The 261,867-nt window shown below is 37.6% G+C and overlaps 11 protein-coding genes and 3 non-coding genes across 65 annotated transcripts; 7 read left to right on the plus strand and 7 right to left on the minus strand.

Annotated features, from left to right (window-relative positions):
* Positions 1 to 7,683: 7,683 nt before the first annotated feature.
* Positions 7,684 to 9,096, minus strand: LOC125230552 (B-cell receptor-associated protein 31). Its single transcript, XM_048135736.1, has one exon. The coding sequence runs from the start codon at positions 8,953 to 8,955 to the stop codon at positions 8,290 to 8,292; it is 666 nt and encodes a 221-aa protein (XP_047991693.1). The 5' UTR covers positions 8,956 to 9,096; the 3' UTR covers positions 7,684 to 8,289.
* Positions 9,097 to 9,305: 209 nt separating this feature from the next.
* On the plus strand, positions 9,306 to 25,027 carry LOC125230259 (dynactin subunit 2). The gene is made up of 10 exons (XM_048135367.1): positions 9,306 to 9,453; positions 9,543 to 9,745; positions 9,922 to 10,057; positions 11,701 to 11,807; positions 12,347 to 12,463; positions 13,208 to 13,283; positions 14,709 to 14,864; positions 15,607 to 15,703; positions 23,944 to 24,044; positions 24,745 to 25,027. Exons 1-10 carry the CDS (start codon positions 9,418 to 9,420, stop codon positions 24,820 to 24,822), a joined length of 1,107 nt encoding a protein of 368 aa, XP_047991324.1. The 5' UTR covers positions 9,306 to 9,417; the 3' UTR covers positions 24,823 to 25,027.
* Positions 25,028 to 27,410: 2,383 nt separating this feature from the next.
* Positions 27,411 to 29,537, minus strand: LOC125230553 (60S ribosomal protein L27). The gene is made up of 3 exons (XM_048135737.1): positions 29,483 to 29,537; positions 28,900 to 29,129; positions 27,411 to 27,627 (listed from the first exon to the last, which is right to left on the minus strand). Exons 2-3 carry the CDS (start codon positions 29,116 to 29,118, stop codon positions 27,442 to 27,444), a joined length of 405 nt encoding a protein of 134 aa, XP_047991694.1. The 5' UTR covers positions 29,119 to 29,129; positions 29,483 to 29,537; the 3' UTR covers positions 27,411 to 27,441.
* A 560-nt stretch (positions 29,538 to 30,097) lies between these two features.
* On the plus strand, positions 30,098 to 51,181 carry LOC125230447 (nuclear-pore anchor-like). Of its 2 annotated transcripts, XM_048135583.1 has the most exons (11): positions 30,098 to 30,302; positions 30,395 to 30,506; positions 30,822 to 30,953; positions 32,530 to 32,588; positions 36,256 to 36,412; positions 43,821 to 43,989; positions 44,428 to 44,610; positions 45,165 to 45,312; positions 45,813 to 46,835; positions 47,898 to 47,994; positions 49,077 to 51,181. In XM_048135583.1, exons 1-11 carry the CDS (start codon positions 30,269 to 30,271, stop codon positions 49,261 to 49,263), a joined length of 2,301 nt encoding a protein of 766 aa, XP_047991540.1. In that variant the 5' UTR covers positions 30,098 to 30,268; the 3' UTR covers positions 49,264 to 51,181. The 2 variants fall into 2 exon arrangements, with proteins under 2 accessions (XP_047991540.1, XP_047991541.1); XM_048135584.1 differs by lacking the exon at positions 45,813 to 46,835.
* Positions 51,182 to 67,640: 16,459 nt separating this feature from the next.
* On the plus strand, positions 67,641 to 73,816 carry LOC125230522 (protein deadpan-like). Its single transcript, XM_048135697.1, has 3 exons — positions 67,641 to 67,804; positions 71,871 to 71,963; positions 72,493 to 73,816. The coding sequence occupies exons 1-3, from the start codon at positions 67,730 to 67,732 to the stop codon at positions 73,489 to 73,491; spliced, it is 1,167 nt and encodes a 388-aa protein (XP_047991654.1). The 5' UTR covers positions 67,641 to 67,729; the 3' UTR covers positions 73,492 to 73,816.
* A 1,074-nt stretch (positions 73,817 to 74,890) lies between these two features.
* On the minus strand, positions 74,891 to 119,425 carry LOC125230032 (centrosomal protein of 131 kDa-like). Its single transcript, XM_048134964.1, has 16 exons — positions 119,291 to 119,425; positions 118,104 to 118,215; positions 114,929 to 116,969; positions 114,757 to 114,846; positions 113,854 to 113,983; positions 110,843 to 110,950; positions 109,817 to 109,975; positions 109,167 to 109,211; positions 108,889 to 109,094; positions 105,058 to 105,194; positions 100,886 to 100,974; positions 94,596 to 94,807; positions 93,947 to 94,059; positions 79,305 to 79,363; positions 77,951 to 78,093; positions 74,891 to 75,296 (listed from the first exon to the last, which is right to left on the minus strand). Exons 1-16 carry the CDS (start codon positions 119,423 to 119,425, stop codon positions 75,161 to 75,163), a joined length of 3,915 nt encoding a protein of 1,304 aa, XP_047990921.1. The 3' UTR covers positions 74,891 to 75,160.
* A 495-nt stretch (positions 119,426 to 119,920) lies between these two features.
* Positions 119,921 to 167,101, plus strand: LOC125230033 (perilipin-4-like). 49 transcript variants are annotated; one of them, XM_048134965.1, is made up of 27 exons: positions 119,922 to 120,132; positions 133,956 to 134,135; positions 135,992 to 136,126; positions 136,398 to 136,463; positions 137,382 to 137,468; positions 137,673 to 137,771; positions 137,845 to 137,943; positions 138,222 to 138,308; positions 138,384 to 138,482; positions 138,590 to 138,676; positions 138,791 to 138,889; positions 138,980 to 139,066; positions 139,169 to 139,267; positions 160,455 to 160,553; positions 160,637 to 160,723; positions 160,796 to 160,894; positions 160,991 to 161,077; positions 161,231 to 161,329; positions 161,411 to 161,509; positions 161,621 to 161,707; positions 161,918 to 162,016; positions 163,123 to 163,203; positions 163,721 to 163,783; positions 163,852 to 163,929; positions 164,750 to 164,890; positions 165,298 to 165,491; positions 165,980 to 167,101. In XM_048134965.1, exons 1-27 carry the CDS (start codon positions 120,114 to 120,116, stop codon positions 166,067 to 166,069), a joined length of 2,646 nt encoding a protein of 881 aa, XP_047990922.1. In that variant the 5' UTR covers positions 119,922 to 120,113; the 3' UTR covers positions 166,070 to 167,101. The 49 variants fall into 49 exon arrangements, with proteins under 49 accessions (XP_047990931.1, XP_047990925.1, XP_047990950.1 ...); XM_048134966.1 differs by lacking the exon at positions 137,845 to 137,943 and adding an exon at positions 138,021 to 138,119; XM_048134974.1 differs by lacking the exons at positions 137,382 to 137,468; positions 137,845 to 137,943 and adding an exon at positions 138,021 to 138,119 and having other exon boundaries at positions 119,921 to 120,132.
* Positions 167,102 to 167,569: 468 nt separating this feature from the next.
* Positions 167,570 to 168,893, plus strand: LOC125230551 (28S ribosomal protein S18a, mitochondrial). The gene is made up of 3 exons (XM_048135735.1): positions 167,570 to 167,715; positions 167,796 to 168,092; positions 168,700 to 168,893. The coding sequence occupies exons 1-3, from the start codon at positions 167,613 to 167,615 to the stop codon at positions 168,840 to 168,842; spliced, it is 543 nt and encodes a 180-aa protein (XP_047991692.1). The 5' UTR covers positions 167,570 to 167,612; the 3' UTR covers positions 168,843 to 168,893.
* Positions 168,894 to 169,861: 968 nt separating this feature from the next.
* On the minus strand, positions 169,862 to 210,181 carry LOC125230293 (ubiquitin carboxyl-terminal hydrolase 5). Of its 2 annotated transcripts, XM_048135413.1 has the most exons (17): positions 209,991 to 210,181; positions 207,383 to 207,508; positions 206,000 to 206,185; positions 205,056 to 205,162; positions 203,622 to 203,787; positions 199,612 to 199,779; positions 199,066 to 199,227; positions 188,460 to 188,563; positions 184,888 to 185,071; positions 182,697 to 182,908; positions 182,079 to 182,201; positions 180,975 to 181,089; positions 180,787 to 180,897; positions 173,976 to 174,126; positions 172,801 to 173,019; positions 171,666 to 171,775; positions 169,862 to 170,282 (listed from the first exon to the last, which is right to left on the minus strand). In XM_048135413.1, exons 1-17 carry the CDS (start codon positions 210,093 to 210,095, stop codon positions 170,220 to 170,222), a joined length of 2,412 nt encoding a protein of 803 aa, XP_047991370.1. In that variant the 5' UTR covers positions 210,096 to 210,181; the 3' UTR covers positions 169,862 to 170,219. The 2 variants fall into 2 exon arrangements, with proteins under 2 accessions (XP_047991370.1, XP_047991371.1); XM_048135414.1 differs by lacking the exons at positions 206,000 to 206,185; positions 207,383 to 207,508; positions 209,991 to 210,181 and adding an exon at positions 205,892 to 205,922.
* Positions 170,479 to 170,551, minus strand: Trnaa-agc. Its single transcript has one exon. It is a non-coding gene; the product is annotated as a tRNA-Ala (tRNA).
* Positions 210,182 to 210,696: 515 nt separating the features above from the next.
* LOC125230576 (glutathione S-transferase theta-1-like) lies at positions 210,697 to 218,286 on the plus strand. Its single transcript, XM_048135773.1, has 5 exons — positions 210,697 to 210,921; positions 211,467 to 211,554; positions 211,709 to 211,859; positions 212,089 to 212,272; positions 217,599 to 218,286. The coding sequence occupies exons 1-5, from the start codon at positions 210,810 to 210,812 to the stop codon at positions 217,748 to 217,750; spliced, it is 687 nt and encodes a 228-aa protein (XP_047991730.1). The 5' UTR covers positions 210,697 to 210,809; the 3' UTR covers positions 217,751 to 218,286.
* A 3,180-nt stretch (positions 218,287 to 221,466) lies between these two features.
* On the plus strand, positions 221,467 to 228,712 carry LOC125230612. 2 transcript variants are annotated; one of them, XM_048135826.1, is made up of 6 exons: positions 221,468 to 221,773; positions 222,915 to 223,214; positions 223,563 to 223,822; positions 224,036 to 224,209; positions 226,120 to 226,267; positions 228,478 to 228,712. In XM_048135826.1, the coding sequence occupies exons 1-6, from the start codon at positions 221,581 to 221,583 to the stop codon at positions 228,648 to 228,650; spliced, it is 1,248 nt and encodes a 415-aa protein (XP_047991783.1). In that variant the 5' UTR covers positions 221,468 to 221,580; the 3' UTR covers positions 228,651 to 228,712. The 2 variants fall into 2 exon arrangements, with proteins under 2 accessions (XP_047991782.1, XP_047991783.1); XM_048135825.1 differs by having other exon boundaries at positions 221,467 to 221,773; positions 222,915 to 223,822.
* Trnas-gga lies at positions 222,226 to 222,299 on the minus strand. The gene has a single exon. It is a non-coding gene; the product is annotated as a tRNA-Ser (tRNA).
* Trnas-gga lies at positions 222,537 to 222,610 on the minus strand. Its single transcript has one exon. It is a non-coding gene; the product is annotated as a tRNA-Ser (tRNA).
* Positions 228,713 to 261,867: the final 33,155 nt, after the last annotated feature.

Genomic DNA, 261,867 nt, shown 5'->3' on the forward strand with positions numbered 1-261,867 from the left:
GAGCGGATTGCGCATTAGTAGAACAAAGACGGAGTATATGGTGTTTAACTTTGCCACTGACAAATCTAGCACAATACACACTGAACTTAAGCTCGATGGAGAAATTTTACTAAGAGTAAATAGGTTCAAATACCTAGGTTCTGTTATAAGTGAAGATGGCACGATCACAGCTGACGTGAACCATAGGATTTCGTCTGGGTGGAGTAAATGGCGAGAACTTACAGGAGTCCTATGCGACCCTAAAATGCCGATAAAAACTAAAGGTAAGGTGTATAAAACCGCCGTGAGACCAGCTTTACTCTACGGTAGTGAAACCTGGGCAACGTTGAAAATACATGAGCAGAAACTACACACTACCGAAATGCGTATGCTGCGTTGGGCAGGAGGCGTAACCCTTAAAGATAAAGTACGAAATCAGCACATACGAGGCAGTTTCAAGGTGGCACCTATTACAGAGAAAATTAAAGAATCCAGACTGAGGTGGTTTGGACACGTTACGCGAAGACCCGAAAATCACGTCGTAAAGAAGTGCCTTTCCATGGCTAATCCAAAAAAACCGGCCAAGAGCGTGTCGGGCCACGCTCAGTGTAGGGTTCCGTAGTTTTTCGATTTTTTCTCAAAAACTACTGAACCTATCAAGTTCAAAACAATTTTCCTAGAAAGTCTTTATAAAGTTCTACTTTTGTGATTTTTTTTATATTTTTTAAACATAGTGTTCAAAAGTTAGAGGGGGGGGACGCACTTTTTTTTCCTTTAGGAGCGATTATTTCCGAAGATATTAATATTATCAAAAAACGATCTTAGTAAACCCTTATTCATTTTTAAATACCTATCCAACAATATATCACACGTTGGGGTTGAAATGAAAAAAAAAATCAGCCCCCACTTTACATGTAGGGGGGGGTACCCTAATAAAACATTTTTTTCCATTTTTTATTTTTGTACTTTGTTGGCGTGATTGATATACATATTGGTACCAAATTTCAGCTTTCTAGTGCTTACGGTTACTGAGATTATCCGCGGACGGACGGACGGACGGACAGACAGACATGGCGAAACTATAAGGGTTCCTAGTTGGCTACGGAACCCTAAAAAGGGAGGGGCAGGCCTTCAACTGCCTGGATGACAAACGTCCAAAGAGATATGAAGGAGTTGGGCCTGACTAGTGCATCGCATCAGCGAAATTCATGGCGCCTCAAGATTGGGAAAGCCGACCCCGCGTAACGGGAAAAGGCGAGGACAAAGAAAGAAGAAGAGGTTTACTCCAATCGTTTTTTGATAATATTATTATTTTCGGAAATAATCGCTCCTAAAGAAAAAAAAAGTGGTTTCCCCCCCCCCCCCCCCCCCTCTAACTTTTGAACCATGTTTAAAAAATATGAAAAAAATATGAAAATTATTTGTGTCAATCAGCGCCACTCTGTCACTCACGGTGCCAATAGGCAACTCAACAAAATGTGCGACTAATATAGTGACCTTGCGAAAAATTGCTAGATAATAATTACGAATCTATTGATAGGTAATTCTACTTATGATATCCACTTCAGCGTAATTAGACGTAGGTGGGTAGGTAGTGGTAATGCTGCGTCATCCTCTGCTGTTACTTATGTCTATGGGCGGTATTAACTTGTAAGGGTGGGGGGGGGGGTATTTTTTTTACATTTTCCTTCAAAAAACATTTTTTTTCCACAAAAAAAAATAGATTTGATATGTACAGTTTGAGCTCCTTCTCGATACCCCTCTTGACCTACTTAGTCACTTTAGTTTTGCGGTTTGCCCCTTTTCATTTTGGCCACTTTGTACAATAAATTTAAAAAAAAACTTTCAATTTGTAGAGGTTAACAATGTTCATAACTATTCCAAATTTCATATCGATACCATAAGTAGTTCTCGAGATATTAAGGAATGTGACAGACGGACAGACAGACAGACAGACGGACAGAGCGGCGCCATAAGGGTTCCTTTTGTACCTTTTTGGTACGGAACCTTAAAAATCAAAGGGAATAGATATATATTCTGCATCTATTCTGTGAGTAAAATATGAACCTCTGACATTTTTACCCAAAAAAATTATGTCGTCGGTGGCAAAGGTAGGTATAGGTATTTATTTATTTATTTTAACTTTATTGCACAATTTAAAAAAGTACAAATAGCGGACTTAATGCCTTAAGGCATTCTCTACCAGTCGACCATAGGGCAAAACAGAAATTCGTGAATTTCGTGAATGTGGGTGCAGTAAGAAAAATAAATTTAGAGAGCATAGCAATTTACGACAACATTAACACTATTATATTTACAATCAATATAATACATAATATCATATCAATACATATATACTTATACACAAATATTATCCCCCTTATTCATAAACGTACACTAAAGTTATCAAGCCGATAAAGTTCGTTTGTCCCTTTCCGACGTATTGGTGTGATAGAAAGGGACAAACGAACTTTATTGGCGTGAAAATGAAAATGAAATATTTATTTTTCAAGTAGGCATATTACAATGCGCATATGAACGTCAAATAAAGCGTGATACCTTTAGTGTACGTTTATGAATAAGGGGGTATAGGTTTAGGTATTGTATAAATATAGGTATCTATAGGTAGGTGTATGAGCCATATGGTCTGCTCGGCCTGCCTATGGACGACTACAACTCCCGAGGTTGCCGACCCTACACTCCGCAGTTACATTGAATTTTATCAACCTTACCTACCCTTTTTCCTACTTTTTACACTTGTATCGTAATGTAATGGAGCTCATGCGCAGATCCAGGGGGGGGGTCATGACCCCCCCCTGGAGCCTAGGTTAGCCATACAAATAGACCACGTGACCTCCCCTCTGGGGCCTGGGCCTTTACTACGTGACACCCCCCCCCCCGGGCACGAAGCTGGATCCGCGCTTGATGGAGCTGACTGTACCAAAGACCTTTACAGGGGACAGCTCAATCACATTTTTTGCCATACGAAATTGAACCTTATTACTGAAACAGAAAGTCGATCGTATCAGACTAGCGAAAACGGTCCACATGAGAGGGCATTGTTTGGGCTGGTGTCCCTCTCGCACGTGTTGCCAGTGTTAATGAGGTTCCCATAGTAGTAGTATTTTTATCTGTATATTACCCGATTTTATAACTTCTTATATTATTTTAGTGTTATATTCTAACTAGGGTTTCGATATATTTCAAAAAATTGGAAAATAATTATAATGTAATTATTTTGATGCCAATAAATCAAAGATTTGTATAATTAAAAAATATGTTCAAATGGGTATTAGTAGATTTGGTAGTAACTTTGAAAATTGACTGGTATCCCCAATGTATGACAGTGATGACGTCACTGAATAATGATGACATTGTCAGTAAGTGCGAGAGGGACACCAGCCCAAACAATGACCTCTCATGTGGACACACTTTTTGACCTAACTAAACAATCTAGTTTTAATAATTATAAATCTATGGACTGTACTAAATTTCGCATAAGGATGACGTAAGGCGAGCTCCCGTCTTGTAATATTGCAGCCATTCTTTATAACGCAATAAAGCTCATACCATGAACGAAATAAAAAATTTATTGTGCAATAAATTCATTGAATCATTTTATAAGCAGGATATTACTTATTACATATATTGCTTGAAGCTTTTAATATTAATACGTTATTGAAGGCGGAGGCATGTTTATCATCTAGCACTACCATAGTAGGTATACAGTATAGTATCCCGCTGTATAACTTTATTAGGGTGGGTGGGTACAGTCAACAACACAGCTGTAAATCAACTGTAAATACAGACAGTGCTGAAATATGTATACACACCTTAATGTACGGCAACAAAGTTCTGTCAAAGACATATGTAACTCCGTATAGACAGATAAAGTCTAAGGAAAAAACGTACCTCAGTAGCATACAGAAAAAGGTACGGTGGTCTAGATGCTGGCATTACACCTTTGGGGTACGCTCAGCTAGATGGCGCTAATATTAATATTTGACATTTTTCCCCTCACTAGCTCGGAAACACGTGTTTTGTCCTTTAATACCAGCGGGTAAAAACGCATTTTATCCACTAGTGGATAAAGTAATATGACCTTGAATAGAGGCAAATTTTCTGCTTTAAAATTCAAATTTTAAAATTGACAAAAGTGGGTTAATCTAGTGATCAAGATGTTTTACCACCTGTGGAACTACTGGAAGCAGTGATAAACGCGTATTTTGCGTTGTACTTTCCTCGCTATAGTGAGGGGAAAAGTTTTGTGTTACACACGAGTGCAAATGTATTTTACTTCTCGTGTGTTGAAAAACTCGCAAGCTCAGGATTCTATTCTCGACTATAGAATCCTTTCGCATGCTCATTTTTCAATTCCACACTCGGCGTTAAAATACAACTTTGCACTCTTGTATAACAAATAACGAAATTGTCAAAACTGAGGTTCAAAAGTTTCAAGCCTGTGTCAAGAGATGGCAGTCTATGCAATGTGATTACACATTTTACTTCGACAGTAGCTCTCCCAGTTTTGACAATTTGGCCCATATTGTTAGTTTGATATGTTTTAAAATGTCAAATATTAATATTAGCGCCATCTAGCTGAGCGTACCCCAAAGGTGTAATGCCATCTAGGCCACCGTACCTTTTTCTGTGTAGTAGTGAGGTACGTTTTTTCTTAGATTTTATCTGTCTATACAGAGTTATATATGTCTTTGGTAGTAGGTACCAAGTACCAAGAAATATATATGTTATCTACTTACTACGCAGCGAAGAGTTATTAATAGACAGTATTATCAAATTAACTATTACGAATGAACGCTAGACGGATGAGTGAATAATTTATGTATTTACTTTAGCTATAAGAAAAATGTACCGTTTGTGCCCAAATAAACATTAAAACATTTATCAATATCACAGTGGTATCACATCAGTGCCACGTCATCAGACTCAAACGGCATAATTTGCATAAAATGGCGTCAGCTGGAGATACTAGTCATCACCGTGCTAAAATAACACGTCACTACCTAAGAGAAATTTGAACTAGAGATTGACCACACGGTTATTGGCTGGTTAGCATCATGAGCATACATCGGGGTTTTGGGAGCGGGAATGATTTAGACTAGCCCAAAAATGGTGAAAACGATAGAAGATAAACATTACTTTAACATTTCTAGGTACATTTGGAGCCAGTTACATAGTTAAATATATATTTCAGTAATTCAAATGACTATAAACACGTTAGAGTTACAAATACACGAATTCATTTCCGCTCCCAAAACCCCGATGTATGATCATGAGTAATACAAAAATATTGTGATATTACAGCAAAAGAATTATTTTTAGTAAGCGTTTATAAAAAAAAAATTGTTCCCATATACGGTCATAATTTCACAAATCACATTTTTTTTTTGGATTTTCACTTCATAGTATAGTGCTATCTAGCGGACAATTAGTAAACTAATCAAAATTTGTCGTTTGGGGTCTGTTCAAAAGTCTGGACAGCACGATTCAGGATTTTTACTACATGGAACAACGCCATCTAACGTGAAATTCAGCAAATACATAATCTATAGATATTTCATTTCTAATCCAGGAGTTCCAGGAGTCTTAACTTAATATTATTAATATTTGTTGCAAGTGATAGGTACATTGTCATAAACTTTTAAAACTCCATTTCCTAGGTTTAAACCAAGGACAATATAATATACCGGGACTGACCAAAACATACAAAAAAGTGTACTATTAGGCTTAAAACTAGATGGCGCTGTTTCGCAGCCTGAAAATTTAATAATATATTTACTCATATTATAAATAATAAAATCAAATTATCCTAAAAGGCTTCATAAACTGATAATAAATATGCCCCAAAGCTGTTGGCGGCATACAAGTACAATAACATTTAAAAAATGTATTCCTAATGTTTGTGCCTGAACGAGTAATTGGTAGGACCGTGGTCCGCAATGACTAAGAGCCGAATTTCGCCTTGGGCCTTAGGAGGTTATGATGGTATTTAATAGGTGGCACTAAAAAATTGAGGTACGATTCTTAGTAGGTATGAATGAAGATTGTCAATCCTATATAAATCATCCTTGGATTAAACACACTAAAATGGTCACGAAAGTGATTAAACAGGGTCACTTATTGAGCGTGCAACATTAATAACTTTAATAAGTTTATAAATAAAAAAAAGTGTATAGTAAAAAATATTTTATTATAATAACCAAAAACAACACACCAAAGAAAAGCTGTTAGAGAAACTTAGTAAAAACAATCCCTTACAAAATGCTACTCCTATCCCTTGGACCAAACCTACTAAGCTATCTACATCAACAGGGTACCTATATCCTGTATCTTTAGGCATTTTGAAAAATGTAAACAAAATCTAACCCCAAAACGCTCCTTAAGCCACTTGCGGATAAGTGAAAACATTATAAGACCAAATAAACGGCGGGTCGCGTGATTTTGTATTTGGCTGGTTAAAGCTAGGAACATACTTTACATACTACGCGGACGTCCGCCGTCGCGCGACCGCGGACGCGGATCTAGACAACGAATATACACAACCGTGCAAACTATCGCTCTTCGGTCGTGGACGTGGCCTTGACCGCACGGGCGTCCGATCGAAATCTAGCTCGCTGGATGTTTTGGTCAGCCGAAGCCACGTCCCGAAGACCGTGCACACTGATCGGTCGCGGTCTCGCGACCGCGGACGTCCGCGTAGTATGTTCCTAGCTTAACGTATAAGAGTTGTAACTACCCGAAAATGTAAATAGTTATTTGTTTACATTCTCTTAAATGCCTAAATGTACAGAGTATAGCCAACGTCACAATCGACTTCGCTTCGTAAGTCGCTAGCGCTGCCTATCGCTCATATTAGTGAAGCGACAGAGCGACTGCGTTACGATCACCACGTAGCGTCAACGATCGTCACCTCGGCTAGGCTGGCAGGTCAGTTTAGTTGCTTTGACCATGTTATTATTTTGAGCAGTAGTAATATGTAAATATTACAACAAAAGAGCAAAAAAAATAGTCATGATTGTAGACATTTTAATAAGTATACAATAAGTGACCTATTTTCTTGGCTCTTAAAAGTTATTGGTTGCTGCATAGTAGGTATGAAGATTTGAATAAATAACCCTTAAAACGAAGTATTGACTCAATTAGAGAAATCCCCAAAATATGTTTAATGGAATAATCTGGCACATTTGGTACAGTCAGCAGCAGAAGTTACGTAACAGGCAAGGTGTTCACAATGATCCTAACACGTTCTTATTGTCTTAAAAATAAGATCGTGTCAAGTTCATTTTGAACACCTTGCCTGCTACGGAACTTCTGCTGCTGACTGTATATAACTATAGTTTTTAGTTTTCTTTTGACAACTTATTTGTTACTTGACTACTTGCAAACAATTTGCACCCTTACAATTCTCATATATGATAATGTCCAAGGGTTAAGCTGTGTTTCCACCAAAGAAGAGCAAGGATGCAAAAAGGGTTGTGTTAGATGTGTTGTGTTGTGTTAGATGTGTCTTACATTCTTCGCTACACTTCCTTGCACATCTCTGATGGAAATATTAAGCCTTTTGGCCACTAAAAATATAAATGTGTCATTGAAATCTGAATTTATACATGACTTGGGATGTTACTATAAAAAATTAAAGATTTCAGTATATTTTCTAAGCTGTTTTACACATAAAACAATAGAAACAGTAGAAATATATATTGCAAACATAAAACATAACTACAAGTAACTAAAATACGTAAATTAAAACAAGCATACTAAACATGTCTTCAGAAACTCAGAACAGAGTGATACATAGGCACTTTTGATAGAAAATTATTTTACAGTAAAAATAAGTGATTTTTTAAATATTTATAGTAATGCTTATTAAATTTGTTCTCGCAAAAATGCAATATGTGCATCATACCATGAAGAAATTTGTTAATATTATAGTAATGCATTTGGAATAAGTTTAGAGAATATTTTATTCCAAAAGGCTCTACTAGCCCTTCTCAGGAAAATCACAGAGAATTTGTTACTACCATGACCAATGAAATGCTATAAGTTAAGATATTAGAATGCTGGAAGAATGTTTACCAACTTTAACTGTGTGCTAACTTTCAAAACATAACCTTGAAGTATGTTTTTTCCAATAACTAGTAAACCTCAAGGACTCGAGGTTCACAAATCAATGATATATTTGTTGTTTCATATCTCATTGGAAAGTTGAAGCAAGCCACAATCAATTATCTTTCACACTACCTAGATTAGCAAATGAGAATGGACTTTGAAAAGTCTACAATCTTAGAATTACTCATCTTTCTTGTCACCACCAATTGTGAGCTTCTTTTGCAGTTTGCTGTGTTCCTCTGTGAGCCTGTCATACTCTTTTGACAGACTTTCAGCCTGCGATTTCACAGCCTCCTTGTCTTTCTTTTCCTTGGATAGTTCCTTCTCTAGAGCTGAGATTTGGTCCTTGTAGTCCTCGAGCTGCTTCTTGGTGGCCTCGTCGCCGGCTCCCGCCTGGGCCAACAGCGACCTCGCGGCCACGGACGCGCTCTGCGCCTGCCGGAAATTTGCCTCAGACTGCGCCAGAAGAGTCGCCAGCTCCGAAATCAACTGCACCAACCGGCGAATCACGACCAGCAGAAACAGCGCGAAACCGGAGATGTAGAAGTTTCTCTGAGCGCGGAACAGACGCATGTTACCCTGCATCTCAGCGTCCAGGTGCTGGTGATCCGTCGCCTCGATGTTCGAATACTTCTGCATCTCCCGAATGGCGTCCAGCAAGCATAGTACCAGAACTCCGATAAGGATCAGGAAGTACACAGACGCTTGTCCGCTTATGTAAGCCAGGAATTTTGACCTGAACAACTTTTGCCATTTGGAGGGACTTGCGATCGGCAAAGCAAGCAAGCAGACGATGCCTATTTCGGCGTACAAAAACGTCGCGATGATGGTCCACTGTAGACTCATGGTGAATGCGTATTATTTAGCACTGGATTTTAGTGGTCCAACTACGGATAGAAAACACAGAATGATGGAATATTTACGAAATCGCAAAAGGTAAGAAATAGCGGTGAATCACCAACTCCAAAGTCAAAGACGATAATGACGTGCAAAGAGAATATAATCACTACGTTTTTGCTACGTTTTGATGACGTGACGTGTACTATTTGCTGTATTGGCAATACTGTTTTTGAAATAAAAATGGTTTCAGAACGTAACTTCACACTCCGTTACACGTAATTTTTGTAATGATTTCTAGAAAAGTATGATTGTCGTTTATCTTTTTTAATCGCAACCTGCAAGGAACGAAACGACATTGTCAAATTTGACAAAGGACGAAAACCACTGACGTCACTTTTGCCCGAATTTGTGTATTTAAAATTTATCATAATTTAAGAGAGCTACGAATATATTTACTGATCACTAAAAATGGCAGACCCAAAATACGAAAATTTACCAGGCATAGTAAGTTTTGCTTCATATTGTCCGCCAAAGATATCGATTAAACATGGTCATATTTGAGTAAACTTACAGGAAAATGTTAAATTTTTCAGGCTTACGACCAGCCTGATGTGTATGAAACCGGTGATTTACCTGAAGCAGATCAGCCGGAACCCTTTGAGGAAGAAGAGAACGAATCTATCGAAACACTGCACTTGTCTGTGAAGGATTCCTTCAATAACTTCAAAGGGAAGTTTTTGACTGGTGCAGTAGATTTCTCTGACCGCTTGAGCAGAAAAAGCAGGATTGGGTACAGGTAAATAGTGTTTTCTTGGTAAATTAACAAAACGATAGACCATTTCACTATATATTTGTCATTTGTTTAAAGCTTTTTTAAATGCTTTGCTTTTTTAATCTAAAGAACCTTCCCTTAAAGTTAATTTCTTCATTTAATAAAAGCAGGTTGTATAATCTCTGTGTACGCATTCCTAGGGCTGGTGAATATGAGCTGGCAGCCGAGGGTGAGCCGGAAACAGTCTTGGAGCGCTACAACAGACTGCGGTGCGAGTTCTCAGACCTGCTGGAGCAAGTGGCTGAACAGCAGAATAAGGCTACGGAGAGCGAGAAGGTGAGGCTAAAATTACTTGGCACATACTACTGTGGTATTAGGCTAGATTAGTGGTGGGCAAAAAGCTACGCAAAAAGCTTGAAATTCAGATGGGCTGGTCATGTGGCACGACTCACGGATGGCAGATGGACAGCGGAAGTCACAAGATGGTGCGGCCCTCTAGGCAAACGTCGCAGCGGCAGACCATACACAAGATGGGACGAAGATATTAAAAAATCAGTTGGCCCAAACTGGATCCAAACTGCCAAAGATAGGGACATGTGGAAATCGATGGAGGAGGCCTTCACCCAAAAAGGGTCTAATGCACCAGCATAATTAAATAAAAAAATAATGTAGAAAAAAATGTAAACTGCAATTAGAATAAAAGGCTTTTTTATTTTTATTTTATAGTGGTGGGCAAAGTACAGCCCGCTTTACCCCTCATATGCTTAGACCAGGGGTGGCTCACTCCGCGATTCTAATGCTGCGCTACAAGTACATGTACGCGGCCGCGAGTTCGTGGCCCGTTGAGTGGTGACGACCTTCGCGCGGCGCAATAGAATTCAATGTCGGCTGCTCGCGTGCGGCCCGTTTGTTAATGTAGATAAGAATTATTTAGAAAGGCGGCATTTTGTAAACATCAAAGGAGTGAGCCTTCTGTACTTGTACTATTATATATTCTGTGCTTAGACACGGATCCATGCGTGGGAATTTTAATCTAACGCTTTAAATGTCAAGGTCACTATTTCAATGACCAAAATTGACAGGTCACATACAAGGGGTTTATAAGAGCTGTATCTGGCCCGCCACCAGTCCAGTCCAAAATAGTGTTGTGGTCAGCATTGTAGTAAAAGTTATTTGGCCCACCTTTAAACTTCTTTATATTTTTTCCCTGAAAAAAGTTGGCCACTAGCTTACATTATAATTCTTGTATAAACACAGTTTCTAACTTAAAATAATAGTCATAATATTATGAGAAATAAATTCATTTATATGAGATGACTAATAGTGTGTTAATGTTAAAATGTGTCTTATTTTCTATTTCTTTCACATTATGCCAATAATTTAATATTTAAATATCAAAAGGGTGAATCAACTTTTTCTTGCCTGTTATTGCCATGGCAACGGTCCCCTGAGTCACGCTGGTTTTATGCAAAATTATGCTACTGAAATTATGCAAGCATGCATGTAGTCCATGTTTGAAGGTGGCAAATTAAGGAAAGGGCTTGTTAACACCAGAAAAATGCATGTTTTGTATAAAACCATGTAGCATAATTTTGTTTAAAACTGACGTGACTCAGGGGACCGTAACTATGGCAATAGCAGGCAAGAAAAAGTTGATTCACTCAAAAACGCCAATTTCATCATCATCCTCCTTGCGTTATCCCGGCATTTGCCACGGCTCATGGGAGCCTGGGGTCCGCTTTGAAAACTAATCCCAAGTTTTGGCGTAGGCACTAGTTTTTACGAAAGCGACTGCCATCTGACCTTCCAACCCGAAGGGGTAAACTAGACCTTATTGGAATTCGTCCGGTTTCCTCACGATGTTTTTCCTTCACCGAAAAGTGTGAGTCAGGGGACCGTAACCATGGCAATAGCAGGCAAGAAAAAGTTGATTCACCCAAAAACACAAATTTAACGTCATATTATTAATATTTGTGCAGGACGAGTACTCGCGCCTGGCGACTCAAATAAACGCCACAAAGAAGATTCTGGAAGAGCTGAAGCTTGAGGAGGGAGAACATGTTGATCCCACAGCGGAAAAACTCAAGTAAGACCTTTGCCCATTTAGGACTATCTACACACAGGCGACGCATGTCTTAAGACGCGAAACGGAAGTCAACGCCACGCCGCCCGAGTGTAATTTAAAAAACGTCTCATCAGTACATTTTGTATAGGAAGGACGTTACGACGACGTTAGGGACCGTCCACACTCAAGAGACACGTGTCCGTCGACGCGGATCGGACGTCAGCGCCACGCCGCCTAAATGTAATTTAAAAAACGTCTCCTCAGTACATTTTGTATAGGAAGGACGCGCAAGGGACGTCGCTTGGCGCGCGCTGCGCCGCCTTGGGGCGCGTCTTATTACGTCTTTCCTATACAAAATGTACTGATGAGACGTTTTTTAAATTACATTCATGCGGCGTGGCGCTGACGTCCGTTCCGCGTCAGCGGACATGCGTCTCTTGAGTGTGGACGGTCCCTAAGACGCGCCTCAGATGACGCGTCGCTTGGGGCGCGTCGCTTGAGGCGCGAGAAGAGGTAAATTATGCCACATTTCCATATTGCTAATTATACTGTTGTTTCAGGGAGTATTTAGCTCAAGGTGGTAAAAAGAAGCAGCCGGGTGTAGCTACCGCTAGTCTCAAGTTGAAACCAGAAGTGAACCTCGCGCAAACCACCCGCATCGCTCAGCTGGAGCACAGGTATATTCCTATATTACACAAGATTATTGATTTATTAGGAACTTGTTAAAAAACGATATTATATCTTTACTTTAAATAAATCAACTTTAGACACCTATAAGTGTCCATACTAATATTGTAAATGGGAAAGTGTGTGTGTCTATTAATCATAGTAGCTTTGTACTTTGTATAATTTATTGAAATTAATTTCCATAGAGTAGGTACCTAGTCTGTTAATATTTTTTTTTATGAATACTTTTGCTTTTTAAATTGTACCTATATTGTTTTTATGCATGTTAATTATAAGATGTAATGTTTTGAAAAGAAGTGGCCCGCCGAGTTTCTTCTGGTCCCATAGTTGATACCCCCCTCCGACTGAGGGGGGACTGAAATCTTCTCGAGGCTGAGGCGTAGGGTTAGTGCCGGCGTAGCTTTATTTGATGTTCATATGCGCATTGTGATATGCCTACTTGGAAAATAAATATTTCATTTCATTTTATTTCATTTCTTTTTGTTTGTCCGTCTCTCACGATAAAACGGAGCGACGAATTGACGTGATTTTTTAAGCGGAGATAGTTGAAGGGATGGTGAGTGACATAGGCTACTTTTTGTCTCTTTCTTTCGCGAGCGAAGCCGTGGGCAAAAGCTAGTATATTATATATATTATATGGCGCGTTATAATGTCCTATAGGAATTAAAGTATCAAAAACCTGCACATTTTGAATTAATGTATGTACTGTAATATGCTTATATTTAATTTTAAAGGTTACACAAGTTGGAGCAAGCAGCGGGCGTCAGAGACGAAGAGGCTTTCCGAAGACTGCAAGCTGCAACTGGAGAGGTATGTAAGCAGAGAATATACTTATCCTTGTAATCTTTTTAATTTTCTGTAAGAACACAGTCCACACGTGACTATTGGTGGATTGTTTTGCCTAGATTATCAAATGAGAATGGACTTTGAACAGTCAACGATCTTAGAAATACTCATCTTTCTTGTCACCACCAATTGTGAGCTTCTTTTGCAGTTTGCTGTGTTCCTCTGTGAGCCTGTCATACTCTTTGACAGACTTTCAGCCTGCGATTTCACAGCCTCCTTGTCTTTCTTATAGTTCCTTCTCTAGGGCTGAGATTTGGTCCTTGTAGTCCTCGAGCTGCTTCTTGGTGGCTTCGTCGTGACTATTGGTGGTTTTTTTGGTGACTATTGGTGGATTTTTTGCAGATGGGTAAGCCTAAGAGCGACCCCAGTCTGAATGCTCTAGAAACTTGAGCTCGCGAAAGAACATAACAACAACGGCTCGGCCACTGTAGGACATGGTCACTTTTTCTTTAGTTTTTAGTAAATGCGGGTTATTTGTAGTGTCATCTAGCGACAATCACGCGTCAAATAGCGTAAATTATCAGTACTACTAGTCAATAGATGTCGCGACGAACGAAGAGTCTAATGCTCACCATTTTTTAGCTAATATTACAATAGTTAATCAGTATTCTGTTTTCAATTCCTTATGCTTGTGATATAAGTTGTAAACTGTTCTAATATGACATTTTTGGCAGACGAGACACTGTTGACACCTAGTATCGAGTAGTGGTACTGATAACTTACGCTATTTGACGCGTGATTGTCGCTAGATGTCACTACGAATAACCCGCTTTACTTTACTGATGTATAGAGTTACAACTCTTCCCTTATTTATTCCTCTATGGTTTTAAGAAGATACGGTAGGGGTCAATTCTCCATACAAACGCTCTCGACTATTTCCTCCCTGGTTTTTGAAGATAGAGCAATGATTTTTTCAACACAGATTGTTATTATTTGTATCTGTGTCGGACCATTTTGATTTTTTTGATATTCTTCTTTTTAAAGACTCTAGAGCCAATCAAAAATTTCCAAAAACGGCCTTTTTCATTGTGGCGCAAAAAAAGGTGTGATACTCAAGATTGGTAACAATTAACCAAAAAAGCTAAACGGTCCGACATAGATTATTTCATTGTTAATTCAGATTCTCAAATTTTGTTCCGATTGATTAAGTTTTGAAGGAGGAAAGAGTCGAGAGGGGAACCTCGATTTTAAAGATTTTTTTGAAATATCTTTTGACTGAGTTGTTCTTAATGGACAATTTTTTTCGATAAATCTAGCTAATAACACTTGTATATTTAACTAAAATTCCCAAGTTGAAAGGGGGGCTCCTTTCCATTTTAGCATTTTCGCTACCGTATCCTCTTAATAAAATCTATTTCAGTAGGTATATAAGTTGGTTGTGTTTGACAGGCGACGCTGTGCGGTGCGGCCGCCACGTTAGCGGCGCAGACCTCCCTGCTGCGGCCCGCGGAGCTGGCGGCGGCGGACGCGCGCGCCGCGTCACTGCTCGCCAACGTCGACGCCATACGCGCCGCCCGCGTCGCTGACCCCGAGCTCGACGCCAAGGTGAAGTATACTATAGTCACATCTCGGACGCTGGCGATCAAATATATGAAAGAGGCGCATTCCTAGCACACATTCTAAGCTCGTGTAGGTGAACGCGTACCATGCTTGTATGAGTGAGATATGACAGGTTGACTGTCCGTGTTTTTGACAGGCGGTAACTGTGAGGTAACCGAGAGGGGGTGGGCGGCGCTTTTAGCGGGGAGCGGAAGTGGCCATACTGTACGATAGTACTCTTTATTATACTGTGGTATAGTGTAGGGCCACAAGCCGCGAAGCTAGCGCCAGCGGAAAAAGACTAAGAAACTTTTTGAGACGGAGTGAAAGGGATTAAATTTGAACGAAATATTTAATGTTGTCCAGAAAATATTGCCAATTATAAAAATTCCACCCTGTATTAAGCCTCCTTAAATCCTTATGATTCGAAACCAAAATTAAAACACGACAAAATTAAGTTTCTAGTTTAGTTTTTTTTTTTTTTTTCAAACAATATCAAAAATTGTAAAAAAATCCCTAGGCCACCTCGCCACGAGCTCGCTAGCGAGGTGGCCTAGGGGTTCATGGCGTTAGCCCGGATTGCTAAAGACGCCGGTTCGAATCCGGCCTTCGCCACTGGTGGTGCTCGTCATTTTTTCTTTAATATTATATGACATCTTATTTCGATTTTTAATTTATATATAGTAGTGTGACTACTTAAAAAAATTTGTTCCCATAGTTGCATCAAAAATTGTGTTTTCATTTTCAGATCAACGAGTTATACAAATTAGTGCAGCAGATCGACGGAATATCACATTCAGAGATCCTGGAGAGAATGGAAGCGCTCGAATCTCTTCACAATCAAGGTGGGCTTGCTGGAACTAGATCTGTTGAATACTTAGGTCAAATATTCACTGTTGGTATAAATCTTATACTTTTAAACGAGCAATTCTTGTATATTTATTTATTTATTTATATATTTATTTATTTACACTGACGATCTCGGAAACCGCTCTAACGATTTCGCAGAAATTTGTTATGTGGGGGTTTTTGGGGGTGAAAAATCGGTCTAACTTATCCTTAGGTCCCGGAAAACGCGAATTTTCGAGTTTTCATGCGTTTTTCTTCGCGCGCCATCTCGTGTGCAGTAGTTGTACTGTTAAGACAGAATTCTTTCGGTCGATGTAAGTACTATTTATTGCAAACACTAGATGGCGACACAGGTCAAGGCTAAAACGAATAGAAAATACACTATTTGAGTTTTTGTGGCGAAATGCGCGCCATCTCGTGTGGAGTAGTTGTGTTGTTAAGGCTGAGAATTCTTTCGCTCGATGTAGGTACTATTTTGAACTAGATGGCGACACATGTCAAGGATACGAAACAGAACCGAGCGAAGCTCGGTTGCCCAGATATTGATATGTTAAGCCTAATATAAACTCATTAATCTATTTTGAATAAGTGTTTGTGCACGAAAGTATGTTTAGGCCTTTGTTTTCACATGTATACGAACCCTCGAATTTCACTTGCCATATGGCAGAATATAGTATACAAGTGCATGCGCTGTATGTGTCTTATATGTATACCGTTCTTGTAAATAAATCATTCATTAATTCAATGGGAAACTGTTTTACAAGACAATCCTACGGCCAAAACCGTAAACCATATTTCCGCCTTGTTTCTCAATCTCACTTTAGATTTCATTTAAAATCAATAATTCTTTCATTCACTTTACTTTGGTCGTAGACCAGGAAAAATAGCTTGACCTGGACATAATTCGATAACCGTAATTTTCTTTTTCTGTCGTATAAAGTATCATTAGTGATAGTTAAAATACAAATTATTAATCAAATTAGGGTTCTGATTCAATTTAAAAAAAAATAAAAACGAACTTTGAATATTTTTTGATTTTATAACTAAAGTATTAAATGTAATCCGGAAAAAGTGCTTGTATTATGTTGTGACACCTGCATTTCATATAAAAACATCTAATTTTTATAAATAATTCATACAGAACTATCATTTATAAAGAAGGTTTAGTAAGTTACACATTTTCAGGCGTATTTCACTAGAAAATATTGTTAACCGTAATCCTGCAATTTATTATGAATATAATATTACGTGTGTTGATAAATTATTAAAACTTATACCAATACTTTTGGCGCTTGTTCAAAATCTTAAATATTGATAATTTTAGGAAAGGAAAAATACCTAACTAAATTGAAAGATGGTAAATTTTGCCGTTAATATATTCTTAGTACTATACGAAATCAATTAAACAACAAATATGTAAGATTCATTACTTAATTGATATTTTTCTTACTTGCGCTTTAATATGAACGTTATTACCTGCAGAATAAGGTCGTGCACAGAGTAGGTATAGCTAGTATAGTAGTAGCGGGAACGGGCGGCGAGTCGTCAACACGTGTTTCATATCAAGGGCGCCGCGTTTTCAAAACGCTTCGATAACAAATATTTCACCGTCCAGTATAAGAGAGCTCCCTTATTACAAGTGACAAAAGTCATACAAATCAATTAGTCCGATAGGTCACGTTAAACTGGTCAAGTCGTTAGCTCAATAATAGTACCTATCGAGCTTGACGAGATGCTTGGATCACAACAACGTAATATGTATGAAAGCTTGCGGCGCTTAAGACTGTATTCTTTCGAGTCGTGTGTAACGTATTTTGGCGAGGCAAATTTGAAGCACAGTGCGTGTCTGTCTCACTCACTCTTACGGTAAACCTAATGAACTGTTTCACTTTCAGAGGATTTTTGAAGTAATTTGGGTAATATGACATTGTCGCGGTGAGGTCTTTCCGGTACAAATTTATCGGTGGATCTTTTCGGATTTGTGGATGATGAGCCGATGCGATGTCGCTTCATTTTGAAGTGTCGACTCTCGCGAGGGAGTTCTTAGAGGACCGCGAGGAGCGCGTGTGACTGTTGAGTTTTTGAATGATTTGAAGTTTGTGAATGATTTTATTTTGTGTGTATTTGTGTGGGCATGAGGTGTTTGTGTTGCGAGAGTCAAATCAATAATATGAGTGGTACAAATTTTATTAGGGGGCCTCATGTGTGAGAAACTCAACACTCGAATGCTGCGTAACAATGCGAGCCGAAATCGCCTAATCGGAAGTGTCCGACTTGGTATCGACTAATCTATACACGTTGTAACATGAGAAACCAGAAATCAAAACCTGGTTTCTGGTATCTAGTACCCGGTAACCGGTAACCGGTAACCGGTAACCGGTATCCGGTATCCAGTATCCTGTATCCGGTAACCGGTATCCGGTATCCGGTAACCGGTATCCGGTATCCGGTAACCGGTATCCGGTAACCGGTATCCGGTATCCGGTAACCGGTATCCGGTATCCGGTAACCGGTATCCGGTAACCGGTATCCGGTGTCCGGTAACCGGTATCCGGTATCCGGTAACCGGTATCCGGTAACCGGTAACTGGTGACGTGTCTCCGGTATTCGGTGACCGGTAACCAGTAACCAATGACCGTTAACCGGTATCCGGTAAACGGTGACCGGTAACCGGTAGACGGTAACCGGTATCCGGTAAACGGTAGACAGTAACCGGTAACCAGCATCCGATATACGGTATCCGATATCCGGTTTCCCGTGTTCGGTTTCCCGTTTCTGGTTTGGTTTTGGTTTTAGTTTTAGTTCTGTTAGTTTAAACAAAAACAAAACTGAAAACGAAAACGGAAACCGAAACGGGAATGGAAACGAAAACCGAAATCGAAACCGAAACCGACACCGAAACCTACACCAAAACCGACACCGAAACCAAGACCAAAACCGAAACCGAAAAAAATATTTAAGTTCCTAGAAGTAAAGAGTGACAGAGATAGCACTATAATCATTTAAGTTCCTGGTAGTAAAGAGTGACAGAGATAGCACTCATGTTAGTCAAACTCGTGGTATGTGCACTTCCCGTACACAGTAAAGAGTGACAGAGATAGCACTATAATCATTTAAGTTCCTGGTAGTAAAGAGTGACAGAGATAGCACTGTAATAATAAAATTTATGTTCCTGGTAGTAAAGAGTGACAGAGATAGCACTATCATAATTAAAGTTCCTGGTAGTAAAGAGTGATAGAGATAGCACTCATGTTAGTCAAACTCGTGGTATGTGCACTTCCCGCACACAGTAAAGAGTGACAGAGATAGCACTATAATAATTTAAGGTCCTGGTAGTAAAGAGTGACAGAGATAGCACTATAACAATTTAAGTTCCTGATAGTAAAGAGTGACAGAGAATAGAGATAGTACTATAATAATTTAAGTTCCTGGTAGTAAAGAGTGACAGAGATAGCATTTTTGTTATTTAAATTTCTGTTAGTAAAGAGTGACAGAGATAGCACTATTGTTATTTAAATTTCTGTTAGTAAAGACGTAAAGAGTGACAGAGATATCACTCACGTTGGTCAAAGACGTGGTTTATGGACTACTATTTGGACCCCCCAATGTCACGCTTTTTTAATCCTTTAACATGGATTGTCACATTTAGTATGACGTAATATATGAATGACGCCTAAAGATTGAGAGAGACAGCAATATTGTTCTTCAAATTCGTGGTAGTGAGAACAGGGTGCGTAGCCGAATGGCACAAACGCTCACGAAACGAAACGCTAGTAGATATCTATCTCTATCGCTCTTGCGTATTGGCGCGACAGAGCCAGACTGCGTTTCGTTTTCGTTTCGCGTCGGAGAAATGGCATTCGGCTACGGGGCCTGAACAGAGACAGCACTATGTATCGCGCGGCCGCCGACTACGCAAGTCGCCGCGTAATTATAATAACCGTTCGGCTCCTTTTCAGATCGTGTACAGTCAACAACACAGCTGGCAAGACAAAGTGCCAAAAATGATTAATTTATTTTATTTATTTACAAGGCCTTTTTTTATTTTTCAGCAACAAAAAAAACATATTTCAATGACATTACAGATAAATCCAATGCGTCATGAAACTTAAATAATAAAAAAAAATAGTAAGTAAATAAGAACATAAAGAAAAACAAACAATAAAAGTTTACAACTAAACAATTGATTTGGGCGATGACGTAACAGCGTGGCTCCGTTGCGTCGTTTGCCCCGGTGTAGGATTCGGCAGGTTGCCCCGGAACCGCCGAAAAACCACACCTTTCGGCCAGAAGTCTGCGCTCGCGATGGTGTCCTGCAGCGGCCGCGGCACGCGCACAACGAACGAGCTGAAGTGCACGTAGTGACGCGACTGCAGCTGTTGCACCCTCAGCGTGTAGCCAGTCTTCCGGCGAACGTAGTCCACCACCTCGTCTGCCACGGCGGAGTAGTGCAGGCGGGACACATACAGCGCCCTACTGGGTGTTGCGACCCGTAGACCAGAATTAACCGGCTCTGCAGTGCCACACACAGTCTTTCGAGGCGCCCTACGTGTCTTGTTTTTTCTTTCCACCAGTGTGAATCCCTCCTTATCCACACTGACGCTGGAGGACTTCTTGAGTGGGGCCCGTTCATCACGCACCTTAGTAGGTGCCTTGACCCGGTCAGCTGTTCGAGGCTGACCCACAACATCAGCATAAGCACGCTGACGTAGTGTAGAGTTTACCGGGGGCGGTCGCGCGCGCAGGGGGGGCGCGCGCGGAGCGGCGACACGTGCTGCACTTTTTACCGTGTCAGCATTGCGCAAACTGACCGACCGAACACTTGTGTCAGGCCGATTTATGTCCATATTAATATTTGAATCAGCCGTCCGAATTGGGGCATTCCGCAAAGTAGCGATTTCGTTCCGTAATTCGGCTATTGTTGTTAGGCTCGCTTCAAACTTAATTTTAACTTCCGCTAAACTTGATTTAAGGGCCACGATTTCCTTTTCCAAGCAGCGAACGTCGACTTGATCCGGCTCACGCGACGTCAGGATGGTATCCGTCGCTAAAAACTCCGGAATCCGGTCTTCATTCTCCTTCAGGATCTTCTTAATATCTTGAAGGGTCTTCTCCCCGGTTTCATCACCTCTCCGGTGAGGTACATATGTGCCGACGATCCCCAGGGACTGGCACAGCACTTGCTTCGCTTGGCAGATGTCCTCGATGGTAAAACTCGACGCACGAGAACTTATCTGCATAGCAGCAGCCGCATCCATCTTTCCTTCCCGCAACAGCTTGTGTTTTAGCTGCAGAAAGGCGAGGAACTCGTTCACAATGGGTTGACTCGGTTTGGAGAAATCCATCGTGTCAATCGCCAACGCGGCCGAGCCGCGCTAAATTCGCAATTTATTTAATTACTCATAACGCGTCTACATCGCTGCGCGCGTTGAACTCGACCGCACCTGGGCTGCGCTTACCTTTGAAATCGCCGACACACAGGTGTCGCCGTTCGCCCTCTCTTTTCATTTATGTTTCTGTTTCAATCGGTTAGCCGTTTGCCGGCCGGCAATAAAGGTTGTTTTTTTAACCGACTTCAAAAAAAGTAGGAGGTTCTCAATTCGACTGAATGTTTTTTAGGGTTCCGTAGTCAACTAGGAATCCTTATAGTTTCCCCCTGTCTGTCTGTCTGTCCGTCCGTCCGCGGATAATCTCAGTAACCGTAAGCACTAGAAAGCTGAAATTTGGTACCAATGTATCAATCACGCCAACAAAGTGCAAAAATAAAAAATGGAAAAAAATGTTTTATTAGGGTACCCCCTACATGTAAAGTGGGGGCTGATTTTTTTTTTCATTCCAACCCCAACGTATGATATATTGTTGGATAGGTATTTAAAAAAAACCGGCCAAGAGCGTGACGGGCCACGCTCAGTGTAGGGTTCCGTAGTTGTCCGTATTTTTCTCAAAAATTACGGAACCTATCAAGTTCAAAACAATTTTCCTAGAAAGTCTTTATAAAGTTCTACTTTTGTGATTTTTTTCATATTTTTTAAACATATGGTTCAAAAGTTAGAGGGGGGGACGCACTTTTTTTTCCTTTAGGAGCGATTATTTCCGAAAATATTAATATTATCAAAAAATGATCTTAGTAAACCCTTATTCATTTTTAAATACCTATCCAACAATATATCACACGTTGGGGTTGGAATGAAAAAAAATATCAGCCCCCACTTTACATGTAGGGGGTACCCTAATAAAACATTTTTTTCCATTTTTTATTTTTGCACTTTGTCGGCGTGATTGATATACATATTGGTACCAAATTTCAGCTTTCTAGTGCTAACGGTTACTGAGATTATCCGCGGACGGACGGACGGACGGACGGACGGACGGACGGACAGACAGACATGGCGAAACTATAAGGGTTCCTAGTTGACTACGGAACCCTAAAAATGAATAAGGGTTTACTTTTACTAAGATCGTTTTTAGGGTTCCGTAGTCAACTAGGAACCCTTATAGTTTCGCCATGTCTGTCTGTCCGTCCGTCCGTCCGTCCGTCCGTCCGTCCGTCCGCGGATAATCTCAGTAACCGTTAGCACTAGAAAGCTGAAATTTAGTACCAATATGTATATCAATCACGCCCACAAAGTGCAAAAATAAAAAATGGAAAAAAATGTTTTATTAGGGTACCCCCTACATGCAAAGTGGGGGCTGATATTTTTTTTCATTCTAACCCCAACATGTGATATATTGTTGGATAGGTATTTAAAAATGAATAAGGGTTTACTAAGATAAGATCGTTTTTTGATAATATTAATATTTTCGGAAATAATCGCTCCTAAAGAAAAAAAAGTGCGTCCCCCCTCTAACTTTTGAACCATATGTTTAAAAAATATGAAAAAAATCACAAAAGTAGAACTTTATAAAGACTTTCTAGGAAAATTGTTTTGAACTTGATAGGTTCAGTAGTTTTTGAGAAAAATACTGAAAACTACGGAACCCTACACTGAGCGTGGCCCGACACGCTCTTGGCCGGTTTTTGATCATATTAATATTTTCGGAAATAATCGCTCCTAAAGGAAAAAAAGTGCGTCCCCCCCCTCTATATTTTGAACCTTATGTTTAAAAAAATATGAAAAAAGATCAAAAAAGTAGAACTTTATAAAGACTTTCTAGGAAAATTGTTTTGAGAAAAATACGATAAACTACGGAACCCTACACTGAGCGTGGACCGACACGCTCTTGGCCGGTTTTTTTGTTACTCGATATCTCCGAGAATCGTGGACCGATTTTCAAATTATTTTTTTAATCGAACGGGTATAACCCCGAGATGGTCCTATTGGCACCAAGTCCCAGGCGGCGCGGCGCGCGCCACGCCGCCTGGGGCGCGTCTTACGTCCTTCCTATACAAAATGTACTGAGGAGACGATTTTTGAATTACACTCAGGTGGCGTGGCGCGGACGTCCGTCCGCGCCCCGAGACACGCGACGCTCTGGTGTGGCCGGTACCTTACGTCCCTAACCTATTAACCGATCCGCCGCGGTGACGCGGCCGGTGCGCGGCGCGCTCTCCCAGGCCCGCGCCCCGCGCGCTCCCCCGCCCCGCGACAGCCGCTCTACGACAACTTTGCACCCTTTTAAATTACTGACATTTACAGTTTCTTAAGCGCGACCTTCACAGTATTAATTTTGATAAAATCATGATTATAGTACACAAAAACCTGGTCTTAAGCAAAAAAATCTCAGTTACAATTTATACCTACTGAGAAATTCATGTTTATTTAAGCGTTAAAAATATATGTTTAAGATCGGTGTTAAATGTCTATATATACTTAATACAATGCAAATTGATATATATATCATGGTCACCATTTTTACCTACCTAGATATTCACATTAAATGAAAACGGTAAAAAAAAGTACACAATCAGATTTATTTTCTGTGTAATATCGCTAATAACTGATCGCATCTGAGTGCACCACAAAGTTAATCTAACAAAGTTTTCGGTTAACTATTTTGCTGTTAGCGAAAAGTGGGATAATGTACTTTATCTCATGATTTTTATAAGATATGAATACGATCGTCTTTTTTTTTATCTATGTACATAATTACTATTTGATGCTTAATAATAATACCCAATAAAATATCAAAAAGGACGAGTTATTGAATTATGTCCAGGGTACCTTACTTTTACTCCACTATCGTAGGAGTACCTATGTCGAATTGTGTATTAAATTTACCAAATTTTTTTTTTCAGCGAGCAATTTCGGCAAATCCCTAACGGAGCTAGAAACGCTACAGAGCACCATCGCGTCGGGCGTCAAAAACAACAAGGAGCTATTACAAGGCGTGCAAGAGGTAAGGTTACTTTGAAAATGCATACAATAGCTTTATGGAGTTGAGCTAGAAGTATGGTAGACTTATAATGAGGAGGCACACTGACATTTTATCCCGCCAGGCGGCGCCTGTGCAAGTGTCTAGGCATGTCACTGTCATTCATATGTAAGAAAGTGAGAAAAACATATTATCTTCTCGATCTCACGTATGAAATTCTTTATTTTTGAAATTCAAGTGCAAGGGACTAAAAGGGTGGCGCCATCTGTCATAACCTTTGAGTGTGCCTCCTCATTACAGCCTGACAAAAAAGAGTAGCAAACAAGAGATGCGCAACCGTCATTGAGTCACTTTCGTTTGAGAAAAGTGAGTGTTGCTATGATAAAAAAAAACACAAATTCTATTCTATTTTGTCAAGCTGTATAAGATACTAATAGAGTCAAGGGTTTTTCTAAAAACTAGTTCTGGCAATTAAGACTTCTTAGACGCGACCGCCAACATATTCACAGAGAACTACCCATTTCATGAACTATAGTTAACACACTCAGTAGCCAGTGTTCGATGTATAATGAAGCTTTGTGAGCGTCAGCTGCCGCTCCACTGATAGTTTAGAAATACGTTTTGAGTTTAATTTCCATCCATTTGATGGTTTGTAAATTGTGTTGTTTGTGAACACAACTAACTGTTGAATCTTTAGTGTACTGAAACATAATTATATTTATAGGTGTTTGCACACAACATCGACAGCCTTCAGAAGGAGATCAAGAAACTGGACGACCGCATCGGCAAACTCGCCGCGTGATGAGGCGGCCGCGAGGTTACAATGGCAACTATTATTTAAATTTATGTAGTCAATGAATATAGTCTTACCACGACAATGGTACTTACATATTGGCTAACGTACAGTCAAGTGTAAAAATATGAGTGTACACATCTTACTCAAAAATATGTCCTATATCATCTTAGTCCGGTCACCGGTGTAATAAGAGCGTAGTACCATATTTATGAGACGATTTTTAGGGTTCCGTAGTCAACTAGGAACCCTTATAGTTTCGCCATGTCTGTCTGTCCGTCCGTCCGTCCGTCCGCGGATAATCTCAGCAACCGTTAACACTAGAAAGCTGAAATTTGGTACCAATATGTATATCAATTACGCTGACAAAGTGCAAAAATAAAAAATGGAAAAAAATGTTTTATTAGGCAACCCCCCATACATGTAAAGTGGGGGCTGATATTTTTTTTATTCGAACCCCAACGTGTGATATATTGTTGGATAGGTATTTAAAAATGAATAAGGGTTTACTAAGATTGTTTTTTGATAATATTAATGTATTCGGAAATAATCGCTCCTAAAGGAAAAAAAGTGCGTCCCCCCCCCCCTCTAACTTTTGAACCACATATTTAAAAAATATGAAAAAAATCACAAAAGTAGAACTTTATAAAGACTTTCTAGGAAAATTGTTTGAACTTGATAGGTTCAGTAGTTTTTGAGAAAAATACGGAAAACTACGGAACCCTACACTGAGCGTGGCCCGACACGCTCTTGGCCGGTTTTTTCGATACATATGTTTGCACTTGATTGTACATCTTTCTTGCACTAATACGCCAGTATTCGTACTGACGAGGTTCTATACATACCTATTCGAGATACATACAGGAAGCTACAGCTAACCACAGGCTTGGGCAAATGTCAGTGTCAAGTAATATGTAACTGTGTGTGGTTCACAATCAAAAGTTTCTATCATTATATTAGTGCCAGCTTTAATGAAACGAGATATGGCGGTATACTAAAAGGTTTAACTCAAAATGTAACCTGTTTAGATGATACTATTATAGGACATCTGAATTAAATTTACTATTAAAGATTTAAATTTATAAACAATGTTGCTCATTGTAAATTTGCATAAGTCGGGTGTTACCATATTTCTGCACTGTATTTTATTAGTTTCATTACATCCTAAATAAGTATATTTGTCTGCCGACGCATTTATTTACAATGGTGCCATGGGCCAGACCAGAATTCTGATTTATTTACTTTAGATAATAGGAATGATTGAAAGAAAAGTATATCACTTACCATAAATATAACAAAATCCTTTTCAAAACTGTCATTTGTATTGTGATTGCATTTTCTGTAATACACCTAAATGCACTGGAATAAAGTTGAATTTAGCTTCAGTATTTCATTTGGCAAAATTTAGTATGACTTTACTTTAATTATAATAAGGATATCAGTATGAAAGTGTGTTTGGAAGTAGTTAACTATAAAATTTATATGCTTCCCATACCCAAAGGGTCTTTATGTTAACAATAGACATCTGGAAAATTGCGGGTCAAGTGGCGTACTTGAAGAGAGGCCTATGCTCAGCAGTGGACAATAAAGGGCTGATATGATAATGATAGTCTTTTCTAACCGAAATATGATAGAAAGGTCCTTATTGTACATCTAACATAAGGGCCCTTTAGGCATGGAACACTAAATATCTCTTTTTTTTGGCGGTGATTTCTTTGTTAAATTGACATGTTAATGAACTGTTTCTTTATGGAATTAACTGCGCATTATATTTTATCAATGCTGTTGTAATGTGTATTATCAGATTTAGAATGCTTAAGAAAATAATTTATTATAAAGCTGATATTTTGTTTCATTTTATTTTTCCTGGTAGCCCTTGCAGTATATACATACTTCATAACTTAATTGTGCAATATGCGCACTATATGTAGATAGGACCCGCATAAGGTGTCTACTTTTTAGTTGTCACCACTTGCAACTCATGGTTCTATTATTATGGAATCTTGAGCGTTACGGGAGTAAATCAATTAATGCTAGATGACATGTATCTAATCATAGTGAATCTATTGTATCCAATATGAATCTATTATGAAATGAAAATGAAATATTTATTATTCAAGTATAGGCATATTACAATGCGCATATGAACGTCAAATAAAGCTACATTAGCAAATTAAAATGATTATAAGAATGACTTTGATTCTTTCAAAAACTATAAAGGACTAATATCAGTAATAACAAGCTGTACTGTCAAATGAGGCGGCGACTCAGGACAGTAGTGTGCGTAGCCGAATGCACAAACGCTCACGGTAATATATTTCGTAGGTATCTATCTCTACCGCTCTTGCGTACTGTCGCGACAGAGACAGACTGCATTTCTGTCGGTGTCTAGCGTCCACGATTGCCATTCGGCTGCGCCGGCTATTCTAATTGAAAAATTTACCAGCAGGCAAATCATGATTCAAAGATATCAATAATGTGATCCTATCAACCATATTTGTAATAATTAAGGAAAATTTCCTTTCTCTAATGTTATACCAACCATCCTGTTTCCCCATTTGACTAATAGTCATCTCCTTTCCAAATAAAACAACAAGTTACATCACTCTCGCAATGTATATTTTGTACTTAAAACCTAAGCTTCTGGAAGAACCACTTGTTCTTCCCGCTCTTGTATCTCTCCTCGAAGCGCACCCTGGTGTTGAAGCGGAGCTTCTTGCGCTTGGCCGGGTCCTTCAGGTCCTTAGCGGAGAACTTCTCGAAGCTGAACTCTACTGTGTAGCGGGTGGGCATAAGGTGGTTGTAGTTTACTACCTGGAAAAAAGGAGAATAGTATATGAAAACACACCAAGAACCTGGTGGGCACTCGTGAACTTAGCTCAAATGCCGGAGATGATTTTCACCATTGCCGGTTTTCACCATTTTCACAACAATTTAGACACAGTCTATAACCTTGTCAGTCCCAACATACTTGTACAAGTGAAAAGTGATATTTGAACTCATATAGAAATAAAAGTTCCAAATTCAAAGTCATAAAAATTGGCGTGGGCACTTTGCACTTCCACTAGCATAGTGACACACCAGGTTCCTCAACACTTGGTGCAACACAGTAATATTTGTAAGGGGCACACTCACTATACAGGCACCTAATAGCTACTAGAATTTTGATAATATTTTCTAAACATCAACATAGGGTAATTTTTTGATTTGTTTTTTTAGTAGTTACACTATTATATATAAATTATAAACTGAAATAGATACCATACACTAATGGCGGTTGGGATGGTGAACTGATTTAGCACATCAGCCGCAATAGCTCAAGACCCGGGTTTGATTCCAGGCTTCGCCACCAGTGGGCTTGATCGCTTTTTCTTTAGTGTATGGTATCTATTTCAGATCTTCTTAACATGTTCACAAAAATCTATGCAACTTAGTTTTGCTCTTGGCTATCTATAGTATCTATTCAGGGTTAACCCTCCCAAAGATTATGATTCTTTTTCAACACCAATATGTTGTCTAATCGCTAGTATGGTATTCATCCAGTGTGTAGTCAACTAGTCAGAATATGCGATAATAAAGTATAAGAGGAGTTAACATCAGACCCAACAGAAAGAAAGAGTCTCTAGCCACCATCTTCGCACATACTGATAAAGTCAAATTAAAGTATCTCAAGAGAACAATATAATATTGATTGGTATTTCATACAGAAGGTAAAAGATATTCATCAGTTTGGAATGAAATGCTTATATAGATAACACAGTAAAACAAAACATTGTCTTGTTAATGGATAATGCAGATTTATCAATGCAATTGTAAAACAAATCACTTTTTACTCACTTTTCACTCAGTCACTAGTATTTAGTCAGCCAACTGATAGTTTTACAAAACTACTCAGTATCAAAGTAAGCTTATCACGTTAATTTTACTAATGTAATCATCTACATGTAAAATTACTTCCAAGACCTCTTAAAATGCAATGAACATTTGAAGTTCTGAATTCTGAACTTGACATTTCAAAGATAACATGCAGCTATATCACTATCAAAACAAACTTTTAGGTTATGTTACAAATACAAAGATTCTTACCTTAACGAAGGGCTTGACTTTGGAGCGCTTGTGGATTTTGTTTTTGCCCATCCTCTTGTGGACTTTCCTTGGGTACCTGTCGATGCCGGCGACAAAAGCGTGGCCATAGGGTTTGTCCGACGTGCCCTCGTCGTAGTTTTTAACGACGATGGCCTTGCGGCCCGCATACCGGCCGCTGAGGACCAGCACCACCTTACCGGGTTTCATGATCTTACCCATCTTGGATGGATCTGCGAAACAAAACTAACCTCTAAAATCGTATTTTGATTCACTAAAACTGACTCACAACTATTAAAGTATGCAATTCATTCGAGCGTATCGTTTTAAAATTATCTAACTGTGTTAAGGAGTATTTTGATTATAATTATGTTGAGAAACACCACAATAACCACTATCAACAGTGCCGTACAACTTCGACTTGAACTGATAAATTTAAGTGAAAAATCTCAACTAATATTAAAAATCTTAACGGTAACGCACAGTATGAAGCACACACTTAATATTCGTGAAGAAATTTGCTTCAAATCTTTCCTTTTAACACAGATTTAAATAGATATTTCTCTTGTAAATTTACGAAACTCACATTCCTATAACTCGTCGACAAGAAAAGACTGTGTTGCCATAAAATAAATTAAATCCTCCTGTGACAGTGACATGTGTCAATATTACCACTAATGTCAATCAAGCCACCGTTTTTAAGTGTAGCTTAAACAGCTCTAAAGGGCATACTTCACGAGATTTGGGCAACCAGGTACACATCAGATTTTAATCATTTTTATAAAACTTGATTAATTGTATAGAAAATGCATGTATTTATAATTTAAAGAGCCTATTGCCAAATAGTGGAAAGTATGTTAGCATTGCATGATTGCAGTAAAGAGGAGCGAAATTCTAATTTAATTTGATTTTTAAGAGTTATGGCTTGTTGATGATATGATTCTACTAACGACAAAGATTAGAAAGGCACGCGCTTTATGAAGACAATTGGCCGGTGAAGTGAACCCTAATTTTTTTAATTAGCCGCCTTTTTTGTGCTAAAATTTTGGTTGACCGTCTATAGTTTGGTTGCCGGCCGTGTAGCAGGATCCTTATCTACAAATAGAGTAGTAGACCATAGATTACGTATCATAGACAGTAGATAAAGCGAGCTTTTGATATTTGACGTTTGTTTGATTGAAACTGACAAACTATTTTTGCATTGCTATTTTTGTACTCCGGAGTAGCGTAACGAATTTATTTAAGCGTACTGACTCCGTTACGAATAATAAACAACTAGAGCCGTTAACGTACATATATCGTACATGATTTAGGCTGGATCTGAAATAACTTTAACGACTCCGTACAGTTACACTGTGACTTCGTGAACAAAATGGATTTAGACAGAGATACATCTAACACCGACGGTATATAAGTTTGGTTTTTGTTTGTTATTATTACAGCACCGCGTTGGTGTGGTGTTTATTTTGCACGTGCTTAGATGAATTTTGTATTACAGAATGTCTCGAGACTGCACTACAAATATTTGACTTCTGCGGTGCCAAGAGTACCGGTACTTTACATGTGGGTGCACTCATGGATAAATTTGCTCCTTCCGTGAAGACTAACAAGTGAGTTAGAATAATTCATTCATTTGTATTGATTTCTTATGCTTATTTTAAGTACAGTCTTAACTCGTGTTATTTTTTTCTATTATTAACTCAGGTTCTTTGTAGTTTATAGTTGCATTGTATTATAAATAAGGCAATCTACGAAAAAGTAACGCGAGTCACAATTTGTTAACTAAAATATACTTTAAATTACTTAGTGTAAGATTTTTTTATGCTAAATCTAGTGATCTTAATTATAAATCTAAATATAAATTGAACACATTTTAAAATAATGACTATTGTTACTCTTGTCTAATATCATTTAAATGTTGACAGTGCTGAATTTAGCTACCTGAAAACACTACTGGACCCTAACCAAAGCAATCCGGAGATAAGTGTGCCTCAACTGGCCAGTGCCCTGAATGCCTTCACTGACAGTCAGAAGACTAAGCTAGATCTTGATGAAAGGTATTTATTTATTTTAAAATTTATACCATTTGCATGCTGTCACTCTTTGTACCTATGTAGAATGCACTACTATTATTAAATTTATACCTAATAATATGTCAATACTAATATGACGACAACAACGTACAAGGTGAAGTTTGCAATATCTTTTTGTAGCAGATAGCACCTTGTACGTTGTGGGTAAGGTGCAATTTTCTGGAAAAAATAATTGCAGATTGTACCCTATACATTGTTGTCGTCGAATAGTGAAAACTCTTCATATGCTATGGGTCTCAACAAATACCATCATAAAACACCATCTTTTGCATTCTTTCCTTGTACAGAATTTTAGGATAGTAGGATGGCAATGATGAACAAGGCTTGATTCTGTGACTTTTTTGGCCTAAATACAAACATTTAAACAAGGGCTCTTTTATAAGTCAATTGGCACAATACATGAAATATACAAACATTTACATGCTCTGCCTAAAGTACAAAAAATAGAGGAGATGATAGTGATTTTACCGCCATAAAGCTAATTTTTCTAATTATTCTAGTTGTTAAATGTAAAAAGAGGGTCAAATAATGCTATCCTATTTTCGCATTTGCCAATAGTATTATATTTCTGATGAGCATAAGTCATGACATGCCACCATTTTATGAGTAAACAAAGTGGTTTTAATGCCACATTGTCCTCAAACATAGTTGTTATGAATTCCTTTTTCCTGTTTCACATTGTTACTGCTAATTGTTAAGTCCCACTATTAGATTACTTAAGGTAGATAAAGAATAGGAGCGGGCATAGCAGGAAACCGCACTAATACTTTTATTTTATAATGCATAAATCTTTATTATTGCTAATTGTATGTATAATATTTATATCATCACTGAATCAAATATTTATACAATTAAGAGTCTTAATTTACTTTCAATAAATTATATTATACAAAAGGTAATACATACATCTAACATATATTATATTTTAGCAATTTAAAAGTCAATAAAATGTTATGATCCTACACTTTTTAATTTTTATTATAGATAATATTGTAGAAATGTAGCACACCTTCACCTTCAAGAAAAGAGCGTACACCCATCTTAAAGGCCAGCAACGCACCTCCAGCACCTCTGGTGTTTCTGGTGTCCATGGGCGGCAGTGATCGCTTACCATCAGGCGAACTGTGCTTGTTTGCCTCCTAGCCCATAAAAAAAAAAGCATTTATTACATTTACATGATGCATTTCTTCTGTGTTTTCCACAATAAAGAAGAGTTCAAATGACAGCTCTTGGCAATGACTTTTTGATTCAAGCTTATTTACCTGAAGCTATGAAAGTATTTTGATAAAGGTATTTTGTATTTATGTAAATGAAAGTAATGTTAGGTAGCACAAATATTATACATTTTATTTGTATATCACTATCCATTTGATCAGAAAGTGTTTTTAGCGTAATAATTGCTTGCCTGTCTTTCATTGATGGCTTCCATGTTATCATCAATTTGTGTTGTGCTCATCAAGCAATGACCTCACTGCGGTCATTGTCTCTAGTTAACTCATTGCTTGTTTCATTCATTGTATAATTTGCCACATTATTTCAGTTTCAACTTGAAAAGCGGGATGGGGCCACAGGACTCAGATTCCGGTATTTCTAATGATGGTAATTGGTAACTACTTTAACTTTTTATATTTTATAACACGAAATGTATTTTTTACATTTTTATAAAGTGATGTTCCAAATTCCAATTCATCATATCACAAGGAAATAAAGGTGCAACATTGAATTACAACTTTCGAGTTAGTGATTTGACTAATTATGGATTAATTATGAATTATTAATCCAAAAATAAGTGAAAGCTGTACAATATTCACCACATTGTATGTCAGTTGCTTTATGCAGAACGAAAATATCGTTAGAAAACATTACCTACAAATTCCAATAACGTCAAATTGTTTACCCTCTGTGTTCAAAGACCTGATAACCGTAGCGTCCGTATTAGCTGTCATAAAAAGAAACCCGTTTCTCTTAACCCTTGAGATAACTAGTCAATTTTAACCCAGGTCCCCATAAGCCGTGGCAAAAAGCCAGCGGGTCTATGATACTTACAATTTTATGTGTGTGTGTGGATTGAGTGAGCACCTTCCGAAAATAAAAAAAAATATGCTGATCATTTAGTAAAAGTTCTAAAACAATTGTAAAACGAATCTCTGAATTTGTAAAAAGATAAATCAAAAGATACAGCCATTAACATGTGCTCACTCAGTTCTCACAAACTACCATCGAAAACAGTGAATATATTCATTTAACATATAATATTTATATACTAACATTTAGTAAAAAATAGGCCAACCTACCTCTATAAATATTAGATCACCTAGTGACGTATTTAATTTTTTACAAATAGTTTCTTATGCTCACTCAATCCTCACACTTTTGAAAAGCCGAATTTTGATGAAAAACATAAGATTTAGACCGCTATTATATGTGTATAGTTTAGTAAAAGTGAAATGGGAATTTGTAAAATACAAAACGAACCACTAACGTGTCAGGTTTTTTTATAATAAATTTTTGTAAGTGCTCACTCAGTCCACACGTTTTGAGAAAGTTAAAAATGTAAATATCTTACGATTTGTAGCACCTAAGACACTCGAAAGTACTTCAACATTTAGTAAAAATTTTTACTAAATATCCACCATCTAATATTTTATATTCGTTGTCTGGTTTTAAAGATATTCAGACATAACTTTTCTCATACAAATGTATCAAGTAGGGTGACCACACTATGTCGGCTCCTGATTTTCCCCACCTTTCCATTGTCATATTGAGATTGGGGAGTTTCGTTCAATTTTGATAATATTAAACTAATACCATATTAATTCTCCATCTGCAAACTATTTTTAGGTTATGTTCTTGGCCTAGTGATGATGTGTATTGTGTAATTTTTATCGACGTCAGGATAATAACCATATCGACATTCATGCATTAAAAAGGACATGAATGATAATTGGTAAGAAACAAAGAATATAATACTTCACTAGTAAGAAACCAGAACCTGGTAATCTAATCGTGCTAACAGATGAGCGTACCGGATTTAGAATAGAATAGAATAGAATAGAATATAATTTATTTCAGTATAAAAACACAGTTATACAATGCATACACAATGAGATGAAAAAAAAGAAGACTTATAACTAACATGTACACTGTAGGTAATTACACTGAAAAAGGTGAACACTCAGCATAATGCCCGGTCCTACTGGAGTAGTACCCGACGCTGGTCTTCCGTGAACACCTGTAGGGAGCGTAGTTGCACGTAGCTATTTATAATTACTACATATAGGGTTATATACCTATATTTTATACATATATGTACTTCACAAAATTTTTGACGCTAACAATTAATTATGACGATTAGTCTATTAAGAGAAAGGACAAGTTAAGTGGCTATTCTTGTTTTATATTTATTTTAAGAATTTTGTACTACAATCAAGTTAAATAACAATTTGGAAACTATGCAGATGAAAGCTATAAAAATTACAAAACGTTTTGTAACGATTTGTAAGTGGCAGCGAGAAAATAATAACTATTTCTCGCTCCCATTTACAAGCTAGCAAGCATCCATATGGATGACCTTGGTGCGGTACGGTGCTCGTACGGTCATGTGTTAGCAGCTTTACAGCGTGCGTAGCCGAATGGCATTACTCCGACGCCAAACGGAAACGAAACGCCGTGCCAGTTAGTCTGGCTCTGTCGCGCCAATACGCACGAGCGATATAGATAGATATCTACTAGCGTTTCGTTTCGTGAGCGTTTCGTAATTAGTGCCATTCAGCTACGCACCCTGACCTGTCGGGTCAAACTCAACTTTTTTTATAGTTTTTAGTTTTCTAGAAATTCTCAAAAATGATTGAAAAGAAACTATTGAAATAGTAAATTGATAACATCCTCTTGTTTTTTTTCCATTTGGCAGAGAAGATATTATTGAGGTAAGTAGACTTCATCATTACTTAGGTTTTTGCGAAAGGAGAAGAAGATAATCTATTGATTTCTGTCTGTGCCCGTGTGGTGACGGGTTAAGAACTTCACCACCCCCTTTCTTCCCGTGGGTGTCGTAGAAGGCGACTGTGGGATATGGGTTAAATTGTGGCGTAGGCGACAGGCTGGCAACCTGTCACTGCAATGTCACAGTTTCGTTTTCTTTCAACCCCTTATTTGCCAAGAGTGGCACTGAAACCTGAGTAGTTTGATGTACTCTGCCTACCCCTTCATGGGACACAGGCGTGATTGTATGTATGTATGTTTGTTCTGTTATACTCTTATTTCTTGCAATGGGAAGGTGGGGAAAATCAGGAGCCGACATAGTGTGGTCACCCTACTTGATACATTTGTATGAGAAAAGTTATGTCTGAATATCTTTAAAACCAGACAACGAATATAAAATATTAGATGGTGGATATTTAGTAAAAATTTTTACTAAATGTTAAAGTACTTTCGAGTGTCTTAGGTGCTACAAATCGTAAGATATTTACATTTTTAACTTTCTCAAAACGTGTGGACTGAGTGAGCACTTACAAAAATGTATTATAAAAAAACCTGACACGTTAGTGGTTCGTTTTGTATTTTACAAATTCCCATTTCACTTTTACTAAACTATACACATATAATAGCGGTCTAAATCTTATGTTTTTCATCAAAATTCGGCTTTTCAAAAGTGTGAGGATTGAGTGAGCATAAGAAACTATTTGTAAAAAATTAAATACGTCACTAGGTGATCTAATATTTATAGAGGTAGGTTAGCCTATTTTTTACTATATGTTAGTATATAAATATTATATGTTAAATGAATATATTCACTGTTTTCGATGGTAGTTTGTGAGAACTGAGTGAGCACATGTTAATGGCTGTATCTTTTGATTTATCTTTTTACAAATTCAGAGATTCGTTTTACAATTGTTTTAGAACTTTTACTAAATGATCAGCATATTTTTTTTTATTTTCGGAAGGTGCTCACTCAATCCACACACACACAATTTTATCACTTATATATAGCGTTTTGGTGCACATTACAGTGTGCACCAAAGCGCAATTTAAACAGGCTTAGTAAGAATAATTACAGTAATTATGATTAATTGGAAACAAAAAAAAAGGAAATAATAACAAACGGTAGAAATATGTCAAAAAAATCTAATGTGGATCTGGCATGTTTTGGCAAATGTCAGTGTGAGAGTGACAGATGTCTTATCCACGTTGATAAGTGATAAAATTGGGAGCACAATAGCCTTGCAGTTCTTGTACCACATATAAGACAAGACCTCAATATTCACAGGCTACGTAATCCTCGAAGAGTTACAAGCTGAGTTGCGCGAGAAAACCCACCTGGCGACCAAACTCCGCGGCCAACTCGACTTCGCCGACCGCCAACACGAGGAAGCGTTGGCCGCGCTCAGCGCCGAGCGGGACTCGCTGCGCTCACATCTTAACATGTAACTATACTCCTGTTTATATAGGTATACTAAGATCTCACTCTATAGCCTGCAATATAGGTACAACTTCCAGGCAAGTATGGTCGCGCGATAAATGATAAAACATCAGGCCGTCCCTATCGCACTATTTATAAGTGCGATAGTGACGGACAGATGTTTTATCATTTATCGCGCGACCATGCTTGCCTGCCTGGACTTCGCCGACCGCCAACACGAAGAGGCATTGGCCGCGCTCAGCGCTGAGCGGGACTCGCTGCGCTCACATCTTAACATGTAATGATAACATTAACTTCACTGGACTTCGCTTGCCGACCTTCGCATATTGAACTTTGCACTAAGAGGCGCTGCGCTGACTTGTTCAAACTTAGACTTCGAGGAGCCGAACTAAAAATGCATGAGAGGAATATTGAACTTGAACAGTGTATTCTTTAAAAGTGTTGAATGATTATTATATATCATTAGACTTATATAGACCGTAACTGCGTCGAAATATCGGGAGCTCATCAAAAATCAAAAACGTAATCACGGTCTCAATTTTTTTCATATTGGGGGACACATTACACAGATCAACATAGCCCCAAACTAAGCAAAGCTATAGGTGCTAGGCGACGATATACATACTTATATAGGATAAATACATCTAAATATATAAAAGAAGAAGCTGACTGACTGACTGACTGACTGACTGACATATCAACGCACAGCCGAAACCGCTGGTCCTAGAGATTTCAAATTTGGCACGTAGGTTCCTTATATAGTGTAGAGGAGCACTAAGAAAGGATTTTCCAAAATTCACCTCCTAAGGGGGTCGAATGGGGGTTCAAAGTTTGTATGGGGAAACAAGATTAGTTTGACTATTTTATTCGAAACTTCACAGGAAGATTCCTTAAGACATATGATTGAATACGTGTTTCAGGTTTTTTGAAAATTTAACCCCTAAAAGGGTGAAAAGGGGGTGATAAAGTAAAAAAATCAATATGGGTATCGTTTTTATGGTTTATCGGGTCGCTGATCACGATAAATACAACGTTTTAAAAATCTAATGAGGCGGAAGTGAAATATCATCTCCTCTGTTGTGGTGCAAAAGGGTTTAAATATCAAAAAAATATATTGACTGACGGACATATCAAAGCACAGCCGAAACCACTGGTCCTAGAAATTTTAAATTTGGCACGTAGGTTCCTTATGTAGTGTAGAGGAGCGCTAAGAAAGGATTTTCCAAAATTCACCTCCTAAGGGGGTCACATGGGGGTTCAAAGTTTGTATGGGGAAACAAGATTAGTTTGACTATTTTATTCGAAACTTCACAGGAAGATTCCTTAAGACATATGACTTAATACGTGTTTCAGATTTTTTGAAAATTTTACCCCTAAAAGGGTCAAAAGGGGTTAATAAAGTCAAAAAACCAATATGGGTATCGTTTTTATGGTTTATCGGGTCACTGATCACGATAAATACAACGTTTTTTAAATCTAACGAGGCGGAAGTGAAATACCTTCTCCCCTGTTGTGGTGCAATGGGGTTTAAATATAAAAAAATATATAGACTGACGGACATATCAACGCACAGCTGAAACCGCTGGTCCTAGAGATGTCAAATTTGGCACGTCGGTTCCTTATAAAGTGTAAAGGAGCACTAAGAAAGGATTTTTCAAAATTCGCCTCCTAAGGGGGTCAAATGGGGGTTCAATGTTTGTATGGGGAAACAATGTTAGTTTCACTGTTTTATGCGAAACTTCACAGGAGGATTGCTAAAGACATATGACTAAATACGTGTTACAAGTTTTTTAAAAATGTACCATTTAAAAGGGTGAAAAGGGGTGATAATGTCAAAAAACCAATATGGGTATCGTTTTTATGGTTTATCGGGTCGCTGATCACGATAAATACAACGTTTTTAAAATCTGACGTGGCGGAAGCGAAATACCTTTTCCCCTGTTGTGGTGCAATGGGGTTTAAATATCGAAAATAGCCATATGGATTTCTTTTTTATGTTTACTTCTGGTTCAAGAGATTTCAAATTACACGTAAGTTCCTTAGAAGAGCACTAAGAAAGGGTTTTTCAAAATTCACCGCCTAACATGATAATTTGACAGGGACAGGAACAGGGACGGGGCGGGACGGGACGAGACGGGAGGGGACGAGCCGGAACAGGGATAAGGGTAGGGATAGGGATAGGTATAGTAATAGGGATAGGGATAGGGATAGGTATAGTAATAGGGATAGGGATAGGTATAGTAATAGGGATAGGGATAGGGATAGGGGAGGGACGGGGACGGGGAATATATATGGTAAGCGTGTTCAGTGGATACATGTAGAAGTATAATGCCCCGCTGCACCTTAATCGAAATAATTGCAGACAAATGTACCTACATAGAAACCTACGGATCCAAATGAAAATCTTATTTTTTGTAAACGTTTGAATAAGAATACTTTTATTACGCGGGCGAAGCCGCGGGTAAAAGCTAGTACTATATACATAGAAAACATCTATGACTCAGGAACAAATATCTGTGTTCATCACACAAATAATTAAATACGGTAAGGGTACCGGGATTCGAACCCGGGAACGCGGCTTAGCAGGCAGGGTCACTACCAACTACGCCAGACCGGTCGCCAAATATACTTAAGTAGTGTATTCCTTATCATTTAAACACCAAAATATACTAATATAATCAGGTCTGCAATTCTCCTAGTTTCAGTGGTAATTAATATTATATTATGTAAACATTTTATGACCTCACACACACTGTATTACAAAACTGGCCTTCACCGACCGCAAGAACGAAGAACGAGATGGATAGGTAATACAATATCGTGAATCTCGTCCGTCATCCATACTAATATTATAAATGGGAAAGTGTGTGTGTCTGTTTGTTTGTCCGTCTTTCACGGCAAAACGGAGCGACGAATTGACGTGATTTTTTTAGGTGGAGATAGCTGAAAGGATGGAGAGTGACATAGGCTACTTTTTGTCTCTTTCTAAGGCGAGCGAAGCCGCGGGAAAATGCTAGTTAGTTTATTATTATTATTATTTATTTATTTCGTGTAACAGAGACACATATTTTGTTAGTACATACATGAATGAAAGTGACAATTAATTAAGGGTTAGTAGGAGCCTAAATCTAAAATATTTACATACAGAGTTAACCTACAGAGCTACCACTGTATGGTGGTCAAAGGGGAATGTAATCCCGCACAGTGTAGCAATAGCGGACAATCAGGCTTGTCCGCTATCATTCTCAGGATGACATTGGGACTGTCCCGCACCCGGCGCACCAGGGATGCGGCGCGCTTGCGCAAGGTCGTCTGAAAGCAATCAACGCGCGCCTCAGAAAACATACCTGATGCGCTACAGAAGCGAGGCAGTCCCACTATCACCCGGAACGCGTTATTATACTGGACCCGAAGGGCCCTATAGGCCCGTTGCGTGTACTGAACCCAAAGGCTGCAGGTATACAGGGACGTACAAAATGCTCTAAAGAGTGTAATCTTAACTCCCCTTGAGCAACCAGCAAACCTTCGTGCTATCATATTCGCCCGCACCGACAGGGCCCTTCGTTCTCGCTCCATGTCTGGGTCGTCCCCGAGGTTGGCCGTCACAATATGCCCGAGATATTTAAATTGGGTTACTCGGTCTATCGTACTACCATTAAGGAACATTGCAGGAATATCTGAACAACTGTTCCGGCCAGGCTCAAAGACTAAACACTGGCTTTTAGTCACGTTATATTTAAGACCGTGACTCACTGCATAGTCCTCACAAATCTTGAGCAACCTCCGCATACCACACACCGAGGCGCTCAGCAGCACCATGTCGTCTGCATAACTAATGTTGTTAACACAAACTCCGTCTACATGGCACCCGACATGAGTGCTACTGAGCTCCTCGATGAGACCATTCACGTACAGGTTGAAAAGCGTTGGTGAGCTCAACCCTCCCTGCCTCACCCCACATTCCAACCTGTACTCGTCTGACAGCGCATTAGCCCATCTGACGCAGTTGACCTGGTTTCCGTACCAGTACCTTAATATACGTACAGTTTCCGGGGGTATACTGGTTTGTGATAATTTCCCCCACAGTTTATCATAAGAAACCAGGTCAAAAGCCCTGGAAAGGTCGAGGAAACATGCAATCACCGGGGTCTTTCTCCTGGTGTAATACCTGACAGTATGCTTCATACACAATATAGCAGACTCTGTTGACAAACGGGGTCGAAAGCCAAATTGGTTGTCGTGCAGTTTAACATGCTCAGATAGCTGTGTATTAAGCATACTGTCAAATATTTTCGCAATCACAGTCGCCAGAGATATCGGTCTGTAGTTGTTTTTGTCTGCTAAATCTCCGGTTTTGTTTTTAACTACAGGAACGACGATCGTACGCATCATGTCATTAGGCAAATATGAATGCCTAATACATAGCGTAAAAAACATAGCTAACACCCTAGACATGTGAGGACCAGCATTTTGGAGGTGCTCGATGCTGAGTCCGTCATGTCCCGGGGACTTGCCTCTACACATTGATTTAATGACTTTGTCAATATCCTTGGCCGTAAACCCCGGGCCTGGACTTTCATTAGTGGCCTCAGACACAAGTCCCCCCACACACGACGCACCCAAGGGAGAAGCCTCAAAGAAAAGGTCCTTAAACAGGTTGGCAATACTCGTAGGCTCTGTTACGCCATCAACACTAACAGGGTGGCCAGCCACAGGCTTCATTTTACTTGCAGACTTCCAGAAACCACGAAAATCCTTTTTAGAGTACTGAGAGGTGATAATATCAAGTTTAATTTGGTTTTGATGATTTTGACACCATTTTAATCGTGCTTTAAATATCTTCCGACTCTCTACCATCTCTTTAAAAAGATTTCCACTTTTAGGTCTCCCACATACTGTCCACTCATGAAACCTCTGCCTGGCAACCCTATGAGCGTCACTGACAAATTTATTCCAGCCGACTACCTGTTTTTTAGACCTAGTTCTTCCAGCCATCCGCCCTGTAATAGCTGAATTCCTTAAAGCGCTAACTATGTCACTATAAAGATTGTCCAACACTTTTTTGTGACTGTCAATTTGACAATATTTGTCCGCACATTGTCTTAGTTCGGTTGGAAAATCAATACCCTTCAGCAACTGGTGACATTGCTTATAAAATAATTCAACTTGCTCTGGTGTTCTGTTTCCCCACATGACACTTTTGTTATTATTAATAGGAACGTCACCAGCAGCCTTGGGGGTTATAACACTTAGGTCACATTCCAAAAACATAGGAAAATGATCAGACCAGGTAACACAGTTATCTACAAACACATTGCGTACGGAAGACAAAGCAGATTCAGTTACCACACAGTGGTCCAGCCAGCGCTCACACAAGTGAGCATCACTAAAGAAAGTATAGGTATTTGATGTAATCCCTAGCTTTAAAACGTCTACACAAGACCACTTTTCCTCGTCACAATAACGAATTAGCTCGGTATAAAAACGTTCGTTTGGATGAGCATTAAAATCCCCCATTAAATAGACAGATTCTACGCCACAATCGTCAATCAATGCACTGACCTCAGCTAAACAATCCGTGAAATCCGCAACATTGTCACTGCAATCCGTGGGCATGTAAACACTCACCACTATGAAGTCTTTATTATCAGCCGACTTTATCTTAATGGCACACAGCCGCGCGTTATCGCATTGCACTACACTCACACTTTGAAACGCCGATTTCCGCCACAACAAACCAACTCCGCCGTACGGGCGCCCGCGCAACACTCCCGCCGCCATATCCACTGCAGAGGTCCCCGTCGAACAGAAATTTTCGTCAATTGTATTTAGGTATGGTATTTCATCCCAACAAAGCCACGTCTCTTGAAGGGCTACAATGTCTGATCTTCGACATATGTCCTTAATACAGTCGATGGAACGCTTTACGCTCTTGCAATTAAATGTACAAAAACGATATGCCATTATTAATTATGTTTATAATATAACAACTACAGGTATCTATGTAAATATACGTCATTATTACCTCGCACAGGCTAGACCATTGGAGGTTTTGTATTTTTATTGCCGTACTCAGCGTTTACTCCGCTCGTAGATTTGTATTTAAAATGTACAAATTTGCGAAAAATGACACCTCTAGGCCATAAACTTTTTTCTAAAAATAAAGGCAGTTTACTGGGAGAAATAAAGAACTTGTACGCTTTATGGTTTGTTTCTTTCTTTATGTCGATTTTCTGCAAGGATACACACACTTGTGTTTTAGCCATAATATGTTCAATGATATCCTCCTCTCGCGTGTCCTTATGGATATTCGAGATAAACATTGGAATATTACGCTCCGCCGCTTTAAACTTATTTGATTCATTTGCTACGCCAAATTGGCCCCTATAGCGGTATTTAGGCTTGTTTTTCTTGTATGTCACCTTTTCCCATTTCTCTTCACCAGTAGGTGAAATTTCAGATTGTTTATCCTCGTTATTGAATTTGTCCATACGAGTACAATCGATACCGGTCGGCTCAGGCTCACCCGGCCGCTCGGTGCGCTCGGTCAGCTGTTCGATGCGATGACTCATGTTCGCGCCGGTTAGCATGTTTTCGTCACTACGCGCGGTGTAGTTTTTATTTTCACCCACATTTACGACTGAATTGCATTGTATTTCTTCACTCGTTTGAATAGGAGAAATATTGGCGTACTTAACGGAGTCGTCACTGTCCCTTCTCGTTGAGTCATGTATGTTAGATAGACCGTGCGGGCCACTGTTCATACACCATGCCCCTCGCCTATTGTTTACATTACGACCAGACATCATAGACAATCGCGCAGGCGGCCCTTCACTACTTATTTTTTGCAAGTCATTTCTTAATTCTTCTATATCTTTAGACGTAGCATAGGTCGCTTTTACGGTCTCTAAATCGGTTTGTAGTCGCACTAAATCTTTTAGCAATTTCGTACAGTCCAGATGGTCAAAGGTTAGAGGGGGGAGTTTCTCTAATTTCCGTGCCACGAATATTGGTATCAGATTTGGATCCGTTGATTTAAGAAGCTGAATAATATCATTTATTTCCCTCTGGCCCTTCCCATCACCTTTTCGTTGAACGTTTCGTCTAGTGCTGGAAACAGATTCGAACAGTAACGTCTTTGACATTTGAATTTCTTCACTCGTGAACGACGTAGCACATAAACGCACTAAACTTTCTTCATCCATTACGGAAAGCTTGTTTTGTATATATGCTAGCATTTCATCGATAACGATGTTACACTTAGTACATTTAACCGTACTCGACATTTTTACGACACTCGCGCGCGAGGATCGACGCCATACGTTTATAAATAGATAGAGTATATTATATAGAAACCCTGAAGATGTTTATTATTTTGTTTTCAATTTCTTTTTTCTTTTTTTTTTTACTAGGCTCCGTGAAGAAAACATGACATTAACCCACGAGCGACGCGATTACGAGGAAGCGTGCGAGCGACTATGCAGTAGCGAGCAGGCGCTAGCCTTAGCGAAGCGTGAGCGAGACACGGCTCAGCGGCGAGCGACTACTGCCTTAGAGCAAGCTGCTACTTTGGAGGCCGAGGTAGGACCCTATACCCAAAAACTGCACATACTGTCCCATGAACGTATTATGAGGTAGTGCGAGCGACTATGCGGTAGCGAGCAGGCGCTAGCCTTAGCGAAGCGTGAGCGAGACACGGCTCAGCGGCGAGCGACTACTGCCTTAGAGCAAGCTGCTACTTTGGAGGCCGAGGTAGGACCCTATACCCAAAAACTATAATACTACACATGTAGATTTATTATTACGCGGAAATGTGCGAGCAAGGCTGGTCTTAACGCGACTAATACGAGACAAAATCTGCGTCATAAGAAACCTTTGAAAACTTTTGAATTATAGAAAAACACGGCTGTTACATTAATATAATAACTATACAGATATAACTACTTCTTCAAAACATCGTCTATTGCAAAATATTACACCAAGGTTCCTTTCTTACGTATACACATTGTTTTATTACAGAAACTAACCCTACAAGAGTTGCTAAGCAAGTCCAAGGAAGAATGCCACCGCATCAACGAGATGTACGCATCACGACAAGCTTCTCTTCTAGAACAGAACGAGCTACTAAAGAGGGAGAGAGCAGAGCTGGCAACCAGACTTCAAGACCAGGAGGATCTAGTGCAACAAATGCTGAAAGAGAAGGTATGTCAGTCTGTCTCATACTAAGGCAGGATAGCTTCTCTTTTGTACGAGCCAGGGTTTGCAAGGATGCTATCGTAGCGAGATGTACGCGTCACGCCAAGCTTCCCTTCTAGAACAGAACAAGTTGCTAAAGAGGGAGAGAGCAGAGCTGGCTCTCTTTCATTATTTATTGCACTAAACTTCAAGGTCTGGAAAATCTAGTGCAACAAATGCTGAAAGAGAAGGTATATCTGTCTGTCTGTCATAGAAGGATAACTTCCCATTTGTACGAGCAAGGGTTCGAAAGAGTGTTACTCAACTTTCTCATCTAGAACAAAACAAATTGCTAAATCGTGAAATCATCATTAATTTAAAAACCAGGTTCTTATCGCTGGAGTAACAGCAGTTACAAAGATTTATTTCTTTGTCAGATTGCTTTTAAGTCAGCATTTTAGAAAGAATAATTCAAAATTTTGTACAAAATCATCCCAAGGAAAAGGCAAAATACATCTCAAATCGAAGTATCGAAGTAGAATTTCGGCACATTATCAAAATATAAATATATAACTTTTCAGGTGATCCTAGAGATGGAACTGAAGGATGTCCTGAACCGCTCTAACCAGACACAGCTCCGTCTCGATCGCTCCATCGATGTCAGCTACACCGAGGACCAGATGCTGACCGCTCTCGACAGCCTCAACGTGGACAGCCGGTTCTCCCCAGGTACCTGTACTCAATATTTATGTACTAATGTTTAAATATTGATTTAAAGTAAAGGTAAAGTCAACTACAAAGAGATGTATCCATTTTTTCACTACAAGACTAAGGTGAAAAAGTGGATACATCTATTCGAAAACAAATGGAACATTTAAAAAAAATATGTTACATTTATCAAGCGGGCAAGCATGGTAGCGCGATAAAGCGTAACACGTCTGGCCGTCCTCTTCGCACTATTTGTAAATGCCATAGGGGCTATAAGGTTTATCACTCTAGTGTGTTACGCCCGCAGGGATCTGCTTTGGAGGTCATTCATGCTACTTCTTTCTATCTTGTCTTATCAATTTCATAGTAGACGTTAAAAGTCAAAGAAACATTCAAAATTAGAACTGACTGACTGAAATTTAACCCTTTTGATTAAATTCTTCTTTGACTTTTCACATCCCCTCTGTCTGTTCTTGCTAATTGTAACCATGCTTGCTTATTCATTCTGTTTACCTCAATAGATAATCATGTGTTAGAAGAAGAAGCTTTCATTAAAGCGCTTAAAGACCAAGAGCTCGGTCGCGCCTCCAACCTATCGCTCTTCGACGAGATTCGACTCAGCTTTTGCAATATAACCAGAACCCCTGACGCCTCTGGCAACGTGTCCAAATCACAACTATTCGAATTCAATGATAGCAACAACTTAGACACGTCGAATACAGGCACTCAAACTGACGAACTTAAGGAAATAACTAATAATAACGAATGTGACTGCACTAAAACATGTTTCCAATGTGAAAAGCTACAAAATGATTTAGTTAATGTGCAAAATGATTTAAAAACGGCTAATAACAATGTGTCACTCATGCAAACAGAACTCATTGAGTGCGAAAAAGATTTCAAGGAATTACAAAAGCGACTTGATATTAAAATCGATAAAATGACCTCTGAAACACAAACAGATGACCCAATATGTAGTAATTGTAAGGAGAAAACGATAGAATGTAATAATTTGAAGGACTCGCGTGCTAAATTAAGAATAGACCTTAAGAAGACTCAACATAAGGGTTCAAACACAGAAAAGGAGTTGATTAAAGCTCAGTTAAGCTTGAAAACGTTACAGAATTACATAGACAATTTGAAAGTCGATCTCTGTGACGTTGGTACACAGATAAATTATAGTGATGTTCCATTGCAAATTGTAACTCTTGATAACAATAACATTGAAGCTTGCGATGACTGCACAAAGCAATGCTTAAACTGTGACAAACTACAAGAATACACAGCTAAATTAGAATACGACATAGCGCAAGCAAATACCAATGTAGCTAACATGCAACTGGACTTAGATACATACGAAAACACATTGAATGGCTTACAAAATTATTTAGACGAAGGCGTGAACAGGAATGACTTTTTAGAGACAATGTCGCAGAATTTACAAGCCAAGCTGGAAGTGTTGGAAACAGCTTGTATCGCTCAGAAGGAGAAAATTGAGAGTATGACATGTGAGATGTCGTGTATCGAAAGCCAGACTGACTATGGTAATTTCAGACTTATCGGTATAAGTAGAGGTGTATTTTATGTAGTTGTGTTGTCCTTAATTCATATGTCATTCATTTAGTTTGTAGTACTGTGACGTCATTAATGTTGGTTATGGTTTATTTAATAGTGGTCTCACATCGGGCGGTTATGAATGTTATATAACAGTCAGTGTGGGAGCACCATAATAAGATGTTTCCCCATTTGTCTCGCTTCATTATCATCCAATAGGAATGATTTAGTCCAATTCGTATCACATGGGAACAAATGGGTATACACCCTCACGATAATATCTCTTTCGTAGCTATCTATCTCTATCGCTCTTGCGTATTGGCGCGACAGAGCCAGACTACATTTCTGCGGCGTTTCGTGTCGCAGAAATACCATTCGGCTACGGGGCTTGATCAGTCTGAATAGTTGGCAGCAGAAATAACTATGGTGAAAAATATTATAGACAACATGTTTAAAGTTTAGAAGTAATTTTGGGCAGATTGTTAGTTATTTCTGTTGCAGGCTCTTACAAATTAGATCATCATTTCATTATTTAGTAGTTATAAATGTTATAATCCATATTATTTAAATAGATAAAGTTATGTAATAGTATGTAGTTATATATTATTTATGATAAGTAACTTTAGTTATAGATAAATGTACCTCATAGTCTGTATCTTAAGTTTAGTAATTTAACTAAAAATCTCAAGTGTTTCCAACCAAATTTTAGAAAACACAATTTCAGGCTCTCCCACATCTAGCGTCTCGCGAGAACTGTATGGCAAAGCCGTCGACGCGACGTCTTTTTCCATACAGGTGGCCCGACGCTACGCTCGCGGGACGCTAGATGTGGGGGAGGCCTTTTCGTTATTTCGACTGTTCGTTATTTATCAAATTTAAAGCGAAGGGTAGTTCATCCCGCAGGCGACAAACTGGCAATTGTTTAGATTTATGTATTTGTATAAGTCGATTTACACAGTTCTACTGTAGTTTATTAAAGTAGTATAATCTTGGTACAAATGTCTATTAGTATAGAATGAACAACATATTCATGTAAAATGATTATATTTCAGACGTGGCGTCAGTTGGCACGCAGGCGGAGGTGCCGTGCGCGGCGTGCGAGACAAGGACGGCTGTCGCGCCGCAGCGCAGTATAAGGAGACTTTTGTGGTGAGAAAATGTATTTATTATAGCAGCTATTTTCATAACCAAAAATATCTAAGGGACCGGCCACATTAGAGCGTCGCGTGTCTCGGGGCGCGCAACGGACGTCCGCGCCACGCCACCTGAGTGTAATTAAAAAAACGTCTCCTCAGTGCCGCCGCCACGCCACCTGGGGCGCGTCTTACGTCCTTCCTATACAAAATGTACTGAGGAGACGTTTTTTTAATTACACTCAGGTGGCGTGGCGCGGACGTCCGTTGCGCGCCCCGAGACACGCGACGCTTAAGTGGGAACGCTGGCTAAGAAGTATAAATAAATAAAAAGTTCTTTTTCGGAATAATTTTAGGGAGTCCCCTAGCTGGTGCATTTTGACACTTTCAACATATAGCAACTACCTTCAACTTATCACAAGCGCCTTAGGTTATGTTATACTCAATTATCTCTGAAAGTGCTAACATACGCCCGCACCGCACCAAAGTCATCCACATACTATCCTGTAAGTAAGAGCGAGAATAAGTTATTGTGTTTCTCGCTCTAATTTCTTAAAAGAAATTTCAGTCGCGGTATGGTGCGGCAGGTTGTTAGCTACTTTTCTGTAAAAATACTGCAAATCAGCCACACACAAATGAGGTTGGATGGCTTCACCACTCTGTGAATGCGGAGAGGGAGAATAGACTAGTGTCAAAACAGTAATTAAATAATATGTTACGCGTGAGGGCACAAGCTCTAGTCTCCACACTAGCCTAATACGGGTTAAGGACTTCGCATACACCTTATAAAATAGGAATATAAATGGGCATTTCACAGAGCGTTTAATTTTTTTTTTATTTCGGTGGCAACAGTTTTACATGAATCCTGTAAGAGTCACATGAAATTCTGTCAATTTAAATAGAAGTCGCGGATTTCTACCAGAAACAAAAAAACTCATGCTACGCTTACGGGGTTCGGGTACTAATGCTGCCACCGAAATCAAAAAAGTTGAAACGCTCTGAGAAATGTCCAAATACAAAAATAAAATCTAATTTTTATACTGCTTTAAACACAGCTCCAAAGCAAAGCCTTCTCTACTCCACAGTCTCTAATTCCAGGGAGTCCCTCAAATGCCTGTTCCAAGCCTTCGCCGTGCTCTGCTTCATATTCGCGCTCTCCTCACTGTATGGAGTCACGCGTCGGCGCGGCTGCGGCGAGCGAGAGCTGCCGTGGAGGTGGCTCGATGCGCAGGAGTTCATGGATCTGTTGCTGAGGATAGAGTATGTTGCTGATGTGCCCATGTGAGCTGTAATGTGTAAAACAGGCTAGGTAATAAATTGGCAAAAACTGTCGATTTTGATCATTGAAATAGTGACCTTGACATAAAAAAAATATATATATTCAAATTCCCACGCACGGATCCGTGTCTAAGCACACGAGACTAAAAATTAATAAAGAAAATAAAATTTCCTCAAATGCCTGTTCCAGTTTTTCGCCGTTTTATGCTTCATTTTCATTCTCTTCTTTCTATGGAGTCATATAGGCAAAGACAGCAAGCATTTGTAGGTATATAATTTAGGGAGCAAGTACAGTCCATTTTTCATAATGTAACCCTAATATAGCGTTCCATATTATTTTAGCTCGACCTCTTTTGCGACCTATATTTTTCTAGTGACCACGAATCTTCCTAATAGTTTTATAAAAGAGAAACTGTAAGCTGAGTCATTTGTCAATAGAACTTATTCTCCCTGATAGTTCTGATTATCTTACTATTATCTTTCTGCTTGATAATAATTCATTATAATTTGGCGTGGCATCTTTGTCAGGCGACAATTGTAGGCGGATTTATCCGTCATACAAGTCAAGCATTTTAAATTGACAAAGTTGGTTTGCCAGAGTATAAAGTAGGGTCGAAACTATGTACTATATTGCTAAAGGTATATAATGATGATCTGACATCAAAACAGCTTAATGTTCAAAACATCTGAATATTATAAGATTCATAAAAATAGTCTTAGATTTAGTATTAATTAAAATAATGAAACATTAATTGCAATACGACTGTTCCTAATAACATTTTATACAATGATAATAATTAATATACCCCAGGAGGGATCATACCGATTTTGATTTAATTTAAATATTTCGAATAATTAGTTTTATCCAAGTCCAATGACATAGTGAAATAAAATATGTATGTGGACATCAAACCATAAGGTCTGTTAAGAAAGAGATTCACGGAATAAAATGGAAACGCTGATACTTCTCTTTCCGTACAGAGTTTACCTTTAGTTATATTTGTGACATTATCTGGGTAAAGAGACCTTATTGTCGATGGCGCTCACGGCGTTATGAGCGATGTTCGTGTACAAATACGACGCCGCGGGACGTAAGCGCCATCGAAAATAAGGTCCCTTTACCCAGATAACGTCGTATCTTAATTATTTTAAAATTTGACTTTTAATAATTTATCTCGAATGTATCTTGATTTTATGTTTGTGACAACACAAACATAAAATCAAGATACATTCGAGAATACATGCATACAAATGCATGATTTATTTTAATTTTGCATGCCTCTTGTAAAATAAGATTATTTATCGAGGCAATTATCTACTAATATTTTCTTATATTGTTTTATATGTTTGTTTTTAATTACTTCATCTATATAGGTATCTATTCTGTTTATTCAAAATCTCAAAAGTATGTCTCAAATCCCGTAATTGACTTAGATAAAGATGTAGCTGTGATAAATCTGTGCCAGTAAATATAGAATGCAACAAAATTGACCACTTTTTGAACAATACATTTATTAAAAATGCAATTTTAGCATTATGGTCTGAGATTGGTAAATACATAGTTTTATTTAGCATTAATCTTAGTTTAGGAAAAACTGCCAAATATGTAACGCGAAGAATTTAAGCTTAATATTGAATTTATAATATTAATTTGAAATTAAGAATTAGCATATGTAACCTCTAAAATTATCTGAAATCCAAAAATATCCGTTTATAACTTTACACTCGAATAGATTTCCACAAAAACTTGATTGACAGTATTTTAATGCCTACCTTTATTTCTCATATAACTATGTTGTATAACTTATTTACATAATTATATAAGAAACTAAGACTAAACTTAAAAGCTAGCTAATGTCTAAAATAGGCCCTTGAGGCATTGTACCAAGGATACTGGCGACATTTCCTCGCTGTATCGCAATGCTGATACGTTGTGCGAGGAAGTCGCCAGCTCTTCGGTCACCAGTTACCTCAACCAGACGCTTCGCGATTTCTGTGAACAACTTGTTCGCGCTGGGGCCCCATGGACCTAGAGTTTCTACACCAAAGGGTACAAAAAGGTATTCTTTGCCAAGACTTTTGTATTTATTACGTTTTAAAATTTCGGCACTTTCTGCATTTGCATGAATCAATCATAAATTATTATTTTCAATAACAGAAAAATCCATAAAAGTTTTTCAATCATACCTATATTGTTCCATAATAATTCTGAAATTATAAGGGCATTTATAACTGCATTTATTTTGACTAGACTAGGTTTTATATTTTAAGACAATGTAACCAGAGTTGTGCAATTGTATACCTTTCCAATTTTATATTATATTCATTCACACATTGCAATTTTAAAATAGCTATTTTAAAGTTACAATGTATACAACGAAGTATCTATGTAACATTATAATTAGTCATTTTCATATTTTAATAAACGATTTAATAAATAATACACATTTTGTTTTATTTTTTAGATAGTTACGAACTCATTATTTTACTCGTTAAAACGTCTTAGTTAAAAGATGGCGCTATTCTGTTCACATTATCCGATCCGATACCGGATGTAGGACCGATATCCCATACATTTAAGCCGCTATCTTTGATTTTTGCCTTTGAAATCCGTCCTACATCCGATATCGGATCGGATAATGCGAAAACGCACTAAGGTCTGATTTAGACGGCGCGCGAACTCTCGTGCGATTTTAGTCCACACACGCAAGGTTAAGTTCGTTTAAAAAAACTATACCTAATCAAAACTCTTCTGAATCTTAGTAAGAAACGAAGAGTATTTTAAGTAGGACAAGATAATTTTTTTCCCACCTCATCTCATCACAACATCCTGGCGCTTTTTTCACACAATCAAAATTCGCACAAAAGACGCAAAAATCAATAATGCAAAAACTTATTAATCCCGTATCCCTTGCCCCATTGTGTTACACAAAGAGTCTCAAGGTGGTTTAATAAAAGGGGCAACTGAGAAGGGCCTTCGCGGGTCTTTCCCACAGAGTACCTAATGGTCATTTTGGTTGCATGAATTGAGAAAGGGCGTAGGTTTATTTTGGTCTTGATTGCGCTTTTTCTAGCAGCTACTTATATCTATAGTTTAGTAAAAGGAGTCAATCTTGCAAATTATTGTGCAATACAAATATATTTACCTACTTGTAAGTAGGTACCTAATACCTACGTCTCACCTTTTATAACCATCCGAATTTTATTTATGCGGAAATAGAAGAGTCGTAGGATATGGTCCCCATGGGTATGTATATTTCACAACTGGACTGTTTTCTTCAGGCAATCGCCATGTATATATACAGAGTATTATAGAGTTAGGTACCTATATTTATTACTTTACCTTCTTATTCTTAACTCATATCATATCCAAAAGTTTTCGTGGTAGGTATCGCAATTTAGCGGTAAAATTAGATAACTGCTTATTGTATCGTTGTTTCTTTCTATTTTGTAAGTGAGTAACTTCATAGGGTACCTAAGTACGTTTCAAATGTTTTCATTAGAACCCTGTCCTGTGCCTATCAAATAGGTACATCGTTTTTTAATAGACTCCATTATTATAGGCAATAGTCTATCGGCATTTCATGTTCAAATACTGGCCAACTCATAAAACCTTAAAAATAAACCCTATCCACCGTTATTAAGTTCCTAATTCGAATGTGTCGGGGCACAAAAAGAACACCTGTCGCTTATCGTGGGAAAGAGTCGATATAGGTGAACAAGGAATTTTATATCGCAGGGTAATTTGGACTTAAAGGTGTAAAGAATAAAATTTATTTTGTATTGCGTTGCGGTTATAACTGTTCAGTGGTGGTGTATGGACGGTGATAGTAAATCAACCCTTAGATGGTATAATACTGCATTTACGATGTTATACTTTTGCTCTAAAATTGTAACAAAGATGAAGCTTATTGGTCTACTATTTAATTGAATGTACACCTACCTACATAGGGGCCGTCCATAAATTACGTCATTCTAAATTAGGGGGGGGGGGGTTTGGTCTGCGGATGACGGTAAATGATAGATGGGGGGGGGTGTTTCGAAATTGACGTCATTCTTATTTATTTATTTATAGTTTATTTTTCACGTACAAAAAGATTATTTCTAAAAAGAAATTTCTTCCAGCACACCTAGTAAGTGAGACTGCAAATGTGAGAGGCGGCTAAGGCGCATACAATACTAAAATAACTCATAATAAACATACATAAGTAATGCAACATAGATGTACACAAATACAGTAATAACTACAGATAAAATACTCTAACAATAATATTACATATAATACTAGCTGCCCGCCCCGGCTTCGCCCGTGGTACTTAAATGTATTATACATATAAACCTTCTTTAAGAATCAGTCTATCTATTTAAAAAAACCGCATCGAAATCCGTTGCGTAGTTTTAAAGATCTAAGCATACATAGGGACAGACAGCGAAAGCGACTTTGTTTTATACTATGTATTTATATTATATTATAAGTAGTTATATTATATCAATGATTATTGCCAAAGTAAAAATAATAAAAGATGATTCTATAACCAAGTGTTTTAATCATATAATACCCTATTTTTCTCAAATCTGCAATGTTTTATTTTGTCAAACTGGTAATGACGTCAATTTTGGGAGAAGGGGGGGGTCATTAAGATATGACGATAGGATGATTATAGGGGGGGCCGTCCATAAATTACGTCATTCTAAATTAGGGGGGTTGGTCTGCGGATGACGGTAAATGATAGATGGGGGGGGGGGTGTTTCGAAATTGACGTCATTCTTATTTATTTATTTATAGTTTATTTTTCACGTACAAAAAGATTATTTCTAAAAAGAAATTTCTTCCAGCACGCCTAGTAAGTGAGACTGCAAATGTGAGAGGCGGCTAAGGCGCATACAATACTAAAATAACTCATAATAAACATACATAAGTAATGCAACATAGATGTACACAAATACAGTAATAACTACAGATAAAATACTCTAACAATAATATTACATATAATACTAGCTGCCCGCCCCGGCTTCGCCCGTGGTACTTAAATGTATTATACATATAAACCTTCTTTAAGAATCAGTCTATCTATTTAAAAAAACCGCATCAAAATCCGTTGCGTAGTTTTAAAGATCTAAGCATACATAGGGACAGACAGCGAAAGCGACTTTGTTTTATACTATGTATTGATAATAAACACAATAGTTATATTATATCAATGATTATTGCCAAAGTAAAAATAATAAAAGATGATTCTATAACCAAGTGTTTTAATCATATAATACCCTATTTTTCTCAAATCTGCAATGTTTTATTTTGTCAAACTGGTAATGACGTCAATTTTGGGAGAAGGGGGGGGGGTCATTAAGATATGACGATAGGATGATTATAGGGGGGGGTCTAAAATCTGAAAAAAATCGATGACGTAATTTATGGACGGCCCCGGGGGGGGGGTCTAAAATCTGAAAAAATCGATGACGTAATTTATGGACAGCCCCATAGCTCTCCCAGAGTCTATATTTTACTTGTAAGTATTTGTGAATATTTCTAACCGCCCCTAGCCTGTATAAATAGGGAAGAATATGTCTAATTGTTTAATAAACGCCCCGCCCAGCGACAGTAAATTTAAATTGTAGATATCTACCTTCCCTACTCCCGATTCTTTTATAATAAATATTGGTATGTATAAAAAATAATTTTAATGTTTAAATGTATATGATAATATGGATTTTTTTTATCTGAAATAAATGAATTTTATTTTTCTCCTCACTAGCTCGGAAACACGTGTTTTGTCCTTTAAAACGCATTTTATCCACTAGTGGGTAAAGTAATTTGACCTTGAATAAAGTCAAATTAACTGCTTTAAAATTGATAAAAGTAGGTGAATCTAGTAATAAAGATGATTTACCACCTGTGGAACTACTGGAAACAGTGATAAACGCATTTTTTGCGTTGTAGTTTCCTCGCGATAGTGAGAGGAAAAGTTTTGTGTTACACTCGGGTGCAAATGTATTTTACTTCTCGTGTGTTAAAAAACTCGCAAGTTCAGGATTCTATTCTTGAACCACGAGCGAAGCGAAACTATAGAATCCTTTCACTTGCTCGTTTTTCAATTCCACACTCGGCGTTAAAATACAACTTTGCCCCCAAGGGGGGCAATATACAAGTATAACAAATAACTATTATGTATTTATTTTTTATTGGTGGTCCATAAACATTAAATTACCACCTCAAAATATATTTTATTTTATTTATTATTTATTTTATTTATTATTCAAATAAGTTACACAGCATAACAGTAAAACCAAAGCACTGTGAAACTAAAAAATAAAAACAATAGGTATAGCACATAAAACAGTAAAAATCAGACAAAAAAAAAACAATATTCTATTTAGGCGACGACGTAACAGCGTGGCTCCGTTGCGTCGTCTGACACGGCGTAGGGCATATATGTATTAGATCAAGTCATTACTTAGAAAATACCTTCTTAATTTATAAATCTCTCAAGAGTTAATCACTCATCATCAATAAATCTGATTCCCAAATATTAGGGGCACCGACAATGGCGTTTTTGTAGCATCCGGAGCACCCGGAAACTCACTTTTTTTTTCTCGATTCGAATAAAAACGGGCAAGTTTTTTAAGCACCTGTCCACATGGGAACCAGGGATTTGAGGAAGTAGAAAAAGTCGGTTAATATTGAGTGTTAGTGTGGGAGAAACTGATTCTTATTGGATTACTGAAACAATGAAAGTTGACAAAAAATTGGGGGTAAAAAAGGTTATAACTTTCAAGTCTTTTGCGTTTGTTTTTTGCAGTTTCCGGTACGATTGATCAGACATTCTAATTTTCGCCTTTCCGGCGTAAAAGGGTTTTAATAAGCACTTACCAACTTTGAAATACTTAATCTTAATCGAATTAATACTGTATACCTTAGTATAGTTTGTAGGTACGAAATATTTTTTTATTAGGTACGTCGGTTACAAACAAACATACAGCCCGCCTGATGGTAAACTGTCACTGTATACTCCCGCAGCCTGTGGGCGCCTGCAACTCCAGACTTCCAGAGATGTTACATGCGTGTTACCGAACCTCACAAACCACAGTTGAACTCTGGCAACCTTACTCACTGCCCTAAGATAGCAGCTAGTATTAGTCAGTAAGTACCTACGAGTATTTTTTTATGAAATAGGCAGCAAACGAGCAGACCTATCCTGCCGTCCTAAGGTAAAAGGCAGCTATTCGACATTTTGCCGAAATTGACTTATTGTAATATTCGTAATGTACAGGTTAAGCTGCATCGACCACTTTTTTCCGTTTTTCGATATGTTGCCTAGTTTCCGAGAAAATTTCTCTAAAAAGGCAGTATTTGCACTAATTTTCCAAGATTTCCTAGCCAAAACAGCAGCTATTTAACAAAACTAAGCTAAATCAACGTATATGCAGATATACGTTTTTTTACGCTCTGGTTAGGTTGACATGTTATCCAGTATTACTAGCCTAAAAGTACGTAAAAGTGAAAAACTAGGCTAAAAATACGTACAAGACGTTATACGTAGTTTTAGCGTAGGATTTTGATAAATTTTTTAAACTGATACTAGTCTAAAAAAGCGTATATACATTTTTTCTGTAAAAAATGTCAAATACGTCATTTAAGCCTAGTATCGCTCGATTGTTTTACAACACAATATTAGTCTATAAAAACGAATAAGTGTTATACGTTCTTCTTATTTTGTATGGGTGTCATATTAAACGTAAAAAAACTTTTAAAATGGGTGAAAGTGCTGCAAACTAGCCTATAAAACAGTATATGCTCCAACCTTTGTCAATCCACCCGCCAGCCGAAAGATACTTTATGCTATGGAAAAGCCATCAGTGACGAGCTGCGAGCACCGGTGCAGCTTGTGGCTGACAGTACGAGAGCGCAGCTGGCTTTTTTCGCGCGAAATATTGATCGAAACCAAACGAAGTTAGGAAAAATACTGAATGATTGCATTTTTGATACGTTTTAACAATAATAACTATTGTTTACATTTCCTACATCATTTCTATTGTCATTTTTATTCGAGATACAAACATTTAACTCAATTTTCAGATATTATTGCTCGAAAGCAAATACGTCCTTTTAGCGTAGTTTGCGGTGGGAAAGTTGTTCGTATGTAGTTTTTTTTGCAGCAAACACTATATGAGGTATATTAATATTCCACGGTTTAAGTATTTAACGTTATCCTTTTTGGTTTAATTTACAGTAAAACAAGTAAATAATTTGCAATTAATGAATGAGAACGTTAGAGATGAATGTTGATATAGAGAGGGAGGGGTAAATCCAAACAACGATGAATGGATTATGTGAAATAGGATATTAGAGAGAAAGATATGAGTGTTGAGATGACGAAAGAGGAGAATGAAAGAGGAAGACCTGTTCTACCTACCCTACATAAAATGAGATAAGGGTATGAGGAATAAGAAGGAGAAGTATTGGCAGTAGTCTACATTTTCAACTATGTTTTATTTTACAAACATGGAATATTAATATGAATATAATAGGAAATTACCATATTTTTGATAACCAGTATCAAAAAGCATAGGCATGTTCGTGTGAAAGTTAGGCCTATATAATAAACTTACGGGGTCATCTGCCACTGTTTCCAGAAAATCCATTAAATGACTATTTTGTTGTAGTCGAATTCAATTTATAACTAATTATTTTGATTGACTTTGATTTTGATACTCTCTATAAACTTTTGGATCGCAATTTTTGTATTGTAATATTGTTGAAGATTTTTATGGTTACTAATCCAGTCATTTCTGAATTGCTCGATGTTATCTGTTTCTTAGCTTAATTCATTTCAGGGTAGTTCGACGGATTTAATGTTTTCCCAACAAACTCGACATCATTCTTTTGATACCAGACCGGTACTTGGCGAGCGTAGTGAAAAGCAGCTTAATCGGACCAGAAGAATATTTGATCCCTGTACTTTCATATACTTAAGCAGAACCTGCTTATGAAGGCATTCCTTCTTGTAAATCTAGGAATGTAAGTTTCCTTAAACAAAAAACGAATGGACAAATTGCTTGCCAAACCACTTTTTGCCCAAATTTTTCGCAAAAAATCATTTTATCGTAGGTTTTTGAAACCTATCAGAGGTTGAGGTACCTCTTGGTCGTTTAACTTCCGAGCTCGAGTTTTGACGGGAGATTCCTGAGTTTGGATGCGTTTTGGATGTATTTGTTTCATGTATATAACCAGCCGCAGTGAATGACGCTCTTTAGCTTACTGAACTTTTGCTACATATTCGCACAATCTCTAATAGAAATTGGTAAAATTGTTTTTTGTTTGCAAACTGTTCGTCACATAATAATTATATTATCTTTTTCTCTAAATTTTTTTATAGAAAAGAGCCAGGTTTTTTTGGAGCGACTATGAAATTCTTCTAAACTGTATGTATAATTCATGTCACCATGTCATGAAACCATTTGGTAGTAGGTAGTGTAAACTGCTTTCTAACTCACATCTTGTGCGGCCAATTTCATAGTCATCCAAATCCTTTGCAGATAGATTGGTCACAATTAAAACCCGTTGTTGTTCTACCTCTCATCATGGCATTAAAATTACATAATTATAATTTATTTTGCCTCCAATTCTCAGAAGTGACGCGATAGATTGTCACATGACATCATATGATATAAAAATTGACCTTTTTTTCAAAGCAAAATAACAAATTGACCTTTTTTATCATTACTTACTAACTTGTTTCCATTAGCAACGTAAGAAAGTTTCCACAAAACTCCGAATTAGTACACGTATGTTTAGTATACAGACGGCACTCTTATCATCTAGGCTTTGAGGAAAAATGACGATTAGATACTAATAATTGACTACTTACTGACTAATTTAAAAGAGCAGGTATTATTGTGTACTGTAAAAGTTTATTATATTATATTTATCACTATCCAAAAAGAATCGATAGATCTATTTTTTTTTTAAGTAAATAGGGACAGAATGGCGTTTTCTTGTTTCTTTAATACATACGTTTTTAAACGACGTATTTGCATTTTGTTCCAATTTCTTCCAAATATACTAATCTATAAAGCCGTATATACGATTTTTTTGATAGTATGCGTTCTTTTAGACTAGCAGTACAGTCAAAAATCTGGAAAACTCACTAGGATACTAATTAAAAAGGCCGAATAACTACGATACTGCCTTTAACTTAGAATCTCGAGTGCTAGATGGGCATTGTTGCTAAGCAATAAGATAGTATGTGATTATATACTGCGTTATAGCCTAGTTTAAGAGAAAATCCTAGATTAGAACACCGTATAAAGCATGTTTTACCGCTTTCTTGACTAGTAATATCTACCATTTTTGGAGCTTAATACTATGCAAAAAGGCTTTTATCGAATTAAAAAAAAACCAGTCGCTGTACAAACACACAAATAATGTCTAAAATAAGTAAACACTTATACCTACTATATACAAAAAGAAATAATGAAAAAAGTTAATCCGTTTTGTAGAAATTCAAAAAAGAAGGTTTTTTGCGATTATCTCAAAACTAGCTTTTGTCGAATAGCTGCCTTTTACCTTAGGACGGCAGTATCGAGTATTTTCACAGGTAGGCATATCTAATGCTTTAGGTAACAAATGTATGAAATTCCGATACAATTCCTTCAGCTCATACAATATGTGGTCATAGAAATGTATGAAGAACTCCATAGATTTCTATGATCACATACAAACTTAGGTAATGTGCTAGCAATCAATACTGTACAGTGTACACTGTTACTGCACTAATAAACTTTTTTTTTATACTACGTGGGTGGCAAACAAGCATACGGTCCGCCTGATGGAAAGTGGTCACCGTAACCTGTGGACGCCTGCAACTTAAGGGGTGTCACATGCGCGCTGCCAACCCATGAGAATCTTGTACACTCCCTTTTGCTAAGTACACAGCAAAAAGGAGTGTACAAGTTCCAAGGAGGGTTCGGGTTGCCGACGACTCAAAGGACATAAACGGAACAAATTAGTTCCGTAGATCCTTCCGTCACCAGCACACCGCACCCTCGTTGAGCTCTGGCAGCCTTACTCACCGGCAGGAACACAATAATACGAGTAGGGTGTAGTGTAGTGCTATTTGGCTGCGGTCTTCTGTAACGCCGTGGCTTGCGTGGGCGACGGTCGCGCGACGGCGATGCGACGCATACGAAATCAAACCTTATCGATATGGAAGTATGAGACGCGACGGCGACGGTCGCGCGACCGTCGCCCACGCAAGACACGGCGTAAGGCGGAATCGAGGTACTTCCCCATCAGTTGGGCTCTGCTCTAAATTTAATTTGTATTTCTATTTTTTTTTTATTTTATTGGAAGGTATGAATACAAAACTTACCAAAAACACGTTATTCCCATGACAGATTCGTTGACCGCGTTCACCTTCACTTTTTTCTTCCTAATAAATTACATCCCTTCATCCCAAAGGATGTAGCCCGTTACTACCATTACAAATTATTTGCATCTCCATTCACCCTTATTGTGTACGTGTAAAGTGTAAATTGGCTTGACCAGGCTGTATTATGATGAGGAAGTGGGTTCACGCCCGTTCACATGATCCTGATGGTGAGGATTATGGGTAAAATAATGGCAGTTACAGGTTTAGTTGGGTAAATAAAGGTTATTATCTTATTAAAGAAGCTTATAAAGAATAAGAATAGTTATGATTGCAATAAGTAAACAGATATTTAAATCCGCAGGAATTATGATACTTAATCTCATTAGGTTAAAATATAGTTTAGAAGAGAAGTTACTTCAGTTAAGTTTTCAAATTGTTTAAATTTCAATGATTCAAATAAATCATTCTTGTTTAGATTACTTACCTACTAGTTTTAAGGAAGAGCGGTACCCCTTACCACAGGTATTTGTTTACTTAAAAAGGGGTATCCACAACTAAAGTTATGTAAGTAACTCTTAAAATGAATAAAGAATTTTTAATTTTTTTAAATTTAATTTAATTTAATGATGTCACTTCTACTTTTCTACATTACCTCAGCAATTCCCGTTCAGTTTGTACATTTTGATCACGTCTCCGATTTGGATAAAAATTGGTAGGCTGATAGAGTCCATGATGCTGAGCAATATCCACTAGGTTTCCCAAAATGTCCTATGTTGATTGTATGAAACTTTCCTTTTTTGTTACCAAAAATGTATAGAAATCTGGTAACAAAAAAGGAAGGTTTCATACAAACTACATAGGACATTTTGGGAAACCTAGTGGATCTTGCTCAGTAGGTATCATGCATAGACTATCAGCCTACCAATTTTTATCAAAATCGGAGACATGATCCAGATGTACAAACTTAACGGGAATTGCTCACCTACGATTTTACCTAGGTACTACAATATTAGTACGTTTTCACATTATCCGATCCGTTATAGGATGTCGGAAAGATTTCACAGGCAAAAATCAAAGATGGCGGCTTGAATGTATATCGGTCCTAAATCCGATATCGGATCGGATACTTATTCCGTCTATTGTCCTTTGAGTCGTCGGCAACCCGAACCGTCCTTGGAACTTGTGTACTCCTTTTTACTGTGTATTTAACACAGCAAAAGGGAATGTACAGGTTTCTAATGGGGCGCTGGTAGCCTAGCGGTAAGTACGTGCGACTTTCGTTCCGGAGGTTGCGGGTTCGAACCCGGGAACCAATGAGTTTTTCGGAATTTATGTGCGAAATGTCATTTGATATTTGCCAGTCGCTTTTCGGTGAAGGAAAACATCGTGAGGAAACCGGTCTAATTCCAATAAGGTCTATAGTTTACCCTTCGGATTGGAAGGTCAGATATTGCCATTTGCCATCGCTTTCGTAAAAACTAGTGCCTACGCCAAATCTTGGGATTAGTTGTCAAAGCGGACCCCAGGCTCCCATGAGCAGTGGCAAATGCTGGAATTAACGCAAAGAGGATCATGTCTCAAAAACCGATGATAACGAATATTAATCAACTTCAACACCCCCGGTGAAAATGCATCCCACGTTCATTAAGATCCTTATCGACTATTGTTCGTTAACATCATATTTCCATACTCTAACTAAAGTACCATCAAATTGTTTCACGCAACGGTCAAACTTGACAAAACTGTCGCAGTTAAAATATAACCCAGTATTTTAACTTTAGATAATGAAATAAAAATTGCAGAGTGGCGACCTGGCGACAGTAGCATAGGTACTAGTAGGATAGGAGCTCCTATTATTTATTATTATCGTGAGGTTTTACTTTGTGCCATGATATATTTGAACTTTTACGAATTTTATAATAGTTATTTGTTATACAAGGGGGCAAAGTTGTATTTTAACGCCGAGTGTGGAATTGAAAAACGAGCAAGTGAAAGGATTCTATAGTTGAACCACGAGCGAAGCGAGTGGTTTGAGAATAGAATCCTGAACTTGCGAGTTTTTTTAACACACGAGAAGTAAAATACATTTGCACCCGAGTGTAACACAAAACTTTTCCCCTCACTATAGCGAGGAAACTACAACGCAAAAAATGCGTTTATCACTGCTACCAGTAGTTTCACAGGTGGTAAATCATCTGTATTACTAGATTTACCTACTTTTATCAATTTTAAAGCAGTTAATTTGACTCTATTCGAGGTCAAATTACTTTACCCACTAGTGGATAAAATGCGTTTTTACCCGCTGGTATTAAAGGACAAAACACGTGTTTCTGAGCTAGTGAGGGGAAAATAAATAAATAGTTTATGACTTTTATAAGTAAAATGCGAGAGCACTGTAGTCGCAAAATTGACACCGCGTGACTTTGTGCATATGAAATGAAATTAATGAAGCGAAAGAAATTACACGATTCAGAATGTTCAAATTTTAGGTATATAGGTACTTATTTGTTTAGATAATACAAATTAAAATGTCGCTATTTACTTTAAATGTAATAAAGAGATTTTCGTTTCAAATTTCAAATTACTACAAGAATTGGTCCTGGGGCCCGTTTCTCGAAAGGTACAAGCCTTGTATTACAAGTGCGCGAACTGTCAAATCGTATGGGTTTCCATGGAAACACACTTGTAATACAAGGCTTGTACCTTTCGAGAAACGGGCCCCAGGTCCATGATAAACGGAATTACATATAAAGCATGTCATGGATCCTTCTTTATGGAAAGTCACGAATAATAAAACTAGAGTGTATGTTACTACAAGTGTTGATTAAAAAGTTATTTGTTTTACAAGGGGGCAAAGTTGTTTTTTAACCGCACGTGTCAATATTGATACCCGAGCAAGCGAAAGATTCCAATATTGATTGAAAAAGTGGAATCTTGAGCATTGCGGGGGTTTCAAGGTAGCACCTAGGTTAAAACAAACTTTGCCACCGACATTTTTCACCAAGTGAAATCAGCCAGCTCAAGATATCAAGTTAAAATTTGTATGAAATTACTTTGCACTCTTGTGGATAAAATGCAATTTTGCTATCTGTTTTCGAATAGCAAAGTAAGCCTTTACTAGTTGGTATGGTGAAAATACATTTAAGTCACTTTACTGAACCTGTGAAGTTATGAAACTGCATCCTCAGTTTCGTGTAGTTCCCACAGTTCGCACACCAGCGACACATGCCATCGTATTAGCCACCTTTCATTAGCTGCATGCACGTCACACATCGCTGACCACCACTTTACCACCCGTTTCCATTACAACCAGCCAATTTCACCCATACCTACCGCACTGATGTTATATGCTATTCCTCTCTATCTCACTGGGTCTCCATTAGCGTGAAAGAGATAGCAGTATGACTTCAGACTCCAGTCATTGCGGCGTAATACAAATATAATATTAGGGCGAGTTTTGCCAACTACAAATAACTTTGTCAGGTATTTTAGTACAACTTTAAAAGTGCATGCGATCGAATATTAGATAACCTTTAGTGTAAATGAATATAGATGATTTTAGTATGGATTTATCCTTAATTAAATGAATATGTAAAGTGGTAAAGTAGGACCGTGGGAGAAAGTAATGATCTAATTAAATATGTATTTATCGTATGACGGTATGTAAAGGTCACCATAGACATACGCACCTGGCGAGTTCATGAGTTTATTGATAAACTCTAATGGGAGGAAAATGTGTCCTATAGTTAGGGTCTGTTTATTTGAGATTGGGTTACGGTGACCATTTATGGATTAAGTTTGTTTGTTTTGAAATGAAGAGGGAAATAGCTTAGTAGTGGATCAATATTTATAAGTATTAACTATGATAGTCTATCATAGTTAATACTTATAAATATTGATCCACTACTAAGCTAGACTATCATAGTTAATACTTATAACACAGATCAATACAACAAGATGGCCCTTACAGGGCGACTCGCGGTCACCAAGCATACGACAAATCAGGTTTATAAAAGTTTGAACGCGTGCGACACCGATCAGTAGCGCCCAAGTATACGACCCGCTAACAGTGTCCGTGTCCGCTCGGGAAAAAATCTTAAATAATCAATTTTGGTTGCAAACAATGGTCTCTTACAGCATAAAGTGGTGTGGCAAGTCTTCTAATACTTCTACATGTAAAAAAGATGGAACAACATTCCACAGTTAAGTCAAATTAATTATTTTGTTGAATATTGTTTATTGTCCGCGGAGTTCATTTATACTGGTCAATATGGTTGTGCTGAGCGGCGCCGAGGCGCGTCCATCCCTCTTTACCGAGTTAACAATGTGATATGCTATCCCTTTCACGTAAACGACTAGGCATGGGGCCATGTTAGTTTATGTCTGTTGCGGGAACTTCGTACTGCCGTTCGTACCATGTGCTACCATTTTATGAAATATAAAAGAAAGCAGATTTGTAATAGTGAATAATTATCTAGAATCTGTAGAGTCTGTAGTGGTATTTAGTTCATTGATTAGTTTAGAATATTTAGTTGGTTATTTAACTTAGTAAACGTAAGTAAAAATGCACAGTTTAGTTATTAGTTACTAGAATGATTTTTATTGAGATGCTATCACAATTATCATCCTCCTTGCGTTATCCCGGCATCGGCATTCGCCACGGCTCATGGGAGCCTGGGGTCCGCTTTGGAAACTACTACGAAGATTTGGCGTAGGCACTAGTTTTATGAAAGCGACTGCCATCTGACCTTCCAACCCGAAGGGTAACTAGGCCTTATTATAATTTAATTATAATATTATAATTTGTTGCAAAACAAATTCACCACAGTACTGGTACCGGTACCATTGTCTATAATAGACATGTCCCATTCCCATCCCTACTGCTAATCATAAAGGCGCGCCATTATTTGAAACGACCAATGGCAGCACCGTGCGCGCCCGCCTCACCCCGCAAGGATTGGTGATTTGCGTCTTGAACAATATCGCTTGCATTTGGCTTCTAGTGGGGTGTTCTGTGACTTATAAATATTGATCCACTACTAAGCTATTTCCCTCTTCTAGCGGTAAGTACGTGCGACTTTCGTTCCGGAGGTCGCGGGTTCGAACCCCGGCTCGCATCAATGAGTTTTTCGGAACTTATGTGCGAAATGTCATTTGATATTTGCCAGTCGCTTTTCGGTGAAGGAAAACCTCGTGAGGAAACCGGACTAATTTCAATACGGTCTAGTTACCCTTCGGGTTGGAACTTGGAAGGTCAGATGGCAGTCGCTTTCGTAAAATTAGTGCCTACGGCAAATCTTGGGATTAGTTGTCAAAGCGGACCATGAGCCGTGGCAAATGCCGGGATAACGCAGGGAGGATGAGAATGATGATAACTATGAAGTTGAAGAATAAAATCAAAACATTTTACTTGCTACTTATCATAAACAAATTAAAACGAGTTTCAAATCGAAATAATACTTAGAATAGAATTTCAAATAGCTTAAAGCCAAGATTTTAAATAAATTTATCGAAATATGGAAATTGGCCTAGGTCTTATCAGAATAAACTAATCTGCGTCCATAGAAGTTGTGTCAAAACCGGTTAAACTCATAACAGATACATAGTTTTGAATCGGTTCCGTAACAACTTTTGTAATTTGAATTTAAACTAAATATAAATGGTATTAATACAAAATAAAAATATTATTTTTACCTACTGCAGATCACCTTAGGGCTTGGGTGCTTATAGTAAATACCTGCATAAAAATAATTACATCGTAACCAAGTTTTTGAATAAATCGGCGGCGCTCTTGATACTCAATTCAAAACATACCTGTCTACTTCCTAATTTTTATTAGGATTAGGCATGTACCTACGCAACGCATGCGACTTTCAGTTATTCAGTCAAGTAAACTATGTACTTACGTAATCTATCAAACAAAATGAGTAAAAAGACCCATTTCTCAAAACTGCAAATTCTAACTCAAACCTACCTAATCGCAGAACGACAAAAACACAACACCTCACCCTTTGCACCTTTACACATTCCCACACTCCGTGAGAACTACCCCCGTCCATAAAGTACCGAGTTTCAACTCATACAACAATACAATAAAAAAACCCTATACTTAGTTAGCGCCCGACCCTTCACGGTAGAGCGCACACATGAAGTTTCAAATTTAACCGACAAGGTGTAAGTCTCAATAAATATGTAGCTTGATGTGTGCGCGTGAGTCGATGAAGTATGGAGTTTTTTTGCGGGCGTTTGGAGAGCGGTTATTGTGGTACTTTATGGGTGCGCGTGCGGTCCTGCATTCCCATGCTATACAGGATAAGGGGCAGCGGATGTAGCTTCACTGTATTTGACATATCAATTTTTGTTATTGTTTTTAAACTTTTATTTGTTGATTATTGAATGGTAAGGTCATTGATTGGAATACATAAAAGGACTTAATTAATTATAATAATTTTGGTGGTAGGCATATATTTTTAGAGAAGGTATATATTTTTTTAATAAATTACAGGATAATTTCAAAACATTTATTTTGAATAATAAATTATAAGCGTATTAAATTTTAAATTATCAAAATCACTATTTAAAATGTTGAAAAAAAAAAACAATCATAAATTATGATTTTTTAAACTGTTTTATGTACCTATATTTATTGAACAGTTGGGTAAAATAAATATTTTACAAACGGTTTCTGTCTACGAAATTGGAAATGTTTCATTTATTGGGAAACTCTCAAAATAGCTAACTACTTAGATAAAAAAAAATACATTTCCCACACAGGAATCGAACCTCAAACTACCGCTACTCGCCACCACTACGCCACACTCAACAGGTTACCCAAAGAGCGAGAGAGCACCAAAACAACACATTCCCATACAGTTCCCACCGTAACCCACCCTTAATTAGAGCGACGCAGCTAGAGTTTGCTCCTTTCATTTTACAACCGGGATCATACAGGAAGACCAATTTAATACGTTACGTTCGTTCATTTATTGTCATTCGGCGTATGAGTGCCGTCCAGAGCGGTCGTGTCTGGACGACTGATAGTGTGTGCCAGTCTAGTATAGACGACTGGTGTTGTGTATAGAAGACTGGTTATAGTGAAAAATGCCTTGCAGTGAAGACGATGATTCTCAAAATGGTTTTGCTGAACAGCAAATGTCCAAGGCGGAATTGCGAAAGGTGATTATTTGTGACTAAGTGTTTTAAAGTGATTATACATACATAAACTCACGCCTATATTCCCAAAAGGGGTAGGCAGAGCATATTAAAGTGATGATGATACATATTTCTATATGTAATAAATTATTGAATTAGTGACTATGAAAGTGTTAAAAATAAGTACTTATTTTATTTATTACGCAATAAATAAGTAGGCAACTTAGGTACTTACACTAAATTTGTGTGTGTTAATTGCGTAGTGAAAAAGCTGTGATATACCTACCTATTAAAGATGAAGTGAAATAGTGAATTGGTATATCTATACTCTAATAAGATCCACCTATGTGTGAAGCAAATATTAAGACAAGTATCAAAACAGTTCGGCGACAGTACACAGTTAATCTATAGTTATATTCTAAAAATATCACACTGTTTTGCCGAGTGTCTTAGGTAATTATTATTTAGGTACCTACTACACTGTGAAATGTGAACATACACACATATCTACACATATTATGACACACATACACATTACATGCACATTATTACCAGTGATCAGAACTAAGGGAGCAAAACTTTAACAAAACTTACACACTGTGTTATTTAAATAAATTTTTCAATGTTTCAACTTGCTAAGTGGATATTTTAGAGTACTTACAGCCATGAAAATATCATTTCATTTCATTTCATTTATTAACCATAATGTAATATGATCATTACATGGTAAGTCAGCATTTTACAATATTTTATAACATTTTACTATGTAAGTAAGTAAGCTTAGTATTAATCATAATAAATAATAATCTATTTACAAATTTCGTCAATTACATTATTATTCAATGATAAGTATTCATTTATCGAATAGAAGGCATGGTTTTGGAAAAATTTTTTTACTGTTTTTAAATAAATTAAAAGGTAAATCTGTGACATTTGTGCGCAATTTATTAAAAAGATTTATTTTTATGAAAATTCCCTGTTTTTGGCATTTTTTCAATTTAAGAAAGGGAAGTATTAGCTTGCTATTGTTTGTGACAATCCGAACACTTATCCTTGTAGTAATGTATTAGAAATCTTGGATTTAGGTATAGAATCAAATTTAACACTGATCTGAAAATAATAATCTTAGTTTTATTTTATGGTTAAATTTATGTCAGCTCTAAGGTTTTGTTTAGGGAATGCAACCGAGTAGTGAAAAAACCGAGTTTCGGTTAAAACCGTCCGGTTTTCACCGATTTGAAACTCGATTTTCAACCGAGTTAAACTCGAGTTTTTTCGTTGAAGGATTTTTTTATAAAAATACTAAATACATTAGTTAAGATGCAAATTCTTACCTAGAAACTGACGTAAAGCCAATGTAGATTACTTTACTTGTTCAAATATTTCAAATTACAGTAATCACTTTACTTTTTCAAATTACTTGTAGGTAATTGTTATTTGAACATCTAACAACCATCATCGTCCTCCTTGCATTATCCCGGTATTTGCCGCGGCATTCATTGAAGCCTGAGGTCCGCTTTGACAACTAATCCCAAGATTTGGCACATGCACTAGCCTCATGAAAGCCTTTGCCGTCTCACCTTCCAACCGGAAGGATCCTATTGGAATTATTCCGGTTTCCTCGTGATGTTTTAATTCATCGAGAAGCGACTGGTAAATATCAAATGACATTTCGCACATATGAACTCATTGGTACGAACCGGGGTTCGCGTTCGCACTCTCTTACCACAAGGCCACCAGCGCTTTTTGAACTTCTAACGAACATTTTGTTTTTGTAGTAGGTACTTAGTTGTTCAAGATTCACCTAATACGTCAAATATCTGATATTTTATAAAAGGCAACTAAACGGTGTTCAAGAGATTTGTAATTGTAACATAATATTATGCTATTTTCACGCAATTGTAGGATGAAAGAAGAAATTTCGGGGCTTTTTTTTCTTTTGCGGAGACACTGTAGGTAAAATTAACTAAAAGTAAAGTTTTGCGGATGCGGTGTCGGGTCTGGGTTCAAGTTCAGGTCGGAGCCAATCGGGTAACTTGCTTAACAATCATATAAAAAAGTTTTGAAGGAGCTTATCTTTTCCACTTCATCAAAAGTGACTGTTTTATTTATTAAAAATACAAAAGACAATACACATATACCGTTAAGGTTTATGGAGTTCCCTGGATTCCTCATGAATCCCATTATTAGAACTCGAGCTTGACAAAATTACGTCTTGAAAATCCAACATGCTTAACAAACATAACGAAGAAATCAAATCAACTATCATATGCCATGGGTCTTTAAGAGTTTCTTTCTGATCATCATCAGCGATTCCACTTCATCAAATGCCATTCTTTTTAATGTTATTCCTTTTCTGATAAAGATACAAAAGTCACTATTGGTGTGCCGTTCAGATTTGAAGAGTTCCCTTGATTCTTAATGGAGCCCGCCACCAAAACACGAGCTTGACCAGAATGTGACTTAAAACCCCAACGTTCTTAGCAAACGAAAATCAGTTTACCTTTAAGATTTGAAGAGTTTCCTTGAATTCTCCAGGATCCCATCATCAGAACTGGACACCACTTGATAAAAATAGGACCAAACTGTATATACATTCGATAAAAAAAAATCGGTTCAGAGTTGAGGGAGATATCGCATAACAAATATTTAAAAAAAATACAGATGAACTGATAACCTCCTCCATTGATCTCAGCTTTGGACACTTGGAGGCCTTGGTATTTTTTTTCTTTTTATAGTATATTTATTTCATTTTACTCCTCCATTGATATTTGGAAATCGGTTAAAAATGAAAGAACTCACCAGGACACAAAAGATGCCATAACCTAACCACAAAATTAAAATTTTGAAAAAATCCCCCGACCGCGACATAGTGGACCGATTTTCATGAAACATGGCTAAGAACACTCCCGACTAACTCAGCTTTCAAACAAAAAAACCTAAATCGAAATCGGTTCACCCGTTCGGGAGCTACGGTGCCACAGACAGACACACACAGACAGACAAACAGACAGACAGACAGACAGACAGACACATCAAACTTATAACACCCCGTCGTTTTTGCGTCGGGGGTTAAAAACGATTACTTTCATCATTTCAATAAAATTATAGATGAGATTCGTTCTCAGAGAGTTGAAAATAGTGTCTTTTCATACCATTTTACATCGGAATATGCTGCGTCTAACATAAAAAAATATGTAACATCACTTACGTTACATTCTTAAATTGTTCATGTCGATTGAACTTCAGATATACTTTTCAAAGCAATAATCTTCACCAATTCCTAACAAAAACTGGTCTCAGCAGTCAACAAATCGTCCTATGAGATTTTTATTTATATACTGTGTTTATAAAGTCCATAAAAACACAATATAAGCGAAAAATCTGTTTTATTTAACAATTTACCTGAAGGTAACAAAAACTCGGTTATAAACCGAAATTCGAATCGGTTTCGAGTTTCACCGAAAAAAAACCGATACTCGGTTTTCGGTTCTAGCTGCATTCCCTAGTTTTGTTAAAGTTTTACTCCCATAGTTCCGATCACTGATTATTATAGGTACATTATTATTATCTACTCGCGAACTTTCCGGAACTTTTCTAAAAACACTGGTTTAAATGTACTACGTTGTATTTTTCTACAAACTTTACCCACATTGGAAACCGACAATTTGTACAAATGCACATACCTGTGTGTTAAATTTGGTGCCTTTTGGCATTAAGTCCGCCATTTCTACATGTATCTTTGGTTGTGCAATAAAGTTATAAATAAAAAGTAGGTGTGACAATGTGGGTACCTAACTTAATGCCACACCTCGGACATCTGGCGATCAAATACATGAAAGAGGCGTGTTCCTACTGTTCCTAGCACACTGTCTAAGCTCGTGTACATAGGTCAACCCGCATAGGTATGCACTATGCTTGTCTGAGTGAAATATGACAGGTCGACTGTTCGCGTTTTTGACAGGCGGTAACTGTGAGGTAACCGAGAGGGGGTGGGCGGCACTTTCAGCGGGGAGCGGGAGTGGCCATCTGTACGATAGTACTCTTTATTATACTGTGCTTATGCTCTGTCTCATCTCCATCGTTGCAGACCAACAAGCCGATCATGGAGAAGAAGCGGCGCGCGCGCATCAACAACTGCCTCAACGAGCTCAAAGACTTACTCATGGATCCTGACAAAGACGTAAGTTACCCCTACTTACTTAATATTATCCGCCTGCCTATAAGTACATTAAGTACCAAAGAATTCAAAGGTTTAAGCTCAGTCAGAACGTCAGTGATAAATACACCTACTTGGTGCAGATTGCCTGGTAAATGATATAACTTCAGGCCGTCCTTTACGCACTATTTGTAAGTGCGATAGGGACGCACCGATGCGATAACGTTTATCCAACTAGTGTGCTACGCCCGCTGGCTTTCGCCGTTATAGACTCGTTAAAAAGAAATATGCCATGATTATAACATATATTTCTATGGAAGCCTGCAGCGATAGCATGGTCGCACGATAAACTATAAAACATCGGGCTGTCCCTATCGCATTTACAAATAGTGCGATAGGGACGGCCAGACATTTTATCATTTATCGCGCGACCATGCCTGCCTGCCTGATCCTACTGAGTAACCATCAATGGTCCTAAAATACTTATAGTAGACCTTTCAGTTAGTTTAATCATTCTATTCCTAAGCTCAAAAATGAACCTTCCTTTTTCCAGCCCGCCCGGCACTCGAAGCTGGAGAAGGCGGACATCCTCGAGCTGACCGTCAAGCACCTGCAGACGCTCCAGCGGCAGCAGCTCGCCGCCGCCATCGCCGCCGACCCCGCCGTGCTGCACCGATTCCGAGCCGGCTTCGGAGACTGCGCCGTCGAAGTCCGGCGGTACCTCTCCAGGCTTGCCAGTGTCCCTACAGGACTTAGACACAGACTGGGAAACCATCTCACCTCGTGCATAAACGGAATAGAACGCCTACACAAACCTAAAGACTACCCAGCTTTAGTCCCCGACCCTTTAAGACTAGACGACGAAAGACCTAGCGCTTTCCACTGCGTCCGAGCTACCCGACCGACAAGCCCACCGTTAAGCCCCCTCTCATGCGACTCAGCCTGCGATTCCTCCACTGAACTCGAAACCCCACCGCGACCAGTACAAAAATTCCCCTTCCCAACACCACCCAGCAGATCAGCTTCCGACCAAGACAGCAGCCCCGAAACTCAAAAAGCAACAGTTTCTTCAACCACAATTTCCCCAGAAACTTTAAAGCAGGAGGCTTTAAGAAACAAGAAGTACATGGAGCCTTTATCGATAGTTATAGATGTCGAAAACTATAAGATAGGAATCGACGCGTCACCGAAGCGAGCTGTGGACTACTCAATAAGACAGAAGTTAAAAAGATCTGTGACGGAAACTAGTGGACCGCCATTAAAAGTCTTAAGAATAGAACCGGTAGAAAAACCTATTGAGAAACTTTATGACTTGACAACGCCTGAGAAGCGAGCGCCACCGATCTACCCTATAAAGTTAACATTGCCTGATAGCATACCTAGTGTGGTAGAAAGGCCGTCTTTTGAGAGACCAGTCAGTTCTGTGATCACGCATACAGCGGAGTCTTTGGCGCAGTCTAGTGTGAATCAGGAGAAGGCCCAGAAGGAAGCGGACACCAGTTCAAAGTCTCCGGGGCAGGGGACGTCTACAGAAATGTGGCGGCCTTGGTGATCAACCGTCTATACTTGTATCAGCATATCCATCGGTATACGCGTCCCATTTGTGAAGAAAAGTCTAAAGTGCAAGGGGGTAAGGACCCTACCCTTAATTGTTCGTATGTCGGAACATAGATTCGTGTACGATGACAGTATTTGAAAATTAAAAGTAAACATGGAATACGAAACGCTATGTCCAGTATTTTTTGTCGATGAAAAAGGGTTAGAGAAAACAGTGAAGAGATAAAAATAGCAATATCATTTAAGATGTTTTTATCGGCCATTTGTATGAACTAGGATAAGTTTTTATTAATGTGTTAAATCAGCTTTAATTTACCTATTTGGTATTCGTTTGTTGTATTATATAAAGCTTTAAGCATTTACCTGTTGGTATTTGTTTTTATACAAATTATTAAATATTACGTTTTATCTTTATTTGACTTTCATTTCATAAAAAATACAAATGCTTCAATTATACAATTTTATTGGTAAAGCACATCACATCGTTTATATACAATGTTAAATTAGAAATAATAAAAACTTACCACTAAGCAATAAGGTAGTACACTTTTGCTAAAAACAATAATCAGCCTTAAACACTCCGAACTCAAATGGGCTATTTTTTTCAAAGTTTTTTTTTGGATTTGGAAATTTTTATGTGGTTTCCGTTCATAATCGCGAGCTCTTTCAATTCTAATAGGAGAAAAAAAGTGTCCCAAGGTTTTTCCCATTCCGTTACCATTTTTTCATACATTTTGTATGGCGGTAACGGAATGGAAGTTTCGAAAAAATGTATGGAAATCTTGGGACATTTTTTTTCTCCTATCAGGATCGAAAGACCTCGCGATTCTGAGTATTAATCGCGTAAAAAAATACCCATGTTACAAAAAAAGTGGGGTGGACAACTTTGAAAAAAATGGCCCAAATAGTAGGTACTTACGGAGGCATGTGCTTGTAACAAATATATATAAATATTCGGAATAGTTCAGATTCAGATACATCTTACACAGGAGCAAAAAATAATATGAACTCAATAGTTCTATCGAGAATTTCTTGTTCTTAAAAAATTAAGAAAACAAATATTCATATCTATGTCAACGTATCTTTTATAGAGACGGTTAAAGTCAACATAATTAAATTACCCAATAGAAATACATAATTAGACGGAAAATAAAAGTAACAATAATACTATATCTAGTGTAAATTGGCATCACACGTGTTGAGATCATAAAAATGTAATTAAGCCTAAGCGAAAATATACACACTAAGTCAAAATAATATATTATCTTAAAAATCATGTTGTTTTTTTAGATTAAGTTTCTACAGAAATAGCAGGCAGGGTCAAGACGCCAACTTTATCTTTTTTTATGTATCTGTGCATTTACGAAATAAATGAATATGAATATGAATATCATTCTATTATTATAATTTATTTTGACAAACTCATGACTCTCATGAGCAAAAATAATTGAGCAAGCAAGAATGTAAACATTACATTACAGACGTAAAACATTCGTCAGACATATTCAACTATTTAAATAAACGGCATGATGTTATCTCTATAAGAGTCATTTTTACGTCCTCTGAGTAATTACGCCACTTTTACAGATTTCGCTTCAGTATGGTTTTATTTATAGAGTACATTTTAGTTGTCTAGAATCAACATTAACTCTGATTGATAAAGCTCACTTTTGTTTGAGGAAATCCTTCCGCTGTTGCTGCAGTTTCTGCTCTAACATGGCTACCTTCTCCTGGTACTTGGCAGTTTCTCGTGTCAACGCCTGGATAGCGGAATCCTTGCGCGCTACTGCCACTTTTACTCTGAAAAAAAAAAAAACTTTTACTTGCCTAAGTGCAAGGCCCTAGTGTACGCTCATATTGGGGGTTGTACGGGGCGAAGCGTGCGGCGTGCATGCCAATCAATTGAAGCTTATACTTGTCCTGCACACTATAGCTTATACGCTGCACACTAAAAAGTATAGGTACTGGGGGCCGATTTTTTAATCTCGGCCATTCGATTTCGTAAAATTCGTTCAATAATATCTCCACTACTAGCGATTTAAATTCTACTAACAGAATCGAAAACGAGTGGTCATTACCACGGAAGTATAACTAAAACAGTCATTACAACTAGTTTTAAAATTACTAAAATTTTCAAGAAAGTCCTTTTTCAAAAATAGCATTACGTCGTTTTCCACTCACTTTCGAACGGCGAATTCGTGGGTTCGAAATTCAAAAATCGATCCCCCGAAACTTTGATCAGTATACAGTCGTTACTGTCAAGAGCCACTATTTTATTGGTTATTGGTTAATCTGTTACACACATAGATATTTTCATTGACTCATCCATTCCATTTGCTCAATTCTTGTGAATTGATTTATACTATACACCGTGTTTCACTTAACACTAAAAACCTGAAAACAGTTTGTTCAGAATCGAGAGTAGAATCGATTGAGCTATATCTTGATGGGGGTAATATTTTTTGTTTAATTTGTATTATTAGCTATTTTTTACGTGCCCATTCTATTGTATTCGTAATGCGACATTGTGTATATCGCATTGCTAGAGGTTGCTTACCTTTTTCAGTATTTAGGGGTATTAATACTGGCTGGTTACTTGGACGATACTTTTTCCGCTACGAGTTTGACGTTGTTTGTCAGTTTAATCTTAATGTTTATCCACAGAACACCCCACTAGAAGCCAAATGCAAGCGATATTGTTCAAGACGCAAATCACCAATCCTTGCGGGGTGAGGCGGGCGCGCACGGTGCTGCCATTGGTCGTTTCAAATAATGGCGCGCCTTTATGATTAGCAGTAGGGATGGGAATGGGACATGTCTATTATAGACAATGGTACCGGTACCAGTACTGTGGTGAATTTGTTTTGCAACAAATTATAATATTATAATTAAATTATAATAAGGCCTAGTTACCCTTCGGGTTGGAAGGTCAGATGGCAGTCGCTTTCATAAAACTAGTGCCTACGCCAAATCTTCGTAGTAGTTTCCAAAGCGGACCCCAGGCTCCCATGAGCCGTGGCGAATGCCGATGCCGGGATAACGCAAGGAGGATGATAATTGTGATAGCATCTCAATAAAAATCATTCTAGTAACTAATAACTAAACTGTGCATTTTTACTTACGTTTACTAAGTTAAATAACCAACTAAATATTCTAAACTAATCAATGAACTAAATACCACTACAGACTCTACAGATTCTAGATAATTATTCACTATTACAAATCTGCTTTCTTTTATATTTCATAAAATGGTAGCACATGGTACGAACGGCAGTACGAAGTTCCCGCAACAGACATAAACTAACATGGCCCCATGCCTAGTCGTTTACGTGAAAGGGATAGCATATCACATTGTTAACTCGGTAAAGAGGGATGGACGCGCCTCGGCGCCGCTCAGCACAACCATATTGACCAGTATAAATGAACTCCGCGGACAATAAACAATATTCAACAAAATAATTAATTTGACTTAACTGTGGAATGTTGTTCCATCTTTTTTACATGTAGAAGTATTAGAAGACTTGCCACACCACTTTATGCTGTAAGAGACCATTGTTTGCAACCAAAATTGATTATTTAAGATTTTTTCCCGAGCGGACACGGACACTGTTAGCGGGTCGTATACTTGGGCGCTACTGATCGGTGTCGCACGCGTTCAAACTTTTATAAACCTGATTTGTCGTATGCTTGGTGACCGCGAGTCGCCCTGTAAGGGCCATCTTGTTGTATTGATCTGTGTGTTTATCATAAGTCATAACAAATTGAACTCGTATCCTAATTACAACCTTGTCATTTTTAATGTTGGGTTGAAATTTGCTTACCGCGATTACCTGTCCAATTTGAAGTTTACTGTGACAAAGCTTTAAAGTGTTTTAGAGTGACATCTTAGCTGTCTATTGGTCAACCTTATGTCGTTGCAGTAACGTACACAAATAAATAGTTTTAAGGTTTATGATTGCTAACTACTGTTACCAATTATTTTATTGAGCGTAGAGTTAAAAGTCGAGTAGAGATGTACAGAAAATTAAAAATTCAATTTAAAAAAAAGTAAACATCAGATTTAAATACGAATACCTACTCTAGATGAGTTTAAAAAAATAAAAATCAGTTGGGGTGTCTGAGGTTTTGAGTGATACTGGAAACACGTTGTATAATTAAAAGTACGCAAGGTGCCATGAGGTACAATTACTGAATCAGAAACAAATGCATTACCAGCGTTTTAGAAATGTGATACACTTAGTAAAACGTCTCACTTTGTCACTAACCATAAAGACGAGATTTGCTTGTACCTTTTTATGCGGCCTTATTAGCAACCGACAAAGTGGGGTGTTTTAATAAATTCGCTCACAAAATTAATTTCATAAATTGTAACTTTTATATTCCAGCATTTCCAGCCGAAGATTAAATATCGCAAAGAGGGGTTATACTATGGGTACTTGTGATATGAAACGTACTTGGCATATAACTGGTGCATCTGTTCCTCGTGCGTTTTCTTCATAACTTCCATCTCTTTCTTTAATGTTTCGACGCGCTGCTCCCACACTTGCTCGCAGCACGTGCGAATGTGTTCGGCCGAAGCTTCCAGTTGACTATTTTTCTACAATAAAGATGGGATATTCTAAATAACAGAAGCGCTGACAGCCTAGCGGTAAGTACGTGCGACTTTCGTTCCGGAGGTCGCGGGTTCGAACCCCGGCTCGCACCAATGAGTTTTTCGGAATTTATGTGCGAAATATCATTTGATATTGGCCAGTCGCTTTTCGGTGAAGGAAAACATCGTGAGGAAACCGGACTAATTTCAATAAGGTCTAATTTACCCTTCGGGTTGGAAGGTCAGATGGCAGTCGCTTCCGTAAAAACTAGTGAATACGCCAAATCTTGGGATTAGTTGTCAAAGCGGACCCCAGGCTCCCATGAGCCGTGGCAAATGCCGGGATAACGCAAGGAGGATGATGATTCTAAATAACAGGCACTTGAACTCAGGCTCAGCTAACGCTGCTGTGTAATTTTGATAGAACAGTGACGGATTAAACTATCAAAATCTCTGCATAATGAGGAAGCACACTCAAAGGTACTGGTAGTATTGCACTTGCATTGCACAGATAAAAAATTACATACGTGAGAGCGAGAAGATGATATGTTTTTCTCTCTCTCACATATGAATGACAGTGATATGCCTAGACACTTGCACAGGCGCCGCCTGGTGGGATAAAATGTCAGTGTGCCTCCTCATTTAGCTTCGAATACTTCAGAATGTACCTAGGTTAAAAAGCGCTATTGGCCTAGCGGTAAGAGCGTGCGACTTTCGATCTGAAGGTCACGGGTTCGAACCCCGGCTTCGGCTTTTTCGGAACTTATGTGCGAAATGATATTTGCCAGTCGCTTTTCGGTGAAGGAAAACATCGTGAGGAAACCGGACTAATTCCAATACAGGTCGTATTGGAATTTTTTTTCCTTTCGGCCGAAGCTTCCAGTTGACTATTTTTCTACAATAAAGATGGGATATTCTAAACAGTAGCGCTGACAGCCTAGCGCGTGCGACTTTCGTTCCGGATGTCGCGGGTTCGAACCCCGGCTCGCACCAATGAGTTTTTCGGAATTTATGTGCGAAATATCATTTGATATTGGCCAGTCGCTTTTCGGTGAAGGAAATTAAACATCGTGAGGAAATCGGACTAATTCCAATAAGGTCTAGTTTACCCTTCGGGTTGTAAGGTCAGATGGCAGTCGCTTTCGTAAAACTAGTGCCTACGCCAAATCTTGGGATTAGTTGTCAAAGCGGACTCTAAAGGAATTCGGGAATTTTACCTCGGTAATAACTTTATTCCTAGTTTCGAGCTGCGTGATTGCGATTTCTAATTCAGCACCTGAAATAAAAAATAAAAAAGTTAACGTCAATGATTGTCATTGGTCACCCTTCGTGACGGGGCCATCAAATGGCTGAATTGGACTTAATTTGTACTTATACTCTGTCAAACAAGTCTGCCAGTAAATAAGAACAAAGAAATCATCATCATCATCATCATCTCGCTCGAATCTAAAGCAGAGCCCAACTGGGGAAGTATTACCTCCGCCTTACAGAAGACCGCAGCCAAATAGCACTAGACCCTACTCATAGCGCAATGACAACAGATGGGCCGGCGCTGTTATCAGTAGCCGTTACGTAATACCGGTTCAGCTGATCGGCGGTGGCGGCGGCGCGCGCGGCGGGGCAGTCTCCAGGTGCCCGGCTCACGAGTACATCGAGCGCGGTGCTCCCCGTGTTGCTGTTGCGACATGTTTCCGACGTCACAACACGCCACACACCACGACACATGTCGTCCGTATTCGCAATAACATTGTTTATATACTGACTTCTCGTTTTTTTTATAGCACATGCAAAGCGCGCCTCGAGGTGTAGCAAGTTCGAGAATGACTCAGGGCCTACCGAACCTCTAGATATCTTTATTTTAGAAGAACGTATTTGTTGGCGCAATTGGCGAACGTTATCATTGACCCACACATTTACAGGTTTTCTGACAGGGCATTTTTTAAGTTTAAGAGGCCGTCAATATCAAAAAGTAGAAAATCGTAAAATTGGTAGTTTTCTACGTCCGGTTTTAGTTTCAGTATATACTTATTGATAAGAAAAGCACTTGTTTTAAACAGCGCGTATTCTTATCTACAAAATCAGTAGTTAACATCAAGGAAAAGTTACTCCCTGAATTAATTATGATTTTTTTCCTGACGCTAGTTTAAGAAAACCCGCAAATAGGTAAGCACTATTAGTCTGAGTGAGCTGAGCTCAATTTTGTATACTTTAGGCTGCTAAAATTGATGCTGTCGCATTACTTATATCCTAAACTAAAAATTCAGTAGTTTACATGTGTGTTATCATGCTACTAAAATACAGTAAATGGAAGTTAAACGACATCAATATTTGTCTAAAAATACTTCGAATAAAATGGCAATTACTTCGAAAACCTTTTAGGCAAACAAAAGGCTTTCTTGATAATTATAAACTTTAAGTATGTGTATGCAAAATAGTGTGTAATACAAATCAGGAAACACTTCCAATTTTAGATACATACTTACTTAAAGTTGTAACTAAAATGCGGTCGGCCCCTGTCGGCATCTTCATTAATTTGAATATGTACGACCGTGTTTTAGTTTTAAAATAATGTTATTTTATAAGCTAGATAACTGGACTACAGAATTATTACCTTTTCATATTTTTCCTTACAAAGAGAACGAATAAAATCAATGTTGAATATAAACTTTCGTAAATTTTCCATACAAACGTCAAAACTGCGAACAGATTCTATTGAGTCAGACGCCCGATCGGGCTCGTTCGGAGCGGACGTGTCGCCAAATTTGCTCCAATGACATTTGTTTTTGACACTGGAAATCATATACGGATACAAAAAGATTGCCAGTGCTATGAATGTATTCAAAAGTAATAAGGTAAATAAATATCGTCACGTCTAAAAAGAGTCTCAGTTTAAAATCGTTTTTTTTTTGTGTTGTTTACTACTTATTATTGTTGAGAAATAAAAAAATATATGTAACTTTAATACAATGATAAGAAATATAGGTATTTTTTGTCTTCTAAACTTTATTAAAATGAAAGAGTTTTAAAATTAATTTTAACTCGTTGGACTTTATTTTTATTATACTGGTCACATTATTTAGTGTGTCAGTGTGTGTAACATTCTCTTTCGCGAAGAGACATTCAGTGTGGCGTATGAAAAAACTAACAGAACTAATCATTATAATTATATTCTATAAACGATTATTTACGTAAATGGCGAAATTATTAATTGTAATAATATATTATCATATCACAAAATTGTTCTGTATGACTTACCTTCTTACATTCAATATAATTTTTAAATGGTGTTTGCACACGGGGCACGTAACCTTAGATTCAGACAACTTTAACTAAATTTTGAAAATTATTATTTTAATGAAGAATTCTATATATGGTAACAATTTTACATGTAAACTGACTGTCAACCTCTGTTCATACATAACCTCAACCTTTGTCTCAGTGCATTTATAACGGATGTTATAATGGCTAAACCGATCAGGAACAGTGAATTATTTTAATTCATTCGGAAAAGGGTTTAACCATTTATAATTAGAATAAACGAAGCACTGTTTTTTACACCAGAGTTGTTTTGACTTTATATGGTGTTTGCACAAATTTATTTTGAAAAATAATCGAAGTCAATTCGTGTGAGATGGTAACACTAAATTGACACTGTCCGCAATCTAAACACGCGGCAGCGCGTCAAGCCAAGTTCAAGTAACCGAACTGGCAGACAACATCGTGTGTATAATATTACACGAACTATTTGGAGCCTCTATGGGCGTCCCCACAACAAAAACTATTTCACATAAACGTCTTAAATTTGGCTCTTATATTGATATTTGTGACATACATATTATGTGCCTGTCGTGATTGTTTCACCGGATGGTCTGATCGGAAGATTAGACCATTTCGTTGGATCTCCTTCTTGTTTATGTCTTATTATTTGTAACGTTTATTTTGTGTGTGTGTTAACGAATAAATTAATTATATTATTCTATTATAAAAGTTATAAGAAATGATATTTTATGTCATCAATTGTCATAAAACATTTTGAGGACTGCCATTGAACTTGGCACCCGTTTAGATCTCACTGCTTTTGTCGTTGACGCCAACAACCAAGGCATATATAATATTGAACTTGGCTCATATTTCCCTTTTTTGGTTTTGATGGGATTTTAACGTTACAACTGATCTTCAGTGAAACTATAGACCTGTCTTAAGTTCCTCTCACTTAGGTCACTGACCTCTTCCAGTAAATTGCGGTAGTGTGCGAAAAGTATGTTGGTGAGTGTGACGTGCGTTAGTGTGTGTAAATGGGGTAATTTGACAGATACTGAATTTTTACCCATCGTGACGGGCTCTTAATTACATTTATGATTGCCTCAAGTTGTTGACAAGGTAAATGCCATTTAGCTAACAATTTATTCCAGTCATAGTGATTAAGACTAAGAGTGAAGTTATGTACGTTTATTTTTGAAAATATTCGTTTAGTAATGCAAGTATTTTTGGGATTCCCTTTGCTAATGCTACAAACCAAGGTTACACTTAAGAGGGGGTAGAGCAGGGAGAATTTTCAGAATCTGTCAAATTACCCCATTACACACACAAACACCCTTCACTCACACTACCTCAATTTACTGTGAAAGGTCAGTGACCCTTAATTTTTTTCAAGAGTGTTATTTTGAGTTTGTAGTCAACTACTGACCTCCTTTGAGAAATTAAAACTGTAAAAAAGGTAGCATACAAGAAGACAGAGAAAAAATACGCGTCATCTAGCTTTCCTTCTCTGTCCATGTCTCATGTGACTTTAATTTACCTAAATATGTAGATAACGTTCCTTACTCAGTTGATTGTTTACCTAGGTGTATTTCAAATTACTTTGCACTTCATTTTGCGTTACTTTTCTATACTTAGATTAAAAATCGTCAGCCCGCCTATCCCCGCAAACATTTTTCAAAGACGTGTGTGAAGGCCGATACCTCCAGGAAAACAATTATGGTCGCGTGCTAAATGATAAAACATCAGCCCTATCGCTTTATTTGTAAGTGCGATAGGGACGGCCCGATGTTTTATCATTTATCGCGCGACCATGATTGCCCTGCAGGTCTTCAGAGGCCTGAGCTGTGCATTACGTATATGCGGGTTGTATTAAAGACTATCAGATATTTTCTTTATTCTTTTTGGTCGTTAGGTTTTTTTATCATTTAGTTTATACAAAAATAAAGCATGTGTATAAAATAAAAACCTAATGAGTAGAGTACAGCTAGCAGCAGTCAAGTCAGAGACCCAAAGGAAGACAGGGAATATCGACGCATATCTTATCATATCCAATACCGCCATCGCTATCTGCATCAGACTCTTGATCTTACCCAATTTCCTAGTCTCTTCTCTTAATTTCAGTTTCTTGAGTTGAAAATGTTGAAACTCATACTTAGCATTAAATAAAACACAAATACATATAAAAATCACAATATAATTTTAAATTATGGCTTAGGCCCCGTACCAGTTGCAGTCGCCACGTCTGTAAAGCCACTTGTAGTTTCTTTTAAATGGCTAAATACCTAGATGTTATGTCATAAACATCTGTGACGTGACTGAAAATTAAAAAACATCGCTCCGAGATAAGGTTCAAATTAGCATGGCAAAAAATACAACAGTGCAGTCAAAATACCATCAAAATACGAAAAAGCAAATATCAATGTCGCCGTATTTCAGGCAATAAGGGCTGTTTTCTCAAATATGAAAAAATCTCAAAAGCAGAACTTTATTAAGACTTTCTAGGAAAATTATTTTGAACTTGATAGGTAGAACAATTTATAAAAGTTTTACAGAAAAAAATTCTGAACTAAGTTTGTAACTATATGAAAAGCATTTTTATCTCAGATTGCATATTTTAGTATCGTAACGATTTTTCTTTCAAATAAAAAGAGAATTATTAGAAAAGGTTCACGGTGTCTGCCGTAAACTGGGGTTACATTGACCAATTTGGGAATTTAAACTTCTCTAGCTTCTACATTTAATGGGTAAAAATACCCACGAGTAGTTTCAGGTGCTCTGCCTACCCCTTCATGGGATACAGGCGTGATTGTATGTATGTATGTATGTATGTAAATGTAGAAGTTCGAGAAGTATAAATTCCATAATTGGTCAATGTAACGTAACAAAGAAAGAAAAAAATGGGACCATCAACTTTTTTAGTCTTTTCCTGCTAAAAATCTAGAAAGGTAACAAAATAATGTACGCAAAAAAAAACGATGTTATCAAACATAAACTGACATTGGGGTTACTTTGATACCCTATGTATTTTTTTAATGGTAATCGAATGTAATCCCTTACAAAAGTATTTTATCTCAAGAAAAGATAAAAAAACGGTTCGCAGAGTCAAATATTACAACTCTTTAACGCTATTTTGGGGTTACTTTGATTAAAAATAAAAATTACCATCTTCGAAAAACCACCTTTATTTGCAATTGTTTCAATATTTATCACAAGAAGAGATCAAATTATCAGTCTCAACAAGTACCGTGACATAATCAGACAATAATCAACTATGTGTCATTATGGTCAATGTTACCCCATGCAAGTGATCAAAGACACCCCACATAGTAAATAATTAGTAATAAATGCCTAGTTTGACTTTATGATACAACACTTAATACAATGGTATAGCTAAACACATGTCTGGTAAGCTAATATTCACTGAGAACCTTTTACTTTAATACCCACTACGTTAGTTAAGAAGTTATTTAAACATGAAAAATAGCAACAAACTATGCTTATATTTTGACACGTTATCCGCACTGCCCACGACCATACTTACTTGTTCACTGCGTCAGAGCACCATATAACTATAAAGGTTGGTTTAGGGTTATCATATGTCTAGATTTCGATAAATTTATTTTATTAATACATTACCGACTACTCATAACATATTAGTTCCTTATTTTTTGATAAAATAAATATAATATGCTCGTGACAGGTCAGGTTTTGTTCGTAATCCAAAAAAATCAACCCTAGCACTTTTCTCTATTCACCCCCTTCCCGACCCTATTCACCCCAACGTTAGGGTGAGCGAAAATTACTAAATAAAACGACATATTTTCAAAGACAACCCGAAGTTCACACCGCTGGAAGATTTTTTGTGTAAAAAATTAGCATGGCACATATAAAAAAACTGCTATCGACGATCAAAAGTCGGTTTTGGCCCTATTCACCACAAATTAAGTTAGTTCATACCCGTTCCGACCCCATGAATCCAAAATCTTCAGAAAACGATGTACTAAGTAGCCCAAAGTACAGCGCCATCTCTAGGTGAATTGGGTTACTAATTTATGCAAACTACTTAAGTCGCAATAGATGTCATTTCATTTAGTATTTTGGAGGTAACTAGTAAAGATAATTTAGTTTTACAATTGTGCGAAAATAGATTCTCATTTGGCCGGATTTTTTAACCGAATTCCAAAATTCAAAAGGTTATAAATGTATAGTTTTTTTTAAATATCACTCCTGGTCCAATTTAATATCCCACAAATATTAACGGCAAACTGATAATGACTTAAGTATTTTTGAAATAATTTTGTGACAAATGTGGGTAGTTTAGTAATTAGGCGCCGATTGATTGTGGGTAGGTTATATTTTCGCTCTCTGCTAATAAATCTTGTATGGAACGGACGTGTTTTCTTTGGTGCCTCTTCATCAGCGCTGATCTTCGGCTGGGAGCATACCTTACAAAATTGAATGCCGAAAAAAAAGTTTATCAGCAAAAATTACTTACTTGAAAATAAAGTCATAACCGTTTTCATACTTATGCATTGAAATAAATATCACGCACGAAAGTAAGAACGACAAGGCCTCCTGGTGGCTGAGCCGGGAATCGAACCCGCCATCTCTCTCGCTATACCCTAATCCTCTAAGTGCCACTTGCACCAACGAATATGGAGGGTTAACCTGAGGGTTAACCCACCATTTTACATGGAATTTGACAGTTGACAGCTCACTAACCCTGAGTTAAGTGGTTGGTGCAAAAGGGCCTTAAAGATTCATATACGAGGTGGTCAAAATGTGCCTATCAGAGATAACATACACTAGAGAAATTTCGTCGGGTACCACACGGCGGGCGGGTGGCCTAGTGGTAATAACGTTAGCTGCGTAAGCTGAAGACCCGGGTTCGATTCCCGGCTCGGCCACCAGTGGGCCTTGTCGTTTTTTCTTTCGTGTATGATATCTATTTCAATTTATGTTTGTATGTATGTGAACACTTTATTGTACATAAGACAAGTTAGGACATAAAAATACAGTATATGTAGTTATGGTGTACAAAGGCGAACTTATACCTATAAGGGATCTCTTCCAACCTTTGAGCGAATTGAGAATTTATATAAACTTGAAAATAACAAATCAAAAATTATTCAATAAAATAATTTTATTTCTTCCCTAGATGTATAGTTTCATACTTATGATTTTTATTTTAAAGTAATCCGTTTATATTATAGCAACCATGGGTGATTTTTGTGGACTTAAGTAGAAACGTTGACTTGTGGTTGACAAAAGTGTGATTAACATTTCTAAATGTTAATTTATTGTATCTAGTCTAACTACGAAGCAGTACATTGACGTATAAATTGCGTCCATATACAGAGAGGTCATTCATAAAAACATCACTTTAGGTAAGTTATATATCTTTTATACAATTTGACAACCATTGACTACACATCCCAATTCACCCCTCTTCCGACCCTAATCACCCCCTTCGTAAACCTATTCACCCCCTTAGCGACCCGTTTCCCCCCATTATTGATCCTATTCACCCCTCAGGCCGCGGATATTTGTTTATCCCGTAAAAGTTCCCCAACACAGTTGCATCGCTTTCTTCATGAAAACCATTATAAAAATGAAAATATGTCTTATGATTTTCTGTTAAACATAAACTTTAGAAGTGTAGGTATACACTACATTCAAAAGGATAATGAACAAATTCTTAGCAAAATTTCATACAAAAATTAAGTTAAAATGAGTAAAAAATCCAATAAATTTGAATGCCTACTTTGACAGACATTTTCATGTCTGTAAATATATTATTTACATAAATCATAAAATACCCGCATCATAATATTCCGCTTTGTGTGGTAGGGCACAGCACAGCGGATATCGTCTCGCTCGAATCTAGAGCAGAGCCCAACTGGGGTAGTACCTCCGCCTTACAGAAGACCGCAGCCAAATAGCACTAGACCCTACTCATAGTGTTGTGTTCCTGCCGGTGAGTAAGGCTGCCAGAGCTCAACGAGGGTGCGGTGTGCTGATGACGGGAGGACTTACGGAACTAACTTGTTCCGTCTATTGTCCTTTGAGTCGTCGGCAACCCGAACCCTCCTTAGAACTTGTGCACTCCTTTTTGCTGCGTACTTAACACAGCAAAAGGGAATGTACAAGTGTCTAATAGGGTGGCAACGCGCATGTGACACTGTTTGAGTTGCAAGCGTCCATAGGTTACGGTGACCGCTTTCCATCAGGCGGACCGTACGCTTGTTTGCCACCGACGTAGTATAAAAAAAAATATATATATATATATTATTTAAATATAATTAGCATTATATACCCCGGGAACCCTATTCACCCCAAATTACGGTATTTATTAAATTGTCAATATGTAAAATGTCGGAAACTACGGAACGGAACCCTACACTGACCGTGGTCCTATGCGCTCTTGGCCGGTTTTTCTTCTTAATGATATGTAGAGATAATATAAAAATTCACCTCCCAATTTATAATAAGTTTTTTTGCAAAAAAATCATTTTTGGCACAGGCTTTACCTTAGCCGACTGTACCTTTCTTTCAAAAATCATCTATTGCTCTCCGAGATGTTTCTAATTACCCCTTACTCAATGGGGATACGACGTTTCATAACAGAGTTCCTCTGACCACCTTTCTGCTCCATCATCAGATCACCTCCATGATACCAGAATATTGCATTGTCACGTGATTTACATAAGTGTGCAGAATTTCAGCTCAATCGCAAATCGGAAAGCGGGTCAAATTTAGCTTCTACGTTTTGGCCCAAACTAAGATATACTAACAAGGCAAGTTGAATAAAAGCTTGTAAAAAGGCTTCTGATATCAGATTTGTAATAAGTTTACTTGTCATAGTTTAACAACAGATGAGACAGACATATGCACTGACAATACTGCACGTGTTTCGTGAGTCTGATGTCAAATCACCTCATACAATTTACCGCTCTAAGGCAACTAAGGTAGGGTTTGTTATTGCACTTTAATTACATATTAATGATTTCTAGCCCGTAAGATATATATTTGCTTTAACAATGGATAGATATTTATGCGAGTGAGAGTGTAATTTAGATTTTTATTTATAAGGAATCAAATATTTTTAAGCTACCCGATCAGATATTTCTGCGGATAAGGACACTCCCCACATCTGCCGTCTAGCAATCGTAGCGTCGGGCCAACTGTATGGCTAAGCCGCGCCTACGCGGCGTCTTTTTCCATACAGTTGGCCCGACGCTACGCTCGCGAGACGCTAGAAAGAGAGACGATGTTTTTGCCGGTCACGGAGCATCACAAATTTACGCCGGGAATATGTCGTCATATACTTATGGTCCCCTATAGAAAATTAGATTTTTTTGCACGGCCGTTCATAGTCATATATGCTGGTGACTGTTCCATGAATATTTGGTCTAGTCTAGTTGAGTGGAGAAGTGCCATTCAAAACGAGCGTTAACTTTCTAAATATATATTTAGGTACTTTATAATTCTCTTTATTCATTTTAAATCTCAGGCTAGGCTATTTTATAATATGATTATAAAAGTAAAATACAAAACCACTTACAAAACAATACAAAATATATAAACACATTATAAAAAACCTAACCTAGGGTGCCGCCAGCAGCGGGGCAGGGCCCAAGCTGCCGGTGGTTAGGGCTGCAGAGAGAGGAACCGTCGGACTATCCGCGCCGTGTCCAAGATCACCGCCTTCTGCATCTGACCCTTGATCCAACCACCTAGCGAGAGTCTCTCTAGATGTTGGTCGAGACTCTTCGCTATGAGACCGTTCGCTGAAACGACTATCGGGACAATGATCGTCGAATCAACATCCCACATGGCGGTTATCTCGTAAGCCAAGTCTAGGTACTTTACTGGACTTGTCCTTCTCGGCTTTCACGAGATTCTCATCATGGAGGATGGTGATGTCGACGAGCACGGCCCGGCGTTGCGATCGATCTATTATGACAATGTCAGGCTTATTGGCTACAATAGTCCTGTCAGTGATAATAGATCGATCCCAATAGAGCGTGGCACGACCATTTTCGAGAACTGGCTCAGGTATGTACTTGTAGTACGGTACTTCGCGGTCCACAAGGCCGTATTGAAGAGCAAGCTGCTGGTGAATGATCCTGGCTACGAGATTATGCCTGTGCAAGTACTCACCGTTAGCTAGATGAGAACAACCGGAGATGATATGCCTGAGTGACTCTCCGGGACGGCGGCATGCCCGACAAATGTCGACCGTACCGTCCTTCAGAATATATTTCCGGTAGTTGTTCGTCATCATAACTTCGTCGGCAATTGCACAGGCAAAACCCTCGGTTTCTCCGAAGAGGTCCCCGAATCGTAACCAGTTCACCGATGCGAGCAGGTCTACATCGGGTCCCGTGAGGGCCTTGTAGAACCGCCCGTGTAGCTGCTTGCTCTCCCATACCGCCTTGCGGTCCGCTGGTACTTTATAATTATTATTGTTTTCAACTTACGGTTACGTGTTCGTGGTATGCACAGAGTAAATCTTTAATGAAATTGAGACATTTTTTTATATATACAATTAAATTTGAACTAGAAGCACTAAATCTATACCCGCTCGCATTCCCCTTTTTTCTTTTCTAAGTAAGAATCAATTAATAAGTATCTGAATATATGTATGAATAAATTAAATTGTAATTGTTTACATACAACCTGTGAAGTTTGGTTGACAAAATTTGACGTAGGTGCTGTCATATATATTTTTAAAATGACGTACTGTTAATACCAGCGTAATGAAAATGTATTCCGATGAGTAAAAGAAAACATGAAACTTTTTTCAATTTAACCGAACTAGAATGAAATCATTTATACTCATTCGGTTGTGTTCGTTATTTTCTTTAATAATGTGATATATTTTTATTTATTTTTTATGCACAAGCCATGCACCTTTAAACTTTAAATGAGATTGGATCTCCACCTGACATTATTGATTTACCCTATTTATTTTGAGCACAGTTTTACACTGGTATGGTTTTTCGTGTACGTACACTATTTTCTGTCAAAATATTTGTCAAATTTAAACGTCAACGCGGAGCGACCGGCGACACGTCTGCCTCCGATGAGCCGCTCAGGGCGTCTAATCGAAAGGAGAATTCTGACAGCAATGGCGAATGTATGGAAATTTTACGATAGTTTAAATTTAAGGTAAAATTTCTTTGTTGCCTTTGAGAGGAAAAATACAAAAAACCTCAAAACCTGTAGTCCATTTATCTGGCTTTTAGAATCACTTAATGTTATAACTAAAGTAATGAATTTTTTTAACAAAGTTTACTAAACGGCGACATACGTTTTTCTCATTTTAGGTCAACTTTGTGTGGGTTTAGTTATTACACCGTTAATAATTGGAGATTGTGAATAGTCAAAAGTTGTAGACACACTCTTTAAGATAATAACTACATTTATTTTATTTCATTTAATTTAGAAATGTGAGCAGCATTTGTTAAACGCCGAATGCACTTTTCGAGGATTTCGTACGACCCCCTCTTAAATGATCAGATATGTTCAAGTCGTGACATAGTACACTTTTTATTTCTGATTTAGACAAGTTAGTGTACACATGATCGATATATGATTCAGTTATATGTGTAATTCTTGTTGGGGTTTTAACTAATTGTTTCAACCCGAACTATTTTAAGATATTAATTAATGTTTTAGTATTATTATCTTTGGAAAGAAGGTCGATGTTTATATCACCTACAATAACAACTTTATATCTCTGTAAGGATTGCAAATTACACAGTGTGTTCATTTTAGAAAAAAATAAGGGTACGTCACCGCACGGAGGTCTGTAGATGCACACTACAATTAAATCCAAACCGACACATTCAATTCCACATACTTCAAAATGTGATTCCACAGCTAAGTCTAAAATTTCCTGTCGCTCGATGGTTATAACGTCTTGTCTCACATATATGCAGGCCCCTCCGCCCTGGCGCAAGGATCTCGAGTATTGTGCACGCAGGTTGTAGTTCATAATGTTTACAGCGGTAATTTGTGTTGACTGCAGCCAGTGTTCAGTAAGGCATAGAATGTTTACAGGTGCGCTCTCTTACTTGGAACAATATCTGTCAGGTAAGTCGCTTACATTTCAGTTCGAACATTTCACTCTCGATGAAATTATAAAAACCATACAGTGTGTAAAATTAAAGGAATCGAAGGACATAAACGATATGACCACTCACATTCTGACCTATCTACCACCGGTTCTCGTCTCCCTATTATTAATGGTATTTAATAGATGTGTCGAAACGGGAGCCTATCCGGACGCCTTAAAAACCGTTAGAGTGCAACCTGTCTATAAGGGTAAAGGTGAGATGAATCTACCTAAGTGTTATAGACCTATAGCCTTGATACCGATTGTCTCAAAGGTATTTGAGCGCCTACTGAGTAAGAAGATAATGGGCCATCTCACGAGTAATAACGTATTGAATGAACGACAGTATGCATATCAGCCGGGGCGCTCCACGGTACATGCGGCGCGCGACGTGATCACGCGAGTGCTAACGCACCTCGAAAGCAGGCGACAAGTTGCAGCGATATTCTGCGACTTGTCGCGTGCATTTGAAATGGTGGACCACTCACTACTAGTAAGAAAGTTGGCGCGCTATGGCTTTGAAGAGAGTTTTCTCCAAACAATAGAATCATTTCTACATAACCGAATGCAGAGGACGTATGTACTTAATTCCAAATCTGGCATAGAATCTCTGCCCGGGTGCGCCGTCCCTCAAGGATCGACAATGGGAAATTACCTATTTTTGCTATTAGTTAATGACATCACAGCAGCCAATACTGACCTGGAGTATGTAATGTTTGCCGACGATACGTGTATAATAGTAAATGCCGATACTGTATCCAACTTAAGAAACAAAGTGAAAGAGGCAATTGATAACATATCGTCATGGTTTAAAGCAAATGGGATGCTTCTGAATGCCGAAAAGACGCACATCATGCACTTTCAGCTGCGTAACACCATAAAGGAAAATCTTAATATACGATCCAACAACGTGCTCGTGCCTCAGGCGGAACAGGTAAAATACCTAGGATTTGTTATCGATGCTGGTCTCACGTGGTCGCCCCATATAGATGCCGTCTGTAATAAGCTAAGCTCCGCTTCTTATGCCCTATTGAGACTGGCTCCTACCTTATCAGCTGATAACATGAAGAAGGCATATTATGGCTACTTCCACTCCATCCTGATCTATGGTGTCGACCTATGGGCCACTGCAGCTGATCGCGATAAGGCATTTAAAATTCAAAAGCGCGCCGTTCGGATAATGTGTAACAAACCTCATGATCATCCCGCTCGCAGCCTATTCAAAGAACTGAGAATACTCACATTACCTAGCGTATTCATTCTCGAAGCTTGCCTGCATGTCCGTCACAACCTCGGGTCGTACCCGACTCGCGCGCAGCACCACGCCCCGGGCAGGAGCACGCGCGGCCAGCACCTGCTGGTCGTGCCGGCGCGGAGACTGGCTAAGGTTCGAGGGTCACTCGGTGTACTCGGCCCTAAATTGTACAACTGCCTTCCAGCTGACACGATAAATGCGCCTAGTGATGCAGTCTTTAAAAATAAACTAAAAACCATCTTGCTGAACATGACGTGTTATACAGTCGATGAATACTTTGAACGGATTTCATTGCCCCACTCATAGTAGCAAACAAAATGTAATTTAATAATATTAATTATGTCTTATTATAATAATATTGATTATATTTTATTATTAATTATTTATAACTAATTGACATGTAAAAATGTATTACTTTTTACCAATAAATGTCTGAATCTGAATCTGAATAGTATTGTGTTCCTGCCAGGTGAGTAAGGCTGCCAGAGCTCAACGAGGGTGCGGGGTGCTGACGATGGGAGGACTTTTTGTTCCGTCTATTGTCCTTTGAGTCGTTGACAACCCAAACCCTCCTTTGAACTTGTACACTCCTTTTTGCTAACACACCAAAGGGGAGTGTACAAGTCTCTAATGGGGTGGCAATGGCAACGCGCATGTGACACTCTTTGAGTTGCAGGCGTCCATAGGCTACGGTGACCGCTTTCCATCAGGCGGACCGTATGCTTGTTTGCCGCCGACGTAGTATATAAAAAAAAACTATACGCATCCTTTTCTTTAGGGTGCTAGAGAAAAGGATACCTATAGTTTTCTTTGTTCTCATTTACTGACATACTTGTTTGACAGAGTTTATTAACGATTCTGCTTCTTGCGATACGACAAAATAAAACTGTAAAAGCGTAGTATTTTAGGTGTGAAGAGGACCGATCGTATCCGGAACACCACGCTGCGTTCAAAAACCCGCATTGCCGATGTCGGCGAGAGGACTGCCGGGCTCAAATGGGACTGGGCTGGTCACGTCTGCCGCATGCACCCTGACAGATGGGCTAGTATAGCCACCAAGTGGATGCCACGCCCAGAAGAAGATGGAGAGACGACCTAGACACCTTCCTCACCAACTGGCCGGAAGAGGCACCAAATCAGGAGTCATGGAGGTTAAGGGGAGAGGCCTTTGCCCAGCAGTGGGACACCATTATAGGCTAGATAAAAAAAAAGGGTCTTACATCGATCCTCCGCCTGCCGTAAGCGCGCACAGACATCTTGGTACCGGCGCAGCGTCGCTTCCTCAGTCTTTGCTAACTCACGGAGCTCGCATTCATGCTGCTCCTTATTTCTCCTGTAAATTTAAATTGAGGCGAGGTCAATACGAGTAAGTGCATTTTCAGAAATTGACACCCAAAATTAGTGACAGTTGATCAAAATTAACTCGATATCAGTTTTGTAACGACAATAGGCGAGACGACAAAAAATAATTTAGTCCGTCAGTTAGATCATCAAAAAATTTTGGACACATATTTTTTCTTTTTTCTCGTAAACGAAAAATGACGACGGTACAGTGCGTTGAAGTTTCGCGTGACGTCACGCCTAGGTACAATTTTTACCTAGCAGTGACGTCACAAGCCCCCCACTCCGGAACTTTGATGCCCTGTATCTTTGTGTTTTTTCATTCATTAGATAATGCGAAAAATATGTGTTCAGTATTTTTTTTAATGTAGTCGTCATCCCTATTAAGAATAAAATTCGTCTTACCTTATAGCCTCCTGCAACTCCCAACGTCCCGCCTGGGCTTCTACTTCTATTCTCTCTATAGCGCATTCTATCTCCTGTCTCGCTCACGCTTATGTTGCGCCGCTATCTCTGTCACTTTCTTACCTTATAGCCTCCTGCAACTCCTTACGTCCCGCCTGGGCTTCTTCTTCCATTCTCTCTATAGCGCATTCTATCTCTCTATCTCGCTCACGCTTGTGCTGCGCTGCTATCTCTGCCACTTTCTTTTTTAGCGCTAATTGTTGTTCCGCTTCAAATTCTTTCTTGTGTTGTTCGAATTCTTGTTCTAATTCTTCTCTGTCTAATTTCATTTCTTCCTAAAAAATATTTGAAAAATTATTAGAAGCACCTTCTAGTTTCTAGTCTACCTTTATTAATAGATTTTATTTTAAAAATTTGTTTTTCAAAATGTGTATTGACATGATACGAGTATCATGATATTAAAAAATAGTTATTTGTTTTACAAGGGGGCAAAGTAGTTGTTTAACCGCACGTGCCAATATTGATATCCGAGCAAGCGAAAGATTCCAATATTGAACCGCGAGCGTAGCGAGTGGTTCAAAAAGTGGAATCTTGAGCGTTGCGAGGGTTTCAAGGCACGAAGGTAAAACAAACTTTACCACCGAGTGAAACAAAAAATTTTTCACCACACCAACACGAACAAACTACTGACTATAAAACATCAAAATAAATTAAATCCATCAATTTATTCAATATTTATGATTCAAAATCATCATTTATAGGTAAAATCTAGCAGCCAGATTAAGACATCGAGTTAAAATTCGTATGAAATTACTTTGCCCCCTTGTGGATAAAATGCAATTTTGCTATCTGTTTTCGAATAGCAAAGAAAGCCTTTACCAGTTGGTGTGGTGAAAAGAAATATGTCATATCTTAAAATATGATTCATGATAGACAATGGTTTTCTGACTCTGGGAAAAATAATAAAAAAATAATTAAGTTCGATTTTTATACTAAATCAGTGTTAGAAGTTAAATAGGCAAAATCTTATTTATATAAATATGTCGTATAAACTGGTAAGTTTTATTAAAAAAAATACTACTTTTAAAAAGGTACACCATTTGTGAAACCTTTATGATAAAATGTTTAAACATAAACTAATTACTAACTCCGAAAAAATCTGCCTAAATCACATACTAAAAATCGCCATCGTCCTGTTTTTTCACACTTTTCCGCCATTTTATCTTAATCCTTAAATAATTAAAATAATAAATAGTAAATCATTATATGTATTATTTAATTGTTCTAAGCACCATAGCAACGGAAAAACACGCTATAACGTCGCTCTCTGTTGTAAATATGTTTAATAAGCTTCAAAGTCTCCTTTTCATCAGTTTTTTTTGGCATAAACAAATCTAGACGAGTTTGAAGTCGTTATATCGCTGGCGAATTCTCCCTGCGGACGCCGCAGCCCGAGTAATCGGGCTCTTCTATCTGGGCGCTGCTTGACAGACGTCACGTCATTTTAAGGTGGCACGAAATACACATAACAGAAAATTGTTTACGTGAAATAATGTATTCCAGAGCACAATATAAATGGGCTGTATCCTCATGTTAATGCGCATGCAGTGATGATCAGGACACTCAGGATAGTGCATGAGGAAGTGTTTTTAGTGACTCAAGTTCTTCTCTAGTTGGAGTCGTCCTGAAGTGATTGTTTACACATATATTTTTATATTAAGTTATAGTTTTTATAGATTCTGATATTTAAGAATCGTTTGTGTTTAGCTTTATTAATGCAGCCCAGGACGCAACCTGTCGGCAACAACACGTCTTCCACATGCCAGTTGTGCCACAAAACCTTTAAAAACTCCCATGGCCTTAATATACACATTACAAAAGTCCACAGACGTTGCCTAACTCAAGATATCTTACCGGTTCACAATAGTTCAATCGATCTACATTCTTCCCTTCCCATAATCACTCAACCTGCGGCCCCTTCACACACCCATCTCAGTCATCTCAACTTAAGCAGTCACAAGAGCTCTTTCCCGGTTATTAAGCGAATTCCCAGAGGTGCTAGATTTACTGTCGCCTCCAGTCTCACAAAAACTATCAATAATTGTTTTAATGAAAATACGCCTTCTAGCTGGGAAAATCTCTTTTTATTTGCCTATAAAACTCTACATGTGTCGAAAAAAGATCGCCGCAGCTCATTGACTTCGAAAATAAAATTAAATTGTTCCCAACCAAATACTAATTGTTGCCTCGATGTAACACAAAACTCACCCTTTCGTACATACAAGCCACATGAACACGACATAATTAAAGTTGTCGAGACAAAAGTCAACGATGGGGATTTTAAGGGAGCGGCGCAAATTCTTTTTTCGTCAGATATTCCAGCACCTGATACTCCTGAGACTCTTTCAGTCCTGCAAAGTAAGCACCCGGCAGCCCCCTTGTCCTCTTATCCCGATCCACCTAACCCGGCTTTGCCATACATGCAAGCCACCGAAGATGCAACCATGGCCGCAATCTTGTCCTTTCGGAATGGTTCAGCCGGCGGCTTAGATGGAATTACTCCTCAGCATTTAAAGGATCTCATATTAGGTGGCCCTGGCGGCAGAAATGATGACCTGCTCAAGAGCGTTACTTGTCTGGTAAATCTAATGCTTTCAGGCAAAGTTAACGAAGAAGTTATTCCCACACTCTATGGCGCCAACTTATGTGCACTGGGAAAAAAGGATGGTGGCGTTCGCCCAATCGCCATAGGCTCCACGTTCAGAAGATTGACTTCCAAAGTCGGCTGTAAGTACATCGCCAAAGATTTAGAGCCCCTATTTCAACCAACGCAGTTAGGATTCGGCTCTAAAAAAGGCTGCGAAGCCGCAGTACATGCATGTCGAACTTTCTTAGAAAATAGTAAGGAGCAGGTGCTTGTGAAAGTGGATATAAAAAATGCGTTTAATTCTGTTAACCGAAGCGCCTTACTAACAGAAGTACAAAAGCATATTCCTAGCCTTTACCCATATCTATGGCAATGCTACAGACATCCTTCTAACCTCATGTACAGACATCACCATATCCTCTCCTCAGTCGGCTGTCAGCAAGGCGACCCACTCGGACCAGCCATCTTTAGCCTAGCAATACACCCAATTATTTCGGCCCTAAATTCTAAATTTAATGTATGGTACCTCGACGACGGCACCATAGGCGGTGAAGCCAGCTCCGTGCTCGACGATCTAAGTCTTTTAGTTACCAAATTTAGTGAAATTGGACTGGAACTCAACATGAGCAAATGCGAACTTTTTGTAAGCCCTGACGTTCAAGGCGAAACGCAAGTTATAAACGACTTTAGGAATAACTGTCCTGGCATAAAATTATTAAACAGAAGCTCGCTTCATCTCCTTGGGGCCCCAGTCTTCGAAGAATCAATTCCAGACTAGGGCTTGTGATATACGTGTTACACGCGGAACCGTAGCTACGTAGCCTTAGCACCGGCGGTGCTAAGATCCCGTACTACACGGTCACGTCAAAGATACGTATCCGTTTCTGGATTCGGCTACGTTCCCGCGAATCTCGGCTTCGGCTCCTCTCCGCTCGGTTGTTGAAAGAGAGCTTGTAAGTGTCGAACGGACCCTTCGCATTATGTGTTATACTCGTGGTCTTTGCACTGATTTGATTCCAGATGTTTTTTTAAGTAATTACATATTGGTATTATTCTGTTCTCTGATAACCAGACATTATGAGTTTGTACAAAAAAAACCAGAGGTGGTATTGGTGGGATTTTTGAATCTCACCGGTGCCTTGTTTTGTATGCAGCCGATGACTATTTAGTACGAAATAAGCCACCCGATGAGAATCAAAAATCGCACCTCAGGTAGGTACTAGGTACCTACTTGGCGATGTCGATGAATATGAAAGTCCATCCAAATAAATATATTAATATCTCTAATTAATATTTACTCCCTAGTAAGAAATGATACAGGTAGACCAATGCAACAATTTAAAAGTAATCACTTAAAATGAAATAATAATATACACTGTTGTTCATAAATATTATTACTGTCTGGACAACCGTCTTTCGTCGGTGAAAATACTAAGAAATAGTTGCACGTGCAGATAAAGATAACAAACAATAGTGTGCGGGCCATTGATAATAATTACCTTCAAGTAGCTTTGGGATTTACCTGTTAAGTACCATGTGTTCCTATTGTTTGTGAAGTTAAGTGAAAGCAAAAATAACAAACTATTTGACTACTTCGGATACTACCAACTATAAGACGCTGACTGTACATGTTAGATTATTTAAAAAAAGTTGATTAATTATAGTCTGTGTCATGTGAATGAAAATTAGAATTTTACCTATTTTTTTATATGTTGATTATACGCGAATTCTTTTGATATAATACACATCTTTTACAATTTGTACTGGTCTATTATTTTTGCCTCCAACATAATATTTGCATCTTATTATTTTTGATCACTCTTACTTAAAACTTTATTTAAAATGCAAAAATATGGAAACTGAAATTAAAAACTCGCCCCTTGCATTACATTCGGGGGTCTTAGTGACACGCATAAAATCTACACTAAACGTCACGGTCACGACTGGATCCGATCTACGTATAAATAAGATACGTATCTCCGTGTACACGTAGCTACGTATCTTAATTACACGTAGCCGAATAACACGGAGCAAACGGAGCGGATCTCCGTTGCCGAGTAACACGGCAACGGAGATTCGGCTACGGGTACACGAAACACGGTCACGACCAGGAGCTCTATTCCAGACTACATTGATATCCAAATTCACCGTTTCACTCAACTTTCGGACCGCCTACTACAAATTAAGTCACACATGGCATTTTTTATCATTCGGTTTTGTCTCTTCGTTCCCAAATTAACATATGCTATACGTTGCAGCCCTTTTTTTAAATTTCCACAACTATGCCAAAAAGTCGACGATATTATCCATGTCAAAATTCAAAAAATAAATAATATCAATATTAACAGCAGGCAATTTATCCACGCCACATTACCCGTACGGTTCGGTGGCCTGGGTATAAGGCAAATATCTAGTGTCGCCCTGCCCGCCTTTCTGTCTTCCGTGCACGGTACGCTATCCCTCGTAGGTAAAATACTCACTCCGTCACTACGTGACTTCGAGGTGGCATACCTGTCGGAAGCTGAAGATACATGGCGTTTGGCCTGCCCTGGCAACGACACGCCGAATGAGAAGGGCACTCAAAGACTTTGGGACGAACCACTCTGCCGTCAGGTGCAGAAATGGCTCCTTAACACTGCACAATCAGATACAGAAAAAGCCCGTCTACTTGCCTCCACCCAACACGAATCCGGTTTTTGGCTCCACGCATTGCCCTCCATTAACTGCGCAACTTTATTAGATAATAATTCTTTCCGTCTGGCTGTGGGCCTCCGTCTAGGTGCTGAAATAGTTGTCCCCCACTGCTGTCCCTGCGGCTCACAAGTAGACAGCCTGGGCTCGCATGGCCTCTCCTGCCGCAGGAGTGCCGGCCGCCTGTCCCGCCATGCCAGTCTAAATGACGTGATCCGTCGGGCTCTTGCTAGCGTAGGTGTGCCGGCCACATTGGAACCACCTGGCCTGGCGCGCGACGATGGCAAGAGGCCCGATGGAATAACCCTCATCCCCTGGCAGATGGGACGGCCGCTTATCTGGGATGCCACGTGTGTGGATACCTTAGCGCCGTCCCATCTAGCTTCCACTTCACGGAAGGCTGGCGAGGCGGCGGCAGCGGCCGAAGATCGCAAACGTCGCAAATATGCCGGTCTCCTGCACAACCACATATTTGCGGCGTTTGCGGTGGAAACCCTAGGGCCATGGAGCGGCGATGCCCTTAACCTTTTCCGCGTATTAAAAAAAAAACTCCGGGAGACCTCAGGTGACCCTAGGGCTGGCTCATTCCTTGGCCAAAGAATTGGCATTGCTATTCAGCGAGGGAATGTAGCCAGCCTCATGGGCACACTTCCACAGGGGACGGACTTGGGGGACCTTAGATAGTTTTTATTTATTTTAGTTATATCTTTTCATTTTGCTAGTTTTAAGATTTAGTTTAATTTAGGTTGTATTTTAGTAGTTTTAGTAATTTATTTTATTCTTTTAATCGATTGTTAAAGTTTGTGTAAATAATAAAGTTCCTGAATATTATTGAGTTAATTAAATAATAATAAATAATGAATAATAATTAAGCAATAAATGTGGTTTTGGATAGCTACATATCGAGCCACGGGCCATCAAATATATGATGCATATATACATCACCATGCATTTAAGGGTTAAGCCTAAAAGCCCATACATTTCAGGGGTACGCTTTTGTATGGGTTTTATCAGTCCCGTATCGTATTATATCGTTCTTGATATGTACAAAAGGTTAAAAAGGTTAGAAACCAACCTGCATTTTCTCTCTTTCTTTCAAGATCTGTTGTTCCATTTCTCGTTTCTTGTTTTCGAGGAAATTTTCCTGCTCTTCTTTCCATTTATCTGAAAGTGCCATTGAAAATAGAGTTCTCGGTATAATATCAGTCTGGACCACTGGGCAAACTGGCAGACGAGATAGTAGCGACAACAGGACAAGGGCGGCTTGTTACAGCCACAGACAGACACATGGAACACTTTGGGGGAGGCTTTTACCCAGAAGGGGTCCACATATACTTGATTTTTAGTTATTTATAATTAACCCCTCGTATGCTTAGACACGGATCCGTGCGTGGGAATTTTAATCTATTGCTTTAAATGTCAAGGTCACTATTTCAATGACCAAAATTGACAGGCCGCATACGAGGGGTTAATTTAACTAAAAAAACATATTTTAAACTTTCTTAATCACTTTTGTCACCTACCTACCTACTGTATATACTCTTGTGTCTACCTACTGTATTTCGATGCAGTTGTATGCATCATGATCACGGGAAACTGAAGACGGCGGGTGGACATCAAATCAAAAAGGTAATCACGGTCTATATCCCGGTCAATATAAGTATAATCAAAGAGGATAGAGTATTATAGTGCATAGACTGCCATCTCTCGACACAGGCTTAAAACTTTTGAACCTCAGTTTTGACAATTTGGCCCATATTCTTAGCTTGATATGTGTTAAAATGTCAAATATTAATATTAGCGCCATCTAGCCGAGCGTCCCCCAAAGGCGTATCGCCATCTAGGTCACCGTACCTTTTTCTGTATGGTTTTGAGGTACGTTTTTTTCTTAGACTTTATCTGTAGATACGAAGTTACATATGTCTTTGGTATAATGAAACTAACCGTGAATCATCTAAAACTTTTATTAGATAACCTAACCACAAAATTAAAAATTTGTAAAAAACCCCGACCGCGACATAGTGGGCCGATTTTCATGAAACATGGCTAAGAAAACTCCCAACTAACTCAGCTGCGATGCAATCTAACTTCAACACTGTGTTCAAATGGGCACATGATATGGGCTTAGTAATTAACGCGCAGAAAACAAAAATAATGCATATTCGTTCAGCTCACAATAAAACTACTCATGATATTAATGTGATTGCACACCAACATAACTGTCTGCACCAACTTAATACCACAGCATGTAATTGTACAAAAATAGAAGTGGTCACAGAACACAAAAAGTACAGAACGTAAAAAAGAAACATGAAACAGACTATGCTCAATTGTTCAAATACTGTAATATACTCCCAATTCAAAAAAAAATTAAACTAGCTGTACTTACGGAAGAATATCATCATGTTAATAATATAAAAGTAAAAAATAGATAAGAGTTTTTAAGAGTTGATAAGTCTAATAAAAAATAGATGTATAAAATTAAGAACTTTGCAGAGACAAAACAAATATTGTATACCCAAATATAATAACGTATACGGCACTAGGTTGTATACATATATTCTACCAAAAATACTTAATGAGATGCCAGAGGACGTAAGACTAATAAATATTAAAAAATGTATTAAAATGCATTTGTTACAATCTAACGACTTAAGCTATATGTACTAAGAATCCTAACTAGTATTCAAAACTTAGGTATAGATATAGTTAAGTAATATACTGAACTCCCCATCTAGTAAGGCGGCGGAATTGAAAAAAGTCGTCTAGTTTTGAAGTTGATGTGACTGGAGAGTATACTGCTGACAAGTGGTATCGTTGTGATCGGTAGACTTTACTGAGTACGAAATAATGACTTGTCACTTTCTCAGACTGTGGGGGGGTTAACTATGACGTCACAAAGATCGCGGTCCCGGGTTTCAATTTTTTGCCAATTTGTCTAGAACCCCTTATCCAATTTTGAAAAATGAGGTGTCGATTGAAGGCTTATAACATGCTGATTAAGATTTATTATATGTGAAGAGTATAGTTTTGTTAGTTATTTTTTAATTAATAATAATGCAAAAAATACTTTTTTTTTACTCTCTTTTTTGATTTTTGTGACTCAAAAAGGCAATGAAAACGGCCACTTAGCTAAAAAATATGTTATATAAATCATTTAACTACATTATTAAGCTATCTGTTGCTTTTTAAATTTCTACGATCGGATAATAAATAAGCAAACTACAACCACATACCTGTAGGCGGGGAGTACCGCTTGACACGCGTTCCCATACATTCGGCGTCTACCAAATTACACCTCGCGCAAAATTCGTTTCAAGCAGATATACCTCTAATCTTATTCATCGTAACCTATCAATATTGGTATCATTTGAAAGTACAATTAAAGTACTTTAAGAAACAATGTCAATCATTTTCATAAAATCAATAATCGCCAGTCTGTGGTGGTTACAAAGGAAAAAAGTGGGTATGCAATTTGACTGGTTTCCTAGGTTTGATACCCTAGACGAGTTTAAAAGGGGAGGTAAAGGTGACATATGGGTTGTTCTCTGGCCTAAAAGCTATACAGAGGGTCAGGGAGAAAAAAACTAGGGTTTAAGTTTAGTTTTAAGTTATTTTTTCTTTTATTTGTTGATTTTATTGTGTTTAATTTTTTTGTAATTTTATCAAGGATACACATTGGTTTCTTTTGCTGAAAATTCCCTTTTTTATGAGAAATGTTATGAATTTCATGGCATTTTCCGATAGAGACTAAAATTAACTTTCAAATAAGGCCACATAGTCATACTGATACATAGTCATACCCTTAATATTATATAAGTAAAAGTATGACTATGTGGCCTACTGATACATAGTCATACCCTTAATATTATATAAGTAAAAGTATGACTATGTGGCCTTATTTGAAAGTTAATTTTAGTCTCTATCGGAAAAAGCCATAAAATTCATAACATTTCTCATAAAAAAGGCAACTTTTAGCAGAAGAAACCAACGTGTATCCTTGATAAAATTACAAAAAAATTTAACACAATAAAATCAACAAATAAAGGAAAAAATAACTTAAAACTAAACTTAAACCCTAGTTTTTTCTCCCCTGACCCTCTGTATAGCTTTTAGGCCAGAGAAAAACCCATATGTCACCTTTACCTCCCCTTTTAAACTCGTCTAGGGTATCAAACCTAGGAAACCAGTCAAATTGCATACCCACTTTTTTCCTTTGTAACCACCACAGACTGGAGATTATTGATTTAAAAAAAATTATTGACATTGTTTTTTAAAGTACTTTAATTGTGCTTTCAAATGATATCAATATTGATAGGTTACGATGAATAAGATTAGAGGTATATCTGCTTGAAACGAATTTTGCGCGAGGTGTAATTTGGTAGACGCCGAATGTATGGGAACGCGTGTCAAGCGGTACTCCCCGCCTACAGGTATGTGGTTGTAGTTTGCTCATTTATTATCCGATCGTAGAAATTCAAAAAGCAACAGATAGCTTAATAATGTAGTTAAATGATTTATATAACATATTTTTTAGCTAAGTGGCCGTTTTCATTGCCTTTTTGAGTCACAAAAATCAAAAAAAGAGTAAAAAAAAAGTATTTTTTGCATTATTATTAATTAAAAAATAACTAACAAAACTATACTCTTCACATAAAATAAATCTTAATCAGCATGTTATACGCTTTCAATCGACACCTCATTTTTCAAAATTGGATAAGGGGTTCTAGACAAATTGGCAAAAAATTGAAACCCGGGACCGCGATCTTTGTGACGTCATAGTTAACCCCCCCACAGTCTGAGAAAGTGACAAGTCATTATTTCGTACTCAGTAAAGTGTACCGATCACAACGATACCACTTGTCAGCAGTATACTCTCCAGTCACATCAACTTTTCCCGAGACCCTCTCGCCGCTCTACTAATCGGCATACAAACCTCTTCAAGGTTTTGCCAACGATGGGTCTTGTGTAAGAAAGTGTAAATTTTCTTTTATTATTCAATTAAAAAAAAAAAGCTTTCAGACAAAAAAAAACTGAATCAAAATCAGTTCATCCGTTCGGGAGCTACGATGCCACAGACAGACACACACAGACAGACAGACAAACAGACAGACAGACAGACAGACAGACAGACAGACAGACAGAAAGACAGACAGACAGATAGACAGACGGACAGACAGACAGACCCGTCAAACTTATAACACCCCTTCGTTTTTGCGTCGGGTTACAAAGTATATTTTAACTCACCGAAGCACTCTTTCTGCTGTTTCTCCCTCTCGCTCAGGCCGCAAGCGACGCGCTCGTTCTCGGCGCGCATTTCCGCCACCAACCGCCTCCTTTGCTCCTGGTACGACAGCTCTAGTTCCAGGATCTGCTTCTCAAGTCTGGAAATTAAAGTAATAAAAATTTACTTGGTAGGTCATGACGTGTCTGTCGCAAGACCACCAAATGGCTTACTGCTAGGTACTTAAGTGACTGCTCAAGAAAGCAAATGCGAGTAGGTATTGTCATAGATTAAATATAATAAGATCATACCGTCCCATACATTAAAATGCGACCGCCTAAGAACGCGCATACACACCATGCATGCACCGCGCATAGTGACACCACACGATGGCGCCACAAAAAATGCCTTGTTGCCATCGATTACTTGTAGATTGGCGTTAAGGCGATATATTTCCGTAGTTGCTGCGCGCACTCGTTTTTTGAAGCCGTTAAAAACATATGAAAACGCAATGGAAAAATCTGAAAACGATATATGTTAAATTTCAGGATCTGGTGAGTATGTTATGGAGTTGAACAACATGAATGTTACAACTTCGCTCGATAGAAAATGACTCCAAAGTTACCTCTTCTCTTAACAATAAATCGTTCCCATGGCTATGATAAGAACTTTTTTGACTTGTTTTTTACTTCAATATATAGGTAATAAGATTATCTAGACGAATCTGATGAGTTTGTGCCGGTAGCGTCATTAAAATAATATAATATTTACCAAATACTACCAAATCCGCAAAGGAAAGATGGAACAACTATGAACCCAATTTTAAGACCTGTTACTAATCCTGTTTTTGCAAAAAAAAAAAAAATTTTGTAAATTGTTTTGAAATTGAAAACATTTTCGATGGCACTTATGGCCTCTTCAGTCGCGCGGCGGCGCTTTCAGAGGATGGACCTGTGTCAGTTTTCTCCGCGTGGTCACGTGTCATTGAAACAATGGGGAACAAAGCTTTGAGGAGGCAGAAAAAATAATTGCGTGCTAGAAAACAAATAAATAAAGAAAATTCTAATCAAAGCCCGTGAAAAGGTAAGAAAATGATAATTTATATATACACGTAAGTATTTCATTTTCATATGATGTTATCAAGTGACATTTACGATATCTAAACATCATAGATTTTAGAAACCCCTAGATGACGGGTCTGTGACGTCATTACAGCACAACTTTTCCACTTAGAAAATATATAACTGATGTCCAGCTAGTGAACAAACTTACGCAAAATTTTCATAAAAATATTGAATTGTTCGAAAAAAAGGCGGCGGTAGGTACAGTACTGATTGAAGATCAGGTACGGTAGGTATTTCTGTCTTTCAAAATTTGATATAAGGTTGATTAGATCGTGCTACCCTCCGTCTATATTTTTTCTGTGTCTATGCCAAACATGTGGCCAGCCTGAAAAAAATTTTGTTTGACAACTATCGCCATTTTTCCACAATAGTTAAAAGATTTCAGTATTTTAACTTTTCAATAAATTTTGATGAAAGTCCATAATCATATACATTGATAAAGCATAGAATGGTATTGATAATTTATTCTGTGCTGGGTTGTATTCCATTTGGAGGTACGGTAGTGGCGGTAGTGCCCCCGCCAACACGAGTCAAGCGAAGAGAAAAGCTGTTTTCTTGAAGCATTTTGTCGTTCTTCTGAATCCTCGAATTTTGGGTCTGGTTTAAACCAGATAAATATAATTGTCAGGATATGATATCAATAGCAACTTTATTATATAGACAAAGTTTCAATTGCATAGTTTTCATACTTTAGATTTTATTCATATCTTAATATAAATAGCACAGATTTCATCAGTGACTGGCTGAGTGACTTCATCTTGTTTGAAGTTGTAGGTTCATAAACAACAAGAATAAAATTCGAAACTTTGGCATATATACAGCTTAAAGGCTTTCAATATGAAAAAGAGAAAGCGTTATTTATTCACGACTGACAAATTTTATGTGTCTTTTTAAACAACAGTGACATGACATAATATCTTTTTACATAAAGTCTATGGTCAAAGAAGCTGATGGTTACTGTGTTCTGTTAACAATAGGTTTATAAGAAAAAACTTCTACATAAAGTATTAACATCTCGGCATGTTTTATGCCGAGATGTTAATCTTTCCCCTCCTCCCGCCTCCCCATTTTTATGTCCCCATTTTCAGTTTTTTTTATATATTCAAGAAAACCGTAAAAGCTACGGTTATGGTGTTTAGGAGAAGTAGGTATATTTCCATAAAATTCTCTACTATCTTTGCAGGTAAATAATTGTAACTCGTAATTTTCAAATTATGCTCCTATTTATTATGGGACTAATGATGAAAACGCAAAAAATCTATTGTATACATTTGGACTGTTATGATACAGCTCATTTCTATGGAAATCCAATTTTATCTTCGTGGTTTCAGCATTGGACCCTTAATAAAAGTTGCTCATAATGACATCAAAAGTCGCTATGCAAAGTCTGAATGGCCCTTTTCATTTCACCCTGTCGATTTGTAGCTAAGTGCGATTAATAAGAAGTTTCGACGATGGCAGTTGGAGAATCCAAAAACATCGATAAAATTGATTGTAGCTTCCGACGTCCTTAAAAGCAACGACAACGCTGACCAAACATACTGTAACTATAAATCATTCGTATTACTTACACAAATGATGAAACCTAATAAAAAAAAATAAGGCGGTGATCCTTTACTATCAGGCGATACAGCTGCTCATTTGCCTCCTATTTTATGAAACAACTAAGAAAGCCCAGTTAAAATACGGCGATCATTATACTGCGATCCGTCTGTGTCATGCTGCCGCGCGAATTTGAGTTCCCGTGTGCGACAAGCGAACAGAGCCGCGCGGGCGGGGCTGCCCGGACGCCGCGCACCTCACCCCCTTGGTTTGGTTAGTTTGACAGATCATCTCGCCTTAAGTGTCACTTTCTAGCCATAAATCTATGTCAAAAGTGACACTTAACGCCATCTACAAGTACAATCGTAGGCTACAAGACATTTTTTTTTGTTGTGCCATCTATGTGTGGTGTAGTGTATGCGCGTTCTTAGGCGGTCGCATTTTATTGTATGGAATGGTATGATCCACGGGGTGAGGCAGTGTGCTCGCGAAGCAAATGCTCAATTTAGGGCCGGTTGCATCAAATCGTCTGTCACCGTTAAAGCGTTCGTTCAATTTTATTGTATGGGGAGTTCCATAGACGTCTGCTGCATGACGATGTGTCTGTCAAATTTGGTTGATGCAACTGGCCGTTAGACGTGCATCGGCCGAGCACCCCGTAAAAAACGTGCGTGCTGCAATGATTCAGTGTAGACGTGATTCAGTGTTACTGAACGCTTGCCGCGCGAGCAATATGCCCCGCGACATGCCTCGGTCTCTGTGGATCTGAGCTAATGCAGGTAAACTTAACTGTTCTGCTTGGACATTTATATCCGCTATCCTTTTCTAAACCAATAAAGCCTGGCATAAAATAGAGACAAAAGTATTTGGAGCTGACGTTCCTTTACCAAAAAGTTTCGTAGTGTCTATAACTCTTGACAATGCTCGGCTTGTGCGCGACCTAACTGTTCTGCGGGGTGCATTTTTAGATCTGCTATCTCTCTCTATCTACTAACATAAGATATACCTGGAGCTGGCTAGTTGACGTTCCTTCACCAAAGCAGCTTCTTTTTCTGCCTCAAGGTCTCTTCGTAGTGCCTCTAACTCTTGACAATATTTGGCTTGCGCGCGTCCTAACTGTTCTGCGTGGTGCATTTTTAGATCTGCTATCTCTTTCTATACAGAAACATAAGATAGAGATAGAAATACCTGGAGCTGGCTAGTTGACGTTCCTTCACCAAGGCAGCTTCTTTTTCTGCCTCAAGGTCTCTTCGTAGTGCCTCTAACTCTTGACAATGTTTGGCTTGCGCGCGTCCTAACTGTTCTGCGTGGTGCATTTTTAGATCTGCTATCTCTTTCTGTTGACGTTCGGCCATCTCACGGAGTTCTCCTTCTAGGCCTTTTACTGTTAATTCCTGAAATTTAAAAATATCGTTAGTTCTAAGGTTGTCATTACCATTAAAGTAAAGGATTTATTTACTAATTACCTTAATTTTCTCTGCCTTTTGCCTGACCCAGCGTTGCCTTGCCACCTGTAAAATAAATGTTAAAATATTACAAAACCAAAAGAATAAATATCGCCGTCGTATTGAAACCATGTTGATTTCCTTCCAGTTTCCGGTGACATTATAAGGTTAACCTACAGGGCTTGAAGCGTGATTTAACAATTAATCGATTCCTGAACAGCTTTTCTTATCTGCACTACGATATGACTAATTTCTTGGATTTAACTAAAGCACTAGGTACATTTTAAGATTAAGCTCTTGGCCTCAGTAGCTCGCATCTAGAGGTGAGCTGAGTACCACCCAGTCGATCTAGCACAACTTGCGCTGTCACCCGCTAGTCCATACATGAAGTCGCGCTTGATGTATGGAAAGTGGAAACGCAAGTTGTGCTAAGCCGTCAGGATTGCACCAAGATATGACCTGTTGCGCAGCGGCCATTTGTCGTGATGGTTCCCCAGTTCTAGCTTGTAGCAATCTTCTAGACTTTGAGCTGAGAATTTCTAGAGCTCTTCGAGAAGGTATAGGTAATTGCTCGATTACATGTATGGTACAATCTTCTATCTAATTACATAGAGGTAGTCGGACTACTTAGTCTAGCGAGTTAACAATAACTCTGATTAAAGTTCGGTCACCTGTTGAGCCGCGGCCATTTTGTCATGCTGATTCCTCAGTTCTAGCTTGTAGCGATCTTCTAAAGCTTGAGCGGATCGTTTCCAACGTTCTTCGAGCGAGCGCCGTTCGTCAACTAACTGCTCGATTCGGTGGTTGAGGGTCTTCTTGTCGTTAATCAGCTGCAAACAGAAAGTAAAACGTATAGTAAAGCCACAGTATAATAAAGAGTACTATCGTACAGTATGGCCACTCCCGCTCCCCGCTGGATGTGCCTCCCACCCCCTCTCGGTTACCTCACAGTTACCGCCTGTCAAAAACACGAACAGTCGACCTGTCATATTGCACTAACACAAGTATAGTACGCGTTCACCTACACGAGCTTAGACTGTTTGCTAGGAACGCGCCTCTTTCATATATTTGATCGCCAGTGTCCGAGGTGTGGTAAAGCTGACACTGTTATATCTGACATCGGTCCCGAGTATTTTCTATGTTTTACCCCAAACCTATCGACGCGGAATCCGATTCTGCGTCGTCGTCACTGAACACATCCGTACGCATGTTCATATTAACGAGCGATGTTTGGTCGACGAAAATCGATTCCGCGTCTATATGTTTGCATGGGAGACCCTTACGGCTCAACCACGATATTGGTCTAAGCGCGACAGCGGTGAGCAGCTGCCATATTTGAGCGAGACACGGCGATAGGACTTTTCATTCGCACGTATGGCTGCCGCTCACCGCTGTCGCGCTTAGACCAATGTCGGGGCCGGGCCGTTAAACTACGTCCAAAAGAGGTATGGGCATTGTGAATGTCATCTCGCTTCTCTGGTACCCCTACACAGCGGATGGCATTCCTTTAAAGCGGAGCCCAACTGGGGAAGTAATACCACCTTGCAGAAAACTGAATGTACGACTCGGGAGTATTAAGCGTCGATAGGCAAAATAAACTGCTTACCATTAAGCGGGGCGTATGTCCATCGACGAAGTATTTAAAAAATATGTGAAGATAATAAATAATTGACTTACGCCAAAGCCTCTGAACTCACTTGGTCTATGAAAGCCTGGTGTCTCTTGATCGCTTCCTCGCATTCCGCCTTCACTCTGCTGATGTTACGGATCGATTGCTTCTCCAAATTGCTTACTTTGTTAATCATCTGAAATAAAAAACATGTATTAAGTGCAAAGTCTCCGAAAGTACGGCTCGATTCAGCTAGGCGTTACAAAACATGATTTTGTGTAGTCATTCTGTCAATGAATCGGCCTTGGCTCTAGTTTCGGCCGAAACCGAAACTTTAGTTTAGAAGCTTTTAACTATAAAACTCCCGTGAGACTCAGACATATTTAAACTAAACTTAATACGTGAGTAACCCACTTAAAATATCTTTAGAAGATTTGTTAAAATCGCTGAAAAAATTTATAAAAATGAGTATAAATCATCCTAACTAGTAACTAGACCATACTCATAATGTTGTAAGTATTTTTTTATGTTATTATGTCATTTTTTTTTGAGTTCACTATTTGTTACTTTTGAACTCTTATCACCTTATCAGGGTACCTACGTAGCCGAATGGCACAAACTCTCACGAAACGAAACGCTCGTAGATATCTCTATCGCTCTTGCGTATTTGCGCGACAGAGCCAGACTAGGTACCTCTCGCGGCGTTTCGTTTTCGTTTGGTTCGCGTCGCAGAAATGCCATTCGGCTACGGCACCAGGAATTTTTAAAATCCTGGAAAAGTGATCCCAACGCATCCCAAAAGTACAATATTGTAAGTTTAGCCCGGCCGAAAGATTCGACCGTTTTTTGGCCGAAACAAGATTTTTTGGCCGAAACTGGCCGAAACCGAATCTTCGGACGGTCACTATAATCAAAGAGGATAGAGTATTATAGAGAGTTACTGTCAAAGTAAAATGTGTAATCACAGTGTATAGACTGCCATTCATAAACGTTCACTAAAGTTATCAAGCCGATAAACTTCGTTTGTCCCTTTCTATCACACCCATACGTCGGAAAGGGACAAACGAACTTTATCGGCTTGAGAACTTTAAAGAACGTTTATGAATAACGGCCTAGCCACAACAATGGTCTAAGGCGTTTTGCGGCAGCGGCAAGCGGTAAGTCACAAAAACAAAAACGCAGCGCGCGCGAGGCATGCCACGACTCGCGCCGCTGTTCGAAAACGCGCGCGGGTTTCACGGGCCTACCCGCGGGAGCGGCGCGCGGGGCGGCGCGCGACGAGAACAACTGTAGCGCGCCGCGCCCGCACCGCCACGACATTACAGCGGCGCGACCGGCCTAGGCGGCTAGATGGGGCTAGCGATTCCGCGCGAAACAAAATATTTTGTTTTTATTATGAGCGTCTTGAACCCGAAACCTTTATTTAATGAAAATTGAATTGTACTTTCGCGTATGTAGTATGTAATAATGTTTTCAAACATGTTTTTGTATAGTATTTATTCGTATTTACTCTTAATTTTTTTCTAAGTGTTTATTTATATTAAGTATCATTTAACTAGCCATAAAATAAATTCCATGTACTTAGTCATCACACATATTCTCTCGTACAAGACGTAATTGACTAATTAAAGCAGTCTATGCACTTTAAGAGTCATATTCGACAGTAAAAAACATGTTTTTAAATATGAAAACGTTCTGGCCGCTCCTAGGCCCTGCCGCCGCTACTAAAAAGTACGTGGCATGGCTAGCGCCCGCGCGCGTTTCCCGCGCAGTCCAGCCGCCCCGCTCGCCGCCTTAGACCATTGTCGTGGCTAGGCCGTAAGGGGGTAGAAGTATTAGAACTACAGGTCGACTAACAACGGTTCCACGTCGTCGCATGGCAAGCATGGCACTTGCAACAGAGAACCGCGCGTGTCATCGGTCCGACGGCTACCTAATGATTGCCCGACCATTTTTTAGCCGATTATTGATTCGCCGACAACGATTCGACGAAAATTGAATATGCCTATCAATTTTCTGCTTAGTGACTTCGTTTACGAACGAATATTATGCCTATGCGTAATGAGATTAATCGGAAGAATTTCTTCCAATCGTTATTCGTTGTCGGCGTACCGAAAATCCGTTTTTTTTTCGGAATATCAATCGGGCACTGGTCCGACTCATTGCGATTATTATTACCAGCAGGATTAAGGTTAGAGACATCGGATGAAACATTGAAGCGTCGATTAAGAAACTTTTTACTTTATAACCCACTGTATTCATTAAGTGAAGTTTTGACATAACTATTTGATTATTCTCATTATCTTATTGTTATTCTGATATTATCTTGTATATTTTTATTGATTATTTGGTGATCATTTGATATTATGTAAATTAAACTTATTTTAATTATATTGATACAATTTTTTTCTGACGATCACATATAGGTTCTTATAAATTGACACAAATGTAATTTTTACTGTAATCTTATGTTGTGAAATAAATATATCTAATCTAATCTAATCTTTACAAATTGTTTACAATGTTTTAATTGAATGACATTTGACAAGTATGACATAACATAATATTTTCGTTACAAGCCATAGAGGTTTCATATTGTAGAGTATGTTTGGAAAGAGAAGAGTCTTGAAATGTATGGGGCCCAATACATTCCAGGACTCTTCTCCTTCCGAACAGACTCTATAAAATAGGTATAACACATGGTGATTCATTTTTTAGTAATAAAAAACCCAAGCAAAACAAGGTTCTAGAAGATTTACCTGTTTTTAGGGTTCCGTACCAAAAAGGTACAAAAGGAACCCTTATTGTGATTGGCCAAGCTCTCTTGCAGCAGACCTTTGCAGGAGAAACGCTCCATGTTAAGGAAGCAGTTACTAGTCTTTGGTAGATTTCTACAAGAACCAGATATTATCAATCCAGACAAAAATATATAAATTACCTGTTCTTTGTGATTTGTAACTAGCCAAACTCTCTTGCAGCAATTAAAGCAATGCAGCAGGAACGCTCTTCTAATTATTGTACAAGGAAGCAGTCTTTGAACTATTTCTACATTCTACATGAGTCCACTAAAACCAAGTAAGACAAAAATTTAGAAATTACCTGTTCTTTATGGTTTGCCAAACTTTCTTGCAACAAAGCAATGCAGCAGGAACGCTCCTCTAATTGCAAGGACGCTGTTACTAGTCTTTGGGCAATTTCTGTGTGTGGCAACTTTAGTAGGGCCTCCAATCTAAAACAATCAAACAAGTTATAAGCGGCGCCATGAGAAACAGCTTACGTAGTAATAAGTATGAGGATAGGCTAAGTTCAATCTCGAACAAACTTGCGACGGCGGAAAGATCCGTATATTACATAGGGCCTTCCGTGTGCAATCGATTGCCAGGCACTGTGAGAAATGCGGCATCCGCCCAAATTTTTAAAAATAGACTAAAGTCGTGGCTCGAAGAAAATATTTTTTATAATTATCAAGATTTTTTTCAATTTACCGCTAATGTAATATTATATAAATTAGCCAATTCAATAAAAATATACAAATTGTAACAAGTATAAAATAAGTAACATATATCCTGTCCTGACTTTATGTTACGAATAAAAAAATAATTTCATTTCCATGCATGCAACGCGGTCAGTAGATGTGACCGCAGTTTAAAAATGTTTAGGAAAAGAAATAAAATACATTTTGGTAAACATTTTGTACCTATTTACATATCGGCGGCTGATCGCAAAGGATCTCTGTTTACTCAGCAATCACATTAAACCTAGGTATGCTCTTTAATTTGCCTCAAATGTTAGAGCAATTAATAAAGGGTCGGTTGCACTAAATGCAATTTGCATTCGTATTTTTTTTTATGGAAATTTCCATTAACTTCTGTTGATGTTAACCGTGCTTGATGCAACCGGCCCTAACTCAAGAAAGGAGACCATAATTTCGTTTCACGATATACCTAGGAATGTTATGTTATGATTTAGGAATTAGCTTACAACAAGAAATAAGGCACTTACTTGGGAATAGTCTGAGGAGTAGAGCTGGTAACTACTGAAAGAGCATCATTAGCGCTCTGTTCCACTTTCTCTAAGAATTCGAAGATTTCCCTGCAACATTATTCAAATTAGTGTAATCTAATATATATCTGTACAAGTTTATCAACAGCCTTTTAGATTTATGAGCACTTACATAAAATTATCCTTAGGAGTAACTTCTTTTTCCTCCTTGACTTCTTTCTGTGGAGTTTCTGCAACATTAGCGCTAGTAACAGACGTCACTGGATTCTCTCCGAAACTCTCAATGTCTTTCAACATCGAATAAATATCTAAAACAGTCGAATTTGAAGTCAACTCTTTAGGTTTCACAGGTTCTTGAGTAACAGGAGCAGTCTCTTCAGGTTCTTTAATTTCTTGAATTTGAACCGCCTCAGTTGGTGTAATTTCATTTTCAGTTTTATCTTCTGATACCGGAGGTGTGTCCACATCTTCTAATTGAAGAACTCTAGGGGAAGGCGCAGAAAGAGACATCCAAGAATCAATGTCTTTATCGTTATTGACTCCTTCAATTCTGGCACTCATTGGGGCCTTAATAGTGAACATGTTCCTTTGAGTTAAATTTCTTGTAACTGGTGCACTGCGTTTCTCTATTGTAGATTTATTATTCCAGTTGTACTTTGCTTCAATATTCTCAAATTTCTTAAGATTTTTAGCAAATTCTTTTGTATTTCCGCCTTTTACCTTTAAGTAATTCTGAATCAGTTCTTTAGTTGTTAGTTTAGATACGTTCTTCTTTCTAACATCTAGATTATTACTATTACTAATTTCATCATCTTTCACATTAGATTTAGGCTCCTTTTCTTCAGGAGAATATGAATGTTGCTCAAACATTTTGTCTATATTCAGAGGTGTTGGAGAAATTGCATCAGTTTGCATATCTTTAATAGTAAGTTCATGTAAGTTGTTAATAGCTTCTAATTCCTTCTTGTAATCTTCAATAACTTTGGACGTGTACGCTTTTGTGCTACTGTTGAGAAGGTAGGTAGGATATTCCAGATTTTCCTTTTTTTCTGTTTTTATAGTTTCTTTAGTATCACTACTTCCGGGAATTGGGAAAGTATCGTGTTTCATTGGACGGATTGGAGAATTACTGGGAGGCACAGCTATATGCCCTTCTTTCTTTAGGAAGAAATCTTTGTACAACAGTCTGCTGTGATTCAAAGGTTCAGCCCATACCTTGGGACATTTCTCGTTGCTCGCCGTAGAAATGCTATCTAAACTTTTAGGTTGGTCAGGAATTTTATTATCTGAGTTTGATTTTCTTAAAATCGAAGTGGTTGGTAAGGAGTATCCTTGCTTGTAGCATTTGTCATCATTTGCGCTGCTTGGGTAACCTGAATCTTTTGATGAGGAATCAGTATGAGCTATGGTGCTAGACATTTTGGACTTATGATCGTCAACTGAGCATGAACGAAAATCATCATAGAAGCTATTGTAAGTCCGAGCTTCAGCTATATAATCTGAAGCTTTAGGATATTCTTCTTTTTGATCATCATCATAAGTATGTCTGCCAGTCAGATCACCTTCAGTATCATCGGCGTCTTTATTTTTAAGCTCTCCCAAAGAATTTTCTGGAGACAAACTTAGAAGGTTATTAGATGGGACACTGTCTAAATCTTGCGTAGACTCCTCTTCAACTAAAGACAGTTGTTGCTTAGTTTGCATGAGACGTCTAGAATATACATCAATGGCGTTTTCCACGTCTTGCTTTTCTCCAAATGAAACCCTACCTGCTAAAGGGTTGTGCTCATCAGGCTCTAATGGAACAAAGTATGATTCGTAAGCCCTAGTTTTAAACGAAGGTGACAAACACCTAGTGTTGCCATCTCTACTTTTTGTTGGTGATGGTGGTCTTTTCTCAATGATTTTTACTTCTAAACCATATTCATTTGTTTTATCTTCATTTACAGGAGCATCCATGACTCTACGGCCCTTTCTGGCTATGTTACGATATTTGAGAAACTTCTGATTGTTGTTTTTAGGCTTAGGGTTAGGGCTTAGTTGTGCTTTAGCTTTGATTTTTGTTCCTAGGCTAATGAAAGTGTCCTCAGAGCCATAGTCTGAGGCATTGCTGCATAAGTCTTTATCTTTTCTAGCATATTGCTTGTTATTTATTTTGGTGTCTCCAAGTAAGTGCGCTGTAGGTGGTAGGACTTTGATAGTGGTAGCTGAGACTGCAAATAATCATACTGTCAAATAAATATTTATAAATGAAGAACTGGACTTGAATTGGCTTGTATTTTTAATATTGCCCAAAATGTGTAAGCAAGTGATTTCAATCAAGGAAGTTGTTAAATTAATGTAAGAGTCTTATACACCGTGTTTTTTTTTGTTTTCCTTTAAATTCGACACGTAGCTAGGTTCATTATCAGGAACCACCCTGTATAATATCACTTTTAGGTAAATTCGCAAAAAAATTTTTTTCATCATATTCATACATATTAAATGAATTTATTAGTGTGAGAGACCCTTAAGAATAACATTCAAGTTAGTGTCAGGTGATTGACGGACCATGTCAAAACAAATAACATTAGGAATTGGTAAAGGCTGTCACACACGTGTTCAGTAATTATCTTTATTTTTTAATAACTCGATAACCGTAAGAGTTAAGGCGCTAGTTTCTTAGAGAAATTAATTGTATTTGATCTAAAGAAGCTTCCCTTAAAGTTACCGGAATTCAATAAAAACAGGGTGTATATAAACCGGCCAAGAGCGTGTCGGGCCACGCTCAGTGTAGGGTTCCGTAGTTTCCCGTATTTTTCTCAAAAACTATTCAACCTATCAAGTTCAAAACAAGTTTCCTAGAAAGTCTTTATAAAGTTCTACTTTTGTGATTTTTTTCATATTTTTTAAACTTATAGTTCAAAAGTTAGAGGGGGGGGGGACACATTTTTTTTAACTTTAGGAGCAATTATTTCCGAAAATATGAACATTTTGAAAAAACTGTTTTAGAAAACCCCTATTCATTTTTAAATACCTATCCAACAATATCACACGTTAGGGTAGAAATGAAAAAAAAATCACTCCCCACTTTACGTATAGGGGGGGTACCCTAAAAATACATTTTTTTCCATTTTTTATTTTACCACTTTGTCGGCGTGAATGGCGTGATTGATATACATATTGGTACCAAATTTCAGCTTTCTAATGCTAACGGTCACTGAGATTGTCCGCGGACGGACAGACAGACATGGCGAAACTATAAGGGTTCCTAGTTGACTATGGAACCCTAAAAACTACCGAATTAGATTTAAGTTAGACTTATTAGTTACATTATATTAAATAGCTTTAAAATATGAATTTCTCACTGTTATATGACTCAAGAAGCTCTGCACTGAAAGTTTTCAAAAAAGTTCTGGTAGACGGTGCTCTCTCTTTAGCATCTGCAGAGAATGGCCGCTTGTAGCTTTCTTGGAAATCCTAAAACAAAAAGAGCAAAAAATATTAATAATAGACAATAGTACCTATACCAGTATATACCTATAGTATAGTACCTATAGTAGTAGTAGTTTTTTTATAGTACCTATACCAAAAAATATCAATTCACACAATAGACAACTGTATTGCAATAAAATTTAATGCATCATTTATTTTATAATGGAATATATCAGAGTTTTAAATTTAATAAATTCCAAACTTTTAGAGCACTGTACCAAATATTGCAGCTTTAGTAAACAATTTGTAACATACACAGATTTTCAGGATAAGATAATCGAAATGAAAAAATGAACCAGTGCGGTAGAGATAGGTATAGGTAAACGCGGGCTTGGTTTCCACTCGGTCGCTTGCGTCGGAAACTATCGCATATAAATCCCTACAAAGCGGTGCGGCGCGACCCGGTCGCGGCCGCTGGGCAGCGGCTGCCGGGTCGCGACTGCTGGCAAGCGCGGATCCAGCTTCGTGCCCAGGGGGGGGTCACGTGGTAAAGGCCCGGGGCCCCAGGAGGGGGTCACGTGGTCTATTTGTATGGCCAACTTAGGCTCCAGGAGGGGGTCATGACCCCCATGACCCCCCCCCCTGGATCCGCGCATGACTGCTGGGATCCGAATGCTACCTTAAGAAGTATGATCAATTGAAGAACCTTTTCAGTATTATCTTAAATATGTTAATGTGTTTGGGAGCTGTTATGGCACAGACAGATATACAATGACACACATAAATTAAATCACTGGAGCTTTCTGCATTAGTGACCAAAAAATTTACTTAAAAAACAAGTAAAGGCTCAGGGTGGTATGCTACCTCTAATTTTTTTAATACAATGTGTATTTTTGTCTCACATTTTGCTTAGTGAGAGAATGAAACACATTGGAACATGAAATTGGACTAGTGGAATACCCACTCTTATTAGAGCAGACTTAAAAATATTTTTGTTAAACAGGTTGTCATATGTGACTAATCGTGTGACATTGTCAAAAATCTTTCAAAATATTTGTCTTCTGTGATCGAACACTAAGGAAATTAATGTATTGTTGAATAAATTTAATGTAACTCGTACCGGTGTGAAACAAGAATTTTGAAGAGCAGACCTAGGCCTATTGCGTATGTTTTTTCTGTCGTCTTTCTTCTTATTCCTGTACGATAAATTCACCGGCGATCCCAGCAACCGTAGATTCGCGTTATCTTTAGACATTTCACACACATACAAACAAATTAATCAAACTTTTGCTCTTTTTCCAAGGAAATTCGTATAGATTTTCAACTTGTTGACGTTTAATTTGTTTTCATTGTCATGACAGTCGTTGCTAGGCAACGGGGCCCTATTCTTAGAACAGAGCAGATGGGTTTATTTTGTTCAAAACAAACTAAAATTTGAGTAAAAGCAACAAATAAAAATAACATTATGCAAGATAAAAGTCATCAAACTGATATAATTACAAAATTTAAAATCATTTTTCTTGGCTATTGAATGCATAATTATTTTCTTATTTACCGGAAGTACACCATAATAGGACCCCTGAGACAAATTGTTGCCAGCCAACAAAGATTACTACTATATTAGTAGAAAATAACTACTATTGGTAACTGGTGCGAAAATAAACGAAGCAGTAACGAAACGTATATTTATATGACGTCATTGATAAAAATAAGATCGTGTGGACTACTGCGCGGTTCACGTATCAGCCGCATGAAATTGTTTTGCGCTGTTGCTCTAGTTGAACCTTGGAGGTATTTCGAACAGCACACTTCGCCTGCTGAGGCGTACGATCGTAGTTCAGTGCAAAATTAGAAGTGGTTTAAAAATAAAAAGTTCTCGGTACCTGTGATTTATAAAATTACAAATATTTACGTTCAGTGCAGATTATAACTAATCTTGAAAAATGTTCAGCGGGATTGCAGGTAAAGGTTTTTTTGACATTTTATATAATGGTTTATTTCTACTTACCTAAACTAAATTAATAAATACCCATAACGCTCTTTAATCAATTAGTTTATAAATAAAGGATTTATTTTAGATTATTCTAAATTTCCTCAAAAATTGCTAAATTTGGTAGCAAACTTTAAAAGTTTTGGCCATTTAATCTAAAGTTAGTATTTATTAATATTGTTTTTTTTTTATACAAAATTTTACCTATATTAGCTACAAAGCTATTTTAATTATCAGTTGTGTTATATTATACATTTTTATTAAATTTATCTGGCTGTCTATTTCAACCAAAATTTTAATTTTTTTTTTTTCATAAATATAATACCTTTCGTTACTTTAATGGGTAAGTATGTTGTTGGTAAAATTGACATGATATTTTTGACTGTTTATTTTTATTCGTACCTATGTAGTTTTAAAGCTAACACAACAGTATCTATTAGCACTTCTGCTTCCATTAGTTTAGTTAGCACATCTTACGTAAATCTGCGCATTGTTGTTAAATGTAGACTATAGTTTTGTCAAAATATTTAGAATAAACAGTAGGTACTTACCTACCTACCTATCTTTATTCATTTTAATAGTACTTCTGTTTTTAAAAATGGATGACCTATTTTGTCTTAACTGCATGAAAAGTTGTAATATTATTTAGATTAAACACTTTTCTGCACATGTGTAGGCATGAACGTATTCTCTGTAGGTTTATTCCCGTTATACGGGCTACATCGATTTGCGTTTATTTTGCGTTTATTGTCGAATAGAACTGCGTAGATTTTTAGGCTAACCCAGACGGGACAATTGTTTGCCAATCTAATTAGGTAAAATTGGTTTCTTGGAGTCCTTATGGAACAAAAGAGTGTGGAAGAAAAAAAACAGGTATCCGCCAATTTGTATTCTGAATGAATACTGATCAAATTGATCAATTTTATTAGCCCGTCCAGACCGGCCTTTAGTTTTTATCCATTTGAAATCATGTACTTAGAACACTTTTTGCATTTTATTGAAAGGTTTATAATATGAGTTAAATATACCACTCTAATTTTAAAACGGCTTGACAGCATTTTAAGGAATAGAGCAATATTTCTTAAGAATCATGAACAGCAGTTTAAGGAAAAATGCAATCGTTTGAGAAATCTGGCAGATTCCTATGAAAGGTTATGGGCCGAGTTCTTTTTATTAATCTAATGTACCATAGTTAATTTATGTCGTTCTTTCCGGAGCCAATAAAATCTACTTACTTATTTAATAATTTTTATTGACATAATATCTAAATAAGATAGATTCAATAAATAATAATTCAATAATAAATTATATCACGAAGTATTTTCAAGTTTCCTAATTAGGACAACAAGTGATGTGAACACGCCAAGTGAATGAATCGTTCACTCGCGACCGATCACTCCTAGGTGTCACGATAGCGACACGACCTTTGCATTCCGTCACATTCCGTGCGCGGTGTGGTGACTCATTCAGTCATTATATTCTATTAAAACATGGGAGATGGGAGTTATACCATTATTGCTTATATTTCGGACTGACAAATGGGTTAATATTATTTGATTTTTCTACCTTAATTTATTGACAGTATCTACCCGGGCGACAGTTCTATTTTATTATATCGTGTTTTTAGATGATGCAGTATTTTGAATAATAACTCTTTCACTTTGAAAACTCAAAAAATAGAGATTCCCGGAACCTAAACTAAGCTAGATCGATTTTTTACACCCCCGAAACCCCCGACATTACAAAGGTCAGCGATACCGTTGGAGCTGTTTCCGAGATCGCTGGTACATACAAACAAATAAATGTAATAAAATTGCTCATTTAGATATATAATGTCGATATTAATGGCATTATTTAAGATTAATTTAAACAATACTGCATTTGATTACTCTTAAAAAATTGTAGCATCTTTTGTTCGTTATACTGTTTTGTTTTTAAATAAACGATTTGACAGTCGGGTACAGGTTGTCCCTTTATATCGTTGAATGGTTATAAAGAGGAATAAAAAAATCAATTACTTAGCCTACAATACAAAGTGACCTTCTTGGAACGTTCAAATAAAAAATAAGGCTATGTAAGCTCACTATAGATAAAATACGTAGTAAATAAATAAATAAATAAATAAATATTATAGGACATTCTTACACAGATTGACTGAGGCCCACGGTAAGCTCAAGAAGGCTTGTGTTGTGGGTACTCAGACAACGATACATATAATATATATATATATATATATATAATAAACAATCGTTGATATAAATACTTATATACATAGAAAACATCCATGACTCAGGAACAAATATCTGTGCTCATCACACAAATAAATGCCCTTACCGGGATTCGAACCCGAGTAAATAGTAATATTTCAAATTCCGAGCATTCTTATAAACAGCCAGGCCTTTGATAAATTTACACAAAGCGTTAGTAAATACGTCTTTACTCTATTCGTAAAAGATTCCAGTTTTAGTCACGTACTCCAGCCAAGCCATGAACTACGCAGTACGATTTGTACTACTTAACTATTCCGTATTGATCATTAATTTAATGACACAAAGGACGTACGTTAATATATGTCCAGCCGCGAGTTTGGCAAGGCAAGGTTTTGATTGAATTATTTCATTATTTAGTAGACTTTACGAGGAGCATTACTGAGTTATTGGATATATTTGGCTTGGGGTTTGGTTTAGTTTGGTGTTTGGCATTTGGTTTGGAACGGCTGCTCTGGAAATGCAGAAGGTCGTCCTCACTTCTTTTAAAATACATATGTAGTTTTGTTACTTATCCAGTTTATTTTCGATAACAATATTATATAAATTCTAAACTGATACTATCCCACATTGGTACCTAATCGAAATTACGATTAACGCAATACAAGTAGGTACATCACACACAGCATGCTGTTATTAAGTTTTGTTTATGAGATTAATGAGTTTAAAAGTATGAATCATATTTTATTACAATGTTAGTCTAAACTCTAAACGTATTCGTTTGCCAACGGTTAAAATAAATATTATCTGAGAGCGATAACGTAAGCAAACACCATAGTAATCAGATCCCACTATATGTTGCGTTGCGTACCAAGCAAATGTCTGTTTCGGTACTTTCGGTACACGTGCACCGAAAAAAACTCATCAGCCAAACGGCAAAGGCTACTTGAGTTAAACTTTTATCAAACTATTAGTTAACAAGAAAATGTAACTATTTCTTCCATTTTGCTCTTGGTAAACTGGGGTTGGCCATTGTTTGAATTATGCCCGAAGTTATTGGTGTTTACCGAGTTGCTGTTACTTGGCTGTAACAGTTGCCGTGTCGCATGAGTCGCTTCGACCTCGAACCTACTACGTCTCGTAGTTTATCGATTGAGGTTTTAGGGTAAGACATGATATAATATCACTCAACTTGAGCTACCAGAGAGTACAAAGACACAAAAAATTACTACTTATATAGACATTTTTCATTCAGTTAGACTAAGGAGAAACATAAAATCACCAATACGTTTTTGTTTCTTCGCTGAAAAAATCCGAGCGTTTTTACAAAGTCAACAAAAGATTAAGCATTGTTTCATCAAGCAGAGGCCATCATAATCAAGCCATAATACAACCAAAACTCGCTGCATGCGCGATGACATCATCAAGGTCGGCCGGTCCGCACTTAGACAACGATTTAAATCTCCCGTCTCACTCCTACACATTAAAAATTAATGAACTGGAAAAGGATATCCCATGCAAAATTATCATATTCACCTTTCAGACATTAATTATTATACAAAAAATTATTCCTTACCATGTCGAAACTGGCCAGTTTGAAACGAAAATAAAGTCTGGAATGCCAGCCGCGGTATTTTAAGGCCTGTGAAGGGCGCACATGTTTATTAACATATGGGATATTTCATTTCACGAGCATTTCATGAGTACAAGTACTTAAATAAGGAACATGGTAGAAGCAGGTATGGTATGGAGTAATATGGATAAAATAAAAAGCGTGATTTTAACATTAATGGATATCGTAGAAATTAAATCTTCTAGAAAGTAAAGAATAATAGTAACGCTTTTATATTCTGTATTAGGTATGTATTCTTATTTAGTTTTGCAGGACTTATGGCATATCGTTAGTTTTACAGAATTTTACAAAATCGATGGGTACGCCGACAAAAATCATTTTGGAGTCTGAAAAACAGTAGGTACGAATACTGATACCTAGGTACAAGACAAACCAAATTTTAAGATTGTAACAATACCTACCAAATTATAAAGTCAAATAAAACCAAGAAGTACCTCTGACTTACATTAAACATTCTATTGTTGTGTCCTGACTTTACCGATGAGAACATACTAGAGAGATCACCTTCATAGTGTGAAGTGAATAATTACCTAATGGTTATCAAATCAATTAAATTGACATCACATGTTGTCATGACCCAAAATAGCCTTGTATTCACTGCGCTGAAACCTGATGATAGTGATGCAGTACCTAATCATCACAAGAGTTAAGAACATAGAACGAAATGACTTTATAACGAGATTAAAATCGTAATTGCTCCCAGTCAGAATGCATAGGTGGTAGACAATGGATGCCATTGTTTCAAGGTCGCATAAATAGAACAGAGGTCAATCAAAGACTCTTTGTTTCACTGTGAACAGATAGAGCTTAAATAGGTATATAGAACAAAGAGGTACTTCACATGCGTGTCACTTGTAGCAGCGAATGATAACGTTGAACTCATCAGTTAAGTATGAGGAAGACAGTTTCTATACACTTTGCTGCGGTAACCTAAGATGCTTATTGTTATTTTGTAAAATGGTAAAAACTTGCTTCCGTTAGCTCTTTAACATAATATGAACAGTTCCCACTTAATTACATATAAAAGCATATTATTTTCTTATAAAATACAAAAGTATATCATCCACTATACATTTACAAAAAAATCGTTAATAAACTATTTTTCAGTTAATCTTATTAAAGTTATTTTATTTGTTATGTATTTAATATTCCACGTCTTCCTTACTAAATCGCTAATACTATTGCAAACCCCCTATTTTTTCTGATGACATCACGGGCGTCGGAATCTGATGTCATGATAATAGCTAGCCGGATATTATCTCAATTGAGCACTGCTTGCGGGGGTCGGAATGTTGTTACCGATCTCATTGGTAACACTTAAGTACAAGTGTACTAAGTGCTCGGGAATAGAGCATTCCCATTAGGAGCAGTGTTTCTGTACAGCCTAGCAAAAAATAATAGAAAATGATAGGGGCGCCACCGTCTATGTAAACCGTTACGCATGTGGCAATTAATTTGACACTTTTCTATGGTGAGCGTCAGGACCCCTGGACCACTACAGATATATATTTGATGTTTAGTACATACTAAAATTTAGTACCTATTTGATACTATTTGGTACCTGAGTACCTACATATATTTGGTACCTCCACTGATATCGAAAAATCGAGCGAATAAAGTGGCCAGACATTCTGACGTCAGGATGTCTGGACCATTTTTGGTTTACATAGTTCTAGACAACACTACTAATTGATATCTTAGTCAATATTTACTACCTATTTGGTACCTGTCAATATATTTTTTTCAAATTTTTTTGGCGTACCAGAAAAAAGTTATGACGGAATTTAAAGTTGTGAGCCCGGCCGTGCCGTTGAAGTATGTAGCGCCTGTCAAAAGTATAGAGGCAAATCCGCCTGCCCTCCTGCGCGCGTCAACTTAAATAGGAATTTAGTTTTAGGCACTCGCACATCATCTCTACTACTGATTAGTGGCATTAATATAGTCGAAATATAAATGTAATTAGTGTAATTACACTAGTTTTCCATTTTCCTCCTGAGAGACCTAAACACGTGGCAACAGTTGGGCAAATTCTAGGGGGGAAATAGCATAAACTGTTATAATTAACAGCGTCATTGGTAATATTGGTATATAGGATGTATTTTGATGATGTGGACCAGTCTATGGTCCACGAGCTCCGTTATAGGGGTTTATCATATAAATAAACCACTGCTTTCGGTAACATTTGTTTTTTGCATCGATTAGTGTCAATTATGAATTAAGAATAAATACAAACATCAAATCAATCATCTACTATCAGTACCTACAACCACAATGCCGCCAAATCTGCCATACAGCTCTACAGCTGCTGAACAGTCGCAAAAATGACCGGCTGTCAGGGGTAAACTGATTTACAAATTTCTCCGCCAGGAGATGTCTCTCAGGGACATGACATGAGATTAGACGTTATTGAGACTGTAGGAGGTTCTCTCAGGAGGAAAATGGAAAACTAGTGTAATTACACTAATTACTTTTATATTTCGACTATATTAATGCCACTGGTCAGTAGAGATGATGTGCGAGTGCCTAAAAATAAATTCCTATTTAAGTTGACGCGCAGGAGGGCAGGCGGATTTGCCTCTATTCTTTTGACAGGCGCTACATACTTCAACGCCACGGCTGGGCTCACAACTTTAAATTCCATCATAACTTTGTTCTGGTACGCCAAAAAAATTTGAAAAAAATATATTGACAGGTACCAAATAGGTAGTAAATATTGACTAAGATATCAATTAGTAGTGTTGTTTAGAACTATGTAAACCAAAATGGTCCAGACATCCTGACGTCAGAATGTCTGGCCACTTTATTCGCTCGATTTTTCGATATCAGTGGAGGTACCAAATATATGTACTCAGGTACCAAATAGTATCAAATAGGTACTAAATTTTAGTATGTGCTAAACATCAAATATCTGTAGTGGTCCAGGGGTCCTGACGCTCACTTTCTATGACAGTAGTTAAGTGTTGTTATACTTGTTATGATAAAAAATAGTTCCAATTCTGCTCTTTTTTGCCAAGCCGTAATTGTCCATTCACTTTCAGTATTCTCACCCGTCTAAATGGATCGATGCAGGGAAAATAACATGTAGGCAAATACCCACCTACATCGTGGGCGGTGAAGCTTTTAGCGCCAAGTATATTTTCGTGTGATGTTTATGTACAATTTTACATACAGGGGCCTAATGACAGTAGTAAGTTTTAAGAACGATCAGTTTTTTTGGAGAATGTCTTCGTAGATCAGTTTCGTCATTCGATTCAAATTATTATGTTCAGTCATGTAGCGCAAGTGCACAAGTCACAACACTATTTTCATTTACGTAAATTAATCTGTGGATAAATTAAAATAAAATGCTAATTCAGTTTTAGTACCATGCAAATCAAATAGATTAAACGATTCTTATCCGGTACAACGTCTAGTTATGACGACTACCGGAATTCTGATACGAGCTACTGATAAATAAAACTAAGCCACCGATGACTGTTTCAAATTACGGATGTTTTCTTGCTTTGGTACAATATTCAATAAACAGGTAATGTCTAATCACATTAGAGCTTCGTGTATAGCTATAAAATAGTATAGTATAAATAACATAATATGTATGTGTTATTAGATTTATGTTTAGATTACGTGAACAATTTAAGAATGTATTTTATATTATGCATAATTTGTTAGAAATAAAAAGTAGTAAATTTTTGATTAAATTACATATATAATTGTATTTACAAACGTTACGTAACGTTATAAAACTTAAACTAAAATTAAAAGTACCCAAAAATTTATATTTAAGAGCTATAATTATAACATATAATAATATAACTACTTTCTTCAAAATAATATTTAGTAAAAATACTGAACACGATTGTATGCAGATGTTTTATATTCTAGATTGTGCTAATTAAAAATTACCTGATTTATTTAATATTAAATACACCAATAAATTTTCCTAAATAGATAGGTACAATAAATTTCTTTCGCTACTATTTATAATTAATATGAAAGTGATATTGTAAATCCATTTGATTACTGCCAAGTGATTAAGTAAACATCTTAGTAAATATAATATAAATCAGATTTATTAAGTAGTATATTAGCTTGTTGATACGATGTCCTAGTTTAGGTCATGAAACGTTCCGCAGTAATAAAACGGTCTGGCCTAGACGGGTCGATACACCTGGAGCTAGACGGGGCTGACCCAGACTTACTGTCGGACATATATTACTATCAGATTTACTATCACTACTATTTACTATTTAGATTTATTTTCTAGATTTACTATTTAGATTAGTTTACTATCAGATAGTTCTTATTGAGTCAATAACAGAATTAGGAAATTTATAACTAACAACAAGAGTTGTAGCGTACTTAAGTAACAAGAGTTGGAGCGTATACACTCTGTTGTTCCCAATATTACCCTATAAAAGGAGCAATAAACACATATTATAGGGCATGTTATGATATCATACTGTCGATAAACATTTTATCCCTTATAGGAACTTTACGATTGCTACTAAAACATATTAATTTTCTTGTTTACCAAATTACGCTAAGGAAATTGTCCGCCGTGATGCATTATTAAAACCAATTTTGAAATAAATTTATCATTGCAGTAATTGCAGTGCACAGTGTTACGTAAAGTGCAGGTACCGATCTCCCAACTCCTTTCTTGATACTCTACTGCGGTAGAGTAGGTACATAGAATGCATCGATAGCGAAAATCTAAAAAAGTTGGTAAATTTAAATAAAAGCGTTTTATAGCGCAGTAGTTTGCGAATGAACAATTCCCACCCTTCTGCTAAAAGTGGATTAGCGTTGATCTTGGCGGATATTTATAATCGGTCCGCGCACATGACGTTATCGCGATGATGCATTGTTGATAAATTCCACGGACAAGCTAATTGCGATTGGTATAAACTTGCAAAATCTATAAGCGTATGACTAGGCCCTAACCACCTAAAATAAAACATAGCCATTAACTAGGTACTTAGGTATTATTAACTATTACGACTTCTTAAAATACCTACTTAGAGAAGAAAAAATGTAAAGAAAGATTTGAGTATAAAAAAGTTCATATTTACTACCTATATTATAAGCCTATAAAATATTTAATTGCCTACTTAGTACTAATAACGTCAAGTATTAATATTAACAATAATGGGTAGGTATATTCTCATTTTATAATTATACTTAACTTATTCTCGGTAAATAGGTAGTTAGTATATCTCAATCATGCTAAATTCAAATTTAATGAAAATATTTTTAAATCATCATATGTAGCTGCATGTTTAGTTTATGAATGCTTAAATCATAAGTGGTTCAATTTCCAAACCAGCTCACTTGTAGAAATCATATCCAGCTGTCATTTAGTTCGTATGATGTTCAAGTGGTGCTGAAGTTATTCAGGGCATCAATCAATCGGTGGTGGTTGCGAAATCGGTCGAGCAATGATCCCGGATCGGTTGACCGACTCCCAAATCTATTTCCATTCGGTCAAACGAACGAGAACAATGCACGCGAGTGACACTTATCGAGTCAATTACCAGTTACCGCTCACTCACATAGGGACGTCACTAGATTTTTTTTTCTTTAACATTTAAAACTTGTAACGAAATTTAGTCGTGGAAATTAAAATAATCTAATAAACGTATTTCCTAACATTAGTAGGTAGTTATTTTAAATATTTTAGTTAAATTTAAATCATCAAAACACAGCTGCCAGTAACTTTAATTTTTTTGTACAGTTGGATTTCTTTATCAGAGTTGTGATTCAAAAAATAATACATTTAGAGAAAATATTATTGCGAAGCGAAGTGCTTAATTAATTTTTTTAATAAATATATAAATAAATAAATAAATATTGGGGACATCTTACACAGATCAACTTAGCCCCAAACTAAGCAAAGCTTGTACTATGGGTGCTAAGCGACGATATACATACAAATAGATAAATACATACAGAAAACATCCATGACTCAGGAACAAATATCTGTGTTCATCACACAAATAAATGCCCTTACCGGGATTTGAATCCAGGACCGCGGCTTAGCAGGCAGGGTCACTACCGACTGAGCCAGACCGGTCGTCAAAAATCGTCAAAAATAGTTTGTTGACCCCGCCAAGCATGTCCCTGAACAATCGGATTAGATTACGATTGCAATACGTAGGTATTACCTAGTATCGACTAAACCATAAATGTGACAATCCATAAGAAAAGGGCCCTTATGGCGGTTTCTAGTTACGGAGATATCGACGTTTTTGTAAAATCGTTCGAAATTATCGATTTTTGAATTTATGCAAAATAGTAAAATATACGAATAGACGTGCAATTGTAGCTTGGTTTCAGTAGTGTACATTAAGTATTTCTATATTAAAATTCAGCTCAAAGTTTAGTAGAAAAGGGCCCTTATGCCAGAGCGCGTTCGAAAATATGAAAACTGTTGTTAAAAAATGTTGTAATTACTTACAACTTTTGTTTATAAGTTAGTTTATGTTATATAGGTACGATTCAATGAAGTACTTTGATACCTAATTTAAAAATTACCCGATTTAGGTACCTAGTCGTCACTTTAAAATAAAAAAGTTTATTCTTACCGTAAACTGCTGCAACATTGCCTCGTGGCTTCAACTTAAGGAAACAAACACTTTATTTATAAATGCAATTATAGGCACAGTTGATGCCAATGTTGCAGCAGTTGACGGTACGTAGTTTATGAATGGTCCCTTATTGGTGACATTATCGGTGGTAAGATGTGTTTTCTTCCGATATACTAAGTATCTTAAATAATTAAAAAACAAATATTAAGAATTACAAATCGATCTGGTAGGTACTGTGTGAATTAATAATTATAATAAACGTTTTATGAGAATTACTGATTAATGATCAAGATTTTAAGTTTACTTCATATAACATTTTTTCTTTGGTATTCTGTTATAATACAAGATAAGTAACTAAAATAATAAAATACATTAGCAATGAGTAATTTTTATCTGTGATGGTCATAAGGGCCCTTTTCCCAAATGTATGGGAGTCAATAATTTGTGATTTTTATGTAACTTTAAAAATTTATAAATAAAAAAATAAGACATGCAGAATAATTCTGACACTTTAGTTATAAATGTGTAGACTGATTAAATATAATTTAGAAGTCTCTATACGAAAATTATTATTATTATAGGAGCAGATGTTAAATATTCTAATTGTGATATTCTGATTAAAATATACATATTTAATGAACCATGGGATTTTATTTCTATCCTTAAATGTAAGTTGAAACATATATAACTATGTACTATAGTTCAGATAGCAACATATTAGAAGAAAAGCCAAAAAAATATGTTTTCCTAATTTTTTCTTATAAGCGACTTGCCCTAATCAAAGCTCGATTTTTCATGATCTGGAAGTCGATGAAACACAATCACAACTGATTCTCAAAGAAATGTACCTTGAGATACACAATCAATCGTCATCTATGTAACTTCCAATGGGAACACCCTTAAAGTGAGTTTCAAACTTCTTTTCACGTTTTCTCAAAAGTGCAATACTTAGCATGTGTATGCTTGATGATTTTTTTAAAAAAAAGTACGTGGCCTAGGGCCATGATTTTTTTTGTATTAGATAGCTTATTTAATGCAGATTTAGGATCTGTGCCTAACTCAATACCTGCCATAAGGGCCTTTCTGTGATGGATTGTCACAAATAGCTTATAAATTTAATTCAACGTAGTTTTGAGTAGTAATTATAATTACTTTAATTTTTATTATAAATATCAACACAGTCACAGAAATATGTACCTACTCCATTTTTTGTAGAAATAATCATAGTATTCACATATACATATAATTTTAACTCATACCTACCTATTTAGACAGAATGCTACAAAATATACATAATTCTCACGATTAATTCACCGTATATTATGTAGTTTATCTGCCTTGAAGTTTAAGTCATTACATGTATAATATATTTTATAAATACTGTGTCTTTTCACGCTTACTGGTAGACAAAAACCTCGGTGAGTCATGATAATTATTTGATATGTTATTAGAAAAACACTGTGTCTGTTCTCCGTAACTATTAATCATTATAAACACAATATCGATCTAAAGTTAATCACTATGTAGGTAATAATAATAAACGTAGTGGATTAATCTAAATAAATATATAAAAACAAAGCCACATATATATAATCGTCATAATTAAAATAACGCGCAAATATTACATGTACGTATAAACGGTTAATGTTAATTTATTAATATTTTTGATTAATTGCAGTCAAAAATATTAATTTTTATTTTATTTTATTTATTAAGGTTTACCAACGATTGCTATTGTATTAACGATAGTTATGTGTATTAATACATTTAATATTCTCTCTGTTATCAATCCGAGTAACAATGTGGATTACCTGCCTATTAAGTTATACTGTAATAAACAGAGATTAAATAATTCTGCATAGTTTTTACTAATAAGTAATTGTCTTTGAGCGTGGAAATGGAAGGTGTATAAACTGTATAATTAAATGATTGAAATTAAATACAAAAATATATTAAATATTAGAAGAAATACCACACAGTGATATAGGTACATGTAACAGTAACACAGTAGTAACATAATTATGTAATCTTAGCTCCAAGACAAAGATGCACGAGACCCGGGCGCCAGCAATATTGATTTCGTCGTCTCCTTTGCAGCTCGGTCAAGGGCTTCCGTGCACACCCAACACATGTCGTATCGATTGTCATAAACTACTTCTATTCAGCTGCTACATTTCTCTATAAATTTTATAATTACTCTACCTATTGCAAATGGTATGCTGGCTAAAATTCTCGAAGTAAACAGAGGTATTTTAATCAATGACAGCTTATTTATGACGCCGTGTCGTCAGTTTTACCGGCGACGTGTGTGGGTGAGACTTGCTTGAGACTGAGTAAGCTGTCTGCGAACCGGCTTGTTTAGAGTTATCTGTTTAATCCACCTTGAGAATTTATCTCTTGTGTCTACGTTATTGGTGTGCAAAGGACTTTATAACTGTCATGGTCAAGCATTAAATTGTTATTTACTCGTAAACCGTATTTCACAAGGGGGTAAATAATGTTGGTAAAAGTAAGTTATTAATTTGAAATCCAAAAAAAAAATGATTTTATTTTATATTTCATTATTTATTATTAATTAGTAGTATTAGATTTTCTTACTATAAGGTACAGCGGGGCAAATCTCGACTGGGGGGCAATTGTAACTGATCCATTTTTTCCATTATGACACTATTATGATGTTGAGTTCCACATGTAAGTATCCACTGAACACGCCTACCATGTATAAGAGGTGGACACTCTATTTAATAATGAAAACGTTGTTAATCTTGAAAAAAATTGACCAGTTACATTTGTCCCCCAGTCGAGATTTACCCCGCTGTACCTTACGTTTATTTCTGCTCATTTATCTTTCGACTTCGACCGTATTGTTTACCTCCTATTTCGGAGAGCTGTCTGCCGCACAGTAAAGTTGTTTACGTCGTTTTATGGCGTATAAAACAGCCGTCAAATTATATTGCTTATTTACATAATATTTACTTTGTCTTACTATGATAAATACACGCATCTCTCTCTCTTAGTATACCTAAGAATTATAATCCCGAACACAGGTTATTTTTATATTATGTCTAACAAACGCAAAACGTAGGGATGCGTAACATAAACCTACATATCGACAATAATCGATAAATATGCTACATAAAGCCTTAATCTGCCCAGTTCTAGTACACATTTTTGTACATATTCTAAAAATATTTTTTCACATTTTCTGAGTAACAATAACAAATGATACCAAATTCAAAAATAAATCAAATACTTCCAGGTAGGATGCCACAGAAAAAGTGTTGGTAGAACATTAACACTTACTTTAAATTATTGACGAATAACAAATATCACTGTAAATAATGTAATAAATAATATTTGTTGTCCAGGAGCCTTCCGAAGCATCGGAGAGAAGACAGCGTCGCTCTTCGAACGCAAGAAGAAGGATGTTGAACAGGTGGCTTCGGAGAAGACCTCGGAGGCTGCTCATGTCGTGGAAGACCAGGTCAAGAAGGCCGGGGAGCTAGTCAGCGGGGCGCAGTCGTCTGCCAATGATGCGGCGAGCTCAGGTAAGAAATTAATCGATAGTTCATTATTTTAATATCCTCCAAAATCCATGCACAAGTTTTTGTACATATTACAAATCCTATTTTGAACTATGTTATTACAAATTCTAAATTTAAAAACAAAACCATTGCGTCTGGGACTTAGGAAGCTAAAGATAAGTAATTTGCAGAAACTTCCGGCCAATAACATGGTTGGTTTCTTGGGTAAATACTAAATAGATCTGGCAGGCTAGGTAAAGAAAGATACTTGATACTTGCGAATGAAGGAAGTGAATAAAACTATTACATACCTAAGTAAATCCATATGCTTATCAAAGAAAATAATCGAACTGAATGAATCGAACTGAATCGACCTGATGGAGTACCTGGATGTTGATCAAATCAAACTATATATTGTGGTAATGTCTAAGAATTTTATGGTCGAGATGATTCAGAATTAACGTTGCACAGAAAATAAGTGATGACGCGACTTGCTCATATAGCGCCAGCAAATGATTTGTAAAACATTTCCGGTCGCCATTTGTCTCAGTTCTCAGTACATTTACTACTTCTTTTAAGTTAGTAATTACCTACTATCCGGTTTCACAATAGTTCGAAACTAATTTACCTTCGTGCCCTAATATCTTTAGACAATTCATAGATACATCTTCATCTTGAAGTTTTCATTAGTTTCTTACATTTGAACCCGGTCACTAATAAGTATTTAATTATCATGGAAATTAAGTGTGTGTTGAAAAAACAATAAATAAACTTATCGCCCTGATAGTTATTTTAAAACAGACTAATGTCCAAGTCAATTAGCGTCGATGTATGTGGCATAACTAGCGTAGTTTATGTCAGCCAGACAATCAGTAAATGTAGTACACTGATAAAGGGATCATAATATCGATTTACGTCCGTCGCTTTCATTCTTCCGATCTCAATAAGATATTTGATTAATTATATTATTTTAATTAGTTTATAGTATTTTAAACTTTACCTTTTTTTTTTTTATACTACGTCGGTGGCAAACAAGTATACGGCCCGCCTGATGTAAAGCGGTCACCGTAACCTATGGACGCCTGCAACTCAAACAGTGTCACATGCGCGTTGCCACCCCATTAGAAACTTGTACATTCCCTTTTGCTGTGTTAAGTACACAGCAAAAAGGAGTGTACAAGTTCCAAGGAGGGTTCGGGTTGCCGACGACTCAAAGGACAATAAACGGAACAAGTTAGTTCCGTAAGTCCTCCCGTCATCAGCACACCGCACCCTCGTTGAGCTCTGGCAACCTTACTCACCGACAGGAACACAACACTATGAGTAGGGTCTAGTGCTATTTGGCTGCGGTCTTCTGTAAGGCGGAGGTACTACCCCAGTTGGGCTCTGCTCTAGATTCGAACGAGACGATATCCGCTGTGCTGTGCCCTACCACACAAAGCGGAATATCATTCGCTATGCCCTACCTCCTCCATAAGCCTTACTGCTTATTTTAATATGAAATGGGTTTAGACAACTGTTTACAATAAATTAGTAAATATTACGGTGGGATAATACTTAATCCATCAAGTCTCATTAATCTCATTATAAATAAACTCTTGTCTAGTATCAGTCACCCTTGAGAATTAAACCAATATGTAATTTAAAACATTCCAAATTCCTTTCGAATATTATGTTCCCAATCCTTTCAAAATATTAAGTTCCAAAATTAAAACAAACCTACATATATGTAACTTACCTACATAATTCAGAAATCAGGTTACTTAATATGGTTAGTAAATCTAAACTTAATAAAACTATGTTAGTCTAAGTTAGTAAAAAAAAAAACAGAATAAAAATTACCTTTATAAATAACATTTTTAAGTTTTATAACTTTGCAGCCACTGCCGCCAAAAACTCAGCCATCGACGCCCTAGACAAAGAGCTGTCGAAGGTGTCCTTAGCGGCTGGAGAGGCCCAGGATGCTGCCAACCGAGCCGTCGCTGATGGCAAGAAGGTCGTCGACACTGCTAAAGGTATGTTTCATTATAATTTGATTATTCCTCTGCGAGATTCTAGCAAAACTAGTAAACGGTACACGAATTACGAGATCCAGTCTTGCCTGAAATATCAGGACAGTTTTTACTCTGAACGTTAGATCAAAGTAGTTAGTCATTTCAGATACATGATGCGCGCAATGTACACTCAAGACTTCATAGATATGAGTATAAGTTTTGTAATATACTATTTCTTCATCTATTGCACCTAAAGCTTTTCTTATTTTCCTTTTTTTTGCACTTTTCTTAGATACGATTGCAACAACCATAGATAATACCAAAAAATCAGCAGAAGCCGCAGTCAATGCAGCTAAAGGTAAGACTATTTTTTTTACTTTTTTACTTTATATCTTGAGCACATAATTTTTCTTTAAATACTAACAACTATCTTTTATACTTTGCTGTAGTGATATATTCACAAGCGGTAAGCACGTGAAAGAACTAAGGTAGTGGATGGCTGAAAGGTAATCGAACTCATTAGGTTTTACTCTTGAGTGCCATTAGCCAGGTTTGACCGAGCCTGGGTTTCAGCCAAAATAGGTTATGCGGGGGTGTGTTGATCATTCTTGGCTCTTGACTGAAGTTGCTAGTTTCCATTGCGATTTTATAGTGCATTCATTAGTTTTTTTACGTAGGTGCATTATTTATTTAGATAGAGACTTTTACTATAGTATAAATTTTCTGAGATGAACGTTTCGCTTTTGCCGTAATCTGTTAAACAAAGGCCTTTGTTTATATTATTCACTGCGGCTAGCTCCCGTTTCCACAGCACGTGCTAAAGTCTCAGTGTAGTTAAAAAGTAACTATCATGATAGCAATAAGGTTCAAATTTATTAAACAGTTTGCAGTATGCAGGTAACTTTTTTTGAAGATGACAAAACGTGTTATCTCCGAAAGGGCTTTTTATGGATTTGAACCTTATTACTATCATGATAGTTGCTTTTTAACTACACTGATACTTTAGCACGTGTTGTGGAAACGGGAGCTAGCCGCCGTCAACAATAGACACAAAGGCCTTTGTTTACAACAGATTACGGCTAAAGCGAAAAGTTCATCTCAGAAAATTCATACTATAAAAACATTTTATTCGATTTTATTTTGGTTAAAATAAAAATAAGCTAATTTACATTACACGACATTTTGTATTTTACCTTATTTTATCATCTGACATACGTTCATCACCATGTCGTAGTTTAGTTTAATGTAATATTATTATTTTGATTGGTCTTTGTAGAGACATTATCGAGCACAGTAGATGCCACACAAAAAGCCGCACAGAGCGCTCTCGACACTGGCAAAACGTACGCCACTAGTGCCAAAGGTTCGTAGTCAAATGCAATCACACTGGTGCTCATCGTTTGATATAATACTTTCAACACGTATTAAAGACTTACATTTTAAATAAAACAAATTTGAAACGTATTTGAGGGCGTAACATTGAGAGGAAAATTATATCAAACTTTGCGCATCCTCATGAAACACAAAATATATTTTTTTGTGTACTTATAGAAGTTTTGTTTTGTAGATACCGTTTCAAGCACAGTTCAAAGCACTGTAGATACCTCACAAAAGGTAGCCCAAGCGGCTCTGGAAACAGGCAAAACTTATGCTACATCCGCTAAAGGTATAGAATCATTTCATATGATTGAATTTTGATAATTTTGATTTTGTATTAATTATATTGTTTGATTGTATAGATACAGTATCGAACACTGTCCAAAATACAGTAGAAGGTACTAAAAATATTACACAAAGCGCTGTTGATCAGACTAAAGCTTGCGTCGCCAGCGCAAAAGGTACAAATTGTTTTGTTGAATCGTACTTACTAACAAGTGTGGTTAACATTTTGTGTTTTGTTATTGTGTGATGTTAGATACGGCCCAGCACACGCTCCAAAGTGCCCTGGACACGTCAATGAGCTATGCGTATTCGGCTTACGATATCGGCAAATCTTATGTTGATAGCGCTAGAGGTATTAACGCTTTTTAATTTTATTGCCAGCATTTTTATTTTTTGCTTCATAGAAATTCGTTTTGAACCGTTTATTTAATTTATTTATTTGTTTTTCTCGTAGATACGGTATCAAATACTGTAGATAATACCAAAAAATCAGCACAAAATACGATCGAAACGGATAAAACATACGCCGAATCAGCCAAAGGTATTTAAAAACAAACTACGTAAAATTATGTGTTGTCGGCTTTATGATGTATTATTTGTATGCTTTCGCTTGTAGATACTATTCAGAGCACTGTACATAGCACTGTAGACACAACGAAGCAAGTTGCTCAATCTGCGTTAGAAAAAGGGAAGGGTTACGTTGATAGTGCCAAAGGTACGTAAAAAAATCTAAAACATACAAAATATAAATACTTGAATACTTTTTTTATTAGTCAATTGTAACTTCATTGCGTTTTAAATATAGTTAATTGATTCTTGTAGATACTGTAGCGAGTACCGTGGATACAACTAAAAAAACAGCAGCGGCTGCAGTAGAAACAGGCGTGTCATATGCCGGAGCCGCTAAAGGTACAAATAAAATTTCATATTTAATTTGTCAATAACTTGCTTCAATAAATTGGCTTAAACTGTGTAATTTAACTTCGATTTGATTTTAAAATGATTTTGTCTATCAAATTTTAGACACTATTGCGAACACTGTCAGTAGCACAGTAGATGTTACTAAAAATGTAGCCGCTTCAGCAGTAGAAAAGGGAACCGCAATTGTAGGAAGTGCTAAAGGTATTTTTTGTTTTATATTGTTTTGTTTAATTTATTTCATTTCATTATTTTAATTTTTTTATTTTGTTAAAATTAATAATATACTCTTAGGTACTGTTGTCAATACCGTTGATGCCACTAAAACAGCAGCTGCTACGGCTATTGAAACGGGTTCTTCATATTTAGCCAGTGCTAAAGGTATTTCGATTAAAATAATTATTACCAGCATTACCTTTACTTACTTCATATTTATTTCTATTTTTGTTTACTTTTCTTTGAAAATATTTATTTGATTTTTAGATACTGTCGCAAATACTGTTCATAGCACAGTAGACACAACCAAAAATATAGCTGCATCTGCTGTTGAGAAGGGTTCAGCATTAGTAGGGAGTGCTAAAGGTACAATTTCAGTTGCTCTTTAGTTAATTCATTTAATTGGCTCCTCATACTAAAATTACAATAGGCTAGTTTCCTACTAGTCAAATCAGCTCCTTTTTAAGAAATGTCAAAACGATTTGCTAATATGAAATTACTATGAAATACTGAGGAGTGACGTCACGGTCAATTCATTTACTTTATATCTTCCTCTTTGACTTATTAAATAGAAATTATGTTTAAACATAACTACTGTCCATATATCTCTTCTAATTATGTGGTGCTTTATTTCGTGCACTGCATAAAATATTTTATTTTAAGTATAGGAAACTAGCCTATTTAAATAGTATATATAGTATACATATATATACTCCAATTGCTAATTCGAGTCCAAAAAAACTACTACGATGTTGCCACTGCAATAAAATGTTTGTAAAATAGTATAATCCTTTTTTATAAAAACACACGCCAAAATAAATTATTTATTATTTATTTCAATCCTTTGATTTATATATTTAATAGTCTTTTATTATTTACATAAATACTAGGACGCTCGATCTTTTTCTTTTTTTCCGTGATTTTTAGTTGTAAAGTTGGTATTGCGCTTGTATCACTTCAGGTATCAATAACATTTGGTGCTATATTTTGCGGTATAGAACAAACTATTGATGATATAGATATTGTGACCAATTTTTAGGGTTCCGTAGTCAACTAGGAACCCTTATAGTTTCGCCATGTCTGTCTGTCCGTCCGTCCGTCCGTCCGTCCGCGGATAATCTCAGTAACCGTTAGCACTAGAAAGCTGAAATTTGGTACCAATATGTATATCAATCACGCCAACAAAGTGCAAAAATAAAAAATGGAAAAAAAAGTTTTATTAGGGTACCCCCCCTACATGTAAAGTGGGGACTGATATTTTTTTTCATTCCAACCCCAACGTGTGATATATTGTTGGATAGGTATTTAAAAATGAATAAGGGTTTACTAATATCGTTTTTTTGATAATATTAATATTTTCGGAAATAATCGCTCCTAAAGGAAAAAAAAGTGCGTCCCCCCCCCCTCTAACTTTTGAACCATATGTTTAAAAAATATGAAAAAAATCACAAAAGTAGAACTTTATAAAGACTTTCTAGGAAAATTATTTTGAACTTGATAGGTTCAGTAGTTTTTGAGAAAAATACGGAAAACTACGGAACCCTACACTGAGCGTGGCCCGACACGCTCTTGGCCGGTTTTTATACATATACTAGCTTTTACCCGCGGCTTCGCCCGCGTAATAAAAGTATTCTTATTGAAACGTTTACAAAAAATAAGATTTTCATTTGGATCCGTAGGTTTCTTTGTAGGTACATCTGTCCGCGATTATTTAGATTAAGGTAAAGCGGGGCAATTCTCGACTGGGGGGCCATTGTAACTGATCTATTTGCTGTACGGTCAGCCAAGAAAGTGGTATCCCACTTTTCGACTCTATTGATCGAAAAGTGGTAAACCACTTTTTTGGCTGACACATATTACTATTGTTTTAAAAGAAATTCTTGCAATGATTGTAGAATTGTTACACAGCGACCACAGCGTAGGTAGTAGGTACGAATATGTATGTATTTTACCTATATGTATAAATATTTATACTGGGGAAACTTCATACAACCCACATAGCCAGTATCTCGACGCTATGGTCGGTAGGGTAAAAAGTACTTCCTTGCATTATCGCTTACAATTTTTTCCATTTTGCTTATACTTATTGCAAATGTAAATATATAAAAGGCAAGCAAACAACGATCTTCTTACAGCACATTGAATGTAATAGTTATTACGGATGCAGGATACTCGCCGATGCCTACTTACTAATCCCTTCCCACTGAGCCACCTGCATTTTACACTGCCTAGATATCGATTGCCGACCGATTATTCCGACCCCAATCCCTATTCTTATCCCCGTCCCTATCTCTTTCCTTGTCCCCGTCCCCGTCCCCTACTCCTATCCCTATTTCTATCCCTAACCCTATCTCTATCCCTATCCCTATTATCCCTATCCCTATTATCCCTATCCCTATCCCTATCCCTTGCCCTATCCCTATCCCTATCCCGATCCCTATCCCTATTATCCCTATCCCTATTATCCCTATCCCTATCCCTATCCCTGTCCCTGTCCCTGTCCCTGTCCCTGTCCCTGTCCCTGTCCCTGTCCCAGTCCCTGTCCCTGTCCCTGTCCCTGTCCCTGTCCCTGTCCCTGTCCCTGTCCCTGTCCCTGTCCCTGTCCCTGTCCCTGTCCCTAACCCTATCCCGTTCCCGTCCCCGTCCCCGTCCCTGTCCCTGTCCCTGTCCTTGCCCCTGTCAAATTATCATGCTAGGAGGTGAACTTTGAAAAATCCTTTCTTAGTGCTCCTCTAAGGAACTTCCGTGTCAATTTGAAATCTCTTGAACCAGAAGTAAAGATGAAAACTAAAGCTATACTTATGGCTATTTTGGATATTTTAACCCCATTGCACAACAACATCAGGGGAGAAAATCTCTTTTCCACGTCATTAGATTTTAAAATCGTTGTATTTATTGTGATCAGCGACCTGATAAACCATAAAAACGATACCCATATTGTGTTTTAGACTACCCCCTTTGCACCCCTTTAGGGGTCAAATTTTCAAAAAACCTGAAACATGTATTTAGTCATATGTCTTTAGGAATCCTCCTGTGAAGTTTCGAATAAAATAGTCAAACTAATCTTGTTTCCCCATACAAACTTTGAACCCCCATTTCACCCTTTTAAGAGGAGAATTTTGTAAAATCCTTTCTTAGTGCTCCTCTACACCATATAAGGAACCTATGTGCCAAATTTGAAAGCTCTAGGACCAGCGGTTTCGGCTGTGTATTGATATATTATGTCAGTTAGTCAGTCAGTCAGTTTCTTCTTTTACATATTTTTTTATATTTAAACCCCTTTGCACTACAACAGGGGAGAAGGTATTTCACTTTCGCCTCGTTAGATTTTAAAAACGTTGTATTTATCGTGATCAGCGACCCAATAAACCGTAAAAACGATACCCATATTAGTTTTTTGACTTTATCACCAGTAGTAGGGTACCCCCGTTACCAGCCCGGGTCTGGGGCCTGCTCCCAGGACCCCACCACCGCCCATCCATGGTCTTGCTAAACCTAAAAAAAAAAAAAAAAAAAAAAAAAAAAAAAAAAAAAAAAAAAAAAAAAAAAAAAAAAAAAAAAAAAAAAAAAAAGTAATAGCCCCCCATTTAGATTCATTGCGCTGGGTCCCGACGCTCTCAGAAGCCTCCTTCTAGTATTTACAGAATACGTTCTTTACACAATACACCTTGTGCACGACGGTTACAAAAGGATTACCGACCCTTTCTATTGTTCGATCTGGACTCTGCGCTAGACCATTGTTACCCTACCCAGCTACCTGGCAGTGTCATGCACACCTTTTCCTTGTGTCTCATACTGATAGGTATTTTATAATTAATTTTTAGTATAACTTTGTAATCATATGGATTGCGATTCTAACCTAACCTAACCTAATTAAAATACCTAACTTTTCCATTCGTAACCTAACCAAATTTAATTAAAACCTACTCTTAGTTAACCTAAGTAGTCTAGACTTACCTTTATGAAACCTAACTGAGTTTCACCTACTTTTACTTTTATTTCTATAAATGTAGGTATTTATGAAATGTATTATAATTACGTTTTAACTTAAGAACTTCTGAGTTACATTTAAGTTTATCCAAATACCTAAACTTAACGATCCTATCTAGCGTATCTTTCTTTTTCTCGAATATTTATGATATCTTATACCTATTTCTATCATACATCTCTTTGTTGTATTACCAAATTTGTACATATGATTAATAAGTCAATTTTTTGATTACGTCTTAATAAAAGTTAATTTCCCATCTTATCAAACTTTTTTTTTACATATATTTCAATGTTTTGTATCTGAATAAACCTCGGTAATTTTGTGAAGTTGCGTTTTTGCTTAATTGCTTTATTTATTGTACCTTCTTTGAATAATTTACTTACCTATGTCTATTATTATTTTTTATGACTTGTGTATTGTTTAAGAGAATGCATACTTTCAATAACTTGTTACGACGTGAGAAACTGAGAACCGGTTAAAACATGTTTAAGGCTAATTCTATGTGAATAAAAATGTCTTTTGTGCATTTTTAAAGATAATATATATTTATTGTTTCCGTTTATTTGAATAATTCGGGTTTTGGGTAAAGAGATCCTTCGACGAACATGTCAAGGCATGATACTTTCTATTCATATTTAACAAAGAGCATTAACTGGTGTAAACATGTTTTAGACTAACGCACCGGTAATTCTTGTGACTTGAATTTATTATTGTAACAACTTAGTTGCTTTATTATAGATGTTTATTGTATTGTAAAATGACAAAAAGTTTATTGTTTGCGTTCAGGTATAAGATGAACTGGTTGAAACAAGATTTATGGTACGTTCCCCTGCTCTCTACCATATTACGAGTATAAAAGCCAAAGAGAGTCGAGGCTGAATAAGTATTCCTGTAGAGGCAGCCTTCTGTACCAGAGCTCCTTGTATCTAGTGTGGTATATAGAGAAGTGGAGTGTGCGTTCAAAAGTGAAGTGTTTATAGACAGATCCAACAATGGACGTGAGTATGTTTTTCTTTTTAAATTACTGTAACCCATATTGCCTTTTTATAATATTGTTTCGTCTAGTGTTCTTTGTATTTAATTAATAGAATTGTTAATAGTGTTTAAAATATTGTCTTTCATTGTTTCAGTTCTCTGAAAATACTTTCAAGAACTATTACTACCCGGAAAATCAGGGTGATTCAACCGATGAGGAAGGTACAGCTGGTTTCAAAGTTAAGCAAGCCCTCGCAAAGAAACGTCCTGGAAATAATATTGACAGCTTCTTTGAACGACCTAAAAAGCAGTGTAAAACCTTGAAACGGTCTTCGAATGTAAGCAAAAGTTCGCCAGAAGGCGTGGCTAATTTATCATCTGGACAAGATGATGGGGCGTATTCATCTCACTTAATTAAAATAGAGATATATGATATGCAAACAATCAAAAACATCCCATCCACGGAACACTGGAAGCACGCGGACGTCAGACTGAAGTATTTTGCGTTGGAAGACGACTTGGAATTACAAAATACGCGAAATATTGTATATAATATTACAAAACAATTAGCTTCTAAGGACACATGTGTAAAATATTTTATAGATAATAAGAAACAGTGATAAATATAATTTTTAACGATAGCAGTAGGATAGTGTTAAAGTGTTTCACATTTCTTATCTTTCCTTTTTATGATTTAAGTAAATTTCCTTGTAAGATATTCTTTTGCATTGTTTCGCATTCCAAAAAAAATAAATAAGAAATAAAATGGTGTCAAATGTCTGTAGTTTTATAAAGGTTATTATGTGAGAATTAAAAATAAAAATCCTTATTACCAGTACACGTATTTTTATTTATTTCACAAAAAAGGTCTTAAACATATTTCGTAATACTAGATCATTACATAAAGAATTATCAGAAAACAAGTTAAGCATATGTTTCATAGATTTTCCATGAAACTTAAAATACAAATAAACTAAACAATATTCACCACAAACAGAAGTGAAATGGTTTTGAAGTGATTTATTATTGTAAAACCACCGTCTCGTATTTCTATCTAGAAATGACTTATGATAACCGGAAGGTTTCCTGCCAAAGGAGTCAAAATATTCACCTACACCATTTACATCAATGTGTATAGCAACCCAATGGGAACCCGGTTTTGAATCAGGGTCTAAATTACTGACAATAAAGGTAGGTAGATTAACCCGAATAGGTATTTTGTTGGCAGCAAAAACATTTGAATTAAACAATGGGTTTAGTTTCCTCATACAAAATTGAATTTCTTTAGTATCCATAGTTAAGTAACATATACAAATTATTGATGATCATGCAAACAATGATGAATTCCAAATAAAATAAATTAAAGAGAACGGGGTATTTATATGTTTCTTAACTATTGTAATCTACAGATACATCACGATTTTTATTTATTTCAATTATATTATCAAATTCTGCATACACAATACAATTAATGGTACTAGTTAGAGCGGAATCAAAACGTACTTCTATCCGAACGCTACCATGTCTAACAAGATTCCAGTGTGAAGTTGAATTAGCAGATAAATCAGGAGTTAAATCAAAACACAATAAACAATAACCTTGACCAAAATCTGTTCTGCTTATTCCATTACCCTCGTTATGGAAATGAATACCAGTTCCAGAAAATAGAGTGTGATATGCTGCTGCTATTGTACCAGAACTAAATGAAGGTTGTAATGTTTTAGAAGGAACTTCATGACCATCTACGAACAAACTAAATGAATTCATATTATAATGTTGAAAATTAAACGGATTTAATGCTAAATTACCATTAAAACCTGAATTTGATACAAATCCAATAATACATCTTTTAGGAATTTGCCCGAGAAATATATTATCTAATGTTTTACCCTGAACCCCCGTTGGTATTGTGAGAACCTTAACTTCTGCCCTCGTAATGGGGTACTTCGCAGTTGTTGTGGCTAATACTTTTTGATGGGCTAACAAAACACTAGGATTGATTCTCGTTCTCCTTACAATGAGGCTGGCATCCATTATTTGTACTTTGAATTTTTTATCTTGGTGGCAAATAAGATTGAATGATTCTTTTGAGCGAACTAACTTAATACGTAGTTCTACACCATTTATTAAGAATTTCTCTTGATTAAATATATCACCATGTAAATGACCAATCATTTCTACTTCCTTACTCTCCTTGATAAATTCCAGCCTTTTGTTAAACCCTTTGTTGTTAACGTCAACAGTATCCATATAGCCCGGCGTATCTTCATACCACAATCCACAAGTAAGATGAGTTGTTTTGGCTGCTGGTCCGTAGTTGAGAAGATTTTCCATATAAGCACGGTAGGCATATGTATTGTTTGGTGGTGATATGAGTTTTTGATTTAAATATACATCAAGTTGATTAAAAAGAGAATGTAACCAGTTATTGGTGGGTCCAACTGCAGCATCTGCTTTTAATTTAGTACCATCTTGGTTCAACACTTTAGCAGTAATGTGTATCATTGTGTGTGATAGATCTATGTAGTCATCACCCGATCCAGGTACTTGAAATTCGATTGGACCGTCATCGCTTAAAGATGAAATTGGTTTATAATGAATCCACTGTCCGCTTTCAATGCTTGTTTGAGTTGATGGAAGGGCAAATATATCTAATTCAGATTTCGCACACTCACATGAATGATTATGTAAAAATGACATTATTTAGTTTGAAAATATATCGTTATTTATATCTTTTTTATTTTTTACTTCCTCTTCGTCGCGATGCTTTTAGAGCAATGAGCGGTTCCCTTCTTTTATTGGACATTTTATACCCAGATCCTGACATAAGGGAATCAATTTTTTCATCGGCCTTTCTTTTCAGGTTTGCACTTGCTTCCTTGAATCGTGATCGTATGGAACTGTCTATAGGGCGAGCATTTACCATATCAGATAAGAGTCCAACTCCTGCTCCTAAAGTTTCTTTTCCAATGGTTCTTAAACCACTAGATAATAAAGGAGTACGGATCTAAATAGTCCTCCCAAAAAACTGCCTATACCATGTCCTCTTTGATATGGAACTCCCTTATAGACAATTCCTACACCAGAGCCGGCTTGGTGTGAATAATAATGTTCGTAAGGACAAGAGGTTGATGATCTGTTATACATCATTTTACACGTTGAAAGTGTAGTTTCACGCAAGAAGACCCAAATTGAAATGGTACTCTGACACCGGTTGTTGTTCTTATATCTATTTCAATTGTATCAAACTCTCTTCGTAAAACTGGTACATAGTGAGCAGGTGAGAAAATATGTGTTTTATAAGCTCCATAAATGAACTTAGTTGGATCTAAAGGTATTATTCTAAGTAACGATGTTATAACATCTCCAACTACTTGTGGATGAATGATATCTGTATAAACAAATATTTGAGATGGTAAACCTAAATATAAATTTGCTGGGTTTTTTCCCAATGTGATTTGTTTCAAATTTGTTCTTGGTTTAAAACCCATTTGAAGACTTAGTATTGGGGTTGTTATGATAGAAGTGATATCTTTATTTGATGTTGTTACTCCTATCATTTTTGTTAGTTCATCATAACGAAATTTAACATTATTTTTTAACTGAGGGTTTTCATTAAACGCTTGAAGAAAGTGATCTATATTATCGTAAGTAGTGGCTGGTATATGAGTTTTTATATCCACAATTTTTGAAGTCTTGTCAGCAGGCGAAAACACTTTTTTCTTTATATAAATTATGTTTTCATGCTCTTGTACATTATACATAGAACAAGGGTATTGAAATTCCACCAAACCAACTACCCATTCTCCATCCAATTTAATGGTCTTTGGTAATTTTGTTAAAAAATATGCAGTCGTATTATCTGTGTAATAATCGGATGAACTATTACTTAACAAAGTTAAATAAAAGCTATTATCACTCATATTTTCTTTAAGCTTGATTCAGGTATCCAAGAATTAAATTTATTAGGATAACCTTGCCACTTCACTAGTATTTCCTTTCTGCCAGCAACTCGACGTGAACGTAATATTTTATCAATTTTATACTCGTTGGAGGGGAGATAAGTTACTTTTTGTATTTCTTTTGAATAAAACGTCCCAATTATGCGTTCGCCTTCCAAATCCCTTAGTGTATAAACAATCCGAGGAGATCTTTTAATAATTGAATTAATTATAAATATTTCATCACTCCAATTACTTTCGTAACCTTTTTGAAATATATGTTTGTATTTAGTGATTCTAACATGATCTCCTACGTTTAGTTTTGCAGTTTCTGGTGAGATTTGTCTATCTGTATTGCGATCATATAAATTACACCAAACAGTCATAATATTATTAGAGTTAACATCAACTGGACACATTTTTATGCTTGAATGATAGCTGTGGTTGTAAGAATAAAGAAGATCTTGTAGAACATTTATGTAATTATATGTATTCTTATGAGTGAAGTAACGCCACATTTTCGTTTTAAGAGTTCTCTGGAACCTTTCTACTATACTTGCTTTAATATCAGGGTTATTAGTGGTATAATAATTAATATTTTTACTTTTGAAATAATCTCTTACCACCTTTGAAACGAATTCCGTACCTTTATCAGATTGGATATGACGAGGAACTGAGTTGGCTTCAGTAAATATGCTTTCAAAACAATGTTTAACTGTTGCTGAATCCTTCTTCTTCATGGCTCTTGCAAAAGCATATTTACTGAATACATCGATAACACAAAGAATATATTTGTAACCATCATTAAATTGACTATATGTACTCATGTCACTCAAATCAGCTTGCCAAAGTTCATTAAAGTTAGATAGAATGTATCTATTTCTAGTAAACCGCCTATGAACAGGTTTATGTAGTGTATACGTGTCTTGAGATTGTAACCATTTTTTTACATCTTCTTTATTCATTTGACCTTTCATTTCCTTTGTTAAATTATTTAAACTGCTATAACCAGCGGGATGAGAGATATCATAGTAGATTCTGTTAATATCTAATAAGGAGTCCATCTTTCCCAATTTATAGTTTTTGCAGATGATTTTTGTACTCGTGTAGTAAGAGGAGTAGATGTGTTGTTTTCTTTATCTAACGAGGCTCGTGTTCTTATAGAAGTAGAGGGGGTAAAGGGCTCAATCAAAGGAGTGTCATTAATAAATGCTAAATTTGTAGGATTACCTATGCATGACTTAGGAACTTTGATATCTTTTAAAAGTAAAGCAAACACTTCCCAGCCAATTGGTTTAGGACGTTTAAGACATCTAACCGTGTCGCTCACCAAATCAGTAATATTGCTATTTTGAATAGTCTGGTTGTTTATAACAACTTCACCAGTCTGCTTCCACCAAATTTTAGGTTTACTTAAAACAATGTAATCTAATAGCGTTCTAGCTTTTTTTTCATAAGATTTAGGTAATATCTCTATTATTTTTGATGGACTGATCGGCATTGATTCTTGATTTATTTCACCAGGTGTCGTGTTAAACAAAGATGGTGCAGCTATCTCAGTTACATCACCTTTCGCTGATTCCTTATATTCTGTCTCCTCCTTTTTGGGTATCTTTGAATTTATGATATCATTACTTTCTTTGTTGAATTGATCGAACCCCTCCATTACTATAGGTATCTTAAACGGTTTTCGATCTGTTTCAATAAAATGTAGAAACCGCTGCAATGCTTGAGAATAAAGCATCCATTTTTCACGATCGTTCATTTTACTTTTGAGAATTTTTTGCATCTCTTCATCTAGCCGAGATGAGGAATTTTCAGGAGGGTTCTCATTGCGTTTCAACTTTTCAATAAAGTCCGATTCAACTAATAACATTTTTTTCGTGTTTTCCATTTTGTTTATTTATGATAAAGAGTTAACTAAGGCACTTAGAACTGCTCCTAAAATAATAGGTAAAAAGGCACCTCCTTTTTGAATTATAACCGTTTTTCTTAATTTATGTTTACCTTTTGAAACTAATTTCCTTAATATGTCTTTGTACTTTTTTAACTTTGTTTTTTCCTTTTTTTCTAAAGGAATTTTCCCATTCAGAACGTTATAAATGCACTCGCATATAATGTTGATCTCTTCATCATCACAAGATTTAAGTAATGCAGTACGATATTTGGGTTTAAGCAAGTGCAATGCCTCTAATAAATGTTTATATGTGTTTACTCTTGCATGCATCATGTAGAACTGACTAAAATTTGTTGATTTTTATCATATTTAAATCCTTTTTTGGGTACATACACTGTGCAATGTCCATCAAATGGAAATATTTTTGTTTTAAAACGACATATGTCATTTGTATTTTGTTTCAGATCAATCATAAGGTAACCATGAGCATCCTTTGTAGCATCTTTGTAGGCTTCATCCACGAATTTTGAGTTTTCAGGACAAACTTGTCGTGACAGGTATCGTATTTGAGTTTTATCTCTAGGGTTCTTAAAAAATACAATGTAGCTTGTGTTCAGTGAAATATCACGTTGACCTCTTCCTTGATGAAATATGTTTTGTGTTATATAAAAAACACTTAAATTTCTATGATGACTTCCTTTAGTAAAAATATCAACAACTCGTCCATCTGATTCTCTCATTAAATCATCTATTATTAGAAGTTTAGGTTTTTTCCCATCGAAAGTTGAAAAATCTGGTATTCCTTGACTATAATTTACATTTTCTAGATTATAAAGATGTTGCATTTCATCATAACACCAAATAATTTCATCAAATTCTATGTTACATATCTCTTTAGTATTATTCAAAAAATTTGTAACAAATTGAGTTTTGCCACACCCACTGGGACCTGCGACAATGGTAGTGAAAGGATGATAAAAATGAATCATCTTTGAATGCTGTAATATGTTTAACAGTGTTGATATGAATGCGGATAGACATTAAATGGTGCTATTCAATAAACATATTACTATTTAAACTAAAGTAGAGTAAAAAAAAAAAACTGATAAAAAATATGTATATTTATTCTGATATTAACACTTTTCTTTATAATCTATTGTTACATTTTATATACCCAACCACCAATTTAAATTTAAACATAAAAAACAATAAATCTATGTTTACAATATTCTTATGCCAAAACACGAATAAATGTTAAATTAAACAATTAATTAAAATATAATTTACAATTAAATTTAAGTTAACTATTCAAATTTACATACAAAATATATATTACAAACAATAATTCGAATTTGAATGTTCTGTCATTTACATGACAAAATTTAAATTATTTTTTTATTTTACAATGTCCCCACGCAAGGGTGTCACAAGTGTTTTCTAATAAGTAACGTTTTGTATCATCATGAGATAATGATATTTTATTAATTTTTTGAGTGAATATTACATGTTTTATAGATTTAAATCTTAGCATTTGAGCACGTTGCACATTTTTGTTAAATAAACATGTTTTGAAATTATTTAGAGTAAATTTCTTTGTAACACATACATTGACTCCTTTAGCTTTTGATAAAACACCATATTTACCTTTTTTGTCATCATTCTCATCATATTTTTCAACATCTAAGGCATACATTTTAGATTTTAGACCAACGAACTCTTTTAAAATTCTACCATTATTTTCATCTTTGAAAAATCCTAATCGCTTTTTATTTATAAGTGGGAAATTATATTTATTGATAGGAGGATAGTCAGATGTATCAAAATAGAAATTAAGATCTTTTTTTATATCTGCATAAAAATTTTCAGTGAAAATTTGATAAATTAAACTATCCGTATCTGTATAAAGAAGTTTGAGTTTGTTAGGATATTTGATTTTCATGTAGTTGTAGTGAAAGTCATACATTAAAGTTTTTGATATATCTAATACACAAAACCCCAAATAAATCGGTTTATTATAAAAGACTTTAGTTTTTTTCAATTGAACAGCTACTAAATTCTCTGAGAATATAGATAGACTGTGGAACTCAGGTCTAGCTATCAAAGACTGAACCCCTTGCGATTTCCCTCGATTTTCCCAGTGATTTAATAATTTGACGTTTACACGTTTTGCAACATTTTCCATAGTCTTACCGAACACTGAATTGTTCATTAGTTTAAAAAAATCTTTTTCAAAATCAGATGATGCCAGCGATCTCATGTGGGTATTTAAATCTATGTAACTTTTTAACCACATAGACTGCTGAAATTTAAGAATGCGATGTATTTTACTTAATACCAAACCATTCTTCAAACACTGTTTTAGATTTCGATAATGAATTACATAATTAGTTTTTCTATTTAAATTAGGAATCAGTTTTTTTTCTTTACAATTACCCAAACAAACGTTTTCAGGACAGAATGGTAAATCTGAATGTGAGTCATGAATTTCGTTAGGGTATTCGAGGTCAACTTCTAATATGAAACCATGATCAGCGTCATCGGCTATATTGAAGTCTGTATCTACATGAACCCATTCAAATTTACCTGTAGGGAGACATTGAGACATAGCCCATCCGTAAAGGTTGTTTGCATCAAAATACATAAGATAGGACGATGGTATGTTTGAATCAAAATCATCCATAAATTTATTATTAGCTTTCGCATATCTGTTACTACATTGCGATATGCCACCTCGAATATTTTTTGCAATGAATGATATTTTATCTATATCAGTTAGGAGTTCTAATTTTATTTTTGTAGTAAATAACATTGCATCCCAACTTAATCCTGGAGCAGTATAATAATGAGCGGGATCTAAACCATACGTCTTAAGACAAAGGTTTCTAAAATTTTCAAATACGTCAGCCAGTAACAAAACATCTGTTTTTAGGTATAAATCGGAGTAATCGCCCATATTTTTGCAACGAAAATGGGACCAAACATCTTTTGCATGATTATAATCATCTTCTGAGATGTGACTATCAGTCAAAGAACTAAAAAAATTGTCTTTAGAGGGAAGATCAGTTAACTTTAAAGAATCGTATGATGTCATGTATTCATACGGATACACACCCTTTCGTAATAAGCGTTTAAAATCGTCCTCACAAGTGAAATTCAATTTTAATTCATGAAATTGTTTAGGAAACAAGTTTTTTGCTAGTTTATCAAGACTGCTGGGCATAAATTTAAGTGAATCTACAAACCTCAATTTGATTGTGCGATTATTTATTTGTAACTTCTTAGAAAATGAAATGTATTTTTCTTTGTTCTGTGGAATCAATTCAATGTCCCCTTCCACCAAACCAAGTCCATGTACTATGAAATGACTATCATAGTTACTCAAATTATGAAAAAATACAGGTATAAATTGAGGTGCTTTGTATTTTTCAGAACAAAATGTATGTGCTACGCCTTCATAAAGACCAGTATGGAAATTGTAGGAAATGATAGAATCACTATTTAAATTTCTATCACAAATGTAACATGTCCTACTCTGAGCAATATGTTTATTATTTTCAATGGATAAAGGCAATGGAGTTTTTCCGAAAGTATTCCTCTTACAAATGCTTTTTAAATCTTTTTCTATGTACTTCATAAATACCTGGGTGCAATCTTTACCTTTGTATGTTCTATACACAGACAATTTATCATTATAAGAACACTTAATATAATATCCAAAACTATATACCTCATGTTTTTGAATATTTGTAGTAGAAGATGTTGTAGGGTTATTTGACTGTGTTGCTATTGGGTTTAAAAAGGCTTCAAAATCAGCATAAACAACAAAAGGCACCCTTAATTTACGTTCGTAATTATCGAAGGTAACTTCATTGGTGGGAACGTTTTCATTGAACCAGTTTTTCTTTTTATCTTGTTCTGAAGGTAAATGTGTGCAAACATGGAAACAATCGTTTTTTTGATGTTTCATTAAATTTTCGTGAGTTGTGAAGTTGGATAAGCATCCATCGCAAATATGAACAGCATGCTGTGTATTTGATAATTGCTTAGATACTAATCTAGATAAGTTTTTGATAAAGCAATAATGTCCGTTACTATTTTTGGATATATACAATAAGTTCAAATGGATATCTTTTCTACACTTTGTTAAATGCAATGGTCCTACTATATCATGTTTTTTATTTTGAGAATTGTATTCAATTCCAAAAACGTTTATGCTCATATTATTATTATTTTCAAATTTTGGAATATCCCCCAATTTTATTGGAAAAGTTAAATCTCTAAAATTCAATTTATTTTTATGAACAATATACGATTTAGTACAGTTTGAACGATGGTTTGTTGGGGGGTATAATCCTGACAATACTGCCCATCTAAAACATTCTTGATCACTATTTTTTACATTAATAACTGCTTTTTTATTTTGAATATCTCGTGGTAACTCAATATAAGAAGAACCGCGCAACGGATTAAATTTGTTAACATTAACATCTAGATAGTTAAATTTTACTAAACCCCACCCACTGTCTTTTCTTTCAAAGTTAGATAATTTTGTTAATATATCCTTAACCACGGACTCGAAAATTTCATCCTTGTCGCTACTAGTATCAATAATATTGTTACATAATTGGAAATCAAAAGTATTATTGATTTGTTTGCTCTCTTGTGTAAAATCGGCATTTAGAATAAAGTTAACTTTCAATGCAAAATGATTACTAAGGGAACGATCCAATAATGCAAAGATTTTATCTCTATTCTTTTGTAAAATAGTTTCAGGTGTAAAAGGTTGGTAAACTTTTTCATTAAGTAGTATTCTATAAGTGGCCACCCTATTCTTAAACGCATTCTCAATTAATTGAACATCAATCCATTCTAAGTCAGATCTTATAACATTATTTTTATGAAGATTACTGTTTAAATGATTTTTAAAATATCTTTTAGACACTAACTTTTTACATACAGAACATTCAATTTCAGCATTATTATTTGTACTTACAATGACAGAAGGGGTTGGTTTAGATGACGTTGATGATGTAGGCTCAACAGCTAGGCGACTTTTCTTAACAGATACTTCTTCTTCTGTCTCTAAAACTGTAGCCGACCTTTTCAATCCACCTCCTATTTGAGAAGATCTAAAACAACGAAAACATATACATTTATAAATACTCTGATGCGAGATATAATTAAAAATATTTAAATGTTACTTCATTTATACTAACTCAAATCTTTTCGACACTGCTGACAATAGGCTTGCATCATTAAAACACCGTCAATTACATCTTCAGATACAGTTTTCTTCTTGGAATCGTTGATATAATGACCACTACATGGTGTAAAGTATGGTTTAATATCAAAATCTTCCACTAATGTAGAAGGTAACTTATTTTCTGTGTACCAGAGCCTTATACTGTTATGGAAACATTTTAAAATAAATTCTTTACTTAATTGTGCAATCTTGTCACGAGGTAAAGTGGGACCAATATGATAGTAAGTAAAAACCATTTTGGAAATGAACGTCACAAATAAGTATTACAATTATTGAAGCACGGTGGTAAAACACTGAATGATAACAATCTCAGATACCCCGTTTATATATGTGGGCTCTCCCACCTCACCATCAACGTAACAATAAGATCAAGTATCGCCTCGTTAAAAAACTATCCTATTGTTCAGCAGGTAATGGAATAATCGCTACAAGTAGAAACAAGATCCGGTCATAACAAGTTAAAACTCAACATGAAGCAGGTATTCGTTAAATGGTTTGAACATGCAGGAACATGAATATTTTAAGTGGAAATAACTTACGTCTCTCCGTGACATTGGCTCACAAGTCGGGCGGCTTCATATAACTCTTCATCTAGTTCGATTACTTCACAGAGTCTTATAAGTTCCGCATCATAAACATCACAGTTCAGAGAATCCATTGTCAAGCGAAGCCGCCTCCCCACATTGAGTTTCTGCGTTAAGTAATTCAATAAAGAGAATACATTTTATAAAACAAAGAGGGTTATTACATATTAACAAATGTAGTGGACCGACTTAACACTTTTCGTCATTTTTAATGTGAAACAATGCAAAAGAATATCTTACAAGGAAATTTACTTAAATCATAAAAAGGAAAGATAAGAAATGTGAAACACTTTAACACTATCCTACTGCTATCGTTAAAAATTATATTTATCACTGTTTCTTATTATCTATAAAATATTTTACACATGTGTCCTTAGAAGCTAATTGTTTTGTAATATTATATACAATATTTCGCGTATTTTGTAATTCCAAGTCGTCTTCCAACGCAAAATACTTCAGTCTGACGTCCGCGTGCTTCCAGTGTTCCGTGGATGGGATGTTTTTGATTGTTTGCATATCATATATCTCTATTTTAATTAAGTGAGATGAATACGCCCCATCATCTTGTCCAGATGATAAATTAGCCACGCCTTCTGGCGAACTTTTGCTTACATTCGAAGACCGTTTCAAGGTTTTACACTGCTTTTTAGGTCGTTCAAAGAAGCTGTCAATATTATTTCCAGGACGTTTCTTTGCGAGGGCTTGCTTAACTTTGAAACCAGCTGTACCTTCCTCATCGGTTGAATCACCCTGATTTTCCGGGTAGTAATAGTTCTTGAAAGTATTTTCAGAGAACTGAAACAATGAAAGACAATATTTTAAACACTATTAACAATTCTATTAATTAAATACAAAGAACACTAGACGAAACAATATTATAAAAAGGCAATATGGGTTACAGTAATTTAAAAAGAAAAACATACTCACGTCCATTGTTGGATCTGTCTATAAACACTTCACTTTTGAACGCACACTCCACTTCTCTATATACCACACTAGATACAAGGAGCTCTGGTACAGAAGGCTGCCTCTACAGGAATACTTATTCAGCCTCGACTCTCTTTGGCTTTTATACTCGTAATATGGTAGAGAGCAGGGGAACGTACCATAAATCTTGTTTCAACCAGTTCATCTTATACCTGAACGCAAACAATAAACTTTTTGTCATTTTACAATACAATAAACATCTATAATAAAGCAACTAAGTTGTTACAATAATAAATTCAAGTCACAAGAATTACCGGTGCGTTAGTCTAAAACATGTTTACACCAGTTAATGCTCTTTGTTAAATATGAATAGAAAGTATCATGCCTTGACATGTTCGTCGAAGGATCTCTTTACCCAAAACCCGAATTATTCAAATAAACGGAAACAATAAATATATATTATCTTTAAAAATGCACAAAAGACATTTTTATTCACATAGAATTAGCCTTAAACATGTTTTAACCGGTTCTCAGTTTCTCACGTCGTAACAAGTTATTGAAAGTATGCATTCTCTTAAACAATACACAAGTCATAAAAAATAATAATAGACATAGGTAAGTAAATTATTCAAAGAAGGTACAATAAATAAAGCAATTAAGCAAAAACGCAACTTCACAAAATTACCGAGGTTTATTCAGATACAAAACATTGAAATATATGTAAAAAAAGTTTGATAAGATGGGAAAGTAACTTTTATTAAGACGTAATCAAAAAATTTACTTATTAATCATATGTACAAATTTGGTAATACAACAAAGAGATGTATGATAGAAATAGGTATAAGATATCATAAATATTCGAGAAAAAGAAAGATACGCTAGATAGGATCGTTAAGTTTAGGTATTTGGATAAACTTAAATGTAACTCAGAAGTTCTTAAGTTAAAACGTAATTATAATACATTTCATAAATACCTACATTTATAGAAATAAAAGTAAAAGTAGGTGAAACTCAGTTAGGTTTCATAAAGGTAAGTCTAGACTACTTAGGTTAACTAAGAGTAGGTTTTAATTAAATTTGGTTAGGTTACGAATGGAAAAGTTAGGTATTTTAATTAGGTTAGGTTAGGTTAGAATCGCAATCCATATGATTACAAAGTTATACTAAAAATTAATTATAAAATACCTATCAGTATGAGACACAAGGAAAAGGTGTGCATGACACTGCCAGGTAGCTGGGTAGGGTAACAATGGTCTAGCGCAGAGTCCAGATCGAACAATAGAAAGGGTCGGTAATCCTTTTGTAACCGTCGTGCACAAGGTGTATTGTGTAAAGAACGTATTCTGTAAATACTAGAAGGAGGCTTCTGAGAGCGTCGGGACCCAGCGCAATGAATCTAAATGGGGGGCTATTACTTTTTTTTTTTTTTTTTTTTTTTTTTTTTTTTTTTTTTTTTTTTTTTTTTTTTTTTTTTTTTTTTTTTTTTTTAGGTTTAGCAAGACCATGGATGGGCGGTGGTGGGGTCCTGGGAGCAGGCCCCAGACCCGGGCTGGTAACGGGGGTACCCTACTACTATCACCCCCTTTTCACCCTTTTAAGGGTTAAATTTTCAAAAAACCTGAAACACGTCTTTAGTCATATGTTTTAGGATCCCTTCTGTGAAGTTTCGAATAAAACAGTGAAACTAACATTGTTTCCCCATACAAACTTTGAACCCCCATTTGACCCCCTTGGGAGGCGAATTTTGAAAAATCCTTTCTTAGTGCTCCTCTACACTATATAAGGAACCTACGTGCCAAATTTGACATCTCTAGGACCAGCGGTTTCGGCTGTGCGTTGATATGTCAGTCAGTCAGTCAATATCTTCTTTTATATATTTTTTTGATATTTAAACCCCATTGCACCACAACAGGGGAGAAGGTATTTCACTTCCGCCTCGTTAGATTTTATAAACGTTGTATTTATCGTGATCAGCGACCCGATAAACCATAAAAACGATACCCATATTGATTTTTTGACTTTATCACCCCCTTTTCACCATTTTAGGAGTTAAATTTTCAAAAAACCTGAAACACGTATTCAGTCATATGTCTTAAGGAGCCTTCCTGTGAAGTTTCGAATAAAATAGGCAAACTAATCTTGTTTCCCCATACAAACTTTGAACCCCCATTTGACCCCCTTAGGAGGTGAATTTTGAAAATTCCTTTCTTAGTGCTCCTCTACACTATATAAGGAACCTACGTGCCAAATTTGAAATCTCTAGAACCAGCGGTTTCGGCTGTGCGTTGATATGTCAGTCAGTCAGTCAGTCAGTCAGTCAGCTTCTTCTTTTATATATTTAGATTTTACAATTAGGTAATCAGCGAAATAGTGTATAGTGGGCTTTATGGTTGCCACGGCCGCCATTGTTTTGGAAGCGGCCATGACACCATGGTCTGTCAAACTATATTTGAATTTATTATTATGTATGATACACAGATATACAGACTACATCTCTGATATATGATAGACAGACGTTAATATACAAGTAGCGCTTTATTGACAACCGACACTTATGAACCTTTTAGATAAAAAATGGCACATGTAATGATCTATTGTTTTACCTTAAAGAGAGTATTTGCAAGTATGTAAGTAAGTTTGAGTAATGTTCTTCAATTTATGGTTCCAAATCTCCTGAGGAGTCTCAGAGATACATTGGGCACTCGTTCAATACGCTAAGGAAATACCTTTCGTGAGCCCCTGACTTCGCCACGCGCCATTCTGAGAGCCAGTTCAGGTGCTACCCTTCAGCAATAACATTCTAATATTGATTGGTAATGGGTTGTTAGACTCTAATGACTAATTTAATAAACATTGGCGAAAATTGCAGCTGACTGAGACAGGGCATCTTTAGTGCATACATTTGTCTGGTTTAAGTTTTATTATTATTAGCAACGTGAATGAAGGTGATGTTGATTGTCACAAATACACGTAATATAATGCGAATTACCAACATTTATCATTAGTGGCGACCGGTGGAACTAATTTGACGTATGAGAATTAAAACAAAAAAACTAAAACGAATTTTCTTCACAATTTTATCATCAAGTATTCTTGGATTTCTTACGTGCCAAATAAAGAATGTAGAAGGTTGGCGAAACCTGAAAAGTATTTTGACAGTGACATAAGTGACATTGACAGCTGTGACATTGACGTATCTGTCGTAGTTTTTTAGGGTTCCGTAGTCAACTAGGAACCCTTATAGTTTCGCCATGTCTGTCTGTCCGTCCGTCCGTCCGTCCGTCCGTCCGTCCGTCCGTCCGTCCGTCCGTCCGCGGATAATCTCAGTAACCGTTAGCACTAGAAAGCTGAAATTTGGTACCAATATGTATATTAATCACGCCAACAAAGTGCAAAAATAAAAAATGGAAAAAAATGTTTTATTAGGGTACCCCCCCTACATGTAAAGTGGGGGCTGATTTTTTTTTTCATTCCAACCCCAACGTGTGATATATTGTTGGATAGGTATTTAAAAATGAATAAGGGTTTACTAAGATCGTTTTTTGATAATATTAATATTTTCGGAAATGATCGCTCCTAAAGGAAAAAAAGTGCGTCCCCCCCCCCCCTCTAACTTTTGAACCATATGTTTAAAAAATATGAAAAAAATCACAAAAGTAGAACTTTATAAAGACTTTCTAGGAAAATTGTTTTGAACTTGATAGGTTCAGTAGTTTTTGAGAAAAATACGGAAAACTACGGAACCCTACACTGAGCGTGGCCCGACACGCTCTTGGCCGGTTTTTTTGGACTCGAATTAGCAATTGGAGTATAGATACATTTGCTAGTACTGTAGATGCTACCAAAACTGTAGCTGCATCGGCCGTAGAAACAGGCACTTCTTATTTAGGAAGTGCAAGAGGTACCTTATTATTATTGTGGGTTAATATTTTAGGATTTTTTTTATTCATTTTTTTTTTCATTTCTTTTTTGTAGACAATGTCGCTAATACAGTTCATAGCACTGTAGATGTAACAAAGAATGCTGCGGCTTCTGCCATTGAAAAGGGTTCAGCATTAGTCGGAAGTGCTAAAGGTACAAAAATATGGATTGTCTGATTATTACAAAAACATTTCTCAAAAATAAGAAGTAAATTACATCTTCAAACATTTTTATAGATACCGTTGCCAGTACTGTCGATGGTTCTAAAAATGTAGCCGCGTCTGCGGTTGAAACTGGTACTTCATATTTAGGAAGTGCGAGAGGTATTTCAAGTTTGTTTTGTGTTTTTTTTTTGTGAATATTTCATTTTTATTTATTTATAATTTAATTTGTAGATACTGTAGCAAACACAGTCCATGGCACTGTCGATGTAACAAAAAATGTAGCGGCTTCAGCAGTAGAAAAGGGCTCAGCGTTAGTAGGAAGTGCTAAAGGTATAAAATCATTCAACTTTATGAAGAAATATTTTAATTTTTTTCTTCATATCATACATTGATACCGTTATTTTATATTGATAACGTTATTTGTAGATACTGTAGCCAGTACAGTTGATGCCACTAAAACCGCGGCAGCGACCGCTGTAGAAACGGGCAGTTCATATTTAGGAAGTGCTAAAGGTACTAGTTTTTTATTATTCGTTCATATTGTAACTTTTTATTATTTCCTTTATTCATCTTTCGTCTTAAGTTAGGTTGTTTATAATATGAATATAACTTTTTGTTTATTATTATTTTAATATTATATTTTTAATTTTATACTTTTATTTATAGACTCCGTTGCCAACACTGTTCATAGTACTGTAGATGCGACAAAAAATTTGACTGCGTCTGCCGTTGAAAAAGGCACATCGTATGTAGGCGCTGCTAAAGGTACTCTATTCGAAATGAAATAATTGGTTGATAAATTCAAATGTAATAAATTGGAATACTCATTATTAAAATTATTTGTAGATACCGTAGCGAGCACAATTTCTAGCACTGTAGACGCTACTAAAAACGTGACTGCGTCAGCTATAGAGACCGGTTCCTCATTTGTAGGCAGTGCCAAAGGTAATTTATTTGTGTTAACGATTTAATATCCATCGTTTCCGTTTTGTTCGTTTTTATAAAATTATTTATTTTATTCTTTATGGTTACTTTATTTGTTTATATTATTTTTAGACACTCTTGCACATACTGTAGACGCAACCAAAAACGCGGCGGCATCCGCTGTTGAAAAAGGATCATCTTTAGTAGGAAGTGCGAAAGGTACCACATTATCAAATATTGTTTGTGCCATTTTGTAATTAACCCTTTCCATTATGGTACAGTTACATTTATTTCATAAAGCTAATAAAATAAGGGTAAAAAAATAAATGTTTAAGAAAAACGCATTAAATGCTTAATTAGAAAAGAAGTAATGATAGAAAAACATACACATATTTTATTTTTACGTTTGTTTTACTCGTTATTTTGTAGATACCGTAGCAAGCACAGTACAAAGCACTGTAGATACGACTAAGAGCTTTGCCGGTAACGTGGTCGATAAGGGAGCCTCGCTTGTTGGAAGCGCGAAAGGTACGCAAGCATTATCATACAAATGGCGCTAAAGTTATACCTACATACACAGTGTTTTTGTTAAATTCCGATAACTTCGGCGTTATGCGGCGCCTAAAAATACACACAGTTATTTGCTGCTGATAGTACAGTTGGAGGAAATAATTATAAGTATGACAGACAGTAATAATGTTGTTGTTACGAGTAAAGTGAAAACCTTATCGCACTAACATTAAATCAATTACTTCTTAGCACTCGAAATAGTAGAATATTTTAAAACCAATAATCACTAACCACTTTTGTTTATTTAGGTACTTAATTATGGGATTTTATACAAAATGACTCAATTTAATTTTGTGTTATCTCTTCTATAATATTGAATAGGAGTAGCGATGGCGGTTCTTTACTCTTAAAGTCTCTTATCCGGTGAAATGTATTGATAACTATTAGGGCATCGTTAAATAATATACGACACATACCTACTGTACTATCTGCGAAATAAATATACTTAAAATAAAACAATCCTTCCTCGTACAACACTCAACAAGTTATCGGAATTTGCAGACACATTAGCACCCAGTATAGGCGAGGCAGGCGCGTGCGTCGTGATTCTCACAAAACAAACGAACGTAGCCATGTCTGTCGTTTCGCATTGTTTATACTCGAGTGACCCTCTATCGTGGTCACCTTTGCACTTTATAGTGCTATAAATAGATTGCAGTGCAAGGTACAACAGAAGGCGTCTAATTATTGCATGCATTCCAAAATCATTTTATATTATGGGCTTACATTTGGTTACCTATAATAAAATTTATGCCGTACATTTTTTTAAATGTTTATTTCAACCTAGAAAACATTGAGATCGTTACGAAATAAGCTCAACTAACCTTCTAAGCAATCTTTAAAAAAAAAACAATAATTTGTGTAGAATTAGAAAACAAAAAATCTACAAAATGGACTGAAATTTAAGCTATGATTTCTGTCCAGAACTATTTTTTCCATAAATACTCCATAACAATCATGCTTGTTCTTACCAAACTAGCAAAATTCATTTGACTTTTAAGTTGCATGTTTATTTTTCTTCTTATATTTTCCACTAATTTACTTTTTTCCTGCACTTTCCGTAGACCTAACAAGCTCGATATATAGTACTGAAAATACTGAGGTTTCTTCAGAGGAAGTAAAGGATATTGTAGAGGATACTAATGGTAACTATTTTCTTTATTTCTTTGCTGAATCTTTCATGCACCTGCTTCCACATAAAACTAAATTCTTAGTCTTTTTCTCAATTTTCTTCATCTTTGCTTACAGTGATGTGCCGTCGAGTTTCATATTTTTTCTTCTATTTTGTTTTTCTAGTATCTGCAAAATAATTAATTCTCAATAACGTTCTCTACAAAATTTTAGACAAAAGTTGAAGATGTTCGACGATATATAAGAATTTGTTGGCTCATGGAAATCACTATTACAAATTCAAAGCATTTTGTACACGATGCTCGATCAGGAAAATAATCTATGAATTAGCTTCAAATATGGCAGTATCGTTAAACCATAAACGTCATAAATAATGTGTACGTATATTAATATATAATATAAAAAAGAACTAGTATCCCAAAAGAACTATAATTTCAGTTATGGAGAACGTAATCGAGAACGATAACCATTCATCCTCTTATTTCTCGCAATTATCGACAAGGGCACATCACTATTTCTTTGCAATCACAGAACGCGTTCAAAATGGCATCTCATCCGCTTTGATCCAGAGCAATGGAGTCGCTGGCTTCCATGGTTTGTATCTGAAATGTGTCATACAGGTGTTGGTTACAGTTTGTACAATATGTTGTAAAAATTTGTAGATGGAATCCAAGGCAAATTCAGCTCTACAAAGGCTGAGGCGGCGGATAGCTGCAAGAAAGTCGCTGAAAATACGACTGGTACTTGAGTTGTCAGCGTTGTTAGCATCATATTTTTGAAAACTAATAAATCTTCATTTTAATAGTGTTATTATATCGAGATACATGGATCAAAATAAGCATAAACATTTCTGTATTAACGCTTTTTTTTAATGAGGAACTCCATGTCTTTCGATGTGCGTTGTCATGTCATGTGTGGATTCAAAATTAAAATCAATCTAACGGTTACGTTGATATAATAATGCCTATTGTTTCTCCGTAGCGGTGTGTGACATATAACTCCGTCTGTTTTATGACTTGTATGTGTGTGCAATGATTAAGAATTAATTAACACGATGCTCCATCATTTTACTTTAATCAATCATTATCTACGACAGACATAAATTCATTGCCTATAGCAACCTATAGCCTATAGGTATACATATCTCATATTTGATCATTATTTTGATAGCATGGAGTGGATTCTTGTGTGTATAGGATTTTCCTTTAGCTACTGCCAACATACTTGGTGCTGACTTGACTAGATGGCTCAGAAATCCAAACAGTGGTTTCTAGTAGTAACTAGTAAAATAGGTTAGCGGAAACACGGGGAATAACCCAATGTTCAAGAGCTAGGAATCACTCATAATTCCCTTCTTACATACTTCTAATAAAGCGATAGATCTGCAATTGAAAAAAGTTCTATTCCATCCACTGTCCCTCATATTATTACTATTGGTCTACCTTATTGAATTTTAAAATTGAAAGAAACCGGGGAAATTAAATTAAATTGAAATCTCTCCAAAATCTTCTCAATTGTTACGTTACTTCTCATTTGTTCTCATATAACATGTTCTCACAGACACAATCAACACGACAGTAGACAGCACGAAGAAAGCAGCAGAGGAGGCCAAAGCACAGGCGGCGAAGGCTGCTGAAGACGCCAAGGAGAAGGCGAGACAGGCCGCGGAGGCCGCTGCTGCTGAGGCTAAGAGAGCTGCCAGTAAGTATAGATACACCCATATACATACAAGTATAGATAGACCCATTTAATAGTAAGTAATGATTTTTGTTGTAAGTATTGGGTGTTGTATCTGTCAAAAACTGAACCAACAAAAGTGGCGTCTAGATTGCTCGATAATACACTTGCATAATACATGACATAAACAGTTTGTGTGATATAGTTTTGTAAACGCTTCTTAAGCAGCACTTGTCTGCATCTGCATGCATCGAATACCAGCCGTAAAGAACTACCACCAGTAAATAACTGATTAACCTATTCTAGCCTGAATTTCTCGAATGTATTTTAGGTCATTTGAAACTTTATCACGTTTTTATTTCTTCATTTAAAATTGGGTGCTAATATGGCTCCAAATTTTGTCCTACATTAAAAAAAATCCAAATTTCCAGACGCAGCGATGGAAGAATCCAAAAAGGCGGCTGAGAAAGCCGCAGCGGACGCCAGTAACGCCGTGAACAGCACCGTGGACAACACGCTGAAGCGGGTGGAGGCTGCCGCTGATGAGGGCATCAAGAACGCCGGACACGTCGTGGACGCCAAGATCAAGGACGCCGACAAGTACCTTAGCGAGAAGCGCGATGCGGTGAGTTTTCGAGATTTTGATAGCATCATGTCACAGTAGCCGACCAAGTGAAATTGATAAAGATTTTGATACTACATGACATACAGGGCAGTGGGTAATTTAAAGAGCAACGTCTAACCTATCTGGACAACTTAACTTAGTTTGATTTTAGTATCCATAGTATGTTGTAGCAGTAACTAGAAATGGTGGGAAAGAATGAGTGGGACCATCAGAACACCATAGATAGTGCAACATAGGGGTGAAGTCAGAACGTGAAGGAGATAGTGGGAAGACCTGGACGCATTCTTCCAGGAATGATAGAAATATACCAACAAGGGCGAGTATAAAAAAAGAGAGGACTTTACGAGACAATGGCACGCTAAGTTAGACTAATTGAAAAATAGGATTCAGAGTGACTGTTTATATACTACTACATTGATTACCTCTATCAAAAATTTTATTTCTGTAAATATTTTGTATGTATCCTAACTTGTATACATTGTTCTCAGTTGGCATCGAACTTATCATCAGCAGTGCACGATGGCTCCGAGGGCGCCGCCGGTCTCTTGAGCAAGGGTCTGGCCGCCTTCCCCAAATAAAACACCCAGCGGGTCCCGCCACATGTACCTGCAACCTCCGCTGTATTCGAATCGCTATATCATAATCCATAGACATGCCAGCATCGCCCATCTTTTTTTTTCGTATTTCCATATTTTTTAAGCCTCGTCAGAAGGGTGATAAATGGTGATATCATGCAATGATGCTGCAGAGAAAAAAAAAATGTGTTAAACATGTCTCATTTCTAATATGCCTTTGGCTTGCATCTTATGGATGATGATGATATTTATTTGTTTTTTTTTGTTGCAGTAAATTTGAAAAAGGTTCATAAAAACAAAATTTACCAAATAAACAATACTATATCTCGTACTGTTTTTATTCGTTATTATATATTTTTCAATTGCTGGTACAATTAGTTTTAAGTTACCTAAGATAAAATTAATTTAAGTTTTACTCAATAATGTTATATTTTAATAAGAACAAAATGCATTTAAATTGCGTTTTATATATATTTTATTTAAAGATACAATTGACATCTCTGTAAATGTAATATTATCTAAGTCACAATGTAATCTCAGTTTTTTTTGTTTACATAGCAGTAGTCTATAATTTATAACTTTCATTGATGCCTATCTGTAGGTACTAAGCTGTATTAAAAGTTATATATACCTACCGTGAATATTAATTATATTTGAATGCTTTGCTTGAAACCGTCCAGCAGCCTTATATAACAAAAAATAAAAAATACAAACAAATTTACTTGATGAGATATATAATAATATATTAAAGATATTGTCTGCTTAGCAGTACCTACTTATCTTTTATACATCTGTTTCTACAAAAGTTATATAATATTGTACATTGCTGTACTTTTCTGTATTTTATAAAAAGCTATATTTATATTTAATTGTTGCCTAATGTTACTTTACAGTGAATTTATACTAATGCACAAAATATATTATACTTTTTCACAAACATGAGCATATAGTTTACTGTTAACAATTTCTCTATTGTGTATTATCAACTTATCAGTGTCATATTTGTGTTGTAAGAAATAAATTACCATACACTTCTTTTCTTTTTTATTTATCCCTGTGAGTATGAATAACACAGACAGAACAAGCCAAAAATTAGGAATTATTTTCATGCCGATCTCACGCCGATTTCACGCCGGTGAAATATCGGCGGCGGCGGCGTGGCAAAAATGACTGGCGGTGTACGCTACGCCGGTCGGGACAGAGGTGTGCGCCGACCCATCCTCTGTCCCTGGTTAAGGACCTACTTAAGTACTTGATAATAGATATATTCTACTCAAGGAATATAGAAAAGAATTTCAATCGTATTATTAATGGGAATACCGCAAAATTAAATGGATTACATTCTAAAGTGGTTAATTATTTCAGATAATATTACTTGAATAACTAGAAAACCCGCTAAAACGAATGAGAAGAGCGGAAATGGCCCTTTTTTGAGGATGTAAAATGTTACCAGCAGTAAATCGAATTTTCTACTAAATCTGATTTGACATGAATCACACAGATTGAAAGAACAGAACGCTATTTGACAGATGTCTCATAAACAACAATGGCGGCGTTAGTTAGAGCAGGGTTTTTATCGGCTAAAAATGCCGTATTATCAACGACAGTTCGGTCTTTGTCTGTTACCAAAGCCCTTAATATTAAAGAAAGTAAGATAGGTGTCCCTTTAAGTGCTATTATTTGAATATTTTGACTTTTTGGAACATAACCTATAACTTTCCTATTTTAGTTCACGAAAAAAAAGAAGGTGCAGCGTTGGTTGTAGAAGGTGTTCAGGCTCCTTCTCCCCGTTCTGAGCTGTTAGTGCGTGCTGAAAAGATAAAAGACCTCGTTCCTGTCGTCCCGGCTGATGGGAAGCCTCCGTGCTACATGTGTGCCCTGGGGCTGGATGTTAAACACACGGATGTTCTAATACTGAGCCAGTTTGTGAGGTCTGATGGCTGTATGCTGCCGCGCCGCATAACCGGACTGTGCCGACGCCAACAGAAGAAAATTGGGAAGATGGTTTCTATGGCGCAGAAAGCAGGTTCGTAAAGTATCTATATTGACTGCTTAGAAGAGGAAGTTAGCTTGTTAAATTGATAAGAATAACATATTAGCCGTATCTTGCGCATAAGTGTTACTTAAATTTAGCATTGGTTCATAGATGGAAAGGCAATTTAGGAGCCAAAACAGTGACAACTTTACTGTCATATTAGTTCATCTTTATTACATACAATCGCGCCTGTTTCCCAGAGGGGTAGGCAGAGATCACAGATTTCTATTTACTATGATCCTGATAAACCAATTTCGCGTCACACACTTTCATAACGTTTCTCATACACGCAGGTTGGTTTCGAGTACTTCTGACTTGGCCTTTTTGCATTATTTCCATTATGTCTTTATTAATCTTAGTCAGAATTTGCCGAATATGGGGTCAAATACTTTAGTGACTCAAGAAGCTGAACTAAATTTTTATCACAAAGTTTTGTGATGGTGGCGTGTTATTTTTCATATTAAGACTTTTTCAATTACCTATACAAGTATATATTGCTTACCTGTTTTGAACATAATTATTCCAAAAATGTATATAAAAGCTGTTGACACCTTAACTACAAGTGACCAATTTTAGTGTGCAATTTTTTTTTTCCCAGGTCTGATGATAAACCTTACTCCCTCTTACTGCAAGAAAGATCCTACCAAGAGATTCGGGCACAAGAAGTTTAATACATACTTTGATGAAAGCACCATTTTCATGAAGAAAATACCGAAACCTGTGGATAGATTCAAACGATAATGCATTTCTAGTTAGTTAAATCAGTTGTATAATAAATATCTTTAGATTTTACATAACAACTTTTTTGTTTACCTCAACATCATACCTGTTATAATCTGTGTAGGAGTAGGAAATATAGCCTAGGAATGGACATGTGTTAGCTGATTTAAATATTAAGGCCGGCAACAGACAGTCTTAAATTTCATAATCTTAAAAAATCATAATCTTATGAAATCAGATCGAGTGCACGGATTCCCATACAATTTCGCAACTGTCCACACAGTCTTATTTTTTAAGATTATGATTTTTTTCAGATTGATCTGACAGATTGCGAATAATTTGAATTTTAAGAATGTGTTTGGCAAGGCAGTCAATCTTATTTTATAAGATTATGATTTTTTAAGATTATGAAAATTAAGACTGTCTGTTGCCGGCCTAACACATTTTTCTTTTGGTTCGTTAACAGGTTGCGGTGTGCATAAGCTCTATTAGAATGTGTGTGTGAAGAAAGGCTATATTTGTCAATCCATACAGCATCAGTCCAACTGTTACGCTTATCGTCGCGTTAAAATTAAGCGGTGTGCATACTGTGCATTGGCATTTTCAGAATTTGGGTCCCCCCAATTAGCGTAAGTTGTGAACAAAAATTAACTCTGTCAGTTTTGTGACGACAATTAAGCATAAAATCTGTCTAAAAATTTACTTTTCTTCACATTCTGAATGTAGATTATCGCTTTAAGTTTAAGTAATTAACACAAACAATATTTTTATTGAAATTTCATGCTTAATTATCGTCACAAAACTGACAGTGTTAATTTTTGTTAGCAACTTACGCTATTGGGGGGTCCCAAATTCTGAAAATGCCCGCATAGGCCCTCAGGGTACCTAGACAAGTTGTTTGTTCGTCATAGTTGTCACTCTTTATCACTTACGTGGCAGAGCCGAAGCAGGATTGATTGTGACTTTGGCTGAGCAAGTCTTCAGCGAGGGGATATAGGAGAAATGTGTACAGGGAATAATAAAAAAATGAAATAAAGAGAGCATCTGAGATAGTTTCTATTATTATTCGTTGTCCGCGATGATATTAAAACACCAGCAATTATTGCGTTATATGGTCGAGCTTATACATATAATACAACTTCAAATAAATAAATTACAGCAGTTTCTTACAGAAAATAACACTGTATTATGTAAAAAATAATTGCAAACAAAAATGCATTCATGCCTTAAGAAGTTTTAAATTTTGTTAACCTAATCGAAATATCTAATATAAAATTTGTTTCTATAAAATAAATACTGCCTAAAAAGTTAAATCTCTTTTGTGTAAAAAACTTTAACGCAGTCAATGTTCGTTATTGAACCGTGCCCTGATTTTTGGTACAATATTCACTAGTTGCATCACAGCCGTTCATATAGATACAAGTAGCCCAGGTCCTTTGGAGGGTTTTCTGAGAGAGCAACCTGGAACGAGAACAGAATAGTACATTACGATACAAGTGCGTAAAAAAGGAAGTTCGAAACGAGGGGCGATAAATTAAAACACGACCGAAGGGAGTCGATTCGTAAATCGAAACGAGTTACGAATTTCCTTTTCGTCGGAAGCGTCTACAAATGGTACTCTTAATCTTAGAGATAGATGATAAATCTAAAAATTCACTGTCTTGGGTGGGACTTGAACCCACAACCACTGGATTGCTAGTCCAGTGCTCTTCCATCTAAGCTAACAAGGCGCCAATAACACAGCGAATATTCATAGGTACTCGTATATAGGTGTTTTAATTTATCTTGAACAACAATACAAACAGTACTGGAGGTGGACCAGCTAACTGTGCGTGGTATTTTCATTATTGTAATATTTTTATGCACACTTTTTCCTTGCTTTTAATATTGGTTATGTTTTATTATTAAACAAAACGAAATTAATTATTTAAAAAAAATACTATAGGACATTTTTATACAGATTGACTGAGTCCCACGGTAAGCTCAATATGGCTTGTGTTGCAGGTACTCAGACAACAACATATATAATATACAAATACATACATAGAAAACATCCATGACTCAGGAACAAAAATCTGTGCTCATCACACAAATAAATTCCCTTGCCGGGATTCGCGGCGTAGCAGGCAGGGTCACTACGCGCTAGGCCCGACCAGTCGTCACTTCGATCGATTCCTAACGTGTCGATATTTGTTTTATGAGGTCTTATTCGAAGAGAAGCAGGTTAAATCTAGATACCGTCACTACTTTGAAAAAAACTTGTATCTTCGTCTGTCAATGAAAAGAAAATTGTAGTAAGTATGTATGAAACGCATATAGACTTACTGCGTTTTTACTTTGAGGAACAGCGTGAGATACGAGATTTTTTAAAAGTAGTGACGATACCTATTAATTATGTAAGAGAAATTTGTTTTCTTTTATTATGCAGTAACGTCTGCGAGCGACATTACATATTTTTAAACTTTTTTTTTATGTGGAACAGGTAAAACATTTGATCACAATCTCACCTGATGGAAAGTGCCGATGCAGTCTAGGATGAAGCATGTTTACCCAGAAAATGTCTATTCACTCTTGATTTGAAAAGATCCAAATTATAGTGGGTTGGAAATAGACATGCAGGAAGTGAGTTCCATTCCTTAGCCGTTCGCATGATAAAGCTATATGAAAATTGTTTAGTGCGAATCAGTGGTAAAGAAACGAGCGCCTAGACCCACGTTGACAGAAAGGAGACGGGGGGGGGGATTAGATTATGTAAGTCCATCGCACACTCCCCAAAATGTATCCTGTAGAAAACCGATAAGCATGCCACCTAACTAAAGGAAATGTAAGAGAAAGTTGTCTTACCTTATTGTCATTGAATATCACCCATCGGCCTTCGTGCAGTATGTGGCACACATAGTGGCCGACCATCGTGGACGTGCCCATGTGAGAGATGAACGCCACCAGTTTGTACTCTGAAACAATTATACATTTACCTTTAAATAACCTCACCACATAAACATTTTGAAAAAACCCCCGACCGCGACATAGTAGACCGATTTTCATGAAACATGGCTAAGAACACTCCCGACTAACTCAGCTTTCAGACAAAAAAAACTAAATCCAAATCGGTTCATCCGTTCGGGAGCTCCGATGCCACAGACAGACACACACACAGACAGGCAGACAAACAGACACACACACACACAGACAGACACGTCAAACTTATAACACCCCGTCGGTTTTGCGTCGGGGGTTAAAAATCCGTAGTACGAGCTTACAAAGGTCCCTTAGGACAATAACATTGTAATATTTGGCTTGGTGGGAAGTCTAGACAAGATTCTACAGTTATTCGGTTTTGGGCCCGTCCCTAACCTGTGGTCCCCTTCGCTGCAGCCGGGCCCAGGCGACTAGATCGGCGGCGCGGCCCCTGCTTTAGCGGCTTGATCGTGAGTGAAGCCTTTGTTTTACATATACATACATATAATCACTCCTGTATCCCATAAAGGGGTAGGCAGAGCACATGAACTACTAAGTTTCAGTGCCACTCTTAGCAAAAAGGGTTTGAAAGGAATCCAAATTGTGACATTGCAGTGACAGGTTGCCAGCCTCTCGCGTACGCCACAATTTAACCCATACCCCACAGTCGACTTCTACGACACCCACAGGAAGAAAGGGGGTGGTGAAATTCTTAACCCGTCACCACACCGGTCACCACCACATGCCTTTGTTTTATACCTCTATAATGGAATTAACTGTTGGTACTCACTCTCAGGTCCATCTCTAGCTTTTGGCGTGGCTGGGGTTTGCGCTGCAGCCGGGGGTTGGTCTCAAGCGTCCAATTCTGCGCCGCGGCTGAAGATCCAGTCAACAGCGCGACCGACGTCCCCTGCGGTCGCTGTTAACGCTTTGGCGGCTTGGTCGCGACTGAAGCCCATACCCACGATCTAAGCTCGATTCATTAGCTGTGATATTGAATGCAGTGTTCTATAGTACTCACTCTCAGGTCCATCTCTTGCTTGTGGAGCAGCCGGGGTCTGTGCTGCAGCGGGAGGTTGGTCCCAAGCGTCCATTTCCGCGGCGCGGCTGAAGATCCAGTCGACGGCGCGACCAACGTCCCCTGCGGTCGCTGTTAACGCTTTGGCGGCTTGGTCGCGAGTGAAGCCCATGTTCACGATCTGTTCTACGCTTGATTCGTCCAGGTTTGCTGTGGCTGCCGCTGAAAAAATATTTAATACACTGAGATATAATGAGCAGTAATTGCAATTTTTCAATTTATACAGCTAATCTCTAGCATAGCGGAGGTATAAGAGATGGCCTGTGCCAAGCAGCGACGTATCTAGGCCGTTTCTTTATTCAGTCAACCTATGATTCCTTGTAGGACCTAAATACCAATTAAAAGTTGCATGTCCACGGTGTCCTTTCATCCACACTAATATTATACATGGGAAAGTGTGTGTGTCTGTTTGTTTGTCCGTCTTTTACGGCAAAACGGAGCGACGAATTGACGTGATTTTTTTAAGTGGAGATAGTTGAAGGTATGGAGAGTAATATAGGCTACTTTTTGTCTCTTCCTAACTCCCCACTTCCCTAAAAAAGGGGGTGGAAGTTTGTATGAAGCATTCCTCAATTTTCGAATTTAACGCGAGCGAAGTCGTGAGCAAAAGCTATTTTATCATAAAATAACAACAAAATTAACATACAATCATACATACATACAATCACGCCTGTATCCCATAAAGGGGTAGGCAGAGCACATGAAACTACTAAAGCTTCAGGGCCACTCTTGAAATTAAAATAACACATAACATAATAACATTTATGAACCTCCAGGTCTTTTATACCTTATACATGTTTGCTACCTATGTTATTTGATATATGACTGTATGTGTTCTGAACAATAAATAAATAAATAATATTTTGAAAAAACCCCCGACCGGGACATAGTGGACCGATTTTTATGAAACATGGCTAAGAACACTCCCGACTTGCTCAGCTTTCAGACAAAAAAAAACTAAATCCAAATCGGTTCATCCGTTCGGGAGCTACGATGCCACAGACAGACACACACACAGACAGACACGTCAAACTTATAACACCCCTTCGTTTTTGCGTCGGGGGTTACAAAAAAAACTCAATACCTAGATTAAGATTGAAAACTGTGTGTGTACATACCAGGAGCTGGGGTGCCCGGGGGCTCGAACTTGTTGGCGAAGTCCCAGTCGGTCATGTGCTCCATGAGCCAGTTGGAAGCGGCCTCCATGCCGGAGTTGTTGGTGTAGTAGAGGGCGCGTTTGCACGCCTCCAGAGGGAAGCCCATGTCCAACTGTAAGATAAAATTACGAATTAGTAATTTATTTATTTATTTATTGGTAAACATGATTACATGACTTTACAGCTAATCATTGCGTCACGTATCTTAGGCTGACGTAACAAGAAAAACAAAGTAGAGATATACATTTACAATAATGGGCATACACCTAACAGACATTTTATATAGGAACAGTTGAACACCTCGCATCCATCGCCTCACACAATCTCAAGCATTCACTACATATGGCCGCCCATCGCCACGCAAACAAAGTAAGGAGTGAAAGATCCAAGTTTGTTGAATTAAAACTATGTTTCGGCCAAAAACTTACCGAACTTTCTTAAATTCGTATTTTTTTCTAAAAAATCATACACCTGTGATAGATGTTATTTACTTCAATTTCTGATTGAGAAACGGGCTTTACAATTAACTCACACTAAGTACGTATCAAAACTATGACATGTCAATAGCATATCGAACGCACAAAGCCCGTTTCTTAACAGCAATTGATGTAACATCTATCGCAGGTGTATGGTGTTTTTCAGAAAAAAGTTACGAATTAAAAAAACTAACTAAGCTTTCTGTTTCCTATAATGGACCTAACTATATGCCGAAATTAACGGAATTCAATAAAAACACGGTGTATAATTCTAATTGTGGCTCAGCCTGCAAATATTAGTGTTCCTTCTATATATATATACAGGGTGGGCCAGTGATAAATTCACTTTTGTCTCGACCTCCTTTGTCAAAATTACAAAACATTGGCATACTCGTATAATAATGGTGTCATTTAAAAGAAAAAAAAGTAAATTTTTATTCAAAATGGTGTCTTACACGGGAGAACAGCGAGCGTTTTGCATTCAAGCTTTTTATGAAAACAATCGATCTTATGTGTCTGTTCGTCGGCGTTTTCGACTTGAGTTCGGATTCGGGGTGATATTGCTTGGCCTCCCAGGAGCCCTGACTTAACTCCAGCTGACTTTTTTTTATGGGGTTACTTGAAAAGTAAAGTGTACTCAAATAATCCGGCAACCACAGCAGAATTAAAGGAGAACATTCGCCAAGAAATCCAAGCAATATCTCCGCAACTTCTGACGAAAGTCTTTCAAAATTTACAAGCAAGGCTGGAAGAGTGCCGCAACCGCCACGGACGACATCTTGATGATTTAATTTTTAAAACGTAAAATTTATTTATTTGACATACTTTCTAAATATTTTATTTCAAAACCACAAAAAAATCCTATTATTTCAATTTTCAAAAATGCATTTATCATTGGCCCACCCTGTATAACACCTTAGATCAGAATTTCCTTACAGGTTATAAAGCAAAATTTTCAATCTCATGATACAGGTCGCATACAGTAATATTAGTTTATTTGGCAGGATAGAGGTAACCACAGGCGGTCATCTCGCTTAGCAGATCTTTCAGATACAATAGACAGAGTGAATAAAACAGTTCAGCTCGTCTTTGTACTTTACATCTCAATGTATATTATTTACCACAGAACTAGATTTATATAGAAGATATACAAGATCATCTATTTGTACAGGGGCCGAGCGTGTCAAATTTTGTACTGAAGTTGTTACTCGCCTGTGATTTTCAATTGTATCAGGCCCTCAAGTGTGCATAATTAAATATCACGTGACGAGGCATTTTTTATGTTTTTGTCGACTTCAACTTAAAAAAATTGACGCCCGAAAGCTGCAAGCTGCGAATAAAGACGGACAACTCAGTGGATTTTAGTGAGTTCATTTGACACGTTAAGCCGGGTACTCACTAGCGAGCTGTAACTGTAACCGTTGCATGACCTGTTACCAAAAAACATAGTGTGTACGTGGTTCGCAAACCTCCTGCGAGCGGTACGCGTTGCTGCTCGCAGCGAGCCGATGTTTACAACGTACTCATTTCCGAACCTGTAACGTTACAGGTAACCGTAACCGTTATTGTAACCAAAACCATAGTGTGTACATGGTTCGCGAACCTCCTGCGAGCGGTGCGCGTTGCTGCTCGCAGCGAACCAATGTTTACAACGTACTCATTTCAGAACCTGTAACATTGCATGTAACCGTAACCGTTACTGTAACCAAAAACATAGTGTGTACGTGGTTCACGAGCCTGCAACGAACGCAACACGAGCGGCTCACAGCGAGCCGATAATTGTCGGTTTTTGCCGCGAATCAAAGGGCGCTCGCAGTGCGCTCGTGGACGTCGAGAAGAGAGGTTGTAACAATCCGCTGCGAACGTCAAACTTTTCATCATGAGTGAATGGTCAGAGGAGAAATTTAATAGCTTCTATTGATAGACTCCTACAGGGAGAAATGGAGAATAGTGTCCTGTAGACTCCTAAATTTATTAAATATTCGAAATCGGTTGTACTCATTCGAGTGATTTTTTATAATGGTTACAATTTTTTTTATTTTTCATTATTTACAGTAGATCACTTATTTTCCGGTACATTCTCTGAATCCACCTTCTTCGTGGCCGATAGGTATCATAAAGTAATGCATCTATAAATATAAATATACATATATGCTGCACAAGCGAGAGACACCTTCGTCCGACATTGTGGAGTTACAATCCAAAAATGCAGATACATCCGGCTCGCCATTAATTTTACAGTGATGTGGCCTTCTCGTACACACTAGAACCTGGTTACTGTATCTTTTTGGTTACAGTTACTGCTCACAAATGAGTACGCTCCAGGAAATGGATCCGGCGACGTCACGAGCCTGAACTGTAACACGCGTACACACTAGACCTCATTACTGTATCTGTTCGGTTACAGTTACGGCTCGCTAAATGAGTACGCTCGGGGTACTGGATCCGGCGACGTCGCGAGCCCGAACTGTAACATGCGTACACACTAGAACCTCGTTACAGTATCTGTTCGGTAACAGTTACAGCTCGCTAGTGAGTACCCGGCTTTAAGTAGATACGTTTGCTTAATCTATGGTATCTACTAGCAAAGACATATGTAACTCCGTATAGACGGATAAAGTCTAAGAAAAAAAAAACGTACCTCAAAGCCATAGAGAAAAAGGTACGGTGGCCTAGATGGCGTTACACCTTTGGGGGACGCTCGGCTAGATAACGCGAATATTAATATTTGTCATTTTAACACATATATGAGAATATATAAGAATATGAGCCAAATTGTCAAAACTGAGGTTCAAAAGTTTTAAGCTTGTGTCACACCTCGAACACTGGCGATCAAATATATTGAAAGAGGCGCATTCCTAGCACAGTCTTAGCTCGTGTAGGTGAACGCGTACTATGTTTGTATGAGTGAAATATGACAGGTCGACCGTTCGCGTTTTTGACAGGCGGTGACTGTGAGGTAACCGAGAGGGGGCGGGCGGCACTTTCAGCGGGGAGCGGGAGTGGCCATACTGTACGATAGTACTCTTTATTATACTGTGCTCGTGTCGAGAGATGGCAGTCTGTGGAGTGTGAGTACACATTTGAGTACTAGTAATAAAGCACGTGTAGATGGTACTGTACTGACCAGCTGCGCCAGCAGGCGCTCGTCGTAGGCGGGCGGCGCGCCGGGCGCGGCGTCGGGCAGCGCCGCCTCGCCGGGCTGCAGGCCGCGCCCGCGCAGGCGGGCCAGGTCCATCTATATACAATCATCTATGGATGGTACTGACCAGCTGCGCCAGCAGGCGCTCGTCGTAGGCGGGCGGCGGGCTGCAGGCCGCGCCCGCGCAGGCGGGCCAGGTCCATCTATATACAATCATCTATGGATGGTACTGACCAGCTGCGCCAGCAGGCGCTCGTCGTAGGCGGGCGGCGGGCTGCAGGCCGCGCCCGCGCAGGCGGGCCAGGTCCATCTATATACAATCATCTATGGATGGTACTGACCAGCTGCGCCAGCAGGCGCTCGTCGTAGGCGGGCGGCGGGCTGCAGGCCGCGCCCGCGCAGGCGGGCCAGGTCCATCTATATACAATCATCTATGGATGGTACTGACCAGCTGCGCCAGCAGGCGCTCGTCGTAGGCGGGCGGCGGGCTGCAGGCCGCGCCCGCGCAGGCGGGCCAGGTCCATCTATATACAATCATCTATGGATGGTACTGACCAGCTGCGCCAGCAGGCGCTCGTCGTAGGCGGGCGGCGGGCTGCAGGCCGCGCCCGCGCAGGCGGGCCAGGTCCATCTATATACAATCATCTATGGATGGTACTGACCAGCTGCGCCAGCAGGCGCTCGTCGTAGGCGGGCGGCGGGCTGCAGGCCGCGCCCGCGCAGGCGGGCCAGGTCCATCTATATACAATCATCTATGGATGGTACTGACCAGCTGCGCCAGCAGGCGCTCGTCGTAGGCGGGCGGCGGGCTGCAGGCCGCGCCCGCGCAGGCGGGCCAGGTCCATCTATATACAATCATCTATGGATGGTACTGACCAGCTGCGCCAGCAGGCGCTCGTCGTAGGCGGGCGGCGGGCTGCAGGCCGCGCCCGCGCAGGCGGGCCAGGTCCATCTATATACAATCATCTATGGATGGTACTGACCAGCTGCGCCAGCAGGCGCTCGTCGTAGGCGGGCGGCGGGCTGCAGGCCGCGCCCGCGCAGGCGGGCCAGGTCCATCTATATACAATCATCTATGGATGGTACTGACCAGCTGCGCCAGCAGGCGCTCGTCGTAGGCGGGCGGCGGGCTGCAGGCCGCGCCCGCGCAGGCGGGCCAGGTCCATCTATATACAATCATCTATGGATGGTACTGACCAGCTGCGCCAGCAGGCGCTCGTCGTAGGCGGGCGGCGGGCTGCAGGCCGCGCCCGCGCAGGCGGGCCAGGTCCATCTATATACAATCATCTATGGATGGTACTGACCAGCTGCGCCAGCAGGCGCTCGTCGTAGGCGGGCTGCAGGCCGCGCCCGCGCAGGCGGGCCAGGTCCATCTATATACAATCATCTATGGATGGTACTGACCAGCTGCGCCAGCAGGCGCTCGTCGTAGGCGGGCGGCGGGCTGCAGGCCGCGCCCGCGCAGGCGGGCCAGGTCCATCTATATACAATCATCTATGGATGGTACTGACCAGCTGCGCCAGCAGGCGCTCGTCGTAGGCGGGCGGCGCGCCGGGCGCGGCGTCGGGCAGCGCCGCCTCGCCGGGCTGCAGGCCGCGCCCGCGCAGGCGGGCCAGGTCCATCTATATACAATCATCTATGGATGGTACTGACCAGCTGCGCCAGCAGGCGCTCGTCGTAGGCGGGCTGCAGGCCGCGCCCGCGCAGGCGGGCCAGGTCCATCTATATACAATCATCTATGGATGGTACTGACCAGCTGCGCCAGCAGGCGCTCGTCGTAGGCGGGCGGCGCGCCGGGCGCGGCGTCGGGCAGCGCCGCCTCGCCGGGCTGCAGGCCGCGCCCGCGCAGGCGGGCCAGGTCCATCTATATACAATCATCTATGGATGGTACTGACCAGCTGCGCCAGCAGGCGCTCGTCGTAGGCGGGCTGCAGGCCGCGCCCGCGCAGGCGGGCCAGGTCCATCTATATACAATCATCTATGGATGGTACTGACCAGCTGCGCCAGCAGGCGCTCGTCGTAGGCGGGCGGCGGGCTGCAGGCCGCGCCCGCGCAGGCGGGCCAGGTCCATCTATATACAATCATCTATGGATGGTACTGACCAGCTGCGCCAGCAGGCGCTCGTCGTAGGCGGGCTGCAGGCCGCGCCCGCGCAGGCGGGCCAGGTCCATCTATATACAATCATCTATGGATGGTACTGACCAGCTGCGCCAGCAGGCGCTCGTCGTAGGCGGGCGGCGGGCTGCAGGCCGCCGCGCCCGCGCAGGCGGGCCAGGTCCATCTATATACAATCATCTATGGATGGTACTGACCAGCTGCGCCAGCAGGCGCTCGTCGTAGGCGGGCGGCGGGCTGCAGGCCGCGCCCGCGCAGGCGGGCCAGGTCCATCTATATACAATCATCTATGGATGGTACTGACCAGCTGCGCCAGCAGGCGCTCGTCGTAGGCGGGCTGCAGGCCGCGCCCGCGCAGGCGGGCCAGGTCCATCTATATACAATCATCTATGGATGGTACTGACCAGCTGCGCCAGCAGGCGCTCGTCGTAGGCGGGCGGCGGGCTGCAGGCCGCGCCCGCGCAGGCGGGCCAGGTCCATCTATATACAATCATCTATGGATGGTACTGACCAGCTGCGCCAGCAGGCGCTCGTCGTAGGCGGGCTGCAGGCCGCGCCCGCGCAGGCGGGCCAGGTCCATCTATATACAATCATCTATGGATGGTACTGACCAGCTGCGCCAGCAGGCGCTCGTCGTAGGCGGGCGGCGGGCTGCAGGCCGCGCCCGCGCAGGCGGGCCAGGTCCATCTATATACAATCATCTATGGATGGTACTGACCAGCTGCGCCAGCAGGCGCTCGTCGTAGGCGGGCGGCGGGCTGCAGGCCGCGCCCGCGCAGGCGGGCCAGGTCCATCTATATACAATCATCTATGGATGGTACTGACCAGCTGCGCCAGCAGGCGCTCGTCGTAGGCGGGCGGCGGGCTGCAGGCCGCGCCCGCGCAGGCGGGCCAGGTCCATCTATATACAATCATCTATGGATGGTACTGACCAGCTGCGCCAGCAGGCGCTCGTCGTAGGCGGGCGGCGGGCTGCAGGCCGCGCCCGCGCAGGCGGGCCAGGTCCATCTATATACAATCATCTATGGATGGTACTGACCAGCTGCGCCAGCAGGCGCTCGTCGTAGGCGGGCGGCGCGCCGGGCGCGGCGTCGGGCAGCGCCGCCTCGCCGGGCTGCAGGCCGCGCCCGCGCAGGCGGGACAGGTCCATCTATACAAAAAAAAAACGAATCAATTGAAAGAGTTTTTTTTCTTCTTTTGCATCAACTTAGGTATGTAAATTCTTACCTCCCACGGCATGTCAACGGCGACATCGAGCTTGGCGGGCGTCCAGTCCTCCTTGATGGTGAACTTCTTCAGCTGAATGAGCAGGTAGTCGGGGAACGTCGATAGCCGTGTAGTCCTAAAAGTTTACAAATATTAAGAATATTGTGAATATACAAAGCGCTGGTGGCCTAGCGAGCGTTCGACTTTCAATTCAGAGGTCGCGGGTTCGAACCCCGGCTCGTACCAATGAGTTTTTCGGAACTTATGTGCGAAATGTCATTTGATATTTGCCAGTCGCTTTTCGGTCAAGGAAAACATCGTGAGGAAACCGGACTAATTCCAATAAGGCCTAGTTACCCTTTGGGTTGGAAGCCAGATGGCAGTCGCTTTCGAAAAACTAGTGCCTACGCCAAATCTTGGGATTATTATATTTATTTTTAAAATCGGGACTCATCAGGGCTTCTGAGCCAGTCTTCTCCGAGACCACGGGGACAACGCCGTCCCTGAAACGTTGGACGTCAGTTTAATATGTAGTCATACGCGATTAAGTCCCGATTTTAAAAATAATTATGTGTAATAATCGTGAAAGTTTAAATCAGTATCTTGGGATTAGTTGTGACAACGGACCCCAGGCTCCCATGAGCTGCGGCAAATGCCGCAAAACGCAAGGAGGATGAATGTGAATATACAAATAGTATGTGAACTTAACATCATCGTGTTTCAAGCAGTTTGTAGTTACACTTTGGTGCCGTAACATAGGATGTATAACAAAGTCGGACCGTTAAGACCGTTAAAACCGCTATAAGACCGTTTAAATTCTTTATTTTGCATTAAGAGACAAAGCGTGTTCGCACTCTATTATAAAAGTCTAATTTTAACATTAATGCTCTGTTGAAAAACTGCCGTCTTCTGTCGCATGATGCTGTCCAGAACGGGATATGCGATCGGACTAAGGGACGGTTCCTGGAGCACTTTCCAACCAGACCGAGAATGATATGTGCGGTCGAATTACACTAGACCCTGATTATACCTTTGTAATATGAAAAGCCATTGTCCCAAACTCACTTGTGAGGGTGGTTACATTTTGGTGCAGTGACCAGGATATCATACAAATGCCAAACTCACTTGTATGCGGTGACTTTCTCGTTGACGGCGCTGCTGAAGAACTGCTCAACCGTCTCCTCTCTCATGAAGCTGTCCAGGCAGGCCGAGAACGGGATGTGCGGCCGAACTACGGTGGATGGGTCCCTGGTAACAACATTTATTATTTAACTTTATCTCATATCAAACTTTTTACCTTTAACAGTACATTTAAGACAATAGGCGAGACGACTAAAAAAACTAATTAGTCCGTCAATTAGATTATCAAAGAATATTAGACACGTATTTTTTCTTTTTTCTCGTAAAAGAAAAATGACGACGGTACAGTGCGTTGAAGTTTCGCGTGAGTCGTGACGTCACGCCTAGGTACAACTTTTACTTAGAAGTGACGTCACAAGCCCCCACTCCGGAACTTTGATGCTCTATATCTTTGTATTTTTTCGTTAATTAGAAAAAGTGGAAAATATGTGTTCAGTATTTTTGGACGATCTAACTAACGGACTAAACAGAATGCCATTTTTTTTATGTAGTCGTCATCCCTATTGTGACTGGTATTGAACCACTTAGATGTTTGAGATTTAAAAAAATGCAGACTAGACATTCTTTTTAATGAATGAAAGAGACAATATGCACGTCACTCACAGTCGCTGATTGGCTGCCTCAGCCGCAGCCCGCCTAGCTTCATACTCCCGCACTTGCGCTTGATTGGTCGCCTGCGCGAGCGGCACGGGCAATGGTAAGTGGTGTTCGGGGCGCGACGTGTATCGGACGGCGCCGGACGCTCCGCAGCGGATGCGCTCTTCAACCATGAATTGGAGGCAATCGGCTGGGTTTGGCTTGTGTCGGCTGTTGCGCTGTAAATATATAAAATATTAAGATCTGGCAGGCAAGCATGGTCGCGTGATAAACGATATAACGGCAGGCCGTCCTTTTCGTACCATTTGTAAGTGCTATAGGGATGCACCGATGCGATAAAGTTTATCGAACTAGTGTGCTAGTGTTACGCTCGCTGATTTAATAAATCTCAATAAAGTGATCAATCAACGAATCTGCATTTATTCTCTATATCAAATTACGAATTGTTCAAAAACTTAAACTTCAGATATGTGACAAGCCACAACTGGTTGGATGCCTTTCGTTTCGCCGATACTGTTTGCTTGGGCCGGAACTCTAGACAGGCCCTAGCCGAGGATTTGTATCAAGAGACAGGCTGGCACACCGTCTGTGTCTACTGTACCTGCAGCAGGGTCAGCAGGTGCAGGTAGAACTCGTGCGCGTCCTGCTGCCGCTTGGACTGGAGCTCGGGGTGGTCCTTGCCGACGAGGTTGCTGACATGAGACAGGCTGGCACACCGTCTGTGTCTACTGTACCTGCAGCAGGGTCAGCAGGTGCAGGTAGAACTCGTGCGCGTCCTGCTGCCGCTTGGACTGGAGCTCGAGGTGGTCCTTGCCGACGAGGTTGCTGACATGAGACAGGCTGGCACACCGTCTGTGTCTACTGTACCTGCAGCAGGGTCAGCAGGTGCAGGTAGAACTCGTGCGCGTCCTGCTGCCGCTTGGACTGGAGCTCGGGGTGGTCCTTGCCGACGAGGTTGCTGACATGAGACAGGCTGGCACACCGTCTGTGTCTACTGTACCTGCAGCAGGGTCAGCAGGTGCAGGTAGAACTCGTGCGCGTCCTGCTGCCGCTTGGACTGGAGCTCGGGGTGGTCCTTGGCGACGAGGTTGCTGACATGAGACAGGCTGGCACACCGTCTGTGTCTACTGTACCTGCAGCAGGGTCAGCAGGTGCAGGTAGAACTCGTGCGCGTCCTGCTGCCGCTTGGACTGGAGCTCGAGGTGGTCCTTGCCGACGAGGTTGCTGACATGAGACAGGCTGGCACACCGTCTGTGTCTACTGTACCTGCAGCAGGGTCAGCAGGTGCAGGTAGAACTCGTGCGCGTCCTGCTGCCGCTTGGACTGGAGCTCGGGGTGGTCCTTGGCGACGAGGTTGCTGACATGAGACAGGCTGGCACACCGTCTGTGTCTACTGTACCTGCAGCAGGGTCAGCAGGTGCAGGTAGAACTCGTGCGCGTCCTGCTGCCGCTTGGACTGGAGCTCGGGGTGGTCCTTGCCGACGAGGTTGCTGACATGAGACAGGCTGGCACACCGTCTGTGTCTACTGTACCTGCAGCAGGGTCAGCAGGTGCAGGTAGAACTCGTGCGCGTCCTGCTGCCGCTTGGACTGGAGCTCGGGGTGGTCCTTGCCGACGAGGTTGCTGACATGAGACAGGCTGGCACACCGTCTGTGTCTACTGTACCTGCAGCAGGGTCAGCAGGTGCAGGTAGAACTCGTGCGCGTCCTGCTGCCGCTTGGACTGGAGCTCGGGGTGGTCCTTGCCGACGAGGTTGCTGACATGAGACAGGCTGGCACACCGTCTGTGTCTACTGTACCTGCAGCAGGGTCAGCAGGTGCAGGTAGAACTCGTGCGCGTCCTGCTGCCGCTTGGACTGGAACTCGGGGTGGTCCTTGCCGACGAGGTTGCTGACATGAGACAGGCTGGCACAGCGTCTGTGTCTACTGTACCTGCAGCAGGGTCAGCAGGTGCAGGTAGAACTCGTGCGCGTCCTGCTGCCGCTTGGACTGGAACTCGGGGTGGTCCTTGCCGACGAGGTTGCTGACATGAGACAGGCTGGCACAGCGTCTGTGTCTACTGTACCTGCAGCAGGGTCAGCAGGTGCAGGTAGAACTCGTGCGCGTCCTGCTGCCGCTTGGACTGGAACTCGGGGTGGTCCTTGCCGACGAGGTTGCTGACATGAGACAGGCTGGCACAGCGTCTGTGTCTACTGTACCTGCAGCAGGGTCAGCAGGTGCAGGTAGAACTCGTGCGCGTCCTGCTGCCGCTTGGACTGGAACTCGGGGTGGTCCTTGCCGACGAGGTTGCGGAACATGTGGCAGGCCACGCCGGGCTGCGTGCCGTCCACGTCGCCGGGCTGCGAGTAGCGTCCGGAGACTAGACCCACGCCTAGTTTTGCGCTGAAAAATATACCTATACTAGCTTTTACCCGCGGCTTCGCCCGCGTAATAAAAGTATTCTTATAGAAACGTTTACAAAAAATAAGATTTTCATTTGGATCCGTAGGTTTCTTTGTAGGTACATCTGTCCGCGATTATTTCGATTAAGGTAAAGCGGGGCAATTCTCGACTGGGGCATTGTAACTGATCTATTGGCTGTACGGTCAGCCAAGAAAGTGGTTTACCACTTTTCGATTCTATTGATCGAAAAGTGGTAAACCACTTTTTTGGCTGACTGTACCTTATACATATTACTATTGTTTTAAAAGAAATTCTTGCAATGATTGTAGAATTGTTACACAGCGACCACAGCGTAGGTAGTAGGTACGAATATGTATGTATTTTACCTATATAAACATTTATACTGGGGAAACTTCATACAAACCATATAGCCAGTATCTCGACGCTATGGTCGGTAGGGTAAAAAGTACTTCCTTGCATTATCGCTTACAATTTTTTCCATTTTGCTTATACTTATTGCAAACGTAAACATATAAAAGGCAAGCAAACAACGATCTTCTTACAGCACATTGAATTTAATAGTTATTACGGATGCAGGATACTCGCCGATGCCTACTTACTAATCCCTTCCCACTGAGCCACCTGCATTTTACACTGCCTAGATATCGATTGCCGCCCGATTATTCCGACCCCAATCCATATTCTTATCCCCGTCCCTATCTCTATCCTTGTCCCCGTCCCCGTCCCCGTCCCGTCCCTGTCCCCGTCCCCGTCCCTCCCCTATCCCTATCCCCGTCCCCGTCCCTCCCCTATCCCTATCCCCGTCCCCTAATTCTATCCCTATCCCTATCCCTATCCCCGTCCCTCCCCTATCCCTATCCCTGTCCCTGTCCCTGTCCAATTGTCCATGTCCCTGTCCCTGTCCCTGTCCCTGTCCCTATCCCTATCCCGTTCCTGTCCCTGTCCCTGTCCCTGTCCCTGTCCCTGTCCATGTCCCTGTCCCTGTCCCTGTCCCTGTCCCTATCCCTAACCCTATCCCGTTCCTGTCCCTGTCCCTGTCCCTGTACCTGTCCCTGTCCTTGCCCCTGTCAACTTATCATGCTAGGAGGTGAACTTTGAAAAATCCATTCTCAGTGCTCCTCTAAGGAACTTCCGTGTCAATTTGAAATCTCTTGAACCAGAAGTAAAGATAAAAACTAAACCTATACTTATGGCTATTTTGGATATTTTAACCCCATTGCACAACAACAGGGGAGAAAATTTCTTTTCCACCTCATTAGATTTTAAAATCGTTGTGTTTATCGTGATCAGCGACCCGGTAAACCATAAAAACGATACCCATATTGTGTTTTTGACTTTACCCCCATTGCACCCCTTTATCCGGGTCAAATTTTCAAATAACCTGAAACATGTATTTAGTCATATGTCTTTAGGACTCCTCCTGTGAAGTTTCGAATAAAATAGTCAAACTAATCTTGTTTCCCCATACAAACTTTTAACCCCCATTTCACCCTTTTAAGAGGAGAATTTAGAAAAATCCTTTCTTAGTGCTAAATCTCTAAGACCAGCGGTTTCGGCTGTGCGTTGATATGTCAGTCAGTCAGTCAGTTTCTTCTTTTATATATATTATTTTTTTGATATTTAAACCCCATTGCACCACAACAGGGGAGAAGGTATTTCACTTCCGCCTCGTTAGATTTTAAAAACGTTGTGTTTATCGTGATCAGCGACCCAATAAACCGTAAAAACGATACCCATATTAGTTTTTTGACTTTATCACCCCTTTTCACCCTTTTAGGGGTTAAATTTTCAAAAAACCTGAAACACGTCTTTAGTCATATGTTTTTAGGATCCCTCTTGTGAAGTTTCGAATAAAACAGTGAAACTAACATTGTTACCCTATACAAACTTTGAACCCCCATTTGACCCCCTTAGGAGGCGAATTTTGAAAAATATTTTTTAGTGCTCCTCTACACTATATGAGGAATCTACGTGCCAAATTTGACATCTCTAGGACCAGCGGTTTCGGCTGTGCGTTGATATGTCAGTCAGTCAGTCAATATCTTCTTTTATATATTTTTTTGATATTTAAACCCCATTGTACCACAACAGGGGAGAAGGTATTTCACTTCCGCCTCGTTAGATTTTAAAAACGTTTTATTTATCGTGATCAGCGACCCAATAAACCGTAAAAACGATACCCATATTAGTTTTTTGACTTTATCACCCCCTTTTCACCCTTTTAGGGGTTAAATTTTCAAAAAACCTGAAACACGTCTTTAGTCATATGTTTTTAGGATCCCTCCTGTGAAGTTTCGAATAAAACAGTGAAACTAACATTGTTACTCCATACAAACTTTGAACCCCCATGTGACCCCCTTAGGAGGCGAATTTTGAAAAATATTTTTTTAGTGCTCCTCTACACTATATGAGGAACCTACGCGCCAAATTTGACATCTCTAGGACCAGCGGTTTCGGCTGTGCGTTGATATGTCAGTCAGTCAATCAATATCTTCTTTTATATATTTTTTTGATATTTAAACCCCATTGTACCACAACAGGGGAGAAGGTATTTCACTTCCGCCTCGTTAGATTTTAAAAACGTTTTATTTATCGTGATCAGCGACCCGATAAACCATAAAAACGATACCCATATTGATTTTTTTACTTTATCACCCCCTTTTCACCCTTTTAGGGGTTAAATTTTCAAAAAACCTGAAACACGTATTCAGTCATATGTCTTAAGGAATCTTCCTGTGAAGTTTCGAATAAAATAGTCAAACTAATCTTGTTTCCCCGTACAAACTTTGAACCCCCATTTGACCCCCTTAGGAGGTGAATTTTGGAAAACCCTTTCTTAGTGCTCCTCTACACTATATAAGGAACCTACGTGCCAAATTTGAAATCTCTAGGACCAGCGGTTTCGGCTGTGCGTTGATATGTCAGTCAGTCAGTCAGTCAGCTTCTTCTTTTATATATTTAGATTAAAAAAAGTTGCTGCTAGTTGCTGTATGTAGCCGAGGCATGTTTACACAGAGCGAGCTCCTTCGCGCAGCAATCACCCCGTGAGGCAGCTAATTTTATATAGACCCAGCTTACAAAATGCCTTGGACAAAACAAACACACCAAACTACTTAATTCACCAGTTTTATTACAAAGGGGTTAAATCATGTAGATCAAAAAACAAGTTCTATATTGAGCATTATTGTGATAATTTCTTTTTCGTTTATAATATAGAAGTTCTCTTAATTGACACATGGTCATCAATGACATATGTTTTCTATTTTTCAAGAATTACTGAATGGGAATTTTTTGCCATAAAAGCTTAAAGAAAATTTTCTCCATCGATTAGCGATGTAATACGTAAATATCAGTGAATTTTTCTTACGTTTGTACATTGAAGTCGTTGACGGGGTCTTCGGGGAAAGAGGCGAAGATCTCGGGCGCGCCCTCCACGAAGCGACGCACGAAGTCCGGCATGCGGAAAATCACCTGCCACACGACAGTATGCATACTAGGTAAGTAATAATTAGTAGACTGTTGCAAATTTTCTGATGGGGAATATAATGATAAAACTGCCGTGAGACACTGACATATTAAGACCCCTTATTCCTTAGAGCGCTCATCAATTTCACGAAACGGCCATCGATAGATGGCGTTGGCGCTCGGTACGCGAGCACCGGCAACTCAACGCGCGTTTCAACGCAGACACGAATAATCTTGATAGTTTTGAATTAAATTGCTAATAACATAATTTTCAATTTTATATGGGGACTCTTTATTTAATTTCATATTCATGGTATGGTAGTAGTAAATAAGGTATATGAATGTAGTAAAAGTATAGTATTAGTCTACATGTACATATATAAATTCAGGTTTCCTAATTGATTGATTCAACAACCAACACCGCTGAGCCGAAACTACGAAAGCTAGAAAGTCGAAATTTGTATAGATTGCATTAACAAAATTTCGAAGAGATAAGATTATGAAAATTTACACCCCTAGTAGAGGGAAAAAGGGAGTGAAAGTTTGTAGCGGGATCAATTTGTTTTTTTTTTATTAGGAAAATTTTAGTTAGGAACTTGAAATTAGAGAATAGTTTAATAGTGATTTCTGTTTTTTAGGGTTCCGTAGTCAACTAGGAACTCTTATAGTTTCGCCATGTCTGTCTGTCCATCCGTCCGTCCGTCCGCGGATAATCTCAGTAGCCGTAAGCACTAGAAAGCTGAAATTTAGTAACAATATGTATATCAATCACGTCAACAAAGTGCAAAAAAAAAAATGGAAAAAAATGTTTTATTAGGGTACCCCCCCCCCTACATGTAAAGTGGGGGCTGATTTTTTTTTTCATTCCAACCCCAACGTTTGATATATTTTTGGATAGGTATTTAAAAATAATAATAATAATTTAAAAATAAAAACCAATCACACTACACTCACAGTGTCACTACGTTTGTTCAATTCTGACTTCACCGGTTTTTTACACAAACAAATCACTGGATTCCATACATTAGATAGTTTGAAGCCATCCTCACGATTGAAATTTTTATATTTGTGAATCTCAATGGCTTCTCTGAATGGCTTCTTTGGCCGGTGAGTGTAGTGTGTTTGGACAGACCATCGAGTGTGAACGCGACCAGTGGTAACGCTGAAAGTGAACGCAGCAAACGCGCGCGAAGGAGGGTAGATCGCGCGCTGTCTATACAACTTTAACATCCACCCGCCTTCGTCAGTTTTCCGTGATCATGATGCATGCAACTGCGTCGAAATATCGGGAGCTCGACAAAAATCAAAAAGGTAATCACGGTCTATATCCCGGTCAATATAAGTCTAAGGGTTTACTAAGATCGTTTTTTGATAATATTAATATTTTCGGAAATTATCACAGTTATAGTGACTTTCATATTTTTATAAGAACAGCATGCACTTACGTCCAGAACAGTGACATTTAGTGCATTGGAACTGCTCATGATGTGTCACTTTTTAACCGTCGCCTCAAATCTGAGAGATTTGAGGCGAGGTTCTCAATTCGTCTGTATGTTTATTTATTTTTTTAATTTTTTTATCTTTGTTCCTCGATATCTCCGTTGTTACTGGACCGATTAAAAAAAAATTATTAAATGTATATGAATACAGATAAAAAAAAGTAGTAGATAAAAAAAAATATCTGTCCCCTCTTTACATGTAGGGGTACCCTAATAAAACATTTATTATTATTAACGACCTTCCACATATTTATAATGAGCCCAAACATGATGGGGTTATGATGAGGAGAATAGCAGTTCTGTTGACCACCTCCTGACTCCATCATAAGAACTTGGACCTCGTCTAGTTCGATGGTGCTCGTCAGCCCAAATCTAATGAGCCCGAACATGATGGGGTTATGATGAGGAGAATAGCAGATCTGTTGGCCACCTCCTGACTCCATCATGAGACCCTGGACCTCATCTAGTTCGATGGTGCTCGTCAGCCCAAATCTAATGAGCCCAAACATGATGGGGTTATGATGAGGAGAATAGCAGTTCTGTTGACCACCTCCTGACTCCATCATGAGACCTTGAACCTCATCTAGTTCGATGGTGCTCGTCAGCCCAAATCTAATGAGCCCGAACATGATGGGGTTATGATGAGGAGAATAGCAGTTCTGTTGGCCACCTCCTGACCCCGTCATGAGACCTTGGACCTCATCTAGTTCGATGGTGCTCGTCAGCCCAAATCTAATGAGCCCAAACATGATGGGGTTATGATGAGGAGAATAGCAGTTCTGTTGACCACCTCCTGACTCCATCATGAGACCTTGGACCTCATCTAGTTCGATGGTGCTCGTCAGCCCAAATCTTATGAGCCCGAACATGATGGGGTTATGATGAGGAGAATAGCAGTTCTGTTGGCCACCTCCTGACCCCGTCATGAGACCTTGGACCTCATCTAGTTCGATGGTGCTCGTCAGCCCAAATCTAATGAGCCCAAATATGATGGGGTTATGATGAGGAGAATAGCAGTTCTGTTGACCACCTCCTGACTCCATCATGAGACCTTGGACCTCATCTAGATCGATGGTGCTCATCAGCCCAAATCTAATGAGCCCAAACATGGTGGAGTTATGATAAGTAGAATAGCAGTTCTGTTGAACATCTCCTGCCTGACTCCATCATCATGAGAACCAGAACCTCATCCTGGTCCCAAAATATAATAATAATTCAAACTCTCAACAAACTTCACGTATAACTTAAAATCCAAAATCATATGAAAAGCATGTCGAATGCTAAAATTGCATAAGGTGTAAAAAGGATCAAGATTTGTTTAGTCGCAGTTTACGGCACTTCTCGGAACTATCGCGCTGCTTACGAAAGCTAGGTGCGCCGGACGATCAAACGCAGGTCCGTTGTCTTCGAGCGCTCGGCGCAGACTGAGCGGGCTCGCGTTAGCACAGTGTCTTTTATTCGAATTTTAGGTGTTTTAAAAACATATCTATCGACAGAAAGGTATGTCTTATATGTATGATTTTTTTTTATAGGTCAATAAGAAGTTCTAGTTTAGGATAATATTATTTAAGAGTTACAAAAAATGCAGGAATCGCAGGAAAAATACATAATGTAAACCTCTTTTTATCGAAAAAATGGGGAGGATACGGAAGGTTATTTATCCACCATTTCAAGTAAATCTTAAAATAAAACCGCCTTCAAAAATAAGCGCGTTACAAAACACGGAGAAACTAAAAAGCAAAAAATAATAAACCTTTGAATTCAGATTTCTTATCGTATTGCAATAATCTAAACATCCAAATTATAAACAAATCAATTATTTTTGGAGTCGGTGCCAGCCTGCGTATGGTTGGGTGGGGCAAACAGGCAATAGCAAGGCGACGAACAGGTCTGGTACCGACTGCAAAAATAATTGATTTGTTTATAATTTGGATGTTTAGATTATTGCAATACGATAAGAAATCTGAATTCAAAGGTTTATTATTTTTTGCTTTTTAGTTTCTCCGTGTTTTGTAACGCGCTTATTTTTGAAGGCGGTTTTATTTTTCCGGAAACGTTCGTATTTCTCATGCTAGTTCAGTCAATTTCAGTACTTCTTGTACTGAGACTGACTGAAATACGAGTACCATGACATTCGTACGTTGCACAGACAGAAGCAGATTAGTCAGAAATCTAAAATGAAGAAACATTATGCTATAATACTTAGCTAGTATTAGAATTTCGATAAAACAACAAAATTTGTGTCTTTGAGAAAACTTAGGAAAATATTTTTTTTTTCATTTTAAAATGTATTTCTTTAAATATACATACAAAGAACCTAAAATTCTTGTTACTTATATTTTAAACATCATTTGGCGGAAAAAAAAATCATTGGACTGGCAACATTTATAACAAATGGCGGACAACAAAAATTTCAATTTTAGTATTTACGATTTCGTAAAAATATCACATTAAACTCTATACTTTCGCGTGGAATGTAATATCGGGCGGTTTATTTTTATTATATGTTGTGTTATAACTTATAACATCCATTCTCGACACAAACTACAATATTACTCGCAAATTAATTTTTTTTTCGGGAGATGTTTTTAGAACGAATTGAAATTGAGTACTGCGAGGGCCGTTCGGATACAATCACACAAGTGCGAAAAAAATTCACACTTGGCATGGCTGCACTAGGATGTTCGTATACACTATCTGGTGTTATTAATCTAAGCATTACAATTAATATGGCTAAGATTAGTCTGACACGCGGATACCGGATATACAATTATCATAGCTGGGCATTAACTCGTTAATCCGTTAATCGTTAATTAACGAAGTTAACATTTCGATTAACGGATTAACTTTTAAGTTAACTTGAAAAAATGTTAACGGACTCGTTAACTTCCGTTAAATTTCTCCGAGTCCGTTAATCGTTAATCTAGTAGGGCACAGGCGCCATCTGCGCTGCGAAAAACACGTTCTGAACGCTACTATAAAAGCCCGAAGTACGGCAAATCCTATGATTTGCCGGTAAATCCTAGGTTTTACCGATGTCGATTGCTAAAAGTCCGAAATATTACCTAAAAAAGTATTCTTCACGTGGATTTGCTTTTACTAACTTTGATTCGGTGAATCCTAAGCTTTACCATGGCGACTGTTGTAGTTAGAGATGGGTAACTACCCAGGTAAATACCCGACGGTGGGTATTTACCGGGTAAATACCCGATATTTACCTACCCGCGGGTAAATACGCGGGTATTTTCATTTTTTTCCAAATTTGACGTTTTTAAATGGTGTTTGGGCTAAAATAGATTAATTTAAGTCAGTCTTTGTAATTGTACACATAAATGTTTATTCAAATTGGGAACGAATAGGTTGCTATGAGATAAAATGTGATTTTAGTGTATCACTCCAACTATAAAAATCCAACTATAAATATCATTCTCTGACATACGGAAATAATTTAAAATGCTTTTAGTATAAATTATAAGTTTGATAAATTAAAACTGTAAATAAAAATATGTGAATAAAAATATTTAAAAAAAATCTTTTTCAAGCTCATAACTCATACATAGTATGTTCTATGACAAAAATGCGTAGAAACTTTTTTGTAGGAAATTGTGTCTACTTTAGTTCGTACATACAATACTTTTCGATATTAATGATAGTTTCCATGAAATATGAAAAAAATACATTTTACCCCCCCTCCCCCCCCTAACCCCACCATAACCCCCTCCAACCAGTACTAGGAAGTTTATCTTTATCGCAGCAGTTCTCGAAAAGTTTGTACAAAAATTAAGGGAAAAGTTAAATTTGTTTTTATTAATTCCTATTTTGTTACCAAGATTTTGTTGATGAATTAAGATTTTATTAAGTTTTATTTCGTCATTAAGGTTCTCTAGTATCTATATTTTCTTAATTATAACAATTATCCTGTATATATCTTACGAAAGTCGAATTATATTACTAAATGTTGGTAACAAAATAGGATCAATTAAAATTTGCTGACGTGGCATTGTACAAAGTTGACGGAAATTGCTGATCGTATAAATACGACTAATTAAAATACAATCTAAAAAGCACACATAAAACATATTTTTTTAATTATTTTTAAAAATATACATTAAAATATCTGTAAACTTAATTGTCTATTTGACTGAACAGTTTTGTTTTAAATTGTGTATAAAAATTACAACCACTAACTTAGTATTTATCTCCATTTTAACACAAATCAGCATGTCCAACATGAAATGAATCTACCCGTCAATTTGGGTAGATACGGGTAAATACCTGGGTGGGTAGATTGGGTATTTACCCACGACCCATCTCTAGTTGTAGTGATAGGGCAGCAAATTCGAGCCCTATTTACGACCACATTCGCTTCCCTAGCCTCTACCGCCCAAAGTGCCACAACAGTCCCGTCACCGCCAGCATCTCTCCTGACACAGCTCTTGGCAGTAGCTCAGGCGATCACTGCCTTCCACGTGCAGCCTAGAGTTCAATAGGCTAGCTGTACTTCGGCCTTTTACAGAAATATAATACGTTATAGTGGATACTGATGCAACTAAATATTTAAAGAAAAGTTAATTTTTTTTCATGTGTTAACGGATTAACGATTAACTTTAACTTACGTTAAATTTGTCGAAATGTATCGCTTTAACGATTAACGAAGTTAACTTTTTTAGTAACGGATTAGCGATAAACGAAGTTAACTATTTGATTAACGGTGCCCAGCTATGACAATTATGTATGCATAAATCAACGGAACAAACTGGTACTGTTTTTTAACCGCCGCCCCAAATCTCAAGGAAGGAAAGTTCTCAATTCGTCTATGTATATAAGAGTTTTTGAATGATTCACGGTTATTTATGTGGTTTCGTCTATGTATGTTTTTTTAACAGCATGCATTTTCATTTAGAACAGTGACATTTGTTACAGTGGAACCGCTGATGATGATCAGGACGGAACTCCTCAAATCTGAACGGCACACTTATAGTGACTTTGGTATTATTATAAGAACAGCATACATTTTCAGGAACTCCTCCAGACTGAACGGCACACTTACACTTTGGTATTTTTTATTCTACATAATCCAACATTCACAGGTTTCTTTCACCAGAACACCAAAAGCGGCGGTTTTTTTTTCTTAAAAATTATTTGAGCACGCTTTTGGTTTCCCACTCAATAGTTTGTCGATTTAATTATTTGTATTTTTTTTGTTGTTCTCAGGCCGGCGGGCGCTTGGCGAGCTGGTGACGGTGGAGATGTACAAGCCAAACATCACGTCACTCACAGCACGAGCCATCCACGCTGCCGGCTATCACTTACATACTGTCGGACATCTGTAGGTACCTTTTAATACAACCTTGCTTACGGTGCGATTCTGTCTGTCTGCACATTACCAAAGACATATGTAACTCCGTATACTTAGACACTATAGACAGACAAATTCTAAGAAAAAAAACGTACCTCAGAACCATAGAGAAAAAGGTACGGTGACCTAGATGGCGTTACACCTGGGGTAGACGCTCGGCTAGATGGATGGCGCTAATAATATTAATATTTGACATTTTAACACATATCAAGCTAAGAATAATGGCCAAATTGTCTAAATTGAGGTTCAAAAGTTTTAAGCTTGTGCAGATGGCAGTCTATGCACTGTGATTACACATTTTACTTCGTCAGTAACTCTCTATAAAAGTCGATCCTCTTTGGCGTTACTAAATATCCCAAGAACTACTTATGATATCGATTTGAAATTTGGAATTGATAGTTATTTTAAATATTATACTCATGATATGTATGTAAGTTTGGCGTCGCTCAGCGTAGTAAAGTGGCGTACTGTCTTAGAGGACAATGGTCATTTTAAGCCAGATACCGGCGTAGCCAGCCGTAAGCAGTAAGTATGCATGATGAGTGAGACTCACAGAATACCAAAGACGATGCAAACCGGGGTTCGGGAAGACCAAAAAAATAAGCGCGTTACAAAACACGGAGAAACTAAAAAGCCAAAAATAATAAACCTTTCAATTCAGATTTCTTATCGTATTGCAATAAGCTAAACATCCAAATTATAAACAAATCAATTATTTTTGTAGTCGGTACCAGACCTGTTCGTCGCCTTGCTATTGCCTGTTTGCCCCACCCAACCATGCACAGGCTGGTACCGACTCCAAAAATAATTGATTTGTTTATAATTTGGATGTTTAGCTTATTGCAATACGATAAGAAATCTGAATTGAAAGGTTTATTATTTTTGGCTTTTTAGTTTCTCCGTGTCTTGTTGTAACGCGCTTATTTTTGAAGGCGGTTTTATTTTTTGTTAAAAAGTTTATTTATTTGTTGATTTTTAGTGGTTCCTAGTGATATTATATGTATCAGTCCGAATACATGTACAGTAGTGAAAGAATTATCCTTTAACTCCTAACCATTGAGGAGTTGACCTTCCATCATCAGCTCAGCCACATAAAATTATTACCATCAGACGTAAATACTGGTGTACCTTTGAAAAATAGACTAAAAACATTACATGTGCCTATAACATTTGAAGAGTTCCCTCGATTTCTCCAGGATCCCATCATCAGACCCTGACTTGGTGCCAATGGGACCATCTCGGGGTTATACCGGTTCGATCAAAAAAAAATTTTGAAAATCGGTCAACGATTCTCGGAGATATCGAATAACATACATACAAAAAAAAATAAAAAAAAAATAAAAAAAAATATTCAGTCGAATTGAGAACCTCCTCCTTTTTTGAAGTCGGTTAAAAATGTCAAAGTATTAGCTAACTCGTACAGGATATAACAAATAGGATTGTGATCATTTATTACCCCAAATAACATTTTTAACAGCACAATCACGATTCTAAACGAGCTATTCCACTACGAAATTTGAAAACGTCTTCCGAAAAAACTGATTTTTCGGAAGTATAAAAAGACATATTTTAAAGTAGTACCAATTGACTTTCTAGCTTAAGATATGTACTTTTAGGAACATTATCATTTTTTTAATAATCATTTATAGTTTCTTTATAATTTTGAATGAAAAAGGTTCTATTTTGCAAAAAACGCTCGTCTTTAGGAATAAGGCCTCTTAAACATGTATAAAAAAATTAAAATTTTGAAAAAACCCCCGACCGCGACCTAGGGCCCATTTCTCGAAGCTACAAGTTACAATTTACAAGTGGTTTTCAATGTCTAATATGACAAGTTGGAAAGAGACTTCCGCTTGTAACTTGTAACTTTCAGTTTTGAGAAATGGGCCCCTAGTGAACCTAAGAACACTCCCGACTAACTCAGCTTTCAGACAAAAAAAACGAAATCAAAATCGGTTCATCCGTTCGAGAGCTACGATGCCACAGACAGACACACACACAGACAGACAGACAGACATACACACAGACAGACACGTCAAACTTATAACACCCCTTCGTTTTTGCGTCGGGGGTTAAAAATCGGGTAACTCACGTAAAATTGTCGAAGGTCGCTCGACATTTGCATTCTGCTTCGGGATACCATCGGGCATCACGCGTGCTCAATGAAAATGCTCCTCGTTACGGAGCGAAACATGTCGAGCCACCTTCGACAATTTTACGTGTGTTACCCAATTTTACATGTTTAATAGGAGAATAATGACTAAATATACTCTTGGTGGAATTAAAAATATTAAAGATCAGGTATTCCAGTCGCACATCATTGAAGTGACGGAAGCCGCCGACCTCTGATGGTTTGGGCAAGTAGTAGTCTAGATGGGCGGAGATCAGGCAGTCTACAGCGTATATATTCTTGAGCATCAATTGGCCAAAGACCGTCAGAATGCTCTAGGGCTCACTGGAGACGGCATTGCCGGCAGAACAGTAACGACTTTGGTGTCTGAAGACTCGGAAGCCAAGATCCACTTCGGGTAGTTGCGCCACGGCAGTAAATAAATAAATATTGGGGGCACCTTACACAGATCAACTTAGCCCCAAACTAAGCAAAGCTTGTATTATGGGTGCTAAGCGACGATATACATACTTAAATAGATAAATACATACTTCTTCTTCTTATCGTGTGAAGGGATCATAAGTTATAAACTAAATAATATTTTGCCAATATCTTGCCACCTCCAACCCTCGGGGGATAGCATTTATAAGGTCTTCTGCAGTGCACTTAGCTGGACACAGGGAACATTGCATCATATGTTGCGTTGTTTACATAGAAAACATCCATGACTCGGGAACAAATATCTGTGCTCATCACACAAATAAATGCCCTTACCGGGATTCGAACACAGGACCGCGGCTTAGCAGGCAGGCTCACTACCGTCTGAGCCAGACCGGTCGTCAAATGTGAGGAAATACAACTATTATCTTATACCTTTAAACGAGCAATTCTTGTATATTTATTTATTTATTTATATATACCGACGATCTCGGAAACCGCTCTAACGATTTTGCTGAAATTTGTTATTCGGGGGTGAAAAATCGATCTAGCTTAGCCTTAGGCACTCCTTAGGCAGGCCCACCACGAGCTAGTAAGCTATGAGCTATCGGCTATAAAAACGAACACAAGATAAGCACTCCCGTGGAAATAAAAGAGACACGGCGATGTTTATAGTTACTCGCCCAGCGGTGAGCTATCGAAATCGCCGTGTCTCTTTTATTTGCACGGGAGTGCTTATCTTTCGTTCGTTTTTATAGCCGATAGCTCATTACTAGCTCGCGGTGGGACCAGTGCCTTAGATCCCGGAAAACGCGAAATTTCGAGGTTTCATGCGTTGTTCTTTGGCGTTAGTAAACGCAAAATATGGTCGTTAATTTCGCCGACCGCCAATCGGCTGGGCGTAGCTCAGTCGTAAGAGGTCAGTTTAATGTTCGCAAGCACATCGCAGGTGTCAGGGTTTCGAATCCCGGCCAGAAATAAAGATTTGTTTTTTTTTATAAGATTTTTTTTTTCTAAAGACGTGATATAATAAAATAGAACCGAGCGAAGCTCGGTCGCCCAGATATTAAATCATAATAATCTGTATAACTTTTTCACTGACCTGCAGGACACTGTTGATGTAGCAGGTGTTGCCAAGGTTGCTTAGCCCAGTAAGGGACGGCCCATGCAGAGGCTGCAAGGAACTGCCAGATTCTTGGAGTGTATTCCATTCGCCGGTGCGCTGGTTCAGCTCGAGTTCCAACTCCACCATGGATTTGTCAGTCTGTGGATAAAAAGCTATACTTAAGGAACCAAAATGTCTGGTTATTTAAAAAATAAAAATAAGACAGCGAAGGTAATATAGCCGGCCGCAGATTATCATAAAATTATGTTACAAAGCAATTACAATATAATTCTATTTTGATTTTTCCAATGAAACAGTGGTCTTCCACTTCCAAGCATTATACCTGGCATTTGGCCAAGACTCATGAGATCTTTGGGTTTGTTTTGGCAATTAGTCCCAAAAATTATGTGTGCATTTATGTAATAATTTGTCTTTCTGGGACCTTGTTGTACATGATGGTGCCGAGTTTACACACATCACCGCGGTGCGAGCAAGACAGGTATACACGCCGTCTCGCTCCAACATAGAGGAACAGTTACATACCTTCTGTAGTTGCTGAACGTTGATGCCGAAGTGTTTGAGATGGTCAGCCAGGTACGGGTCTTCGACCATGTCATCTTCCGCGTATGAAAATACGTCGCCTTTGCCTTCGGCGGTGATGGTGCCGAGTTTGACTGCCAAAGGGTAACCTGTTTCGCGGTAATGTTCGACCTGGAGAACAAATGTAGATTAAGGGCCAGTTGCACCAACCACATTTGACAGACACATCATCGTCACTCAGCAGATTTCTATGGAACTTCTCATACAATAAAATTTAACGAACGCTTTAACGGTGCCAGACGGTTTGGTGCAACCGGCCCTTAATAACTATGCACAATAAAATTATTGACATCACAATCGAATTAATATAATGTAATTTTTTTTATACGACATTAATAAGTTTAAAGTAGGTACATATCGTCACTACTTTGAAAAAGTCTCGTATCTCACGCTGCTCCTCAAAGTTAAAACGCAGTAAGTCTATATGCATTCCATACATACTTACTACACTTTTCTTTTCATTGACAGACGAAGATACAAGTTTTTTTAAAAGTAGTGACGATATCGATATTCATCAAATCCATGATTGTAAATATTTATAGAATAGATGCATGTTAGTGTAAGTAATTATTGTAAAATTCGCTCGCCATAAGTCGGCAGAATTGTGCTGGATCTAATAGTACATGACATCTGTAATAGCTGTACCATGATTCTAGCAAATAAAGAATACATACACACAAAAAGGGAATTAATTAAACAGCGATAAAATTTACACTAAAGCTCAATTATGCTTGCGATAATGTGTTCTACATTTAAACAACAGTTCGTATCATCACAAAGGCTCTAAAAGATAAATATTACTCAAAATTAAGATCGAATTGTCCCTGAAAAATCATTAATATTCAGATGTTGAGAGCGGAGCCTAGCCCTGTATATGTTTACAGGGTGTCCACTACTAAACCCAAAAAAAATTCCCTGACTTTTCCCTGACTTTCCATGACCATTTAAGAAAATTTCCCTGACCAAATTTTCATTCTATGATGACTTTTTTACCACTTTTGCTTAGGGTTGCAAAAAACGGTTTTTTTCTGCCGTGAAAAAAAACCTTAAAAAAAGTTTTTTGTAGGGTTCCGTACCTTAAAAACGAAAAACGGAACCCTTATAGGATTACTCGTGCATCTGTCTGTCCGTCTATATTTCGTACGAAATATTAAAATTTGCAATGCAGTTCATTATTTTAAACCTACGGTTTTTGTACCTCTAAGTATGTTAACTATTCAATTTTAATATCTGTTTTTATAAAACTAACATTAACAAAATCAGTAGTTGGTAGTTATCGCTAAGGTCCGACCGAGAACGATATTTTTGTCTCGGCCGAGAACGAGACCGAGAATTTATAAAACAGTAAAAAAATATGCCATTTTTACAAAAAAATGTTTTTATAATCGAAATTCACCAGGAAACCAAGAGTATGTTGGGTCCTGCTTAGTGTTTGGTTCCGTAACTACCCAAACCTACCCGCACTCCTTACCTATCTACCGTAGCAAAATTGACTACGTCAGTGACAAAAACAACTATACGGCTCGCCCGGTGGTAAGCAGTCGCCATAGCCTATAGAGGCATGCAATTTCTTACACGCGCGTTTAATACCCTGATTTTTTGTGATTTTTTGCAAGAAATCATAAAACAGGTTTGTCGAATCGTGTTTTCTACGGGTAGTTTTCCAGGTTTTCCTTGAAAGTCTTTACTAAGCTTTACTTTGATGTTGACGTATTTTTAGGCACATGATTCAAAGTTAAGGGACACGAACTATTTTTTTGATAGCGATTATTTCCAAAATTGTATGTATGTATATCAAAAACATGACTATGGAAAACCCATACTTACTAAAACAATTCAAAACAGCATCCACAAAGCTCAAAATTTCGTCCGATATTCCGTAATTCGCCATTTCTATCATGTAAGGTAGGTATTATTCTAACCTGCTGCTTTGATTTTTCGCGTCGTCGTTGTCTTCCACACACATCAAAATGTCGTAAATATTTTACACTCTTTTATGAATTATACCTAGGTATTAAATTTGTTTGTTTTTGGCTTAAAATATCGATAAAGACCCTACCAAAATCACTAAAATCGGGATCCTAAACGGGCGATGTAACAAACTGGAAGCTAAAAACCGCAGTCTCGGTTTTGCTGAGAATCTCGGCCCATTTTTGCCGAGAACCGAGACCGAGATCTCGGCCCGATTTTCGGCCGGACCTTAGTTATCGCCATTTACTTTTGGCTATACCAGTGCTGGCTCGTGCATCAGGGTAGAGCGAGTTTGAGTTTCGGCGCCCTTGGATACTGTAAGATAGTAAAAATATCGCGAGCGCAGCGAGCGCGAAAATTTTTCCCCTTTTAAATAAAAAAAAAAAAATCACGAAACTTTCACGAAAGATAAGGGGAATTTGTATTTATGAAATTGAATGTTTCCATCCATACAAAGTATGGAAAGTTTCCGAAGTTTTCCTATGTGAAAATTTCAGAATTTTGGGAACTTCCCATCGGCACATCAGTAGAACAGAGTCAGGAAAGCAGGCTTGAAATGAAAACGAGATTACGATCGTAGTGAGCGCGAACACGCGAAGTATTGAGTAAGTAAGTAACTAAAATATATTATCTATGTAGAAATAGTAAACGCGAGCGAAGCGAGCGCGAAATTTTTTCTTTGTTGTCAGCGTCGGGATGCCTATTTAGGTGTTTTGCCACTACATGCCTTTAGGTTTCCGAGTGCTTTGAAGTTCTGCCATCGTCACGATTATCCTCCTATGCTTCTTTGACTCATACAAAATTGCGCCTCTATGTGACGTTTTGCGCCATTGGCTTTATTTGGTACTCCGTTTTGGATTGTCGGATAGATACTTAGAATTTGGACAGCGACGTAACTTTGTCTTTGTCGTGTACACATCGCCCTAGCAAAAGCACCTACCTAATGAATGTTGTGGTGACATTGTGGGACAACTTTCCAGTTAATCTGAATCACAATTCCCGACCCCCTTCGCGATTTTGGAATATGTGGGTGGGGGCACGCAATGTAAAAATAATCTGGATTTTTCAGCATTTACGATTTTGAGCTAAATTAAGGTCAGCTAGAGCATGAAGATATCTCACATTAACAATCACTGCGATGGAGGCCAAGTACTATACTTGTCATAAAAAGTCTAAAGAGACAATTTTAAGTTGCCTTAAAATCACTACCGGGAATCCATCTTTGCTGTCATGTACTTTTAGATTTTTTTTCTTGGTGCCAAGTTTTTCCCTGACCTCCAAATCATTTCCCTGACTTTCCCTGACTTTCCATGACCACTATGAGCTTCCCTGACTTTTCCCTGACTTTCCCTGACTTTCCAGAAAGTGGACACCCTGGTTTATTATTATCAGACTTCATGAAAGTTATCTTTATTTCGGTTATAGGTAGCGACTCGTAATACCAGTGAAATGTTATGTGATATCTCTAGCTTCCTTGAACTTTACGTAGGTACACGAACTTTTTTACAGGTTTTTTTGTACGTGGTCGAATGCTTATACCGAACTGCGGCGGAGACGGAATTCGTTGGTGGTTTTAGACGGTAGTCCTAGACTGCTTAGGGCCGGTTGCACCAAACCGTCTGTCACCGTTAAATCATTCGTTAATTTTAATTTTATGGGAAGTTCCATAGACCTCTGCTGCGTGACGATGATGTGTCTGTCAAATGTGGTTGATGCAACTGGCCTAAGTCTATCATCGCCCCTGGTTCCACCGGACCGGGTGGCATACGTAAAAGCATTTACTCAACGCAAAAAAAAGGTTTTTTTTTTGTATTATGGCGCAGCCACGACATTGGTCTAAGCGCGACAGCGGTGAGAGGCGGCCATACATTGGAGCGAGACACAGCGATGGGACCTTTCATTCGCACGTATGGCTGCCGCTCACCGCTGTCGCGCTTAGACCTATGTCGTGGCTGGGCCGTTAGCCACTTGAATGTTCGTACCGCGTGTTCGTTGCCGCCGGAGCCATCAAAGAACCGCCGGCCGCAAAGCACCGCGCCGTCAGTTAAATTGAGCCACAGATTGGTGGTCAGATCGCACTTGGCACACTTCCAGCCTGAGGGCGGGATCTTCACACCGTTGTCCAGTTGCTTCAGGCTTACGGCGTGTCTGGAAGGAGAAATCGTGATAAAACATAGTTATAGTTAGGAAAATAGATAAATAAATCAAGACGAAAGAGATTGTCGAGAGAAGCCGAACAGCCTACATGTGCATGGTTTGGTAAGTATGGTAGCTCTCCTGTGGTACGGTGGCCATTCGTAAGTTTGGGGTGTGTAATGATTGGTATAAACTTTTTTGGTATAGTAACATTTGATATAACAACATTTGGTGTATATTTAAAGGATATAATCATTCATTTGACATAATTAACATTTGGTATAACCACGAAATATCTACTTTTATTTTGTATAATGATTATTTCGTATAACACTTATTTATAATAACCGTTATATGGTATAACTATCTATTGATATACTACTAGTATAATATAACTAGCAAACAGTATAAAACATTTCATGAATTAATTTAATTCTTTTTTGATGGGATCACAGTTCTAACCTAACCTAACCTACTTTTCTGATAGCAGTACATATGTTTAAGGGGCACAGTTATAACCTAACCTAACCTATTTTTTTCTGGTAGTAGCGCGTTGTGTGTAGGGGTCACAGTTCTAACCTAATCTACTTTTCTGGTAAATTATGGATCTAATTTATTCTATATTTTTATTATTCTAACTGTGCTTTAGAAAGCATTTGTGTTATACAATTTATTTATTATCGGAAATAAGCATTATACACAGAGTATGTTATAATAAAAGTTATTCGAAAAAATGATCATTATATTAAATAAGAATTATACAATTTGTTAGTATATTATTTGTTAATATCTGGGCGACCGAGCTTCGCTCGGTTCTGTTAATTTCGTATCCTTGACATGTGTCGCCATCTAGTTCAAAAATCAATAATACCTACATCAACCTGTCCTTTGTTCGTTAACCAATAGGCCGCAGTCTGCCCTTCCTTTTTGAGTTGTTAGTGTATGTACAAAGTGAATGAACTCTTGAGGGATGTTTAATTTTAGTGAAAGTGTGAAACATACACGGATTTTTCGCGCGCCTCACCGTCTCACGTGTACATTCATCTCCGCGTCTATCACGGCTTACACTGACTTTAGACACAGTATAAAACCAGTAATAATTCTTCTAACAAATGTTGCGCCGCGCGGTTTTTCCTTGAGTAGCGCTCGCACGCAGCGAGGTTCAGCGAGTACATGCGAAACCGGAGGATGTCTATCGCGTCAGAGATTAACTACTGAGTCGTCCTTTTACTGTGCTTTAGATCAAGCTGTAACTTTAGTAAAGGTAAAGTGACACTTACACAGAGACTTCGCGCGCCTCGCCGTCCCACGTGCCCGCGAGTGCGTTCATCTCCGCGATCTTGAAGGGCGACTCTGCATCTATTACGGCTTGCACTGACTTCTTCACCTGCAACAATGTCGTTTGTAAACTTAGTTGCTTACCTCAATGAAATTTGCCGAACTTAGGTACGTAAACTTTTGTTTCTTAGTCACTAACACAAATAGCCAAATGATGGAATGGATTCCAATCCAGGATAATAAACAACTGAATTATCAATATCTTTTTAGATTTAAGAGCATTTTATGTAGGTAGTGAATAACATCATTTAGTTATGTTACACTAACTGACGCCCTCAGTGCGTTTTCACATTATCCGATCCGATATCGGATGTCGGACCGATATCGGATTTTTTCTATTGAAATCCTTCCGACATCCGATATCGGATCGGATAATGTGAAAACGGCCTCAGAATGAAACTTTTCCAAGGTTCACACATTGTGCTAACAATAAAGAAAAGTAAATTCTGGCTTCTAACAGGTGGGGTCTAAACCACCCTCTGGGATCAAAGGGTCTAGAAAACAGGAAGTTTCAGGAAGTGTATGATTCAGCCACAATAACTCATGGAAGCTAGAATACACAAGTTACACGACTAAGTATGTAGTAGTTGGCTCTGTAGGTGAATTTCGACCAATTGCAAGTAGGATCAACCACCTTCAACAGGTCTCAGGCACCCATTTTAGTTTATCACTCACCTGTTCAGGCAGTGAAAGATCACGGGAATGTACATCAAGCGCGACTTCAAGTATGGACTCGCGCGCGACAAGGCAAGTTGTCACTATCTAGCTTTTGACTCACCTGTTCAGGCAGTGAAGGATCCGGCCACGGGAATGTACATCAAGCGCGACTTCAAGTATGGACTCGCGCGCGACAAGGCAAGTTGTCACTATCTAGCTTTTGACTCACCTGTTCAGGCAGTGAAGGATCCGGCCACGGGAATGTATGGAAGCCAGGCAGTACAACCACATTGTAGTGGTCAGTGTAGGTGAATTTGGCCTTGGTGCAGGTGGGGTCGAAACCACCCTCCACTCCTATGGCCAACCGCGTGATCTTCTTTTCTGGACCGTCGCCAGTTTGTTCTGGTTCTGGTACCTAAGAAATTAAACAATTGGTTAGCATAAAAGGAGGATAATTGGCTGGGTCCGAACAGAGCGAGTATTCTACGATATCACGATGCAATCTGCATTAGACGGTTGCCACGCCAAGATATAGTCTCGCGACGCTGCTCACTCTGTGTGTACCTGCCTATTGATGCAGAAAAAAATATGTATTTAACAATTTGACAGGTATAGTGCTGATTTGTGCCATTAAGTTAAGCGTCTACAGGCCCGCATTCGGCATTTAGTATTATTTTTATAGAAAGACATACATGTCAACTATCGGCAACATACGTAATGCAATATCAGTGAATGAAACGCCTACGACTCAGACATGTGGGTGGCCTTAACGTCAAGAGTTTCTTTTGTAACTTTTTTCAACTTTACAGGTATTTATTTCTTGTAAATGTCTAAAAAGACAGCATTACATAGTTAAGGCCAATGATACCAATAACAGATACAGTATGATAACTCAATTTACTCTCAATAGCCGCCTTTACGGCTCAGCCACGACACTGGTCTAAGCGCGACAGCGGTGAGCGGCGGCCATACATTGGAGCGAGACACAGCGATAGGACTTTTCATTCGCACGTATGGCTGCCGCTCACCGCTGTCGCGCTTAGACCAATGTCGTGGCTAGGCCGTCACAGTCGCTCTATCGCGCATTGTTTGGAGCGTACGGGATAGCGCGCGGGTAAGCCTGTGCGGACCTCGTGCGCGATTACGTTTTGTTAGTTTTTTAAGCTCAACGTTCATTCGCACGCGCGAAACGTGCGCGTCTTGGAGCGTGTGCAATTCACAGTTTTACTAAAGTCTGTCCGCCGTCTTTCACGTGCGAAGTGCGAATGAACTCTACGTGTAATACACAACCTCAACCACGGAATGGCGCGATTGGCGCGTCCACTCTCATGAATGCAATCGCGCGGTATTCCCTTCCGCTCCCGCCATCTTTACACGCGCATTCTTTCACACACGATTGCTGTTTCTCACGCGATAGAGCGACTGTATAAAGGCCGCTAATGTAATCTGGTAGGATATCGTCACTACTTTGAAAAAAACATGTATCTTCTTCTGTCAATGAAAAGAATATTGTAAAGTATGTATGGAACGCATAGAGACTTACTGCATTTTAACTTTGAGGAGCAGTGTGAGATACGAGATTTTTTCAAAGTAGTGACGATATGTAACTTACTGGTATTTTCTCCCGGCGAATATGCAGGAATACAGCATTGCCTGTCTTCTGGAAGTACTGCTCCACATAGTTGCGGCCGAAACCCAGGAACGACACCAGCGACACGTACAGACCAGTCTCTGATTCCTGCAAAATAAGTAATAGTATGTAGCAATGACAAAAATAATAAGCTCTAAAAGTATGTGTTAACTCTTTATTGTACAAAACACAAAACATAAATATGACACAGGATATAAAGTACAAAGGCAAACTAATCCCTTTAGGGGTTTTTTTAAAATAAAAACTGTTGAAAAAAAACTACGGAAACGGATTATATCGCGTATAATCAATTTACAATTCATCCAGTAACTATCGCGGTAACCGAAGCCAATATTGAGAACTGTTTGTAAGACATATTTTCCAGGTAATATACAGTTAAAACGGCCATAGAGCGAAAATGTATATGATAAAACAATATTGTGTTCATTTTGCTGCAATCTAATGTAAACAAATCTTCATACTATTGTGATAAATTCAAACAGGTTAAAAGGTTAACAATGTTCTCATAAGAATAACTTATTGTGATAGTAAGTGCTACCTAGTCTATTTCACACAAAATAGGCACAATGGCCCAATAAAACTAACTAACTAACTAATAATTGCCGTAAAGGTGAAATATTTTCAATGCAAGTGCACCTTTACAGGCACATAATTCTAGTAAGAGAACCTACATTTACACAGTTCTTATTGTTTTTGTAATAGCATCATATTCTTATACCTCTTCCACACACTCGACGAGCGGCGTGGGAAGTAGCGAGGGAGTAGGCAGAGGCATAGTGTGGCCGCGCTACTCGCCATGCTCCTCGTGATGCCCACCGCTCCCTATTTTGTCGGTTTTTTGGCGCGAGTCAATGGGCCGGCAACAACCTAGTGCGATTAATCGCGCGAGTAGGGCAGTGTGTAGCTGGAGACGGCAACATCGCGGCAGCGCGAGGGCCATAGTGTGGCGGAGGTATTATATTGAATATATATACATTTGGAGTATTTCAAATATACAATTCAACCCAACTTTACCAGCTTGATAAAGTTCATATCCTATGTTAACTCTTTAAATATGCATTATTGATTTTTAACACTAAATGTTATCATTATCACCTTTTGTACTATTTACAGTTTCAGCCCCTATAATTTGCAAGTTGTTATCAGTAACACTGGCACTGTCTCATGTGGGCACACATTTAACTAAAAACTCTACACCAAGCAACAATGTTTCAATCCACTGACTTGTACTTAGGGAGTTTCTTAACTTTAAGCGGATTCTCACTAAGTGTACTCAACTTGAAAAAAGTGGTGAAAGAACGGAACAAGTTTTCAACTATGCTCTTATCAGAAAACATTATTTTAATGTGCATCGGAGTCTCTTTCATAGTAAGAGCTGTTTATAATTTGAGACCAGCAAATGTATCTATGTCTGACATGGAAGTACGGACGGCAGAGATGTTTGTGGGACAAGCGCCTTGCAGTTACTGGACAGTTTTCATGAGCTACGGACCGTTGGTTATACCTTTTGTCAATGGATTTATAAGTCTGGTCATTGATAATTACATGCATTACAAGAAGGTGATGGAAATTAAGAAAAGGGATGAGGAAAATATTGTTCAGGAGATAAATTTGGAATCTAGACAGCTTCGTAATGTGAGAGTGAAAGTTATAAGTTTCTGGAAGAAATATTTTTCATCTTTTGTGATTGTGCTACAGTGGATTATACCTGTCCTGCTCACACTTTTTATGTATCCAATGGGGGTAAAGGAAGTGACAATGAAAAGGGATTTGCAAAGTTATAGTGACTCTTGTATGGCAACAATGGAGGTTACTAACAGTTCCTGCTTACCTTCGGACAACTTTAACTTAGAGCTTAGGAAATATACTAAAGATTATGTCAAGGTGTATGATAATGTAGAAACTAAAGAGAATTTAACAATTGTTAATTCTGTAATAGAGAATGTTTATAATATTGTGAATAATTTCACTAAATTCAACATGACTGTGTCTAGTTCCCCATTGTACCGGAAACCAAAATTAAGTGACAACTGTATGAAAATTTGTTACATAGAATCTAAGAATATGCTCCTTTATATTTTCATTTTAGCTATTATCAGTTTCTTTGTCCCTGTAATGATTTCAGTTTATATCTTAACTAAAATACATGTCCTGGATGTAAAGAAATCAAAAAACTATACATTAGCTAGCAGGGAACTGTTGTATAATATTTTATTCTGGAGTCCAGTCTTATTTGATAGTTACCTGTCCCAGCTATTTTGCATGGATTCTACAGATGGAGTGAAGACATCCTTATTTAATGTAATTGCTAATGTATATCAGGCTGTTAAAAACTTCATGAACACCAAGTATTTTAACGACAACACTGTGGTTCCCGCTTAAGATTTATGTCTTTGTAACTGATCATAATAAAGGGCTGGTAACTTTTTAATTAAGAGTTATATTTAATTTGCATTAACAGTTTTAATCAAAACGCTTCTACACGTTTTTCTTGACGAAATTTAACAATTAATAGCACAATCAAACAAAAACAATGGTGAGGTTATAATATTTAAAAAATGCAACTCACTGGATTATCGAAGGAATACACGCATTCATCCTTGTAAATTAGTTGTCCGGGAGCCGGTAACTTGATCTTAGAAAGATGTGGCGTTAACAAATCTATTGACGCCATGATTATTAACAATTAATTAGAATTTAAAATCGAATTTTTGCAATCGAAATGTCCCCGGCGTCCGTCGCACCAAAAATAGTAAAGTGGTGTGGTGATGCGATATCGATAAGGTGTTATTTCAGTGTTATAAAAAAATATCATATATATTAGAGGTTTATTTTCATAACAACCCCATACAATACACAGTAATACATTTCATTGGCCTAAGGCATAATTGTTCTCAATTTTGAACGCATACGATGATGAAACCAAGATTTATTTTCATTAAGGAAGTGTAAAAATATCGATATCATTCAAATTATGTCTCATGCACACCACTATGTAATGTGACGTTTGAAAAAAAATGTTGCCACACTAAAAAATGTTTGTTATTAGTTTTGGTTTTGATATTCCTAAAAGAAAACTGTTGAAAATTATTTAAATTAGATTGTTCTTAAGAATCAAAATCAATTAATTATGTTTATTATGTAAAAATATTTTTTTTTGACGTAAGTATCACATAGACCACATTTTACCACATTTTTAGATGAAAATCAAAACAGAACAGTTGTTTTCGACTTGTCTATGTTTCAACTTGTCAGTGTCAAAACAAATTGTCAAAGTAGTTTTTCAACTTTGATGAAAACATCATAAACAAGGCCAAAGTTCAAAAGTTAACATTAATTTACTTTTAAACGTACATTTAAGGCGCGTACTTTCCTAAGAAATTCGAAAATGACTCTTAAATTGTATTTTGATCTTATGTCACAGCCATCTCGAGCTTTGTACATCTTATTAAAAAATATTAAATGTGATTTTACTCCAGTGCCTGTAGACTTACGAAAAGGTAATTAAAATATTTTTCCCCTCACTAGCTCGGAAACACGTACTTTGTCCTTTAATATCCGCGGGTAAAAACGCATTTTATCCACTAGTGGGTAAAGTAATTTGACCTTGAATAACGTCAAATTAACTGCTTTAAAATTGATAAAAGCAGGTGAATCTAGTAATAAAGATGATTCACCACCTGTGGAACTACTGGAAACAGTGATAAACGCATTTTTTGCGTTGTAGTTTCCTCGCTGTAGTGAGGGGAAAAGTTTTGTGTCACACTCGGGTGCAAATGTATTTTACTTCTCGTGTGTTAAAAAACTCGCAAGTTCAGGATTCTATTCTCGAACCACTCGCTTCGCTCGTGGTTCAACTATAGAATCCTTTCACTTGCTCGTTTTTCAATTCCACACTCGGCGTTAAAATACAACTTTGCCCCCTTGTATAACAAATAACTATAAAATTATGCATGTTAGTTTATTTAAATATGATTTTCCTAGATATGTTGCTTATGTATTAGTACTTATTAAGTTTTTTTAAATGTTAACTTTTGATTGGCAGCTGAACATTATTCTGAAGAATACACAAAAATCAACCGATTTCAAAGGGTTCCTGTTATAGATCACAATGGGTTTATCTTGATTGAAAGGTAACTGATTATTTTTATACAATAATTGCTATCCATTTTTTTTGTCTTTGTTAATGAGAAACCTAAATCATCAAATGATAAAAGGTTCACTTTTTTATTCACATGAAAAAAAACGATTGTTTTTGGATTATCTATTTTGTCAACTTTTTTCCAGTGTAGCTATTTTGAAATACTTATCGCATGAAGGCATTATCCCTGAGAGCCTGTATCCAAGAGATTCCAAGCAAGCGGCAAGGGTTGAGGAGTTCCTAGAATGGCAACACTCAGGTCTGAGACTACACTGTGCCATGTTCTTTAGAGTCAAGGTTAGTTGTGATGCCTTACATTGTATTTTGTATAAGTTGTGAGTTTTTCTGTATAAAGTACTTACTGTAATAAAGTGATTGTAAACTTTCACTGTACGGGAATTTCCATAGACCTCTACTATGTGACATTGATTTGTCTGTTATCTGTGCCTATAGCATTATAAAGTACTTTTTATGTATGCCAACAGGTGTACCTACCTATACATTAACACTTTTAATTCCAATACAGGCCTTGGACCCAATAATAACTGGTAAAACTCCAGAGCCTAAGACTGTGCAGGGATATGAGCACCGCATGGAGAATGCCCTGGGGATGTTTAATGACCTGTGGCTAGGAGAAGGCAGACAGTTTGTGGCTGGAGACAGCATTAGTGTGGGTGACTTGCTTGCTGCATGTGAAGTTGAGCAGCCTAGTAAGTTACTACTTTTTATTATGATTTTTTTCATTTATTAACACTATAAATAATGTTATTCATTTTCGGCCCAGAAAGAGGCTTTAGATTTTGGCTAGCTATAGCATATGAAATAGAAACATTGGTCACTAAATCAGAAAAGTGCAGATCACGTCTGGATTTTTGGCAACCGCTTTTTCACCTCAAAATTTCATGTAACCTGCAATATTTCTTACTTTACCCCCTACTAGGTTCAATATTGTTTTTTGACTTATCAATCCCTTATAAATGTTACCAATGGAGATTTTATCATATCGAGTTTATTGCCCACTAGGCCTTGAAATAGAATATAATAGCAACATGTTGATAACAGTTCATTTTATACTTATTTTCTCATAGTTTGGTATCAGAAAATGCTGTAAATAAATACATTTTATCTAATTTCAGATAATATAATGATAAGCAATGTTGAAATTATTAAAAGTATGATTGATGATGATAATATTGGTGAAAACACAATAAAAGTAAATAAAACGTTTTTTTTAAATACATCTTCTAACGAGGTTAAAAAGGGGATGAAAATTTGTAATCAATGTTGATCAAAATTCTTTCATATCGTGAAATAAATTCATGCGAACTAAGTCGTAGCCATAGAGTATATTGAATAGAATGGTATAGAGTTATCAGTCACGATTTTCGATTGCAGCGCCATCTATTGTTAGTTTCCCGCAACTTTTCGTGTGACTTTCCACGCCTGCAGGTACCTTATAGCATATTAAGCATGTGGGTCCTTTAGACATGGAACGCCACATATTTACGGCGGGCTTTTTAAATAGGATTGATGTTTTGCATTCTGAGGCTATGTTCAGATGAACACGCGGCGATGCGCGATTTTCTCACCACGCGGTTTAAGATTGTAACAAAATTAATGGCGTTGTGTACATGACCGCGCGTTGCCGCTCGTGATCGGTCATGTAAACAGCACATTTGATTTTGTAACAATTTTTTACCGCGCGGGCGGCGAAAAAATTGCGCGTTGCCGCGCGTTCATCTGAATTTAGCCTGAGTCTGAGCAAACAGAACCCGATTACAGTTATCATGTGTGAACCTTCAATGCATTTCTCACCAGGAAACTGCTACAGAAGTTCACACAATGCCTAGACCAGTAGGAAATCAGGAATATAATAAAACAATGAAGTAGGGGAATAGTTTTTAATAATTTATATTAAAATATGTTTTATAGTTACGTAATTGGTGGTGATACTACTTAGCTTCAAAAACCAGGAAAGAACTAGTCGAAAGCGTTTAGAGAATTACTTCTCCTAATGCGTCTTAATTATTTCAAGCGCAGTATTTCCTACTGACAATTTAAACCACACCAACACGAGCAATAAACGAACCGTAAAAAAACATTTCAACAATTAAATAAATATTTCCAATTCAAAATCATTACTTAAAGGTACATTCTACCAGCAGTTTAGAACTTCAATTTAAAATTTGAATCAAATTACTTTGCACTCTTATGAATAAAATGGACCTTTCTTATTAGTTTTCAGAGAATCAAGAAAGAGAGAGAGAGAGAGAGAGAGAGAGAGAGAGAGTGTGTGTGTGGGTGTGGTGAAGAGAAGATGTTCAACGATGAAACTCCTAATAGCCTTTTGAAAAGAAGTGTTTGTGGATAGACACATAAGCTTTTTTTTAATCTTACAGAATATTTTTCTTTTGTCTCAGTAAGTTTTTTTATTTGTTTGGCCAAACTGCTAGCTTCCGTGAAAAATCGGGGTGTGTGTCGTGGCGCGTGACCTGAAATAAATTCTGTAATATAGGAGCTGTTAGATATCACTAGGCAGTCGTGTGGAGTTAAAAATATAAAAAACTTAAATAAGGTTATATATTTCATATACATTACATACATTTGATGTACAAGTGTGACTAAAATAACTTAACGTCATCCAAAACTTTAAATATGTTTCTGGGCTTTATCGTCCATATTAAAATAGTGCATTGTGCAAAAGGGGAGGCTAGGGTGATTGATAAGGAGTATTTGTTTTAGTTCGACAGCCACAACCTGGAGTGAATTATAGACACGAGACTGTTTCTATACTGTGTACCTATAGCTTAATAGTCAAATTCTCTCAGTGCAACGAAAAAGCTTGACTGATGATGGTATTTATTTTTCTAATCCATAACTCTTTTAAGAATAAAATGGTATGATGTAGTACTCGTTCAGTACATGTATATAGATGCAAGAAGACCTTTTAGCAGCAAATGTGATGAAAAATACACATTTGGATGTTATTGATATTACTATATAGAATAAACTTATTTCAACTGACCTGAAGTTGACGGCTGAGAACTGACATCAGTGATGTTCCTCAAAGGGGCTCTGGGTATTTGATCATCTTGCATCGGTTTTTGAGTATTGCTAGCAAATTGCAGCGATGCGGTTTGCTTGCTTATTGCTGAAATACATATACATAATATATTTAACTAATTTAATGCTGAAATATTAGTACTTAAACAGTAATGTTATAAGAATTGAATATAACAACTAGGTAAATGTAAGAGGCAATGGGTAAATATTACCCTAATGTACCCTAATAAAAACAATTTTTCCACTTTTTCAGCGTGATTGCTGGAATTGCAATAGCACTGACCAAGTCGAGTCTAGTCTTCCAGATGAAGTATTCTATTTTTTGTCAAAGTGAATACATAATATATTATTGATACTACTATATAGAATCAACTACATTTGACTGACCTGAAGCTGACGGCTGAGATCTGAGATTAGTAGCCGCCCTGTGGGTGCTGACTGCTGATTGGTGATGTTCCTCAAAGGCAATGTGGTTTGCTTATCAATTCCTGAAAAAATATACATATAAATATATTCAATTTAATTCCGAAATATTAGACAACCATATAAATCATATAATAAAGTATATTCAATTAAAGCTATAAATTAAAAAAAATTAATGAATGCTCCACGACTCTTCTCTTTCGGAACAGACTAGACATAAGAACAAAAATCTATGCTCACACAAATAAATACCAATACCGGGATTTGAATCCAGGACCGCAGCTTTGCAGGTAGGGTTAACACCTGATAAGCCAGACCAGTCATCAAATGTTAAATTATTATTGTAACATCTTAAATTTAAATGCTAAAACTTACCATACTCCAAGACCTCAACAGAGAAATGGGTAAAACTGAGTCTTCCGCTTGAAGTATTATATTTTTTCTTAAAGTGAGTATGACACACTTTTCCATTGCTAACACATCACTGCCATTAGAGTAAATCCAGGTACGAAACCAGTCAGGCTCAATAATTGGATTGGGTCATTGGTGAAGAATCATATTATCTAATCCTGAAAAAAAAAAACATACAGATTGTATTTTGATAGGTCTTATTAGAACTTCATAGATTTGCGAAAATACATACTGAATACTGAATGCGAGCAAATTTGGAGCAAGTGGTAATTTTTATAAACTATTTTTATATGGCAATAGATCCCATTGCTATTCAGGATAAAAGGCTTTTATGAGACAAAGAAATCAAATTCCGGCCTCAAATCGAAAAACTTTCCCCTACTATTTTGTATCAGTTTCATAAATGAAGTGAATCTCAACGAGGTCAGACTTTTATTCTAGATTTATGTATTATACTCGTAGCTAGAAAAGGTGAAATACTTACGCGTTTTACCGCAATTAAGTACACAACACACAGCACTGCTTTAACCATTGTTACGACAAACGAATCTAACGAGCAAATCAAAATCCGTTGAGCAGAGCCGGTATATTCACAAAAAAGCAGATTTATCGGAGTCCAGGGCAAGCACAGTCGTTGTATAGTCCAAATCATAATTTTAAAGTTCTTTCTAGCAAAGCAAAGCATCGAACATCACAAGAAAGTGAAGAATTGAAATAATGGCGTTATGGCGGCTTTGAAAAAAAAAACATTCCGTTCCATGCCTCTTTTTTAAAGTTTATCATAAAAGTTTCGCACCTTCAGATTTTAAAACGGACCAATTTAAGAACAAAAACTTTAGATAATATTTGTTTTTTTTTGTTAATTATAATTAATAACATTTTAAAAGGCTAGTTAAAAATAATACAACATTATTTTTGTCATATCTTTTATTTTGTTAATTGCGCGTAACGGAAACATGGAATTGGTATCACAGATTAGACAGGATTTTATAGAATAATTCAATTGGTTTTCACGCCCTCTATTGTCGTGTTCCCCAAGTATATCCAAAGTACATCGGATTTACTATTTCCTTTGAGTGAAAACACCGTGGTCGTAGCGTCGTAGGCATACCTACATACGAGTATGCCTACGACTTTTAGTGTTTACTTACCAATTAAGTGTTATTTAAAGTCGCACACAGGTCGAACGCGATTAATTAACATTATTTTTACCTACACAAACCCAAAGTTCTTTCCACCGAGCGACACTATTATCCCCGGATTGTGAGGGAGGCGATCGAAATTAAAAAATATCCTAAAAACTTTAACAGGGAAGACGGGTATAGATTATCGCCAACATGGGGACCAGTGATTCAAATGTTCAAACCAAAAGATCTATCTTCGGACCAGTGCGCGGATGTTGTGAGTGCTGTGTGTCGTGCGGTGGGAAATAAACATTAACTAAAAGCGGGTAGATTATATTTATTTGTCTACCCCGAACATTTATATAAATTAATATCGGGTAGTTTTGTGTTGTTTACATCTCCGGTGACACTTTGCTGGGACGTCAGTCTTCCGCGACCACGGCCAGTGCAACCTGGCCGAAACGTTGGGAAAAAAGGTAACAATAATGTTAATTAATCGCGTTCGACCTGTGTGTGACTTTAAATATGTGTACAAAGCGCGAGAACTTAAAGTGTTATAATTTAAGTGTTCTTGTTTGGCCCTTATGGTTGGCTGATGGAGAATGCCATTTGGCATTAAGTTTCCCATTTGTACAATTTTGTATATGTGTGCAATAATAAATATGTCGCAGCATGACGGCTGCGGATGTTGGAATGTCAAGATATAGTCTATGGAAATAGTCTATGCTTGAGTGTGTTTGACTGCGATACAGTGTCTGTTATTTATATGACCCGAACAGCTGTTAAATGGATTAGTTCCTGGCTGGTTAAGATGACCACTGTCATTAAGACAGCCGTGTGGATATGTCGGATTGTCACGATGGAGAAATAGGGGCCTGAGAGGAACAGTCAGTTAGATTTGAATTGGAAAGTATCGCAGTCAACTGCACTGCATTCTTTAAAATATTTTTGGTATATTTCTTTATTGAGGCTTTATTCAAGCCTCCAACAAATATATAAACTGCAAATTCCACAGGGATGGCTGGTTACGACCCTAAAGACAAGTACCCGAACATCGCCGACTGGATGCGGAGAGTTCGCGACCATTTCAACCCCTACTATGACGAGGGGCATGCCATCCTCAACAAGATTGTGAAGAACAAGAGCAAAATGGCTCCTAAACTTTAAGGCATCTTGTATAATTTGTATAAAGCTCAAAAGAAGGAAATAAAAATAAATTTCCATTCCATATTTCCATAAGATGTAATTTTATGCGAGTAAAACTAAGCGCCTGGGAATCGTGTGCGAAAGAAAAGTCGGCGTAATTTTATTCTACGCGCGCTAGGATATTGCCTCGTGACGTGCTTCGTTCTGTGTGGACCTTTCTAATGACTGTTTCAGCAATCAAATAATTTGAAACATTTGAAATAAATGTCCGTCCATTTGTAACTTGTGTCCATCCAGGACTTGTTGTCAAGTTGATGGAATACTAATAGTTTTAATTCGCTACTTACTATGTAACAAATCAGTTATAAACAGTGTGCATTTTCATTGTGATTAATGTACTGCATGCAGTTAAATTTTATTAATATAAGAAACTTGTAATATTTGTCAACGATATTTTGTTTGATCGGATAATGTGCAATCATTCTATATTTATGTTTTAAACACCTTTTATACAAATATATATTTTACGAATACAGTTATTTTTGTAAGTACTAAAATCAGATGTTTACTTTCTTATCCAGATCTATAGTTGTAGGCATAGGGCACCTATTTTAGTATGCAATATGTTGGTAACAATGGTAACTTTGTACAATTTTAAATAACATCAGAAAAATATTTGATCACTTTTTCGCGCTAAAAATTTTTGTAACGACCAGCGCCATCTATTAAATTTAGCTCAAAACTACAAAAAAATCACCTTATGCAGCTTCTACTTAATACGTCTCATCTATTTGACAACAGATGTCGTTTAAAACTCACGTGTTATTTTAACTATGCTATTCAACGGTAGATGGCACTGATAAGGATGAATGACTACTGTATTTTAGTGTAGGGTCTGTGAGGCTGTTGAAAGTAAAAATAATATTTAATTATTTGAATCTACATTGCAATTTTTAAACTGACTAATAATTAGTCAATATTAGGAAAGGCGCACTTTTATTTTATAAAAGAAGTCAACTCTGCGCCCTGCATTTTTAAACGCTCCTTTTTAGGGTTCCGTAGTCAACTAGGAACCCTTATAGTTTCGCCATGTCTGTCTGTCCGTCCGTCCGTCCGCGGATAATCTCGGTAACCGTAAGCACTAGAAAACTGAAATTTGGTACCAATATGTATATCAATCACGCCAACAAAGTGCAAAAAAAAAAATTGAAAAAAATGTTTTATTAGGGTACCCCCCCTATATGTAAAGTGGGGGCTGATATTTTTTTTCATTCTAACCCCAACGTGTGATATATTGTTGGATAGGTATTTAAAAATGAATAAGGGTTTACTAAGATTGTTTTTTGATAATATTAATATTTTCGGAAATAATCGCTCCTAAAGAAAAAAAAAGTGCGTCCCCCCCCTCTAACTTTTGAACCATATGTTTAAAAAATATGAAAAAAATCACAAAAGTAGAACTTTATAAATACTTTCTAGGAAAATTGTTTTGAACTTGATAGGTTTAGTAGTTTTTGAGAAAAATACGGAAAACTACGGAACCCTACACTGAGTGTGGCCCGACACGCTCTTGGCCGGTTTTCTTATAATTCTAAACCTTTGCCGTACCTATTGGAATTAGGAAGAAGAAGGTTACAATTATTTAATGGCGTCTTTGTGCCAGGGTATGCGGGGCAGTACCGACACTCTCCTGAAGGTGATTGCTTTGCTGAAAGGATGGACGGGCCCCTAACTTCACTCACTGGATGTCCTGGCATGTTCAGTCGAATTGTAATTATATTTTCTACTAATGTATATTTAGTTTAACGTAATTTATTACTAACATAATATGGATGTATTATTGTCCGAAATAAATGCTTTCATTTCATTAATTATTCGCTATTTTGTGTGTAGACAATAACTAAGTCACATGGACGCAAAATAGTTAGTACAATGACCCTAAAATAATACCTAAATATATCATAGATACTTCCTGTTTGATATCTTCAAATCACTCTAACCTTTTATTTCGAACAGCATGTCAACGACAAATATAATTTATTTCCAACTCATCTCCATTTCCGCTGCAACCGTACCAAGAACCAATAAAAATTGATTTATCTACCTTGCACTTGCAAATTCACAAGGTAAGGCAGACGAGGGGAAAAATAACTTAATGCGGAAATAGAGTTCAACAGTAGGTACGTTCTCCTACCATGAGGTTTCATCGCTACTCGATAGTCGAAATGTTATCACAGAAAGGGTAGTTCTTGTCAGTAAATGTTTGGGCGCGCTGTTCACTTTATCGATACAATTTTCATTGAGGCTTACGCTATTGAGTAACGTAGGTACTAACTATTTTGGCTCAGTGATCCAAAGTGAATCTTGGCTGCGCAGCCTCTTGCCAGTCACTGACTTGAAGCCGACGCAGATCCGCCACTACACTGTCCTCCCAGCCATACCTGGGTCGACCCGCCGGACGGCCACCAGCCGGTCGACTCAAGAACCCATTCTAAAATGTAAAATCATAGTAGTGGCTCAGAAAATAAATCCTACGGTTATGAGGTATTTTAGTAAAACGACACAATACAAACATGCATTTATAACTTCACATTTTGAAGAGGGTGAGAGATTTTTTTCTCCAATGGTCTATTGGTATACTGATTGACGTCGTCGAAAGAAAAGAGTCGTGAAACGTATGGGATCCAAAACATTCTATATACGACTCTTCTCTTTCGGCACAGACTTTATTCACAACAGTTATATTTGAACAGGAATATCCCTTTATTTATATTATATTTTATAATTTCCATGACTCCCCATCCCCCCCCCATCGGCACACAAACCTCTTCAAGGTTTTGCCAACGATGGGTCTTGTGTAAGAATGTGTAATTTTTCGTTTATTATTCAATAAATTAAAAAAAATATATATATCAAATTTTACTTCCAAGGGACGCACCGTTTCGCCGCATCTGGGAAGCGAAGCGTTTCGCTAGCCATATTTAAGTAGCTATGTTTAAGTAGACGTTTCGCGACCTGCCCCACGTCGCGACGTCGTGCCCTACCGGGCCCCTCCACGTGGCGTGACGTGGCGCCACCGAGCATACTGACCCAATTCAACAGCCTGCGAGTTTCCCATGTCGGGTGAAACTTGAGGACGTTGTCGTTTTTCCTACGCGTAGTAGAATTTAAACTTTGAAGTTTAATTTTCCTATTTAAGGTTCGAATTGTATAATGATGTTCATAATTAATTAATTAGTAAATGTATTAGTACCTTTATGTAGGTACAACTTGTAAATTTTCAAGTTGATGTTATGTCGTCTGGATATTGTGTCTAAATATTTTATTTTACTTATAGATCAGATATTACCTACTGTAATGTAGCTATTCATGCAAATAAATTCTAAATTCTATTCTATTCTAAAATTTAGATTGCACTTTCGGGAAATGTGACCAGTTTTCAAGTGAACTGTTATATAATTATAAGTATTTATTTGGATGAAAAACCTTGTAGATTAGTGTAGCCTGGAAAAGCTAATTTGTATCCTCATTCCTCAAATATGTAAGACATGTTTCATTTTAAGTGTAAAAGAGAAACTGGAGTTAAATTTGGGTACTTATTTGTATTCGGTTATTTTTAAAATAATAATTGACAGAACTACTAAAAATCTAATAGGTATTTATAATTTTTTTACTTCCACGTTTCGTGGCGTTACGCCGGCAGCCATGATTTCCGTTCTTTTATGGAAATTGATTTCACTTTATGGCACTTGCGTAGTGAAAAATTATTGCGTTACAATATTTGAGCGTTTTTCTTATTGACATATTTATACTGGTATTATTGTTATTCCTTATAAGATGACTTATTTACGATGTGGTTTACCCTGATTTTACTTTTGCCCAAAATAAATTACGCCGTCGAGCGAGATTGTGCCAACATTTCTTGTGACCATAATAATGTAAAAGTGTGCGGTGTTCACACTAACGAGTATAAAGTAGTTTCATTTAGACTGTTTGAGGACAAATGCGCGATGCAGAAATTTGAGTGTGAAACTGGAATGAAAGGTAAATACTTACTTAAACAAAATCTAGAAGGTCATTGCGAAAAACTGTGGCATACATACATGACACATACTGTTAGTTCACCTTTAAACAAATCATGGAGGGAAAATACATAAAATATTATATATATTTTTGTATCTAATTAGCCAATCATTACCTGTTGTTTTGGCTTAATGCTTCTTCTGAGTACCAATTAGGAAGATAATGAAGGAATTGTTTTTCCTTAAAGATATTTTTTTCTAGTGATTAAAGGATTTTCATGGAATCGATGTGATTTTCCCTTATCGGAAATTTATTTATAGGTACGTGGATTAGGACAAATTCATTATTTTAGTTTCCTTTTTACAAATTCAGAAACAAATTACACTATACATATAAATTAATTTTTATTAAGCAGAAACGTCTGCTAACGATTCTAAACATTTTTATATTAAAGGAAAAAATGGAAAAATTTACGCTTCCGGCGGGACTTGAACCCGCACCATTTTTGCAATCCGTGCAATGCTCTTACCAATTGAGCTACGGAAGCCACGCCGGACTTCGCAAATCCTTCCATGCCTTTCCTTTTGTAACACGTCTTAGGGTGACGTCTAGCGCCATCTACCGACAGACTATTACATCTTGTAACGGCACTGGAGTCTCAAGTTATATTGAGAATTCACCAGTAACAATGTGCTAACCCATACTGAATTAATTTTTATTAAGCAGAAACGTCTGCTAACGATTCTAAACATTTTTATATTAAAGGAAAAAATGGAAAAATTTACGCTTCCGGCGGGACTTGAACCCGCACCATTTTTGCAATCCGTGCAATGCTCTTACCAATTGAGCTACGGAAGCCACGCCGGACTTCGCAAATCCTTCCATGCCTTTCCTTTTGTTACAAGATGTAATAGTCTGTCGGTAGATGGCGCTAGACGTCACCCTAAGACGTGTTACAAAAGGAAAGGCATGGAAGGATTTGCGAAGTCCGGCGTGGCTTCCGTAGCTCAATTGGTAAGAGCATTGCACGGATTGCAAAAATGGTGCGGGTTCAAGTCCCGCCGGAAGCGTAAATTTTTCCATTTTTTCCTTTAATATAAAAATACACTATACATATATTTAAATAACTATGTATACATTTTTTATTGTCCATTTTTGACAGGCTTTAAACCTACCCGCATGGAGCACTGTAAAAAAGTTCTTTCACTGAATTATAGACGAAATAGCAACTTCGTACAAAATAATACTGCCGAGGAACAGGAAGCACAAATTGAAGGCATCGTTTCTTCGAATACAAATACAGAATTCGATATAAAGGACACAACTCATTCTTATGAACATTCAACATGCATTCAATGTGATTGTAATGCTAAACCCGACCCTCTATGTGCGATAAGAGCAAAAAAAGCGCGGTTCATCATCAGATGGTTTCACGACAAGTGTCACATGTTGCAGTACAATTGTGAGAATAAACTTAATTTTACTGAAACCGATGACTACATTTGTGTTGGTAATAAAAAATATCAAAAACTAAAGCATGATTTATCAAAAGTGACTGTTAAAACAACTGCAGTAACAGATCATATGGAAGTAATTGAGACAAATAAACCTGATTTAGAAAATCAATCGTGTATACAACATGAATGTATTTCAGATGAAAGAACAGTTTGTGCTATAAGGGCAGAAGCTGAGCGTTTTATAATTCGATGGTTCAATGACACGTGTCACATGCTGCAATATAATTGCGAGAAAAAGGTAGAATTTAATGTTACTGAAGATTTTCTTTGTAACGGAGACAAAGACTTTACAGACGAAGGCGATGAAGACGTTATAGAATATAATGATATTATATCACAAGTAGAAAATAATACACAACTACTTGAAGAAGCTGAACAATTAGAATATGTAGAAGCAACAACTTATGAAGAAAGCTACAAGACTGAAGATGTAGATGAGGAAAATTTGCTACCATCAAATATAGTAGTATCCACGTATAATATCAACGACGACATCAACAAAACGGTGCACGAATTCTTCGCTGCAACACACAAAACAGGTATAGAAATGGAGGTAATTTTCTTTGTTTCATTTTATTTACCTACCAGAAAATCATGCTTATATAATAATAAAATTATACATATTAGAACTAACATGAAACATGAACGGGAATTTTCTGAATCTCTTTTGCTTGGGTATTCAAGCGACCGATGTAATTTCGGAGAAGGGCTTTGAACTTTCTGCATCCTAGTCAATGTGTCATTAATATACTAGTTTTTATTTCAGGAAATAGGAATAGAGGATGCCCGCAGGATGCTTGTGAAGTACACGGGACCACTAAACTTCTTCAAGCCACGAGCCTTCGTACCGGCGAACTACACGCCTATTGAAGACATGGATGATTCTGAGTACCACGAATATTACCCATTGGCCAAGTTTTGCTACCACAAATGTCCCAAGGTAATCCAGTAGCACATTTACTGTTATCTGGCCAAACAAGACATCTCCGCCAGGTCACAAAAATATAGGTATATGCACGACCCGATACTCAGGCACTGTTTGTTTATTTAGCTATGGTACAGTAACGATCAGATATATCGGAGCGTGAACATGCCTTATCGCCTTGAAAATAGAGACATGTTCAGATATTTGTGAGTTGTAACTCCATAGTTTGGCCAAAGAATCCGTCATTTTAAACATAGACCGAGAGATTCATACATATTAAGACAGTCCAAGGTTAAAATTTAGTCTGACTTAGAGCGTTTTCACATTATACGATCGATATCGGATATAGGAAGGATGTTAAAGGCGGATTTCAAAGATGGCGCCTTTAAAATATAGGATATCGATCATAGATAGATAGATAGAATACTCTTTATTGTCACACCTCAGCAAAAGATACAGAAAAAAAACCGGCCAAGAGCGTGTCGGGCCACGCTAAGTGTAGGGTTCCGTAGTTTTCCGTATTTTTCTCAAAAACTACTGAACCTATCAAGTTCAAAACAATTTTCCTAGAAAGTCTTTATAAAGTTCTACTTTTGTGATTTTTTTCATATTTTTTAAACATAAGGTTCAAAAGTTAGGGGGGGGGGGGGGGGACGCACTTTTTTTCCTTTAGGAGCGATTATTTCCAAAAATATTAATATTATCAAAAAACGATCTTAGTAAACCCTTATTCATTTTTAAATACCTATCCAACAATATATCACATGTTGGGGTTGGAATGAAAAAAAATATCAGCCCCCACTTTACATGTAGGGGGGGTACCCTAATAAAACATTTTTTTCCATTTTTTATTTTTGCACTTTGTTGGCGTGATTGATATACATATTGGTACCGAATTTCAGCTTTCTAGTGCTAACGGTTACAGAGATTATCCGCGGACGGACGGACGGACGGACGGACGGACGGACGGACGGACGGACAGACGGACAGACAGACATGGCGAAACTATAAGGGTTCTTAGTTGACTACGGAACCCTAAAAAATACAGTGGAGACAAAACAAATGATTATAAATAGAGACAGACAACAGGCGGTCTTATCGCTAAAGAGCCATATCAATACGAGTATATCCAATATCGAATAGGATAATGTGAAAACGCCCTTAATATCCATTTGCTAGGAATTTATTCTGGCCCTACTGTACTGCTGAGGTAATCAGCTTACTTTGAGAGCATTTTCACATCATATACATATTTAGGATTATGCGTTTCGTCGTTTGAGATGATGAAATGACGACACGCTTATTCTCGTAAGAGCATGTCAAGATGCTTTTGCAATCCGCGCTCGCTTAACGACTTCTGCTGCTAACAGTACGCGAATTGGTCACTTCACATTTTCGATACATTAGACGGTAGGTAGTGGTTTGTTTAGATGTTTTTCTACTCCCGAACTGTTATTCGTCATTTACAGGGTCGTGCATAGATCTTTAAAACCCTACATAAAAGTCTATTCCCCAAAGCCAGCGACCGCCGGCTTTCCGCGCATGCGCGCAGTATCGGAAAAACTGAAAACGCATTGTTTGGCTCTGTAACCATGGCAACGCGTTGTTATAACGATACTTCGCGCGTGCGCGGGAAGGCCTTGGGCAGCTGAGCTGACAGTGCAAACCTTTGCGTCAAAATACGGGAAACAGTGTGAATTTCACGAAAGTTATTCAAGAAAACTATTAAAAACTAAGTGCATGGTCGTAGAAAAACTATTATACCTATGAAACGGTGTTTAACAGAGTCAAAAAATACTCGTGGCGTCTTAATAATAATTTTCGGCTTCCCCTCAAATTGTTACCCACGCCACTCGTCTTTTTTGACCTCCTTTAAACGCCTGTTGCATAAAATACTAATAGTGTTTGCTTGCATGTGTTTGTAGAAATGTCCAGACTTCTATAGGCCCGTGTGTGGCGCTCGCATCGACAATAAGAAGCAGACTCCGTTCCTTTTCTACCCCAACCACTGCTACATGGACAAGGCCAAGTGCAACATGTACTGGAATGATTATAAGGGCACCAATCTTACAGGTATACTCATAAAATAAAACCTATCTAAAAATTTATTACAGTACCTATGGATATATGTTTATTTACTGTATAGACAAATACTACACTTTGATTAAAAGTAACTTAAAATAAATATTTACAAATAGACTAACTACTAAACCCCGCTCCTTATCGTTTCTGGTGCAAAAGTACCTATAATACTTATGGCGTTACCCCTTTGGATGGTTATGGATAACTTTTGCACCAAAAACGATTCAGCGCGGGGTCCCTCTCCTTTTTGCCGTAATCTACGGCCTATGTCGCGCACAAACTCTTTTTTCTACTTGTCGACTGTAATCTGTCAATTAGGACACCACAGACTAAACTGTAAGTGCTAAATTTTCAGTGTTGGATACTCTATGGCAGTTCCGACTCAATTATAATAAGCTCATTATAGTTGACTTTAGTTAACTGTAATAATTTCAAAAATAGAACTTCATACAATTTCTATACTAATTTGCAATACCTGGCAAATTTTCCTGCATCTGAAACACATTTTTTTTATCTGTCGCGTAATCGGCCAATCAGAGACGGTTATTACAAATAATTGGTTGCTAGGTAATTCGATGTTGATACAACGGTGAACGACTCTATTAACATTAATTTTAACTTGCATGAATGATGATATTTCCGTCCATTGATGATGAACTCGTAGAAAAAGTATTGTATACAATAGTGATATACTTAATTAAGCTTTTCACTCTCGTACCGTACTATTAGGCCACGCAGCAAGCTTCGTGGCCTAAACATGGTACTCGACTGAAAAGCTTTGTATTAGAGATGGGCCGAATATGGACTTTGCCGAATACGAATATTTTTAAAGCGAATGTTAAAATTAAAGCTAATCATAGCTTTAATTTTAATTGATAATGTTTATACATACTACAACTATGTTCTTATGATTTAGTGGATAACTAAAACTTTGTTAAAACAACTTTGAACTCTTTTCAACTCTTAAACTACGATTTTTAACTTTTTTACAAAATAATTGTGTTTATATTTTGACGCATTTTTAGTAGTTCCTTAGAAAGCTACTAAAATAGGAGCTTATTATCCAATGGAATACGTAAGATCTTCATTAGTTATTTACTTTGTTTATTCGGTAAATATTCGGCAACGCAACCGAACTATTCGGCCGAATACGAACATTGAAAAACTTGCCGAATATGCCGAATACCGAATATTTACCGAATATTCGGCCCATCTCTACTTTGTATTATATCACGATTGTATAAAATACTATTGCGTCGGCACCTAAAACAAAACATAATAGTTATTTGTTTTACAAGGGGGCAAAGTTGTTGTTTAACCGCACGTTTTCCGCTCATAATAAATATAGGGGAGGATTATTCCTAATGTACCTATATAAAACTGTTTGTTTGGTAGCAGTTACTGAAATTAAAACAGGTATTTAGTTAGGGCGCTTACAAAGTTCACAAAGCATTCCGGCACGCAATGAAGCCATATGTGCATTAAATGTTTGTTCAAATATGATACTTATTGCATGGGCACTAGGTATACAATTATTTGAGTTTCCAATGCAGATAAGGTGTGCCTACGTGATCAACATTCCGACGATGCAGCGATGTGCACTAAACTGCTCGGAAAGTTGTCAAATTCAGATGGGTGTAGCTGTAGGTACAGCGATTGTAATGCATTTCGGGATATATTCAGTAAAATGAGCCTTAATTGATCATCTACCTAGAAAACATATGTGATCACTCCTTTATTTCTACCGTGCTGCACCGAAATTGCTGGAAAAGTTACGATGTCTGTTAATAAAATACTTTCAAGGGGTTATTCGCGGATGGTCTAGAACGCAAAATGACTAGTGTAGTACTTCACCTATATCGCTATTAGTGCGTTTTCACATTATCCGATCCGATATCGGATGTAGGACCGATATCCTATTGAAGACGATATCTTTGATTTTTATCTTGGAAATCCTGACGACATCCGATATCGGATCGGTTAATGTGAAAACGCACAGTCTACATCGCAAACGGTCTAGAATGCAAAATGCCTAAATATTTTTTTCCGTTTTATCTTTACTTTATGTCCCTTCAGTGGGGTTCCTATTCTGGGCAGACCTAACCTACCAATACTAATAATGTGGTTATATAAAAAGCGGTAATTTTGCGTTCTAGACAGTTTGAGATCGACCGCATGCAAAGTCCTCTGTCATTTTCCAGAAATCGAAGAGATGGGTTTCATTTTCTGCGGAGGGTTCAAGGTGATGAATATGTACTACATGTACCCAATAATCCGGCTGCTGCAGAGGATGGGCCGGATCAAGAAGAAAGGGAAAGCCCATTTCGTGATGCGGAATTTGGGCAGCTTCCCCTTCCATTTGCAAGGGAAGTAATGGGAGATGATGAGAAAAGGAATAGAATTGAAAAATAAATTATTTAATAAAAGCCATACATAGTCGAAAACATGTAGAAATTATTTAAACACACAAGGTTTCCTAAAACCAAAGAGGATCGAGCATTATAGAAAATTACTGTCGATGTAAAATGTGTAATCACAGTGCATAGACTGCCATCTCTTGACACAGGCTTGAAACTTTTGAACCTCAGTTTTGACAATTTGGCCCATATTTTTAGCTTGATATGTTTTAAAATGTCAAATATTAATATTAGCGCCACCTAGCTGAGCGTACCCCAAAGGTGTAATGCCATCTAGGCTACCGTACCTTTTTCTGTATGGTACTGAGGTACGTTTTTAGGGTTCCGTAGTCAACTAGGAACCCTTATAGTTTCGCCATGTCTGTCTGTCCGTCCGTCCGTCCGTCCGTCCGTCCGCGGATAATCTCAGTAACCGTAAGCACTAGAAAGCTGAAATTTGGTACCAATATATATATCAATCACGCCAACAAAGTGCAAAAATAAAAAATGGAAAAAAATGTTTTATTAGGGTACCCCCCCTACAAGTAAAGTGGGGGCTGATATTTTTTTTCATCCCAACCCCAACGTGTGATATATTGTTGGATAGGTATTTAAAAATGATTAAGGGTTTACTAAGATCGTTTTTTGATAATATTAATATTTTCGGAAATAATCGCTCCTAAAGGAAAAAAAAGTGCGTCCCCCCCCCTCTAACTTTTGAACCATATGTTTAAAAAATATGGAAAAAATCACAAAAGTAGAACTTTATAAAGACTTTCTAGGAAAATTGTTTTGAACTTGATAGGTTCAGTAGTTTTTGAGAAAAATACGGAAAACTACGGAACCCTACACTGAGCGTGGCCCGACACGCTCTTGGCCGGTTTTTTTCTTAGACTTTATCTGTCTATACGGAGTTATATATGTCTTTCCCTAAAACTAAGCAAGCAAGTAATGCGGTGTGACAAAAGGGCCGAACTCAGCATTTGTTGTGGCGCCATTGAACACGTCTTTGCTCTCTTAAATATTTTGTATAAAAATACATCCACGATATACTTATAAAACATGTATATATTGAATATCTAATTATCACACGTATATAACTACTTTATCCCTTGCAGGTAACAGAAATTCGTAAAAGTTTAGAAATGTTTGCTGTGAATCTGATCAAGTTCGTATTTCCAAAGCATAGTTAAAGCGTCTTTTCAAAAGGGCTTGTTTGTGACGTCCCACAGTACTTTATAACTGACTGCCATGAGGTACCTTTTAGCTTATACCCACACATTTTTGTATGATTTTCAAATAAGTTCTTTTGAAAAGAGGTAGAGGTTTTGGGGCTTCTTTAATACTCTCCGAACTCCGAAGTTCCGGCGACTGAGCGAAAGTTTTGCTAGACAACGTCGCACTTGACTCTGCGCGTCGCGCTAACAAGCCAATTTGAGAGTATTTACAATGCACAGATATCGTGAACTCTCTACTGTATTCCCAAAAGAGGTAGGCAGAGCACATGACATGAAACTGCTCGTTTGCAAGTGTTATATGTAGGTACAATCACATATTGCTCGCCCTTAGAGCTGACCTAAGGAGCCTAGACTTATAAAACATACACTAGAAAGGAGCGGTTGGTCTAGTGGTCGTGACGTTAGCCGCGTAAGCTGTAGATCCGGGTTCGATACCCGGCTCGGCCACCAGTGGGCTTGGTAATTTTTTCTATGTATGAAATTATTTTTAGTTTATAGTAAGTATATTGAATTGATAAAGGCCTAATGCTGACGTTTAAATTAAGTGACCAATAGCTATTATTGTCCATGTCAACCTGCCATCACATGCATATTTCCTGTAAATCACCCTCGTTGCAATTTGCAACTTAATGAATTTTCCAGCGAAACGTTATGTAGATCGCGTAGACTTGATTAAATTCGGAAAATCTGTTTGTGACGTAAAACGTTATTAAATTGAGCACGTATCAATCAATAAGTTTTTTTTTAAATTATAAATGGGCTTACTCTTGGCCACAGACTAGCCAACGGCCAGACAGGCAAAGTCGTGGCCTACGATAGAGTGAGTTCGCCCAGAAGATGCCTTGTTTACCCTTGATTTGATGGTTGCCGGGTTATAAGAGCTCGGAAATATCGCGAGCTAGGAATTCCACTCCTTGGCAGTAAATATGTATTATTAATGTAAATAAAAAACAAAAAAATTATTTAATATTATGATTGTTTACGAAATCCTCCTCTATAAGTGCTGGTTGGAGTGGCGTGAACCAAAAAAAATCTGTTTACCACCGAAGAACGATACAGAATGGATACAGATACTTAGTGCGAAATGTTTTTCCTTCATATTTACTGACGAACGTGTATGCCATCATATCACTCAGTTTCAGTACAACACTCAGTTTCAGTACAAAAAGTACTAACGTTGACCGAACTACGACAAATACGAAAGTTTCCGAAAATACGATGGTAAACAATAGGCAACCTGACTGTAGTTAAAATAAAAAATATTTTATACCATGCACGAAATAAAGCATCAGATAATTATAAGAAAAAGAGGGACAGAAGTTATTTTTAACTCCAATTTATATTTTCTAAATCAAATTGAAATATATAAAGTAAATCAGTTGACCGGGACGACCGGGCCGGCAACAGACAGTCTGAAAAATTCATAATCTGATTTTGGATTTGTATGCAACCTGTCAGTTCAAACTGACACTGACAGATCTGTCAGTGTCAGTTTGCATAAAAATCGTTTTTAAGATTATGAATTTGTCAGACTGTCTGTGGCGTGCCTAATTCCATATTAGCAAGTCGTTCAAAATCGTTTTGACAGTTCTTAAAAAGAAACTGATTTGACTAGGAGGAAAGTAGCCTGTTATGCACTACATCTGTAGCAACGATACCGATATTATCGTAAGCGTTAGTGCATTTGGATGAAGAAAGACAATGCGCTATCATTATACCTACCTACGTCTTTAGAAAAAGGAGGACGCGCCATTTACTATCTATTTTATTTTCTTGTTACGCACAAAAAACCCTGTGACCTGCCTGTCTGAAATTACATTGAGCCCTTTGTGCAAGAATTTTCAAAGCCTCGATGTCTTATATTTCCATAGCTTTAGCAAGAACGATATAATACGGGACTGACAAAGCCCATACAAAAAAGCGTACCCCTGAAATGTACTTATGGGCTTTTTAGGCTTAAATCTAGATGGCGCTGTTCGCAGCCTGAAATTGGCCAAAATCATGTTTTCCCCAAATTTTTTTGCGTTTTTCTATTTTTTAAAAGAACAAATGACATATTTCTGTATTTTAATATCATGATATCATTTCAATACACATTTTAAAAAAGTTGTAGATAGGCATCGTCAATGTAGGTACAATAAAATTAGTTATGATAGTGTTTAATAATAGATGGCGCTAAAAAATCGAGGTACGAGTCTCACTATTCTCAGTATGAAGATTGTAAATGTATAAACATCCTTGGTTTCAGCTTATTTAACAATGTCTGTAACCGGTGTAGTGACAGGTCCATTAAGCTTGAGCTGCTTGAGATAACCTTTCTCGATACCACCACGTCGACGCCGACCCTTTTTAAACTTTCTGACAATATTACGTGTATTTGTTCTTGTCCTTAATAAATGGGATAGAAATATTTAAGTGAATGAGTTGAAGTGACGTCATAAAGTTAGCTGTCATATTTTTTTTCTTGAAATTACTTACTTATTGATTTTTTTTCACGACTATAAGTTACTACAGTAGTAAAATATATTTATTCAAAAGACCTCGGTACATGAAAACTAACTTAAAAATACTAATATAATTCCACTCTATTGAAACTAACATTAACTAACACTTATTGATTTTTTTTGTTCTTGCTGTAGTACACATTTATTGGAAAACTGATATAACTCAACTTTTTTCTATCCAATTAATAGACCAAATCGTCTCAAATTCAAAAGTTACTATAACAAAGCTGAGCAAAACGTATTTCAATACAAAAAAAAAACAAATATAAATACGTAACCCTTTTATGTCAATAGGTGCCGGATATCGTCAGTGTTCTGATAAAAATGCAGCGTGCAATAAACTATACAGGGTGTTTGGCACAAGAACCGACCATATTTTTAGGGGGTTTGTGGTGGCATTTTCTTCCATTTTGTAACCGGGTGTATTTGGTGGGGGGTAAATTAAATGGAATGGAAAGCTCCGGCTAGTTCAAAGTTAATACACAAAATTTATAATATAACAAAAAAACTAAATGGTGTCTTTATACGTGCTGGAGGAAAGCTAGAGGAGAAACAAATTAAACAATATAACATTTTATATATTTATTAAATATATTTAACTTATCTTGCCTTACAGAAAGGTTTCAGTTTATGTTTCTAAAAATACTAAATTTAACTTTATACTAATTTAAACAAGAACAACGCTCAGTGGTAAAGCTGGGCCGCTTTAAGAGGGTCCAGGAAAGGGTCTCTTACAACCATTATTCTGCAAAACTAAATATGAATTTACCTAAAGTTATGCACCAGAATTCTCAAAATAAATGAATACAGAAATTACCTGGACACAAATTACTTAAAACCTGAATTTCTCAGCACTGCGGGCAGGAGGCACACCTTGTCAGGATGAGCCGGCTGCTCCCGGGACTCCGGTGCTGACGGCCCCTCGGACCTCAGCCCTCGGACCGACATCCCATACATTACAGGCGCCATCTTGGACTTTTTCCATTGAAATTCTTTCGACATCCGATGTCGGATCGGATAACGTGAAAACGGCCTAACGGCCGTCCGATCACCAGTGAGGATCTCGTGACTGTGATAGGCTGGTAGACATAGGTACTAGCATAGCTGGGCACCGTTAATCAAATAGTTAACTTCGATAATCGCTAATCCGTTACTAAAAAAGTTAACTTCGTTAATCGTTAAAGCGATACATTTCAACAAATTTAACGGAAGTTAAAGTTAATCGATAATCCGTTAATCGTGATAAAAAATAACTTTACTGTAGCCAGTTGCATCAGTTATCAACTATTAAGTTTTTGGGTAAGTTTATTATGTTACTGTAAAAGACCGAAGATCGCCAAAATCTCTTGAAAAATCCCAGCTGCAAAATGGTAAAAGCGAAATGTTAATAAATATTGTTCTCTTTGGACTTATACCGACGTTGTTTCGGTAAGTCCTAGGTTTTACCTTAGACCCGTAGGTATTGGGTCATTCATGCGGTCGTAGTCATGGTGGGTAGGTTCCTTGGATTGAGACACCTCTAATCGAAGTTGTGATCCACGGTAACTTGGTAGATAGCGCGGCCCGCCGAACTCTGGCTTGATGCGTCGGTTGCGCGATTTATGTGCCATGCGTCGTGCCTGATGATTTACATTAGGTTTCGCAGTTAGTGATGGGTGCAGTAGGACTAATAAACTTTAGCAGGTCTCGAACAAGTGATCCAAAGGCACCAATTGATATGTAGACTGTGAATTTTCGGGAAAATCCTAGGTTTCGCCGTACTCCGGGCTTTTACAGTAGCGGTCAGAGCAAGTTTTACTCGGCGCGTGCGGAACTAGATTAACGATTAACGGACTCGAAGAAATTTAACGGAAGTTAACGAATCCGTTAACATTTTTTAAAGTTAACTTAAAAGTTAATCCGTTAACCAAAATGTTAACTTCGTTAATTAACGATTAACGGATTAACGAGTTAATGCCCAGCTATGCATACTAGACATTCCTACACGTTGATCACGTAGACAACGTAGTAGTGATTGAATACAGATAAACCGCCTCTCCATACGATAAGGGATTGCCTCTCAACACGTAGGTTAACTATATATAAACCACAAGCACAATGTATCTGGGGGAGTGTTAGATAGGTTGGAGATATTATACCTATGGACCACAACTGACTACAGTGTTTACTTCAACCACCTCCCAGGCACTCTGCCTATTTCATGACAAAAAGAACGCCGCACTGAATGATTTACCAATTTAAAGGACCCAAAACAAAAGCTAGGTGTCAAACGAATAAACAATAAATACTCTAATTAATTAAACGAAAAATTCAGTCGAATTGAGAACCTCCTCCTTTTTTTGAAGTCGGTTAAAAATTACTCCAGTTTCTGTATCAGCACTTGAAATAACAAAACGCAAACAAATGTCATTTCAGAACATTTGTTATCATGTTTATAAAATGTTATATTTTCCAAAAATCAATACCTAAACTTTATCAAAACATACAAAGTTTTTCTGGAATGACTGCCAAAATACCTACATTTTAAGTATTTCATTCACAAATTAAAATTATTCAAAATATTTAACTACGTTTTTCTACTCGTCGACTTTAATCTGTCAATTAGGACACCACAGACTAAAATATATGTGCCGACTTTTTAGTGTTGGATAGTCTTTGACACTTAGTCAACTATAATAAATTTCATTACACTTCACTTTAGTTAACTGAAAAAAATTCAAAAATCTTCATACAAGTTCTATACTAATTTGCGATACCTGACAAATTTTTCTGCATCTAAAACACATTTTTTTTTAATCTATCATGTTATTTTTTTATTTTTTTTTATTTTATTGATTTTGGGAAACACACAGCATTAATAATACATATGTCTTACAAATTAAAGGTAGCTCACAAGCCAAAACAGTTTCCACTTTAAAGTTATACATGAGAAAGCTCTGAAATAGACATGCGTGAGATAAGTTCTTAAAAACAGAAACAACAGGTAATTTACTACAAAAATGCAACAAGACAAACAATTTTATCTGTGATGGAAGCGAGGTTAATTATGATAAATTAAAAGAAAAAGATAGACAAAAAAAAATACAAAACAAAAAAAAAATTACAAAACATTACTTACTAAATTTACCAAATATATAAAAATGAAGATAATTAACATTCATTCAAACGTGCAAGAATTGACAACATTTCAAAATTTTCAATGTCCCTAAATCGAAAACCATTTCGAGATATACGCCTCTAGATCACAAAAATATATTTTTTAATATTTTTTTTCCTTATTTTTTAGTAAAAAAATCTTAAAAATAGTTAAAAGGGGAAGTGACGTTACGTAGCTGAGTCAGACTATTCAGAGCTGCCACTATAACCAAAAAAATCTTCCGGTTGGGATGTCACTTGAGTTTGACTGTGACACTTATCATCGCTAGTAGTATGGAGATTAGAGGTAAGGAGCGGAAGCTTTAAGTTTCAGAAGTGCAGATATAAAACCAGGTGGCGCTGCAATTGCAGGTACATAAAAGCGTTTGACACGTCATTTTCGACTGGTCTACTTTGACAGATTTCTCTCCGTATACTTCTACATTCCATAGCTCATATTTGTTGACAGGCAGACATCTCGGACTGTTTAAGCTGACTGTTAAAACTTTTTTTTTGGAATGATTTTGTCGTTTTCTTTCGTTTCTAAAAGGCGGATCTTGACGTTTGTAACTTACGCTCTTTCTGTTCGAAGTAGTAATAAAAAGGGATTTTCGCATTAAAATAGCAATTTTTGGGAAAAATAAAAAATACGTGTATCTTTAAATATTGAGTTCTTTCAAACCAAACAATAAAAAGTAGTAGGGGAATGCGGGGTTGAACGTGCCGCGGGTAGGTTGTGCCGATGGCAATATCTCCGAGAGTAAAAGAGATAGATACATTTTGTTGCTTCGTCCTGAAATGTTTTACCGCCGCACACAGTCGGCGGCCATCTTAGTTGCGTCAGCGCTGCGCTCTGAGTAGCTCGCTGCCACAAGCTGTTTCGATGTCACGTAAGTAAATATTTTTGTGTTTTTACTTTTTGGTCTATTTTTTACATTTTGCGAGTTATTATTTCAAACGCTTATTTAGAGTGTTAATGATTTATTTAAGCAGCTTGAGTTTTGTGTATAATAACGATGTGCTCAACGTGTTTCTAAAAATCTGATGATACTTAATTGTATTGCCAAAGGGGCTCAAAGTGCCGATAACCCGGGGCTCATTGTGCCGCGGCACGACGAACCCCGTTTACGGCACAACTAACCCCGTGTAGTTCTGATCATTATCTATATTGTTGTCAGGATGAGAGTTTACAAAAAGAAGACTAACAGGGCTACCACTTCCCGGCAATTACTTCAAAAAGCCGCTGAAGCAGTTATAAAAGACGGCAGAAAATTAAAGACAGTAGCCCGTGAGCTGGAAATATGTCATACCACTTTACAAAGATATGTAAAGAAATTACAGCTTGGGGAAACACCTGCAGTGGGGTACACCCGTAAGTTGGTGTTTAATGCTGAAGAGGAGGCCGAATTAGCTTCATATGACTTATACTTGCCCAAATTGCTTTTCAGACTACTCTGACTCTGACTGATTAATGGTAAAAAAAATGTTTATTTGTTGATTTTCACTTAAAACTGAATTGTTTGTGATAAATATTTATCTAAAAACAAAAAAAATGCTTGTTTTGTTAAAGTAGATATAAAAGTAGATACATAGTATTAAGTTTTATGTTTTATTATTGAGTCAAATAGATATGTAACTGATTGATCTCATTATAAAGTACAAAAGTCAAACATAAGATGCTAATTTAAGCTATAAGACTGTTACCATGTTGATGATTAAATTGTATTTCCGAGTTATTGTTTTGTTTTGTTCCTTTGCACACGGATTTATCGGTTTTTACATACTTTAAGGAGAAGCGGCACAACTTGCCCGACTACCGGCACAAGTCGCCCCACGATGGGGTAAATTGTGCTCCTCTGACTTTTCGTATAAAATTGGCCATAATATAATTTGTATGAAATTTTCCTAAAAATAGCATATGGGTACAAAAACTACATAAAATTTTACATGATCTACGTTACATAGTATAAGTATATCTTTCAGTTTAAATCGAAATATGTCTCGTTTTCTTAAAATCGGCACGTTGAACCCCGCTCTCCCCTAGTCGAAAATATGAAATGTTGTCAATTGCAATTGGTGCTTTTCCGAATTGCAGAAACAAACTTATACTGGTTGAATTGAAATAAGTCAATATGGGTATATGATTTATTATAAGTATTACAGGCTCTAGAAACATATTTATAGTTTACATATTTTTTACTACTAAACGGGATAGAAAACAAATTAGTGGAGCGAGTGCGAAAGCAAGGACAACGAAACGATATTTTACTTACGAGGTATTGAGAATCAATGACGTTATTGAGCAGTTTATACAGAAATACGACATCTCTCCGCTCTCTACGTACCTGGAGGCTTTCAATGTTACATTTGAAAGTTGGGAATCTATATCGGAGATAATTTAGGATTTTTTTTTGAATAGCCTCTACAGACTTGATATGTACCGAGTAGAAAGGACTCCAAGCTGTGGACGCGTACTCCAAGCGAGATCTTACAAATGCGTTGTAGAGAAGCAGTAAAGTTTTGGGGTTTTTGAAATCCTTGCTTTGGCGAAGAATAAACCCAAGCATTCTGTATGCTTTAGATGTTACTTTCTCAACATGTGAAACTAGCTGTAACTTGTCATCAACATGTATACTCCTAAGTCCTTAACCTCTGTCACTCTTTCCAGTTTCTGGTTACCGATTGCGTAGTCAAAATGAATAGGCTTTTTTTTTCTAGTGAAAGTAATAATGGAACATTTTTTACGTTAAGTTAACCTTAACGTAAAAAAATGTTCCATTATTACTTAACGCCTATTATTTTTACAATACGCATTCAACCTGTTTAAATCATCCTGTAGTTTAAAGCAGTCAGCTTTGGACTTAATTAATTTAAAAATTTTGGAATCATCTGCATATAAAATAACGTTCGAGTTTGTAAAGCAAGAAGTAACATCGTTGATAAATATATTAAATAGTAATGGGCTTAAATGGGAACCTTGCGGGACCCCAGAGGTTATTGGAATGAAACTGGATGTATGACCTTTGACAGTAACGGCTTGAGTTCTATCTCGCAAGTAAGAGGTAAGCAGCGCAATAAATCACCATGTATTCCGAAATGTTCAATTTTCTTAATTAAAAGACTATGAGAAATTTTATCGAACGCTTTGGAATAGTCCGTATATACAGCGTCTACCTGATAATTACCATCCATAGCGTTCAGTATATAATCGAATAATTCGCATAGATTTATCTCTGTTGACCGCTTATTAATGAAGCCATGCTGCTGAGTAATTATCATTGGTCGTATAGTAGGATATAATTTATCAAATATAATTTTCTCAAACAACTTAGGTAGGACTGATAATTTCGAAATATCACGATAATTCTTAATGTCATGTTTATCACCACCTTTGAAAATTGGAACTATAATAGATTTTTTCCAGACCTTAGGTAGTAATCCTGACCTCAAAGATAACCTGAATAATAAACAAATTGGCAACGCAAGAGTATTGCTGCAACGCTTCAGAAATATAGGATGGATACCGTCTGGACCGCACCCCTTAGTTTCATTCAGTGACTTTAGGTATTTTTCAACTAGCGGTTGAGTAATCTCTACATTACTTATAACGTGTACTGAAGAACTTGCCTCGCAAAGCGTGGTCGTATTATCAATTGGTTCAAAAACGGACTGAAAAACGGACAAACGGACTGTTATCAACCAATCAGGGACGGTTATTACAAACAATTGGTTGCTAGGTAATCCGATGTTGATACAACGGTGAACGACGCTATTAACAATAATTTTAACTTGAATGATGATACTTTTCGTCCATTGATGATGAAAATGATGACTCATAGAAAAAGTATTGTATACAATAGTGATATAATTAAGCTTTTACTCTCGTACCGTACTATTAGGCCACTTAGCAAGCTTCGTGGCGTGGAGATACGATGAAATTTTTTTTGTAGTGTGTTAAATGCATAATTTGTTTGAAAGGAAATGCTGCCAGCGTCTTCGGTACTATGCCACAGGGGCCGTTTTTAGATTTACTTTAGTTTAATTTTAGATTTATTTAGTTTAATTAAATTTTTTTTTAAGTTTAATTTTAGATTTAATAGTTTAGTTTTATTGTAAGATAATTTTATGTCCCTACTGTTTTATTATAATGTATCATAAAATTAAAGAAAGACACCAAAGTTAAATAACAACATTTGTTTGACAGTCTTACAAATTATATACAGCATAAAACGAATACATGGGCCTTTTTTATTACAAATAAACTGAATTTAAATTTGACCTAATTTTATATATTTTTTATTATTTTTATTATTTATTATAAATGGGCTTACTCTTGGCCACAGACTAGCCAAAGGCACTTTCCGCCGAAGGGCCAAAGATTGTAGCTTGGCCGTTAGCTTCTTGTCGCCAATCATCCTCCTGGCTCTGAAAGTCACGTTAGGCTGATTTGAATCCTCTCAGGGTGCCCTATCTCCAGTTTCAGTCTGACGTGACCTTTTATGGGACACTCTGTATGTTAGCTCACTGCCAGCGGCCCCAACTATATTAAAAGTTCATTATTAAAATGTGACGCGACACCGAAAATCAGACATCCCTTTGATGTCTGCGTTGCGTACACGTCATTTGGGGGTGACATTGCATAGGAGTGGCCGGGACGTCATGGGTGACGATTTCGAGCACTGAGCCCGGGGGACTGATTTTTTAAATTTTAAGTGCTCGTTTTGTCACTGTAGTACAATATATCTGTTTTTAACCCCTGACGCAAAAACGACGGGGTGTTATAAGTTTGACGTGTCTTTCTGTCTGTCTGTTTGTCTGTCTGTCTCTAGTAATGACGTCTAAAGTGATAAATTTCACATAAATAACGACCGAAGTGCCTTCCTATAGGTTTAATAATATATGTTTGCGATTTATTTACCTAATTATTCGTTTTTTCTCCACTAAAACGTATGAGATCAAAGGAGATTATAATTATGTGCTATTAAAATACATAACTATAAGAAGTGAATTAATAAAAAAATATTTTGGATTTCACTTACGGCGTCACCGACCCGCCGCCATAGTTGTGAATTTCAGAGCACGTGGTGCAATATTGATGGCACCATGATGGCACATAATCTTTGTCTCATGTCTTAGGACAACTTATTCTTGTTGGTTAAATTTCAGATTCAAATAATATGCTCCCAATACTGTTTCAGCGGGAAAATTCAAACACTCGGGAATTGATGATACGTATAGGTCGTTCGGTTGTTGCTTATAGTAGTTATAATAATAATAATAATCATTTATTTCAGACCAGGTCCATATACATTTAAAATATACAAAAAATTCACAAAATTTACAAAACAAAACATGTGTTAGTAATTAGTAATAAATAATTATAGCAGCTATGGTTAGTAGATATAAAACAGGACAGGACATAACATAAAAGACACATTTATGTACAGTATATAGGCTTGCCTGTCAGTACATGAATCATGTGGCAATGATTGATGTACTGACAGTCAAACCTTGACGCAAATACCCTCAGGAGGCCGCTAGAGCTGTCCCGCACCCTACGCGCCAGGGATGTGCACCGCTTCCGCATCGTGGTGTAGAAACAGTCTACTCTAGCATTAGCAAACATACCTGATGCACTGCAGTAGCGGGGCAGTCCCATCAGCATCCTGAAGGCATTGTTGTACTGTACACGGAGGGCGTTGTACTGTTTCTGGGTATAGGAGATCCACAGGCTGCTCGTGTAGAAAGTTGTACAGAAGGCTCTAAAGAGAGTTAACTTAACTTCAGCGGAGCAACGAGTAAACCTGCGGGCCACCATGTTTGCCCTAACAGACAACTATAGTAGTTATAGTCGAGTTTCAAAAATGTCCGGCCTTTACAGCGTGGTCGATTTAGTACTTATTAAAGGACGCCAGGTGTCAGGAGGTTATTGCGATCCAGAAAAGTGCTACGATATTAAAAAAAAAACCTTAGTTTAAAAAATACTGCAAGGATGCCTTCTTTAGTCTGATTTGCTCTCAGGTTCAGTAAATTCCTTTGAAGTACTTAAGGAGATTATTTCCGGTTTCTGCCAATTAGCAGTCATTACGGTGGATTTACTGCCTTCACAACTTGCAGAATTCTGCAAGTCTCCATAGCAACCATTCATTGTTAACCCCCGACGCAAAAACGACGGGGTGTTATAAGTTTGATGTGTCTGTCTGTCAATTTGTCTGTCTGTCTGTGTGTGTGTCTGTCTGTGGCATCGTATTAGCTTCCGAACGGATGAATCGATTTATATTTAGTTTTTTTTTGTTTGAAAGCAGAATTAGTCGGGAGTGTTCTTAGCCATGTTTCATGAAACATCCACTGGGGTTTTTTTTAAATTTTTCTAAATTTTGTGGTTAGGTTATCCTTTAGTGGCTTTGGTATGTAAACAGTTTAACTCAAATGTCTTGCATGTAATATGAAACCAGATTCGTCCAGATTATTGATCGATTACTAAGAATAGCTTTATTTTACCTGTCCATGTTCCATGCTTTGACCAGAGCCGGCGATCAGATTCTAAACCACTTAAAAAGATCGTAACAACCATTGAAATGTTATTTCTAATTAACACTTTGTTGTAATGGGAATACGGTAGAGAATTGAATGGGTGTTTTAATGGTTCTTGTGGCTTGGTTTTGTGTGGTTGGTAGAATTAGTATCAATAGCAATCAAACCCAGGACACGTCAAAGGGATTCCCCGTAGCGGTTAGATGCAGGGCTGCCGATTTAGGAATTGGCTTTTAACCTCCGAATCAAAAACGACGGGGAGTTGTCTGTCTGTGGCATCGTAGCTCCCAAACGGATGAACCGATTTAGATTTAGTTTTTTTTTGTTTGAAAGCTGAATATTAATCGGGATTGTTCTTAGCCATATTTCATGAAAATCGGTCCATAATGTCGGATTTTATTAAATTTCAATTGACCAACTGCGTTTGGCCAATTTTAGTTCCGACACTTCATTGACGGACGTGGCGCCTGATAACAAAGTGGGTATTTGAGGAGTCAAAAAGATAAAATTTAAAAAAGAAAGAAGATTGACATCGCAAAATAAATAAAATATCACAGAAATTATAACATAGACGAGAAATAAAAAAAAAAAATCTTTGGAAGCGCAGTTCATCAGCTATGAGCATCCATATCCATACTAATATTATAAATGGGAAAGTGTGTGTGTCTGTTTGTTTGTCCGTCTTTCACAGCAAAACCGAGCGACGAATTGAGGTTATTTTTTTAGTGGAGATAGTTGAAGGGATGGAGAGTGACATAGGGTAGGGTAGAAGCCGCGGGCAGAAGCTAGTATGAAATAAAATACTCGTTTATATTGGGATTGTTGGATATTTACCGACTCCCTGTAAAATATACCCGCGGTGGCAACCATCGCTCCCCCGACCGTTGGTTCCGGTCCCTCAAATATCTGGCATTCGATGTTGCTTCCGCTGCGCTGGACCACTGTAATTGAGTGTTCGGATTACTTCGGATTCAAAACCAAAATTAAAATAAAACGACACTATACCATTTTTCACCTTAGATTAGTTCGGTGACACTTCTAAAAATTCTGAATTACGCATAATACGTTCGCAAAATATATAAAAAAAAATTATACTTTGATCTTTGATTAAAAAATATTTAAAAACTGTACTTTTTTGAATATATTGCATTATCAGTGGTTATTAAATAGATTTCATCAAAATAAGAGAGGAAAAATATGTTACTTTTAAACAAACAATGTTGAAACGGAACATTCGCCCCTAGTATTTTCCGTTTCATGCATTGCGTTAAGTATTTAAAAATAATATTATTTCTCTCATCAATCTCATGTTTCTTATATAAGTAACTCTAAAGACTTGAATGGAAGTATAGGTATAGCGCCATCTCTCGGAAAATTCGCTAATTTGCGCGACCTGGCCCCGTAGCCGAATGGCATTTCTCCGACGCCAAACGAAAGCGATACGCCGCTGGCTCTGTCGCGCCAATACGCAAGCGCGATAGAGATAGATATCTACTAGCGCTTCGTTTCGTGAGCGTTTCGTGAGCGATTGTGCCATTCGGCTAGCCACCCTGTATAGTATGTTGGTTTTTCAGGGATATTTCTTTATAATTTTAACCGATTTTGACAGTTTTTACTTTACAATTTGAAAGAGATTTTTTTACGTAAAATGAATCTCGTGTGAAATTGAAGTACGATATACATCTGCAAAGGTAATTAAATCGAAAGTTAAAATTTGAAAAGCTTTTTTGTTAAAATAAAAATGTTTCCAAAATACAGACATAAGGGGGGGGGGTTCGGTATTTTTTTGACATGTTCCTTCATAATTATTTTTTTTTCACTACAAAAAAATTATAAAAATACTTTTGATATGTCTTTTTCTAACGATACCCCACTTGACCTAGTAACTTGAAATTTACAGTTTACCCCCCTCTCCTTTTGGCCATATTCTATAATTAATATTAATAATTTTATAAAAATAATACTTTCAACTTGTAGAGGTTAACAATTTCCACAACTATGCCAAATTTCAAATCGATACCATAAGTAGTTCTCTAGGTATTTAGGAATGTGACAGACAGACAGACGGACAGAGTCGCGCCATAAGGCTTCCTTTTTGGTACGGGGACCTAAAAACACTATTTTACAAATTCAATGCTTGTAGAAATTCATTGAGTTGGTGGTGAGGTAGGCATGAAGTGGGCTAAATTGGTGCGCCAAGCGTGACACCATGCACTAATGTGAGCTTTCCATTAGGCGGGCCGTATACCTGTTTGCCACCGTTGTTTGTACCACCGACGTGGTATAAAAAAAAAGCTAGTGAAGCTTCCATGACATTAAATACGCTACTTGAATGGAAAAAGAGAAAAGGAGATCTTACTTGCTAAATCCAAAAATTACATGCTTTTTAACTACAAGCTTTTTTTTTATGGGATAGGAGGCAAACGAGCAAACAGGTGCCTGATGGTAAGCGATCACTGCCACCCATGGACACCCGAAACACCAGAAGTGTTGGAGGTGCGTTGCCGGTCTTTAAGATGGGTGTACGCTCTTTTCTTGAAGGTTTGAAGATCGTATCGGAGGGCGATTTTTGAATCTCGCATACGGGATTTTGTTACTAAAATACCGGTTGAAAACGGTGACTTGCTTATTATTTTCAGTGACAATTTTCTGAATTCGAACGCGTGAGACTCAAAACTCGGCCCGTCAGTCCGGAAATACCGCTGGCGACAATTCATTCCACAATTTTACGTGATGTTCTTCCTATCGAGTAGGTAATGTATTAAAAACTCATGGTCACTCACTCAGATGTGCAGTTTTACTAAACTAGGATTTATTTACAGCACAAAACGTATTTGTAAACGCGTCGCTACGAAAGTTAGTACAAATGTATTGCTACGTGCTATCGTTACCAGCTACGTAAACAGCGTAGCAAGTTGGCAGTAAATGCTATTAGTTCAGACAGTGTCAGTACGTCTTGCACTGAGACTGACTGAAATAGCATGACACGTTCGTAGGTTTCCGTAACAATACGAAAGTAAAGCTTTTTGCCAAAATTAGAGACATCCTCACACACATAGACATGCAAAAATGGAGCTTTTTGCACTACATCTGTAAATGCTATTCCTGCGATCAAGAGCCCAGGCCCGCCAGACCTTCCTCAAATTCTCAAGGATGAAACTTTGGGACAATGTAGAGTTCACATCGGCGTTTAATGTGTGCATATTTTCTAATTCGGCCCATCGGCCAATTTTTTGCTATCAAGTGATGAAGGTGAAAAAAAAAAGTGCTTACTTTCCTTAAATTCTCAAGGCTGATTTTTATATATGTGTTAGAGCACGTTGTTAGAAATTGGTTATCATCAATGCCAGACCGTTTCCGCCGGCCATAACTTTTACCAGACGCGACAAAGTTGGCAAAAAACGACTCTAACTTACCTCATTTTCTCAAGCCTGATTTTGATATATGATACGCAGGGACCTATAACTAGACCGTTTGTAAGCAGCCAGACCAATCGGATGGACCCAACCATCTGCCAGACCGACTTAAAGTTTCGATATGAGCATTAGTAGAATTGAAATATTCCGGGTCTATAAAAGCTAAAAACTTGAATTTTCTACATTAAGCTACGTGTATATTGTATACTTGACGTAATAAGCGACTTTCAAAAATTTTACTTCTAAGGAAATAAAAAAATGAAAGTTTATATGTGGTGCAAGATTAATTTTAAGCTATGAATTTTATTTACACTGCGTAAGTACATGTGTATTTTATTATAAATATAACTTTTACCAGACGCGACAAAGTTTGCAAAAAACGACTCTAACTTACCTCATTTTCTCAAGCCTGATTTCGATATATGATACGCAGGGACCTGTAACTAGACCGTTTGTAAGCAGCCAGACCAATCGGATGGACCCAACCATTCGCCAGACCGACTTAAAGTTTCGATATGAGCATTAGTAGAATTGAAATATTCCGGGTCTATAAAAGCTAAAAACTTGAATTTTCTACATTAAGCTACGTGTATATTGTATACTTGACGTAGGTAATAAGCGACTTTCAAAAATTTTACTTCTAAGGAAATAAAAAAATGAAAGTTTATATGTGGTGCAAGATTAATTTTAAGCTATGAATTTTATTTACACTGCGTAAGTACATGTGTATTTTATTATAAATATAACTTTTACCAGACGCGACAAAGTTGGCAAAAAACGACTCTAACTTACCTCATTTTCTCAAGCCTGATTTTGATATATGATTCGCAGGGACCTGTAACTAGACCGTTTGTAAGCAGCCAGACCAATCGGATGGACCCAACCATCCGCCAGACCGACTTAAAGTTTCGATATGAGCATTAGTAGAATTGAAATATTCCGGGTCTATAAAAGCTAAAAACTTGAATTTTCTACATTAAGCTACGTGTATATTGTATACTTGACGTAGGTAATAAGCGACTTTCAAAAATTTTACTTCTAAGGAAATAAAAAAAATGAAAGTTTATATGTGGTGCAAGATTAATTTTAAGCTATGAATTTTATTTACACTGCGTAAGTACCTACATGTGTATTTTATTATAAATTTAAAGAAGAAAAGTAAATTAAACTTTTTTTTCGGTCGTCGAACAAGGTGGTTTAAAATTAGTTTTAAGATCGATCCTTTTTAATTTGTGGGCGAGGGACCTCACACTATGTATAAAGGCACTATGTGTGTGTATGTTGCATATAATGTCAAATCCCTCGAATACTACAAAAGTTATTTAAGCATTTATATAAGTTCAGTTAAAATGAGGTGGAAAGTATAAGTGTATATGTTGTGTACACACGTAAAGTATTCTAAACTTTTTATAACGGCATACATGTATTTGAAGAATGCCAAAAATGTATTCGTGTCTGAAAATTCAGCATCTCCGACATGGGTTATAACGGGGTTGATGATGTTCGTATTGAGTACAAATGTTTAAACTTCCTAAACTTGTAATTCTAAAGTTCGTCACTTAGGTATGTTACCATGTTTTGTAGGAGAAAGGAAATTCGTTTAGTTATATACCGTTGTAACATTGATTGTTTACTTCTTTGAATTTAATATTTAATTTATAATGCACTGTACCAATTTGTTTTTTCCTTGTTTACGTTATTTATAATATAAAATGAAAATGAAAATATGAATATACAAGTTTACAAGTATTATTATTATGGTACAGATAACAGTGTGAACAAACGACAGTCGATTTAAGTGATATTGCTCTACAAAATCTGTATAAATCTACACGGCCATATAAAAAGGACTAGCCATAATTTTGCACAGTGAGTTTGATGTCATTATTATTATTATCATGACATTATTATTATTACTAACGGAGAAAAATTTGGTTGTACTTGGTTAGTAAAGTACCTATTGTTACTCCACATTTTTAAGTCAGCTTTCCAATAATAGTAGGTGACTATTAATATTTAGTATTGTTTTTAAATATTACCTAACAATTAAGTAAAAATTGGAATAGATCTGATATTTGTTATGACTTTTAAAAATAGTAGAATGCTTGTTATTGTATTCTAGTAACACGTCTTTGATTGCAAATCTAAACTTCAACTCTATTATAACCCGTGTAGGGGATGAATATTCAAAATGAACGTTCAACAACTTTTCTTGCATTATTCAACGATTATGCTTTTGTAAAAAAGTATAAAATAAATTGAAATATATTCGATGTAGATTATTATTCTATCTTATATTGTAATAATTAGTATATGCCATATTTGAGTAATTCCCGAAAAGTTTGTACATTTGGATCACGTCTCCGATTTTGATAAAAATTGGTAGGCTGATAGAGTCCATGATTCTGAGCAAGATCCACCAGGTTTCCCAAAATGTCCCAGGTAGTTTGTATGAAACCTTCCTTTTTTGTTACCAGATTTCTATACATTTTCGGTAACAAAAAAGGAAAGTTTCATACAAACTGCTTGGGACATTTTGGGAAACCTAGTGGATCATGTTCAGCATCATGGACTCTATCATCCTACCAATTTTTATCAAAATCAGAGACGTGATCCAAATGTACAAACTTTTCGGGAATTGCTGATTTATACATAGTGTGAGGTCCCTCGCCCACAAATTAAAAAGGATCGATCTTAAAACTAATTTTAAACCACCTTGTTCGACGACCGAAAAAAAGTTTAATTTACTTTTCTTCTTTTATTTATAATAAAATACACATGTAGTTACGCAGTGTAAATAAAATTCATAGCTTAAAATTAGTCTTGCACCACATATAAACTTTCATTTTTTTATTTCCTTAGAAGTAAAATTTTTGAAAGTCGCTTATTACGTCAAGTATACAATATACACGTAGCTTAATGTAGAAAATTCAAGTTTTTAGCTTTTATAGACCCGGAATATTTCAATTCTACTAATGCTCATATCGAAACTTTAAGTCGGTCTGGCGGATGGTTGGGTCCATCCGATTGGTCTGGCTGCTTACAAACGGTCTAGTTACAGGTCCCTGCGTATCATATATCAAAATCAGGCTTGAGAAAATGAGGTAAGTTAGAGTCGTTTTTTGCCAACTTTGTCGCGTCTGGTAAAAGTTATGGCCGACGGAAACGGTCTGGCATTGATGATAACCAATTTCTAACAACGTGCTCTAACACATATATAAAAATCAGCCTTGAGAATTTAAGGAAAGTAAGCACTTTTTTTTCACCTTCATCACTTGATAGCAAAAAATTGGCCGATGGGCCGAACTAGAAAATATGCACACATTAACCGCCGATATGAACTCTACATTGTCCCAAAGTTTCATCCTTGAGAATTTGAGGAAGGTCTGGCGGGCCTGGGCTCTGGGTCTACTACGCCGAATAGATTAATAATGTAATTAATGTATTTTTTGGGTCATCTTGCTATTACAGAAGGCTTTTCATCAATAAGTATCATTTTTGTAATTCTAAACACCACCATTGGTACGATAGTACTATTTATTATACTGTGCCATTGGGTACAGAAATGCCTACTAATGATGATGCCTACTAATTTTTTTTTCAAAATGTGTATTGACGTGATATCATGATTTTAAAATAAAGAAATATGTCATTAGTTCTTATAAAAATAAAAACACGCAAAAATATTTGAGAAAAATATGACTTTGGCCACTTCCAGACTGCGAACAGCGCCGTCTAGTTTTAAGCCTAAAACAAACGCGGATCCAGCTTCGTGCCCAGGGGGGGGGTCACGTGGTAAAGAGCCAGGCCCCAGAGGGGGGGGTCACGTGGTCTATTTGTATGGCCAACCTAGGCTCCAGGGGAGGGGTCATGACCCCCATGACCCCCCCCCCCCTGGATCCGCGCATGGCCTAAAAGGCCTATACATTTCAGGGCTACGCTTTTTTGTATGGGCTTTGTCAGTCCAGTATTAAGTTGTTCTTGATATTACACATATAATAATTAAAGATAATTGAGACCTAAACATTTTTTTTAATTCATCATATTAGCTAGTTTGTCATAGTGCTACGATACTTTTTTTCTACTTGTCGACTGTAATCTGTCAATTAGGCCACCACAGACTAAACTATAAGTGCTAACTTTTCAGTGTTGGATACTCTATGGCAGTTCCGACTCAATTATAATAAGCCCATTATAGTTGACTTTAGTTAAATGTAATAATTTCAAAAATAGAACTTCATACAATTTCTATACTAATTTGCGATACCTGGCAAATTTTCCTGCATCTGAAACACTTTTTTTTTATCTGTCGCGTTATCGGCCAATCAGAGACGGTTATTACAAACAATTGGTTGCTAGGTAATTCGATGTTGATACAACGGTGAACGACTCTATTAACATTAATTTTAACTTGCATGAATGATGATATTTCCGTCCATTGATGATGAAGATGATGACTCGTAGAAAAAGTATTGTATACAATAGTGATATAATTAAGCTTTTCACTCTCGTACCGTACTATTAGGCCACTCAGCAAGCTTCGTGGCCTAAACATGGTACTCGACTGAAAAGCTTTGTATTATATCACGATTGTATAAAATACTATTAAGTACCTACCTATCTGATAGATTAAAATTCCATCTAGCTAATTTTCTCATCAATGTCACTGTCCTTATTAATATCACAATACGCTATCGATGTTATAATTACAGTCATAACTTTTGCTACGACAATTAGGTCAATTCGAATTAACTCTGATAACGAAATGACTTCTACCTGATATCATTTTAATATCATACATTTACCACTACGTACCTACTTATACATATTGGCACGGGCACGACGCACGATTGAAAAGTTTTTGGTCGTTTGATGACCTTTTTGGTAGATTATATTTAACCATATGCCAGTCGCTTTTCGGTGAAGGAAAACATCGTGAGGAAACCGGACTAATCCCAAAGGCCTAGTTACCTCCGGGTTGGAAGGTCAGATGGCAGTCACTTTCGTAAAACTAGTGCTTACGCCAAATCTTGGGATTAGTTGTCAAAGCGGACCCTAGGCTCCCACGAGCCGTGGCAAATGCCGGGATAACGCAAGGAGGATGATATTTAACCATCTTATAAAGACATATCGGTTATAATATGGGTCAAAGGTGATTTCTCAAAAAAATTTCCTGTGTCGACAGATGTCAGTAAATGCGCTGTAACTACAGATGTCACTCGATGGAATCAGGCGTTACTTTGCGGAAATCCATGTTAATCGTAAACTAGAACATTCCTTTGCTAATCCGCGAATTAATAACGTGCAAGTTAATCAGTGCTAACCCGCTTATACTTACTTGCGTATTTTTTTACATGCAATTAATTTTCCCACCCTCTCACCGCGAAAATAAAAATAAATACGCAAATAGATAAAAAGATAGATATGTGTTTCAGATGCAGAAAAAATTGCCAGGTATCGCAAATTAGTATAAACTTGTCTGAAGTTCTATTTTTGAAAAATTTTCAGTTAACTAAAGTGAAGTGTAATGAAATATTATAGTTGACTAAGTGTCAAACTTGTCAAAGACTATCCATCACTGAAAAGTCAGCACGTATAGTTTAGTATGTGGTATCCTAATTGACAGATTAAAGTCGACGAGTAGAAAAAGTACTTAATTTGATTCAAACATTAAATGCTTTCGAATTGACTAATAAGAAGGACATATATCTAAAAATAGCTTGATTGCCACGAGTCAGCCACGTACGCCTTTCGCATTGGATAGCCGACGCTCATTTGTCTACAAATTGTCTCCAACTCTCAAAGGCATTATGTGGAAAGAAAGCGACACACTTATCGGTTATGTAGCTCGATCTCTTTCATAAATGGACAGTGTTTTGTTTTAAAATGTGGAGTTGATGAACTGTGTCGCTGTCAGTTTTCACAGTTCTAGTTTGTTGGCTGCACTTTCAAATGGTTATGTATCGGGAGGTAAGTGTTTTTATAGCTAACAGAGTTATCCTACAGGTGCATGAATAAATAAAATAGGTATAAGTCATAGATTCAAATCGAGGATTCGCCAGACCTCGCCGGCGATGGCGGGATAACATGGACTCCTTGACAAACTGCTCAGGGGGCCGATTTTTGAGTCTCACGGCGTTCGAATTCAGAAAATTGTCACTGAAAATAATAGGCAATTCACCGTTTTCAATCGGTATTTTAGTGACAGTGAGACTCAAAAATCGGCCCCCAGTTGTCGCTCAAGACCGGGAAGAATGGAAGAAGAGGAGGCCTTTGCCCAGCAGTGGGACACAATAGCCACTTAATAAATAAAGGTACCTATAAAGTTCATCTCAGAAAATTCATACTATACTATTATATTTGTGATCTCGGAAACAGCTCTAACGATTTCCCTGAAATTTGTTACGTGGGGGTTTTCGGCACTGGTCCCAACGCGAGCTAGTAAGCTATGAGCTATCGGCTATAAAAACGAACAAAAGATAATCACTCCTGTGCAAATAAAAGAGACACGGCGATATTGATAGTTCACCGCTGGGCGAGTAACTATAAACATCGCAGTGTCTCTTTTATTTACATGGGAGTGATTATCTTTTGTTCGTTTTACGCCGTGTCTTGCGTGGGCGACGGTCGCGTCTCATACTTCCATATCGATAAGGTTTGATTTCGTATGCGTCGCATCGCCGTCGCGCGATCATCGCGCGACCGTCGCCCACGCAAGCCACGGCGTTATAGCCGATAACTCATAGTTCACTAGCTCGCGGTGGGACCAGGGTGGCTAGCCGAATGGCACAATCGCTCACGAAACGCTCACGAAACGAAGCGCTAGTAGATATCTATCTCTATCGGGGCCAGGCCCCGTAGCCGAATGGCATTTCTCCGACGCCAAACGAAAGCGATACGCCGCTGGCTCTGTCGCGCCAATACGCAAGCGCGATAGAGATAGATATCTACTAGCGCTTCGTTTCGTGAGCGTTTCGTGAGCGATTGTGCCATTCGGCTAGCCACCCAGTGCCTTCAGGAGTGAAAAATCGATCTAGCTTAGGTCCCGGGCAACGCTAATTTTCGAGATTTCGATCTCTGAGCAAAGCTTGGTCGCGCAAGTACTACTATACATTTTTTTAAGTACTTTTTTAATATATTTTAAATATTTATTTAAACATATGGCAACTTCACATGGTAGTTCACAAATACATTATTTATATTTAAAATAAAATTAACTTAAATAAATCTAAATTATTCAAAAATAAAACTTAAAATAAAAATTAAACTAAATAAATCTAAAATTAAACTAAAATAAATCTAAAAATGGCCCCTGTGGCATAGTACCGAAGACGCTGGCAGCATTTCCTTGCTGGATTGTCAAGCTAATACTCTGAGCGAGGAAGCTGCCAGCTCTCCGAAAAGCCCGAGCTCCGAGGAGACCTATCTTCGGTGGCGTCTCGTAGTCTTGTTTAATTTTTTAACAGGTCAACTTGTTTAATTAACTTTATTTTGTAGAATTTTGATATTTTTTCTTTGCACTACATGACTTCAATTAGGATAGTGAAATTAAGATACATTCCACAAATCTTATGCAACTCCATTAATACTCATTAACACAGTACAGCGGCCGATCGATCCAGCTTACAATAAAGGACAATTCGAACTTGCACTTATCATTCGGACAGCTGAAGGATATCGTTCGGATAACGTGCATTTCATTCGTGATAGTTGTATTGGCGCGAGCGAGCCGCACAAACAATACAATACAATTTATTAATAACGTCAAATTACATGTACAGGTAACTACATCCATACTAATATTATAAATGGGAAAGTGTGTGTGTCTGTTTGTTTGTCCGTCTTTAACCGCAAAACGGAGCGACGAAATGACGTGAATTTTTAAGTGGAGATAGTTGAAGAGTGACATAGGCTACTTTTTGTCTCTTTCTAACGCGAGCGAAGCCGCGGGCAAAAGTCAGTCCTATATAATACTTGGTAATAGTGACTAAAAATTATACAGTACGCAGTTCATAAAACTTATTTACAGAATAAAAATAAGTAAATAATAAAATAAATATATTAAAATAAATATTATAGGACATTCTTACACAGATTGACTGAGTCCTACGGTAAGCTCAAGAAGGCTTGTGTTGCAGGTACTCAGGCAACGATATATATAATATACAAATACTTATATACATAGAAAACATCCATGACTCAGGAACAAATATCTGTGCTCATCACACAAATAAATGCCCTTACCGGGATTCGAACCCGGGACCGCGGCGTAGTAGGCAGGGTCACTACACGCTAGGCCAGACCGGTCGTCACAAACAAATAAGACAAAGAAGCCACTTCTGTAATCTAACTTTGAAGACCACCGTAGTCATACCAGTGGTTATACACTGAAGCTCCCGAGATGTATAATACATACTATATATTGATAAGTGTATGGGAGCCTCGTCTGCCAACAAACCACAAAGTGGTTTGGCAGAAGATAATAGGGGTAGGGGTAATAGGGTTAAGCTTTACGTTCTGAATAAACGTTTTTTTTTTACAAAAATATGACTACGCGCCATGTTGCGGAATTTCATTAGAACTATTTTTTTATACATGAACTATGAACTGTCACCGCATACATCAGAGTAACAGCGCCCTCTTGATAATAGCCATATATTTCGTCCAGGCTTTACATTTTCATGGTATCGTTTAGACGTCGGCACACCTCGGACACTGGCGATTAAACATATGAAAAACCGGCCAAGTGCGAGTCGGGCTCGCGCACAAAGGGTTCCGTAGCAGCAAACCAAAATTACAGTTAAATCAACCTATCTCAAAAACTATAAGAGATACTTTGATCAAACCAAAAATCGTTGAAAGAGTTAATTAGCATGCATCACCTCTATTTTTTTTAGAATTTTATACCCCGTAGTTATAAAAATAGAGGGGGGGGGGACATACTTTTTACGACTTTGAGAGCTGATATCTCAAAAACCGTTCACTTTAAGAAAAATGTTTTTTAGAAAACTTTATATCATTTTAAAAGACCTTTCCATTGATACCCCACACGGGTATGTACATCGAAAAAAAAAATTTTCATCCCTCAGTTACATGTATGGGGGCCCCACCCCCAATTCTTTTTTTTACTATTTAGTGTCATAATTTTGTAGCGGTTCATACAACACATATTCCCATCAAATTTCATCACTGTAGTACTTATAGTTTCCGAGTAAATCGGCTGTGACAGACGGACAGACGGACAGACGGACAGACGGACAGACGGACATGACGAAACTATAAGGGTTCCGTTTTTGCCATTTTGGCTACGGAACCCTAAAAAGGCACGTTCCTAGCACACAGTCTAAGCTCGTGTAGGTGAACGCGTTACTACGCGTGTATGAGTGAAATATGACAGGTCGACTGTTCGCGTTTTTGACAGGCGGTAACTGTGAAGTAACCGAGAGGGGGTGGGCGGCACTTTCAGCGGGGAGCGGGAGTGGCCATACTGTACGATAGTACTCTTTATTATACTGTGACGTCGGTGTGCGTTTGAACAGGGGGCCGATTTTTGAGTCTCACGGCGTTCGAATTCAGAAAATTATCATTGAAAATAATAGGCAATTCACCGTTTTCAACCGGTATTTTAGTGACAGTGAGACTCGAAAATCGGCCCCCAGGGCCTGTTACATGTCATTACTTCAACCCGTAATGCAAGCCGCTGAAACTATGCACGCCAAAATGTAGTAACAGCCAAAATATATCCAACACACATGTAACCTTCTCGATATTGTCACATGTTAAACAAGAAGGTTGTATCAGCCTAAAGATCCCTTTGTCGGATACAACCTTTTTGGTTCTAGCTATTGTCAAGAGAATTGCGAGAAAGTCGATTCTCCATAAAACGTAGTACCGATTTTACTTCCAGGATTTTTACACTATGGAAAATATGTTTACTCAATGCAAAATTATTAGCGTTGGATTAAAAAAAATATTTTAAGCGTTATAACTACATAAATAAATAATCTAATAAAATTACATTTAGGCATTAATGAATTGAAATTTAAGTAGGTATTTTTTTAAATTTTTTTTTTATTATAAATGGGCTTACTCTTGGCCACAGACTAGCCAAAGGCAAAGACGTGGCCTACGGTGGAGTGAGCTCGCCCAGAAGATGCCTGTTCACTCTTGAACTCACCCATGTATATCACCTAAATAATTAGCGTTGGATTAAAAAAATATATTTTAAGCATTATAACTACATAAATAAATCTTATACTATTAAACGAGCAATTCTTGTATATTTATTTATTTATTTATTTATTTATTTATCTATTTATTTATTTATACCGACGATCTCGGAAACCGCTCTAACGATTTCGCTGAAATTTGTTATGTGGGGGTTTTCGTGGGTGAAAAATCGATCTAACATATCCTTAGGTCCCGGAAAACGCGAATTTTCGAGTTTTCACGCGTTTTTCTTCGCGCGCCATCTCGTGTGGAGTAGTTGTATTGTTGAGACAGAAGTCTTTTGGTCGATGTAAGTATTATTTACTTCAAAGACTAGATGGCGACACAGGTCAAGGCTAACACGAATAGAAAAATACACTCTGAGCTTTTGTGACGAATCGCGCGCCATCTCGTGTGGAGTAGTTGTGTTGTTAAGACAGAGTTCTTTCGATTGATCGATGTAGGTACTATTTATTTTCCAACTAGATGGCGACACAGGTCAAGGATATGAAACAGAACCGAGCGAAGCTCGGTCGCCCAGATATTAATGTAATAAAATTACACTTAGGCATTAATGAATTCAAATTTATGTAGGTATTTTTTTAAATTTTTTTTAAATTATAAATGGGCTTACTCTTGGCCACAGACTAGCCAAAGGCAAAGACGTGGCCTACGGTGGAGTGAGCTCGCCCAGAAGATGCCTGTTCACTCTTGAACTCACCCATGTATATCACCTAAACCTTCCAACATGGTGTTTTTTTTTTGAAACTGTTAAAGCATTTGACTACAATCTCATCTGAATGAAAGTGCCAATGTGAAAAGTAGGATCAAATGAGGAGTGTCTTTTCAAAAGGACTTATTTCTATAAGTCAACAAGGTTTATTTCTCTAGGAAGACATAGATAAAGATAACCTCTGTTGACTTATAGAAATAAGTCCTTTTGAAAAGACACTCCTCAAATGTAAAAGATCATAGAGGAAAATGAGGGCAGCAGGCAATGTTTGTATGGTCCCGGTTACAAGCGGTCGTCCCCTTCCTCGGACGCGCGCATTGGGCGGGCCACCTGCTGCGCCCGCCCCGCGGGTAGTCGGTCGCGACCGCGGCGCCGGGTGCACGCCGGCCGAGCCACGAACTTTCTAGACGTCACTGAACGAGCTTCGGAAAAACTCCCGTCAAGTTAGTTTTAGACTTATGAATCGGTTCGTACAGGGCTCGGAAACCGGTTTTTACTCCATACTAAATTATCGGTATTTTTTCGTTCTTTCTTGTCACATCTTGCCATTAAACGTCAAAGTTTTTGCTGTAATAATATTAGTTTAAGTTGTTTTTTCTTTGGTTACTTAATTATTTTTTTCTTGGCTGAAAATATTTGTTTATTCTAAATTAAAGTCGTTTTCTCATAATTACCAATTGCGTGTTTTTTTACTAAAATTTTAATAACTCAAATAACTTAAAAACCAATTAGAAAGGTTTGAAAAATGTATGGAAATTCTCTATCAGGATCGAAAGACCTCGCGATTCTGAGTATGAATCGCGTAAAAAATACCCATGTTACAAAAAAAGTGGGGGGAGTCAAAAGCGATTAAACATAATATATACGTTTTTTCTGACGTTTCTGCTCGATTGTACTGATTGTGGTTGCGGTAGATTCAGTTTGTCACAAGAAATAGGCGCGAAATTCAATTTGTCTATGGCACTATTAACTTACTAGACATTATACCGGCTGCATTTTTTAAACGTTTTCAATTATTGTTTAAACGTTTTATAATGCCTTTTCACGGCGGGAAAAAAATATATATGCAGTCATAGTTTATTGACTAAATATTTAAAAAGGCGCGAAATTGAAAATTTCTATGTTTCGATAAACATTAACGCCCACATTTTTTAAAGCCGCTTTTTCTAGTGACAGAAAGACCTTGACAGACTCTAGGAGTCTATGTACGGAACTATGAATATAATTGTCTAAATGACGGGCGTTTTTCCTAGCTTTGCTTCTGAAGCTCGCTCTTTCTTCTATACTACCCGACGAGATTTAAACTACGTACTTGCTTTTGTTCTAACATATTTAGCACTTTAGTGGTTCTTGACAGTTTCATTCGTTAGTGATTAACTTTAGTTTACAAGTTTTAAACAAAAGAGTTCCAGTCTAAGGAACAATTCTAATTGCAGTCACGGAATACAATGGACAATCCTTCTCTGTTTTCTAAATATAAAAATGGGAAAATATGTATAAAAATTTCCAAGAGTGATCAGAATTGGGTAATAAATAAAGATAATAAGAATAATATTCTAAAAGATTTAAACGAAGCTGCAAAGAAGGTACCAAAAAATAAAGTGTCTTTAAAAGTCAGCCTGCCGATTCAGTAAGTATAGTATTTAGAAGGAGTGTCTTCTAATTTAGTCCTCTTCTTTTTTCTAACATATGATACTCAAAACATTAAATAAATGTCATATACAAAGAATCAGATCAGATAGCTCGTAATCACATGTGTTGATTTAGTTAGGAGGTCGAACTAGTTTCGGTTCTATCTCAGAGATGGCGGGGGGCGCCAAGCTCTCGGTAATTGTGTCATATACTTGAAAATTTCGACCCTTGCTTTCGTGTACCGATGGCCGAGTGGTTGAGGCATCCGTCCGGTTAACGGAGTACGCTGGTTCGAATCCAGCTTGGAACACTTGGAGGCATTGGTAATTTTTTCTTTGTATATGACATTTATTTAATGTTTATAGTATAATAGTAGTGAAACTGCTTAAAAAATACAAATTAAAATATTTTCTATGAGAAAATAGTTTAATTTGATCTAAGATATGATACTCAAGTTAAAAGTGTACAATATTGGATTAAATGAAGTTGTCGCCACTTCCGCCAGTGTTTTATTTATATTTGCGTCTTGTAGATATTTACGTCTTCATGTAATTATTTCTTTCATACAAATTAGTTACATTCTTATAGCTTAATCTTTAAATTCAAAGTACGTAAGTTAAACAAACTTTGCCACCGAGTGAAAGAATCTTTATTAGGTAATGAAAATAAATTGTCTTCCTAATACGATTCTTCGAATAAAAAACAAACAGACTGATTACTTCTGTTTTATACAAGAACACGTACCTATATTCAAGGTCAGCGACACCTTGCATAGCGTCATCCGCACGGGAGAAAAAGTCTCGTCCATGATACCTGAATAGTGTAATCTGAACGAGAAAATCTAGTAAATTCTGGGACAATTGTTCACATAGTATAAATAACTAAACTAGTCTGTTTAAATGCGTTGAGCTTAGTGAACTAGTTATCTTGTAATTGCTACACATTAAAATAGCGTGTATTACTAGAATATTTAGTAATCATAACACGTGGACCGTACAAATAAATAATATTTTCTTGCAGAGCTTAATAAATGAAATGTGACCTTGACAATATATTCTTGTAAAGGTAATATATACATTACGTATCATAAAATAAAAATATTGTAAGGGTCACACAGTCAAATTGTGTGTATTACTAGATTATTCAGTATTTATAACAAATGGAGTGTCTAAATAAACAAAATAATGTAAACTCCACAAGAAATTCTTGTAAAGGTTATAAAACTTTAGTTAGGCCAATAATAGGTATCGTTAAGAATACAAGTCATCTGATATATATTACATTCTCTTCATTTATGTAAACTTCATTAAATGGTTGATAGAACAAGAAAGTTAGTTACAGCAACTGCATTTATGGTACTCTCTAATAAATATACAATTGCGTTAACGTGTTATATTTTTATCGGTACCTATGAATTTGTCTGTGCACTGTATAGACAACTAACATTTCTTGTAAATGTAAAAAAAGGTTTGTTGTCTATACAAGGTGGTTCAGTAGGATTAAAGGCCGAGCCACGCCAGATACGTGTACGTAGACGTGTGCGTGGCGTGCGCGCTGTAAAGTACGAATCTTCAAAAGAGATGATACACCGCTAGACACACACGGGAAACACGTCACACAAGCGGTGTAATCTCTAATGAGGATTCGTCATTTACACCGCGTACGCTACGCGCACGTCTACGTACACGTATCTGGCGTGGCTCAGCCTTTAATCCTACTGTACCACCTTGTATAGACAACAAACCTTTTCTTACATTTACAAGAAATGTTAGTTGTCTATACAGTGCACAGACAAATTCATAGGTACCTACCGATAAAAATGCAGGTTGCTAGGACCAGTTCCAAGAGACAAAAGCCTAGAGTTGAAACTGGGATCCGGAAACCTGGGTCACCCAGCATATGGAATGGATGCTATGAGCGGTGAAAATTGGTGAATCTGAAAGTAAATAAAATAATTATATAATTTGTTAAAAAATATATTTCAACGATCCTTAGTGCAAGACTTTGTTCACATATTCGTCAGTGTTAATAGAACCGTCCTTCATTTCGTCCAAAATTTATATTTTGCAGAATTTTTCCACTTTTGTTCCACAGTATGGCATGGGTCACAGGAAACTTGCAACCATTGTAAATCATCTGAAAAAGACATTAAAATTTCTATGAATAAATTTTACATTAAGTAATATTCTACGTCCACTTCAGATATATATAAAGACTGTCCACGATAAAAAGTGGTCATATATAACATGGTAAATCTTGAGAATAATGAGAATTTATAAGCAGCATGTTTGTCAAATAATTTGTAGATATTAAACTACATTATAAAAATACAAACAAATTATAAACTTTAGGTGGCCTATGAATTTTAGCAGTATGTATCTCATGATAACAATATTTTTTTGTACAGTGTCTTCTTGCAGTCTTTAAGTACAACAGTTTTAATGACAAAAATATTTTTTTAATGTTTAATTATAATAGCCAAAATATACCCTATTACATACTGATTTTACGATAGTAATAATTTTTCTGATTGTAATCAGATTAAGAAAGTACTGAGATTTTCTAACTTTGCTGAATTCGAATTTTTGACACTTTTTGGCTCTCCATACAAAAACAACTGTCAGTGCTTGGAGTAGAAAGTCTTCCTGACTACCAAAAGTCGAAATGAGTTTCAAAAAGTATTTTTTGTCTGCTAAGATGTCATTCTAATGTGTGTAAAACAGCTTATAAAAATATAAGTATTTATAAAATTGTGCCAGGAAGCGTGTGAAGTTTGTTAAAAAACACTGTACAAGAAATAAAATGCTTGATGGTATGCGTGTGAAGTTTGTTACATTCGGCGAAAACTCAGACACACTAAAGCATTATAACGAATAGCTTTAATTATTATATAGTTTTATGTATACAGATTTATCAAAATATAATATTGCTTCAAAATGTGCATTCAGGAAGAAAGATTTATCATGTTATGTATGACCACTTTTTATCGTGGACAGTCCTTATTAGTTCAGTATTTAGATTTTGCCCACGTAATGTCGTATGAATTTGTATGCAATGTAAAATGAATACAACATTAAATGCCTTTTTACTCACCATTCTAATTATCTACTAAGTTCTACATGATGTACGGTATGTGACTCACCTGCTTTTGCCAACTCTGCCATCTCCCATCCTTGCAAGAGTTTTTGCACCTCTTCATCCATTTCCTAAAATGGAAACTACCAAACGAATGGATAATACGTAGTGAGTACGTTTAACGATAAATAATATAACCTATTGCGATCCGCGTCCACGCGTAATCTCTCATGACACGTAAATGGCCGCCGACCACGCCGCAAAACATTGCGTTTCGTTACACAAGCAAAACATTTATTTATGCGGACAATATTTTTGTTATAACAATTATTTTTCGGTGTATATTACGAGAATATCATTGTTATTTTTTACAAGAGGCGCAAAGTAAAATCAACTATACTGCTATAGCATTCACTAAGATATACAATGGTACTTAAACATGGCGTTTCGTTACAAAAACGAAACACATATTTATACTAACTAAATACTTTTTCAACAGAACTATTTGTTCACCAGTATACATTACGAGAATATTATTGTCATTATTTACAAGAGCTGCAAAGTAATACCAACTTATAAAACAGTCATATCAACTATACTGCGATGGCATTCGCTACGATACAAATAATAGAGTTGACAGCGATGCGTACATATTTATACAAACTTAATATTTTTAAATATAACTCTTCGTTGAGTTTACATTACAAGAATATTCTTTT

Source organism: Leguminivora glycinivorella, chromosome 10 (genome assembly GCF_023078275.1).
Source record: "Leguminivora glycinivorella isolate SPB_JAAS2020 chromosome 10, LegGlyc_1.1, whole genome shotgun sequence".
Taxonomy (NCBI): domain Eukaryota; kingdom Metazoa; phylum Arthropoda; class Insecta; order Lepidoptera; family Tortricidae; genus Leguminivora; species Leguminivora glycinivorella.

Coding starts and splice junctions, on each gene's coding strand:
- LOC125230032 (XM_048134964.1), bottom strand. CDS start 119,425: ATGTCTAAAGATAACGCGAATCTACGGTTGCTGGGATCGCCGGTGAAT. Junction 118,216..119,290: donor AAAATTCTTGTTTCACACCG/GTACGAGTTACA, acceptor TTTTTGTTTTAG/GATTTCCAAGAAAGCTACAA. Junction 75,297..77,950: donor ATGCACCAGTTATATGCCAA/GTACGTTTCATA, acceptor TTTTTTTTTCAG/AGTAAAAGTGGCAGTAGCGC.
- LOC125230553 (XM_048135737.1), bottom strand. CDS start 29,118: ATGGGTAAGATCATGAAACCCGGTAAGGTGGTGCTGGTCCTCAGCGGC. Junction 27,628..28,899: donor AAGTCAAGCCCTTCGTTAAG/GTAAGAATCTTT, acceptor CCTTTTTTCCAG/GTAGTAAACTACAACCACCT.
- LOC125230522 (XM_048135697.1), top strand. CDS start 67,730: ATGCCTTGCAGTGAAGACGATGATTCTCAAAATGGTTTTGCTGAACAG. Junction 67,805..71,870: donor CCAAGGCGGAATTGCGAAAG/GTGATTATTTGT, acceptor CCATCGTTGCAG/ACCAACAAGCCGATCATGGA. Junction 71,964..72,492: donor TCATGGATCCTGACAAAGAC/GTAAGTTACCCC, acceptor TCCTTTTTCCAG/CCCGCCCGGCACTCGAAGCT.
- LOC125230552 (XM_048135736.1), bottom strand. CDS start 8,955: ATGAGTCTACAGTGGACCATCATCGCGACGTTTTTGTACGCCGAAATA.
- LOC125230293 (XM_048135413.1), bottom strand. CDS start 210,095: ATGGCGTCAATAGATTTGTTAACGCCACATCTTTCTAAGATCAAGTTA. Junction 199,228..199,611: donor ACGTTCAGCAACTACAGAAG/GTATGTAACTGT, acceptor TTTTATCCACAG/ACTGACAAATCCATGGTGGA. Junction 171,776..172,800: donor AGCAAGAGATGGACCTGAGA/GTGAGTACTATA, acceptor TAATTGTTTCAG/AGTACAAACTGGTGGCGTTC.
- LOC125230576 (XM_048135773.1), top strand. CDS start 210,810: ATGACTCTTAAATTGTATTTTGATCTTATGTCACAGCCATCTCGAGCT. Junction 211,860..212,088: donor CCATGTTCTTTAGAGTCAAG/GTTAGTTGTGAT, acceptor ATTCCAATACAG/GCCTTGGACCCAATAATAAC. Junction 212,273..217,598: donor ATGTGAAGTTGAGCAGCCTA/GTAAGTTACTAC, acceptor CAAATTCCACAG/GGATGGCTGGTTACGACCCT.
- LOC125230033 (XM_048134965.1), top strand. Junction 137,772..137,844: donor TTATGCTACATCCGCTAAAG/GTATAGAATCAT, acceptor TTGATTGTATAG/ATACAGTATCGAACACTGTC. Junction 138,890..138,979: donor AATTGTAGGAAGTGCTAAAG/GTATTTTTTGTT, acceptor ATATACTCTTAG/GTACTGTTGTCAATACCGTT.
- LOC125230259 (XM_048135367.1), top strand. CDS start 9,418: ATGGCAGACCCAAAATACGAAAATTTACCAGGCATA. Junction 13,284..14,708: donor TGCAAGCTGCAACTGGAGAG/GTATGTAAGCAG, acceptor TGTGTTTGACAG/GCGACGCTGTGCGGTGCGGC. Junction 14,865..15,606: donor ACCCCGAGCTCGACGCCAAG/GTGAAGTATACT, acceptor TTTCATTTTCAG/ATCAACGAGTTATACAAATT.
- LOC125230612 (XM_048135825.1), top strand. CDS start 221,581: ATGTGGTTTACCCTGATTTTACTTTTGCCCAAAATAAATTACGCCGTC. Junction 223,823..224,035: donor AAACAGGTATAGAAATGGAG/GTAATTTTCTTT, acceptor TTTTTATTTCAG/GAAATAGGAATAGAGGATGC. Junction 224,210..226,119: donor GCTACCACAAATGTCCCAAG/GTAATCCAGTAG, acceptor ATGTGTTTGTAG/AAATGTCCAGACTTCTATAG.
- LOC125230447 (XM_048135583.1), top strand. CDS start 30,269: ATGGATTTAGACAGAGATACATCTAACACCGACG. Junction 30,507..30,821: donor CCTTCCGTGAAGACTAACAA/GTGAGTTAGAAT, acceptor AAATGTTGACAG/TGCTGAATTTAGCTACCTGA. Junction 46,836..47,897: donor CGAAAGCCAGACTGACTATG/GTAATTTCAGAC, acceptor ATTATATTTCAG/ACGTGGCGTCAGTTGGCACG.
- LOC125230551 (XM_048135735.1), top strand. CDS start 167,613: ATGGCGGCGTTAGTTAGAGCAGGGTTTTTATCGGCTAAAAATGCCGTA. Junction 167,716..167,795: donor AGCCCTTAATATTAAAGAAA/GTAAGATAGGTG, acceptor TTCCTATTTTAG/TTCACGAAAAAAAAGAAGGT. Junction 168,093..168,699: donor TTCTATGGCGCAGAAAGCAG/GTTCGTAAAGTA, acceptor TTTTTTTCCCAG/GTCTGATGATAAACCTTACT.